The sequence below is a fragment of the Parasteatoda tepidariorum genome, chromosome 5, assembly GCF_982258835.1.
Source record: "Parasteatoda tepidariorum strain Cologne lab strain chromosome 5, Ptep-v5.0, whole genome shotgun sequence".
NCBI lineage: Eukaryota > Metazoa > Arthropoda > Arachnida > Araneae > Theridiidae > Parasteatoda > Parasteatoda tepidariorum.
Window position 1 is genome coordinate 109,541,948 of NC_141759.1, and position 288,358 is coordinate 109,830,305.

At 30.2% G+C, this 288,358-nt stretch overlaps 9 protein-coding genes and 3 long non-coding RNA genes across 17 annotated transcripts; 9 read left to right on the forward strand and 3 right to left on the reverse strand.

The window, feature by feature from the left end:
• Positions 1-1,358: 1,358 nt before the first annotated feature.
• Positions 1,359-35,785, reverse strand: LOC147809983 (uncharacterized). Of its 4 annotated transcripts, XR_015434015.1 has the most exons (7): positions 35,585-35,785; positions 34,540-34,650; positions 25,454-25,571; positions 17,198-17,290; positions 14,033-14,131; positions 6,375-6,453; positions 1,359-1,729 (listed from the first exon to the last, which is right to left on the reverse strand). It is a non-coding gene; the product is annotated as an uncharacterized LOC147809983 (long non-coding RNA). The 4 variants fall into 4 exon arrangements; XR_015434017.1 differs by lacking the exons at positions 1,359-1,729; positions 6,375-6,453 and adding an exon at positions 6,541-10,111 and having other exon boundaries at positions 35,610-35,785; XR_015434014.1 differs by lacking the exons at positions 1,359-1,729; positions 6,375-6,453 and adding an exon at positions 6,541-10,111.
• Positions 35,786-37,072: 1,287 nt separating this feature from the next.
• Positions 37,073-48,160, reverse strand: LOC147809984 (uncharacterized). 3 transcript variants are annotated; one of them, XR_015434019.1, is made up of 3 exons: positions 47,696-48,160; positions 46,626-46,736; positions 37,073-37,657 (listed from the first exon to the last, which is right to left on the reverse strand). It is a non-coding gene; the product is annotated as an uncharacterized LOC147809984 (long non-coding RNA). The 3 variants fall into 3 exon arrangements; XR_015434020.1 differs by having other exon boundaries at positions 37,074-37,657; positions 47,887-48,157; XR_015434018.1 differs by having other exon boundaries at positions 37,074-37,657; positions 47,671-48,157.
• A 38,030-nt stretch (positions 48,161-86,190) lies between these two features.
• On the forward strand, positions 86,191-96,091 carry LOC147809985 (thioredoxin reductase 1, cytoplasmic-like). Its single transcript, XM_087162956.1, has 24 exons — positions 86,191-86,317; positions 87,224-87,443; positions 87,577-87,796; positions 87,930-88,149; positions 88,283-88,502; positions 88,989-89,208; positions 89,342-89,561; positions 89,695-89,914; positions 90,048-90,267; positions 90,401-90,620; positions 90,754-90,973; positions 91,107-91,326; positions 91,460-91,679; positions 91,813-92,032; positions 92,166-92,385; positions 92,519-92,738; positions 92,872-93,091; positions 93,225-93,444; positions 93,578-93,797; positions 93,931-94,150; positions 94,284-94,503; positions 94,637-94,856; positions 95,804-95,890; positions 95,978-96,091. The coding sequence occupies exons 22-24, from the start codon at positions 94,785-94,787 to the stop codon at positions 96,089-96,091; spliced, it is 273 nt and encodes a 90-aa protein (XP_087019082.1). The 5' UTR covers positions 86,191-86,317; positions 87,224-87,443; positions 87,577-87,796; positions 87,930-88,149; positions 88,283-88,502; positions 88,989-89,208; positions 89,342-89,561; positions 89,695-89,914; positions 90,048-90,267; positions 90,401-90,620; positions 90,754-90,973; positions 91,107-91,326; positions 91,460-91,679; positions 91,813-92,032; positions 92,166-92,385; positions 92,519-92,738; positions 92,872-93,091; positions 93,225-93,444; positions 93,578-93,797; positions 93,931-94,150; positions 94,284-94,503; positions 94,637-94,784.
• Positions 96,092-96,218: 127 nt separating this feature from the next.
• Positions 96,219-96,896, forward strand: LOC147809986 (uncharacterized). Its single transcript, XR_015433558.1, has 3 exons — positions 96,219-96,320; positions 96,641-96,727; positions 96,815-96,896. It is a non-coding gene; the product is annotated as an uncharacterized LOC147809986 (long non-coding RNA).
• A 1,041-nt stretch (positions 96,897-97,937) lies between these two features.
• LOC147809987 (guanine nucleotide exchange factor subunit RIC1-like) lies at positions 97,938-147,772 on the forward strand. Its single transcript, XM_087164767.1, has 20 exons — positions 97,938-98,087; positions 100,853-101,013; positions 101,216-101,294; positions 105,376-105,488; positions 108,350-108,426; positions 112,192-112,299; positions 114,776-114,959; positions 117,770-117,869; positions 120,086-120,157; positions 121,207-121,368; positions 121,448-121,518; positions 124,715-124,943; positions 127,693-127,731; positions 128,836-128,946; positions 129,057-129,146; positions 129,738-129,903; positions 130,910-131,017; positions 131,175-131,290; positions 133,412-133,546; positions 139,103-147,772. Exons 12-20 carry the CDS (start codon positions 124,920-124,922, stop codon positions 139,130-139,132), a joined length of 819 nt encoding a protein of 272 aa, XP_087020893.1. The 5' UTR covers positions 97,938-98,087; positions 100,853-101,013; positions 101,216-101,294; positions 105,376-105,488; positions 108,350-108,426; positions 112,192-112,299; positions 114,776-114,959; positions 117,770-117,869; positions 120,086-120,157; positions 121,207-121,368; positions 121,448-121,518; positions 124,715-124,919; the 3' UTR covers positions 139,133-147,772.
• A 496-nt stretch (positions 147,773-148,268) lies between these two features.
• On the forward strand, positions 148,269-186,888 carry LOC107445864 (afadin). The gene is given in 29 exon segments (XM_087162957.1): positions 148,269-148,346; positions 150,478-150,670; positions 150,791-150,900; positions 152,206-152,298; positions 153,450-153,621; positions 155,450-155,722; positions 158,026-158,081; positions 158,083-158,146; positions 158,345-158,448; positions 160,609-160,759; positions 160,762-160,796; positions 160,909-160,958; positions 163,054-163,301; positions 165,304-165,428; positions 165,430-165,501; positions 166,618-166,858; positions 167,928-167,943; positions 167,945-168,040; positions 168,042-168,106; positions 168,109-168,143; positions 169,617-169,784; positions 170,769-170,937; positions 172,102-172,190; positions 173,773-173,901; positions 174,850-174,918; positions 180,521-180,594; positions 180,692-180,810; positions 184,527-184,664; positions 185,798-186,888. Coding segments are annotated over 29 exon segments (3,630 nt in total). The 3' UTR covers positions 186,196-186,888.
• Positions 186,889-235,715: 48,827 nt separating this feature from the next.
• LOC147809988 (uncharacterized) lies at positions 235,716-236,417 on the reverse strand. Its single transcript, XM_087162958.1, has one exon. It carries the CDS (start codon positions 236,415-236,417, stop codon positions 235,716-235,718), a length of 702 nt encoding a protein of 233 aa, XP_087019084.1.
• Positions 236,418-242,958: 6,541 nt separating this feature from the next.
• On the forward strand, positions 242,959-245,509 carry LOC147809989 (uncharacterized). The gene is made up of 2 exons (XM_087162960.1): positions 242,959-242,980; positions 244,869-245,509. Exons 1-2 carry the CDS (start codon positions 242,959-242,961, stop codon positions 245,507-245,509), a joined length of 663 nt encoding a protein of 220 aa, XP_087019086.1.
• A 22,169-nt stretch (positions 245,510-267,678) lies between these two features.
• LOC147809990 (uncharacterized) lies at positions 267,679-268,870 on the forward strand. The gene is made up of 2 exons (XM_087162961.1): positions 267,679-268,110; positions 268,310-268,870. Exons 1-2 carry the CDS (start codon positions 267,679-267,681, stop codon positions 268,868-268,870), a joined length of 993 nt encoding a protein of 330 aa, XP_087019087.1.
• A 1,683-nt stretch (positions 268,871-270,553) lies between these two features.
• Positions 270,554-273,728, forward strand: LOC147809991 (uncharacterized). The gene is made up of 2 exons (XM_087162962.1): positions 270,554-270,872; positions 272,128-273,728. Exons 1-2 carry the CDS (start codon positions 270,554-270,556, stop codon positions 273,726-273,728), a joined length of 1,920 nt encoding a protein of 639 aa, XP_087019088.1.
• Positions 273,729-273,875: 147 nt separating this feature from the next.
• Positions 273,876-275,111, forward strand: LOC147809992 (uncharacterized). The gene has a single exon (XM_087162963.1). It carries the CDS (start codon positions 273,876-273,878, stop codon positions 275,109-275,111), a length of 1,236 nt encoding a protein of 411 aa, XP_087019089.1.
• A 3-nt stretch (positions 275,112-275,114) lies between these two features.
• Positions 275,115-276,068, forward strand: LOC147809993 (uncharacterized). The gene has a single exon (XM_087162964.1). It carries the CDS (start codon positions 275,115-275,117, stop codon positions 276,066-276,068), a length of 954 nt encoding a protein of 317 aa, XP_087019090.1.
• The last annotated feature ends 12,290 nt before the right edge of the window (positions 276,069-288,358 follow it).

Genomic DNA, 288,358 nt, shown 5'->3' on the forward strand with positions numbered 1-288,358 from the left:
GATTTATCGCATTTTTACCATTTGTTATTTTACCTGACCTTTTAACTTTTTTTGAGGATTCTGTTTTATTTTTATCTGTTTGATCATTTCGATTTCGTGATTTTTTCCTATGTGTATCAATCTTTTTGGTTTTGATTTTACTTTACTGTAATTTGTAGTGTTTAGTTCACGTGACAACGGGTGAAACCCTTATCCGAAAACTCCTTCGGGGGTAGGTCGGTTACCATTAGTCTTATGTAGAGTCCTTGAAAATGATGTTTTTGAATTTTGTTGGTTTTATGTTTATAAATAAAGAACTTTAAAAGATATAAAGAAATAATTTTTATTACTCCACAGATCCTAATCATAATTTTTTTTTTGGAAAGTGATTAAAAATATCTGTTGAGTGCGTGAAAAATACTTAAACGGTGCTTATTTTTTGCTGAAAAATCTGGCTACTCACCCCTCAATGATAAATCTCAATAAAATAATGTTAAATGGATATTGGAAGGTAAGATGAAAAACATCCAAACCAGTCAGATTGTTGAAAAAATTGTATTGTTTCTTTTTATAATGGCCTTTCAATTCCTCTCTTTTTTTCTATGTCATAGTTTCCCGACAAGGGAGGGGGGGGGGAATATCGCAGTAGGTGGTGAATCCCTTCTGCAGGGACCTAATAAGATTGTGGGTGATTATGAGATGTTATGGATTTTCGGAAAATCGATCTATTCTTTATCTTAATTAAATATACTATTTTTCAAATTTAGAACATTGTTACTAGAAAACTATAAAGTATGCAAATATTTGTTTGTTCTTAACACTTTTTATAAAGAATTCTTGAATGTATTGGTAAGATAGTTTATTTGTATAATTTATGTGTTTTTTTCTTTCTTTGTGTGATAATTCAAAGGGATGTATGTTCTCAAATATACTTTACCTCACATTTTTTGTTAACTCATAAAGTATATGTGATTAGATTTTTAAAAATATTTCACTCATACTAGTACTAATAAAAAAAATCAGGCTGTGGATTGCAGGTCTACCTAATAACATTTTTATTATATTGCCGGCATTGAGCAGTAGACGCAATTCTGAGTTTACGATTATCTGTGTTCAACTATGTAGCCTTGTAATTTTGAACCCAGCCCAGAAGACAAGAGAACTCATAGATCAAGCATTGGGACAAACTAGCCTTCGCGGAGGTCTCTTTGATGAAACTAATTCGCATTTGCGTTATAGTGAGAGGAAAACCGCGAAAACATCTCACCGTTGACCCGAAGGCTGAGGCCCATACGCAGAATATTTTCAAATGTTCTGCAACAGGACTTATTAATTTGTGCAAATGTTCTGCAAGCATTTCCCAGCGAAAAAAAGTCAACTTTACGTTAAATACTATATTCTCATTTATTAAAATACAGGATTACACACAGATACAATACACTATTTTTTAAACCAAGGCAACATTCTTGATTTGTTATTTTTTCAATCACTCTTGAAGCACAAAATTTTGTTAATGACGATGATGAGGATGAATTGTTAATAAAATGCATATGATATGAAGGTTCAAACATCAAAATAAGGGCTGCCTTAAAAATCTTTCGAAGGGACAAGTGCCCAGATGGTGCACCATTTGCGAACACAAACATTCGCTGGTCTGTTTTTCCAACAACTTCTTCATCTCCATCGAAAGCATTTGGTCTTTCAGAAACAATTCTGTCAATCATGGATCCCTACGATTCACAAATTGCTCCTGAAATGGAAAATATAAAAGTCATAAACTTTACGAAATTTGAAATCTCTGAATTTAATTCTTTTACGTCTTGCTTTAGAAGCTCTCTTGATAAAAATGGTGATCGATTTCTCCTGCTGTCTGTTGAAAACTGATACACCCATTTTATTAAAAAGTTATAGCCAAAACATATAATATGTAATTTTATTTTGAATTGTAAGTGATATTTTAAGCTAGAGTATTTTTTGCACTTTTTTCTTTAAATACTTTTAATTACTCTAACGTTTAGCTTTAGTAAACTTAAAAGTAGTTTTGTTTCAATTCACTGCTGAGTAATTTTGTGCTGCTGTAACACAACTTCATTTTATTATTTAGGTTATTAATATTGATTTAATTACTAACAGTTTTTTTATCTTTAGATTGAAGTTTTACTCAAATTAGTTCTTAAATTTGTATTGTATATGATTTTGTATTATTGCAATTAATTTTAGTAAAATATTAGTATAATTAATTTTTTTTTCTTATTTATTTTATTTTGTTTATTTATTTCATTTAGTTAGTTAATTAATTTATTTATTTCTATTTATTTATAGATCTATTAATTTTGCTTAAATGTTAGAATATGATTTACTTTCTCTTTTATTGATATATATTTTATTTCATTTTTTCAATTTTAGTTTTGTGAAAGTTTAGAAAAAAACAAACAAATTATACAAACATTGAAAATGGCTATAAGAGAAACACTTTTCTTTACAATTAAATTTGTTTACTTTCTTAGTATTAAAAGTTTATTGGACACTACTAGTGCATTTATTTAAAAAAATCGCAGGAAGCTAAAGTGGTATGATATCACTTAATTAAAAACTTCATTTGTTTTAAAACTATACTGATTGGAAATAACATTCGACATATTTCACGCGCTTAAAAATAGGCGCTCAATTTCAAGACTTGCTGGACGCAAATGAAAAGAAAAACAGCTCATTTGAATTAACATTAAGTTGCCAATGAAAAATGAAGGGGAAAAAACAAAACTACAAAAACTATTTTAAAAACAGCGAACTTATTCAGTGACATTTTGCTTGAATAACTTAGAAGAAATAATCAAAATATTAAATAAATAGTGATTAGGTATAAATATAAATGTAGCTTTCAAAAAATTTTACTAATTGAATTTTATTTTATAACCGCCGTCGCCAACTCCGTAGCCTTGCAAGTTTGAACCTAATCCAGAAAGTAAGAGATTTCCAGTATCAAGAAATTGGGAGAAATTTGTCTTCACGGAGGACTGACCCGCATTTTACTCCCACGGCTAGCCAGACGGCAAGGGGACTCTAACCCATGATCTGTCTACCACTGAGTATATTTCAGCACTGGTCGGTGCAATTCGGATGCGGAATTCGTATCTACCCGCAATCGCTGAAATTCGAACCCGGTTCACCTCATTGGAAGGAGTGCTCGCCTCTATCCCCTGACACATCACGGCTCAATTTGATTGAATTTTTTATTTCATTTTATAACCGTCGTTAAACAACCGACCCAATTTAATGGGTTTACGACTACTAATGTTAACTCCGTAGCCTTGTCATTTTGAACCCAATCCAAAAGACAAGGAAACTCCTCGATTAGTACCCCTAGAAGTATTGATTTGTTATGGAAACATAGAGGACTTTGTGCCTCGACACATTTAATGTGCATCAGTCACCATTTACTACGCGGCGAGACTGGTCGAACGCGATGGGCATCGAACCCACAACCTCTTGGACATGGGCCTAGTGCTCTACCAACCAGGTTATCCCAGCCCTCAAAACAGTGTTAGGAGAATTTCGATAATTTTCACCAAATTTAAAGTTCAAACGTTAGAAGACTCTCCCAGTCGGACCTAACTGTCAACTTTAAAATTATCTTCCAGCACCGATTAGGTAGCTTTCCATAGTAATAGTAGATACATATTACATAAGACGAATCCAGCCGGCCGAAGACTCTTCATGTAGTAAATGGTGACTGGTGCACGTTAAATCTTTCAGGTCATAAAGTCCTCCATGTTCCCATAACAAATCAATACCTCTGGGGGTTTGGAGATTGATCGTTTTTTGGTTCAGGTCAAAATTACGATCTGTGAATGTATGAATGAGTGCGCCCTATAAACGGGTGTAGAAGAAGTCGAATTTTTAGCCATAGATGGCACCACTGGAAAAAAAGAACAAAACGCACTCCCTCTGCCTAAATGGCCGACAGCAACAACAAACGCTTAAATTACAAAAAGGAATAATAATACAAAAATTATATCTACATACTCCCCGCGCAAGAATGGTGCACGTTGAATCTGTCGGATCACAAAATCCTCCATGTTCTCTTAGAAAGGGAAACCTCTGGGAGTACTGAAATGAAGATTCTCCGGTTCAGGTCAAAATTACGATCTGTGGATAAATGAATAGTTGTACGAATGGGTCCGCCCTATAAACGGGTGTGGCAGAAGTCAAATTCTGGACCATAGATGGCACCACTGGAAAACACGAACAATCGCACCGCATCTGTCTTTATAAACGACGACAAGAAAAACAACAATACATATTACATAAATTATTTATCTATCTGTTCTAATAGATAAACATATAATAGTTCCACTGACAAAGTTGACGACCTCTCTCAGATCGTACTCCTTTCTTTAAATCTGTTCTAATAGATAAACATATAATAGTTCCACTGACAAAGTTGACGACCTCTCTCAGATCGTACTCCTTTCTTTCTTTAAAGAAGTATATTAAACAAAACGCTTTAGCGGAAAAGCTTTTTTTCATGTGGAAATCCATGCAGTTGCTGTGCACTTGCATGTTAATTTTTTCGCATTTCATGTGTTTTCACTGTTATTTTTGAACATCTTGTGAAAGATTATAGTAGAACTAAACTAATGTACAGTGCGCAAAAATATAAATAAGCAAAAACACCTCGATTAACTTTTGATCCAATGACAACAACTTCAAGGGTTGAGGTAATCTGTTAATTAGTTAGTGCAGATGATACTTTAAGTTACGAAATATCAGATACAATAACGTATTTTTTCTGACACCCAAAATAAAGGAGATTGCCGCAATATGGAAAATAGGGTCCCTAAGTTTGGTGAGAGAAGAGGTCGAAAGTTTGATCCCCTTATGGTTAATTTCACTTTTTGAGTATTTCCTCCTAAAACGTTTTAAGAAAATAACATAAAATTTAATTAATAAAAAAGACAAGTGCTAAACACACCGAATGTTCTTCAACCAACTGAAAATGGCGACAAATGATTTCAGTCGGCACTTATCTGGAACACGTCATGAACACAATCTTTTACAGCAAAAAGTATTGCTGCTGTCGCTGGAAATTAAGGAAAAGGATGCGATTGTTCTTGTTTTTCAGTGGGCCAAGAATTCGACTTCTGCCACACCCCTACGTCCCACCCGTTTACAGGATGGACCCATTCATACATGCATTCAATCTTCCACAGATCGTAATTCTCACCTGAGCCAGAGAACAATCAATCTCCAATTCAGTACCCCCTAGGTATAACTTTTTTTTTTGGGAACATGGAATACTTTGTGACATCATAGATTTAAAGTGCACCATTTACCACACAGGGAGTTTTTGGCTGGCTAAATTCAAACTCCAGTTCTCATGAACGTGGGTCCAACGTCCTTATCGTTACTGTGAAAAAAATTCATGCAAATTTTCTGCAGAAATTACAGCAATTTTTTACAAGGCAAAAAATTTTTTTGAAACGCTTCATAAATACATTAAATAATTCATTGAATTCCATAAATAAGAATTCTCATCAAGTTCTTAAAATCTTACTATTTTTACGAAAGAACACGCCTATAAAGCTGTTAAAACCCGTGTATAGGTTTCATAACTTTAAGCAGCTCATTTGAGAACATTTAAATATATTTTGAGTACATTCACGCTTGTAACTAAACTGAGGCACGTATGAATGTAATAAGTAAGCGTTAAGTATAAATTGAATTTTCTACATATGTTTTTTTTTTACTCTTTAATTTCATAATTTCAATTTTTAACCTGTCACGTTATATATTTCCTAAATCATTGGTCCAACTGAGAAAGTTTTCGTGGTTTTCTTCTCTTTTTAACAAGGTACAAAATGGTTTTACTGGAATAGTTTCTCATTGATAAGAAACTGCACCATCAGAAAAGTTCCTAATTTTACATTAAAATCGAAAATCCGCAGTCTTCTTTTTAGTTTTCTATTCAACGTTGGTATTCGAAAAAAAAAAATTCAACTCTCCGTTTTAATTTTTAGAACATCGCTTTAAATGACAATTTATTTTATTTCATTTTAGATTTAAAATGTCTGTAACTCCAAATTTTTAGTTTATCCAGTGATTCTTTTACACAATTTCATTTTTAATGTTCTATTTTCTTAAAAAAAAAAAGAAGATAAAACTGATGAAACTCAAAAATATTCCTTATTTTTATTTCTTTACTTTCTGCTTTAGCAGAATATTTTTTTAGAGAAATGAATTTTAATTCACACATTTCAAACTTTATTGTATTTAATATTTATTTTCAGCAGTAAATTGTTCTAGATTTATAGTTTCTCTCAAACCCTGAAAAAATTTAAAATCCCTTAAAATTATAGCTTTTTTTAATTTTTAAAAAACATAAAATAATAATTTACATTGTTTCTGATAAAAGGTTCTCAGATGCAGAACAGTGATTTCAGGAACAAATTTTCCACATTATAAGCACAGGTGTTTCTGAAAAAAAACAAAACAACATTCTTTATGAACATATTTATCGCAAAAGATAAGTAGTTATGTGGTTACTATTCAAATAAAACTATCGGAAATAAAACTCAATTTTATTAATATAGAAAAAGGGAAACAAATATATTAAATTTATATTTAAAAGAGACACCAAGTATTTAACTTTTATACATTTATGATAGTTGGCACACATAATTTTTGTGTGTAGTTACCATTCTAGGCTTTTTTAATTCATAACCATAAACTCAACTTTGGATAACATGAAGAAAAAAAACCTAATGATGCTTTAAAGTTTATTGTTAAAAAAGTAAATAAATAAAAAGAAACTTAATAATTATTTTTTTATTAAATAGTTCTTTCTTTATTAACTAATAATTATTTATTTTATTTAAATATTTTTTTCAATAAAAATTTCAATCAAAAACTTTTTTTTCCTTTTAAAACTACATTTAATTGTAATATAATCTAGATATAGCACTTAGCATGTTAGCCTCTCATTCCAATTGAAAGCAAAAAGTTAGAAAAAACTCAGAATGTACTTACATATTAAAACAAGAGCTAAAATAACAAAAATAAATATTAAAGAATGAGAAATATATTGACACAAACATTTTTTAAAAAAAAAAAGAGATTGAAGAGTTCTAATCTCATCAAAATCTGGTTCTTAATGTGAGGTATGAAATTCTAAAGGATTACACATGTGAAAGTAAATAGTGCTTCCATAGAATCATAGCAGCTTTTTATCAACCAATAAAAAGTCATTGAAATGCAACTTTCTGCAAGGGTAGAAAAAAAAATGTTTTATTTTTTTTTTTATCAGAACAGTGCATTATCCATTTCCAAATTATCAACAATGTTAATGAATCAACCTCACAAGCAAAGATTTTATAAAATATTTATAACAATTACACAATGACATTTTGTGGAAGTTTCAAGTTCTATTGGGACTAATAAAAAAATGTAGCACATTTCAATGGAATACAACTAGAATTTTTTTTTTTCAAAAGGTGAGTTCAATGATTAGGTGCATTTAGTAGATGTATAATTACAAATCAGGAGTGGGCGCAGATTTTTTTAATACTGATGTAATTCTAAATTCAGTCTTTAATCTTATAGACAAGATTTGTATCTAACTCATCACAGTTTGAATGAAATTACAGTGCAAGTGTAAATATAGTTTAAATGAGATTACAAATTATATTTTCTAAAACTTTATACACATTCTGAAAAAGAATCAGTCAGCCACACAAAAAAGTAAAAGCAATACAAAACTTCTCAATTTTCCTTTGAGAAATTAAAAAAAATTTCATTCAGAAAAATGCACCCTTATTTGAACCACTTTTACAGGCACTCAAAAAGAAGCAAAAGACATGCAGGAAGTTTTAAATCCCTATACATTAAATCAGAAAATAATGCCATCGAATAAAAGAGCAAAAAAAACCTATTATCAATTCAGAAAATTAAATTAAAAAAATTAATCAAATATTACAAAGTTAACGGAAATAACTCAGAAACTTTTAAGATCATTTTTTAAAATCAGTATTAGGCTCTCTCTTATTATGATAAAAATTATATATATATATTTAAAATAAAACTTTCCTAGTTTTACTTACAATGTTCTTCTTCACAAACAAAAAAAATATATATATATATACTTATATAATAATATTTTTGCAAACAAAATAAAAAATTGTTTTGTTCAAATTGAATTTTATTTCTCTTTGAATTTATAAATGTTGACATTTTAATGTTTACAAATGATGTTAACATGAGGGGAAATTTTTTTTTAAACAATTATGCATTTAAAACATGAAATTTAATTTTACAGTTTAAATAAATAAAAAGCATAGATACTTTTTTATATACAATACATCAAAAAGCATGATATTTAGGATCAAGCCAAGAAAACAAATATTTTAAAGAGGAATAGAATTTACATGCCAAGTTATGAAAATAATGCAGATAAGAGCAGATAGTTAAAAAAATTATTACAAAAAACGAAACAGCATGGTTTTGTTTTGAAAAGTATTTGAACACATAGTAAAGGGGAAAAGATAAATAGTTTGGTCCATTCTCATAAAAAAAAGAAGGAAATAACATAATTTTCATAATTAATAACATGTAACGAATAATATAATGTAATATAATTAAAACCAAAAGGAAATGCACAGAGGATGAAAAATGCTGTATAAAACAGTTACAAATGTATAAAACATTAATAAATATATATAATTATATCACATATATATCTTTTTTATATATATATAAAACATGGTGGTCAAGGAAAATAATGCTACAACTAAATTTAGAGAAATTCATTAAAATATGAGAAAATAGATTGTACAAATATCATTGACAAAACTAAGTCAAAATATAAGCAAATTAGTTAGGTGGTTAAAAATAAGTAAACTTTTATCAGCCAATGACTTGTTAAATAAACAATAAGTGACATATTTTCCCCCTTTTGCATTAACTATGCATTTAATTTCTTAAACTTTCTCTTTTGTTGGATTCAGATTATCTTGTGGATTGTTGACCTTTCAGAATTAATATTCTTATATTGTTTAAATATTTTTCTTATAATAAATAAACATACACTTTTCTATTATTAAACCAGCTAAGAAAAAAAAATTCTGAGCAAATTGTTACTTTTATTATTTACTTTTGAGTGCACTACATATTTTGTTTTGCTACAGGCATGTTTTCTTCAACAAAAAAAAAAAGTCAGTAACATTAAATACATAATTATAAAATAGCTCTATATAACTATACAGTTATTCATATATTTATTTCATAACTTTCTGCTCTAATATTTGTTAGAAATTCAAAATTATTATTTTGCTACAAAACTAATTTAAAATTACATTTTAAAACAATTTATTGGCAGTGATGATATTTTGATTAGTTTTAAGCATTTATCTAGGCCTTTAATGTTTTTAAAATATGCAGTTTGTGTTTTTTCATATTATAAATGTTTAGATAATGAGCTTTGATTAATAAAATAAGCATTAATTACTTATTTTGTAATTGATTAACTTTAATACATTAACTTTAATGTCACTAATCTGTGAAAACATCAGTTTAAAATATTAAGCTAATTAAAAATAGATTTGAAATTCCTGAGTAAGAAATTCAGTATTTTAGATTCAAATGCTTTCTGTAACAATAGACTACAGGCTCATAGCTGGCAATTTACGAAGTTGCTTATTAATTAATAACATAAATAATTTTCAATCTTTTTAAAGTAGAAGAAAAGTTTACTACAAAAAGGCTCAAAAGCATTTTTATACGCTTGAGGATTCTAAAAAAGATACAAGAACAGAGCTTCTTCATAAAAAATGAGAATTCGGAAGAAAAACAAAAAGATATTACTCAGATTTCTCTTTCTAAAAAAAATAAAACTCAAGAGAATAAAAATGCTAATAGAGTAAATATCACTTGGATAAAAAAAAATGAAAACTAAATATACACAAAAAATGTCAAATCAACTTATATACAATATATATATGAAAATTCAATTGTCATTGCAGAAATTACTCTGCAGAAGGCAATGTTTTTTGTTCAGTTCCTTGATTCATTCATCTTTTATTTGCAATTTATTTTGCAGTTCTTTGACAAGACAAGTTAATTTCTTACAAGTCTTAGGCAACTGAAAGAAGAATTAATTCTAAATCATTCATCATCAACTTAATATTTCTATTTATAAAAGTCGGATCTTTTATAAGTAGTCATGTTTAAAACTTCAATCAAGCACATGGAATAAAAAAATAAATTTGGTTTCAAGCCAAAGTGTTTTTAAAATAATACAGTCAAACCTCCTATCATTGTTTCAGTATCTTCCTGATGTGTATTGTCGTGTTTTGATGGTCTCATCGCAAATGTTATTCTGATAATGTGAATAATGCCTATTTAAATCTTTTTTAAAACAGGCAGAAGAATGTCATTCAGAAATTTCACCAACATTGTTTTAAAAAAATAAATAAAGTTATTTGGTTTTAAGAATAGAAACAATTAACTGCTGGTGCAAAATTAGGATTTGTTACTGTTTGGGGAAAATGCCTCAAATATCAAGTGTTGATGTTTATTTATAAGCAGACGAAAAAGTTGAAACTTGCGTTGCTGCAGTTTTAAAAAATGAATGAAAAAGCAGAAATACAAAGACTGCAAAATGGAATCACAATCAGTGCAAACACTAATGGAAGACAGGACTCCCACTCTTTTGACAAAGATAAAATTAAGCACTTTTAAGGACTTTTTTTGTAAAAATTAAGGACTTTAAAAATAGAATGATTGTCTATCATTGAAAATACATATATCACCAGTGACAGAACCAATTATTTACCTTTCTTAAAAAAATCAATAAATGGAAATGAATAATAAAAAATAGTTTTATTATAATGTAAGCACTGATATAATTACATTACAAACCTGTTCTTTTTTTTTTTTATTCTTTTTTTTTATTTTTAGGTTGTCAAAGGTTAACATCATCTATGAAACTAATCTGTATTCCACTTTTAATCATTTTATTGAAATTGAATTGTAAAACTAAGTGCAGAAATTAAGATTTGCAATTTTATATTAAAAAAAAAAGACTAAATAAAGAAATTTGGCAAAAACATTGAAAAAATTATTACAAGTTCTGATATTTTGCTACTAGATCTTCAGTTGTGAGCCAATTTTGCTAAATACTCAGTTACACCAAAAAAATTATTCCTTTTCTATTAATGAAATTTTTAATTTATAAGAGTAAATATTAAAAGAATAAATACTAAAAAGTTGAACTAGAGTTACACATGAGAATAGTTTTCTTAAAGCCATGTTAAACTAAGTCGTATTTCAAGTAAAAACAGGCCATACTAATATCTAAGTACATTAAATCATTCCACTATTTTTTCATAACTTAACATATTGTTTTAAATTCCTTGCAATAAATATTTTTATGAAAATTTTTATGGGATAAAAATACAATTATGTTTGAGAAAATGTATAATTTTCAAACCAATATGTTTTCTATTAGTTCTAGGTGAAGCATATAAATAAAAGAGTCAAAAATGATATTTCAAAAGTTTAAACACATTCCTATGGCCAGAAAAGTGATAAAGTGCCTTAATTAAAAAATAGTGATAAATTATTTTTACATCATGTATAGATTTTTACTAGTAATATTTCTTTATCACCCTCTATCATTCTTAATATTATCCTCTACTATTATTATGATTTGATATTTTATTCAGTTGAAAACTGAAAGGGGTATTCTTTTTTTATAAAAAAATCTTGCAGTATCAATTTATCAGGTAAAAAATATTGAAAAATTTTAAGAAAAACATATTGAAAAAGGTATATATTAACAATTTTGAAATTATTAGTAAGCAGTTTATGATGAATTTTACACAAAATTATTTCCAGCAAAACCTGTGATTAGGAATTAGCTTTACATAATGTTACTAAATAATCTGGCAAAAAACATGAACTAATTTAAAGCAAACAAAAAATTAAAAACAGTATATTACGTTGAAATGTTAGCTGAATAAAATTATTATTAAAATCTAAAAATCTTTTAAATGAGGAGATCTAAATTTTTAAGTAACAATCTGCTTATTCTTAAGAAATAAAAATAATAGCATAAAAATCTAAAACTTCAAAAAAGAAAATTTAGGTTGCAACAAAACAAATTATAAGTAGTAACCAAATATTTAACTTTCTTGTTAGATGCAAATCATGCTTTTTTATTTGGTACTCAGGAAAAAAATACATACAAGTATTTTTGAAAAAACTTTAGGTTTTCATTAAAAAGCCAATTAACCAGGATTTTGATGAAAAACCTAGGTGGGTTGGGATTCTTTAAACCCTGTTTATTACGGATTGGTTCAATTTTGAGAACAATCATGAATTTTAAAAAAAATTTTACTGCTTTCTATAAATTTACAGTTATTACATATTGAAAAATTATACAAATTTATTTAATTCTTCAAGATTTTAGGAAATAGTTTTTGTTATGGATTCTAGTTCAAAAATACTTTCTGATGCTTCTGTTCATAGCATTTTACTAAATTCCTATAAGCATATGCGGTAACAATATAACTGAATTTCTTAAATTCTGTCAGTTTTGAAGTGTGGGTCTTCTATTTAGGTACCTTAAAACTGCTCTCCCCCCCCCCGAAAAAAAAGCCCTATCTCATCCATGTGCACTATCCCTCTTGTCCACACTATTATTTTCTTTTAGAATGTGTCACTCTTCTCATAGAGTATTATTCTAGGCAAAAGGCAGAATATATTAATGAAAGAACCAATATATTAATGTAAGGACATGCTTTCTTTTCCTTTGCTTGTAGCCCCCCCCCAACACATTAATTTTGAACTCATAAATGTTTTATCCTGGATGTAAGGTCTAATTCTAAGTGATGATCTAAAGAACAACATTTTGAAAAAATTGAACTGAAAAATTGTTCCTATCAACTTTAGTGATGCTGAAAAAATTAAGGACTTTTAAAAACCTTGCACCAAAATTAAGTACTTTTAACGGCCCTTACTTTTCAAAATAAAAAATAAGCAGTTTTTAAGGATCGTTGGAATCCTGGAAGACCTCAAACCCTTTGAAACAATGAGGCAAAAAACTTACAGAAAATTGACAACAATTTGTTACTGTCAAATATTTTAAATAAATAAATGTATTTATAATTTTTTTGCATTGTAAATAATTTTAAAGCATATAATTTTTAAATTTAAATTTTTTATATTTATAGTTAATTAATTATGTTTCAGAAAAGTTCATTAGTTTTCTTTGTTTTATCATTGTAAAAGTGACTGAGTACTTTGAAACATTTTGAAAATACATTTTTGAAATTACAAAATATTTACAATTATGAATCTAGATATTTTTTGTCAATAGTGATATCTCTAAATATCTTCAATGAAACTGAAGATATATAGAGATTATGATTTATAGATTTGTTAAAAATGTTTCTTGTGTTATGAAAAACCAATTTATATTTCTTCACACAAAATACCTATATATAAGTATAATTCAATGAGTTTACTTTTGCAGGTTTTATCATGTTTTATTCTTACAAAATTACAAAAAAAAAAGATTTTTCATATGGCACAATATATGAGATAAAAAGAAACATTTTGGAGTAGCTAGAGGCTTTTCCTTGTTATTTCAAAGTAAACCAAAAGTGAGTTCAAAAATGTTTCAAAGTAATCCAAAATTCTGACAATATTAAAATTCTAACAGCACTAAGATTTACAGCATAGAGGCAGACAATTTTCTCTTAGATAGAAGAAACAAAAAAAATTTACTTAGCCTAATAAAGTGGAATTTTTAATTTGTTGCTTCAAAAATTTATCCAAATGCTTGGTTAAATAAAAAATCACAGTTAAAACATTTACTAAAACTCAACAGAATGAAAATATAACACAGTATTTGTAGTAATATTTTTAAAAAAAATTGAAAAAATAAAAAAAAATTTTGAATTTTCCAATCTTTTCATGAAAGGTGGCAACTATGAAATTTTAAATTATTTTTTTTTATCTAGAGTTACAACAAAACATATAATGACTATTAATTTACCTTCACAGATAACAATAGGATTTCTGTTTTTCCCATTCAGCCATTCTCTAGCTGTAAATGATGGAGTAGGAACAGTAGCAGTGTCAGGAACAAATCTTCCTGAAATTGTTCAGACTAATTAAATATAAATTTTGAATGTAATATATAAGTAAATATATAAAACCAGTTATGATATATTGTTGTTACTTAGTGTGAAAAATCAAGAAATACCATCAAGTTAAGCAACAATTACAATAATACATCATGACAGGACGAATTCAAATTACTTACCCCCAAAATAAAGGGGAATATTTCTCGCTATCTGGGAAATATGGTCATTAAAGCTTGGACCCTAATGTTAATTTTACTTTTTGCATATTTCCCCATAGGAACAGAAATTGTTGTGCAAATTAAAAAAAAATTATTGGATGCAATTACAAAATCCGTTTAGACACAGATAATTCCATTCAAAAAATAAATTTTAGTGAGTATTTAGTACTTTTTATTATTTCATATTATAGTCAAAAAACTTATGAATTGTAAGGCATACAGTTATTTGCATTATTTTAAAAGGCAAACTATGCAATTAGAGTGAAATTGGTCAAATGTTTTCTGAGAAATCATCTTTTGAAAATTTTGTATTTTTAAAATTCAATTTCTCAGGAGCCATTTGACCAATTTTGCTCAAATGTTGTAATTTGCAATTCAAAAATTCATTCTTAAAAAGAATATAAAAAATTGTATACCTTAATGTTAAATTTTTTTTCGATTATTATTAAATAAAATAGTGAAAATTAATAAATACTCACTAAATATTATTGTTTGCACAGATTTATCTACGGCTAAACGAACTTCATAATTGTGAGCAATATTTTTTCTTTTTTTGCTTAAAACTTTCTTCAGATATGGCGAATTAAGCAAAAGGTAAAATATTAAGGGGTCAAAACTTTAGGGCGCTCTCCCTACAAACTAGTGGGACCATATTTCCCATATTGTAGTTACCCCCTATAATTTTGGAGGACAGAAATCTTAATCCATCAAAAAAGATATGTTTATTTAGAGAAAGTACATTTTTGTGTCTAATTTAATAATTTTAAACATCATTTGCACAAATTAATTGGCGTAATTGAGATCACTTTTTTGAACCATTAAGATTAGCCCCTAGATTGTGAAGATCTGATCATCAAATCAAAAATTATTCAGGGTGGCTCGTTTTTTATTTTGTGCACTGTGTGTATATATATTTATAAAGAGAGAGAGATTATCTTGCTGTAACGAAATGTCAATGCTTTACAAAGAAAAGTTTAAATATTCAAAAAGAAAAAAAAAAGAATCTTAAACTTTTTTTTAAAAAGCCTTTAATTTGGCCAAATTTTTCTACCTACAAGAAAATTATAAAAAATCAAAGAATAGTTCTTAAATTTTGCAACGTTCTGCAAACTTAGATAATGCAGTCTTATAGTAATTTTTCAAATATTAAAAAATTAGATTACAAATGCTTTATATTTCCATTAACCGTGGCTCTTCTTCGTATTGACATTTTGAACCATTTTCATTATTAGCATAAATAGTGCAGAATAAGAATACTCAAATCGTGAACTAACAGTTGTTCTGTCTTTGTGACAGCCAAAGTAAAAAATTTCGAACATTTCTTTTGCAAAGTATTTATATACCAAACTATTTTTAAAAGGAAAAAAAAAGATAAATTTTGCTTTACTTAAGTACATTAAAAGTGAATTTTTTCGTAAAAGAATTACAAAATATACTATTTTTAGTTTCAAAACTTTGTTTAGTCAGATAGTTTAACAGTATCCAGTATAATTCTATTAATGGAGTACTGAAGAATTCATAATAGTTAGAGAACAATACATATAAAATTTTACAGTGCTCTTACATTGAAATAATCAGTATCAATTCCTCATATCAATGTTTAGTTAAATTTTTTAATAGAGTTCAAGACTTCCTTAACACGTAGACTGCCACACGCATTTACAGTGAAATCACCTTCATGCCGCGAGTAACGTGGTACGAAGCGTATTCTGCTAAGTACTTCCAACAATATTTTAATAATGTGAGTCTCTGGGGATCTCAAGGATAATATATAGCTCCGTTTGTTTCCATGGTATCATGTCTGTTTATTTGTGTCAGTTGCTTCTTATCTCGCCACTTCGCAAGATCAGTTTGGATCAACAAGGAGTATAACTTAAAATCTTTACTCTAACTAGTTAAACTTTCAAAAAGAAAATGGAAAACTTATTTCTTAGCGAGTCAACTAGAAGCGAACAAGAACGCTTTCATGAGGTTCACAATAATTTTCTTAATCGCTTTTGTACTACTTTTATAAAAATGCAATAGTTTTGTTCACAGGATGCTGTTACCTGAATATGGGTGATGTGGCAGTCAACGTATTAATCAAATAAGTTTAAAGTAGGGTTTCTTGATACAAATCTCTTGATACAATTATCTTGAACATTGAATGTGTTTCTTAACACTTTTGTACAAAAGTAATTTAGTGGAAACTACCTAAATTTTCCATTTGAAAATGTTATGACATGATAAACATTGATTATTTTTTAAATTAGATGAAAGATATAAATCAATATAGCCTTTAAAACTACAAAAATCAATGCTTTAATGTTTGTTATTGTATTTGCATAAATAAGTGTATGCACCGTGAATTCTATACCATAAAAATTTGATACTACGTAAGATTTATTGATTATCTTTTCTTAAAGTGACTGCATTCCTAAATAATTTGTAACAAAGTATCGTGCAGTTAAGGTTGTATGACTTAATAGTGTATATAAGTTAGTGGTTCATAAATTTGAAACATCGAATATTGTGCATTTTAAAAGATGCTGGATTGAAAATTCAATTTTTTTCAAAATTAATTTAACCATTCCCAAAATAATGGAAAATTTAAACTCTCGTATGGACAGTTCAGTAATTATATACATGATTTGTATTTGTAAAAAATGGAATGCTCTGAATACACAAAAATCAGGAATATCATGACAAAAAAGATAAAAATCAGGACTATATATGATCAGAAATATCAAGAATATCAGGACAACTAAGAACCCTGAGATGTTCCAAACTCTTAATAGTTATAAAAATAGCATATTATTCATTAAAAAGCATTATTTTGTTTGAGACATTAAAAGAAAGAACAAGAAAATATTTGACCTTTCCAGCAACATACACCATTTCAGAATCATGATCATAAAAAGGGAACACCAGAAGAAGTATCAATGTTCTCAGAGGAGTGTCCAAATTGTTCTAAAAACATAAACATTTTTAGTTTACAACTCAAACATTATTGATGAACTTTTTAAGGTGAAATATTTTATAGGAGGGCAAAGCTGAGGGTTATAGCTTCACCTATTTGGTATTATGCATACATACATACATATTTCGCTCATTTTTCAGGTTTCCACAGAGTATTACTTAAGATTTCAGGAGACAAATTATATTTTAATTCTTTAGATTTAATTACAATTTTTTAAATAAAGATTTAACCCCTAGCAAGCTTATCAATAATTATGATCATATTGAATGAATAAATATTCAAAGTGATTTTGATTCAGTAGAATAAATAATTGTTTGATATTTGTAATACTTTAACTAATATTTAAAGTTTCCCTGTATTTGATCTTGCTTAACACAATAATTTAAATGCATTACATTAATATTTCATGAAAACGTTATATTGACTTATTGAAAAAAGGTAGCATGCTTGTAAAATAATGAAAAATAATGGAATCTTATTGAACCGTAAAAAACTTAGTAGAAGGGTTAAATCTTGATTATATTGATGCTTTATAATGAGCAGGAAAACTGTGTCTCCAAATTCAAACATCTCAAAAATTAAAAGAGTAATTTTTCTCAATTCTTTTCTTTAACTTGTCCATGCTAAAGCAATATTTTTTATTTGTCTTATTTTTTAATTATTATTATTTCATGTTAAACTGTGCTTAAAAATACTAAATGAGTAAAAAAAAATGCATCAATTACACTTTGTATTTAAATTATATTTTTAAGAAAATAATACAAATGAGATATCATGACTGTTCCTTCGTCCCCAAAATGGAATTCTGAACTCTTAAGCAATTTATTACATTAATCAAGAATTCTATAGATGAATGCATATTTTATCTGATTTAGCATGAATTTTTACTTGATTTAAGTATACAACATTCATATTCGTAGATTAATTTGAGTATTTTGTTCTACACAGCATTTTGAATATATCCCCAATATTTGTGTATAAATTATCCCAAATACATAAAGGGGCAATAAAACTCAATTGGTGGCATTAGATGAATAAAATAAAATTCCCGGGCTATGAAGAGCATTTTTTTTAAAGAATATTAAAGTTTAATTGCAGTGGTAAATAAGCTTTTATTGTATATAAGCTTTACTTAATCTTAAAAACTCCATGTGTTACTTTATTGAGTGTAATTATTGTCCCCCCAGCTTTCTTCAATAAATTGCAAGTGAGTAAAAAAAACATTTAATTCGTACAAACTATATAATAACTTACTTTTATAGCAATCTTTCTTCAATGGATAATTACTGAAATAATTACATTAGGAAAATAATACATTAGGAATGTAATTTTTTAATAAGTTGAAAAACTTTTCATGTTCTTAATATGTTTTAATTTTTATAATGCAATTACATAGGTTGTTTCTATTTTGTCAGATTTTAAAAAGGATTAAAATAAAAATGTTATTGTTTGACAATAAAAACATAGTCAGTAAGTATAAGAATACAAAATTTTAGAATGAAAGAACAAATTTATGGCTGTTAAAAATATTATTAATTGAGTAAACATAAAAAAAAATTAATTAAAAGTGTTCAGATAATTATGAATACATTATTTTTTGTGTCCCACAGATGGTTTTGATTTAAAAACGTGAGCTTTGCTAAAAACAAATAAACTGAATAGCTAAAAAAAAAAAACTATATCCAAAAAAACTATATTGAAAGTTTGCTCAACATATATTTCTTTCTTTTTTGCACCAAAACAAATTCAGAATATATGCATAAAAAGTTTCAATTATAGTTTTAACTAGATTAAGATCTAAATGATGTAATTTCAATTAGGATCTTTTAGTTAGCTCTATTTATAAAAAATTATTAATATTATATATTTTTTATTTTTACATATAATAAACAAAAATTCGGCACTTTTAAGAAAAGAAAAACAATTTCTACATGACATAGAAGTTAGCAATTTCAGCATTAGTAATTTGTTGATACAGTCAAACCCCGCTATAGTGAACCCGGTTTATAGTGAACTCCCGGATATAGTGAACGAAATGTTCGGTCCCGTGCTTTGCTATACGCGTATAATGTTATTTTTTGTGGATATAGTGAACTTAAGAAATGGGGAAGTTGGATATTATGAACTTTTTTTCTGTCATCAACTGATTTTTTCCCCTCCTTCTTATTAATAATTTTGAAATGTCTACTTCACAAGATAAATAGTTATACTGATTTTTAAAACCATCTATAAAGTGGAATGTAGCGATAAGCATTTTCTTTTGTTTGCTTCTTTAATCACACTTTTCCATCCCTGAACAAAAGCCTACCCAGGCAGATGTACGGACAAATTTTTCCCTACATCAGCTAAAGATAATTTTTTTTTGTAGACGAAGAGTAATAAAAATTAACAAATAAAAGCAAGTTAACACATTTTTTGCTACCACATATTATTTTTCAGTCATTTTTGTATTTCATTTCATGGGTCATTTATTTAAATAATGTATAATAAAAAAAGGTGTTCGGAACGATTAATTAAAATTGTTTGCGGAACGGATATAGTGAACCGAAATTTCGGTCCCTTGAAGGTTCACTATAGCGGGGTTTGACTGTATTTTTTAACTATACAGTAACCTTCCGATTATTTGCTGATTTGAGTGACCCCTGAAGTGCGGATAAGCAAGTTTGGGGATAATCTGTTATCAATTTTATAACTGATAAGGGTTCCAAGAATGTGTTGAGTAAATAAATGACCATGAGGATAATTCATTCCCAGTCATCAAATTAAGGCAAGATGGAAAAATTTGCTATCAATATTATTGCTTTGAATAGTAACAATACCATCCAGGAGAAGAAACTGCTTTGATGGAATCTATTCATTGAAATTTGAACTTCATCCTGCATTAGTAGTTTCGCAACTGCAAATCATGACTCATTGTTTTGCTGTTTCTCACCATTTTCAATGCTCCTTATTACTAATCTATTGCACCTGAAGCTGCAATGTTTCAGTGTAGACCTATTATTTGAACATCTGGACTACAAACACGAATCTTTGCTAGTATGTTGTTCTCAAAACTCTTGAAATAGTTTCATCTCTATGAAGTTATTAGTTCTCAATTCTAAATGTTATGTTGCTTGTCCTTGTGAAAAAAAGGTGAAGCGCTGATGATCCAAATTCCCTACCTGCGGATAATCGGAAGTTTATTCTAAATCAATTGTATGAATATGGGTAGCAAAATCAATATCAAGAATAAAAGTTATACTTATGCCAAAAGTAAAGAACAAACGTGGCATAAATAAAAAGATTACACAAAGCATGCATATTTATCAAAACTCAATAAAGAGTTAACTCGTAAGCTTCTAATTTAACAAATAAATAGGAAGAATCCACAATGCGCTAGCTAGTTTGAAAAAAAAAAAAGAGTAGCAAGAATTGTTAGAAAAAAAAATAAGCTAGGCCCTTTAAGAATAAGTTAAATTGACATTAATATCCTATCCTTATAAAAATCGAAGCAAATACCTGAATAGTTAATTAAAGGTATGACTTCTTACAGTCCCGAAGAATGGCATTGAAAAGGCCTGAGACATTATTGCCAAATGAACTTTCCACATCATTGCAAGATCGAGAACTGCACTGAGTGAAAATTTTTCGCACTGGAAAAATCAGCTAGAAAAATGAACTTGAGAGTGAATGTGGAGAAAACAAAATATATGTATTGTAGTACAATGAAAACCATCCCTAAATTGTTTAAAATAGATTCTTTTAAATTTGAATCTGTAAAAAGTTTTATTTATCTAGGATCAGAAATAAACTATCAAAATGACATTAATCCTGAAATCAGAAAAAGAATAATCGCAGCCAATCGCTACTTCTGTGGTTTAAGATCATTATTGAAATCTCACTTAATAAAAAGAAAGACGAAGATTTTACTTTATAAGGTAATAATGCTTCAGAGACATGGACTTTAACGAAAAGGGAAGGGGAGTTCGAAAGGAAGGTTCTATGCACCATCTTTGGCGCTATCTTCGATAACAAGAACTGGAGAAAAAGATATAATTTTGAAATATATAAGATCTTTAATAGATTATATCATTAAATCTATTAAACTAAGTGGAATGAGATGGGCCGGGTATGTAGTGAGAATGAGCCCAGAACGAACAGCATTAAGAGTCTTTAATGCAACCCCCTTCAATAAAAGGCCAAGAGGAAGGCCCAAAAAGATATGGAAAGACTGCGTGGATGAGGATTTTGCCATCCTAAAAGTAAAGAACTGGAAATCAATTGCTGGGAGAAGGGCAGAATGGGAAAAGCTTCTGAGGAAGGCCCAGGCTCAAATAGGGCTGTCGTGCCAATGCTGATGATGAACTTTAATCCAAATATCCTGAAACTCCAACAGATAGCAAGGAATAAAGCAAATAAATCAGTGTTAGGTTTGCAAGTACTCACTTGGAAAATGATTTTAATTTATAAACATTATGCTTTACTTTCATCAAAAGTACACATTTTATTGAAGAAATAATAATAATAATAGGAATTGGTATTCAAGAATATATTGTAATAAATTCAAAAATATTTTTTTCACTTTTAAGAAAAAATATGTGATCAGTGATTGCGATTATTTACGATAGCAATTTGTAATCAAGTACTTAGTAATACAGATTCAAAAACATTCCTATTTTTTTTATAATAAATTGTTTAGACAATAAAGTAAAAGTATATTTTACTGAGTGTTTAGGTGTTGTGGATAGTGTAGAAGAAAATGATAGAGATAAGATTATCATTTATGGGTTGCTTGGATGAAAATGTTTGCTGGTTGTAGGCACAAAATATACGACAAATTTTCAGAAATTGAAATGAACTGTCATTTACATATTTTCCAAGCAATATTGTTTATTTTCTTAAAAATATTCAATAACTTCTCAAAAAAATATCTTTTAAAATATTTTCTATGTTTTTTTAATAAATTATTTATTGATAAGAAAAAAAGTCAATTATTTTTTTTTGTGTGTTTTAAAAGCATTTAAGTGAGAAAACAGTATTTACATTTTCTCATGCAATGGCAATTTAATACTTTAACTAAATTTTTGTTTTAAAAGTTCTTTATTGCTAGTCATTGATTTGTATACTTCAATCAACGATTTTAATGTAAAAATTATCAACATTTAGTTAATTATGATATGAATTCCTAATTGACTGAGAATGACCCATATAGGGTAGATGGGTGGAATAAAGATGCAAAGAGTGAACCCACATTATATTGCAAAATATGAAAACATTTGCAGAAGTAAATTAAATGATGAATTTTATATAATCAATTAAAAAATTGTTTTGTACCAGATAACAGTAACTCCTGTATATGTTATTAAAAGGAGCAAATGATGGGCTGAATAAAGTTCAGCAACAAGGGCTATACTACATGGAATTTAATATATAAAGTTTTTGTATGTAATAATGTAGTACAATTTTATAAAAGTAATTGAATGAATTTCAAAAAAAAAAAAAAATATTCAAGTGTACTTAATACAAGATTCCCACTCTTTTAAGAAAGCAAAAATAAAGGACCCTAAAAATAATAGGATTGTTTATCATCGAATATGCATATATACCACCAGTGACAGTGCCAATTATTTACCTTTCTTGAAAAAGAAAATTAATCAATAAAAAAAAACAATAAGAGACAACTCTATTATAATGTAAGTCCTGGTAAAATTGTATTAACTAACAGGGCTCGTCAAAGTGGGACTGGGCAATTTTTGCAGACCCAGATCGGATTTAAAAAAAACAAAAACATTTTCAGACTGTTAAATGTTAACGATATCTATGAAACTAATCAGTATTCCATCTTTAATAAATTCATTGAAATTGAATTATAAAATTAAATGGGGAAATCAAGAATTGCAATATTTTTTTCTTCATATATTTAAAAAAATAGAGAAAGTTGAGAAAAAATTATTACAACAAGTTTTTATATTGTGGTTTCTAGAAAATAGCTGCCTACTTGTTAAAAACAAAAAGAGGAACACAAAGTTAATCGTGGGAAATTATGACAAAAAGTGAAAACAAAATATCAAAAACTAAACTATTGATATAAAAATATAAAATTATAAATGTTTCATGCTGAAGAAACTTTTTTGAGCAAACAGTTTTAATTAAATTATTTACTAATAAAGAATATCACACATTTATAGTAATTAATTCAAGAAAAATCTTACTTCTTACATGAATCATAATACCATTTTTATTCCAGTGAAATTTTAAAATCCAGTGAATACGAATCGTGAAATTGGATTTTAAAATTGTGTAAATATGAATCCTGATATTGGATTTTAAAAATGCGAAAATACAAATTATACAATGAATTTTTAAATCGCGTAAATAGGGATCATGATGCCTAACTTTTAAATCAGCTAAATATCAAAATTGATGATTGATATTAAAATTGTGCGAATAAGAATCGTGATATTAGCAGATTCCGATGGAGTTCCTAATATTCAAAATGGCGAAAATCAGTGAAATCAAATTAGCAGAAGAATCATAAATGTCTCGCCAATGTGATTTAGCAATAGTTTCAAAATCTCATCGGATTATAAAGTTTTGATTCGCGAAGTCCGCTAACCAATGGTCTAACAGAATTCTGTGATATTCGCGGAAAAATCACATGCCTTGCTTCTCGTTTTTAGACCTGCCCTGGGTTGAAAGAAAATAAGGTATAAGGAGTGAAAGGGCACTAGAATGACAAAAAATCAGAACATTTTGGCCTAAACCCGTAGTTTCGGAGCAAAGCTAAAAAATCAGAACAAACACGATTTAATCGGAACAGTTGGCAACTAAGCTAGACATGCATCACATATTTAGTTGCGGGCCAATCTCGCTAAATACTCATTTACACCCAAAATATTCTTTCTTTTACATTAATAAAATGTTTCAATTATAAGGGTATATATTAAAAGAATTAATATTATGCATGATAGTAGTTTTCTTAATAGATCGTGGCAAATTAAGTCTTATTTCAAGTAAAAACAGACAATGTTGGTATTTAAGCACCTTAAATCATTCACTTTTTTTCATTTTGCTTAACTTTTTTTTCAAAATTTATTGAAATAAATATTTTTATGAAAATTTTTATAGAACAAAAACACAATTATGTTCAAAAGATTTATAATTTTCAAACCAATGTTTTTTATTAGTTTTCAGTGAAACTTATAAATGAAAGGTTCTAAAACCATTTTTAAGGGTATCAACACATTCCTTAGGCAGAAAATTTATATGGTTACTTAATTAATAAATACTGATAAATTATTTAATTTCTAAAAAAAATTTATAGACATTTACTTGTAATATTTTTATTATCCTCTATCATTCTTAATATTACTCTCTACTATCATCATGATTTGATATTTTATTTTTACTGTAAATTAACAGTTAGAACAAAACAGTATTCTTTTATTATTAATGGCATTCTCTTATCCAACAATATCACCTTATCAGGTAACGCTTATGGTACCTCAACTTTTATAATGAGGATTACATAAAATTATTTCCAGCCAAAACTGTCATTAGGAATTAACTTTACATAATATCACTAAACAATCTCATGAAAAACATTAACTAATTTTAAAGTAACCAAAAGTTGAATAGAAATTTTAAAAGAAGAAGAAGAAACATTTTAAGTTGCAATGTTAACTAAATAAAATGATTATCAAAATCTAAATTAGAATTTTATTCTAATCGACATTTATAACAAAAAGTTTGGGATAGATTCTAGACAAAATGCAGAATATATTAATGAAAGAACCAGTATATGAATGAAATATGCCTCCCCCCTTGCCTGTAGCCCTCTCAGACACACCCTTTCTTGTCTCTCTTAAATGCTCTACCATAGTCTAATTCTAGGTGATAAAAGATCAAATTTTTGTTTTAAAAAATTTGAACTGAAAAAATTGTTCCCATCAACTATAGTGATGCTGAAAAATAGAATATTTTTAAAAACCTTGTAACAAAATAAAGTACTTTTAAGAGCCCTTATTTTCCAAAATAAAAATTAAGCAGTTTTTAAGGACTTTTAAGGAGTGTGGGAAGCCTGTAATGAGGAGGTCACCCAAGTCTGCACAATACTTGGGTTATCTGTATATGTGATAAAGAAATTTACAAGCTTTATATTATTTAGAACTTACTGTAGAGGTATTCAGAGTATTCTTCATCCTCTCCCAGGCAAAGTTGATCATCTTTTTCCAGCAAAAAAATTTCATTAAAGGTGAATTACTGCAAGAAGCAGCATAGTGAAGATGGGTCCTACAAGTAATTAATATTATGATATAAAGATTGATAAGTATAAGAGAGATTCAAAAAATCAAAACAAATTAAAAACCATGAAAATAATACACAGGCATCAAAACTATGATGGAGCATTATATTTGGTTAAAAGCACATTACAGAAAAAATGCATTAAAAAAACATTACAAATAGGTATAAAAAAAAATTTGAAAACACATATAACTGAATTTAAAAAAATAAAAAGAGCAGTAAAAAAATTGTCACGCTGATTTTTCTTAAGTACTTTTTAAGCCCTTTCTCATAGGCTGATTTAAATATTTCACACTTTTGCAACGTTTGTTTTTGTAATGTTTTCTGCATGGTACTTTGCATTAAAGATGTTTTAATGTAACTGTACACAATTGTGCACTCTAATTGAAACTTGCATACAATTTTTAATTTGTAACATGTATTTTTTATTTATTTTTTTTAGTTCCATATTTTACTTAACATCATTTACTAGCATGAGTCACTGCAAGTTTACAAACTTAGTGAAATATTTTACTGAAACTTACACATGATATTCAAACTATTTAAAATATTCAAACAAATGTTACAGAATTAAAAAATGTCATCAAGCTCTCTGTTAGTAAGCTCTGTTAGTAAACCCCTCTCTAAAAAGTATTTAAGAGAAATTTTAAAAAATATTTTAAATGTTTCTTTGAATAACAGTTTATGAATCTACCAGTTATTTAACATTCAACTAAAATTTACTGCAAACATAGAAAATAAGAAACTTTTGATAAATGTGAAACTTTACAGCCTGCTGGTAAATATATATATTCAAATATTAAAGTGTCAATATAAAAAGGACATTCTTAGTGAAAAGAAAAAGGAATAGCAAATCTAAAAACATTATTAGAGGTCAATGTATTAAGAATCTTATTTTAAGAATCTTGAGAAAATTATATATATCAAAAACTATGGTTCTATATTCATCAAAATACTATATAATTTTTTAATAACCATATTAAGAAAAATATATGACCATATTAAGGAAAATGTATGTGACCATATTAAGAAAAATACATGAACTTTTAATTTAAGAAATAACAAATAAATAACCTTTTCAAAACCTGAAAGATAAATAAAAGTCTTCAAAACACACGTTAGCAATTCCAACTTCTAAGTTAACTCTTGTTAAATTTTAGATAAAAGTTAGAAAAAATATTTCACTTGATAGAAATATTTATTATAAACAAATTATTGTCAAAATGTACAAGATTAAATAAATAAGTTTACTTACAGTATAAAATAAAAATTTTCAACAACATCTAAGGAATAAATGAATTTTTGAAATAAAATTAAAAGTTTTTAGTAACACAAACTACAAGATATATTTCAAAGTAATAAAAGAAAACAAAAACAACAAAGTAATTCAAATAGCAGTACTGAATTGCTTATCCACATACACAAAAGAAATACTTAGAAAATAAAACAGACAAAATCTAAAAATATTTAAATTATACAACAAAAAAAATATCCTTATAATAAATACCATTCTTGAATTTGCAAAAAAACTATATAATTGCTCTAAAATATCTTTCTGAGACAAACTAAAAAGCGTAGTAGAGTTTTAAAGCAGTCTTATAGATATGTTATCAGTTCATAATATACCGAACAAAATTAATTTAATTCTATTCAAAGAGAATGCTTTTAGAGAATGCTTGCAATTTCAATTGGGATTTTTAGTCTAACCCAGAAAAAGTAAGCAAATATTATTGTTTAGTTCTCACAAGCGATTGCATGCAAACAAGTTTGTGTCTAACAAGGGTGGAACACATCTCAAAAATTCCTATTAAAACAAAATTAAGCTCTAAATTAAGGAGCATGTGGTTAAGATAGGGCGCAAATGAAACGTGCGATTAAATTTCAGAATAGCCAGGACACGCTATTGGTCGAAAATGACATCACAATTTGTGGGAAGGGAGATGGTGTGTATTGCTTGCATGAGGCAATTTTGAAAAATTGCTGAAAACTTTTCCTTAAAACAAGTTTTTTTTTAATTTTCCTTATTTTTATTTAACTATTATAATTGATTTCATTTCAGTTTCAAGAAATACAACCTCATTATTTTCAAACGCTTGTTTTAGTTTATATTAAAACTAAGTTAATATTGGTTTAGTTAATTTTTTTTTTCGTCGTGTAATAGTGGTGTCTACTAGTGAGGTCAGGAGTTCAATTTAAATTTCTTTATCTAAAAAGGTTAATAACTATTTAATAAGTTTTATTCAATTTATAAATTATAATTTTTTTAAAATCAAAATTAATTCTTTTCAAAAATTTAATTTTTAAGACAAAAATTAATAATTTTTTTTTAATCAAAATATTTCCATTATTTTTTAACTATTTTTTAACATTATTTTTTCATCATTTTAAAATAAATTTTAAATTACAAAATTTTTTAACTTAATTTTGTAATTTAAAAAAAATAACAAAAATTTTTTTAACTTAAATTATGCATTTTTTAATTAATCCATATATTTTAATAAGACAAAATTAAACAGGTACTGATATTTTTTGTTTTTAAAATAATTTATAAATTGATTAAATATGTTAAATAGTTCATTTTTAGAAAAAAAAGTTGAAGATAATAAATATTCTATTAAAACCCGAACCATTCAACAGAAAATGGAAAGTCTAAATGCTACACCACAACTGCAGGTGAGCTACAAAGTTTTTCTTAATTTAAAGGTAAATGAACTGAAAGTTTAAAAAGTAATATTTTGCCTTTGGGGCATTTCCTTGTAAAACATGCACAATCTACAAAACTTTTTACATTAGGCATTTTGTGTGCCATAGTTGTAAAATTATTTTTGAATTATTTGCTTTATACTTTTACCCTATCTTGAAAATAAGTGAATATGAATTATCAATCAAATGTAAAATAGTACTTACAATTAAAGCAAAATATATATATACATAAAAAAATAACAATTCGGAAGTTATAATATGATGCAATTTTTCATCAATTAAAAATACTTAAGAAAATTGGAGTAATTTTAAACTATGTACAAATTGAGCAATCAACTATGAATTTAAGAAATTATGAAGATAAAAAATTTATGAAGGAACAGTCTCAATTATAAGTGAATTAAACTCAAAGCAATAACTCCTATCTTAACTGCATGAATCAATTCAATTAGATGTATTTTGCAGTTTCATTATCAATATTTTATATGTTTACAGAAACTGAGAAAACGCTAATCATGACAAAAACATTAATAAAAATTCTATAAAATTAAAGTTATTTTTATTTCTACTTATTTCCCACCTTAATTCCCAAAGAAAAGGAAGAATTGCTTAATATCCAATCCTTATATTAAATCCAAATTCATAAATGATAAAAAAGTTAAATGAAGTTAACACAATGATTATGAAAAAAATACTGCATACCGAACGGTAACTAAAGCCATGAACAGAAACGAAAATTGTCTGCTAAAAATTCTGGCTTTCTAAATCCAACAAGAAAAAGTCAGAGGGAAAAATTATGTATTCCCTTTTCACCTTCAAGAATTTACTCATTGGAGCTTTTTAAAAATTACATTGGTGCAAATTTTTTTACCATTTCATACTTATGACTAATAAATTAAATACATCAGAAATTACCAGATTTTCAAATTGGAATAAAACTTTAATTTTCACACGTAAGCAAATTAAATAAAAAGTTGCAAAAACCACACACATTAAAAATAGTGCATGGTTAAAACAAGACTAATATTAGACATGGTTTTGTTGAAGATCTCATTTTCCCTGTTGGTTATCCCACACCCTACTTTTATTTTGATATCCAATCACAGGAGAGGGGTAGATAAGGGTCTTTTTCGAAATTTAAATCAGACTCCCATTTAACTGACCTTGAACTATTTTTATAGTAAAAAAAAAACGACGAAAGAAAGGGGAGTGTTTTTATAATTTTTATATTAGCTTTTATTAATTGTATATAATACTTGTTTAAAACAAAGTTAATATCTTTTATTAGAATTTTATCCTTAAATTAAATTAGTACTGTAAAGAAGAAAAAAAACCAGAGGGTGATGCAATATCCTGACTCATGGAAAAAGGTTTGAAATATGCTTAATTTTGCTGATAAGGGAGGTGTTTGAAATTGCCAAAAATATGCTTAGATAATATTTGAATGACTTCTAATTTAAAGTAATGATAATGTGATAATGGTAGGGAAATGCTTAAACTAATTTGCCCAAATAATGTAACAGTAAAAGGATCAAATATGAACATCAAAATGGATTCAATAAAAATATGTTAAAATTGTTTAATAATGTTGAGCTTTACCAAGAAGCTATAAACTTGGAAAAACAGTTATCAATTGTTTACATTACATTATTTGGAAATAACTGTAAAAGGATAAATAGAATGCAAATAATCAAGGTTCAGCTTATAAGAAACTTCATAAGTCTGAAAAAAGGTAATTTAAAATATTTTTTAAAATTAATTCAACAATATGAAACTTTTAACAATAATGATATAACGTAACTAATAATTCAAAGATACATAAGTGTTGGAAGAGCTTGAAAATGTTCTTTAAGACACACTAAACTAATCATTTTTTATATTATTGATAGGAAAAAGCAAAATCTTATCTCCAATAACTATAATTTTTCAATGGCATTGAAAAACATTCTAAAAATGCAACATTTAGTTATTTTGTTAGAAGAAATTCATTAACAGTATATTTTAATACCAGTGTTCTCTTTAACTCTTTCGTGAAGGGCAACCCTTCCAGCTAACCCTTTGATCCCAATAAATGTATCCTCTTTACCCTTTTTATAAAAATAAGACTCTCTCTCTTAAAAATATTAACTTTTTATTCAGATTCCATTTTGAAAAACATTAATTCATTGTTTTAATAACAATTACACATTGGTAAAATTATGTGTTTATAGGTTAAATTCAGATTACTTTTACAAACATTTATTTTGTTTGGACTATTCTCAACTGGTCAATATTCTATAATATAAGTATCTTTTTAGGGAGAGGTCGGGGAGGAGCATATTAATAAATTTTTTAAGTAATTTTAAATTTTAAAACTAATTTCTAAATATTTTTTTTCAAAAAATGCACATTTTAAAGTTTATTTTCTTATAATTTATAGTTAAAATTATTAAAAAACGCTCTCAAGCTATTTATCAAATAATCATTTTTTGTTAGTTTATTTTTAATTGAAAAAAAAATATGCACAGAGATTGTCTGTTAGCATGCATTTGATTATTTTTATTAACAACAATCTCTTCTCAGATTTCAGATCAAAATACATTTTTCAGAAAATCAATTAAAAAAAATAGGTTCTTCAACACATTTTCAGAAGCTTAAAGTGCTGAACAAAGTTTAATGGGAATTACTGAGAATTTTAGAATAATCAAGTATTGTTAAAATCTATATTCTACCAAAAAAGGCATTGCAGATTTTTATTTTTCAGTATACTTTCATCTGATTAAGCAAAGAGAAAATAGCATGCGTAAAACTAATAGCATTTTTTTAACTTTTTTAGTTTATATGACACATAAACCTTTATTTCTATTTTTATTATTTTTAAGATAAATTTGTGATTGTTCTCATCTAACTAAAGAATAATTAGGTGATTGAATGTGCCTAAAAGCTAAACTTTTTTTCTGAGGCTCTCCTCTAAAAAAAGTTCCTCTGCTTAAAATTTTTTAGGACAAATTTGTTGCATGAAAAATTTTTTAAAAAAAGTTTAAAATAATAAGGTATAAATTTTTTTAACTTTTCAGAGTTTTATGCAAACTTTATTATAATTATTTATTTTTATAAACAAAAAAAAATTTCAAGCATAAAATAGGTTTTTAAATAATATATACCGTCACTGAGAATGAAGAAAAATAAGACAATTTGATAAAGATTACAAAAATTGCAGCAATTAAAAGATTACATATTTCATAGTTATTATTTTATATTTATTAAGAGTTTTTTCGATTCAAATTTAGCCAAACACTGCGTGGGTATAGATGTGGTCGGATAAATACCCAGTAAGTATGGTATTTATAAATGGGTATTTACCTCAGCCTTGGGGTAGTACCCTAAATCAAGGCTTTTAAAACTTTTTGTCATTTTTAAAATATCTAATCATCATTTGCCTTGCTTATAGTTCTGGCAATAACATAACATTTTTAATTTCAAAAAATGAACACTAAAGTTTTTTAATTCCAGGAAAAATATTTCAAAAAACTATAAATACCTAGCAGAGGAGCTGAATTGTCACAATAAAAAGCAATGTAAAAAGGTATTGTGCAATATCACAAAGTAGACTTTATGTTAAGTGATTTATGTGAAGGTTGAGCGCTTTTCAAGAAAAAAATCATTTTTTTTAAGAAAATGGCATTAACTGGATAAAATAGAAGAAATTTATATGCATAGGGGATGAGTTTAAACTTTCTTAACTGCGTTCATTTCTATTAATTCCATAAATATAATATTTATATTAAATGACTAAACTAAAACAGGAAAATTCCTTCGGAAAATTTTTAAAAAAAATAACTATATAACTATTTTATTTAAAATAAATGCTTTTTTTAATGTAATTTTAAAATCAGTTGATATTTTGCACAAATATTTTTTTCTACATATTATGAGAAAAAATAAAGATGATTTTTTAAAAAATTCCTTGATATTTTAATGAAATTAAAAATAAAAAAAAAATCATTTTTTCAAAAAATATTAACGTAAACAATTTAATTTTTATATTTTGTCAAGTATGAGCAAAACAAATCTTTAAAATACAAGACAATTTAGACAATTAAACAAGACAATTTAGACAGTGGTTAATTTATCTGTGTTCATAGATTTAATTTTCATTACTATTACGAATATTCACTTTGTTAGAATTATTTTCATACGGTAAAATTTGTATAAGTATCTCTTTTTCCGAAAGGGGTATATTAATGACCTTTTTTTAAGCGATTTTAACGCTATTTTTTAAATAAATACTTTATTTTAAAAAAATGTATCATTAAATGCTTATTTTCTAATAATTTTCTGTTCAAGTTATAGAAAAAAGCTTTCAAGCTGTTTATTAAAAAACAGTTTTTTTAGTTTTACTTTTTTTTTCACAACTTAATATAGATCGGAGTTTGATTGCATAGTATTCATATGCAGAGAAATTTTTGTATGATTTTCTAAAATAAAATACTTAAAATCTGAAAAATATTTTACATTTCAAAAATATATTTCTAAGATGAGAAACATTGGGAATTATGAATCAAAATGTGAACTTCAGGATGATTAAACCATAGTCACTCTCAAATAAAAACTAAAATACAATGATTCCAATAATTTATGAAGGAATTTTTCTTCTTAGTTAAGAACTAATTAACTTCTAACAACTTAATTGTTAGAAGTTAATTAGTAACAACTTAGTAGAACTTAATTGTATCTTAAATATATATATTATTTTTCAACACCCAAAAGAACATGATAATAGAATTTTCAATAAAATTTATAAATACCCAGGCATTTATGAATTTTAAGTATTCACCAGGGCAAATACCCAGGGTATTTGCCAAGTTACAAAATCCAAAAGCATGGGATAGTTAAAAAGAAGAAACAAAAAAAATAATTGAATGAAGGAAAAAAAAAAGGATTGAAAAAATACTGATAAAAAAAAGTTAAGACTGTTATATATGCAGCAAATTTAGTAACTAACAGTACATTTTAATTGCTGTGTTATAGAAGAAAATATAATATCTAAATAATGTAGGAAAATATAACTTATAAGCAACTAATTTTTAAATAGAAATTTTACAGTACACAGATATGGCCTGAAATTACTTTATTATTTAAGCTAGTTAATAAAGATTCATTTTATGCCTCCAAAAAAAACCAAAAAGAAACGGGCATAAATCGAAACAATCAGTACTTTCCCACATCACCGAATGAATTCAACTTGACCCTGAACTCAGAACAAAAGTACCCTTACGTCAAAGAAAGTGTTAGAAGTAAAATAAAATAAACAAGAACAAAATTAAAATAAATTAAAAAGAAAAACATTTCATAAGAATCTGATATTCTCTATCCGAATTAGAGCACTCGGGTTTCGGTTTAAAGTGTGCGCACATACACAAGTCATAACGTGGGTACGACATGAAGTCCGCATGAATGATTACATAGCAAACTCCCCATTTTTTGTGAAATGCATGGGATCCACCAGATATCACTGAAGGGAGAAAAAAAAATTCGGAAAAAAAAGCACTTTTTAAAAACGCCAGCTGAAAAAAGCACCTTTAAAAGCTTTTAAAAATGAAATCCCCAAAAAAGCACCTTTAAGTACTTTTTACAAATGCTATGCACCCTGAGTGTCGCATTAAAATGATAAATAAAGCATAAAATCAATGTTACTTTAAAAAAGTAGTGTAAAAAGGAGTGTAATGTTGTAAAATAAATCATTTAAATTAAAATTGGTGCATTTTGAAGAAATTTTTTTTCTTTCTTCAATGCGATAGGATAAACTGTATTAAATGAAAAAGATCCTCAATTATCATGAGAATAAAATTCAAATTTATAAAATTTGTTGTTTGAATAAGTGATATAATAAAAACTATAAAATTTCGTTTTTAATTTATCCATAAAATTATTTCATTAAAACAAATTTGCCTTTTTTTTCTTTTTCTTAAGAAAAAACTTTCAAAATTATATTTAGCTTTTATCTGTATTGAATCTGTGTTTATTAAAATAATAAGAATAATTATTCATCAAAAGTCAGCCACATTTGAGGAATTTCAAAATTTTATTTTAGTCAAAAGAAATAATGATCTATGCAATATAACTTTAATGTTTGTTATAAAATTATTTGTCAAACTTTAAAATACTAGTGAAAAATTTGTACTTTTTATGGAGCACAATCATTTCTGTAATATAATCAAAGTATAAAAATTGAATGTAAAAATTAAGCTTATTGTTATAATTATTAACTAACCATTAGATCAGCTGATAGCTTCTTGTTTTTGACTATCAATGATACCACCATTAATTCTTTCATGTTTGCAATCTTCAGATTCCAAAAAGAGATGTCCAACATTTTCATCTTCTAGATAAGAAAGAAAAAAATATTTTAAATTGAGTGCATGAATAAGCATAGTTATTAACATGAAAAGAGATACAATCTGATTTTGACACCTAGATAGAAAAGAAAATTTTTTTTAAAATTAAGTACATAAATAAGCGTAGTTGTCAACGAAAAGAAAAACAATCTGAAGATTTTACAAAAATGTAAATTTCTTACCAACTCTCGAATCATATAGCTATTTTTTTATGCACTTCAAAATTTTATAATAACGCTCACTTTAAAATCAACTTATAGAATGTACCAATTAAATTAAGCAATAATTTTTTTAATTTAAACTAATTACCGCTAAAAAATTTATTTAGTGATAAAATTAAAAACTTTGTATATTTTGGGTGTCCTAAACGTAAAGCAAATATTTTAAAATAATGCTCTTTTTTGTGATGGGCGCCCTTTTTTAGCGGCTCTTTCCAGTTTCTAGTGCCCTGCTCTTTTTAAGGTCTAGAATGAACAATTACTTAGTATCTTAATATAAAAGTTACAGAACAATGAAATAAAGATAATATTTCAATTAAAGATAGCAATTGGAATTCTGAGAAATAATAATGATTAAAAACATCAGAACATTTCAGATTAACAAAGCTAAGTATTACAGAATACACACAAATTTATCTAGAAAAAAAAAATAAACAAATCAACTGGTTCCTTGAATGTTTAGCACTGTCTTAAACTAGCAAATGAATTATTTCAGTTTTGTTATCTTTCAGGATTGAGTAAATTTCTTGTTTACATCGTTACAGAACAACATTAAGAAATATTTAGCACACCAAGCTTGCACCATTTATAATATCCTACACAATTCGGTAATTTCCCCCCAAATAAAACTACAAAATAAAAGAGAGCAGTTATAATAAATTTAAACTAAAACTAGCTCAAAAATAACAATTGGACAATCAACCTAAATAAAGCAAAAATCAAAATACTATTTTGATTTGATGATATCCATATACGCCCCATCCCTGCAGATAATTTTATTTCTCGATGTGTTTCCTGGATAACCTGGGTCTTGGCGAATTTAGTTGGCGTCACAGATCAGATTACGAATATATCCCTGTATAATTTAAACTGCTACTTGAAACGACCGAAATAAGAATATATAAAAAAGTTAGATATTAAAATTGTGCGAATAAGAATCGTGATATTAGCAGATTCCGATGGAGTTCCTAATATTCAAAATGGCGAAAATCAGTGAAATCAAATTAGCAGAAGAATCATAAATGTCTCGCCAATGTGATTTAGCAATAGTTTCAAAATCTCATCGGATTATAAAGTTTTGATTCGCGAAGTCCGCTAACCAATGGTCTAACAGAATTCTGTGATATTCGCGGAAAAATCACATGCCTTGCTTCTCGTTTTTAGACCTGCCCTGGGTTGAAAGAAAATAAGGTATAAGGAGTGAAAGGGCACTAGAATGACAAAAAATCAGAACATTTTGGCCTAAACCCGTAGTTTCGGAGCAAAGCTAAAAAATCAGAACAAACACGATTTAATCGGAACAGTTGGCAACTAAGCTAGACATGCATCACATATTTAGTTGCGGGCCAATCTCGCTAAATACTCATTTACACCCAAAATATTCTTTCTTTTACATTAATAAAATGTTTCAATTATAAGGGTATATATTAAAAGAATTAATATTATGCATGATAGTAGTTTTCTTAATAGATCGTGGCAAATTAAGTCTTATTTCAAGTAAAAACAGACAATGTTGGTATTTAAGCACCTTAAATCATTCACTTTTTTTCATTTTGCTTAACTTTTTTTTCAAAATTTATTGAAATAAATATTTTTATGAAAATTTTTATAGAACAAAAACACAATTATGTTCAAAAGATTTATAATTTTCAAACCAATGTTTTTTATTAGTTTTCAGTGAAACTTATAAATGAAAGGTTCTAAAACCATTTTTAAGGGTATCAACACATTCCTTAGGCAGAAAATTTATATGGTTACTTAATTAATAAATACTGATAAATTATTTAATTTCTAAAAAAAATTTATAGACATTTACTTGTAATATTTTTATTATCCTCTATCATTCTTAATATTACTCTCTACTATCATCATGATTTGATATTTTATTTTTACTGTAAATTAACAGTTAGAACAAAACAGTATTCTTTTATTATTAATGGCATTCTCTTATCCAACAATATCACCTTATCAGGTAACGCTTATGGTACCTCAACTTTTATAATGAGGATTACATAAAATTATTTCCAGCCAAAACTGTCATTAGGAATTAACTTTACATAATATCACTAAACAATCTCATGAAAAACATTAACTAATTTTAAAGTAACCAAAAGTTGAATAGAAATTTTAAAAGAAGAAGAAGAAACATTTTAAGTTGCAATGTTAACTAAATAAAATGATTATCAAAATCTAAATTAGAATTTTATTCTAATCGACATTTATAACAAAAAGTTTGGGATAGATTCTAGACAAAATGCAGAATATATTAATGAAAGAACCAGTATATGAATGAAATATGCCTCCCCCCTTGCCTGTAGCCCTCTCAGACACACCCTTTCTTGTCTCTCTTAAATGCTCTACCATAGTCTAATTCTAGGTGATAAAAGATCAAATTTTTGTTTTAAAAAATTTGAACTGAAAAAATTGTTCCCATCAACTATAGTGATGCTGAAAAATAGAATATTTTTAAAAACCTTGTAACAAAATAAAGTACTTTTAAGAGCCCTTATTTTCCAAAATAAAAATTAAGCAGTTTTTAAGGACTTTTAAGGAGTGTGGGAAGCCTGTAATGAGGAGGTCACCCAAGTCTGCACAATACTTGGGTTATCTGTATATGTGATAAAGAAATTTACAAGCTTTATATTATTTAGAACTTACTGTAGAGGTATTCAGAGTATTCTTCATCCTCTCCCAGGCAAAGTTGATCATCTTTTTCCAGCAAAAAAATTTCATTAAAGGTGAATTACTGCAAGAAGCAGCATAGTGAAGATGGGTCCTACAAGTAATTAATATTATGATATAAAGATTGATAAGTATAAGAGAGATTCAAAAAATCAAAACAAATTAAAAACCATGAAAATAATACACAGGCATCAAAACTATGATGGAGCATTATATTTGGTTAAAAGCACATTACAGAAAAAATGCATTAAAAAAACATTACAAATAGGTATAAAAAAAAATTTGAAAACACATATAACTGAATTTAAAAAAATAAAAAGAGCAGTAAAAAAATTGTCACGCTGATTTTTCTTAAGTACTTTTTAAGCCCTTTCTCATAGGCTGATTTAAATATTTCACACTTTTGCAACGTTTGTTTTTGTAATGTTTTCTGCATGGTACTTTGCATTAAAGATGTTTTAATGTAACTGTACACAATTGTGCACTCTAATTGAAACTTGCATACAATTTTTAATTTGTAACATGTATTTTTTATTTATTTTTTTTAGTTCCATATTTTACTTAACATCATTTACTAGCATGAGTCACTGCAAGTTTACAAACTTAGTGAAATATTTTACTGAAACTTACACATGATATTCAAACTATTTAAAATATTCAAACAAATGTTACAGAATTAAAAAATGTCATCAAGCTCTCTGTTAGTAAGCTCTGTTAGTAAACCCCTCTCTAAAAAGTATTTAAGAGAAATTTTAAAAAATATTTTAAATGTTTCTTTGAATAACAGTTTATGAATCTACCAGTTATTTAACATTCAACTAAAATTTACTGCAAACATAGAAAATAAGAAACTTTTGATAAATGTGAAACTTTACAGCCTGCTGGTAAATATATATATTCAAATATTAAAGTGTCAATATAAAAAGGACATTCTTAGTGAAAAGAAAAAGGAATAGCAAATCTAAAAACATTATTAGAGGTCAATGTATTAAGAATCTTATTTTAAGAATCTTGAGAAAATTATATATATCAAAAACTATGGTTCTATATTCATCAAAATACTATATAATTTTTTAATAACCATATTAAGAAAAATATATGACCATATTAAGGAAAATGTATGTGACCATATTAAGAAAAATACATGAACTTTTAATTTAAGAAATAACAAATAAATAACCTTTTCAAAACCTGAAAGATAAATAAAAGTCTTCAAAACACACGTTAGCAATTCCAACTTCTAAGTTAACTCTTGTTAAATTTTAGATAAAAGTTAGAAAAAATATTTCACTTGATAGAAATATTTATTATAAACAAATTATTGTCAAAATGTACAAGATTAAATAAATAAGTTTACTTACAGTATAAAATAAAAATTTTCAACAACATCTAAGGAATAAATGAATTTTTGAAATAAAATTAAAAGTTTTTAGTAACACAAACTACAAGATATATTTCAAAGTAATAAAAGAAAACAAAAACAACAAAGTAATTCAAATAGCAGTACTGAATTGCTTATCCACATACACAAAAGAAATACTTAGAAAATAAAACAGACAAAATCTAAAAATATTTAAATTATACAACAAAAAAAATATCCTTATAATAAATACCATTCTTGAATTTGCAAAAAAACTATATAATTGCTCTAAAATATCTTTCTGAGACAAACTAAAAAGCGTAGTAGAGTTTTAAAGCAGTCTTATAGATATGTTATCAGTTCATAATATACCGAACAAAATTAATTTAATTCTATTCAAAGAGAATGCTTTTAGAGAATGCTTGCAATTTCAATTGGGATTTTTAGTCTAACCCAGAAAAAGTAAGCAAATATTATTGTTTAGTTCTCACAAGCGATTGCATGCAAACAAGTTTGTGTCTAACAAGGGTGGAACACATCTCAAAAATTCCTATTAAAACAAAATTAAGCTCTAAATTAAGGAGCATGTGGTTAAGATAGGGCGCAAATGAAACGTGCGATTAAATTTCAGAATAGCCAGGACACGCTATTGGTCGAAAATGACATCACAATTTGTGGGAAGGGAGATGGTGTGTATTGCTTGCATGAGGCAATTTTGAAAAATTGCTGAAAACTTTTCCTTAAAACAAGTTTTTTTTTAATTTTCCTTATTTTTATTTAACTATTATAATTGATTTCATTTCAGTTTCAAGAAATACAACCTCATTATTTTCAAACGCTTGTTTTAGTTTATATTAAAACTAAGTTAATATTGGTTTAGTTAATTTTTTTTTTCGTCGTGTAATAGTGGTGTCTACTAGTGAGGTCAGGAGTTCAATTTAAATTTCTTTATCTAAAAAGGTTAATAACTATTTAATAAGTTTTATTCAATTTATAAATTATAATTTTTTTAAAATCAAAATTAATTCTTTTCAAAAATTTAATTTTTAAGACAAAAATTAATAATTTTTTTTTAATCAAAATATTTCCATTATTTTTTAACTATTTTTTAACATTATTTTTTCATCATTTTAAAATAAATTTTAAATTACAAAATTTTTTAACTTAATTTTGTAATTTAAAAAAAATAACAAAAATTTTTTTAACTTAAATTATGCATTTTTTAATTAATCCATATATTTTAATAAGACAAAATTAAACAGGTACTGATATTTTTTGTTTTTAAAATAATTTATAAATTGATTAAATATGTTAAATAGTTCATTTTTAGAAAAAAAAGTTGAAGATAATAAATATTCTATTAAAACCCGAACCATTCAACAGAAAATGGAAAGTCTAAATGCTACACCACAACTGCAGGTGAGCTACAAAGTTTTTCTTAATTTAAAGGTAAATGAACTGAAAGTTTAAAAAGTAATATTTTGCCTTTGGGGCATTTCCTTGTAAAACATGCACAATCTACAAAACTTTTTACATTAGGCATTTTGTGTGCCATAGTTGTAAAATTATTTTTGAATTATTTGCTTTATACTTTTACCCTATCTTGAAAATAAGTGAATATGAATTATCAATCAAATGTAAAATAGTACTTACAATTAAAGCAAAATATATATATACATAAAAAAATAACAATTCGGAAGTTATAATATGATGCAATTTTTCATCAATTAAAAATACTTAAGAAAATTGGAGTAATTTTAAACTATGTACAAATTGAGCAATCAACTATGAATTTAAGAAATTATGAAGATAAAAAATTTATGAAGGAACAGTCTCAATTATAAGTGAATTAAACTCAAAGCAATAACTCCTATCTTAACTGCATGAATCAATTCAATTAGATGTATTTTGCAGTTTCATTATCAATATTTTATATGTTTACAGAAACTGAGAAAACGCTAATCATGACAAAAACATTAATAAAAATTCTATAAAATTAAAGTTATTTTTATTTCTACTTATTTCCCACCTTAATTCCCAAAGAAAAGGAAGAATTGCTTAATATCCAATCCTTATATTAAATCCAAATTCATAAATGATAAAAAAGTTAAATGAAGTTAACACAATGATTATGAAAAAAATACTGCATACCGAACGGTAACTAAAGCCATGAACAGAAACGAAAATTGTCTGCTAAAAATTCTGGCTTTCTAAATCCAACAAGAAAAAGTCAGAGGGAAAAATTATGTATTCCCTTTTCACCTTCAAGAATTTACTCATTGGAGCTTTTTAAAAATTACATTGGTGCAAATTTTTTTACCATTTCATACTTATGACTAATAAATTAAATACATCAGAAATTACCAGATTTTCAAATTGGAATAAAACTTTAATTTTCACACGTAAGCAAATTAAATAAAAAGTTGCAAAAACCACACACATTAAAAATAGTGCATGGTTAAAACAAGACTAATATTAGACATGGTTTTGTTGAAGATCTCATTTTCCCTGTTGGTTATCCCACACCCTACTTTTATTTTGATATCCAATCACAGGAGAGGGGTAGATAAGGGTCTTTTTCGAAATTTAAATCAGACTCCCATTTAACTGACCTTGAACTATTTTTATAGTAAAAAAAAAACGACGAAAGAAAGGGGAGTGTTTTTATAATTTTTATATTAGCTTTTATTAATTGTATATAATACTTGTTTAAAACAAAGTTAATATCTTTTATTAGAATTTTATCCTTAAATTAAATTAGTACTGTAAAGAAGAAAAAAAACCAGAGGGTGATGCAATATCCTGACTCATGGAAAAAGGTTTGAAATATGCTTAATTTTGCTGATAAGGGAGGTGTTTGAAATTGCCAAAAATATGCTTAGATAATATTTGAATGACTTCTAATTTAAAGTAATGATAATGTGATAATGGTAGGGAAATGCTTAAACTAATTTGCCCAAATAATGTAACAGTAAAAGGATCAAATATGAACATCAAAATGGATTCAATAAAAATATGTTAAAATTGTTTAATAATGTTGAGCTTTACCAAGAAGCTATAAACTTGGAAAAACAGTTATCAATTGTTTACATTACATTATTTGGAAATAACTGTAAAAGGATAAATAGAATGCAAATAATCAAGGTTCAGCTTATAAGAAACTTCATAAGTCTGAAAAAAGGTAATTTAAAATATTTTTTAAAATTAATTCAACAATATGAAACTTTTAACAATAATGATATAACGTAACTAATAATTCAAAGATACATAAGTGTTGGAAGAGCTTGAAAATGTTCTTTAAGACACACTAAACTAATCATTTTTTATATTATTGATAGGAAAAAGCAAAATCTTATCTCCAATAACTATAATTTTTCAATGGCATTGAAAAACATTCTAAAAATGCAACATTTAGTTATTTTGTTAGAAGAAATTCATTAACAGTATATTTTAATACCAGTGTTCTCTTTAACTCTTTCGTGAAGGGCAACCCTTCCAGCTAACCCTTTGATCCCAATAAATGTATCCTCTTTACCCTTTTTATAAAAATAAGACTCTCTCTCTTAAAAATATTAACTTTTTATTCAGATTCCATTTTGAAAAACATTAATTCATTGTTTTAATAACAATTACACATTGGTAAAATTATGTGTTTATAGGTTAAATTCAGATTACTTTTACAAACATTTATTTTGTTTGGACTATTCTCAACTGGTCAATATTCTATAATATAAGTATCTTTTTAGGGAGAGGTCGGGGAGGAGCATATTAATAAATTTTTTAAGTAATTTTAAATTTTAAAACTAATTTCTAAATATTTTTTTTCAAAAAATGCACATTTTAAAGTTTATTTTCTTATAATTTATAGTTAAAATTATTAAAAAACGCTCTCAAGCTATTTATCAAATAATCATTTTTTGTTAGTTTATTTTTAATTGAAAAAAAAATATGCACAGAGATTGTCTGTTAGCATGCATTTGATTATTTTTATTAACAACAATCTCTTCTCAGATTTCAGATCAAAATACATTTTTCAGAAAATCAATTAAAAAAAATAGGTTCTTCAACACATTTTCAGAAGCTTAAAGTGCTGAACAAAGTTTAATGGGAATTACTGAGAATTTTAGAATAATCAAGTATTGTTAAAATCTATATTCTACCAAAAAAGGCATTGCAGATTTTTATTTTTCAGTATACTTTCATCTGATTAAGCAAAGAGAAAATAGCATGCGTAAAACTAATAGCATTTTTTTAACTTTTTTAGTTTATATGACACATAAACCTTTATTTCTATTTTTATTATTTTTAAGATAAATTTGTGATTGTTCTCATCTAACTAAAGAATAATTAGGTGATTGAATGTGCCTAAAAGCTAAACTTTTTTTCTGAGGCTCTCCTCTAAAAAAAGTTCCTCTGCTTAAAATTTTTTAGGACAAATTTGTTGCATGAAAAATTTTTTAAAAAAAGTTTAAAATAATAAGGTATAAATTTTTTTAACTTTTCAGAGTTTTATGCAAACTTTATTATAATTATTTATTTTTATAAACAAAAAAAAATTTCAAGCATAAAATAGGTTTTTAAATAATATATACCGTCACTGAGAATGAAGAAAAATAAGACAATTTGATAAAGATTACAAAAATTGCAGCAATTAAAAGATTACATATTTCATAGTTATTATTTTATATTTATTAAGAGTTTTTTCGATTCAAATTTAGCCAAACACTGCGTGGGTATAGATGTGGTCGGATAAATACCCAGTAAGTATGGTATTTATAAATGGGTATTTACCTCAGCCTTGGGGTAGTACCCTAAATCAAGGCTTTTAAAACTTTTTGTCATTTTTAAAATATCTAATCATCATTTGCCTTGCTTATAGTTCTGGCAATAACATAACATTTTTAATTTCAAAAAATGAACACTAAAGTTTTTTAATTCCAGGAAAAATATTTCAAAAAACTATAAATACCTAGCAGAGGAGCTGAATTTTCACAATAAAAAGCAATGTAAAAAGGTATTGTGCAATATCACAAAGTAGACTTTATGTTAAGTGATTTATGTGAAGGTTGAGCGCTTTTCAAGAAAAAAATCATTTTTTTTAAGAAAATGGCATTAACTGGATAAAATAGAAGAAATTTATATGCATAGGGGATGAGTTTAAACTTTCTTAACTGCGTTCATTTCTATTAATTCCATAAATATAATATTTATATTAAATGACTAAACTAAAACAGGAAAATTCCTTCGGAAAATTTTTAAAAAAAATAACTATATAACTATTTTATTTAAAATAAATGCTTTTTTTAATGTAATTTTAAAATCAGTTGATATTTTGCACAAATATTTTTTTCTACATATTATGAGAAAAAATAAAGATGATTTTTTAAAAAATTCCTTGATATTTTAATGAAATTAAAAATAAAAAAAAAATCATTTTTTCAAAAAATATTAACGTAAACAATTTAATTTTTATATTTTGTCAAGTATGAGCAAAACAAATCTTTAAAATACAAGACAATTTAGACAATTAAACAAGACAATTTAGACAGTGGTTAATTTATCTGTGTTCATAGATTTAATTTTCATTACTATTACGAATATTCACTTTGTTAGAATTATTTTCATACGGTAAAATTTGTATAAGTATCTCTTTTTCCGAAAGGGGTATATTAATGACCTTTTTTTAAGCGATTTTAACGCTATTTTTTAAATAAATACTTTATTTTAAAAAAATGTATCATTAAATGCTTATTTTCTAATAATTTTCTGTTCAAGTTATAGAAAAAAGCTTTCAAGCTGTTTATTAAAAAACAGTTTTTTTAGTTTTACTTTTTTTTTCACAACTTAATATAGATCGGAGTTTGATTGCATAGTATTCATATGCAGAGAAATTTTTGTATGATTTTCTAAAATAAAATACTTAAAATCTGAAAAATATTTTACATTTCAAAAATATATTTCTAAGATGAGAAACATTGGGAATTATGAATCAAAATGTGAACTTCAGGATGATTAAACCATAGTCACTCTCAAATAAAAACTAAAATACAATGATTCCAATAATTTATGAAGGAATTTTTCTTCTTAGTTAAGAACTAATTAACTTCTAACAACTTAATTGTTAGAAGTTAATTAGTAACAACTTAGTAGAACTTAATTGTATCTTAAATATATATATTATTTTTCAACACCCAAAAGAACATGATAATAGAATTTTCAATAAAATTTATAAATACCCAGGCATTTATGAATTTTAAGTATTCACCAGGGCAAATACCCAGGGTATTTGCCAAGTTACAAAATCCAAAAGCATGGGATAGTTAAAAAGAAGAAACAAAAAAAATAATTGAATGAAGGAAAAAAAAAAGGATTGAAAAAATACTGATAAAAAAAAGTTAAGACTGTTATATATGCAGCAAATTTAGTAACTAACAGTACATTTTAATTGCTGTGTTATAGAAGAAAATATAATATCTAAATAATGTAGGAAAATATAACTTATAAGCAACTAATTTTTAAATAGAAATTTTACAGTACACAGATATGGCCTGAAATTACTTTATTATTTAAGCTAGTTAATAAAGATTCATTTTATGCCTCCAAAAAAAACCAAAAAGAAACGGGCATAAATCGAAACAATCAGTACTTTCCCACATCACCGAATGAATTCAACTTGACCCTGAACTCAGAACAAAAGTACCCTTACGTCAAAGAAAGTGTTAGAAGTAAAATAAAATAAACAAGAACAAAATTAAAATAAATTAAAAAGAAAAACATTTCATAAGAATCTGATATTCTCTATCCGAATTAGAGCACTCGGGTTTCGGTTTAAAGTGTGCGCACATACACAAGTCATAACGTGGGTACGACATGAAGTCCGCATGAATGATTACATAGCAAACTCCCCATTTTTTGTGAAATGCATGGGATCCACCAGATATCACTGAAGGGAGAAAAAAAAATTCGGAAAAAAAAGCACTTTTTAAAAACGCCAGCTGAAAAAAGCACCTTTAAAAGCTTTTAAAAATGAAATCCCCAAAAAAGCACCTTTAAGTACTTTTTACAAATGCTATGCACCCTGAGTGTCGCATTAAAATGATAAATAAAGCATAAAATCAATGTTACTTTAAAAAAGTAGTGTAAAAAGGAGTGTAATGTTGTAAAATAAATCATTTAAATTAAAATTGGTGCATTTTGAAGAAATTTTTTTTCTTTCTTCAATGCGATAGGATAAACTGTATTAAATGAAAAAGATCCTCAATTATCATGAGAATAAAATTCAAATTTATAAAATTTGTTGTTTGAATAAGTGATATAATAAAAACTATAAAATTTCGTTTTTAATTTATCCATAAAATTATTTCATTAAAACAAATTTGCCTTTTTTTTCTTTTTCTTAAGAAAAAACTTTCAAAATTATATTTAGCTTTTATCTGTATTGAATCTGTGTTTATTAAAATAATAAGAATAATTATTCATCAAAAGTCAGCCACATTTGAGGAATTTCAAAATTTTATTTTAGTCAAAAGAAATAATGATCTATGCAATATAACTTTAATGTTTGTTATAAAATTATTTGTCAAACTTTAAAATACTAGTGAAAAATTTGTACTTTTTATGGAGCACAATCATTTCTGTAATATAATCAAAGTATAAAAATTGAATGTAAAAATTAAGCTTATTGTTATAATTATTAACTAACCATTAGATCAGCTGATAGCTTCTTGTTTTTGACTATCAATGATACCACCATTAATTCTTTCATGTTTGCAATCTTCAGATTCCAAAAAGAGATGTCCAACATTTTCATCTTCTAGATAAGAAAGAAAAAAATATTTTAAATTGAGTGCATGAATAAGCATAGTTATTAACATGAAAAGAGATACAATCTGATTTTGACACCTAGATAGAAAAGAAAATTTTTTTTAAAATTAAGTACATAAATAAGCGTAGTTGTCAACGAAAAGAAAAACAATCTGAAGATTTTACAAAAATGTAAATTTCTTACCAACTCTCGAATCATATAGCTATTTTTTTATGCACTTCAAAATTTTATAATAACGCTCACTTTAAAATCAACTTATAGAATGTACCAATTAAATTAAGCAATAATTTTTTTAATTTAAACTAATTACCGCTAAAAAATTTATTTAGTGATAAAATTAAAAACTTTGTATATTTTGGGTGTCCTAAACGTAAAGCAAATATTTTAAAATAATGCTCTTTTTTGTGATGGGCGCCCTTTTTTAGCGGCTCTTTCCAGTTTCTAGTGCCCTGCTCTTTTTAAGGTCTAGAATGAACAATTACTTAGTATCTTAATATAAAAGTTACAGAACAATGAAATAAAGATAATATTTCAATTAAAGATAGCAATTGGAATTCTGAGAAATAATAATGATTAAAAACATCAGAACATTTCAGATTAACAAAGCTAAGTATTACAGAATACACACAAATTTATCTAGAAAAAAAAAATAAACAAATCAACTGGTTCCTTGAATGTTTAGCACTGTCTTAAACTAGCAAATGAATTATTTCAGTTTTGTTATCTTTCAGGATTGAGTAAATTTCTTGTTTACATCGTTACAGAACAACATTAAGAAATATTTAGCACACCAAGCTTGCACCATTTATAATATCCTACACAATTCGGTAATTTCCCCCCAAATAAAACTACAAAATAAAAGAGAGCAGTTATAATAAATTTAAACTAAAACTAGCTCAAAAATAACAATTGGACAATCAACCTAAATAAAGCAAAAATCAAAATACTATTTTGATTTGATGATATCCATATACGCCCCATCCCTGCAGATAATTTTATTTCTCGATGTGTTTCCTGGATAACCTGGGTCTTGGCGAATTTAGTTGGCGTCACAGATCAGATTACGAATATATCCCTGTATAATTTAAACTGCTACTTGAAACGACCGAAATAAGAATATATAAAAAAGTTCCTTTACTTAAAAACTAATTATGTTAGGCTTAATTGACATGTTTACATAATTTCACGAACATACACATAAATTAAATTCATTAGCGTATTAAAAATTCATGATCAACAATGCAATCACAAGAAACAAGCACAAGAACTTTCAGACAAGTCAATATCAGCAGGGCAATTACAATTTAGTTAAGTTTCAAAAACCTTTTCTTATTTTTGTCAAATTTCTTAATTTAAAAATACTGTTTTGGTTATTATAACCAATCAAAGCTAAAGGCAAATTCAAATGCTGCAATTAAAAAAATTGTTGGCTTATAACAAATTTCGAAAGATAGTGCGAAAATATTTTCACGCTTTTAGCTTACTTATTTTCTATGACGTTTTTAGATTTTTTTTGGATTTAGTTGTATATCAAAATCGTCCCGCAGTGGACTGATGGTTAAGACACGGTTCCCAGCAGATCACCGAAGTCAAGCATCACTGGCTGCTGTCAGTGTGTGGGTGGGTGACCACTTAGATCAGTTTGCGCAGAAACCGAGGGTGTGCGGTATTGATCCTCCTTAAACTGTGCTACCGTAAAGTACTCCACTTCGCGTGCAGGTCGTTGGGCTACCGAAGCGGGGGGGCCATCCCCTCTGCACAGGATCAAAATTGTGATGGCATGTCTTCGGATCATCCTCAGGGATGCTTCCCAGACCGTCGCCAATAGCCCATTGTGCAGCTCTAGTGCAACGTAAATGAACTACAACAACAACAATATATCAAAATCATTAGTTCATTTACGCAGTAGAGCTGCACAATGGGCTATTGGTGACGGTCTGGGAAACATCCCTGAGGATGATCCGAAGACATGCCATCACAATTTTGATCCTCTGCAGACGGGATGGCACCCCCGCTTCGGTAGCCTGACGACCTGTACTTGAAGTCGCGCACTTTACGGCAGAACAGTTTAACGAGGCCTAATATCACACACCCTCGGACCCTACGCAGACAGAACCAAGTGGTCCTCCACCCGCACACTGGCAGCAGCCAGTGAAGCTTGACATCGGTGATCTGCTGGAAACCGTCTCTTAACTATCACTACAGGACTTAGATTCTTTATTTTTATTCTAGAATGCAAATTTTATAAAAAGTAAGATAACGGTGCTCAGCAGACTATTAGGTAAACATCTTAAAAAAAGATCAGAAATTAGAATAAATCGTTTGATTCTAGGGGTGGAAGTTGCGGGGTCGAATCCCACTTTCACCCTGGTTTTTTCTTCGCTATGTCCTACTCTGTATTTTATTTTATAACCGTCGTTGAACAGCGAACGCCATTAGGGTTTACGACCACTAATGTTCGACACCGTAGCCTTGTAATTTTGAACCCAATCCGAAAGACAAGGGAACTCCTGAATCAATTATTGGGGAGAAATTTGCCTTCGTGAAAGACTTTTTGAAGCAAATAGTCGGTATTTGCGTTATATGGAGAAGAGTACCTTCCACGGTTAGCCTGACTGCAAGCGAATAGTTTAGCCCGTGACCTGTCTTTCACTGAGGATATTTATTGTCGGTGCGAGCCAGGTGCGGAATTCGGATGGACCAGCTATTATTGGGGTCGATCCCGTGTCACCTTCTTGGAAGGCAAGTGCTTTATCCTCTTAGCCACCCTTCTCAATATTATAGCCGTCGTTGAACAGCCAATCCAATTTTTTGGCTTGTTTACGTCTATGAACGCTCAACTCCTTAGCTATGTAATTTTTCACCCAATCCAGATGACAGGGAAACTCATGGATCAAATATTGGGAGAAATTTTGTCTCCGTGGCGGACTCTTTTTAAGAAACTAACCAGCAGTAGAGTTGCATAGACTTGAAAACCGCGAAAACATCCCATGATCAGCCTGACGGCAAGGGGACTGTAACCCATGATTCGTCTACCACAGAGGACCTTCTCTGTATTTTATTGTATTTTAAAACAGTCGTAGAGCAGTTACCCCAATTTTTTTGGGTTCTTGACTACCAATGTGCTGTAATGTAATGTAACTAACTCAGTAGTTTTCTAATTTTTAATCAAATCCAGAAGACAAGGGAACTCCTATGACAAGTATTGGGAGATATTTGTCTTCGTGGAGGACTTTTTAATAGAACTAAGCCGAGAGTGCTAAGCCTTAGAGAGGAAAACCACGAAAACCTCCCATGGTTAGCCTGACGACAAGGGGACCCATGATCCGTCTACCACTCAGGATATTTTACATCAGCACTGTAGTTGGTGCAAACCGGGTGCGGAATCCCCTGAGCCACCATGCTCCATCTTCTCTGTATTGTGCTATCTGTCTCTCTATTTGACAAATGTTTTTAATGTTATAGGGGATATTTCCGTATTTTCATTTGTCATGCCAATCAAGATCTCGAAGGTGCCAAATTGATTTTAAATGGGAAAAATTAAAAAAAATAATAATAACGCGATAATAATAATAATAAGAGTGACTTTGAGTTACACCCTTGCAGAGGGTCTGCCACCGCTGCTTCGTTAGCCCGATAACGCGCACCCTTGGTGTCTACGCATTCTGATCAGAATGGTCACAAATCCACTTACAGACCGAAGTGATCTTGAACTGTGTCTTTACGATCATTCCATTGCGAGAAAAAAAAATGTTTCTAGAAAATGTCCATTTAGAAATACCGATTTTAATAATTTCATCAATATTTCGTCCACATACATAAAATAAACAGTAATCCAAAAAAATTCCAACACTTTATTCATAACACGAGCGTGGAAAGTTAAGATAATATGTTTAATATTTTTCAGAATATGTTTATATGTTATATTTTTTAGAATATGTTTAGAATATGTTTATATGATAATATGTTTAATATTTTTTAGTGTCAAAAAATAAATTGTAAATCTATATCGTTTACACTAATCAAATAATTACGTTTAATGTTAAGCTACTAAGTACTATTAATATTGAGTTCTAGTACGTAAAAATCTTATCATTGAATCTAAAATTATTCAGGATGTTAGATTTTTTATTTCGTTCGCGACGCATCGCATACTTTTAAATGAACTTTACTTCGAAATCCAATAAGTCTTAATCGTTCTTTAGTATTGCTTTTTTTAAAAAAAATGCATATTTCTGCTGCTAATCTAAAACTCAACCATAAATTATACGTTCTCTTAGGAACGTTTATAATGTACCCATTCCATTACTACTTTTACGTTAAATAAGTTTGTTTTTTAAAACATATAACCGATTTATTCAACTTTTTCTTCTTAACCTCTTAGCCACTGTAATCAAAGAGAACTGCATCGCTCTGTTTTATATTTGAAGAAAGACTCAAAAACAACAGGAAGTTCTTTGAAATCTCTTTACTACAAAAATACTTCAGCAAATATCAAAATACTTATTGGTATATAAGATTCGATCATTTAAGAAATATTCACATTTTTAAAATTTGTTTGCAAAAATTAAACTATTAAAAAAAAAGCTGTTTTAAAAAAATATCTATAATTTTATTATTTTAAAACAAATAAATTTAAAAAAAATCTTTTTAATCATTGAATCAATCCCATTTTGCTCCCTTAGTTTCTCTCCTTAATATTAACCTATATTTTTTAAACTCGTCCAGATATCATATTATAATATACTTTACTACAATACCAAAAGAAATAGTTATAGGCAAACTGGGGGACCCACACTATCTGATAATATGGTTCCGTTTAAAAAAAAAGACCAGGAAAACATAAAAAGCTACATTGCAACGCAAATAATTTTATTTTTTTTACTTAATACTGATATTTTAATAACATAATATAATCTAATGAAATATTACGAATGCTGAATAGGAAATTAAGAAATTGTTACTCATATAAATGGCCCCATATCTTCTTCTAATATTAATCAATAATTTTCATCAGACATTATATTATAAAATAATATTTTACCACACTGTAGTGTATCTACTACTACAAAAATATCGAGACATGTTAACACGATTCTATGTTGGGTACCTTCTGACAGATGAAAGTTGATATTGTCTATAACTTCTCACTCGTCATTGGTGACTGTCGGACGTGATGCGAACACGCCTACCTTGACAGAAACTCCTACTTTGATTTAAACACGCCAACATTGATGGATGGTCCCCATTGAACAGTTGACTTGTGACTACGACATTATCCACCTCCTCGCACTGTTGCTACGTACAACGCATTCACTCGACTGCTAAACGCAACACAGCAGTGACCACGACCATGAACGTAATACAGCTCTCACAATCAGCATTCCAAAATACGGTGATCTTAATACAGCTCTCCCGGCTTCTCACAAAACAGCAATGAATCAACTAGTGGTAACTGTTCATCTTGTCTATCACAGCTATAATTCTGGTTCACTAGTATATAAGACATGTTAACTCGATTCTAAGGAAAATTTATCTTGTCAATATTTAAAAATAATGTTTAGTAAAAAAAAAAGGGGGTTTTACAATTTTGTAACATAAATAAAATATTTATTTACTTAAAATTATTTTTTTCCCTTTAATAAGTGAGGTAACATAATGAAACTGTTAAAAGTAAGAAACTGTTACTCATATACTGAATATATGCATATGGTTCCATATCTCCTCTTAATATTAATTTACAAGTTTCTAACTCGATCAGATTTTATATTACAATTAGGACTGGACTATAAGTCGATATATCGCGACACATCGATTTAACGCCTGTATCGGCAGGCCGATACAGCGACTTTAGTTCCAGGCGATGCATTAGAAATCTGATTTAAGCCGTCGAGTAAAGAAGACGAACGATATAGCGATATACGATATAGCAATATACGATATAGCGATATACGATATAGCAATATACGATATAGAGATATACGATATAGCGATATACGATATAGCGATATACGATATAGAGATATGCGATATAGCGATATACGATATAGCGATATACGATATAGCGATACAAGACACGCAAGGATCTCTTACGTTCCGATACCAACTCGCGCTGGGAAAGACGATGTTCGTATCATTATATTGAAACGGCCTTGATTGATGAGCGGTACCATCAGAATCAGTTTTGAGAGCATATATCGTGATCTCGCATGTTCGTTTCCGCACCTCTTAGTTTTTTTTTCTTCTTTGTCGCTACTTGATATCGTTTCTTGTAGATTATTTTCAGTGGGACTGACTTTGTGATCGTCGTTACCTTGTTCTGAACGTAATCTATTATTGAAGAGAATATATAAAGAAGTGCTTTTTAAATAATTAGGTAAATTGTTTTTTTGAAACAAAACTTTCTTTTTTATTTTTAAATGTGAAAATTAATTTTGATATTATATGTTTAAGTATTATTTTACATTATTGAATTTATTACAAACGGAAATCTAACATAAAGTGCCCATAAAGAATTAAATTAATAAGTAATTAAATTTGTTACGCTATTTTTTACTTTATTTTAATTTATTAAAAACTTTTTGGATAAAATAATAATTTAATGGGTTTTTATTACTGATTTTAAATTTATAAATCTTCAGTTGCTTTCATTTTTATAAATGAAATTATAACAAAACTTATTTTTCCTCTTTTGGATTTGGTCATAAGTCAATCAACTTTGTTTATTCAAAAAAATTAGTAATGTTTGCAATTGCGACTTCTTTTTTTAAAATCATTTAGCCCTTCGTTTTATTAAAGAGTATAATCGTGTTTCTTTAATTTTATTTCAATATTGTCAGTTGAATATATTATCGAATATCATAATTCTTTTGTTTTTATTTTTAAGAAATTAAACCTTACTTTGTTTTTTCGTTCAGAATTCGGTAATTATTCAATTTAACTTTATTATTTATGTGAAATAATAACGATAAAAAATAGTGTTGTTCTAAAAGTGTTTTTTTTTGTTTAATTTATTTAGCACTTTGTTTTAAGCATACAAATAATTTTTAACGAACTTATTTTTTAAATTTTCTTTCTATATTGTTAGGTAAATATATTGATAAATTTCAATTTTATTTATTTTTTTATTATTTATTTTTAAACTAAGAAATCTTTCGATATTTGCGCGATCATTTTTAGAGAATATAACATTAATATCTTTCGTAAGCAAAACATATACATCAAATTCATAAATTGATTTAAATCAATCTGAGTATGAAGTTTTGATAGAAATCCGACTTTCTCCGCCTTATAAGTAAATGAATTTCAAAAATACATCGCAATACATCGCTATATCGCGATGCAAAACTGACGATGCATCACGGTATAAAATTTCTTATATCGCCCAGTCATAATTACAATATACTATACTATCATACCATAGGAAATAAGTATAGAAAAATCTAGAGGCCTACAATGTGGCATAATATGTAGGTATGCCTGCATATATTTCATCGCGTGTAAGTATGTATGTACAACTTTTAACGATAATACCGTTAAAAGTTGGAAATTGTTGCTCACTTTACTGTATATATAAATGGCCCCTTATCTCTCTTTAATATTAAATTAAATTTCTCAAAATCGGACAGATAATATACTATACTACCAATAATTATAGACAAACAAGGCAGCCCAGAATTTGTCACAATGTGGAACTATATAGTTCTATTGACAAACCATGGGAAATTACACAAAAAGTTTGTTATAGGTCGAATACTTAGTGTGTCCAAATGGTTAAATTGATAGGAAGCAACAAATTGTTAGTCTTGAGGCTTCAGGGTTCGAACCCCAAACTTAGTCAATATTTAAAAGAATTGTTTTATTATTTATTTTGCAATAATGTTGCGTAAATTAAATATTCCTTTACTTAAACTTATTACTTTTTACTTTTATAAGTACGTAATGAAAGAAAGTGTTAAAGTAATAAACTGACGCTCATGTACTGTATATAAACGGTCCCATATCTCTCCTAAATATTAACCTAACATTTTCAAACATTTTCAACATTTCAATTTTCTCGTATTCTTGTAACTTCGCAAATTGATTGCAAGTAGTAACAAAAGCATGATCGCTTTTTGTTCAAATCTTTCAAGTTACTTGCATCATTGTTCTCTTCAGCTATAGCCAGTCAAAATTTCAATGTAGGCTTATATCGAATTGTTGTATTAATAGTACCGTTTTTCTAACGGAAGTCGTATAAATTATTCTAAATTACAGACGTCAAGTTTTCCCTTCCGAGATCTTATTGAATGAATTAAATACGAAAATTGAAGTTCAGTTATGCAAAGAATACACTTAAGTTACAAAAGTTGAAAACTAACTTTAATTCTCCATATCCTATAGGGCAAAACTTTTTTGGATTGTCAGATGCATTCCTCGAGGAAATAATCATATTATTGAGGCCTATCGATACGCAACAGTCTCTAAACTTTAATCCTGTTCTGCAATGAATCTGGTAAGTCTGGATAAATTTGATTTCGGCACCACTTAAATTCAAGGAAAATGTTTTTCTTTTTATTAAATAGAAACTTAAAATATTCCCATAGTATCCGTAGAGAATAACATATCATAGAATGGCAATTAATTATTGTAATTATTAAGCTAAGTGAGAATACGCTGTTGGAATTTTTACAATGTATGTCTTGGTCACACAAAATTAACACACAGACACCTTTTACTTAACGAACCAGTGCCTATTTGCACCAGTTGTAGAGAACCACTAACCTTAAAGCACATCTTGAACCAATGTTCCAATTTTAAAATGAAGAGACAATGATATTCTAACAGTGAATATCCTGAGTTATTGGAGACAATTCACTTAAAAACCTAATTCACTAAAAAACCTCTAAAATTTTTAAACAGATTTTTACTTTTGATCAGATGTTAAACGAGGTATAACCTTCTTTGGCTTTTAGCGCAGAAAATAAATATCTAACAAAATACTAACTATCTAACTAAATAAATAAGTATCTAACTTGTTGAATATCTTAAATACACTGCATTCTTCCAAAACTTTTAAACAGATTTTTACTTTTGATCAGATGTTAAACGAGGTATAACCTTCTTTGGCTTTTGCGCAAAAAATAACTAACTAACAATATATGTCTCTCCATTCAATAATTTTCTCTCTTTCAAATTATTATATTTGAATTATGAAATTTAGAAAAAAAGAAAAAGAAAATAGCTTTTCTTGATGGAAAATTACAATGACTTGATGTCAGAGAATTTTATTTCAGAAATTAATTTTTTAAAAGCATTCATCTTCACTCAGTGAGTAACGAAAAAAATTATGATTTAAAAAATTTCCTTTGTTTATTTAAAACAGTAGCCTGCTACTTTTTTTTTTCTTGCTTGATGGTGATATTCAAGTCATATCGGGTCTAAAAATTTTTCACCTTTCAAATAACTGGTAAACGGATGAGACATTAGTTTTCTAAAGTGATTAACTCTTTGCTTGAATTACTTGTTTGTGAGCTATACAATTTGTAATTACAAAATAATAATGATTATAAATAAAAAAAGTAAACAGTTCTTATTGGTAGAAAATTATATTTGTGAGTATGTGTAATTGGTCTCGTAAATTTTGAAAATTTTTCAATCATATATACTTTTGCATCATGAATACTTTTTAATATTCATTAGGCTTTTGTAGGAAATACATTTAAATATGAATGAATCCATTAAAGTATTAGCAATTGATCCTATTCACGTCTCAGTTTTGGTTTGCCCTTATGGAACGCAGAATCCGAAAAACGTATGGAGGACGAATCCGCAGAAAATAATATATCAAATAATGCGCATAATATTTCGTGCTTTTATTAGATTCTGGAAAATCTAAAGACAAGAAATCGAATAAAACCTCCACAAAAAAAATCTAAAAGCCTTAAACACCTTTATCAGCTACAGAACCTGACACGTCTTCCAGCAACTAAAAATAATGTGCAAAAAAATTCAGTGTCTTTATTGAATTTAAATGTTGAACAATCTTCAAATGAAGAACAAAATGAAAACTGTGAATCTTTTATACCTTCATAAATATTTGCCGTTTATGATGCTTTTAGATTAAGCATAACAAAATTTAAATCCCTTTGAGATGAATCTAGTATTTGTCTCTTAATATTATTTTTTTTTTAATTCTCAATTGTAAGAGAGCTGCAGTACTAAACATTTTATATCATAATACTAAGTCTGACAGCGTGACAGTTCACATTGTGAACGGGTGACAATTTTAATTCAATGAAAGAAATAATGTTAAGTAATGTTTTCAAGACAATGAATTTTATAGATTTAAGGTAATACAGTTATAAAATCATTTACTGCTTAGATTGGCGATGAGTCTACCTAAAATATTCATGATTTTTCTGAAAGTAGTATAAGATGGTTTTCCTTAAAGTTTATTTGAAAAAAAAGATGGTTTCTTGGTGTTTCTATACATTTTAAACCTGATCTTCATACTCGCTTATCATGTGGTTATTCTATGTTCTCCAATTATAATCTGCTATAGTTATTTTTTCCCGGTATTTACTTCAGGAAATTCATATTTTTGGTTGTGGGTTTTAGTTGCCAAAAAATATCCAGCATGTTATTGCTCAACTACATATATGTTTAGAGAACTAGTTGTTTTGTTATGTTTAGAGAATTAGTTAATAAAAATAATCCAGTATTTTAATGAATACAGATAATTAGTCTATGATAGAAACTGTTGATCGCGAATATATTGGGTTAAAATCCCCTTCCCGACTTGTTAACCGTAGTATGTTTTCGTGGTTTTCCTCTCCATGTAACGAAAATGCTGCTTAGTTCGATCTAAAAGTTTTTCACGAAGGCTAGTTTCGCTCGATACTTCATACCGTGTCTTCGCAGTTGGGTTCAAAATTATAAGGCTACGGAGTCTATTGTCGTAAACTCAGAATTGGGTCAGCGGTTTAAAATAGATAGTCAAAAATATCCATAGTCGTTGATAAGAAAATGTTTTAATTAAAAAAAAGTACGTTTTTGAATATTGTAAGCTAATTGTTAGTATAAGTCAAAATTATGAAATGTTGCTACTGGCCATTTTTTACAATGGTTACTTCTTTTCAACACACTGACACTTTTTAAAAATTTTAAACAATTTGAAAAAGATATTAATAATGAAATGTGAAGTCCATTAGACTGCTTTTTAGACCCACTGGGAACAAGAAAGCGGGGAAGGCCGCGGTTGAAATAGGCTGATTCAGTGGAGTCTGATTTTCTCGAAATTAATGAAAAGAATTGAAGATCAAAGATAAATCGGAAACCGTCATGGAGAAATCTCCTGAGGAAGACATTGGCTCACGTTGGACTGTCTGGCCAACTATAATGATTATGATGTCCATTAGCCTACATCACTATAGTGCATTTTTATACAATCGTCTTTTTTGGTAGGTAGGTACTTCAGTTACGTCGCACTAGAGCTGCACAATGGATTATTGACAACAGTGTGGGAAACATACCTGAGGATGATCCGAAGACATGCCGTGCTAATTTTGATCCTATACCGAGAGGATGACTCCCCTGCTTTGGTAGGCCGACGACCTGCGTACGAAGTCGAGCACTTTACGGTAGAACAGTTTAATGGGGACCGATAAGGCTCACCCTCAGTCCCTACGCAGGCTGTCACCCACCCGCTAACTGACCATAACTTGAGTGCGGTGTTCTATTGGGAACCCTGTTTTTACAATCAGTCCACTACGGGACTAGTCTTCTTTGAGAAGGCTTTTTAAAGACAACAGTTGTTTTTTAGAATCTTTTACCGGTTCTTATAAATTAATGATAGTGATATTGATTTGACTTTAAAGACGAATTTAGTTTTATAAAAGCCACTTAATTGTTTAGTGTGCTGAACTCGAACAAATCGCTTAAAAAGTTACAACTGTAATTTACCTAGCTATCCTGACTGGGATTTTGTCCACATTGATTATGCTTAGTGCTTAAAAAAGCATAAATACGAAATTATTCTTTCAGTTGTTGAAAAAGCCGTTTTTTTTTTGTCCATTTTCTTAAACACGTTTTTTTAACTGGATCCTAAATTAAAAGCTCACAGACCTAATGCTTTTAGTCAAAAATCGAATTTTTGACATGAAAAAACCGAAACCATAATTTCAAATTAAGATTGATAATGACTTTTTTTTCGTTTCAATAAAACTATTTGAGTCATAAAGCACAATTTTTTTTTAAAACAAGCAAAATATTAGTTCCGAGAATTATTTTAAATATATCTTAACATTTTTACTACGTATAAGAGGCTCACATTTTGTAATAATTGATTATTTTTTTATTTAGCATTAAAATAGTATTTAAAATTAAATTAAGTTGGAAAAAACTTACTTTATAACGGTTGTAATTTGGTAAACAGATTCACCTAAATGCAGTTAATAACGTAAGTTTCCAAAACTCTTTTAAAAAAAGAAAAGAGATAAAAAAGTCTCGATGAAAGTTTGGAGTTTTTAAGATTCCCCTTCTGAAAAAATTGTCACCACAACACTGTTCAAAATCAGTTAAAAGAATGAATTTCTTTAAAAAAAATTTTTAAAAATGTGTCCTTAATTGAGTATCTCAAAAGTTTTGTAAAAATTATTTTTTCTCCTCCTGACTTCGCTAGTATAAATGTACAGTCCGCAAAAAAAAAAACGAATCACCCTGAATAACTTTCGTTCTACTGATCGGATTTTCACGAACTAAGTGTCAATCTTAATGGTTCCTGGGGGTGACCTCAAATATGCTAATTAATTAGTGCTAACTATTAATTAAGTTACGAAATCAGACACAAAAACGTACTTTCTCTGAATAAACATGCATTTTTTTTTACATATTTGGATTTCTTATCTTCAAAATATAGGGGGTAGCCGCAATCTGGGAAATGTGGTCCCCATAGTTTGGTCAGGAGAGCGATTCAAAGTTCGTACCCCTTAATGTTAATTTCGCTTTTTGCGTTTTCAGTCATATTTTCAAAACTAATGAAGCAATTCAAAAAAAATTTCACCCACTCATAAAACTCATTTACCCAAAGATAATTTCATGCAAAAAATAATTTTTAATAATTATTTATTATTTTTATTATTTAATTAAAGTGAGGATGAAAAAATATTGAATTATAAGGTATTAATTTTTTTATACCATATTAATCTACATATTTTTCAATTGAAAAATCTAAAGTTTCAACTGTTTTTATTTATTAAAAGCTGAGAAAAATTAAATTTAATTAATTTTAAAAAAATAATTTGGCGACAATAAAGAAATAACTAATTGGGGCGATTAATATTAAAATGTGATAAACTTGGGAGGAACTTGACTTCGCGCGCGTAGTGTAAAATTTCATTCATATTTTTTTCGCTAATAATCGTTTGCTAATCTTTTTATTTTTATTTCTTTCACACTATAAAATACGATGTTTCTTTTTCAGTCATTTAATAATTTATTTGCAATTTAGTAAAGAATTTTGAATAAAAAACACTTTATTCAACAAATGTCTAGTTTTAAAAAAGCGTGCTTCTGATAGAATACACCAGATTGTGCTTATTTAATGTGATTATTTTTAATTTTTTTTATTTTGTTTTTCAATAACTGATACAATTTCAATAATATACATGCGTATGCATAGATTTGGAATAATATATTTATCAATTTCTTGAATATATATTTTATAAATATTAATAAAAATACGTAGTCAACATTTTTAAACATCTCTCACAACATCGCAAATTTCTCAACATCTTATAGGGTAAACTAAACAATGAAGGAACATTTAAGCTTAGCTTGCCATTAAAAAAAATTCATAAAAATTTCAAAATTTGTAATTTTAGCTAAATGATGGTGTCGACATATTTGTTATTAAATGCAAATTATGTAAAAACAGTTAGATAACTTACATAATATTGTTTTAAGCTTTTGGTGGTTTAAATAATAAGTAGTAAGATGACCAAGTGAAGGAACAGTTCTTACCAGTGAATAAACACTAAATTTTCCAGAGAATGAACACTTAATTTTGATAATGTTTGATGCTCGTTAGGAATCCATAGGCCACACAAATGTCTAAAAACAAGATTTTTCTTGGAATTACGACCTATAGCCATAGTTAATGTGTAAAATGTTACTTTTTTTTCAGTCATGGAATGGAAAGTAAAATATGTTTGAATACAAAATTTTAAAAAAATGTTTTTCATTTTTTTCTCACAGTTTAATAGTCCGTTCCAAATTATGAATGTTTATCATTGTGTAATCTGATGATGTTTTTATTATTATTATAATTCGATCATTTTTTGTTTAATCTTTTCCTCATATTTTTTAAGCTTTTTTTTAAATCTTTTTAAGTATTTTTTTTCTCTTCGTCATGAGTAATTTATTTCTTTTTCTTTTGATTTAACCTTCCTCTTTTTTCCAAATTTTTGGCCAATGTAAATGTATCTTCGAAATTTCTTTTGATTTTCCAGTTCCATTTCCAGAATTCCTCACTGGATAATAAATGAGAAAAAGGAGTTTCGAAGTTTGAGTAAAACCCATCTCTCATTGACTTATATCTAGTAGTTACTTATGAAACCAATCGTTTTTGCAACTAACAATGCCTCAAGAGGACTTATCTCAAAATCGGTTTTCAAGATACTTTCATTATTAATGTTAGTTGTCTCAGCTTCGGAGCCAAAATTTGATTATACAATTGTTCTTTTTGAAATAAATTCTTCAATATTGAGAAAAGCGCAGGCTATTGGATATTTGGGAGATTAAACTTTTCTGTCAATGTTCCTTCAAAAATTTGCAACATAACTTGTGAGATTTCCTTCTCAAGCTTCTGAAGAAATAGCGCATCGTTACTCTCGAAGCATGTGTTTTGTTGATAAGTTGTCTTGCTCATTAACTCTTGGTGTCTGTTTTGCATGCATTTGTTACAGTCAACGTTTTCTACATCGAATGAAAAAATATCGCATTTCATAAAAGCATTTTAACTTCATCAGTTGATGCCTCAAATCTTATTTAAAAATGGATGTAAAATTTTCTAGACATATTGTTTTACAATTCTTTTGTTTTCAAGATCTAACGAGATTTCCAAGAATTACGTAGAAAACTAAACCAGAAAATTTGTTTTGAGGAACAAAACTTGCTCCGTTTCAAATTGATATGAGATTTATACCTATCCAGAAGAAGCAAAATTAGAAATTTGATTGCATTTTTAATTAGCCATGGGTAGAAACATTTGCAATATATTTGTAAAATGTTGCTGCGGTCATCGTTTCATTTCATGAATAGCTTTTTCCAGTGATATATGTAGCAGGGACTGATTCTGTAATATCTCTACGAATTCTTCTGTAAGGAAAAACTACCAATGGAGGTACTTTTTCTTTCCTAGGTACTTTAGAATATAAATCCTTATAATTTTTAAGGCCGCAGATTTTTCCCGTTTAAGGGCAGTATTCAACTCTTGTTTCATTCGCATTGTAAATGCAATCACTTTATAAAAGGATGCCAGGGCTACTTCCCTCCTAAAGATTCTCTGAAGTTCTTAAAACCAGTATTTCGAATATTATTCTCTAAGGGAAGATTTGCCTTTTGAAATTATCTTCGCATTGCACTGAGTTATCGGTGGATGTCACCTTAAAAAACTTCACCCATTTTTCACCTAGATAATTGTCTTTAAATGGATTTTTCCTACCAGTTCCCGTTAGGACATTAAAGACGGCAATAGGATAATAATTTAGCTAATTATTGGCACAAAATCCTGCAAAGATTCCATTCAAGCTTTTATTATTATATTTAGTTGTTATGTTTGGTTAATAAACATAGTTTATTAAGGTGTCTAAGGTATGATGTAATAACTAATCACTACATTTATAAAGATAAATAATGAATTAATTATTATTATAATTCTTTAAATAAATTTAGCAATTAAATTTGCATATTTAAATGAAATTGTTATAGGAACTATTCATACAACATTTAACTGAATTTTAGGAGTCCTCTATGTCGCTGAACTACTAATTATCCATGTAAAATCATATTTCACACATACTATTCATTCACTGGGAAATCTATTCTCAGTGAAGGAACATGCCTGTTCCTTCACTGGTTAGAAGTTTTTTTTTTATTTTTAACATAATTTTGATTTATAATATGACAAAAGGTACAAGAAAATTAAAATTTTTCTTTTATTTTCATTAACTTGAAAAAATCCAAGTAAAGGAACACTTGTTTATACATTGGTTTTTCATCGTTCGGTAATCCAGTTAATAAACACCCCCTAATCTCAGTACTTGCTTCTGTTATGATGCTTAAAATAAATAAAACGTAACTTCAATGACCATATTTTGAATTCTTTTTTTCACAATGAAAAGAAAAAGCATTATTATATGCAATTAATTGTAGTTTAAACGGATAACAACAAACACTGACCTTATAATTTTGTCAAAGAAACAAGGCGTTGAACAGATACTAACAAATTCAAAACTTTTTCCAGATAAGACTCAAAGACCAGATAACTAAATGCATTGTTAGAGGACTTCCTATTGTTAGGTAGTAAGCTACTCTTACCAATCAATCTAAATTGAAACGTTTAAAACCTTATTTCTAAGAAATATCTATGAAATGCTCCTTCATTTATTGGTTTACCCTATATCATCCTAATCTTAAAAGAAATTTCCGGAAGTGTATCACAGAACTATTTTACCAACTATTTAATAAAATTTTAACATTTTAAAATTCTTATTCTTTTCCATTTTACGTTTATTATTTCTTCATTAATATACTAATAATTTTTTTAGAACTTTAATTTAGATTTTCTTTAATTTAGGTTTCTTTTTCAAATTATAGTCAAGTTTTTTTTAAAGAATTATTGTCTGCTAGCTAAGAATAAAACCTTGTTAAGAAATTAAAAACATTCAGCTGTTTAAAATTATTTAATGCAAAACAGCTGATTATTTACTTAGCATACTATTTTTTTTGAAAAAAGAATATAAATTATTGATTGTCTTTTTTTTTTTGTTTCTTGTGACTTCAACTTAGATTATCTAAAATAGTGTTGATGTTTTATAAGTCACTACAAAGAGAATAAAGATACCGAACATAAAAAGCTGTGGAATACGTAGCCAATTTTTTTAGTGTCTTAAAATATCTCAGTATCTTAAATGTCGTCCTACTATCTTAGTTGTGAAATTAAATTTTTAATTATCTGACCACGTGTGATTCACTAATTATTTCATTATATCTTTTACTCTTTATGATACCAAGTAGGTTTTTTTTCTGATAATATACTAAACTATTTAGTTTAATTTTTTACTTTAGCATGATTTCCAAGATATTATTGTAGTATAATTTGTTATCAGGAAAATGCCTTATTTTGTTAAGCAGGAAATACTAAAAATTGAAATTTGTAAGGATTCCGAAGCTGTGCCAATATTAGAGTCATCTGATTTTTTAAAAAAAAATGCTATAAAAAATACACAATTTCCAACCTTACTTTAATAAAAAAATTTTAAAAAAAAACGTGGCAAGTAGGCTAACATACTTTTTACAGAAACTGTGAAAACTAATTTTTCCTATATTTCGTCAAAAGAGGATAAGAATGATATTGCTCCAAGGGACCTACTCAATAATTTCGCTAGTTCCAGAATGAAATCTGTTTGATCGAAACATATTATTCCTTGAAAATTAAAACGAGGGAAAAATTAACTTTTATTACTTATCTAAGCTTATTCCATTTATTTAATGATAGCGGTATTAAGGTTAAGGATATGCGTCGGAAGCTCCGTTTATTATTATACTATAAATGCATTATATCATGTAGCTTGAATAATTTATTTTAAGTAAATTATTTAATAATTTTAAGCAAATAAGGGTGTAAAAATAAACTCGATCGAAATACTCCGAAAGTATACCCTGAAATATATGTCGAATAAACTTTGGAATCGATATATAAAAAATACCTTTTCAAACAACTTCGAGTAGGACGGAAACGCTAACTTGTTTAAAAAAGTTGTCCTTGTTACTATTTAATTTCGATTCCTGGTACTAGGGGACATTCCATTTTCACATTCCACTTTTGAAATTTCAATTGTAAACGGAATTTTTTTATGACCTTAAACTAAAATGTTATGGCCTGCAGCAAAAAAAAAAAAAAAAAAAAAAAAAAAATTTTTTTTACTGCATTAATTTTTTTACAAAGTAGTGAATTATTTTTTTTTCAATCTAAGAACCTGTGCCTATAACATATGTAAAACTTATTTTAATATCGAGTGAAATAATTTAATATGTTGTGTAACTAAATGGATAATCCCAAGAAACTGAATCGAAAATATAAAAACTTCATTGATTTAAAAAAATAATAGATGATAATAAAAATAGACATGTTTTGAGCGTCCAATAATAAAAGTCACAAGTTATCCAAGCCTGACAAGTCTTGAGAATGGGCGATTATATTTGAAAACTCGAAACATGTCGACTTTTACTTCCCTCTTCATATGTTTTGAAGCCAGTTGAGTTTTTATCGTCAATTATACTGTTTTACATTTGGGTCTTGATTATTATTTTGATAAGGATTTTACACTAGTTAAAGTAAACATATGCATTTTAATATTTTATCAGGATTCATATGGTCTTTAAAAATGTAAGAACATCAATATTGCAAAAGTTATATTTAACTTAAAAATTAACATTTTGACACCAGATATTTTGAGTTAATGAAATTAAATATTTTATCTCTTAAGTTTTTGTGGCCCCATTTCAGTATCTTAAGGATCTTACTAGCTCTGTTTAAAAAGAGATCATCAGATATATATAAGAAAGCAAAAATAACCATAGTAGCAGTATTTGGTGGTAAATGTAGCTTATCGTAATTGAAGAATATGCTGTGCGACATTTTATGGTGAATTTGCGAACGTATAAGTTTCAGAATGTATCGAAACATGAGGATGCTATTTGCTAATCATCTTTATCCAAAGGAAACGATGTAACCTAAATATCTAGTAGAATGAAGCGATTTTTTAAACAATGAATCCTACCATTTTGCAACATATTATTTCAATATCTTATTCTTAAACATAACATATTTCAATCTTTTTAAAATGCCACTAAACATTCAGCAATTCCTTGAGTTATAGAAAAAAGAAATATCGTAAATTATAGAAAGCCTTGTGAATGTGCATTAGAATTATTATATAATCTACATTTTATTTTTCAAGCACTTTTTTTTCCAAACTTTCTTGCCTAGAAGACTCGATTAAAGCTGTAAAAATGATTATCCCTAAAATTTTGTATATAGCTATAATAAGTTATGCTCATTTTATTTTAGTATAATATCCTTGAATAAATATAGTAAAAACAGTGTAATCTAAATAATATCAGATAAAAAGTTCATGTATTTAAATTCTAAAAACTATCATAAATAATTTATAAATCGATTCAAATTTACTTTTCAAAGGAGATTAAAATAATATTTTTTTTGCTTTTTGGACAGAAATCCCCTAAAAAAATTGTTTATGGCCTGGAAACTTCGAGATATTTTCTATTAACAATAAATTAAGCCCCTCCGAGCAATCACTGAACATTATTTCAATTTTTTTACTATCAGAGATTGGTTGCGTAGCAACCTAGTAAAATTAAGCACTCCTCTTTTGAATTAGTCAATGGGTTATCTTAAAATATTTATTTGCGCAGGTGACTTTTTTTGGCGGTTTTCTGGACTATCGCCAAATATATAAACCTTTATTGCGGCCCAATTTACCACCCAATTTTTTTAAAATTTTGTCTACCCCCACTAATTCAAGGATCTAGATTCCAAATATGTAAAAAAAAATATATTATTCAGAGAAAGTACGTTTTTGTGTCTGATTTCGTAACTTAATTAATAGTTAGCACTAATTAATTAACATATTTGAGGTCACCCCCAGGAACCATTAAGATTGACACTTAGTTCGTGAAAATCCGATCAGTAGAACGAAAGTTATTCAGGGTGATTCGTTTTTTTTTTTGCGGACTGTACGCTCGTAATTTGTGATTTGGCGTTGTTGTGAGAATTGGCGTTTATCATACTTAATCTGGTAACCCTTGAATTGTTTTCATAATTTACAAAATAGTATTCGGTCAGTTCTATTACGAATTGGCCAAAGCGATTTATTGAGATATTTAAAAGCGATTTTCTATCAAAGAAAAGTAGTCAATTATTAATTTAATTAGTAATTAAAATTTTTCATTAGTAACGTTTTGTTATTCTTGGTGAGTACGTTTGATCTTTAATTTAAGCTTTTTTTCAAAAATGTTTTTAGTATTTATTGTTTGTAAGAAATTTATTCAATAAGGCTTAGTATCGCAATGTTTTTGTTGTTGTTGATGTATTAAGAAATATACAGTCGGGCCTCTATTTAACGAAATCGCTAAATCCCGATAATAAGTTCGCTATATGGAAAATTCGGTAGAAAGAAGATCACCCTTTGAAATACTTAAATAACACAAAACAGGTTTTAAATTCATACACACTATAGGTATAATTAAAATCGCAATAGATACACCTTTATTTTGTAGATTATTATCTGCTATTTACTTTATAAATCTTAACCATAAAAGAAATTCGAATGAAAAGCAAGAATAGAGTAAAACATTATCCAGTACATACATTTTCAACTAAAAAAAAAGAAGCTAAATTTAGGTATGAAATTATAGCTGCATTTATATTTCATAAACACTAGACATAATTAAAATAGCAATGAATACGCCTTTATATTGTAAAGTAGTATCTACTATTTACTTCATAAAAACAAATAGCAAAACATTACTTTATATTGTATCTAAACAGTGTTACACAATCATGCTACATACATTTTCAACTAAAAAAAGCTGCATAAAATTATAGTTGCATTTATTATAAAAGTAACATGCATTACCACATGCATACTAAAGTTTAATTGCTACTGATGAAATTCGTTTATTTAGTCTGAGTTTATTGTTTGAAATGCGAATAAAAAGGGAAAGTGATTTCTTTCAAAGTTAAGTGGCTTTGAAATTCAATTCCAGGTCATTTCTCTCATAAAATGCGTTAACAAGTTTTAAATGTTCTGAAATATTTTGGGAAATAGGGAAAGGGGATCTCAAAGAAAAGTTCGTTAAATAGAAAACTCACTTCGCTATTTGGAAGTTATTTTACGAAGAAATTTCCAAAATGTATATATTGAATTATAATAAATATTGAATTATAATAAGGTATGAAACTTTTTATACTATGTTAATCTACAAATTTTTCAATTTAAACATCTAAAGTTTCAACTATTTTTATTTAGTAGAAGCTGAGAAAATTAATGATTTTTAAAAAGATGATTTGGCGACAATGAAGAAATATTAAAATGGGGCGATTAATATTAAAATGTGATTAAAAGGAGTCTCAAATTGGCTTAATTCCTTTAGTGTTTGGTAACCCTTTAAAATGACGTCGAATCCCGCTCAAAACAAACTATTTCAAATTTGAAAGCTATAAAGTAAGTGTTCTTAATGATCCAATTCATTCTATTTAATATTTTATTCTATATACTGTTTAGTTATTTCAATACTTTAGTTAAAAATGAAAGTCAATTAAAAATTGTCATTTTGTATATAATGATTAGAGGAATGTGTATTTAAAATATCCCTGTACTAAATTTACACTATGATGTGTTGTTTACCTGCAGATGCAGGTTTATACCGGAATTTACATATCGTGATATATATTCAGAAAAATATTATGTTTTAACAATATATCATTCTAATCTATAATATTTTTCTAATTTAACTCAATTACATTATTTTGATATTCCATAATAATCGTTGTGCTTAGTTCTCAAAGTCAGATTTTTCAAATCGGCATTACTCACAATTCACGATCATTAAACATGTATCTGCTATTGGTTTCAAAATTAGATTGCTTAAAATTGTATTCTTTTCAGAAAGTACACCTTACATTTTATTGCACAGAGCTCCTTTGATTTAGTTAAAATTTTCGACTGATTATTTTTAGAAATTTGCATTTTTTTTTAAAGAAAACAAACACACAATATTCTCATACGAATACGCATATATATATATATATATATATATATATATATATATATATATATATAAAAGAAAACAAATACACAATAATTAGGAAAAATTCTATTTATAATTCGGAAAATATATAATGTAAAAATTGAAATATTTTAAGCCATGAAATCTTTCATGGTGTATGTATATATTGAATTAGAATAAAATTGTAGTTTCAAAGGGAAAATGTTATAAAAGTTGAGATTATTTATGAGAGAAACATAATCTATATCCTTTCATTTTGGTATTTTATTTTGAACTAAAAGTCTTGACGAGAAATACTTATGAAACATTAATGCATATCTAATTCTTAATTTAATCAATATATTTTAATTGACATTTTTTGAAATTTTTCTACTTTTATATAAATAATTGCATGTAAACAATCAAAATATTAAATAAATTATGGATTAAGGGCTGGATATAACTATGGCTGGATAAAATATTATTTCTCGGACCCTTACAGAACACCTTTTAGGTACTACTGGCCTAAGGATCACTTCGCCCAAATGCAGTGGAGTAGCAAAATGTTAGTCAGACGTTATATCTTTAACTCAGAATATTAATGAAACATATTTTTCATACTTTTTATAATTTTGTCTTAATTTTGATCAAAGTAAGAGAAAAATAGCGTCAAACACCGGTGTCCATTTCTGTGTTGAAGGTAAAATCTTTCAAACACTGCTCACTTCCCAACTATAACTTTTCAAATTATCCAAACAATAATTTTGCAGTTATTTAGATCTAGGAGAAGCAATTATTCATAATTAAAATTTCTTTAATTTACTAAATCAGTTCTTGTTTAAATATTTTGACTATGAATGAAACAAAACTACTTTATTTGGATATTATACTTTTATTCAAATATAATTCTGATAATCTAACATACTTTTTTAGTAACTATTAGACTATTCGGTTTATTACTTTACTGGGACTCAATCTTAGTGATTTGAGAGTTTTAAAAATGCCAATTAATTCAGGTATATTATATTTTACATTACGAAGGCAATATTTTCTTTCAATAAACGTACTTTTTATTTACGTATTCAGACTTTTGACCTTTACTATTCTTCTATAATTCAATAAACGGGGAAAGAGTTGGACACAATCTGGAAGGCAGGAAGTGTGATTGGAAGTTTGGGTTTCTTAATGCTGAGTTCACTTTTTTACGTCTTTGGCAAGATAATTTATCCGGAAAAAATTCTTTGTTCTAAACATTTTTTGAACAATTGATTCAGTTATTTTATTCAGTTATGGTAAAAAAATCTTGAACTGTAAATCACATTAAAATTTATACCTTTTTAAACTATGTCAGTAAAAATGATGAAGTTCCAAATTTGAGCATAATGAATCGCATAGATTTCGAAATAAAAATTATGAATGAAGTTTTTTTAAATTTTTTATCTAAGAACAATTCGATTGATTTCGTTCAAACTTGACAATTTGTGTCTAAATTTTGATTATGCAGGTTTTTTGATTTCACAACTAAAAACACGAACAGCGCAAATTAACTTGCTTGCTTTGCATCCTTGAACTATTAAGATTGTGCTCCAGTATTTAAAACTCCGATCATTGAATCAAAAGTTATTCAAAGTGAGATTTTCGTATTCTCGAAATAAGCATGAAATGTGTGAATTTTTGTGTATTACTTACGCTGTAAATAGTTAAATTATTCAAAACAAAAGCAGTACAACTACAAATAAGCAAAAGAAAAGATTATATACATTATTTAAATTTATTTATTTAAATATTTTTTGAGAATTGCAATTGGCAAACATCTCAATTTTTTAAAAAATATGCATAGTTTAAAATTGCTTTTTCTGATGTAGGAGTTTTTGGAGTGATTTTTAAAGTTTATTAAAGTTGTTGTATGTCTTAAAAAATGCTTTATTTAATGTATGTGAAGTTTTATTTTAAAAGACACGTTAGAGGGCCGATAACATTTCCATCACCGAAGTCAAGCATCACTGGCTGTGGTCAGTGTGCGGGTGGGTGACCACTTTGATCAGTCTGCGTAGGGACCAAGGGTGTGCGGTATTGGTCCTCGTTAAACTGTGCTACCGTGAAGTGCTCGACTTCGCGGGCAGGTCGTCGGGCTACCGAAGAGGGGGTGCCATCCCCTCCGCAGAGGATCAAAATTGCGATGGCATGTCTTCGGATCATCCTCCGGGATGTTTCCCTGACCGTCTCCAATAACCCATTGCGCAGTTCTAGTGCGACGTAAATTAACAGCAACAGCTATTAAGACGGTTAAAGTAATTTTAAAAAAATGAAACTTGGATACCTTATACATGCATAAGGTTACCTTATACCTACTTGGAGTTTTGAGGTAAACACCCAAATAACTAAATGATCACTCTTCTGTCATTCTAAGAATTAAGGTTCTGTATATACCTATTTACATGCTGTTGGTATGGTATTCTTAACTGTATGTAAAGCTTTTAATACATTTACAATTTTATTCCTTTCTGCAAACAATCTATCACCTTCATACCATTTCAATTAATTCGGGTGTTTTATATTGTATTCATACATTTTATCTGATTTCATTTATACCTTTTATCTGATTCTATTCACCTACTTATGCCATTTTAACACTTATAATTAATTGTACGACAACTAAAGTGTTCTGTGCGAAATATTTTACTGCATTGTTCGACGTAACATGTCCTGTTTTAGATTTTGTGCCATTAAACCCTACATTCAATCAATCAAGAAGAAAGGATAAGTAGAAATATAGGGTCAAACTTTAGGTGCTCTAGTCTCTAAAAGTATATAAAAAAAAGTTTTTAGTCTATAGATGTATAACGAAAAAATACGGTAACTAAAATATGAGGGACTAAAAAATGAGAAGAAAAAAACGTTAAAAAAAAAGGATGATGGATAGAAAAAATAATCGGTATATAAGAAAAATTTGCGAATTTGAAACATTTGCTTGAAAAAATACAGAAGGAAATTCGATGTTGGGGGGGCATTAACGCTAAAGCATGATAATTTAGACACTAAATGCCGAATTGTTTTGGCGAGATGTTAAATGAAATATCTTTTTATTGACGTGGTTAGAAAATTTTGTCGCCTGAACCAGGAAATTTTTTTTTAATCTAGATGATTAATGGAGATGAAAAATGTAATTAATAAAATGGATGTTGGAAGTACAAAAAAATTTCACAGGAAATTCTGGATTTAGAAATAATGCAAAACCTGAAATTTAAAAATTAACGATCATAAACGTGAATAACAACAAAATTATTTCTAGTGAGAGATGAAATTAGAAGAAAAATTAGAATTGCGGTTAAAATATTGCAAAATAAAATTTTTTGTCGAAAATGGTAAACTTATATGCTAAACGAAGTACCAGATTACGTTAGTAAGAATTTTTATTTCTATATAGTTCTATGATGGTATAAGAGTTTAGTTATTTATTTGTGTATAGATTTAAGAAAAATTTGATTGTGCGTTATGTTATTTTGTATATAGTTATAATTTGCACATATATTATTTTCATGAGATTAGCATGTTACTATGTGTGACGTTATTAATGTCGGCTGGCACTCACTCAAATCATAGTATATATATGATTCTTAACTTTTAAATTACGTAAACGAAGAACTTTTCAAAGGTCGAATTTTTTTCTTTTCTTTCTTATTTTTTTATTTTTTGCTTTTGTGTGACATGTAGAGAGATTGAAGATTTCGTAGGCTATTAGCAAATTTAAGAGATTTTTTTAAGCGAAACATCTTTATTGAAGTGATACTTCTTATGCGACTTCCAACAAGGTTGCGTTAAACGTTTAACACTACATTTTTATTGACCGGGAAATTACGTGGTAGGATCCAGTTTTCCCTCATTCATTTCCATATTGTTTTGGTTCTCACTAGCATAAAAATAACAAAAGTCATAAATGTATTGTTTTTCTATAAATATTTTAGTTTGATTTGATACACAGATAGTTTAATAGGGTAGTATTTTTTATTTTCAAACTTAGTTGATAACAATTGTAAAAAACGAGTGAAAACAATCCTACGTACAATGCGACGGATTTAAGGTTATGCCAAGGTACGTCTCTTGTGAATATCAATTGATTGTTAGGTTTTCTCTTTTCTAATATATCACCAAATGCAGCCATGAGGAATATTAAATTATTTACTGCAAAATCTTTATTGCCACTATCTACTGCAGGTTCACAAGCTCTGGCAGACGTTACTGGTGAAGAAATTGATTATTGTGAGCGGCCTGTGATCCTTGCAGGAGATTTTAATGTGAATTTTTCGTTACCTGAAGCTGAAAAATTCCTTAAAGACAAATTTGGATTGGAAATTATAAATAGTAGGAATGATTCAACAACCAAAGGGGGAACTACCATTGATGCAGTTTTTGCAAGAAATATTGAAAAAATAGAACTCAAACATTTCGTACCTTACTTTAGTTATCATAATCCCATTGTAAATGTTTTAGGTTTGGATATTTCTCCACTCGAAAATGATACTTAAAAGATGCGATCCATTGTGAATTGTAAGCATTGTTAATAAAGTTTGTCTTAAAGAAGCAATATGATTTCACTAAAAATTAATTTCTACCCCTTCCTGTTTTCATTTCCACATTACGTTTCACTTCTTCCGCGCGGAGGGACTCCACGCACTATTTTTTTCCCCCCTCTATATATATTTTTTGAAGAAAAAAAATTAATGTTCTTCAACCTGCTTTTATTTACGACAACGCGATTTTTTGATGCCGTCAATTACTAAACAGCTGAGGTATTTAAAGAAAAAGCAAATTTTTCTACTTTCCCAAAAGGCAGGGCCGGACTTCTTGAGGCCCTAAGCACTGAAAATATTTTGGTGCCCTCCCCCCTCTAACAATATCTAGTACTAAGTCACGTGTTAATTCAAAATATAAAATCAAATTTTTTTTTGTAAAAAAAAATATTTATTCAAATTAAATCAAATTTTTTTTTTCAAAAAATATTATAATCAATTGAAAACTTTTCAATTAATATTAAACAAATAACTTATGTTTGTGGGTATGTGCAAAAAAGCAAACACTTTGAATAACTTATGATCGAAAGTTTGAACTTTTATTTACTAAGACTCAAAATACTTTAAATTAGAAAAACAGACACGTACTTTTTCTAAAAAAAAAGCATACCTCTTTTTTCCAATTGATTCGAATTCTTGACTCTCGAAATAAATGATCATATCTCGAGAATTTTTCAAACGAACTGAAAAATTTTAGCACACAATAATAAAATTCATTTACCTAAAAATAGTTCCTTGTCAAAAATAATTTGTAAGAAGTATTAATCATTTTATATTATTTTATTTGTTAAGAAAATAGTCGAAAGAACCTTAAATTGAAAATTTAACAAATGTCATTTTAAATGACAAAATCCAAAATTTAATCTGTACTAAATCAATCCTGCATCTTTCAATTTAAAAAAAAGTTATATATTTAACATTTAATTTCTCAGGAACCTTTCGACAGATTTTGTTCAAATTTTGTATTTTACTATTTAAACTAATATTCTTTAAAATTATGCAATAATTTGTATATTTTTGAATTTAAAATTGTTCCGACTATTAATAATAAATAATTTAAAAAAAATATTTTTGACAGGGAATTATTTTTAGGTTAATGAATTTTATTATTAAGTGCAAAAATTTTTCAATTCGTTTCAAAAGTTCTCGAGACATAGTGAAATGCATGAAAACTGCAATTAAATAAAGGAGCCCAAACTTTCAACTTAAAAAAAACTTTTGGGATCTTAATTTCCATATTGTGAATACCATCCATATTTTGAGAGACAAATATCCAAATTCAACAACATATACATATATGTAGGTAGAGGAAGCACGTTTGCCCGATTTCATAACTTAAAAAAATATCTTCTGCACCAACTAATTTGCATATTTTAAGTTTGGCCCTCAAACCAATTAGATTGAGATCTAGTAAGTTAAAATCCGATCATTAAATCAAGAGTTATTCAGGTTTTTTACTTTTTATTTTACGCACTGTATATAATAACACACAACTTTTAGAAATAATAATGCTTTTCACTATTCCTTTTTCCTTATTAAACCTAATATATTAATAATGATAGGAAGAAAAATGAATGGAAAAAATAGTGATGAGTAATTTTATTTTATAAATGCAACAATTATCTTAAATGATCCCATAAAATCTGGATTAAAAATCAGAAATGAACTTATTTCATAATAACAACTCACTCTAGATTGCATCTGTGGAAAACAGAACTAATTATCTAATAGAATTATTACTATTTTGTTTAATATTTTGGACATTCTCGTAGTCAGTTGACCTGTCAAAGTCAAAGGTACAGAAGAGCTGAAGAGCAATAAATAACTATCAATTAAATCTTAATTTGACTAGTAAAAAAATGACCTTTTAGAAAAAATGATAGAAATCACTTAAAACTACTGCATTAAACCTGTACTTAAAACTCTCATAAGTGATAGCAGTAACTTTGGTCTGAAAAAGCTGTCACAGTAAATAAAAACTCTGTCCTCAATAAGTAAATAAATTCATAAACAAAATGCTTTAAATAGCTATAAATTCAATGATCAGATTTTCATTTACAAATTCGGAACATTCGTGTTTTTATATTACAAAACAAAAACATAAGTATAGCAACAATGAATATAATATAAAAACTAAACTTAAATAATAATCAGTAGAAAATAACAAACAATCATTCTTAATTTGTTCACTTTTTTTTTGTGTTACGATATTTTTTATTCCTGTATGCATACGCGAACATAATACAACATTAGTTTTATAGAAAATAATTTTAGGTTTGGAAAAATATAATCCTTAGAAACGTAAACAGAAGTATTGTATGTAATTTTATTAAACCAACATTTATCTTAAACCTACTAAAATCTATTTTGTCTACTAAAATTTTATGTACTAAATATTTTACATATTCTTTACAACATTTAAAGACAAATTCGTAAAATGAATCGAAGTAAAATTTGTGCATTGTTACCTAAAATTTTTATTTTAAATCGAATAACTATTTTAATTATAACGTCATAGAATGAAATTTATTTCGATAAGATCAATCATTTAAAAAATTTAATTACTTCTTAAAACTTATAATACGGCATCACCCCCTCTTAAAAAATACGTCACATTGTATTTTTAACAAAAACTTGAAATTTGTTTTTATTACTTTTGAGTATTATTGTGTAATAGAATGCTTAAAATGTAAAAAAAAATTATATAATTTTTAATAATTATAATTTTATTTTTACATTTAGGTTTATTTAATTTTTTATTATTAAAGTATAATAATTCTTTAGGAAAATTAAACTCTTCACTTATATTGATTTAGACACAATCAATATTGATCGATAAATAATAATTATTGATAAAATTATTTGAAGGGTTTAGCTACTACCTGAAGCAACATCAGCTTTACACTATTACAGCATGCTCTTCAAAAGCAATAATTTAGAATAATGTTTTAGTAGAATAAACTTTTTCTGTGCATTCATGTAGGATTCAGTGCACTTACGTTCTGTGCATTCACGTATACACGGAGGTGTGTAAATACGAGATATTAGTTACTGATAGTAGCATAAATAATGTTATTGGTTAAAAATTATGTTACTTGCACTAAACAAAATTCAATGATTGAAAATTTGATTTTATTGCTACTTATTTCTTACATTTGTTTTCAAAATTAAATTAGTTTTAATGGGTATTCTTCTTAACGTATTTTTCAGCGTCAACGAACATCCGGTTCACATTGAGAATTCACACATCTTTTGTGCTCAACTTTTATAACATTTGTATTTATACAAGACTCTAAGGACTAAGGAACCTATAATCCTTTCCTTATTCAAAAACTAGCTGCTTGCATTCATATTACGTAGTATATATTTTAAATCTTAAAATCTAATTTCGATATTCGATATATATAGATAAAAAAAATCATAAGTGATGCGAAGTGTGTGGTCATATTTTTCGCAAATTTAACCTCTCCTCCACAAAGAAATTTCGAAAAATGATACTTAAACACAGCTCCTTCTTCTTAATTTGGTGAATAAAAAAAATTATTTGACGCAAATTTTTGCAACACAACCTTTACGTAATTTGATGACGAATTCCAGTTGCCATGAGAATATAATTAAAAATATAGTATAAGAAAATATTTTATGTAGTATAAACAAAAACATGCACAAAAACTGCAAACATGCACAACACAGATTTTTTTTTCGCATCAGAAATCTTATTTTTTACATCATCAAACCATTGCATCAAAATTTTGTAAATCAAATTTTTTTTCCATAAAAATATCAAATTGCCGGAGTATTAACTTGCTACAACTGCGAAAAATATTCTGTAAACATGAATCGTAGCAGTATGTTATGGAATCATTGTAATGGATAAATAAATAGAGCTTTTATCGCATAGAAATTCACTACTTAATTTCAATATAAGACCGAAAATTTTTGATACAAAACATCTTTCGTTTTTTTTTTTCTTTTATTATGTGAAATTTCGTACTTAGAAATGGTTGTTATCTACTCTTAAAAAGGAAGCTCAAAATAATAAATTTATTATCAATGTTTCAAAAAAAAAAAAAATATGTACTGCGAACATTTAGTTAGGCTTTGTGGTGCCCCTCAATCTTCTGGTGTCCTAAGCACGTGCTTAGTGTGCTTAATGGTTAATCCGGCCTTTCCAAAAGGTCTAATTTGAAGAATTTCTTTTTTTTCCATGTTGCTAAAAAGCTTCGCTGACGGATTTTCTTAATGAACCTTTTTCTTCTTATAAATACATATATAACTTTCGTTTTCACTCGATAACTCATTCGAATTTTAAAATCTTTGTGTTCAATTTATTCTTGAAATTTTTTATTTTAATTTTGCTAATAAGGAAGATTTATGGTTTTATCGTTTTTGTTCAATTCTCTACGCTTAATTTTATCGCTAAACGAAACTGAGTTCTTAAGATTAGCTTTTATTCCGTTTGAATTACGAATCTTACTTTCACAATTTACGATTCGCGATGCACGATTAATATTTACGTGATTAATGACAGGCTTTTCGAATCTTAATTTTTGTAATTCATTTTGACACGATTTATTTATCGTGCTTCGTAATTTAATTTCAATATGCTAGTCACAGTTGCGATCCAAAGTCGTCGAATTAATAGCATTACACCTGCACATTATTACATTGCGTTTTAACACATTCGTAATCAAAAATCGTCCTTATGGGATTTACGAAGTAAACATCGCGATTTAAATTAAAGTGATTTACGATTAATATTTAAGTGATTTATGTTTCATTACTTCTCTTGTTTCACGAACCTTATTATTTTTTATTTTTGCTATTCATTTTGTCTCCATTTGGAAATTATTAACCGAAATTTAATCTCGTTTAGCTAGTCGCACATCCTAACCCGAGTCATCGTATCAAACGCATTTCATATATAAATAATATGCAGTTTAGGCACGCGATTTATAAATCCCACATCGCTATTCTATTCACATTCACGCGGTGGTTTAAAAACCAAATATAACGATTTCCTGTATTAGTGAGTTAAAAATAAAGCATGATTCAAGTGTTTTAAATTGCACTTCTCAATTTATATTCATGCCCTTTAGATGCTAAACATCGTGAATCACCTTCACCCAAGTTAGTAAGCCATGAAAAATCATTCGCATTCATGCAATTTTAAAAATCAAACATCGCGTTTCCCGTTATTTGAAAGCTATTTATTAATTTTTTTCATCGAAATTCATATTCACGCATTCTCATTTTATTTTCAGTACGTATTTATATATGACTTTGGCAACTCCTATTCACTGGTAACTTTCGTATTTAGTTTATTCATAATTTAAAACAGTCTTGTATCAATTAGTTTTTCATGGTCACACAAATAATAAACAAGATATTTGCAAAAAATGACAAATTTGTATAATTTTTCTGCAGCTATCTTCATTTTTCTTTTCAATTGCTCACTGATAGTTCAAATCTCAAGAATAGAAATCGGCATTAATAAGGACCCGAATGTCAATCACTTCAGAAATGCAAATAAATAATTGATCAACAGGAAATGTTGACCAGATATTATCTGTAATCACCATTTCATAATGGGAAAAATTTATTTTAACACTTATTAAATGCTAAAAGTTTCGTGTATACTAAAATAATTTTTCATAATTTTAGATTATTAAGATGAAGAGAAATTCACCAACTAGTGATGAAGCACCAGGACCTTCGAGTTCTGGAGCTGCCGGCCCTTCTGGATCTTCTTCCCAGGAGGGTCCTCAAAAAAAAAAACAGTAAGTACAGTATAAGCTTTTTATTTTTTATTTAATAACTGTCGTTGAACAGACGATAAAAATTTTGTGTATTCGGCTACTAATGTTAAATTATGTAGCTTTAATATTTTGAACACAAGCTTTAATATTTTGAACTCTTGTTCCTAGTATTGGTAGAAATTTGCTTTCGTGAAGGCCTTTCTGCGGGAACTAACCCGCATTTGAGTTACATGGAGAGCTTCAAATTCATAAACACTAGACATAAATAAAATAGCAATGAATACATATTGTAAAGTAGTATCTTACTTCATAAAAAGCAAAACATTACTTTGTATCTAAACAGTGTTACACAATCATGCTACATACATTTTCAACTAAAAAAAGCTGCATAAAATTATAGTTGCATTTATTATAAAAGTAACATGCATTACCACATGCATACTAAAGTTTAATTGCTATTGATAAAATTCGTTAATTTAGTCTGAGTTTATTGTTTGAAATGTGAACAAAAAGTGATTTTACTGCTTTCTTTCAAAGTTAAGTGGCTTTGAAATTCAATTCAAGGTCATTTCCCCCATAACATGCGTTAACAAGTTTTAAATGTTCTGAAATATTTTGGGAAATGGATCTCGAAGACAAGTTTTTTAAATAGAAAATTCACTTCGCTATTTGGAAGTTATTTTACGAAGAAATTTTCAAAATTTTCTTAGTTCCTCGAAAAAATTCGCAAAATAGAGAAATTCGCAAAATGGAAGTTCGTTATATAGAAGTCCGTCTGTAATTATTTTTAAAATCATTTAAATTCTTCAAATCGGTTATTCATTATTTTAGTTTATTGCACAAAAGTGAATACTTTTTAAGTATTTATTTTTTAAATATTCACGAATTAATTTTTATCATGAAATTTGGTTTAAATGAAAATCTCTTTGGAACAAGCGTTCTTCTTCAATGCGGAAATACTAAATTATTAAGTCTCGTGTCTATCTGAAGATTAAAAGAAACAAACGATCCATTTTTTTTTAAAGAAGAAATTATCTGATTGCCCCCATTTGTTTTATTTTATAACCGTCGGTGGACAGCCCACCCAATTTTGAGTTTAGGGTTACGAACTTGTAATTTTGTACCTAATCCAGAAGAAGAGGGAACTCCTGGATCAAGTATTGGGACTTCCTCGACATGAAGAGAAAGGCAGAAAGAGGATTCTAAAACATGATCTGCTGTCTACCATTTCTTACTTACTCACTGTGGTCAGTGCGAAGCGGGTGCGGTTTTCGTATCAAACAAGCATCGCTAGGATTCGAACCTGGTTCAACTTATTGTGAGGTAAACGCTCTATCCCCGAAGCAACCTCGAATCGATTACCGCTTTTGTTGCATTTTTGAGGAATTACTAAGTTTTAATAAATCCATGTGGTTCCTCCTGACGGTTATTGCTCAGTGAAGAAGAGCAAAAAATTAGTTTTAATCGGCTTCCATGAATCTGAAATTTCCTTTTGAGAATTTCAATTGGATATTTGAGAAGGATCTTCCCTGCCGCAATAGTTGAAAAGAAACTAGTTTTTAAAAGAAACTTCTATAGTTATGAAAATATGTTTGTCCATTCAATATATTTAATTTATAATTATTTTATCAAATAGTAACAGATTTTCTGAGTAGTGAATGTGTTTGGATCCTCCTATTTAAGAATCTGAACATTATTGAAAAATGGTTCTTTATAAGAAGAAACTGAATCCCAAAGTTGAAACAGCGGACTAAAGATTACCTGAAAAGTTAGCTCTCGCAAAAAATCACTTATTATTACATATCATTTCTAAACTAGATTAATTTTGATTAAGTATAGAATTTCTTTGCGATCGTTTTCCTTTCTTTCCTAAATAATTTCAGTTAATGCTTGTACAACGGAAAATTTGTAAGAGACTAATGTTTTAAAAATAACTCAAATAATTATTTAACTGTTAATTTAATTTTTTTCAGTGTATTTATAAAAACTTAAATTTCTTTCCGCTGGCATTATTTTGAAAAATGTAGTTTGTATAGTAAAGTATATATGTTTGGTCAAATATTTTTTTATGAAAAAATTTAATAAAAATTATCTAATATTGTATTTTTTGTTACGCATTATTCGAATTAGTTTTCACTCATATTTATTAAACTCTAAAATTTATAAGTTTATGCTCTGAAAGATAATGCGAAAATTAAAGAATAGAAACTGCATTACTTTATACTAAACCCCGACTTTGGTAGTGCTTTTTTTTTTTTTCCTTAAAGATTATTTTTAGGCATTCAATGTCAACATCTTTTCAACACTTTTGATATGTTGAATTGAAAATGTTAGCTTCGTTTTTGCTGCTTTTATTGTAGAATAGAATTTTAACTGATCATTTCTAATAGACTTTATTCCCTTATTATCACTTTTTTTTCTGTTCGGTAAGACATGTAATGGTAATTTTCAAAATTTAATCTATATTTTAAGAGCTAAAGATAATCATTTTCTGTTTCTCTTTTGTATTTTTTTAATTCTTTACTTTTCTTCTTATCAGCGCATTTATTATAACGAAATAATTTTTAAAGAGTTTCTAATGAACGATATTTTTTTTTATTTGCCCATTTTTTCTAAAAAATATGACATTTTATTAAAACTGTATAGGGGTGTTCTGTTTATACCACCCTTAATGGGTATTTTTAGAATCTTTATCAAAAATGTGAAAAAAAAGGATATATTTATAGGTGGTCGCAAATTAATGTTTAAGTGAAGAAAAACTCGATCGATATATGTATAAATTAGAGTTGTGAAAAATGTATGTAATAAAAATCAAAGTTTGATGGTGAAACTCTATAATAATCGTGTATCTACATTTCTGTTTTCGCAATATTTTGTTTTTTTTCCTCTCACTCAAATACTTATTTGTGATTTCCAATGTGTATAATTTTGGTTTTCTTTTTTTATACGTATTCTAAAATATTTACGAAGATCGCCGCAGAAAAAAAAATGCTCCATTTTATTTTGAAACCCAAGCTTAGGAACCAAAAGAAGAATTACTTATTTAAACACGAAGCATAACTATTACTGGACATATTAGCCCCAGACTTTGGGGTCGTACTGTAACTTTTTAAGCGATTCAAAACTCTAAACTAAAAATATTTAGTTTTAAAACTCAAAATTCAAATGACGTAAATTTACAACCACTATTATAAATGTATGTCATCTATGCCAACCTTGTATAAACAACTATTGATTTTTAGTCTTTTCTTTTTCCTTAAAAAGAAGATGAAAAAAACTCTAATTTAATACAACATACCAAGTAATTTATGCTAATGAACGATATCATATTAAAAAAAATCTTTGTCTTTAATTCTTAGAAAAGACAATATTTATAAAAGAAGTTGAAAATACAGAATGAAATGCTGTGTCCATTTTCGTAGTTTGAAATGCGTGTCTAAACATTTCCAGCTGTGTTCATTAACATGCTTTTTGAGCTGTGTCAAGTTTTAAAAAGTTTTTTCACGATATCTTAGCAGCGAAAAACAAAATAGATTATTTGTAAACTCCTTCATCTAAATATGGTATATTGCTTGATTTAAATATGTATAACTGAATAATTGAGTATGACTAGCTAAATCATTAGCTGAATTCTGGGAATTATTTATTTTGAATTCTACAACCAAATGTTTTGTAATTGACTTTAAATCAAAGAAATAGATATAGGCTTGATAAAATTTTGTTATAATGATCAAAATTTTACTGAAGTGCCAGATATGGTAATTAGTCTTCACTAATTTACAAAATAAAACAGACGTTCTCTAAATACCGTTTTTCTCATTGATTTTGAACATAAAAATAAGAGCGCTTTCTGAAAAATAGGGTACAAATGATTTAATCAGAAGAGCTGTCAAAAATTTGGGTCCCACTTTTTAAAACATCATTTTAATAATTTAAGCAAACCAAAGAATTTTTTCAGAATTATAAAACTTTTTTCCTAAATATAATAAGTACTATGCCAAAATTCATTTTAATAACCATTTTTAATTTAAAAAAGGTTGAAAAAATATAGAATTGTAAGGTCTGCAAATTTCTACGTTATTTGTATCTAGGAAAATTTATATAAGAAAATACAGCGTTGGAATCAATTCATAGTTTTTGATTGATGCAATTTTAAAGTAATGTTATTAAATTTTAGTTTTTCAAGAGCTATGGGACCCATTTCAGGCAAATTTTGTATTGTGTCATTCGAAATTGCACCCTCCTTTAAAATGAAGTCAAAATTTGCATATCTCACATTAAATATAATTCTTATTAAATATGTACGAGTGTATATGACGAGTGTATGCAGGCCAACGTTGTGTGTGATCGAGACTGAGCAGCAACAGCGCGAGGAGGTGGATAATGTCACGGTCACAAGTAGCAAGTCAACAGTTCAATGTGCACCATCCATCGAAGTAGGCCTGTTTTAATCGTAGTGGGCGTTTCCGCCAAGGTAGGTGTGTCCATATTACGTCCGGGTCACCAATGTGGTAGGGTAACTATCGACAATGTCAACATTTATCTATGAAAAGGTGCTCCAACATAGAATCTAGTTAATCTGCCTTATATACTAGTGATTTGGAATTGTATTTTTGCAGTGATAGACACACTGAAATAAAGTTACACAAAATCCTTGTTATTAAATGATAGAAATTATAATGTTTGACTCTAAGAATTCTCTTCTAGGCGGACACAAGGGGTGGAGACACCAGAAGATGTGAGTATATAATTTTCATTAAACAGTACTTTTAAATAGTTAAATTAAATAAGTAAAAATGAATATCCAGAAATTAATTAAGATGTAAGAAAACTTCTTAAAATTAAACGAAAAGTCTTTATTTAATTGTTCTATCAAACTTAGGATTTTGTTTAAGCAGGGCTTGCAATAACCAAGTATGTTCAACAAATCCAAACTTAAAATTTATCAAAATATTATGAACATAAAAAAAAATAATAATTAATTTAAAACAAAAATTGGCTTTAAATCCACTTGGATAATATGACGAAGGGCTTGTTTATTTTTTGATATGTTTGAATACTGTTGAATCTAAATGTGATTGATGTGTAATCATAATATTGGAATACATTTTAGGTCCGTAAGCAGCGGAGGGAGAAAGAGATGGCCGAAAAGAGACGGAGGACGACGGTGGAATTCGCAAAGGAGGAACGAAGGCGTGCCCGCGAGTTCCAGAGACAAAAAGAGGAACAGGACAGGCGAAAGAGAAACCAACAACGAAATCGAATGATAGACGAAGCCAGTCTAATAGCCACATCCCTGGCCAATGAGACAATGGTGATGCTGGCATCTAGATTCATCGACAGAGTGTCTCAAGGTCTATCATTCGAAGAAGCCCGGAGCAGATTAGATGCAGATATAGAAGAGAGCAGCTCCGGGCTCAGAAGATCCATCCAGGACAGCTTGAACAACAGCTTTCCTATCGAAGCTGAAGTAATACCACCTACTTCTCCAACGATGGATCTGTCACCTGTCTTGCAGCCTTCACCACCGGCGATCCTCCAGCCTTCCCCACCCACACCATCACCTATTTCTCCTCCGTTGGCATCTGTAAGTTCTCCACCACCATCATCTCCGCCACCACCCCCACTAGCATCATCTCCATTAGCATCACCTCCACAAGTATCACCTCCACAAGCATCACCTCCACATGTATCACCTCCACATGTATCACCTCCACATGTATCACCTCCACATGTATCACCTCCACATGTATCACCTCCACATGTATCACCTCCACATGTATCACCTCCACATGTATCACCTCCACAAGCATCACCTCCATCATCATCACCCCAACCAGCATCGCCAACAGTGCAAGTACCTCCAGTGCAAGCCCCCCAAGTGCCAACACCACCACTTGTTCCTCAGCAGCCTCAGGCTCGGAGGCGAAGAGGAAACCCTGGGAGGCGAAGCACGAGGCTTGCACTTTTGATCGAATCCAGCAAGAACTTCTTAAAGACCGACCCTCCATTCAGCCTCCCCCAAAGACCGAGGTACTCCAAAAAGTACCCCGCTTAAATTTTTACCAAGATCCTTCCGTCGGCAACAACCCTAAGAGACATAAGTAAGTTATTATTTTGGAATCTAGAACATTATTCATCCTTAAGTGTCAGCGTTCAATTATTTGCCGTTAAAACTTATTATACTTTCCCTTTAACTGGAAATCCAACGAAGTATAGTTACGTAGACTTAAATATTTGAAAAGAACTGAATAAAATATTATGATAATAATATTTATTTTTCTGAATTCTGTGAAACTTATTCGTTCATAGTTTTTGTTTTTTAACATATTAGAATACTTGCATCTATCTATAGGTACTTGTTTTCTATTAAATTTAGGTGATTGAGATTGATTTATTAAATAAAATTTATTTAGCACATTACTTAAAATTGCGAAGCGTGAAAGGTTATTTCTATTTTATTTTCTTTGGTTATTTCTATTTTATTATTATTTTATTTTCTTTGCGTGTTAGGTTTTATTTTGTAACAAAAAAGTATTTTTTCACTGTAAATTGTAGCCTAGCAAGTGTGTCAACTCCTTAGCTAGCTTTCTCATCAGATCACCGAAGTCAAGTATCACTGGCTGTTGTCAGTGTGCGGGTGTGACCACTTGGATCAGTCTGCGTAGGGACCGAGGGTGTGCGGTATGGATTCTCGTTTAACTGTTCTGCCGTAAAGTGCTCGACTTTGCGTGCAGGTCGTCGGGCTACCGAAGCGGGGGTGCCGTCCCCTCTGCAGAGGATCAAAATTGTGATGGCATGATCTTCGGATCATCCTCCAGGGATGTTTCCCAGACCGTGGCCAATAGCCCATTGTGCAGCTCTAGTGCGACGTTTTATATTTTAAGAAAAAATATTTTTTTTTGTAAATGTTATTTATATTACGGGCCTGTGTTCTTTTCAGTCTCTTAAAATTTTGCAATCGAATATTGTAAGTAAAAGGGGGGACATATGGCTTGCGCCTAATTTTGGCCAATTACCTTCGCACATTGAAATTTTCTGCTGCAAGCGCTCTTTCGTGATTGGCTAGAGATCTTCTTTCTCTAGTTTCGAATATAGTTTTAATTCTTTTCACTGTCACTGTGGCAAAAGCATTGTTTTTGTTTAAAGCATTGTTTTTGTTTACTATTAAATGCTCTTGGATATGGTGGGTAAATGAATTTGGATTTTACTTTTCATTTGCTATAGTTTATTTTTATGATCTATCTTTTCATTTGTTTTTAAAATATCTTTCATTTTAATAAAACCTTATTTTTTTACTTTTTTCTAAGAAGTAAATTAAAAAAAAAAAATTATATTGTGTTTTCAACTGTTTATTAAACTGAAAGTATAGTAAATAATTTAAATAATGGTTTAGGATAAATATTTCTCTAAATCCTAACCTTTGATACAGTGGCTAGAAAAATTCTCATTTTAATTTTCACTTAATATTAATTTCTTTTTATGATTCATTATTTAGTTTACTTTAATGGTCTTCAAACATTTTCATTCTTTTTAATTATTATTACCCCTTATCTAATTTAGGATAAAAGCTTTTAGTTTTAGAAAAAATATACTTAAAAGTAACACATCACCGTTTTAGTTTTCAACCTTTAAATAAAATAAAGATAAAGTAATTAATTCTAATTAAATTAATTTAAGGAGAGGTCCAAGTTAAATAAAATTATAATATCTTTTATTAAATATATTCATTGCTGCATTTTAGTTTTCTACCTCATATGAAATGAAAAATTCCATGTTTAGTTCGCATTAAAAAGTGGTTCAAAATAAATAAAAATTATTTTTCTTCATCAATTTTGTTATAATATTAAGTCATAACTAGGGAGTTTAGCTCCCTGTTCGCTGCCGCTCTGCAACTCCGATGATTGCTTTGTAATAATTGTTTCTATGCAGAATTTTTTTTTCTACTAAAGTTAAAATTATTCACTTAACATCTTTGTACTAAGGTAAAGATTTGCCTCGACCCGCCCTATTAAAGGGAGGAGTAATATCAACCTACAAAAGGTTATTCGTAGATTATTTTTTTCATTTTTGTTATTTTTTTCTTTGTTAGTGATGATCTCTTCTGTTTGGAGAAAAGTCCTGGAAAAACTTTAGTTATTGGAGTTTCATATGTTGCTCTGGAATGTGCTGAATTTACAGCAGGAATTGGGTTGGATGTCACGGTTCGTTCTATCTTGCTTCGAGGTTTCGATCAAGACATGGCTGAAAGAATTGGCAACTACATGCATGGGGAAGGCATAAAATTTCTCAGACCTTGTGTTCCTACAAAGGTATATATACATTTAGATTTCAAAATGGCTTTTAAGCTTCTACCCGCCCTATTAAAGGGAGGAGTAATATCAACCTACAAAAAGGTTATTCGTATATTATTTTTTTCATTTTTGTTATTTTTTTCTTTGTTAGTGATGATCTCTTCTGTTTGGAGAAAAGTCCTGCAAAAACTTTAGTTATTGGAGTTTCATATGTTGCTCTGGAATGTGCTGAATTTATAGCAAGAATTGGGTTGGATGTCACGGTTCGTTCTATCTTGCTTCAAGGTTTCGATCAAGACATGGCTGAAAGAATTGGCAACTACATGCATGGGGAAGGCATAAAATTTCTCAGACCTTGTGTTCCTACAAAGGTATATATACATTTAGATTTCAAAATGGCTTTTAAGCTTCTACCCGCCCTATTAAAGGGAGGAGTAATATCAACCTACAAAAAGGTTATTCGTATATTATTTTTTTCATTTTTGTTATTTTTTTCTTTGTTAGTGATGATCTCTTCTGTTTGGAGAAAAGTCCTGGAAAAACTTTAGTTATTGGAGTTTCATATGTTGCTCTGGAATGTGCTGAATTTATAGCAAGAATTGGGTTGGATGTCACGGTTCGTTCTATCTTGCTTCAAGGTTTCGATCAAGACATGGCTGAAAGAATTGGCAACTACATGCATGGGGAAGGCATAAAATTTCTCAGACCTTGTGTTCCTACAAAGGTATATATACATTTAGATTTCAAAATGGCTTTTAAGCTTCTACCCGCCCTATTAAAGGGAGGAGTAATATCAACCTACAAAAAGGTTATTCGTATATTATTTTTTTCATTTTTGTTATTTTTTTCTTTGTTAGTGATGATCTCTTCTGTTTGGAGAAAAGTCCTGGAAAAACTTTAGTTATTGGAGTTTCATATGTTGCTCTGGAATGTGCTGAATTTATAGCAAGAATTGGGTTGGATGTCACGGTTCGTTCTATCTTGCTTCAAGGTTTCGATCAAGACATGGCTGAAAGAATTGGCAACTACATGCATGGGGAAGGCATAAAATTTCTCAGACCTTGTGTTCCTACAAAGGTATATATACATTTAGATTTCAAAATGGCTTTTAAGCTTCTACCCGCCCTATTAAAGGGAGGAGTAATATCAACCTACAAAAAGGTTATTCGTATATTATTTTTTTCATTTTTGTTATTTTTTTCTTTGTTAGTGATGATCTCTTCTGTTTGGAGAAAAGTCCTGGAAAAACTTTAGTTATTGGAGTTTCATATGTTGCTCTGGAATGTGCTGAATTTACAGCAGGAATTGGGTTGGATGTCACGGTTCGTTCTATCTTGCTTCGAGGTTTCGATCAAGACATGGCTGAAAGAATTGGCAACTACATGCATGGGGAAGGCATAAAATTTCTCAGACCTTGTGTTCCCACAAAGGTATATATACATTTAGATTTCAAAATGGCTTTTAAGCTTCTACCCGCCCTATTAAAGGGAGGAGTAATATCAACCTACAAAAAGGTTATTCGTATATTATTTTTTTCATTTTTGTTATTTTTTTCTTTGTTAGTGATGATCTCTTCTGTTTGGAGAAAAGTCCTGGAAAAACTTTAGTTATTGGAGTTTCATATGTTGCTCTGGAATGTGCTGAATTTATAGCAAGAATTGGGTTGGATGTCACGGTTCGTTCTATCTTGCTTCAAGGTTTCGATCAAGACATGGCTGAAAGAATTGGCAACTACATGCATGGGGAAGGCATAAAATTTCTCAGACCTTGTGTTCCTACAAAGGTATATATACATTTAGATTTCAAAATGGCTTTTAAGCTTCTACCCGCCCTATTAAAGGGAGGAGTAATATCAACCTACAAAAAGGTTATTCGTATATTATTTTTTTCATTTTTGTTATTTTTTTCTTTGTTAGTGATGATCTCTTCTGTTTGGAGAAAAGTCCTGGAAAAACTTTAGTTATTGGAGTTTCATATGTTGCTCTGGAATGTGCTGAATTTATAGCAAGAATTGGGTTGGATGTCACGGTTCGTTCTATCTTGCTTCAAGGTTTCGATCAAGACATGGCTGAAAGAATTGGCAACTACATGCATGGGGAAGGCATAAAATTTCTCAGACCTTGTGTTCCTACAAAGGTATATATACATTTAGATTTCAAAATGGCTTTTAAGCTTCTACCCGCCCTATTAAAGGGAGGAGTAATATCAACCTACAAAAAGGTTATTCGTATATTATTTTTTTCATTTTTGTTATTTTTTTCTTTGTTAGTGATGATCTCTTCTGTTTGGAGAAAAGTCCTGGAAAAACTTTAGTTATTGGAGTTTCATATGTTGCTCTGGAATGTGCTGAATTTATAGCAAGAATTGGGTTGGATGTCACGGTTCGTTCTATCTTGCTTCAAGGTTTCGATCAAGACATGGCTGAAAGAATTGGCAACTACATGCATGGGGAAGGCATAAAATTTCTCAGACCTTGTGTTCCTACAAAGGTATATATACATTTAGATTTCAAAATGGCTTTTAAGCTTCTACCCGCCCTATTAAAGGGAGGAGTAATATCAACCTACAAAAAGGTTATTCGTATATTATTTTTTTCATTTTTGTTATTTTTTTCTTTGTTAGTGATGATCTCTTCTGTTTGGAGAAAAGTCCTGGAAAAACTTTAGTTATTGGAGTTTCATATGTTGCTCTGGAATGTGCTGAATTTATAGCAAGAATTGGGTTGGATGTCACGGTTCGTTCTATCTTGCTTCAAGGTTTCGATCAAGACATGGCTGAAAGAATTGGCAACTACATGCATGGGGAAGGCATAAAATTTCTCAGACCTTGTGTTCCTACAAAGGTATATATACATTTAGATTTCAAAATGGCTTTTAAGCTTCTACCCGCCCTATTAAAGGGAGGAGTAATATCAACCTACAAAAAAGTTATTCGTATATTATTTTTTTCATTTTTGTTATTTTTTTCTTTGTTAGTGATGATCTCTTCTGTTTGGAGAAAAGTCCTGGAAAAACTTTAGTTATTGGAGTTTCATATGTTGCTCTGGAATGTGCTGAATTTACAGCAGGAATTGGGTTGGATGTCACGGTTCGTTCTATCTTGCTTCGAGGTTTCGATCAAGACATGGCTGAAAGAATTGGCAACTACATGCATGGGGAAGGCATAAAATTTCTCAGACCTTGTGTTCCTACAAAGGTATATATACATTTAGATTTCAAAATGGCTTTTAAGCTTCTACCCGCCCTATTAAAGGGAGGAGTAATAACAACCTACAAAAAGGTTATTCGTATATTATTTTTTTCATTTTTGTTATTTTTTTCTTTGTTAGTGATGATCTCTTCTGTTTGGAGAAAAGTCCTGGAAAAACTTTAGTTATTGGAGTTTCATATGTTGCTCTGGAATGTGCTGAATTTATAGCAAGAATTGGGTTGGATGTCACGGTTCGTTCTATCTTGCTTCAAGGTTTCGATCAAGACATGGCTGAAAGAATTGGCAACTACATGCATGGGGAAGGCATAAAATTTCTCAGACCTTGTGTTCCTACAAAGGTATATATACATTTAGATTTCAAAATGGCTTTTAAGCTTCTACCCGCCCTATTAAAGGGAGGAGTAATATCAACCTACAAAAAGGTTATTCGTATATTATTTTTTTCATTTTTGTTATTTTTTTCTTTGTTAGTGATGATCTCTTCTGTTTGGAGAAAAGTCCTGGAAAAACTTTAGTTATTGGAGTTTCATATGTTGCTCTGGAATGTGCTGAATTTATAGCAAGAATTGGGTTGGATGTCACGGTTCGTTCTATCTTGCTTCAAGGTTTCGATCAAGACATGGCTGAAAGAATTGGCAACTACATGCATGGGGAAGGCATAAAATTTCTCAGACCTTGTGTTCCTACAAAGGTATATATACATTTAGATTTCAAAATGGCTTTTAAGCTTCTACCCGCCCTATTAAAGGGAGGAGTAATATCAACCTACAAAAAGGTTATTCGTATATTATTTTTTTCATTTTTGTTATTTTTTTCTTTGTTAGTGATGATCTCTTCTGTTTGGAGAAAAGTCCTGGAAAAACTTTAGTTATTGGAGTTTCATATGTTGCTCTGGAATGTGCTGAATTTATAGCAAGAATTGGGTTGGATGTCACGGTTCGTTCTATCTTGCTTCAAGGTTTCGATCAAGACATGGCTGAAAGAATTGGCAACTACATGCATGGGGAAGGCATAAAATTTCTCAGACCTTGTGTTCCTACAAAGGTATATATACATTTAGATTTCAAAATGGCTTTTAAGCTTCTACCCGCCCTATTAAAGGGAGGAGTAATATCAACCTACAAAAAGGTTATTCGTATATTATTTTTTTCATTTTTGTTATTTTTTTCTTTGTTAGTGATGATCTCTTCTGTTTGGAGAAAAGTCCTGGAAAAACTTTAGTTATTGGAGTTTCATATGTTGCTCTGGAATGTGCTGAATTTATAGCAAGAATTGGGTTGGATGTCACGGTTCGTTCTATCTTGCTTCAAGGTTTCGATCAAGACATGGCTGAAAGAATTGGCAACTACATGCATGGGGAAGGCATAAAATTTCTCAGACCTTGTGTTCCTACAAAGGTATATATACATTTAGATTTCAAAATGGCTTTTAAGCTTCTACCCGCCCTATTAAAGGGAGGAGTAATATCAACCTACAAAAAGGTTATTCGTATATTATTTTTTTCATTTTTGTTATTTTTTTCTTTGTTAGTGATGATCTCTTCTGTTTGGAGAAAAGTCCTGGAAAAACTTTAGTTATTGGAGTTTCATATGTTGCTCTGGAATGTGCTGAATTTATAGCAAGAATTGGGTTGGATGTCACGGTTCGTTCTATCTTGCTTCAAGGTTTCGATCAAGACATGGCTGAAAGAATTGGCAACTACATGCATGGGGAAGGCATAAAATTTCTCAGACCTTGTGTTCCTACAAAGGTATATATACATTTAGATTTCAAAATGGCTTTTAAGCTTCTACCCGCCCTATTAAAGGGAGGAGTAATATCAACCTACAAAAAGGTTATTCGTATATTATTTTTTTCATTTTTGTTATTTTTTTCTTTGTTAGTGATGATCTCTTCTGTTTGGAGAAAAGTCCTGGAAAAACTTTAGTTATTGGAGTTTCATATGTTGCTCTGGAATGTGCTGAATTTATAGCAAGAATTGGGTTGGATGTCACGGTTCGTTCTATCTTGCTTCAAGGTTTCGATCAAGACATGGCTGAAAGAATTGGCAACTACATGCATGGGGAAGGCATAAAATTTCTCAGACCTTGTGTTCCTACAAAGGTATATATACATTTAGATTTCAAAATGGCTTTTAAGCTTCTACCCGCCCTATTAAAGGGAGGAGTAATATCAACCTACAAAAAGGTTATTCGTATATTATTTTTTTCATTTTTGTTATTTTTTTCTTTGTTAGTGATGATCTCTTCTGTTTGGAGAAAAGTCCTGGAAAAACTTTAGTTATTGGAGTTTCATATGTTGCTCTGGAATGTGCTGAATTTATAGCAAGAATTGGGTTGGATGTCACGGTTCGTTCTATCTTGCTTCAAGGTTTCGATCAAGACATGGCTGAAAGAATTGGCAACTACATGCATGGGGAAGGCATAAAATTTCTCAGACCTTGTGTTCCTACAAAGGTATATATACATTTAGATTTCAAAATGGCTTTTAAGCTTCTACCCGCCCTATTAAAGGGAGGAGTAATATCAACCTACAAAAAAGTTATTCGTATATTATTTTTTTCATTTTTGTTATTTTTTTCTTTGTTAGTGATGATCTCTTCTGTTTGGAGAAAAGTCCTGGAAAAACTTTAGTTATTGGAGTTTCATATGTTGCTCTGGAATGTGCTGAATTTACAGCAGGAATTGGGTTGGATGTCACGGTTCGTTCTATCTTGCTTCGAGGTTTCGATCAAGACATGGCTGAAAGAATTGGCAACTACATGCATGGGGAAGGCATAAAATTTCTCAGACCTTGTGTTCCTACAAAGGTATATATACATTTAGATTTCAAAATGGCTTTTAAGCTTCTACCCGCCCTATTAAAGGGAGGAGTAATAACAACCTACAAAAAGGTTATTCGTATATTATTTTTTTCATTTTTGTTATTTTTTTCTTTGTTAGTGATGATCTCTTCTGTTTGGAGAAAAGTCCTGGAAAAACTTTAGTTATTGGAGTTTCATATGTTGCTCTGGAATGTGCTGAATTTATAGCAAGAATTGGGTTGGATGTCACGGTTCGTTCTATCTTGCTTCAAGGTTTCGATCAAGACATGGCTGAAAGAATTGGCAACTACATGCATGGGGAAGGCATAAAATTTCTCAGACCTTGTGTTCCTACAAAGGTATATATACATTTAGATTTCAAAATGGCTTTTAAGCTTCTACCCGCCCTATTAAAGGGAGGAGTAATATCAACCTACAAAAAGGTTATTCGTATATTATTTTTTTCATTTTTGTTATTTTTTTCTTTGTTAGTGATGATCTCTTCTGTTTGGAGAAAAGTCCTGGAAAAACTTTAGTTATTGGAGTTTCATATGTTGCTCTGGAATGTGCTGAATTTATAGCAAGAATTGGGTTGGATGTCACGGTTCGTTCTATCTTGCTTCAAGGTTTCGATCAAGACATGGCTGAAAGAATTGGCAACTACATGCATGGGGAAGGCATAAAATTTCTCAGACCTTGTGTTCCTACAAAGGTATATATACATTTAGATTTCAAAATGGCTTTTAAGCTTCTACCCGCCCTATTAAAGGGAGGAGTAATATCAACCTACAAAAAGGTTATTCGTATATTATTTTTTTCATTTTTGTTATTTTTTTCTTTGTTAGTGATGATCTCTTCTGTTTGGAGAAAAGTCCTGGAAAAACTTTAGTTATTGGAGTTTCATATGTTGCTCTGGAATGTGCTGAATTTATAGCAAGAATTGGGTTGGATGTCACGGTTCGTTCTATCTTGCTTCAAGGTTTCGATCAAGACATGGCTGAAAGAATTGGCAACTACATGCATGGGGAAGGCATAAAATTTCTCAGACCTTGTGTTCCTACAAAGGTATATATACATTTAGATTTCAAAATGGCTTTTAAGCTTCTACCCGCCCTATTAAAGGGAGGAGTAATATCAACCTACAAAAAGGTTATTCGTATATTATTTTTTTCATTTTTGTTATTTTTTTCTTTGTTAGTGATGATCTCTTCTGTTTGGAGAAAAGTCCTGGAAAAACTTTAGTTATTGGAGTTTCATATGTTGCTCTGGAATGTGCTGAATTTATAGCAAGAATTGGGTTGGATGTCACGGTTCGTTCTATCTTGCTTCAAGGTTTCGATCAAGACATGGCTGAAAGAATTGGCAACTACATGCAGGGGGAAGGCATAAAATTTCTCAGACCTTGTGTTCCCACAAAGGTATATATACATTTAGATTTTAAAATAGCTTTTAAGCTTCAACATTATTTAAAATTGTTAAGTTTATTGTTAGTTGTTAGTATAATTGTTGAACAAAATTCCAAGTTCGAAGCTTGGCCTGCCAAATTCATAACTTTAGGAAATATAGAGCAAATAAAAAAAAACCCTGATTTCAATGTTATTGAACTAAATCCCAATTTTATTGAGGCTCACCTAGAATTGTCAATGTTTCTCAATCCAATTTTCCAATGTTGCTTAGTAGGTTTACTATGCAACATGAAATAAATGTTTTCATTAACAATTTATATACATGGCGAAGTATTATAAGTAATTTTGAATGGTGGTCAATAAATGGCACTAAAGAGTCCAATCATCTTTAACAATTATGTGACAACAAAAGGGGCTGAAAAACAACTATTTATAACATGTTAATACAGGGGCCGATTGGTTATGTATCTACCACGAACGATTCACTCATGCCTTGGCAGCCCCAGATTTCACTTTAAGTAATTTTTTCCTGTGAGGGTTAGTAAAGAATCTCCAAGTAATAAAATCATAATTGATTTTTAAGCCAGTATCAGCTGCAATTTCCAGCATCGATACAGACATGGTACCTAAAGTTCGGTAAGGAGGATATTTCAGCTTTGATTTATATTGTATAACCAAAATTTTTGCACATTGAACATTTATGAGGAATAAATTCATAACTTGATTATACTTTTGAAATAAATAAATTTTTTTTGTACACTTTGTATTGTTTTCCTATGAAATAGTTTATTTTTTTATTTGATCTACATTTTATGGAAATATTATTCTTTTGTGTATTATAAATTGTTTTTAAATTCTTTTTTATTAGTTCAATGTACTTGCTCTTAAAAATAAGGACCATTTGTATGTGTACAAAATATGTTGTTTCTTACAATGTTTGTAATTGTTTTATTTTATAGATTGAGAAAAATGAATCTACTGAACACATGTTAAGAGTAATTAGAATAATGGAATCAGGTGAAGAAATTGCTGATGAATATGATATAGTAAGTAATCGTGCTTGATGTCTTGATACAATTATGCTTCATTTTGTTATGCTATTTTGTAAAATTTTTTACCAACAAATTTTTCAGGTATTATTTGCTATTGGTGGTGATTTCTGTACTACTGGCAATGGATTAGAAACTGTTGGTGTAAAAGTTATACCCAAGTATGTAATTTTTATTTATTTATTTTCTTTTTCATGACTGCATTTTTTTTTTAAGTCATAACAATTTTTCTTAAAGTTACTTTATATGAAATGTTTATTGCTATTTGTAATTGTTTTATGTTTGTTTTATGTTATGTTATGTTTGTAATTGTTTTATTTTATAGATTGAGAAAAATGAATCTACTGAACACATGTTAAGAGTAATTAGAATAATGGAATCAGGTGAAGAAATTGCTGATGAATACAGACATGGTACCTAAAGTTCGGTAAGGAGGTCATTTCAGCCTTGATTTATATTGTATAACAAAATTATTGCACATTGAACATTTATGAGGAATAAATTCATAACTTGATTATACTTTTGAAATAAGTAAATTTTTTGTACACTTTGTACTGTTTTCCTGTGAAATAGTTTTTTTTTTATTTCATCTACATTTTATGGAAATATTATTCTTTTGTGTATTATAAATAGTTTTTAAATTCTTATTTTATTAGTTCAATGTACTTGCTCTTAAAAATAAGGACCATTTGTATGTGTACAAAATATGTTGTTTCTTACAATGTTTGTAATTGTTTTATTTTATAGATTGAGAAAAATGAATCTACTGAACACATGTTAAGAGTAATTAGAATAATGGAATCAGGTGAAGAAATTGCTGATGAATATGATATAGTAAGTAATCGTGCTTGATGTCTTGATACAATTATGCTTCATTTTGTTATGCTATTTTGTAAAATTTTTTACCAACAAATTTTTCAGGTATTATTTGCTATTGGTGGTGATTTCTGTACTACTGGCAATGGATTAGAAACTGTTGGTGTAAAAGTTATACCCAAGTATGTAATTTTTATTTATTTATTTTCTTTTTCATGACTGCATTTTTTTTAAGTCATAACAATTTTTTTTAAAGTTCTTACATCATGTAAAATATTGCTTTTTATTGAAGACTATACTATTTTCGCAAATGTTTTGCAATCTGAAAAATTTGTAAGCATTATAAAATTTTAAGAATTTAAACTCAAAATTTATAGAGTTCATTAAACTGCCAAATATTAACATGATTATTCTAACTGAAGCTTTTTAATAACAAAAAATTTTAAAACTTTGAAAATTTTAGAATTTAAATTGATTAAAATTTAAATAATTTATTTATATCAGTATGTAAATTTTTCAATTAATTATTTTTTAAGCAATGGATATAAATTGCTGACTTTTTTTTTTAAATAAGCTGATTTAAATCATGATTTCAATTATGAATTAAATTAGAATGTTAAATTAAGCAATGTATTACATAAAATACTAAAAATGAATTTTAGTTCTAATGCTGTAATAATCAATAAAAAATAAAATACTTTTTTCATTTGTTTCAATATAATGGGGCTTAACATTTTACAGTATGCTTATTAATGCAATGCTGCATTGACTAAAATAGTATATAATGAAAATGCTCAAAGGGACTATAAAGTACTAGTATAAAAGTATTCGGTATAGCACTTCATTCCTATTTATTATTTTGATTGTGGCAGTCATAATGTATCTTTATCTCGATAAAAAAATGGAAAAAAAAATTCTTTCACTCTTTGTCTTAACCCATTCAATAACTACATTATTTAGATTATTTTTAAAACTATCCGAACATAAGTTTGGTGACACTCTATTTTTTTAAAAGAAGTTTTAGACATCTTCTGTTCATACTGAGATTATTTTAATTAAATAAATAATGAAAAATTAAATTTTTGAAAATGTTTTTAAAAAAATCAAACTTTGTTTCTTAAAAAATTAAAACTTATTTAGTTTAAATCAGCCAACCTTGCCAGATTATAATGATTTGTATGAATTTTTTCAGAAATTGTTTACATTTATAACTTTCTATTTTAAAAATGGTAAAATTCGTGTTTTGAATGAACAAACTAATATTCCATAGATCTATGCAATTGGTGATATTTTGGTGGGAAAGCGAGAATTAACTCCTGTTGCAATAGAGGCAGGGTTGCTACTTACTCGTCGATTGTATGGAAATAGTTCTACCCAGGTATATTATTTTTCTCAATTGTCATTATTTTATCAAGAAATTGTGAGGTAATATATGTGTGATATGTTTAACTAAACATTATTTTATTAAATTGTGACTATCTAATTTGTATATTTATTAAACAGATTGGTACTGGTAGTAAATAGAGTGCATGTCCTGTATTAAACTGAACAAGTGTCCCCTGCAATTTCCATCAATACCAAATGAGTGCTCCCTCCCATTACCCTCTCTTATAAGAATATATTTTCTTATCATATATAGCAAATATTTTTTATTTTATTATTCCCAGTTAGTAAAGTATGCAAACCAGAAAGATGATGGGCTTAATAAGAGTATAGACATTATTTTTCATAATGATTCTGTTTTTCTTTCGATAATTTAAAGATTGAGGAAATTTTTGTATTTTTGCTTGTTTCGTAAGAAATTTCTCTCATTTTTATTCCATTCTTTTTTTATTTTGTTTGTCTACTGTTTATTGATTACATATGTTGCTATAGTGCTGGCATTTTTCATAAAAGCAAACATATAACAAATGCAGGCATTATAAGTTATCTAATGTATATTCCAGAAATTTATTTCTTATAATTATATTTCTAAAATCTATTTAATTAAATTATTTGGTTTTATACAATGTTTCTATAAATATGATTATTAATAACTTTAACAAATGTCATGGCAAACATGTTGATTTTGTAACTTTACAGATTGTAATCTCTACACAGTTTAATCGCTCCTTACTAAAATATTTTCTTTAAAATTTCAGGATTACTTTATAAGTATTTTATGGTATTTGATTTTTGTTGAGAATGATTAAATCCATGATTAAAAAAGTACCAATTTATAAAGGAGAAGTTGAATATTACAGTTAATTTTTTATTCATAAATAAGTTAATATGCTTCTTATACTGTTCTTGCGACGCACAAATGAAATGTTAATTATAAAGAGGAACAATTGCCTGATTTTCAAAAAAAAAAAAAAAAAAAAAAGAAAGAACTTATTTGGCAACCTTGATAAAGCTTTAGTTTTATTTCTGGTCTGTTGTATTATTGTGTACATAGCATAGCTAGTTAATTTTTATCTCTAACATATTGTTTTAGCAAGCAAATGCTTGTTTGAATAAGCCTTTTGCTGTCTCAAACAATTATTAACAGTCAACAAAAAATACTTGCTAGCCAAATGGCAAGAGAATGGACCAGATACAGCAACTCGCAACTTATGCTGATTGAAAGAGTATCCAGTTTCTGCTGTAGTAATCGCACTCCATATATTCGAAATTATATTTGATTATTTTTGGACTAGGAATTTGAGATATAAGTTTTATCTATTTATTTTTTGAACAAAAAAGTGTTACATTTCTAAGTAATAGAAATATAAAAATTTAGTATTTTTCAGACTGTTTAGCATTTTTAAAAGGTGTATGAAGGTGCTTATTTTCGTTTTTAGAAGCCTTAAATGTGCTTTTTTGTTGTTTGTATTGGATGTTTATTTTTTTCTTTTTAAAATAGGATTATTTTTTGCCCTGTCAATTGTCTCTATGAATTGGACAAGAAGCTTAATTTCTGCAATGTTCTGTTCACAAGTTTTCGCATTACATTTCAGTGTAATGTTGCATTTGTCTGTGCCATATGAAAAGTCAATCCTTTTACATATTAGATGAATTATGAGAGGCTTCAGCAGTGAACAATCACGGAGCTTCACCACCTCAAAATTTTCATCCTCCTTTTATCAGTTTTGTTTAAAAAAAGAGAACTAATTAAGATCTTTTAATTGTGAGAGTTTTTAACATTTTCACTTTCCAGACAAAATTCAGGGACCATGCACTAGTTTACATTTGTAAAATGAATTTATTAAAGGTTTTCTCAGTTTGTTTAATTCTGAACACATCTTTATCAATTCGGTATGATCAATAATAATAATTAAATATTTTTGTTGAGTGTTTATTTTTAAATAATTTTCACTTATTTCATTTATAATAATTTTCACAATTTTAAATTAAAATAATTTTTTGTTAAAGCGAATAAAGTAATTATTAATTAAAAAATAGAAGTAGCAACAGAATATTGAATTTATTTAAAATTGTGCATAAAATGTTTCATGATGGCTAATATAATCAGAAATAGAGTTGTTTGAAACTTTTTGTTATTTATCTCTTATTGATACGCATACATTATTTTTGATATTTTTTTTCAGTACTTAAAAATATTTTTGAGTTCTTAAAAGGTATTTTGTTATGAAAAATTTTGCTGTATACCCTGTTTTAATAATGAAAACGGGATAGATTCAAAACAGTACACATCCTCCTGCTGGAAAATTATGAAAAGAAAAACGTAAATTTAGGCACTATGAAATATTAAATCAAGAACGGATGAGGGATCTGTGATTTTGCTAGTGATAGCTTTTGATTCTTATCAAGGCTCTCTCTCTTTTTTAATTTTTTTTTTAAAGTTTTAGAATACAAGATGTGTAGGTGGTAGTGATTTAATAATGACTATTTTATAAAATCATAACATTGCAGCAAACCTTTTATCCTTAAATTTCAATGTATAAATTTTTATGTAAATCTATAAAGGAGTTGTAGAAAGATGTGAGAGAATAAATTTGCTCTAATATATTTAAACTGAGAAAAATTTCATGGGTTGTATTTGTTAACAAGATGGTTAAATGTAATATTAATTAAATTTATAATTATAAAAAATACTTTATGATTATTTTTGCATGACAATCGTGCATGACTTATAACTATGTTAAAATATTTTCTTTACAGATGGTTCTATGGTTTTTCAATTTATTTTGGATCTAGTTTCTTGAAATTATATAGAAATAGTTATAGCTGAGTTAGGCCAAATATTTACTCCTTTAGAGTGTGGATGTATTGGATTTTCTGAAGAAAGAGCAATAGACACTTATGGAGAGGAAAATATTGAGGTATATGCTTTACCATTAGCTATTTTATTAACCAGCATTTGCAGGGATGATTTTTTTTTCTATGTTTTATTCTCTACTATATGTTTTATTCTATACTATATTTATTTATTTATTGGCAGGATTGCTCCTTTTCTGTCCACAAGATAGTTTTCTATTGTAGTTCCAACTTCACGATTACCAAATATTTATTTATTTTACACAGGTCTACCATTCTAACCTCTCGAGTGGACTGTAGAGAAGGAAATGTTTGTTATGCAAAACTATGCCTTAAAACTGATAATGTAAGTCTTTATTTCATTTTTTTAAAATTTTATTATTATTATAGTTGCTAACTCCACTAACATTGCCTTTTTATATCAATTTTCTATGAAAAGTACTCATAGCCTTTATTTTAGAAAAAAATCCCTGAAATTTAAAAAGTTTCTAAGAAAATCTTTTTTAAAACATACTTTTTTTTACCAGTTTTATTGCTTCTACAGAAGTGCCAACTTTCTAGGCTTTTACAATTTATTTTGATGCCACTAAAATAAATTTTTACAAAATTTATTTTAGTGGTAGCTAAGTTTAAGCTTTAATATATTATTTTTTATTCACTTAAACTTATTTTACACAACACTACTTATAAATAATTTAAAAGTTCATCTGCTATGCCACTTTGTTGCAGCTCTTTCATGGTGAGGCTTTTAAAATGTTCGTGAAATTACTAAAAATTCTGAAAGCTTTGGATTTAAATGTCTACTACTCCATTAAATAATTTGAAAATTAAGAATAAGAAAAGTTAAGATAATTTATTCAAGAGTATTCCAAAATGTACTACACAATGAAAACTTTTAAAGCATACTATACAGCTATTAATTTAAAGGCTATACCAGAAATTTACTATCTTGTAATAAAAAAATAGGATGTTTACTTATACACCAAACTATCAAGTTCTCACAGGCACAAACATTTCAAGTTTTTTTTGTGAATGTCCGTGTTATTTTGTGAATATTCATAAACGATTATCAATAGTGCCAAAATCATAGCAGTTGGCAGTCTTCTTCCCTGAGATAATTTAAATGAGTATTATGCACTATAATGAAAGATCTTTATGGTGCAAACCTTGGACCTTGTATTATATAGATCATTTCTTTTTAAATTAATAACCTTTTTAAACTTACCTAGTTAATATAGCCCAATATCTATAGAACAGATGAATATTAATGTTTTAATACAAATTAATGCATACACATAAATAAAAAATTAGTGACACACTCTCTGCTTCTAAACGGGAAATGATTAAAAGTTCCTAAGGATGAGGAAAAAATAATCTTTAACGTAACAATAAGTAACTAGCTTTTAGCTCATTCACATATCTGGCAGATTTGTTACCATATGTTAGCATTCGTGATATCGCACCATTTTTTAAAGTCATTTTTGATAAACTTTTTCTTAATTTAATTTTTTATTTGAAGGTGTTGACTGTTATTTCCCCCCCTTCTTTTATTATGTCGTTGGGAATTAAAGAAATATGCCTCATAAACTTTCAAATCGGGGGATTACACTACTTTTTTCCGCCCTCCATTTCCCCTTAAAAAAATTTAGTATGTATTGCATCAGAAACTGTCCTGAGTTTTTTAAAAATGTTGTTTTGACTTTTATTTTGAATCGCGATGAAACCTGAAATCTTCTAGCATTTTAAATAACAAAAAATTCAGACAGATAGTTAATAAGATACTTTTAAACTTATTATAATTAGTTTGAAACCTTTCTATAATTTTAGACCATTTTTGTTTTAAAATTAATTCAAGAATATTTACATTTTGTTTTGTGGGTTTCTAACCTATTTATTATTCAAGAATATGTTTAACAAGTATCAAAATTGAGTTTAATGTATTCTACAACTTGAAATTGTGAATGTAAGAATGCAGTAAACATGGCGTGGAACTTCTACTTACTGGGTACAATGTTGCATATAAAGCAATAATACTGCGTGTTGTCATATTTACAGTTAAATTTATTGCATTATTATTATAATTATACCTGGTGGGAAGTAAACCTGAAACACTTCCAGACCCTAAAGCGTTAAATTTCTAGTAGTTAGTATAATACAATTTTGTATTTTATGCTTAATATTTGCTTTGTTAAAAGAGTGGAAACTCTGTTAAACAAAAAAAGTACATAAAAATTAGTTATATTCAACGTCTATACAGCTGTGCACATATCAAGCCATGACAATTTTCAGAATATATAAGCTTTTAAAAATTTTATAAATACAATAATAATGGAAATAAGATTACAGAACAACTGAAGTCAATGTCATTGCATAAATCATAAGGTCAAAGAACCCTTATAAATTTAAAATAAATAAAACCACTAAAGATATAGCGCAATGATTAGAACTTAGCTTGTTACTTATTAGCACAATGATTACAAAAACACTGCTTGCATTTTTCTGATTCTCTTAAGATTCTTCTCACATGCATATTAACAGAGATGCAAAAAATTCTTTGAGCGTAATATGTACCCCAAACACAGTGTTTTTAGTTTAAAATTTCCCCAACAGTTTTATTTAAAATGTTTTACAAAACATTTCCTATTTACTCTGATAACTATCGTTTAATGGGCTGTCTGATTTTTGAGAATTTGTTTTTCAGCCAAAATTGTGTTTTAATTTGGTAGAATAAAATTCTCTCAAATACAAACTTTGCCACTATGCCTCATGTCTGTTGTAAAATATTGAAATTTTAAAATTTTTTTCTTTACTCTGCATAATTTTTCCATGCCCCAGTGCGAAGTCGCGACCCAAACTTTGAGAAACCCTGGTTTAAATGATTTATTATAAATACCTTTTACTAAAATAATTCACATTCAAATAAAATATCTTTTATGTATATTTTCTTATATTTTAGAATTCGGGAAGAACAAATTTCTTCTAATTATCATGAAAAAAATAGTTATAGAGCTTCGAGTAATTGATAAAAATTTTGTGTTAAAACTGAAATTTTCTCTGGAGTGACTAAAATACTTCTAAATACTAGTTTATCTAAATGACTAAGTTACGAAAATACTAATTTATCAAAACTTCAAGTTACAGCCTTTCGAATAATTAAAGTTTCACTGTATATATATAAATTGTGAGTAGTTTTAAATTCATTGTTTGGGATTTTTAAAAATGAAAGTATTTTTTTCCATAAAGGCAAATCATCATGGTGCGTAGCGTTTTTAAAAAGTACTTAAAGGTGCTTTTTTCATTGGTTGTTTTCAAAAAGTGCTTAATTTTCCCTTTTCGAAAATGAGATTTTTTTTCATTCTCATGTCGATTTTCGCCACGTATTATGCTGTGGCGTAACTACCACACTAAATATTGAATACCAATTCACTAGTATATAAGACACTTGATTCTATCTTGAGATACCTTTTAATAAATGAAGGTTGATGTAGTCGATAAATAAATCCCCTCAATGCAAAAGCGTGCATTTCACATTATTCTATTCAACGTTTTCGCAATCTATTTCTATGTACAGTTGGTCCATAGCGTATGAAAGCGCCATCATTTTACATGTTTGATTAAATACTTGCGAGTCCGCATGTGCATCTACTGAGCTGCGTTCGGTGAGATTATTGCCTTTTCATGTGCAACTCTGTTGCATTTTGCAAGACATTCTCAATTTCAGATTTTCACCCTCTGATATCGAACCGAAAAATCTCTTGTTCATTTTATAATGCTAATAATAATCAAGAAAAGAGTTCTTTGTCAGAAACTAGTTATTTTCTCATGATCATCTAAAGTCTTTAAAAATTATTTTACATTTTGTTAATGTATATAGTGCTTAAAAATATTTTTTGAGTGCTTAAAAAGTACTTAAAAGGTGTTTATTTTTTGTTGAAAGATTTGGCTATGCACTCTGTATAACCAATTGTATATCTTAGAATCCTTGTTGGTATTAGAAATTACTTCCATTAGAGAATCAGCATTCATAAATTTCCCATAATTTTTATATTTTGGATTTCCAGCCCTGTAAATAATAAATCCTAAATAATCCTTTTGTAATTTGTTTACATTTTGATGCTTTGAAATTTTTTTTCTCCAGCTTTTGAAACTTTATGGTTTATTCTAAGTTCACATGAACACTATTTTTCTACACAAAATTTTAAATAATTCCTGTAAAGAGTTACTTATGAAGGATTTCTCCCGAAGTACTATGTTCTTAATTTAATTGTATCTGATTGCAAACACGTAAAACTACTGCCAACTGTACAATAACCAAATGTAAACTTATTCTTTCCGTAATTGTAATTTTTTACTGGAGTTTTAACAACTCCTTTCTTAAAATTTTTTTTAGTTAGTAAATATAGCTAATTTCATTTGTATTTTAACAGGAACTGTTTATGATGGATTCAAATGTAATACCTATTACATAAAGTTAGCATTAAGTGCTGATGATCAATACTTAGCTTGTGGTTCCAGCAGCAATAAAGCTTATGTTTGGAAAGTAAGTTTTATTTCATTTTAACTTATCTGCCACATTTCTTTAAGTTTAAGCAAAACGTCAAGACAGGTGGAAAAAAATAACTTAGTTCTGGGTGTTCAAAGGGAAAACCTAGAGTTTTCAGGGAAATTCACAATCAGCTATGAATGTCCATGGAGTTTTTGCAATTAATAATGATCACTCATTTTAACACAAATCTTTTTCAATCCATTATATGGCATTACGAAAACTTAATTCATTGATGCTATTATTTTTTTTTTCCTTATCAGCAATGTAATTTTATGAAATAGTTCTTATTAATAAGCATTATTTCCACTTTTTTTATTCATTTATTTATTTAAATTTATGATATGCTTCTTAAAACATTAGATTGATAACTACGAACTCTACTGGTTTTTCCAGTAGACTACTGGATTTTGTCAGTTTCTCCTGGTCAACTGGTTTCATAAAAATCCTGATTTTTGTATATTTTAGAAAATTCCCTAAAATTGGGTAAATTTTCTTAAAAAATCTCACCTGAAATAAAAATTTTATGCAGATAATTGCTTGCTTGAATATTTAAATAAGTGTAACTAATCTATAATGAAGCAAGCCTCATTTATAAATATTAGTTTAAAAAATTTTTTTGTTCTAAAATATTATGTTTATTTTCATTCCGAATTTGCTTTTAAAACTAATTAAATAATCTTTTAACTATCTTTGATGAATTAAATGCCTATTTACTATTCAAAATTATGAGTTAACATTATACATATCATTTCAAGTTCATTTAATTTTAATCATAACTGGAAAATATGGCAGTTTTTCTATTTTGATCCCTAAAATTCCCTGTGCTTAAAATATTTAGTACACTTTGCGACAATTATCATGAAATTTATATTATTTCGTAAAATCTACTGGATTTTTTCCTATCCATGTTGGCAGCTATGTAAATTATTTAAACACGTTTTGAAATTAGTTTTTTTTTTTTTTACTTAATGATAATGTATTTAATCAACAAAAATATAGTCTTTATTTATTTATTTTATTTTTATATAATGAAACTCTTTAGTTACATAATATTGAATAAATTTATGTAGAATGTATTAAAATTTTTGCTTTTAAAAATATGCTGCATTTATTTTTAGTTTTTTATGCATTTAAAAGTTAACTCCAATAAAATTAACTCTGCAAAATATATAAGCAATAATTTGATAAAATTAATTTTTATTCCAAGACTAAAAATGCTTCGCTTTCAGAGGTGTTAGATTTTATTATTAGAGGTAATTTGTTTTTAATACATGCAGTTGGATTTCAATCATGGGCTTAAAAATTGAAATTTCATCTAAACGTTCAGAATGTGATGTTAAGCAATTTGGAAAATTTAGTTTTCATTTATTTTTATTCCTATTACGTATTACTGATTAGCCGCGTTATGTTAGTGTATGTATGTGAATAATATGTTCTTAACCATTATTACCCTTATTTTATTGTCTTGAGATGCTTATGTGCAAACATGTGAATACATGACCTAGCTCTTTCTTAATAATTGTGTTGCACTCTATTAACACTTGATATTTCTTTAAATATACTTTAAATGTTATGTTGTGAAATAAAATATGTAATTATTTTAATACTATGGGGAGATTTAAATGGAGTTATAAGTTCAGAAAAACAAATCTTATTGGTTGCTTCTTCCAGGACTGTAAGTAACTGGATGAAATGGAGAAAAAAAAACTAATAGAATTGTTCTGCAATAAGTATCATAGATATATTTCAAGCTTAAATTTAATATTCCAGGAATTAACTGTAGTAGAACAGAATTAATTAAATAGTAATATAATTTATTTAATACAATATAATATAGTATCAGAAAACTAACAATTTTTTCATAAATACTTAAATAAGAAACAATTTATTTATTTCTGTTTTATATAGAGATTTAAAATCAACATATATTAAAGAGTAGTTTTTGAGTATTCATACTTAACAGTATTTGATTATTAAAAATTGTTATTTGTAGTTTTAATTTTTTAAGAAATTGGTTAGGTTTAATTTTAATAAGTTTAATTCAATTTAAATTTTCACTTATTTAAAAGAAGATCTATTAAAGAGAATGAAAATTACTAGTATTATTTAAGTTAAATTGCAATTAAAAACTGATTAGGAATTTCTTTAAAAAAGTTGTGTTTTTTTTCCTTCCATTTATTCTATTTGAGTTAGAAGATACCTGTTTCTTATGGCACAGTTTTTTTCCACTATGGAAGAAACTTGTCCCCCCCCCCCTTGGTTTAAGGCCTAATGTTTGTAGCCGTAGTTGAACCAAGGTATTGATTTAAATTTTTCTCTATTTGTCTTTATCAATAGTAGAGCTATGAGTTAGAAATTATCACTGATGTTATTATTAAAATATACAAAAAACTGAATCGCTTATTGTAAAATTCAAAACAATGAGCAATGCTTGACCCATCAGAAATATCCATTTCGTTTTTTTGCACATCCCTATTTAATAAATGAATTAATATTTGAAAAAAAAACTATTAACATCAAGTGTCATGTACTACAAGTTTAAAATAAATGTATTTGAGTGAATGAATGAAAAGTATTTTGTTAGCGATTGAAATTTAGAACAAGATGAAGGGAGAACTAATAGTAGGAATTGAATAAAACAAGAAATCTTCTCCTAATATAATTGTTTTAAAAAAAGGCTATAAAGTAAAAAAAGTTTTAGACATATATTTAAGAAAAATTGCAATTTGTGTTTTCAATTTTAGCAGAATTCTTACCTTTTTAATTAATTTTCTTAATCGTGCATAATTTCCTCTTAATCATATTTTCTTAATCATATATGATCAATAATAGAGGTATTTATTGTTATTTAATAGGTTAATCTGCCTGGTTATCCGAAATGGGAATTTCCGGGACATTCTTCTGAAGTTGGGGATGGCATGATGTTACAAAAGTATGTTATTTTCTATGTGTATTAATATATGTCTTTCTTTCTCATGTTCCAGCAAATTACGTTAAGGGTGGTAACTGCTGAGTAAGCCGGAGTATTTCTTTTCAATTATTATTTTTTAAGGAGATGTAAGCAATGAGCAAATTTTATGTGCTTAACCCTTTCCACCCGATTTTTGCAGCATTGAAATTTAAGTATTAGAATCAGTTTATGTTAATGCTGACATATTAAAATAAGTGTACTATGAGTTGAAAGTTTTCCCGGAAATCTCCTGCGGCAATATTATCTCAATTTTCTTGAATATTGTAAAAATACCTATATTGTATGGGAATGAAAATAATATAACTGCATCGAATTATTACCAGAAGTTGTCTTACCTGATGTTGTAGAAATGAGAAGTTGCTGTTATGAAATAATCAAAACAAAACCTAAAATTTTGTCTTATAATGTTTGTATCACAAATGGGATATATTGCCCCAATGGTAATTACGATTGGAACACTATATCCTGCAAAACAAAATGTGTCAAAATTTCTCCATCTGATACTAAATAGGTACAATTATTACAGTTTGTCTGCGATTAGAACTTACCCGCCACAAAGTCTGAGGCTGTCTGCTGCTATCGGAGCAAGAATAGCGCATTTCAGGAAGGTTAGCTTCTCTTCACTCAAGGGCTAACACAGTTGACCGAAAAAAAAGATTACCTTTCTCTCCCCCCTCCATCTTTCTATCTCCCTTCCAAAATCTGTCCTAAACCAGGGGTCTGTCCAGGCCAAATTTAGTACCCTTTTAACGATACCTTCACAAATTCAACTTTAGGAAAAACGGTAGTTTCACAAAATACTTTTTCTTAAAATTTTATTTTATTCCGTAAGAAATGATAAATCCATATTTTTCTGTTGATTTTTTAATATAATTTTTCATTTTTCACAAATTATGTCTAAATTTTCACAAAATAGGTACCTCTCAGAAAAACCCAGACAGACCCCTGTAAACAATGACCCCATATATGAAATAGTTATACCTCGTTACCATGGTCACCCCCACGGGTCCAGATGAATTTGCTAGGGGATTTCTTACTTTAGACAAACTATATTTAATATGAAGAAACAATTTTTTTCCCCAAAATATGACAAAAATATAGTTGTATTCAAAATTCAAAAAAGTTGTTACCTCAAAACTTGGAAAATACACATATTAAAGCAAAATTGACTGACATGCTCGCAAACAGAAGTTCGCCATTATGAAAATTAGAGTGTTACCAAATTCCTTTAGTCATATTGTTATTCGCTAAAGTCTAAAGAAACCTGAAAACATAAAAACCCATGCAAAATTGGGATCTGTTTATCCATTAGAGAATAAATTTTGATCTTTGAGACATTTATATTCCTTTTGGGTTGAAAGGGTTAAAACCTTTTTTGAAATTTTAGAGGTAAAATATTTCTTAAATATTCAGCATTGCTCATTTACAAGTCTTTACTGTAAACTTAGGTGATGGAGACATTGCAGACATTGACCAACTCAGTATTTGCAAGAACCAGTTTTACATTCTAATTTTTTCCTGTCAAAGAACCAGTTTTTCCCAATCAAAAAATTTAGTTGAACAAACATTTCTGAACATCATCATCAATGGCTGGATTGCCCTGGGTTTGCCTTGGCCTTCTCAAGAAGTTTTTTGCAGGCTAACCTTTTTCTTGCTAGTGATTTCAAGTTTCAGTTTTTAAGACCAAAGTGTCTTCAAAGAATAAAATGAAAAGGCCACTCTATCAGAATGGACGAAGACTGTGTCACAAAAAGAGTTTTCAATGCCAGACCAGTTGGCACAAGAAAAAGAGGCAGGCTGAATTTGAGACAGATAGATTGTCTTGAAAACTGAAAACTGGAAAACACTAGCAGGAAAAAGGTTAGCTTGGAAAAATACTTCGTGAGGAGACCAAGGCCCACCCTGGGCTGTAGAGCCATTGATGATGATGACTACCCTATAAAAGCTTTTACAAGTAATAGTAGTTGGTAGTCCTGTATATGTAGGTTTTTAAGAACCGAATTTTGAATTTTACGTTTTATTTTGTGTTTTTGCAAAGTAAAATATAATAAATTAACTGGTGAAATCAAAAGCATTTTTAATTTAAGAGATTGATAATGGAGTATAATTTTCCTTTTAAATAGTTTATGCTTCATAAAATTTTTTATTCCTTTTTATGTGAATTTCCATCCTTAAAATTCAATATCATTCCTTAAAATGAACTCATACAAACCAAATAGTGAATATTAAGTGTGATTTTACTTGTTTTATTTCCCTTTTTTTTCAGAAAAATATTTATTAGACTTAAATAGTGCAATCAAAACTTCTTGTTGGTACATTACATATCTCTTATTTATGATTTCATGCCAAATCTACTAGTAAACATTTGCATTTTTGAATATTGATGTTAATCCTACTAATAAAATTAGTTTTGCATTTTTGGATATTTTTGTTAGTCCTACTAATAATTCCTACTAATTAACTAGATATTTTAAATTTAAATAGACAAGATTAATAATGCTCTTTCTAAGTATTTCAATTGAATTTATTTCAAAATTTGCCAACACCTTGGGAAACTATGTGTTGATATAGGATCCAAAAGTTTTGCCAAGAAAAGTCACAAGAATTGCATACTTATGAAATGATTTGCTTTGTCTTTTTGTTATTATTCATTATATATTTACTTTTATTATATATTATTATTATTTTTATTATATATTTATTATTTTTTTATTGTCAAAAATAAGGTTATTCAATTAGTACTTTATATTTTGAACTTGTTTATTTCTATGCAAGAATCACTTTAATAAATTCCTGACTGCCATAAGTTCTTTATCAGGGTTAGCACTCCACATAGAGGATGGAGAACACCTGGAAATTACAGGGAATTAAAAAATCATATTAAATAACAGGGAAAATGCAGGGAACTTTTAATTTTTTCTTGTAAACTGGGAAAATACGGGGGATTTCTTCTTTTACAAAATGTTGACCTCTCAAAGTACAAATTATTGATTATTTAGAGATAATTCAGCTATACTATACTATTTCATTTGCTGTATTATTTTTTTATGTATGTTGAACTGTTCTGTGTTTCTCTCCAGCAATTAAAACTGGTATTAGTTATCCTAATGTAGCTCACACATTTGCATTTTATGTTTCCTCTTAATATATTGTTTATACTATAGACAGGGAACCTTTTTTTCCAGATTTGAGTGGCAACCCTGTTTATAAAATTTCAGGGTGCATAGCATTTTTAAAAAGTTCTTAAAGGTGCTTGTTTTTGATTTATGTTTTTTAAAATCCCTTAAAGGGGCCTTTCTTTTTATTTGGGATTTGTAAAACGAGCTTAATTTTCTATCTTTTATATCTAAATCGATTTTTTCTTTTCAGTGTGGATTGTTGTTTCAAATTACAAACAATGCATGATATTCTCAATTTTCTCTGAAATATTTCTTAGAAACTGGTTATTTTTTTATGATTGTGCAAAGTTTTTGAAAATCTATTTGAATTTTATTGATTTTATGTTTATAAATTAAGAACTTGAACAAGAACTATTTTTTATTGCTGCGCAAATCCTAATTATGATTTTTTTTATTGGAAAGTGATTAACAATATTTTTTGAGTGCTTAAAAAGTACTTAAGGTGCTATTTTTTGTTGGAAAAATCTGGCTACGCACCCTGACTCTGTGTAATTGTCTTGATAATAACTCGAGTGCTAATTTCCTTTTTTGTAATTTGTTTTTGCAGTTTGTCACTTGTGGAGATGACAACAGGGTCCTCATTTGGAGAACAATCAATCATGAAAATATTGAACAGTTAAATAAATCTCTTCTTAAGCATCTAAATACAAATTCGGTAAGTTACAACATGAATTCAATTGTAACTTTATTTCATGTTATGATTTTTACAGTGCCGAGTTATCTACATTACATAGTTAGATAATATAGATGCACACACGCAAGCCATATATGTATGTATTAATATATTCACACACACACACACACACATATATATATATATATCAGGGGTCTGTCTAGGTGTTTTTTAAGCGGTACCTATTTTGTGAAAATTAAAAATTATGTTAAAAATCAACACAAAAATATAGTGAAGTGAGAATATATTTTCAAAAATTGTCACTACAAATGAAAATAATTTATAATTGGTAAATTTCTATATATTTGTCCCCATATATTCAAAAACAATTTTGCTATTGTAAAATTTTGAGCTTAAAATTGTATCCAAAATTAAAAATCATTGTCCATAGTAAAATATCAACTAGAATTTAATAAAAACATGCATTTAACGCTACTAGCACTGAAAGTTATTTTCATTATGTGAACGTTTTCAACTGGGTGATACAGACAAAAGTTTCACAGAGAAAAAAATATTTCTTAAAGAAATACAGGTGGCTGACACTCCTTTTCTCCCATGGTGTTTCGGGATCCCGGCATGCTCTCAGACATGGGGTGGAAAAGCACTCTTCTTATAAACTGGATGGGCAGCGAATTCTTCTATTACGTCTTAATAATAATCCATGGAAGATGCTAAATGGTAGTTTAGAAGAAACTTGGGTCCGTTAACGGACCCTTCACAAAATTGTTTATCTTCACTATTGTTTTATTAATTGAATAAACCCTTCCGAGGGGCGAAAACAAGAAAATTATGTAAACAAATAAAGTTTTGTCATCGGCAGACGCTTCTTCTTTTATTCATCCGAAATGAATATTTTGCGTTCAGCAGTATAAGCTAAATATCAAATATTTGTATGTTGCATCTCTAATTTTAAAGCAGCAATTGCTGTTTATTTTTGAAAATTTAATTTTTTTTATTATAATTTTACAATGCTGAGCATAGTCTTGTATCTATTTAAAATTTAAAAACTCCTTGAAAAAGTTTATTGCAGTAACCAAACCCTATTTGCAGAAATTCATGAAAGCAGGACCTTGATTGAAAGAATGTGAGTTAACGCTTATTTTATAGTCACAAATTACGAGTAATTTTTTCACAATTTTACAAAAACCGGGGCTTTCACAAAATGTCTGGACAGACCCCTGGTAGTAAATTTGCCCTGCAAAGACCTTTGTTTATATATATATATTTTGTCGCAAATAAATAGAAATATTAAATAGTTAACTAATTTAATAAAATTATTCTATTATCGAAAATATTGTGAACTTGCAGGCACTTTTAGATTGTGTGTGCAGTTACTTTGTTTTTATCTTATTATGCTATGTAATATTTAAGGTTCAAAAGAAATTAAATTATATCACTATGAGATATTTTTCCTCCACAATTCAAATAGAAATTAAAAACAAATAAAAGTTGTTTGTAATCAGCAATTACATGTAATTTCATTACTATTCTATTCATGTTTGATTACTATAATACAATCAATAGCTTTGACCAATTAATTGTGAATGACGTAGGGTAATAGAATAATTTACATTTTATCCATTTTTCTTCCTGCAATAGATTGAGTAAGTTAAAAGTTAACCTCTACAGAAAATTTGAATTGGGTTAGAAATTAAACAATCATAATTTTCCCTGGATGGATGGCTATATATTTTTTTTATTTTTTTCAAGTACTTAATTTACATACAATGTAGAATAGTCTAGAGTTATTTAATGTAGAGCTTGTCTAGGCACCTGGATAATTATAGTTGGTATGAATAGGTACTGTTGTGGAATAATGCTCCTTTGTATTTTTTCTTGTATACAGATGTTTTTGTTTCTTATGAAAAATTTCAGATGTGACTGTATTCAATCAATCTGTGCCAATATTAAGGTTTTTATGAATTATTTGCAAACGTACTCTAATTAAGCATCATAGTTGATAGTTTTGTTTCTTGTCTCATTACCTGCAAACGCAATGTATCCATTTCTTATAAATATGGTATTGTTTAATTGGTTGAGTGCATTTAAACCTAATGATTTTTAAAACCTAAAACTATAGATTAGTTTATTAAAAATAAAAACATTATTTCTTTTCTTTATATTTAAAACTATATTTTTTTCTTTGCATTTAATTTTTCAACTCCTCAGTGCAGTAGGGTGAATAAAATTTTAAGGATTAATCTTTTTCTTAAAGAAAAATTCACTTGGCAAGAAGTGAAACTGAACTTATGTAAAAATACTGTAAGAATTTTTTGTTTAATTCTCTTTTACTCTTATAACACATAATCGATGTAAAATATAATATATATTGATTTTTAATTTTGACTTCTTAAAATAATAAAAGAGCTGTTATATATTTATGAAAGAAAGAAATTTTTTAAAATTTGTTGCTTGTATTTATATCTTTAGATCAGTTTTTTTTGTGAATATTTTATAGGTTCAGTTCCACCATGACTATATCAAATCAACTTGTAGTCCCTACTGTATTATGGGGTAATAAAGCCCCAACACACTGTGTATCTGCTATTCATTTAACTCATGATCAAAGAACTTTAGTTACTGGCTGTAATGATGGTCGTATTTATGTTTGGAATGTATCAACATCAGATAAAGGTTTGCAGGTATGCATAATTTTACAATATTTCAGGCTATCGGTTTGCATTTATTATTCCATATTAACATAAAAAATATTATTCAATTTTAGAATTTACTTTTTGCATTTACTTTAATTGTCTACAAATTAAAGCAGTATTAATTTAATTTGCGGATTCTTTTTTTCTTACATTTTCCTTTTTTGCATTATTGTTTTAGATGCAATTAAATATAATTTTTTTTGTAGTGTTTATTTTTATTTAATGTGTTTTCCTTTTGTAAAAGTATAAACAGTTATGTAATTTATTTTTTAATATTTTTGTGATTGAGTAAAATTTGCTCATGTTTAAATTATGTGATATCTTTTCAGTTTTGAACAATTATATCAGTTTTGTTTATTTTTATGTTTGAACTTATTGTATATTTATGAAAAATAAATTTATTTTCTTATATGATCATTATCTTGTTTATGAGAAACAAATTTAAGTTTTTTGGGGTATTTAAAATCTTACTTTTAATAGATTATTTGTTATTCTACTACTACAATTTTAGTAAAACAATAATTACAATGACAGTACTGATTTTAGTTTATAATGTAGGTACTAAACAAAGAGAAAGGTTTTTATATTGTTCTCTATATAAAATCAGTTATGGAGTTACAAAGAAAAACTGTTATTGTTTAGTTTCTCAGACTATCGCATGTACTATTTTTGGCATATAAAAATTTATTTGTATCAATACAAAATTTTTTGTTGTTTTAGAGATAAATAAAAGTAATGACTTAAATTTAAAATGTATTCAGTTTAATAGTAAAGTGATTCTTTATGATGATTTCTTATGATTATGATATGAGAGATTCTTTATCTTAAGTAAATGATGCAATAAGTCTTTTGAAGCAATTGTATTGTATACATTACCTAACTGCCATATATTTTTCTTCCTCTCATCTAGTTCTCCTTCAAATTAATAAGATCAGTAATTAGTGCATTCTGCTGATTACAGTTTATTAATTAATGATTCTTTTAAAGTTTTTTTTATCATTGTACAGTGTAATCTCATGTTACAAACACTCCTACGAAATAGACGTGTCTCATTACAAATTTTTTTTTTTAAAAATTCCCAGTAAATCTTCTAGAAATAAACAAAGTGGGCGCTCCTGTCATGTCAAAGTGGACACTCCTGTAACTAAACACAGACAGTCATTTATGCTCCAGAACCTTATTTTCAATCTCTTGCACCAGATACCACTTTTTTCTGAGTTTCAAAAATGACAACTAATTATTAAATTTAAAAAAAAAATATATATATATATATATCTTTTTCTCATTTTTAAAAGCATGAAAATATTTTGCCTTGTGGACAACTAAAAATATTGGTAAGCTATTTCCCTGCTAAACAATCATTTTCTATCACCTTCCTTTATTTTTGAAAAAGAAAGATGAGAAAATGACAGTGCTCCTATGAAATATTTCAGGCAGAAATATCTTTTGATCTTTTAATCTGAACAATATAGGTTATCAGGGCCCACAAGTTGAATTCTCCATTTCACTTCATTGAAAATTCCTTTCTTTTAATCAATTCATTCCTGTCTTGTACACAGCTGTATTAAAAGGAAAAGAAAAGAGCAGAATTATAACCATGGAGATGGCCATATAAATCAGACATTTATTCAGACTCTTGACTCCTTAGGAATATCAAGTCCATAGTGCCTGGTGCCTTACAAGTAGGTCTTGTCTTTCACAGGAGTTTTACCTTCAAAGAGTCATTTCCACATTTCCTATCATGGGATAGCAAGGTGTAAGGAAGTATTAAATGTAAAAATTTATGTCTTACAAGCTTCTATCTGAACAATTGCCGCCTGGAAAATTTTTTTTCTCAATCATTTTAAACTGCTTCACTAAGGCAGGTTTCAAAAATTATACATCAGGTATCACTCTCCTAGAAGATGCCATAGATCACACAAATTCTGATGATCTCACTTCTGAATTAATAAATTTGATTCATTTGACTGTACTATAAATGATAACGAAACATTTACAGGAATATTGAATGTTAAAAGAATGGTTTGAATATGGACAAAATAGTTGAAATGGTCGCAAATCTTGACGTAATGAGTGATAATGAAGAAACTGATACTCAATTGATGCTTACAAAAAAGGAAACAAAATTGAAAACTTGACTTGTGCTCAAACTTATCTTGAGGAGCTGAGACATTTTTATCAATCTAAAGATTGTGAAATAGGTCTAAAAATGTTAATTGATTTAAAAATATATCATAATGATATGGTGCATCATAGCTGCTTAAAATAATTTTCTATCACATATTTCTTTTCAATTGTATAAATTTAAAAGAAAGGCATCTATCAAATTTCATCTATTACTTTTGTATCTTAAAAATTATGATTTTATTGAGTTTAAATGAATATCAGTAAGTATATTACTATATTTCTGTATGAATGTATATCCTTCTATAAGAATACATGTATATAGTTGCAAAATCAATAGCAATCATTTACAACTTTCATTTATAAATGCAATTATGTAAAATTAATATATTGTCCACTATATGCCGTAAATTAAAGAAAACAGTAGGTTTTTGACGGTTTTTACCATTCTCATGTCAAAAACCCAACCCTGTAAGTATTACTTACAGATAAATTTATTATTTCTACATTATCACAATTATTTTTAAAAAAGTATATGGTGTTAGTCTTCATTTTCAGTGTGCCCTTCTTGTAAAAATGCTATTTTTTCTGTCCCAAGAGTGAACCGAATTTTCACTGTATATTGTATTTGTTATGATTTTTCTTGTCTTTGTAATGTTAGTTTTTCTCTATAGATTACTCCCCGTTGCTTGTTATCTGGCCATTAGGCTGCTGTTCTTTGTCTCACTCATGGTCTTCAGATAGTACACTGTTAGTTAGCTCTTCTGAAGCTTGGTAAGATAAAAATTATTTAATTTAATTTGAGTATGAAAATTTTAATTTTTTCCTATACTTTTTGCAAAAAATATATTCACGAAAAACCTCTTCATCTTTTTATAATGGCTAATGTAATAACAAGAAACAGTTCTTTGTCAGAAAGTGATTATTTTAGCATAATCATGTAGTCTTTGAAAATTATTTTGCATTTTGTTAAAGTATATAGTGCTTAAAAATATTTTTGAGTGCTTAAAAAGTACTTAAAAGGTGTTAATTTTTGTTGAAAGATTTGGCTACACACCCTGTGTATAGAGTAGTTATTAATTGGAAAATGTTTCGTTTTCCTTTCACTACTTTATAATTTTTAATATATTTCACGAAGTCTCACTTATTATTTATTAAAACATAAGGAGGAATCTTTATAAAGTTAGTGCCGTTTGACTTAAATGTGCTTACATGTCAGATTACTTCTTGTGATTAAAAAGTACCATAACCTCCTATTTCTTTTTTAAAAACATTATCACCTTATGAATTCAAGCAATTTTTTAAAATCTTCATCAGCAATAAATCTTTTCAGCATGACTGAGGCTTTTAAGTGATTAAGATATCTTTCTGGCTGACAAATAAAACTCTTCTTGGATTTTTTAGCAAAATAGTATAATCCATTTACATGAGGCCATCAACTGTTGTATAAATCATGAAGTCATAGTGATTTAGAAAACTTTTTCAACTTGTCAAATTTTTGTCATTTAAGAAGGTAATGGCCTTTGTGTTTTGGGATGTTAAAGCAATCAAGTCTGTCAAATTCATGAAGACAATATAAGACAATAATTACTTTTATAGTTTTCTAGTAGACCAGTTTATACAGAAGGGTTTGTGAAATGTCATGTTGTTTCAAATTGTGATGTTTAGATGATATTGTTGAAAATTAGTGATTGATGCATGAATTATATTTACAGTGTAATAAAACTTTTTTTTAATATTTATTCGGTGTTAAAATTTTGTGCTTCATGTTTCAATGCAAAAGTTATTAAAAAAAGTTTTTTTAAGCATTTACTGATAAGATTTTAATACAAACTATTGTTACCAAAATGAAATTTTTATTTAGGAAGCTGTATCTTAATTTTAAAGGGATATTTAACAATTTAGCTTGCATGATTAACCCATCGATTTACTAATATTTCCCCCATAGTCAACCTTATATTACCATTGAATTTTAAGAAAATAAACATACTTTCTCTATAGTCTTTTCTCCAAATTATAATTTTCTTTTTAATACACTAAGAAAAAGTTACAGCTGCTCAGTTCTTCTCACGCTGGCAATGTTATAACGGATTTGAAAGCTGCGACCCACTATGAGCCAACTACATGAGCCTATGGGTTAAAGTTATTACTATAAGTTTGCTGTGTTTGCAATCAGGGTAAAATAAGAATTGCAAACACATAGCTTTTCTCAACACAAGAAATGTTAGATGAGGATTAACTATATTAGCAACTGTCACCATATACAGTAGACAGATTTATTACTTGAGGTTTATGTTATTTGAAAAATAGTTGTTGTTAAATATTGTGGACCATTAGTTTTAGGTACATTTAGTTTCCAGTTGTTATTTCTATAAATAGTTTTAAATTGCTAATAATATGCATTTTTTTTCGACACAGACTGGGCCTTTTGCATCCAAAAGGGTTTAAGAAAGTCAATTTCTACACATGCCATATAATTACATATACTACTGTAAAAATTTATATATATCTTGTTAAAATTATTATATTTTGCTCTTGTAAAACTATCCTAAGTGTTTTATTATGGTCATTCAATGTATCGCATAGGAAACAAAATATGATATATTGTTAGTACCATACTAAAAATACGAACCTGTTTCTTGCCAAAGTTCATGGTTTTGGCGTGATGCCGAGGAAGGTTAAGCATTCTTATTGTAACTTTGATATATATATATTTTTGCTCATTAATTGTACTATTGCAAATATTTTTCAAAATATCTCGATATTTTTTAATCAAACATGCTTTAAATTGAATTTTTTAGTATTTTTGTTTCGACATTATATATGGATTTTAATTACAAAGATTATTAGAATTTATTTATCTTCAACTCATGTTTTTAAATTTTGATTCAAGGATGGAAAAAAAAATTATTTATAATTCCATACATTTGATTTTGTAATATATATTTATACATTTTACTTAATTTAATATCTCTATTCTGACTATTTAGAGAGATGTCTTTATGGGATGTAACTGGTGGTGTTTGTCTTGAGAGTTGCAGTATATTCACACAGCCATTCATGTATGACTTTTCATTATTTTGAAATTTTTCTCACATTTTAAAATGTATTTTTAGTAAGATATTGTTTTCAAATCATGTCTGATATTAAATGAAACTAAAAGGTTGGGAAACTCTTCATTGGGAGTATAAGCTAATTTTAACGGAATTTTTGATTGTGGGTCTATTTAAATTTGATGAATCCACAATATCTAAGTAGTATGCTATTATTAATATTTTAGTTATTTCTTTCTTTAAAGTTTAAGCTTTAAGCAAAAGTTAATTTTTTTTATGAAGCAGTATCTACAAAGACAAAATATCATTCATTATAAATTTTTTTTTTGGTAATCTATTGCTTACTGTCTGATATACATATAGTAAAATGCATTAGCTTTCCATTTAAATTGTTGGCATCAGTTAGGAAAATTAGTATGGATCTGGTGTTAGTGATAAAGAATGTTTCTAAACTATTTTCTTCCCCCCCCCCACTGAGCAAATTTATGTGGAATTGGAGTTTTGCTCTACTAGGAAAGGTTAACCCCTTCTCTGTCGGCATCTCATGCGTTCGGCGTTTCTGTGCCCGTATGGTCGGTGTTGCATGCCTTGCGACAAAGAGAAATCATATAATTGAATTCTTTGTTACTTATACACCTCTTTAAATTTTGTGATTATTTTTGTATTTCCGAATATTGCTAAGAAATGGTGTCCCACTATGTATGAATGCCACTTTCCCCAGAATTTTCTAACTTTAACTAGTGGGAAATTTAACTAATTTTTTTAAATAAAGGAGATAACATTTAATATAGATCTGCAGTCAATAAAATACATTTTTTGTGTTAAAAAACGGCTGTAATACAAGTGAACTTCAAGTTTAATAAGGTTGCAATATTTGATTAAGATTACTGCATATGATTTAAGCATTCATAAAAAGGCGGCTAAAGTGGTTGATGATAAAAAACATTGGGTGCAGATGGGCAACAAATCAGTCATTTTTATAAAAATTAATTTTATTCAAACTGATTTTAAATTCCTTTATTATACTATGTTAACTAATTATAATTTTTGTGTTTCAGTCTTATCATGTGTCTAAATCGAATGATGTGCGGCTGTTTTGCAATGGTTATTTTGCAGAGATTCTTGTAATGGATATTCTCACGTTAGATATTCTATTCACTTTATCCTCACGTGTTAACCCTGATTGGATGAGTGCAATGTGCGTCCTGTGAAAAGTCATGGTAAATATGCCACTTGAACTTAACAGAGAAGATAAAAGCTTAATTGTTGTCCAGTTTTAATTTCCTTTCCTTATTCTAGATGACATCGTTGTTGGTTTGTCTGCTTCAGATTATATCAAAGTATGGACAATTACTGGAAATGAAGCTAAAGTAATTATATCTTTTTTTTCATAAATAAAATAGTTCTCTGTGGCTAATTTGTGTGGGTATTTTCTGATTTTAATTGTTTTGTTAAATAATCTTGCACAGTTTGTCAAATATGTTGAAGTATAGAAAAAAAATTGCAAAATGCTGGATGCATTAAAAAAGTACTCAAATACTTTTTGTTAGCATGCTGAATTGTAAAGCTTTTTTTGGAAGTTGTGAAACTTTTTTAGCAAAATATATCTCTATCCAAAGAAGTCTTTTAAATTTTTTCTATTGCTTTGCAAGGACTATTTTCAAATATCATTTTTAAAATATGTTAATTTTCACTTCAAGACATCCAACTGGGCTTGATACTTTTTTTTGAAATAGTATTAATTAAAATTTTATTTTTATAAACAAGGGTCCTGAAGTTTTAAGTTTAAATTAAACTTTGAAAGTTCATAAAATATTTTTTCAAAATAATTTTCAAATTTAAGCTTAAAAACTACAAATTTTTCATGTCAGGCAAACAGCTCTAAAACAAATTGCAGTGCATAAATATCAAAATTAATTTTTTTCTTGATCAATAATATTGTTACTCATGTTTTGACTTAAAATTTTGAAAAACTTTCAACTATACAATGAAATGGAACTAAATATATTGTTTAATATTGACTTGCTAATTCAGCTAATTCAGCAAGTCTGCTTGGTTGAACCAAGCATATTTAGGGCATATTGTGCATTACTTGTTTTTCAGCTGAGCCATCTGTGGCCAAAAATACGACATCAGTCACACACACGTCACAACCCAATTATAAATAATCAGCTCTAACACATGTAATGTTATTAACTTAAAAATTTTTCATACCTTAAATAATAATTTATTTTGTTGTTGAATGCCATAAAATATTTGCTTCCAGTTCATCAATGTATGTAAAAGAGATAAAGTGAAATTCAAAAGCAATTTGTCAAATGTTTTGCCATAGTGAAAAAAATAATATATGCATACATTACATGTATACATTATATGTATATATCTGCGAATAATGAAATAGTGTAATATGCAAAGTCTTTAAATGATTCTAATAAGATCAGGATACAAAGGTTATCTAGAAATCAAGTCACCCACAGCACATTAAAAGAGACAAATTTTATCGCCTGAAAAGATATATTGCAAAATATATATCAATATTTCAGTTACTTCTCAACTTAAATATCACTAGAATTGTAACATTTAATAGGAATGGTAGGTAACTTTTTGTAGTCCAGTGTGATCGAAGTGTGCTAGCTGGAAATGGAGTCAGCGCATGACAGATTTTTTCTGGAGTTCATTATATGTGAGTGAGTGATTTCATAGAGCAGGACAATACCAGCAGTAAGCATACCATGCTTCTGATTCTGAATTGCTTCTCATAAGTTTTCTAGGGTTGCTCTATAACTTTCAGCATTCATCACAGCACCCCCAACAAGAAGTCAACAAACAGAATGCCTTTCCTGTCCTAGGTGACCTTAATTTTAGTGTGGACACTGTTTACCTGAATTTCATTTGGCATAGAGGTCCTTTATGTTACCAATGCATCAAGTATTTGCTTGATTTCAGGGATGGCACTTCAGTTCTAGTTCCAGACTACAGATTTTCTATGATACTGGAATACAAAAACATATCGTACAGTATGACCAGTGTTCCTTTGTTAGAAGTAGCTCAAATATTGCTGTATAGATCTTTCCAAGTAATTATTATGACCACATATTCTGGTGTGTAAGTCGATCTGTTATTTTTGATTAGGAAATAGCTAATATTTGGTATGCTGGGCGTATAAGTGAACCACTCAAAAAACCAAAACTAAACATTTTTAAAATTAATTAACATACAAAACTTAATAAGACTGCAAAATTTTGCAAATTAAAAATATTTCACATTGATGTTTCTGAATATGATACAATTGTCCTCAAATAAATGCTATGAGGCATCATTAACCCCAGATAACTGAACTTAAATCAGTGTTAATCTGTAACCAATCATTCGAGCATGGTGCTTCCAGTCTTTACTTTCCTTGGCTTGGCCAAGGATTGTATGTGTTAAAATTTAGATGTTTGATACAATTGCTCTTCCTATTATTTCTCCGTGGTTCAGAATTCACTCTAATACATTATTCCTTAGTATTTAAAGGTAGGAAGTTTGAAATGAAGACTGGGTGATTATTACCCCCATCTGCTCTGCTATGTAAAACATATGCCAGTGTTGTTTTTTGATCTCTAAGGATAAATTCCAAACCATTTCAAGTAGCCATTGTAGCTGCGAGTCAAAAATAGTTTATTTTAGTATAAAAAGAGAAAATAGTTAATGTAAAATAATATTTTGTTTAAATACTTTTATTTTAATTTATGTTTATGAAGCAGTCTTAACAGTCTTTTAGGTCAAAAAAAAAAACAGCATTAGAAAAATAACCCTTTTTTATAATTTTTAATTTTTTACTCTTACATAACAGTTTTATATTTACTTTCATGTATAATTTTTTCTTTTACATAATTTAATTAATAATTATTTCTTCCTCCTAGTTTTTTAACTCTATTTAATTTTTTTTAAATAATACTACAGTCTAATTCTTGGATAAAGAAATCAAAGTACTTAAATATTTTATCTTTAAAAGAAAGTCATTCTGATTAACTCTGCTATTTTTGAAAAGAAACACAATGGATAAGTATCACAAGTGAAATATGAAAAACTGGCAACTTACTATACATGCTATCCTGCTAAGTTTGTATATCCTTAGACATATAATAAAAAACATCTAACAAAACATATATATTGCTGAATTTGATTTGTGTCTTCTTCATATCATTGCACAGGATTCTTCTTTTTTTTAAATTTTTTTATTTTAATTTTTATTTTTTAATAGTGGGGATTAAAAGTGGCCAATGGTGTTGCATTTTTATTCTTAGATAAATGCCCCCCTGAGAAGTTTCGCTTGAAATAACCACATATGAAAATGTTCTTGCTATACTATGCGTAATATGTCCAATAATATATGGGATGTTAAATCTGACTGAAAAAGATAGTAAGACTCCACTTTCTAAAAAATTATTGATATGAAATTATTTGGGATTCCTTGTTTGCATAATTTTTTATTTTAAATATTTCATAGTGTCTATATTTTATAAAACTGTTCGTATAACTTCCGAAAATTTTCTGAAAAATGTAAAATAATATATTTAATAGGTGAGGATCGGGAATTGAGTTCAGTTGATCTAGATTGCCTGAAATCACGGGTATTTGAATCCTCCTATCAGCCCATCACTTTAAAGTCTGTGGCAAATATAAAGAACTGCCATTTGTTTGCTGTTCAAGAAAATGCTGTAACAAAGGACCCTTCATTTGTTGTGCTACATCTCAAACTGTAATTATTTGTCAGTATGATCTGGTGATGAAATTATTTTGTAGTAAAAAGGTAAATAATTATTTTATTTCAAACACAGTAAAATCTCTCTTTTGCAGTATATCCTTCTTAGATAGTTTTTAACATTTCACAAACAAAATGTACTACTAGCTAAAAGGAGTTTTGATAAATAAGACACATAATTTTTTTACCGCTGAAAAACAGACAAACATTGTAATATGACTTTGAAACGTTAGAATTATTACTTTAATATCAGTATTATAAAATTGTGTTGAGGAATACCTTCTTGCAAGTTTTGTTTTTTAAAATACAGTCGAACCTCTATTTAACAAAGTCGCTAAATCATGATAAATAGTTCCTTATATAGAAAATTCGTTAAATAGAAAATCTCCATCTGAAATACTTGAACAACATAACACAAATTTTAAATTCATAAACACTAGGCATAATTAATTTAGAAATTGATACAACTTTATCTTGTAAATTATTATCTACTATTGAATTGTTTAAAATAATTTTAACATTTCATCATATGAAGGATTAGTGATTTCTTCATCAAGTCTGTCTTCATCTTCGTCGTCTTCCTCAAAATTTATTGCTGTTTTGTTTTTATTTTTCACACTGTCAGAAACATCCAATTCAGTTAATGTTTCTGTGGTTCTCTAAAAGTTAAGTGGCAGATGCAGCACTTGGATTACTTAGTTGCTGCAATGTAAGTTTTTTACAGAAGCATTTAAATATTCACCCAAACATTCTGCAGAGATATGTGGCAGTGTGTCTGCAAAAGAACTATGAAGTGATAAATTTGCGTTCAAAAAAACTCTGCAGAAATTCTTGTATGAGGATTGCATAAAAATTGAAAAGTAATAAAATACTCTACATTATACTTATATGGAATGATATGCATATTTTAGCTGTTTGGTGTAGCCTTTTTTTATGTTTTAACTATGCAACTTGAAGCAACTACTCCCTTTCTTTTCAACTGTTCATGACATACAGATTTATTCTATCTTTTTTAAGTATAATTTCATGCTTAAAATTAAATTTAAACATACATTACATTTCTTGTTTTTAAATTAAATTTACCTTAAATTATCGATTAAATTTGTGAATTTAAGTTTTGCTGTACATTCTGGATAAGTCCTATTTTTATAATGGTCTCTACTTGATTACATTTGGATTGTAGACAAATTTTGATTTATGCAAATGGTGCTGTAGATAGACTCAGTAAATTAGTCGTATATATATATATATATATATATATATATATATATATATATATATATATATATATATATATATATATATATATATAAATTAGTTTTTAGAAAATAGGTTTTTTTATGAAGAATTTAAAGAAATGTTTTATCTTCAGACTAAGTAATTATTAAGCAAGCATTTTATATTATTGTAATTTTTATTTTACTATCACCTATTACTCTGTGTACCTATTATTTTGTTAGATTTTCTCTCAGAAAAATAATTATTTTAAAAAATTGTTGACATATTCTTAAATATAGCCATTGTAAGTCCATTTCGTTTCTCGATCGCCTTTTCAATGGTTATATTTCAATGGCTACGAAATTCAACATGCTTTTTCAAAAAAAAAAAAATTTGAAACTATATTACGATGAGTGAATTTCGAATTTGACTGATCATTATATATGTATATATGTATGTATATATATATGAATATATATATATGTGTGTGTGCGTGTGTATATTTATTTCCTAGATCAATTATTGATAAAATTGAAAATAGTGCTGGAGCATAACGTTTATATAAAAATTATCATATTTGCTGCCAACTCAACTGAATGGATCATGGTATATGACAATTAAGTCATTAACAAAATTTTAGTCATATTTCTGATGAATTTTTCTTCTTATTTAGGCAACTATTTTCATAATTTTTGGCTACTATTTTCATGCTTTAGCTACTAAAAGCAACTATTGTGTTCATTTTTTTCTGTGGCAACCCTATAATGTAACTATAGGCGTATCAACAAATTGCGACTATTTAATAATAATATGTTCCATTGTAAATGTGGCTATGTAAAAACATTGCTACAAGTTAGCATGCATGATAACAATGATGAAAATTTTTTTTAGGTGTTTTGCTTGAATAATATTAAGCAAACTGTCTAGTAGCTAGGCAGATTAAAAAATCTAAAATAAAGTTAAATTCTCAATATAGTCACTTCTAATATTGGCTTAATCTATTTCTGTAAAATAATAAATTAAAAAAAGCTTTTTTTAAAAAAAAGTTAAATTACAAGTTTAATAGAAGTCATGGCTGGGATAGTTTTGTTAGAAGGGAGCAGGACTCACATTCACGAGAACAGAAGTTTGAATCCAGCCGACCAAAGACTCCTCGTGCAGTAAATGATAATTGGTGCGCGAGTCACGAAGTCCTCCATGTTCTCATAACAAATTATGCTTCTGGGGGGGAGGGCTCGATTGGAGATTGATCGTTCTCTGGTTCTTTACAAAATTACGATCTGTGGATGAATGAATGGACGTATGAACGGGTGTGACGTATGGATGTGGCAGAAGTCGAATTCTTGGCTATAGATTGCGCCACTGGTAAGCAAGAACAATTGCACCCCTCTGCCTTAATGGCCTACAACAGCAACAATATCATACTTGAAAGAAAGTAAAACAAAAGAGAAATAACACAGACCGGTGTAATTCATGTTAAAGAAATTTGAAATATATGTTTTTATTATTGTTCTGATGTTAAAATGTAAGAGATAATACTGCTTTTAAAAAAAAATTATATTTCTTTAAATATTTCTAGATACCATATGGCTACCTTTCTAATAACTGGCCTATCAGAGTAAGTAAACTTATTGATTTTATTGACATCACATTTCCTTTTCTTTCCTTTAATGATTGAATAGTAATTCTTTACATTTATGTAAACTTTTAGTATAGGGGTTGTCAAACTTTTTTGATCATCGACCCCTACATAATTTTTCGAAATCTCCATCGACCCCCATAAAAGTAATTTTCTCTTAATTAAAATAAAACTCTATTAGATACTGTGTTTGTATATTTATTTTATGATTTTGAACATTTATTAAAGTAATAGTACATAGTGTAACAATAGTTTTATGAAAAATATATTAATGTTGAAATATAAATACCTTAATATTTATGAAATAATAAGTAATTATAAGTAAGCAGAAATAATAAGTAACAACGAATTTATTGCTTCTTAATTAATGACATGGGTGTGCCTGGTGTTTTTTTCTGCAAGCTTCGTTGTATTGGGTTCAAAATTGGTCAATTTTAATCTTAAATCCCCTCGAAACTCCACATTTAATTTATTTCTGTTCTTAGTTAAGATTGAATTTACGTGACTGAAACCGGCTTCAACCATAAAGGAACTTGGAAATGCTATCATAAATGGCTGAGCTATTTCGTAAAGTCTTACATATTTTTGCATTATATTTATATTTGTCCACAATTTGCTTATCGTTAAATTTTTAAAAAGCGTCTTTGCTTCAAATCCCCACAATAATTCATCAAGCTCATCTTGCAGGTTGATGTCCACGTTTTCAATTTGAGCAGAAAAGGGCACAATAATCCAATCAGGGATGTCAATGTTTTCCAAATCAACAAGACGCAGTTTAAAATCGTCGCTCAATTTTTGAAGATTACCTGTATACATTTCCAAGTCTTCTTCTTTTATTTCTTATTGTCACATATCTGAAAAATACTGATAATCCTTCGACCAATCGACCCTTCCGGTTCGGATCGACCCCCATTCGACTTCCTGGCTCAGATCAACCCCCGCTTATGTTAAATAGACCCCTGGGGGTCTATATAGACCACTTTGGCGACCTCTGCTTTGGTATAAATATTTTAATTGTGTTTGCAATTGCAAAATTTATTCTCATTTTTGCATTAATGATGTTTTTTTCACTTATTATTTTAGTACACAGCTATAGATTCACAAGGTCAGAGTATGGCTGTTGCTGGTAGAAGTGGCTTAGCACATTATTCACTAGTACAACGAAGGTGGAAATTGTTTGGAAATGAAACACAGGTAATTAAGGAGTTTACTTTTAGATTACATATGTTTAACAGACATTATTCAAGGAGTACTCTGCTTATAACATGAGTTAATGCTAAAATTTACATTGTTCAATTCTTTAGGAAAGAGATTTTGTCACTATGGGCGGATTACTATGGTGGGAAGATCAAATTATACTTGGCTGCTATAATCTACGTGATTTGAGAGATGAGGTGAATATAATTTTTTCTTATACCACAGTTTATATACCTTACTATTTAAATATATAATTGAAAGTTACTGAGAAAAGTTAGATTAGTTTGTGATATTTGTTGTGAAATATTCATGCATTGATGATTATTAAAGGAATACAAAACAATTACTTATTTATATATATATTTTTTAGAAACACTTACTTAATTTCAAGTAATTCTATAATTTTTTTGTAAGATTTAAACCATTTAAAGTAAAATAAAATCTTTATGTTAAGATATAATTTTTCTCAAAAAAAAAAAAAAAAACTATTATATTCAAGTAATCTATTTTAATAAAATATAAATATGAAAGAAAGCATTTTAAACTTAAAAACATTTCTGGTAGTTCTAAAAGAGAAAAAATGTCCTTTTTAAGTGGTACTTTTTGAAAAATTAAAGAAGTTTATGATTGTACTGTACTAAATAGTTTTTTGTTCTTTTGAAGAAATGACAATCAAACATCTCAATTAATATGTGCTTTTGTCAAATCAATTAATGTGTTTATCCAATGTTTGCTTTATTTGTGTACTTTTAAAAAATGTGTAAGTGATAAATTTGTACATTTATTAGATCCGTGTTTATCCTCAAGAAAATAAACTTGACAATCAATTTTTACGTGTGGTTAAGATGGACTCTCAAGTTCTTCAACTTTCTGCACTTGGTGATCGACTTCTAAGTTTTTGTGCTGATTCACATTTGAATTTATTTTTGTTGCAAAGAAAAACATCACCAGCGAGTAAGATTTAGTTCTTTTATTGATTTGTAATATTTTTGAAAACATTGCAATTTAAAATATTTATAAAGTTATAATTGAACTTAAATATGAAATCCTAGCATTCTTATTTATAAGTATAAACTTACATTTTATCACTTTTATTAAAAGGATTTTTTTTAATTACTGACAGTATTTTAAATCATTAACTGATACTACTGATGTTTATTTATTCTTGTTATACCATTTCCGTTATTAAATGATTTTTTTCCCACACAAATTAAGATTGAGGTCCTTGGGGCAATACATTGATTCATCGTATTTTTAAATTTCCCCAAAATTTGTTTCTTCAAACTGATTTACGTATAGTCCATTGTGCTTTTATTTAGCCAAAATTCCAATCTCCAGGACTTATAAAAGTACTTATCTGAAAACAATATGAATGGATAGTTTTACGTAACAAATGTAACCTCTAAGAAAGTATGAGCTGTCTCTGAAATTGAACTCTAGCTGTAAATAGCTGGTAAAACTTTTAAATGATTTGTAAAACTTTTTGTACTGCGTTTTATATTTGTAATTGAATAATCATACTAAATTAAATTTACTGTTCTAGAAAAATGAAAAAAAGAGAATAAAAAGGAAATACAAAAAGTTTTAAAATCTTCCAAATTGTCATTAAATAAGTTTTAATTTTTGTGTTTTATTTTTTTAACTTGTTTTAATCTAAAACAGAAAACAGGAAAAATATTTTAGTTCCATTATTTAGTCATTTGCTTCATAAAAGTATTGTTTCCTTTTACATTTTGTCTTAAAATTTAGAATGAAGGTTTAAAAAGTAATTTCTCAATCACCAAATAGGAGTGCAATTTTTCCTAAATAGGAAATGTTTGTTTCTGATTTCTTTACATTTTATTTACTAAATGAATATTTTAATCTTTGTTTATAGGTTTACTTTGTTATGATCACAGAAAAATTATATTTTGAATAAGTGAGATATTTGTTTAAAAAAGTGATTAATGTTTAATTTTAGGTAGTGTGCTACAAGTCACTAGGCTCTTAGAACTTGATGTTTCAAATTTAGTGTTCCATCCCGCTTGTGTGATTTCTGCTATTTTAACTTCTTTATGTACAGAAACAGGTATTAATTGTATTCAGAAAAATTCCTTAATATATTGCTTAGAAGTTTATAGCTGCTAAGTTCCAATGAATGTCCATTATGTGGGCCTTGCATGTAATTGATTCTCAAATTTTAAAGCTTATTTTTTTAAAAAAATATTTTTTATCTTTATTTTAAGTGAGATGGCCACGAAAAGGAGATGAAAGTATACTGTTATACATATGTGGTCGATTGCTTTTACTACAGCAAGATCCTGTTGTTAAGACATCGGATATTACCAACAATAATACTCAGGTATGTTTATAACATTAAGTAAAAACATTTTCACAATTATCTATGTGTTGATAAGAGTATAAAATAAGAAAAAAAATGTAAATTTGGTGTATGATTCGAATACATACTTTAAATTGTTTTTTTTTATAGTTTTGAATGGTGTTGATATTTTTCCATATAGTTATTGTAATGATGTTTTATTGATTTCTAATTACTTTTTGCATTAGCATTAATAGCACCATGCATTAATAGATCTACTTATTTTATTAAATATTTTATAGTCTTTGCGGACAAAATTATGGTGTTACCATAAGCGTATAAGTGGTGTTATGCGCAGTTCTTAGAGTATTATTGATTTTCTTAATTAACTGGTCACATTTATCAGAACATCAAGAATGAAAATTGTAGATGCTTCATGACTTGTTTTATATAAGCAAGGAAGAAAAAAAAACTTATAGATAATATCCAAATTTAGTTTAATTTGGAAATGTGTGTATATCTTATTAGTGTCATCAAAACTTAAAAATTAGAAATTTTATATTTTTTTTGTCTAATTTTCAGTTTAATCAATAATTATTATTATTTATTGCACAAACATTTTGAACTATCAGGATATCGCTTTTATTTGTTAAACTCTGATTACTTGATCAAAAGTTATTTAGGTGATTTTATTTTGGTTAATTCAGCACCTTTTATTAGTTTATTTTTAACATTTTTAAATGTTATCAGTTGTGTTGTTTCTTATTTATTTTATTTTTATTTTAATCTTTTATGAGATGCATCAAACAACACTATAAATTTAGAACTTTAAAGAAATATAATCTAGCTTCAAACTTTTTATTCCTTTGGTTTACCATTGAAACTTTATTTTTCTGTCTGTATAAACTTAAGTGTTGTTGGTACTTTTTAATTACGCCGACACAGGCAATAAATCCATGTTTGCTAAAGTTACAAGGCACAAGTATACTTAACTGTCTTTTTTTTTCTTTTTAAATTTGTTTGAATTTACGATTTTCTCTCTTAGTTCTTTTGAAGCAGTTTTTTTTCCAGACAAATAAAACAGAATTTAATTGTGTGTACAAAAAGAGAAAGTACCATGCTGTTTACCAATAAATAATTATTTTTTTCTTTTTTTAAAAATTGAATAAAAGTTTTGCCTTAATTTTTTGACAGTTTTTATTTTCTTTTTGCATTATTTTCCATTTTAATGATTCATATTGAAAAAGTTCATTCAAAAATTTTCTTAATATTTAAATAATTTGGAAATTTAGTAATATTTTTTCATTACTGTAAGTAAAAGGTAATTGATATTTAAGTATTTAATAAAATCCATTAATCATTTAACGTTCAAGTAAGATGTAATTTTAAAAACTAGTGTATTATAATGCAATGTGATTAAAATATGAAGTAACCTTAAATGAAAAAAAATTATTAGGAAATATTTTATAATTTTTTATACTCTGAAATATATGTTAGAGATACAGATAGAAATAAGTTGAAAACAAAAAATCTGTGGACCGTGACTTAAAACTTACAAAATTTTTCTACAACTGAAACATGTTAAACAGAAATATGAAATAAATAATAAATATATATTATTTTAAAACTAAGCACTGAAAATGGTCAAATAATACTCTTTTCACACAAAAAACCTTGAAATCTAATTTAATTAAATTTTTTTAATGAAAATAAAATTTTGTAAACTTCTGCTTTTAATTGCAAAATATTATACACATTATTTTCTCTATTAATTAAGACTAGTTGATAACGTCTTTAAGCACTGAGGCGTCTCTAAGCATTTAGTCATTATTTATTGATAAAGCTGAATTCATTTTTGCTAAAAGTAGGACATCTCTGACTTAATTATTAAAATTATATAATTAAAATTAAATTACATAATGCAGAAAAATTACATAATACAGAATTGAAATTACATAAATTTACATGGTTGTGTTAACTTATGTAATAATGATTCTGTTCAATTAGTTGTTTCATATATAAGACAATATGAAAATTATAAACTATGTAAGTAAATGCATTAAATTTTGAACATATCTAAGGTGTAGGGGCTTACTAAGATTAATTATGTTATTTTAAAATTAAATAGAATAAAAGTTAAGTAGTTGCATTTTACTTTTTCAGAAAGTTCCATCATATGGATTACCAACTGTTTTGGCTTCATGTGTTGAAAATGTTTGGGTATGCTCTCACAGCTCAAAAGATACATCTCATCTTACAGAAGCCTTGTGGATCGTTTGCGGTGCACATGGTATGCGTGTAGGTACACCTGATCTCAAATACTTTCTTATAACTTTTGTGGAGAGAGAAAGCAACGTGTAGTATTGGATTGTGTGTTTATTAAAGAAATTAAAATTTTCAAATATTTAATAAAAATAAAATTTGTTTTTTCTAAATTCGGAACCATTGAGACAATTTTGTCTATAAATGAACACTGGTTCTTCCATCGTAGATTTGAATAAGTAATACTTGATAAATTATTATACTAATTTGACCACTCAGTTATTTCTGCAAAATATCACCATATTACAGCCCATCTTTAAATTTTAAAGTATTCAGAAAACTGCCTCCTTAATACAAGCTTTATTAAAAGCAATCAAAGTTACCATTTCTAAAATAAAAAATAATTTTACTCAGTTGTATTATTTAGTATCAGTTGTATTGTAATTTAACTTTTGATTTGTTCAAACATTTCCTTTTGCCAGTTATAGGCTATATGCCGTGTGCTCATATTTAGCTTAAATCCATATTCTCCTTTGCAATCCGACAATTGCCTTACTTTGACATCCTTTATAATAGGGTCTGTAAATGCCACTTATAATGGGCTGCCATATGCCTCAAACTGTTGTACCTAAACAATGTAATACTTTGAGTTAATGAATCTTGTTAATTGTATATAACATGACCCAGTTGATTCCATTTGTAGTGAATTATATGCTTCTCAGTTATTTCTGTATTTGAGAGCTTTTAACTTATTATTTGAAATTTGCACCTTGATTAATATTTGCTATATTCAGCTGATATTATCACTCTTTTTTCCCTTTAGAACAATTATAGTGCTCACTTAATTCCATCTTACTTTTTAATTTCTTAGCCTTGACTTAATTCACAGAATTTGGTGTTCCTCAACTTTGGAGTCAAGTTAAAGTAGCATATATATAATGTATATGGGGTTGGCAAAATAATGGAAACACTACAATGCTAATAAATTTTTTCATATTTCTTAAAAAATTCTTCGAGAATCATTTTGTAAATCTAGAGATGTTTAGTATATGTGATTTCTCATACATATCAATGATGTGGAAAGCTATTAGAGGTTTGAGAGATCAATAATAAATTGCAAATGGAAAATTTTGTTTTTGTGTACTGTAACTTGTAATATGCCAAAAAATGTAGTAAGAAATTTGCAACTTGCAACAGTTACTTTGGTTATTATATGCTATAATTGTACAAAGTTTCGTAAGCCTAGCTTAAATATTTATGGAGATATGAACGTTTTTATAAAAAACTGACCATTATTCTCTGACCCATTAGCTTCTGTTACCTTTTCTAAAATTTCACCCTGTTCTTATTAATATTTCTAATGTATTCTGAGAATTTTTAGTAAATATTTGAAAGCTAAAGTTAGGGGGTTGGCTTGTAATTGTTTCCCTGACTTTGAAAAATTTCAGGAGGACATGGCTGAAAGAAATACTTCTCCTTTTGTCAAGCATCACCGATAATCAGTAAATATCTCAAAAGGTACAAACAAAGCATAAAAATACATAAAATAATAGTTAAAAACAGAGTACTTAATCATAAAAAATTAAAAAGAAAAGCATAAAAAGGACAATTAGATAGGTATATAATTTTTTAATCTTCTAATTATTAATTCTGGAAATCCACCACACACAATGTGCTTTTAACATATGTGCAACCATTACTAGATCTACCATTACTACAAGAGAAAGATTAAATTTTTATTTTCAAGCATAGCATGACTTATTTTTTTTACGTTAGCTTACATTCGAGTTTTAAATTTTGGGAGAATCTTCAAATAAAAAGCAGACTCTTCAGCTTATACATGGAAGGGCTTGTATTCAGAAATATACTGTAATGTTTCTAAACAGTTTCATGCAGTTGTTTCACAAAGTATTAATTTCGTTTTTTTTATTTATTAATAGGGTTACTGGATCAAAAGGGTTGAATAACTATGATTTACTTATACAGTAAAACCATTTTCCATGAGGCCATTCATTGTGAATGATAAATACAGGAAAATGATTAATGTGGGTGAGTATCAAATAATAACTAAAATTTATGAAAAGTAATAAAGAAGTAATAGACTTCATAATTGAAAAAAATTATGTTAATTTTCTGTTAGTTTGAGTGAATACAGAAAGTTCCTTATTGTTTCAAAGGCGTTGAGACTTTTCACAAATGTTGGGGCTGGTTATGGTTCTGTTTTATCATCTTCCACGTCACATACTTTGTTCAACTTCTGCAACCATTTTTTAAGCAGACAACACCAGGAGTCTCAACATTTTCTTCAACTGATGCATAATATTTTTTGATATTTATTGATGCATAATATTTTATTAATATTTCAGCCTAATTATAACAAATCATTATCATCATGAGATAGTTTTTTTTTCTAAAGCTTTTCTGAAAGCTTTTTCACACCCATTCAAAGAAATCTGTGAATTATTTTTTCTCAGCAAATCAACCAATCACACATTTTTTTACAATCACACATTTTCAGCAATGTTTGTCGACAAATCGTTACAATTGTTGCATTAATGCTAATTTTTTCTATTTCATTTTAACCTTTTATAACATATTTTAATTTAAAAAAAATGTTTTTTTAACTACCAACTATATATTTATATTTAATTTTACTCTTTTGTTGGTCAATATGATTTTTGATTCGATATTTTGTACCAGAACATTAAAAAATAAATAAAAAAATCTTGCCAAATTGTCAAAATAAATTATTTTTTTCAAGATGGTATGTTAAAAAAATAGGCATCTTTCTTGTACACATCCTACACTTAATAAGAAGAAATAAACAAAAACCTGGAAATTTTAAGATTTTTATCTGGAAAACCTGGAGAAATCAGCGATATTTGAAATCTGATTTGAGTGGCCACCTTGTTATTGCCATATTTTAAGTTACAAAATAAGACACAAAAAATTATTTTCTCTAAATAAACGTGCCTTTTTCCCCCCACCTTGAATTCTTGACCCTCAAACTATGAAATGGGGGTAGCCACAATCTTAAAAGTTAGATCCAAGGAGTTTGGTTAAAAGAGGGTTCGAAATTTTAGCCATAACGTCATTCCAGAGAAAAAAACTTTTCGTCCTAAATTCTTTCCTTTCCATTACTAATTTAAAAGATAGAAAGAATGTGCTCTGCGAAATCGATCTGCTCTGGGATCTCTGAAAAAAAGTTAAAAATATCAAAATGCAAACTAATTTTTGGAAGAGAATTTCTCTATTGTGTAATTCTAAGTTTATCTTCTCCTTTACTTTCATTCTGATATTTTAAGAATTTTTTTTCAGTATTCGAAACTTCATTGGTTACTCCAGGTTAGACTGAACTCACTTTTTCTGTACTTTAAAGTTTAAATTAGTCATGGATGTCAAAGAAAATTTATGATGATAAATTTCTCCCTTGCTATGGCGTTCTCTTAATGCCAATTATACTTTCTTCATATTTCGCAATATCTCGAGAACTTATAGCAATTGAAAAATTTTTTTTCCCAATCATTAAATTAATTTCTCCAATGATAATTCCATGCAAAAGATAAATTTTCATGAATATTTATTTTTATTGTTTTATTTAAAAATTCTCAAAAGTCAACAAAATGCTAAATTTTACATTTTAATGAATGTAATAGCTAAATGCGAAACTGGAATGAAATTGGTCGAAGGATTCTTAAGAATTACTCTAAACTATTCATTCTAGAAATCAGGGTTGGGGTTACTTTTTTTGGTAATAAAATATAATCTAGTTATTCTATTTAAATCCATACTTTTTATTTAAATTAATTTTTTTTTAAAAATTGAAAACTTTCATTTTATTAGTAGTTAAATTTTAAAAGAAGTAATTATAGATAAAATATTATAAATAAATCATAATTCTATATTGAAACTAATACTGCGTTAAAAAACTGATTTAATTCATTGTAAATGCGAACGTGTAAAAATCATTAAATATGGATTGAAAATGTATTATTAACAACTGAAAAAGAGGCTAAATTTGAAATTTATTTCACATTTTTTAATATTTTTTTAACTAACATTAAAGTTATGACAATTATATCCAATTTGCAGAGTTATAAATATTTCAATGTGGAATAACTTGCTCACTTAAAGAAAGTCAGGCAATAAGATAAAAACAATGTGAAACACCTACTTTGTCATAATAGGATTATTTCTTTTTAAAAATTCATTTTAATATATTTGCAATAAATTGTGAAGATTGTCTTTTAGAGCTAGGAATAAACTGTATGTTCCTTACTATCATGTTTATTGAAAAAAATAGTCCATGTTAAATAACTATTCTTTACAGATGATGTTTGTGTAAAGACATTAAATTTCCACTTTCTTTATTTGTATTCTGAAAAATCCAAATGAATTATAAGATTTTCGAAATGACATGCTTACTGATTAAAATTTATTAATACAGCAATAAGCTTATAATAAAATACATTTAAAAAATAATAATCAATTTAAAAAACATTGTAGCGATTACGTGTGTCATTATTTTTGAAAGTGGTATAAAGTTTTTAAGTATTAAAGTTTGAATAACTTTAAAAGTATTGGAAAGATTAATCAATTTGGGTGATTTTTTTAACACTGTAATTTGATGAAACGTCAGATAACAACAACGATAATTATAATCGGAAAAATTCAAATAAGCTTTTTATTAGCTCGAAATAGACTTATATGGTTCACATATTGAAATGCATTGCAAATTTTTGAAATATGTGATTTTTCTTTTAAAAAGTCATTAAATTTAAAAAAAAAATCAATTTGTTTAATACAATTCTGTCTGAAATGTTTTTCTTTTTAAACTGCAACTGATTACAATTGAAAGATTAATATTAGACTTAAAGTAATGGAAACCTTGTTGCATCTCGCTCTATGGCGCGCAGAATGCTGTCACTCTTTTTATGTGAATCCAGGTATTAAACATTAAATTATTTCAATTCTGAAACAGAGAAAAAGCACATCTCATTGAAGATATATATAAAAAGAAAGTCCTTAGTTATAAAATTTCCTGAAAGAATAAAAAAGTAATGATATAAATCAACTTAAAAAAATATATTAGTTTTTATGAAAGTTTTCTGTAAGTTTGCTTTTTTTAAAAACCAGAATGGTAGTTTTTAAAAACTAAAAATCGCAATACAAAGGAAGTTCTTATAGTAAAATGTTAATCTGTACAAAAAATTAGAAAGTTTAAAGTTGACCACTGGTTAAGAATTGTAAAGTGTCCTTTTGTTTCAATTTTTTTTGTCATTTTACGATCCTGTGGATTTGGTCTAGCTCAAATGCTAAGCAGTTTGGATAAGCATTGAAAAACAATTAGTTTGTCGCAGAGAAAAAAAAATTTCTCTTTATATTCTTTTATTTTTTTATTTGAGAGCTCTTATTTTCTCAAGAAATGCTTGAATAAATTAAATTAAATGAAAAGTCGAACAATTATTTGCTACAAAAAGATAATTTATAATCTTTAATTACTTTAATTTTTAAAGTAATTAAAAATTTTTTAATTACTTTAAAATTTATTTCTCGGGCTTCTTTTACTATAACTAAAAATTTTTTTTTCAGTGGTTTTCCAAGTTTTTTGATGCAGCCTGAACAAGTTTGTTTCTTTTTGTCCATTTTTTTTTTGCATTATTTGATACCAATTATGTGTTCTTGAACTTGAAAAAAATATTAATCTAGCAAATAAGTAAATTAATTGTAAAACAGTTTGTAATAACTATTTTCTTACAACTATTTACAACATTACTTCCAAACTGTCTTAGTGATAGAGAGGAAAGCAAGCAGTCACATGTTTATGCAGTCTCATTGAACAGTCTGAAATATTTATGTTCAAGGGGTGGGTGGCATAAAGCACAGACTGAGATGTGGAAGTGTAAGACTTAGTCTTATAGTGCTTTAACTTGCAGAGCTTATCCTCCACAGTTTTGGTAATATTTAGCTTTGAGAGAGACAACTGGAAAACAGGGAAATGCAACCAAACCCCTAAACTGACTTATTGTTTGGGTGGAAACAAGAAATTCCATGCTTATAGAGTATTTCTGAACAGGTAGAAATACATATGTTCTGGGGATGGGAGATTTAAAACACTGAATTAGAAGTAAAATTCATATTATGCAACACTATTGTAGCATTCGTTAGGAAGTTTCAAGGAAACTCTAACTTTTAACAATGTATAAATTATTTCGCAAAATTCCCTGATGGAAAAAAATGATCTGTTTTCTATGTTTTAAAATGTTTTACATTAATAAATAAAAAATCATCTTTAAACTATGCCCAAAATTTATTAAATTTATTTATCAAATCGCTCTTGTCGAAAACCTGAAGTCTTACGTCACAAAAGCTTATTTCAAAATAAATTCGCATTAAGGTTAGGATGACATCATCTGTTGGATGACATCTGTGGTTTGGAAACCATGCATCGAACAGGTGAAATGCCCTTAATGGTGATAGTATGGAATAACTATTGCATTCTTATTTTAATGAGCATCGATTAGGGGAGCTAAATGAAGGTAGTAACAACAATGAGTGAAATGAGATTTAATTTGTATTGTGGGTATTCCTAAAGATTTAACTTTAATGATTTTTGACCCACTTAAATACAGAACAAGTAAAATATTCACTGAAGAGCCTGAAAATTGGTACAAGTATGCTTATGCATATGACAGAGGTGTGTCACATGATCAGCATTGCGTATATAAAATGATAAAGTAGATAAGGATTTAAAGCCAAGCACTGCAAAGCATTTCCCCTTCATCCTCCTAGTACAACTACATTTAAAATTGAACCTAGCCAGAAAAAGTGAATATCTATTTATGAAACTCCCTTCTGAGCGAGTACTATAAGATTATTGTTTGATCAACCAAATCCATTCATGTCCAGTATCTATTCCCAGACATGTAGACAATTATGAAATATCACACGTTAAAGAAGCTACTACAAGTTGGTTCTAGGAATAAGTCTGGAATTTAACAGCATAAGTTTGTTGAAATTGATCTCTCATTGATCACAACTACCCAATAATTCGACAACGAAGGTAACTGGATGTTCTACTGCAACCATGAGCCAACTCATGCGAAAAATGTTTAGTCATTATTAGGTGTGAGAAATGGGGGGATATTTAGACTAGATTGCTGAAGTGGATTCTACCTAAATAAGCTATCTTCTACTTAATTAATCTGTGCATTAAAAAACAATTGCTTGGAGATGGGAAATCAATCCATCAAAAATTTGTCAAACAGTACAACTGTAAGGAATTAGCTCCCATTGCCCCTGAATCTGATTGTACTGTCTATGAAAGTGCCATTTCTGGAAGTAATAAAAAACTTTCTAGCTCAGAGAAAACAAACTGAAATTACCAAATCTACTACTGCAAAAAAAAGATAAAGAAAAATGTTTACCAGTTACTACGGGAATCTAAATCACTCCAAATTCTCAGCCATCTCTTTTGCTCTGCCAATAAATTCTCCAATGAGTGACAACTCAACATGAAATCCCCTCTGATTCCCCAACATTAGCTGCTACAATATCAACTGACTCCCAACAACTCTCACTAGTGAAAGTCACTCAGAAGCAGACAGCTCAAAAGCCTACAAGAAAACTACCTCCATTTCTCCACAAAGTTAAATAATTCAAAAAGTGAATCAGCAAACCTTATGATCAACCAACTTACATGAACCTTCCAATTTTCATAATCATCTTAGAAAATACGACTCGTTAAAGAATAATTTATGAATTCTAATAAATCAATAATGACGACACCCCAGTCGGAAGATACCAGTTCGGACATCTGCAGGCTACTTGCAATGACCAATCACGTTGCCTGAAAAGTTCTATGCCTTAGCTCTTTTTCCAATGTGATAAGGAAAAATAAACGCTACCCAAATGCTGAATACTCCTGAGGAGAGGAAATGAACATTAGGGTGATCCTCGGCTCGGAAGTAAACCATGCCTAGATAACACCTTGATGTTCCAAGCCGTCATCCTCACCAACACTTCCTAACGTCAAGTCTCAGTCTCCTAAGAGCAGAATTACTAGATGAAGAACTCGGATGCCCGCTGCCGTGAGCAATACACCATATCAAGCAAAATCAAATGCTGCTACAATTGTGCATCCCTCATTAAATGAATTTCACGAGATATGAATGTAACTAAAAGATTTAAAAGCACTCGGGATTTAGTTTTGCTTAGAAAACATCGCCTCATCTTTTCTAAATGCTTTCTTTTGGACAATAATGTGGACATTTGAACAGCGCTCTTTCCTTCATCAGTGCTGAGTAACATTTTTGAGAAATCTCAGGATGGCAAAATAGCCTGGTAACACTTTGTTTCTCACTTCAAGAATTATCTTCAGAGTTGAGACTTACTTCTGCTGTCTAAATGTCCAAGTATTATTCCATCTATCGGCGATGTGTTGCTTAGAAAACATCGCCTCATCTTTTCTAAATGCTTTCTTTTGGACAATAATGTGGACATTTGAACAGCGCTCTTTCCTTCATCAGTGCTGAGTAACATTTTTGAGAAATCTCAGGATGGCAAAATAGCCTGGTAACACTTTGTTTCTCACTTCAAGAATTATCTTCAGAGTTGAGACTTACTTCTGCTGTCTAAATGTCCAAGTATTATTCCATCTATCGGCGATGTGTTGCTTAGAAAACATCGCCTCATCTTTTCTAAATGCTTTCTTTTGGACAATAATGTGGACATTTGAACAGCGCTCTTTCCTACATCAGTTCTGATTAACATTTTTGTGAAATCTCAGGATGGCAAAATAGGCCTGGTAACACTTTGTTTCCCACTTCAAGAATTATCTTCAGAGTTGAGACTTACTTCTGCTGTCTAAATGTCCAAGTAATATTCCATCTATCGGCGATGTGTTGCTTAGAAAACATCGCCTCATCTTTTCTAAATGCTTTCTTTTGGACAATAATGTGGACATTTGAACAGCGCTCTTTCCTTCATCAGAGCCGAGCAATATTTTTGAGATATCTCATTCTTCATTTAAGAGGATGGCACAATAGTCTGGTAACACTGTTTCCCACTTCAAGAATTATCTTCAGAGTTAAGACATTTACTTCTGCTCTCTAAATGTCCAAGTAATATTACATCTATCAGCGATGTGTTGCTTAGAAAACATCGCCTCATCTTTTCTAAGTGCTTTCCTTTGCACAATACTGTGGACATTTGATCAGCGCTCTTTCCTTCATCAGTGCTGAGTAACGTTTTTGAGAAATTTCAGGATGGCAAAATAGCCTGGTAACACTTTGTTTCTCACTTCAAGAATTATCTTCAGAGTTGAGACTTACTTCTGCTGTCTAAATGTCCAAGTATTATTCCATCTATCGGCGATGTGTTGCTTAGAAAACATCGCCTCATCTTTTCTAAATGCTTTCTTTTGGACAATAATGTGGACATTTGAACAGCGCTCTTTCCTTCATCAGTGCTGAGTAACATTTTTGAGAAATCAAAGGATGGCAAAATAGCCTGGTAACACTTTGTTTCTCACTTCAAGAATTATCTTCAGAGTTGAGACTTACTTCTGCTGTCTAAATGTCCAAGTATTATTCCATCTATCGGCGATGTGTTGCTTAGAAAACATCGCCTCATCTTTTCTAAATGCTTTCTTTTGGACAATAATGTGGACATTTGAACAGCGCTCTTTCCTACATCAGTGCTGATTAACATTTTTGTGAAATCTCAGGATGGCAAAATAGCCTGGTAACACTTTGTTTCCCACTTCAAAAATTATCTTCAGAGTTGAGACTTACTTCTGCAGTCTAAATGTCCAAGTATTATTCCATCTATCGGCGATGTGTTGCTTAGAAAACATCGCCTCATCTTTTCTAAATGCTTTCTTTTGGACAATAATGTGGACATTTGAACAGCGCTCTTTCCTTCATCAGTTCTGATTAACATTTTTGTGAAATCTCAGGATGGCAAAATAGGCCTGGTAACACTTTGTTTCCCACTTCAAGAATTATCTTCAGAGTTGAGACTTACTTCTGCTGTCTAAATGTCCAAGTAATATTCCATCTATCGGCGATGTGTTGCTTAGAAAACATCGCCTCATCTTTTCTAAATGCTTTCTTTTGGACAATAATGTGGACATTTGAACAGCGCTCTTTCCTTCATCAGAGCCGAGCAATATTTTTGAGATATCTCATTCTTCATTTAAGAGGATGGCACAATAGTCTGGTAACACTGTTTCCCACTTCAAGAATTATCTTCAGAGTTAAGACATTTACTTCTGCTCTCTAAATGTCCAAGTAATATTACATCTATCAGCGATGTGTTGCTTAGAAAACATCGCCTCATCTTTTCTAAGTGCTTTCCTTTGGACAATACTGTGGACATTTGAACAGCGCTCTTTCCTTCATCAGTGCTGAGTAATGTTTTTGAGAAATCTCAGGATGGCAAAATAGCCTGGTAACACTTTGTTTCCCACTTCAAGAATTATCTTCAGAGTTGAGACTTACTTCTGCTGTCTAATTGTCCAAGTAATATTCCATCTATCGGCGATGTGTTGCTTAGAAAACATCGCCTCATCTTTTCTAAATGCTTTCTTTTGAACAATAATGTGGACATTTGAACAGCGCTCTTTCCTTCATCAGTGCTGAGTAACATTTTTGAGAAATCTCAGGATGGCAAAATAGCCTGGTAACACTTTGTTTCTCACTTCAAGAATTATCTTCAGAGTTGAGACTTACTTCTGCTGTCTAAATGTCCAAGTATTATTCCATCTATCGGCGATGTGTTGCTTAGAAAACATCGCCTCATCTTTTCTAAATGCTTTCTTTTGGACAATAATGTGGACATTTGAACAGCGCTCTTTCCTTCATCAGTGCTGAGTAACATTTTTGAGAAATCTCAGGATGGCAAAATAGCCTGGTAACACTTTGTTTCTCACTTCAAGAATTATCTTCAGAGTTGAGACTTACTTCTGCTGTCTAAATGTCCAAGTATTATTCCATCTATCGGCGATGTGTTGCTTAGAAAACATCGCCTCATCTTTTCTAAATGCTTTCTTTTGAACAATAATGTGGACATTTGAACAGCGCTCTTTCCTTCATCAGTGCTGAGTAACATTTTTGAGAAATCTCAGGATGGCAAAATAGCCTGGTAACACTTTGTTTCTCACTTCAAGAATTATCTTCAGAGTTGAGACTTACTTCTGCTGTCTAAATGTCCAAGTATTATTCCATCTATCGGCGATGTGTTGCTTAGAAAACATCGCCTCATCTTTTCTAAATGCTTTCTTTTGGACAATAATGTGGACATTTGAACAGCGCTCTTTCCTTCATCAGTGCTGAGTAACATTTTTGTGAAATCTCAGGATGGCAAAATAGCCTGGTAAAACTTTGTTTCCCACTTCAAGAATTATCTTCAGAGTTGAGACTTACTTCTGCTGTCTAAATGTCCAAGTAATATTCCATCTATCGGCGATGTGTTGCTTAGAAAACATCGCTTCATCTTTTCTAAATGCTTTCTTTTGGATAATAATGTGGACATTTGAACAGCGCTCTTTCCTTCATCAGAGCCGAGCAATATTTTTGAGATATCTCATTCTTCATTTAAGAGGATGGCACAATAGTCTGGTAACACTGTTTCCCACTTCAAGAATTATCTTCAGAGTTAAGACATTTACTTCTGCTCTCTAAATGTCCAAGTAATATTACATCTATCAGCGATGTGTTGCTTAGAAAACATCGCCTCATCTTTTCTAAGTGCTTTCCTTTGGACAATACTGTGGACATTTGAACAGCGCTCTTTCCTTCATCTGTGCTGAGTAACATTTTTGAGAAATCTCAGGATGGCAAAATAGCCTGGTAACACTTTGTTTCCCACTTCAAGAATTATCTTCAGAGTTGAGACTTACTTCTGCTGTCTAAATGTCCAAGTAATAGTCCATCTATCGGCGATGTGTTGCTTAGAAAACATCGCCTCATCTTTTCTAAATGCTTTCTTTTGGACAATAATGTGGACATTTGAACAGAGCTCTTTCCTTAATCAGTATAGAGCAATATTTTTGAAAAATCTCATTCTTTATTTAAGAGGATGGCAAAATAACCTGGTTACACTGTTTCCAACTTCAAGAATTATCTTCAGAGTTAAGATACTTACTTCGGCTGTCTGAATGTCCAAGTAATATTTAACACATTGGCTATGTTTTGTTTTGAAAAATGCATACCTGCCACTGAGTACTCCCGTGGTGGGAAATATGGTAAATTCATTAAGTGAATAATCTGCCTTCAGACGCTTGTGAAGTAATTGGATACGTCATGTAACATCTGCATTATCAAGGTTAAACAAAATCAGTGAACCAATTTTTCTGGCTCTTCAGTGTTATATGTAAATGACGAAAATTGATAGGGAAGAAAGCTAAAAATTGAAAATATGTAAGAAATCCACGTGAATAAGAATATAATTTCTTTGTAAAAAAATGGGAATATTGAAATGCCCCTTCTTTTTCAACTCTAAAATTCTGAAGAAAAAAAAATGGAGAAAGAACGGAAGAAACCTTTCTTCAGCATTTAAAAATTTTTAATCGAAAGAAAGGAAACAGAAAATTTTAATATTTTATTTTAAAAAAAATCTGATGAAAAGGTATATCTTATTTTTTTCATAAAAATTTAAATTTTGGGGGAGAAAAAAAATTGAAATATTGAAGTTTTGAATTGTGTTTATTCAAATAATCATCTAGGGTTCCGTCTTCATTATCCATCAAATAAACACTTTTTCAAATGAGGACACACCAATAACTGATTATAAATAGCAAAATTTAGATATCTGAGCTTTAATGTGTGTTTTTGTAAACTTTTAATTGTGTCACAAAAAAGGCTATAACATGCCTCTTAATAATCCCAATTTTAACAGTATAGACGTTTTTTGGGGGGATCACTATAAATAGTTTAAGAAACTGTGATCAAAAAAGTGTATCGCATATCTATCTTATGATTAATATTATACTAAGCCTTAACTTTATCAAACTAATGTGTAATAAATATCACACAGGCTTTTATAGGGTAAAGAAATTACCATACTTATATTATTAAACTTATCATTTACAAACTTTTTTTATTTCCTTGATTGACGGGAGAAAAGGAAACCTAATCTAACCAGAGAGGATATGTAACGAGGCTGATATTTTTCTTTCTGAAAAATTGTGCAGGACAGAACAATATTTACTAGTCACTCAGTCTAGTACATACTTAAATTATATCCCTAAGGATAATGTTATTCCCCTCAATCTAAGACTATAAAATTTTAACCAAATTTTTCCTGATATATTTCATACATGTTTTTTCATTCATACCTTATTTGGAATTTGTAATGATTGCTTGTGCTGAATTATTATAATACGATGAATTATGAGATTCAAAAATTGGATCAAAAATAAGAGTTAGACTTTCTTGAATTGCCCGAAAAAATTTTGAGAACACACTACTCTCCAAAAAAAGGGTTCCCAAAGTTTTCCCTGTTAATGCATTTTAGAATATAAAATAAGCAACAAACACTGTGTTTTTATCCTAAAGAATCGATAGATACCAGGTACTACAAAGCATGAAGTTTAAGAAACCCGGCTATGTTATAAATTAGGTTAAGAATTTAAATTAATAAAAGTCGACATTATGAGAGTTTGAATACTTGCTGAAAATTTAAAAATTTGCTTTTCAAGAGTGCTGTCGATATTGAGCTAGCATAGTCTTTAGCTGTTGGTCTTCGAAATGAATAAATATTTTCCAACGAGAAAAAGTTCTAGAGAAATTATAGTAGAATTTTTCTATTGAATAATTTTTGTTATAAGGAAAAATAATTTCAGTAAAATAAAAAAATAAATCCAAGTTAAAGGTTTGTAAAGCATGAAAGTAAATTAAAAGGAATTGGATCAATAAGTAAAATGTGAAAATTTGTTGAATTAATTTTATTCCGCATTGTAAATGAATCCAACGTAAAGTTTGTAAAAAGTGTAAATATATAATTATATATATATATCTGATAATCTTTAATATTTTTCTGGTAAACCTTTTTTTTTTAATTCAAAAAGAACAATAATTGGTATCAGATAATACAAATGATTTTGTGACAAATTAACAAGTTCAAATTCGATGTCAGCTAGAGATTGAACAAGGACAGCGCAAATCATAAAAATGTATATCTAGGGAGAGGATGCTTCTGAGAAATGCTAAAAGGATAGAAATTTCCACGAGATGAAATGAAATGAAACTAAAACATCGAAAACCGTGAGTATTTGTGTTTTATAGTTTTTTAGTTTACATATTATGTATATTTTTTATATCTTCTAATTTAATAAAAAATATTAATTATAGGATGGAATTGAAAAATACAACTTTTTCATCATTTTATGAATCAGAATAGACTCAGTGGATGGTTAACTGTATAAAGAAATAAATATAAAAAGAGAGCTTGTAACTATACTATCGCTGCCTAGATAAAGCTGATTTTCTATCAAACATAAGAACATTTTTTTTTCTTGCTGAAATTGTTTTATGTTACTTTCATACTGTTCAACAGTGTTGAAAATCTAAACCATGCAACTTAATTGCTAAATATTAATTTTCCTATTTGATAAATGAAGACCAATGGGGAAGAACGGTTTATGTCTATTTTTCACAAAAGAGACCATCGCCAACTATTGCATTTTGAGGTTTTGACAAATCTATAAAGTAGAAAATCTGTTCTTCCCTAGAGTTATTACAGGGTGAGGATAGCCATGCTGGCAAAAAGCGGTTTCTATCCTAGGGTAGAAAAGAACAACGAAACTTTTAGTGAAGGAAACGCTAGTGAGGAAGTATTGTTTCGAGAGTTTTAAGGAAAAAACTGTCTTGTCCACCCCATTTTAATATTTTTTTTAACATCAGAAATTTCAAATTTTGTTTTTAAATTTTTAAGAGTTAACATTCGTATTTGTATTTATTTTTACTATTTCAATCGAATACTTGCTCCTGAAAATTCTAAAACTTTATAATTCGTTTTTCTTAGAATCAGCTTTTTTGAATGTAAAATTGATGCTTTAAAAATGAATTTGGTTTCTTTTCAAGATTTAGTTATTTAAAAATATGAAAATACCAACTATTGTATATTTTTTTCTTCTTTGAAACACGATTGACCAAAATAAAATAGTGTCATTATTTTGTTTACTATTGTCAACAAATCGCAGTTGACAAAATAATTTGGTTGCCGTATAAAACCTGTCATTAAGATATTAATGTTAAATGGTATTGTTTATTTTTTGTGTCATGTAGCTTAACAAGAATTTAGCACACAGTTGTAAAACTTGCATAGTTTCTTCGTAGATGAGGAAACAACATCCATTTGTAGACGGGAATTCGTTAATTAACTGCCGATGGGATATCAAAAGGGTTTGAGTGAATGCCGAATCTTAACCTGAATGGCGAAATAAAATTTTACGTTCTCACAAATGTTACATCCTAATAGCTCAAATGTAATGTATTAATTAATCATTATGCACACTCCAACGTTTAGCCTATTTTTTTTTTGTTTAAATTGTAGTTTTTTTTTTTTTTTTTTTTTTTTTTTTTTTTTTTGGAAATTTTTTATAATTTTAAAACTTTCTGCGCTTTGTGTTTTATTAATTATAATTTTTTATTTATTATTTTTTGAGTTTTTTGAACATATTTGATTTTATTAACACTAGATTGCCTAAGAAAGTCATTTTGACTGCTTTTAATTTCAATTAGAAAAACAATGATGTACATAATGACACAATTTCTTAGAATTTTGTGACTTTTTCTACCATATAATTTTTTTTTGTTATTATTTACTAATAACTTGTTATGTAACTGTAAATAATGTAAAAAATGTTAAAAATTAATTTAAACAAATTTATTTACGCATTCGCAATCCAGTCATTTTGACTGCTTTTGGGCAATGTAGGTATATACTAATTTTCCGTCTTTCTAGTGTTAATGTCTTTTTCTAATTTTAAGAATACAGAAAAACGTGACTTTTTGTTGAAAGTGAAGTTAGCTTTTTTGAGTTCGAATATTTTACGAATTATTGATTTAAAATTTAGTCTTATATACTTTATTTAAATTTTTTGGGCAAAATTTTCATGCCTGAAATTAGCGGAATTTCCTACAACACTAATGAAGCATGAAGTGTAATATTTAATTAAAAGTCACTATTGTTTTTTGATTTAACTTTTGAATTATAACTACAAAATCGTTCTTATTCCTTATTAAATGTCTTAAAACATAATTTTAAAAGAATTTAAATAATTTAACAATCGATGCTAATGGCAATGTTTATTGTTTTAAGATTTTGTAGTTGATCAAGTATATGCGTAATTTATAGTTTTTATTCTGGAATGATTATTAGAAGCTTTGAACTTACCCATCAAATTAAACATTTAAAATGCTTAATTTAACAAAGACAAATTTAATTTAAGACAAAGACAAATTTTTAACGAATTTTTTTATTTATTTATTTATTTTTTAAATTCAGAAAATTGTTATTAGGATGGTAAAAAGTGACAGTTGGATCAATTGACATTTTTAAATTGTTTATTGTCTTGCAGTTAAACTACCAACTACATTTAATTAAAAAAAAATTATTTTTGTTCAGATTTTAATATGAAATTTTTAACTAATGAATGAATAGATCTGTCCAAGGCCTTATGCATCAATGTATTCCTAGAGTTAATTAAACTAAAAAACTGTATATTTTTTACTATATGTTTTCAATAGTCAACTTTAATAACTCAGTTTCCAATCTGAATTATTAAGGTTTTGAATGCATATAGTTAAGTATTTCTGTAAATTTGGCGGGCTTTGTTAAATTGTCATAAAAATACCAAAAAAATTACATTATGCACTATATTTTATTTTGATTTAATAATTTTTAGAATTCTAAGAAATTGCAATCCTTAAATGAATTTAAATTTATAATTTTTTTTTTAGGATTTAGAGTTCCATGGGGCTATGAGGTTTTATTTCCAAGATGCTGGTCAAAAGGTAGCTTCCAAATGCATTAGGGTTGCCAGCACAGCAACTACATCAGCCGTAATCGAAACATTAATAGAAAAATTCTGTCCAGATATTCGAATGCTTTCTATTTCTGAATATGCACTTTATGAAATTCATAAAAATGGAGGTATGTATGGAAATGAAGGAAAAATAATTCTTTTATTATTTTTTTTTAATAAAAAAGAATAATGTTTTTTTCATTGTTATTTTCAATGTTTTTCAATGTTTTTTTCCATTATGTTTGCAGAGGAGAGGAAGTTAAAAGGAGATGAGAGGGTCCTTCTTGTGCAGCTAGACTGGCATAGAGATGACCGAGAAGGGAGATTTCTTCTTCGACGCATGGATGAAAAGTCCTACGTATGTTCTACTTAGTTACTAAAATATATAGCTATCAAAAAAAAAAAAATTAAAAAAAAACATTTATCTGTATTTTTAAATAATTATGGATTTCTCATTTTTTAAATGTTATAGATCCTACTTAACTGGATTTAATTAAGAATTTAAAAAATTTAGCGAAAAGTACAAATTTTTAAGGATTTTATGAATATTAAGTATGAAAGGTGTCAATTTAGTGCCGTCATCTTTCTAGCGTTAAAATCTTTAGTTTTGGAATCAGTGTTATTTGCAATATTAGAAATAGAAGAATTATAGAAATTGAGGATTTAATTTAACTGCTTGACACAGTATTTTTTTTTATTGTTTGCTAAGTTAATTTAAGTCTGATTTACCTGTTTACTAGATGAGCTTCTGCAGTTCTGAGCTCAAGATTCATAGAATTTCAATTCATTCTCACCTGAGATTTAACAATAAAGGCAGTGTTTTAAAAATATGTAAGGCCGAAATTTGAGACTCTGTATTTTTAGACTATAATATTTAAGATATACCTTTAAGTTGTTTATCAAAATTTTTTTTAATGCTTTTTAACTCAACCTTATGTATTTGTTTAGTTTGAAGGAAGGTGAAATATTTTTAAACTTTATTTCAAGCAGGAAAACTACTTACAGCTTGCAAACTCATGTCTCGTCACCAGGGCTCTTGGCGAGGGGGGGGGGACTGAACTCTTTTCACGTCTATTCTCAATATACAAGTAAATCAAATTTAACAATACTTTGGTTTCATTAACTAATTTGTTAAATATTATTAAATTTACATAAATACAAAACTAACAAACAAATGACAACAATTATTTGTTAATAAATTAATTTTTAACTTTTATTTTTGATTTAAATTTTTAATCTTGAAATTAGGATTAATAAAATTATGAAATTATCACTAAATCTAGTGCTCTTCATATATTTTACTGATTAAGTATCTCTAAATAATGTGATTAATTTTGATTATCTTCCACATTTTTCTGTAGAAAGTTAAAAAAATAAATAAATTCTTTTAGATGAATACTAAATATTTATATTTCTTACTTTCATTGTTTCTCTAGCAATGAGTTTCTCATGTAAATTTCACATTTATACGTACCTTATATTTGATTCAAGAAGTATAATTCATTTTTAAAAAAATTTACTTGTTTTGATAAACTGTTACTGGTTAAAATTTTTTTTTTCTTTTTAACTTTATTTGAAAATTTTATGCAAAATAAAATTTCTACAGCAAATAGATTTTTCTTCTTCAAAATATCCTGGTTTTAATTTCATATTTGTATTTCAGATCTCTAGTATAGATGCTTGTGATAATGAAAATTTCAAAAAAAAATTATCTAAACGTGAGAAGAAGAGGAAAGAAAAGCGAGAGAGACTGAAGGTTTTTATTTTTCTCTTTTATATTTACTTTCATATCTGTTAGCATATAACTTTTCTCAAATTTTGTAACTTTTTATTTTGCAGTTGTTATTTTATGTATTATAATTCTCCTAACTTGTACAAAAACAAATTATATTGTAAAAATAAAAAAAAGATACAATTTGTCCCACCTTTTGTTAACTCAAATTAGATCAAATTGTATGCATAAAAAAGAATTAGGTAGGTTTTATATTAAGAGTTAGTGTTCAATGACTAAATATAATTTATAATTCTGTTAATTAAAATTCTGTTAAATAAATAAGCATTTAATATAGTCTAAATAATCCCTTCCCTCTTTGCTGATCCTGAGCTATTTGCTTTTTATCTTTTTATTTTAAAATTTTATTTTTAAACTGCTCTGTGACCACCTTGATTCTACTAAGAGTTTTGTTCAGCGCAATTAGTGTTTATTTATCAACAACTTCTTTAAAATCTGTAAAGAATTAAGTTGAGTTGTAATCTTTAATCAAGAACATTTCACATAATGTCATTTTTTGAATTTATTTGTTTGTTTTCTCAAATTTATTAGTAGCTTGTTAGAGTAATAATCACTTTATGGCTTCTTTTCATTGTCTAGAGGTCCATCAGATCAATAAGCAGACTTAGATAAAATTAATTACTTACTGTGATCACAAAATTTCAATTAAAAACTTTTTTCAAGCAATTATAATAAACTCTTAGATATTGTAATACTAATTAACTATTGAAACTTTGAAAAATCTGATTTTTTCCTTTCAAAAACGTCTATAATTTTTTGAAAAACTTTACGTTGATTAAATTTAAGGCACACTGGTATTCATAATAAATAGAATGTCATAATCACGGAAAAAGGCGACTGTGCAAAGCACGGAAGGAAGTTCTGGTGTAATCTCTGCAAGATAGACCTGCGGGAAGACAAGATAGACATGTCTTGATCTTCAGTATAAGTTGATAGTTATCTATTGCAAAAAAACCTTCGTGTGTACATTTTGAAATGTTGGCAGCTTTAATTTTACAGTATTATTAGGTAGACTATATATATTTGGATGATTGTCTATATTATGCAAATGAAAGTATCCTTTGTATGTTTACTTCAAAAATGCTATCCTATTAATTTTTATATTGCAATTGCAGGCTGCTGAAGATAGTAAGAAAGATGGTATAGCTGAGCGACTATACTCTGAACTTCCAGAAACAAGCTTTACTCGATCAATTTACAATCCAGAAGCAGTTATGCGAAGAAGGTGGCAGCAAATATTAGAGAAAAAACTTCAACAGTTTTATCAAGAGGGTGGCACTGATGCAGGTAATTAAAAATTTAAAAAAAAACTGATCTTCAATTAATTTATTTTCTATGCTTAATTTTAATCTGTATTTTCATAGATGCACTTCCTTTTATAAGAGATAAAAAATTTCAATTAATCAAGCAGGGGTCTGTTTAAAAGAAATTTGGGTCCGTTAACGGACCCTGCACAAAATATCTTTTCATAAAAACGGACCCTTCACAAAATATTTTAAACTTTAAAACGGACCCTTCACAAAATGATTTTTCTTTTAATCGGACCCTTCACAAATTTGTTTATCTTCATTATTATTTTGTTAATCGAATAAACCCTTTCCAGGGCAGAAAACGAGAAAGACAGATGTAAACGAATTAAGTTTTGTCTTTGGCAGACGATTCTTCCATTATTCATCCGAAATGAATATTCTGCGTTCAGCAGTATAGGCTGAATACCAAATATTTGCATGTTGCATCTCTAATTTAGAACAGCAATTGCTGTTTATTTTTGAAAATTTAAGTTTTTTAATTATAATTTTACATTGAGCATAATCTTGAATGTCTTTACAATTTAAAAACTCCTGGAAAAAGTTTTTTTTGCAATAACGGACCCTATGTGCACAATTTCATAAAAGCGGACCCTGGTTGAAAGAATGTGAGCATTTTTTTCACAATTTCACGAAAAACGGACTTTTCACAAAATGTCTGGACAGACCCCTGTCAAGTAAATTTATCATAAACTGCTTTCACCAAATATTTTTCTTTGGAAAAACGAAGTTTTGGGAGTCATTGGAAATATTTACGTTGATATAAGAACCATGCTGATTATGATAATCTTTTACTCTAATCAAGTAAATTTATCATCAACTGCTTTTACCAAATATTTTTCTTTGGAAGAAAGAAGTTTTGGGGGTTATTGGAAATATTTATGTAAAAATAAGAACCGTGCTGATTATGGTAATTTTTTTACTCTAGCGAAAATTTAAATTTTGTACACTTTTGAAATAGTGTACTAAAATACTTGTATAAATGTATGTAACTATTAAATAGTTTTATGTTTTTTTATTTCTGAATTAAGTATGTAATAGTTTTTAAGATGCTAACAAAGATTTTAATTTAAATTTTAAAACTTACAGTTTTCAGTATCAGAAATTTTTAATGTTACAAGATTTTTAGTATCTTACATTGAGTTTGTGATTGTGAGGTTTAACCACATATTTATTCCAGGGTTGGCTTTTTGCCAGCAGAAACTGGTTTTTGTTATGCCAGTGGCAGAAACTGGTTTTAACCGGTAAAAACCGGCAGAAACTAAAAAGGCTTCTATGTTAGTTCTAGTAATTGCTTAATGACATTTTGTTTAAGTAAACTGAAAAATGTAATTTCATGCAACTGTAACAAACTTTTTAGTTCATTACTTGTAAATATATATTATTTTGTTTATATTAAATATAAAGAGTGCAGTATATCAAATTGAGAAAAGAAATTGTTTAGGTTCAGAAACCGCATCAAAACTTGTCTTTGGGTATAGATTACTGCAAAGTGCAAACAATGTAATATTTGATCTTGAATGGTGATAATTTTATTAAAAAATTTAACTTTGTTTAACATTTAATTGTTTTTTTTTTATGAATTATCCGTTGTATGTCAATCTCAGCATTTACTTTTATGTCATTTTCTGAATTTCTGCCACAAATGTGGCAGAAAAGGGTTTCTGCCATGCCAGTTTTAACCAGTTTCTACCAGTGGTTTTAACCACCTCGGCAGAAGCTTGCCAACCTTGATTTATTCCAATATTAATGCATTACAAAAACATGTATTATAAATTTTTTAAAAACATTTTATATGGTATTTTTAGGTGGTACCTTGAGAATATTTGGAGAAGCTTTAAATAAAGATGTGCCTTACAAAACACTTTCTACAAAAGATACTGCATCCTATGTGGTAAAAGATATATTGAATAAATATGGATACGATAAAGAGGATCCTTTTATGTATTGTCTTGTACAAACTATAGTATCACACCATACAAATGATGGTCCTGATCTTCAAAATGGTGGTATCAGAGAATATATATTGGATGATGATGATTGTCCTCTGATGATTCAGCAGCAGCATAATCGGAATAAAGGTAAAAACAAACTGTTAATGAATTTCTGGTTGATTCAAAATTCTGGTTTGACACTTACGTTTTGACAAAAAAAAAAAATAGGAAAAAAAAAGCTCATTGATATACTAAGAACAATTGACATCATTTCTTTGCAGACATTTTTATAAATTATAGAATATCGAGCAACTGCATGTAAAGAGTCCAAATAAAGCAGTCAATTGAGACTGACAATCATTTGAGTATTGTAACCAGGGCTCGAAAAAACTCAGAAATTTTACCCGTCCCCGAGTACGGCTTGTCCAACAATGTACCCGTCCTCCTTTGAAACTAACCCGTAGCTTCTAAATAAGTAAGGTTGAACTCCGACCCACCCCAGGGGGGTATACGGAGATAAAAGTAAAATTATTACAATAAAATTTCTCTAAAAACTAAAGTTACAGTAAAATTTCGCCAAATGACAGTGGTGGTGATCAGTTAAAAGTGGATTAACAATAAAGTTGCTTCTAAATAATGTTTAGCTTCTAAATAAATAAAAATATAATTTTCTCTTATTTATTACAAACATTTATATAAATTGCACAATGAATTACTAGTTACTAGGATTACATTTTACAGTAATAAAAGAAATACTAGGTTACTAATAATAACCTAGTATTTCTTTTATGAAATAATTTATTTCTTTTACGAAATAATTTATTCGGGGGTATTGCGTTTTTTAAATGAATCAAATATGACGTTTGCCAGTTCCACAATCAAGTCAATGATTTACTAAGGTTTCTGCACAGAAATCTGAAAGGGGTTTTCCATTTAGATAAATGTTCATAATTGCGTTTAACGCTTCTTGTTTAAGACCAGTACGTAATGTGTTTTTTTGGAAGTTCATTGCTGAAAAACCCCTTTCAAATGATGCAGTACTCCCAGACAGAGAAAATATCAATTTCATTTCAGGATCATTTTAGAAGTGAGGAGCTAGACTCGTATAAGATAACAAAAACTGAAAATGTATCACGAACATTAACGGGAAAATGGCCGTCTGCACGGACGTTGGATTCGAGAAATTCGTTGTCCGAGGGGAATTTTTGACCGCCGAGGACGGCTGTTTTTCGAGCCCTGATTGTAGCAAGTACCATGATCAAAATTAAAATTTTGATAGTATTTTCTTCGTTGATAATGGTGTTTGTTTAAAATACTGAAAACATCGCTTTTCATACTTATTTGATCTTTTCTTTTACTTTTGTTTACTTTTTTTGAAATTGTTTTACTTAAAAAAAAATATATATTAGCATTATTTATTTTATCTGTAAGAAGACTTTTTTGTTGCTTGTTCTTTTTATTTTTATAAGTATGTATAGATGTCTGTTTAAAATTTTTATTCAGTATACTGTAAAAAGTGGATGATTGAAAGAAAGACTGTTTTATCTAAACTAATGTTAATCAAAATATGCTATTAATTCAAAACTACCACAAATGTTATTATAAATTGCTTGTTGTAATCAATCGAGAGTAAGGTTTGCTGCAATTGGTAGAAAATAAAGCATATTGTAATGAATAGAAAGACTTGGCAACAGTTATGAAATTATTAGTTTTTTGCAATCAAAGGTCTTGGCATGATTTAGTTATGAAAATCTTAATTCTCAGTTGTGTTTTAATTATTATTTTTGTTGTCATTTATTTATCTTTTTGTAAGAATCAATAGTATATCTTTTATTTAAAATTATTTATGAGTGGCAAGTTTAAACATAACAAATAATTAATATAAATTTGGATAATCTTTTTTTCATTTATTCTATACAAAAATAATTATAAATGATGTTTTTAAAACTAGTATTAAGTTATGAAAAATTTTTGTGGTTCATATAAAAATGAATGGTTTTGTGTCTGAAAGATTTTATGGAAATGATAGTTCATAAATTTATTTATTTTGTTTTCTAACTGTTATTTTCCTTTCTGCCTGGAAGGTTTAAAACATAACTAATGACAAACGTTTTGTATAATATGCTTTTTCCTACTCTAAATAGCTGTAAAAAATTTTTAAGTTACAAAATTTTTGCAGTTTAATAAAGTATGGTATACATCGTGAATACTTCGTGGCATAATTTAATTTGACAAAAAAAAAAAACATTTTTATTTGCTTTTCTAACTACTAAGTATGGTTTTTGTTTAATTTTTTTTATTTTGAACGAACATAATGAATAATATACTTTATTTATATTTAATTTAAATATAAAATTTTTTGAAGCTTGTAGAAAATTGTTAGCCATATGCGAAAAGGAAACTTTACGTCCTGTTGTTAACTCAACCATTAAATGCTTTTATTTTTGTAGGTGCCTTATCATTTCATGTTCGAAGACAACCTGCTGATTACCAGCCTAGAAAAAGGAAAAAAAAAGTCTAAGCCAACTAAAAAGGATGAAAAACTACCCTACCTCCTTGAATTGAATTCTGGTACTTATATCAAAAAATAATATCCTAATTTAAGGTTGTTTTTTTTTTCTAATGAAGGAAATTGATATAGATCCTTATTCCTAACATTATAATTGTCTTTTGTGAAAATATTAACTAAATAAATACAAATACTAACATTTTTGTTTTTTTGTTGAAACTCTAAGCTTTTTTTAAATTAATTTGTCGACATGATTACAGATGGCAGTGATGGACGTGGGCCTCCCAAGAAACACAGACTTTATCGTAATGTTACTGAAGTTGGTAGTGAAAGAAGTGGCTCTATCGGGGGACAATACTTGCAGGTAAAAGAAAAATTAACGATGAATTTGTGCATTTTTAAATATTAATTAAATTTTGTACAAGAGTAGACAAAATAGTTTGGAAATGTATAATTTCATTTAATTGTATAATTTATTGATTTCTACTATGGATAATTTGTGTATATAACATGAATTATTTATAAATTTCTCAGTTGACATTGCTATTTTACTCACATTATTTAATAATCTTTTTTATTCTTCATAATAATTCATAACTCTTAACTGTTTTTAGGACTTAAATGTTATAACACTCATATATTATTCTCAACAAATGCAGTAACAAATTTAGTAGAGTTGAATTTCGTAGTTTCATAATTATTGATTTATGTCTTTCATGTAATTTTAAATCAGCAATCAATTCCAATCAGCTTTGCAGTAATTATATCGTAGAATTTATAAAAATTGAGACATCATCTACTAAATTTTACTTATAAAAAATATTAACTGGCATATTTACTGTGCTTTTGTTTCGTGATTATTAAAATCCTTCATAAAATTATTTTGATTATCGAAGTTTTAAACTCAATTACAAATTTTAATTTAATATTGGTATGAGCGAATATTACTAGGATGAGATTTTTCCGCTTTTAAGCGGATTTTTGGCTTTTGCCTCTCGAGTTTCCGACTTTTTTGTAATTTTTTTTTTTTTGGAAAACTCAGATTTTTCTCTAAATGTTTCACTTTTTTTAATAAATATTCCACTTTTTCTGAAAATTCAGCTGTTGAAATAACAATCATATTTATTTTCCGATTTTCAAAGATGAACAGAAATTCAAACTACTTTAAGACACTAAAATAGCAATTTTTGTATGTTAAGAAGTTATTAAATGTTTCTACTTCACAATTATTGATGGGTTTCACAGAGCTTTATCTAAATTAGATAATAATATGAACATAATAATTCCAATTTTCTTTTCTAAATAATTAAAAAAAATTATGTTACTGATATTTTTTCTATAAATCACATATTAGTATTTATTAAAAGAACTTGAAGGTTTTCAGTAGTGCTGAACTATAGGCAGAATTCTCAAGTAATAATTGTCTCCTTTGTGTGAACTGAAGAAACTTCTAACTTTATTTTTTCAATGGGTTATTTTACTGAGTGTCAATGTAATTCATATATTAAGAAATTATTATGCAATTAATTATGTTATTTATTATCTTAAATTGTCTAAAATTTATAATTAAACGATTGCAGGCGTGTATGATTTACTCGCGTGAAAATTCAGCTTTTTTCTCTTTAAGCCAACCTCATCCCTGATATTAGCTAATTGACTCCAGTTATTTATTTAAGGCAACATTACTATAAATATTTTCTACACATATTGATCTCAAACTATTGTGAATTGCTCAGTGCACCATTAATAAATTTGTAAAAATAAATAAATGTATAACTGTTAAAAAGTTCTGTTTACAAAGTAATTCTGAAATTAAAAGTAGTATATTTTGCTATTCTTTTGGATTGAAATTTGCTTTTATAATACCTTTTTTTATTTGTCCTTTGCCTTTTTCTAAAACAGTATATGTCTACTGCTCAAAAAAATGTCTTGATCTTATCCTGATTTATTTGAACATTTTGTCCTTTTCTGTAACCCATTATGATGCCTGAGTATTCCTGTTTCCTTTTTATAAAACCCTCAATAATCTATACATATTAATATCATTTAAAACTTAAATCTATTTTGTATTTTATTTTTAAAATTTTCTTTTCTTTTACTGTTATGCTGTTTAATAAATTATTAAGACTTTTATAAATTATTAAGACATTTATTATCCAGGAGTTTAAATTTCTATTTATTGAAACATTCAGGCTATCAAGTAATATTTATGATTTTATGAAAAACACCATACTGTAAACAGCTTAATGCTTTACTTTTTTATATTTTAAAATTTTCTATTTATAAACTATATTTTCTACTTACATTTTAAATTTTTTATAATCAAGTTGTTCTATTTATTGTTCTAATATTTTAATTCCTATATTTTGAAAAATGTTGATTTTGTGATATTATGCTGATATCACTTTTTATAAACACATGTTTTCTAAACAATTAACTATCTTTTTTAATTGAATTGTGCTTATTCTGATCTAGGATTTTCTATTTATTTACTTAAATCTTCGATTATTTATTATACTTACAGCTGTTTGGTCCAAATGTCCAACCTCGCCACTGTGTGATTGCTCATACACAGAGAATAGTTACAGTTACTCCTAGCAGTAGAGATGCAGAAACTTATGTGAATGGTATGTGTGAAACAACTATATTACGGAATGGAATGGTTGTACGGTTTGGAAAACTTTTCGATTTGTTGACCCACTTCATGACCAGGTAATTAAGGATATTTTCAACAAAGTTTCGATCAAAATAAGTCATTTTCAGATCATTTTTCTTCACTACATTCAGTTGCATATGTTTATTGGTAACATATTTATTTCTCTTTTCTAGAAACATGTTACCGGAACCTTGACAGCATCTTGAATTTATAGAAAGGTAATATTATTCTTAAATGTATTTTAACTTTAGTTAAGTAAGATATTTATTGGGTTGGTTTTATAGATATTTAAGAAAATTATATGGATTGTATATTTATTTAAGCTTCCAAGTGTTGAAGCGTTATACTTCTCCACTATGCCTCTTTTACCTCCTAAAAAACATTTTTTTGTTGGAGAGCCTTTCGCTTAAAGTACAGAGTAAGGACTAGATTGTTAATTTATTAACTTTTTTTAATTCATTTCACTTTATACAATATGAATTTAACATTACTTATTTCAGCAAATATATTCTTTTTTTGTGTAGTATTACAGTGCAAGTCCATTATAACTACAATTTAAACAGCAAGTGCAATTGTCGTTATAGTAATCTTGCAGTTATAAGCAAATACACATATTTAATATTAAAACAACGATAAAGGAGCTTAAAAAAATGAAATAAACATATTCACCTCTCACATATTTCAAACCACTACATATTTTGATTTAAAATATATAAATAGACTGCTTTTGTCTACCGATAACAAACTGAATTGAGAGTGTTTTCAATATGGCAAGTCATTTTCAGATTGTTATAAGCTGACAATTTTTGAATTGTTAGTGTCAGCATTTCACTGTGACTGGGAAACTAGGTTGTAATTACAGACCTTTTGTAATAGATTGTATTTATTATTTCGATATTGCTGTATAATTTATCCTTAACCTTATGATTATTTGCACTTTATTATTATTACATTTGTTATTGTTCATTTGTATTGTATTATTTCTTTTGATGATATACCATTCCATCTGAAATAATTCAAATTGTTAATTTTGCGTAAATTTTAAAAACTACTAAAGCTGTAACAAATATTACCTACTAGTATCATGGTTTAGGAATTAAACATTATTTTATGTTGTAACTTAATTCAAATACTGGGAGAATTGGAACTTAGGGATCATATCAATTAAATCAAAATCAGCACCAACTAATTAGTCAATTTATTTAATTTAATTTTAATGAATACATAAATAAAGCAGTCCAAGATCTCGTGCCAAAAAAGAAAAGACAAATAAATCAAGTAATTTATCTTCAAAGGAAATTTTAAAACATAACTGTACTAGATAAGTAATTCTAAAGATTTTAAAATTTTTATTTTTCTTCTCCCTGTCCTTCAAAGTCAGTGAACTAAAATCTTGTGCGCATTCATAAATCTGTGTTTTATTAGTTTTCTATTGGTAAGGAAGAATAGCCTTGAAATTTTAAAACCAATAAATAGTGAATTTGTTGAAATTTTAAAACCCAGGCACGCAAAACTTGTTTAAGTTGACCACTTGTGGTGCATTGTTTTAGTGGTCAACTTAAACAAGTGGGCAACTTATAGAGGGAGTAGGTCATTGTTTACTTTTTCGTTTCCTACATCATGTTGCTATATATTTAAAAAAAATTTGTACTTGACTTTAAAATTTTATTTAGCAAATAGTCAAATGAATATCCTAAGAAATGCGTTTAAACCTGAATGAACTTCAATTTGTTACACAAACATAATTCTAATATTTAACTAACTTTTAAAAAAAATATTATTTCGTTAGTTATGCATGTGAAGTGTTTAATAAAAATAATTTCTTAAAATATCAGAACACGAAAACATGTAATTTGAAAATTGCAACTGGAAGAGCAACTTTTCAACTAACACACCCGCTTTCAATGAATGAATGAGAGAAATGGTCAAAAGCTGACCCCCTACAGTTTCCCCAGGTGGTCAACTCACAAAAGGGTTAAGATTGGCTTTTTACACCATTTCACCGAACAAGTGAAATTTTAACATACATTGCATAATGACAGAAAATTTTCTCCATTTTTTTTCCTGGTCAACTTATGAGGGTTTTAGAATAGAATTTCATAATACTCCTAGACAAAATTGACTTATTTCAGTGGTCAACATACAAGATAGACAGGTGGTCAAGTTATAAAGATTTTGCTTCTTTATATTATATAGGAAAAATTCTGTTCTTGATAATTGAGGTCAGTTTATGGAGGTGTCCAACTTACAAGGGTGGTCAACTTGGCAGGTTTCACTGTAATTCCTTTAATCAATAATTTTTATTTTTCACAGAAGTTGAAGGGAAGACCAGGTGTCCCTTCATTATCATGGTATCTATGAAACTACATTTGATGCAGATGGCAATGTAGAAACAGTATCCATACATTCCAGAGAGGAGCGTCTTTCCAAAAAGTCTGACGATGCTCTTTCTCATAGGTCATTAGGTCGTGAAAGTACACATGGACGCAGTAGTGAGAGATATGACCAGAAGAGGGGCAATGATCCTATTCTTCCAGCTGTTTTAGAATTCTGGGAAGATGGTATGGTTTTATAAAAAAAATATTTCCTTTTTTATTTTCCTAAAAATTTTAGAAAAGTTTATTTATTTCCTTTTTAAATTAAAAAAAGTACTTTTATGCATATTTGAATGTTAATTGCATATACTTTCTCTGTGTAGTAAAAGCTCTATTACTTGTTAGTTAAAAAAGTAAGTATTAAAGTTGAAAACTGTTTCTAGGGAATCTGTTTCAATTTTGTTGTTGATTGAGAAAGTATTTTAGTTAAAGCTGGTGTGTTTCATGTAAAGATGATTTGCTAAAAGATACTAAAACTGGATTGTTTATATTGATTTATTGACTCTGTATCTTGAAAATTAGTCAAAAGTTAATTGTTTATAATTAAAGCTTTTTCAATGACAAGGAATGCAGGAAGTAAATTTAACTTAATGTTTTGTATAAATAATTAATAAATCATGTTACATATTAGAAAGAGTGATGCAATATCTCAAAAATGCTCACATCTCTGTTTTAATCGATTAAATTGTAAAGCTGCTTAAAGTGTAACTAAATATTAAGTTGCAGTAGTATATGTTGCAAATATATGTAAGTATATGTTGCAGTAGTTTATTCCTAAATTATTTGAGTATAGATTTTTTAATGTAAGCTATATTTTTGTCACATTGTAAAATGAAGTTTATTTGTTTTGTATGTCTGCGAGTTCCCTCTGTAAAATATTTAAATAATATACTATATAATATGAACAGAACTATACAGATACAAATACTATACAATAGGAATTTTTGCATCAAGTTGATTTAATGCACAAAAACTCTATCTACACCCTAAATTAAATGTTTTTGATAAAATTTAGTCATATTTTCTATTAATTTTATATTTTTCGGAACATGCATTGTCTGTGTTAGAGAGGAAAGTAATAGGTAGTTTTGATTAAGTTTGTATCTTTGTTTAATTATTTGTGGTCTGTTGAAAGAGGATCCCAGTTTTTTAAATACAATTCTAGGTAGCAAAAAATATAGTTGCTAACTGCTATAAAAAAAGGTTTTTAAATTATGAATTAAATCAGTTAACACAAAAGTAGAAAACTAGATCAAAAAAAATCAGAAATAATGTATATATATTTTCTTATATTTAAAATTCAAGTTATCCCAACTCTGCTAATATGTAGTTTAGTAGTAAGATTATGCTCATTTCTTAATAGCGAAGTTACTCATACTTTTACTAATTCACCATGTAAAAATTTGATTCACTATGTTATCTGATCTCGTTAATTTTGGATCACTTAAAAAAGTTAGTTGGCAGTATTTTTTGGATGTCTGTAGTTGTCGTGTTACTTGTTGACAAAATCGGATGAGATTTTTCACTATTCCAGGGGTGATTGTGCTCCGGAAAAAGTCCGGATTTCTGGAATTTTCACTAACTGTGATCCGGAAGTTTCCGGAAATCGAAGGTCCATGAAAATTCTTGTTTGTTTTATTTAGAAGTATGAATTTTATTACACAACGTTCTTTTTTGTAAATATTTTTTCCCAGTAGCTACTTTGGAATTCCATTTTCAAAGATGGAACTTAAAAACACAGTTTATTTTATTTGTTTGTAAGGGAGAGCCAGATAATTTATAAGCTTATATTCAATATTAATATTAATTTTTTATCAGTAAATAGTTAGATTGTAATCAATAGATAATAAACTAAATAGTTATCAGTAAATAGTAAACTAAGAAATATTGAGAAAAAGGAAAAAAAACCTTCTTTAATTTTTTTTTCAATTGAAACTGTTTTTTTTTTTTTTTTTTTTTTTTTTTTCTTTTTTTTTTACTTCAACAATATATATATATATATTTTTTACCTCAAAATTTTTTTTCCGGATTTTTCCGGAAATTTTCCGGAATTTTGACTTGGGCTCACAATCACCCCTGCTATTCAACAATGTATATAATAATTGAAAGAAAATTGTTTTTTTTAAAGAAAATTTAATCTTAAACTACTTAAATATTTCAATTAATGTTTTTCTTTTAAAATTTTTAGGTGAAGAAGCTTTTCTAGCTGCATCAATTACTCAGCTAGATCCTAGTCAAGTGCTGTCACCAACATATGCTCTGTCTATGGCTGCTCGATATCGTGCCTCTACACATTTTAGGCCCGAAACTACCCCCAAATGATTGTGCTCATAGGCTGACAGCTTTGATGAACAATGTAGTAGCTGTAATGCATCAAGTTATACAGGTAATAGATTTTATTAGTTTATTGAATATTTAAGTCAAATGTTTGTAAATAAGTGATTGGCGGACATAATATACAAGAGCATGCAAACGCTGTTGACGAAAAATGTATGATTGGAATACGATAAAAAGTTTGGTAATTCAATAACTAGTTTTATAACTTAAAACTGCTAAAGAAAGATGTGTTGGTACATATACTAATCGATGTAAATTTTTATAAAAATTAAAACATGTAAATTTTGAACAAATTTTGTCAGAATTAGGTTAGGATGAAAGATAGTTACAAGGATCAATAGATTGCTTGCAGATAGTTTATTTATGAGATTTTGTGTTTACAGATTTCATTTTACCTAAGCCTAGTGATTGGATTCAGCTTTTATATTTAGATAAATTTTTATAATGTGAAAATTTTCTAGAATTTTTTGAATAGTTTAAAAATTTTCTCACACAGTTATGCCCATTAATTATTAACTTTTTGGTTCTTAAAATTTAGTTTTCCTTCAATCATCAATAAGTTATGTATTTCAGTTGAAATTTTATTTGTCATTGTCAATTAGCATTTTTTTTAGATTTATGTATCTGAATCTGTGTAAACTGAAAAAAAGAAAGAGAATTTTAATATTTTTTTAATAACGCTACTACTTATTTAATGTTAATTAGTTGAAAACAATACCGTATACTACTAATTTTAGGTATGCAAAGCTGAAAATTTTTGTGGATTTTTTTCAAGTTTTTAGTTGAATGCTTTGAAATTTTAGAAATTACTGAGGTATTGTAATTAATTGTACAAAAATTTCACGAAATTAAATTTAAAATTTTTAAAACAAATTTTCTAAAATTTCATTATATTCTATGTGAATAAAAAAGTTACATTTGTTTAGCTTCTTAGCAGTTTTTACAGCTAGTAAAGTATAAAATTTTGTATATATTATAATTTTTATCCTCTTGTGTTGCCTTTAATATTAAAATAAATTCATAATTTTTCTTTTTAATTATGCATAAAATATATGCACGAACATTTTTACCAGTTTTTGTATGGTTTGAACTATATCCTTTTTTTATATTATTTTTCAATCATTATTTAGAGGATAATTAGTTTTCATTAATCTCTTTTTATTAGGATCGATATCGAGATGCAACTGCCCTGGTTTTTTGGCTTGCTAATACTTCGGAATTGCTTCATTTTCTGAGACAAGATCGCCATTTAAGTGCACATACTCTTGATGCCCAAGATTTATTAGCAGAAAGTGTTCAGCTTGCTTTTCAAAGTCTTGTAACGTGTCAACAAGTAGAACTTCAAGATGCAATGCCAGCTTTCCTTGAAGATCGTGATGATGTCAATGAAGAAGAGGGTACAACTGGTAAGCTTTTTTCTTTTACACTGCGTGACATTTGGCCGTTGGGCATACCATAGGAAAACTCTATAATTAGTGTGATCAACTGTTTTTCTGTGTTATATGAACATTTCAAAATAAGGAAGCGAATGATTTTACACCAACTTAGCCTCTAAATAAATTTATTCAGATATTTAATTTTACAAAAGTTAGTGTCTTTAGTAATTTATAAATGCTGATCAGAGTGGTAACCTTCTTCCGATTACTTAATGGGTTTGACAATTTTAGCACTCGTTTAAAGGGCCCTTCTTAACATTAGATATATTATTTGTATACCCTCTTTTTTGATATTTGAAGCATTATACTTGCATTTAATTTAATAAAATATGCACAAATAGGGTGTCCGAAAAATATAAAAGTGATCAATGTCACAAGTCTAAAAAGAAGTATCAAATATTTTAGAAAAAATGTATTCAATGATACTATTTTGCGGTGGAGCCAGGGAATGCAATTCTTTAATAGAAACCATTTTTTATTGCAGATTCGGATTCACCAGAAAAAAATGCCTCAATTTCATCTACTGGTTTTCTCATTTTGGTTCATAGATGGTGTTGTAATTTTGAATTAAAATGAGTTTCAAATTATTTAAAAACATTTTTAAGAAATGCATATCAGATCAAATAAATATAGACATTTTTTAGTGTAAATTATATTAGTATTTTCTTAATACCGAATTCTATTCTCTCCCTACTTTCTGAATCTAGGCCACTCCCATGGAGTGAGATCAAATTTAATTTCCAATTTCTGATAAGATGCCTTTTTCTAGAGTTATTACACTGTTTCTATGCTTTTTAGACTTCCTGTTTATTTTATTACTAAATTTTGTTACCACTTTTTCAGTAATGAAATAAAATAAAGAATTTTTTTTTTACCCAGCAATCAACCTTAGTTTAAATTTCTAAATTAATTCATGGAATTAGCTTTAAACTTTCTTATTGAATTTTTTCTAACTTTGTGCGTTATAATTATTGTATTACATCTGATTGAAATGCAATTTTATTTATAGCTGAGTTTTATATGAGGTGTCTGTTCTCAGCTGATGTTTTAGCTGTGTCTGTAACTTTTGAGGCGATGCCGTTTCAATGCAGTCATCCAGATGTTTTCACTTCATCAACTGTTCAATAAAGTTGTATGTGAAACCAGAAGGAACGAGACTTTGGGGTGCAAGACTAAAGAGAAGGTTGGGACGTGTGGAAGCATAGGCTGAGAAAAAAGGATTGCTGCTGATTGTCTTCTCAGTCGTATTGTGCAGGTAATTTTGTATTTTTTGTAATTGCACTTTTATAAATAAAAATAGCACTATTTTTTATCCTGCAGTGATTCTACTATATCAGGGGTGGCCAAGCTCTTTGATAGTCGAGCCATTTTTCAAAATTTGAAATTTTTCGCGAGCCACAATTAAAAACGTATTTAAAAGGTATGCAAAAAAAGGTGTTAAATTTTTTTTTACATAAATTATATTGATTGAAAACATATAAGTAAAAGTGCTAAATGTGTGTATTTAATTTTCTTATCTTAATAATTCTTTAAAATTTGGTTAATAATTGGTGATAGCACTTCTCAGTAATTCCTTGAGATGCTGGTTATTTAATACTGATCGGTGTTTGGATTTCACGAATTTTAAAGTAGAATAAAATGATTCACATAAGTACGTTGTTCCGAATATTGAAATAATTCGACAAGCAGACTTTTTTATTCATGATACTTCCATTCTGGTACAAATTTCCAAAATTCAGATATCGACTGATATTTTAAATGTAGAGCTTGATCTTCTTGCATCTCTATTAATTCTAATTCTCCAGATGCTTTTTGTGTCATAATTATATTGGAAATGGAAAACTCACCTTGAATTGAACAATGTTGCACTTAGTTTTTTTATATTTGTTCTCGGTAATTTAAAAGACATTTTGAAACACATACGGAACGATAATAATTTTTTAAAATATAATAGCACAAAAATGAAAAGAGAACTCGGGTACATCTATCGAGAGCCACAAATAATCCTTCAAAAAGCCGCATGTGGCTTGGAGCCGCAGGTACTATATGATAACTAACTGTACTATATGATAACTAAAATTTAACTAAAAAGTTATACTAAAATTTTAAAAATCTTTAAAACATTTTCTACGTATTTAAACATTTTGAACTAATTTATATGGAAAGGATTTCTATCTTGTTTTATTTTCCCACTACTGGCTTGTAAATTAATTGCATGCAATAATTTTTGAAATTTTTTTAAAGATTTTATATGGGATCTTTTTGGAAATAAGGAAAATTTTTAATTTTTCATCACTTCCATTAAAATCCACTTTCAGACAAAGTATCCCAGTTAATAGTCTATATCTATCTTTAGAATTTTGTGTTGAAGATAAGATGTTCCTTTTATGGTGTAAAAAATATTTTAAGATTAATTTTATATTAATAAAATCTTAATAATGCTGAGAAGTTATGTGAGAAAGAATTTAATTTTTCTTTACATTTTCTTATAAAATGTATGGTTTGCATTTAAAACCTTGAAACTTTTTAAAATTTAAATGTAAACTTATAGCTCAAAATAAAATAAAGCTCAAATTTATAGTTGAGTAAATTGACAATTAGAGTAAATTGTTTTTTTCCTAAAGATATTTTTTAATAAAAATTTAGAATATATAAACTAATGCTTGTTTTTTGTACCCAACATATTTTATGTTGATTATAATAATGCTTAAATTTAAATATGTTTTAGGCTGCTCATTTATTGCAAGCTCCAAAAAGTAATTCTGAAGACCTGGCTTCCATTTGTTCTCTTTCTTTTAAACTGAACTCACTGCAGTTACAAACACTCTTAGAGCGCTATCTACCTTCAGATGATGAACCTCATATACCTCAGGAATTTATTGAAAGTGTTGTAAAGGTATGCGTTATGTATTTGTAGTAACCTGACAGTTCTTTCAATGAATAGTTAAGTGTTATTAGATCCATGACTAACTTTATATTGTAAACTACTGTACCCAAAATTTCTTATAAATATAATGAATAAACTTTCAAAGCAAAAAAGGAAGGGGGAAAAAGTGAATAATTTTCAACTGAAAGTTCTGAAATGGACATACTACAGTTTCAGTTCAAGAACCTTCCTCGGTGTCTGGATACCAAAATGATGGTAGCAAAGTAAAGAGACAAACACATGCTAAGTGGTTTAGCCAATAGAGACAGAGGAACAAGTTTGAATAATATAATAAAAAATAAGAGATGAAAAAAGGCGTGAGGGGATCTGATGAGAGCTGCAGGGGACAACAGATTAAATTAGAGTACACTTCCAAATAATGAAAAACAGTGGGATACTAGAAAGGTCATTAAGTAAATTATTATAATTTTTCAAAGTATGGAAGGACAACCAAAAATTGAATTCGGTAGATGAAGAGCACAGTGTTAAATGACTTTAGCAGAATAAAACTCAAACCTGTGATTAAAATTCCAACTATGTAGAGCAATGAAAGATCGATTAATGTCCTGACTTTGGTCATAGCTTTCTTTCTTTTTTAAATTGAAGTTTAAAGGTATGTTTAGTTTATCCAATATATGCAAGACTACAGTGACACCAAATTTGATAAATACACCAGCTTTTAATATCAGCTATGGGTTCTTTAAGGTTGGTGAAATTTAATTTATTTACTGGGGAAAAAACTATTTTAAAACTGAAATTTATTCAAAATCATAGCAATTTGGGAACTGATTTTCAGATAATAAGGTAAAACAATCCAATTGTCAAAATCTGATTCGAAATTTTGGTAGATATCAAATTTAATTTTTTATGGATGGAATCAATAATATTAAAAGGAAATCACTATCTACAGCTATAGCTAGAGAGCTTTTTAGATAATAGTTTTTTTTATTTTAGGTTGCTGAAAATACTGCTGATGAACAAGCTAGAAGTGAAGGCAGAGATATTAAACTCGATTCTGATTCACAATTGCCTTTCTTGTTGCCTGAGGATGGTTATTCTTGTGATATTGTCCGAGGAGCTCCAGCTGGATTGCAAGAATTTTTGCAACCACTTATTCTAGCAGGTAAAACAGTTGCTTTATAATTGATGTACAAATATTTTTAATTTGCTATTTTATATTTATTTAAAATTGCTATACAAGTGAATATTGAAAATTAAATTTAAATATTTAAATGAAAACTGTTTTCTTTTGTGACTTAAAACTAAATTTTCAATAACATAATTAAAATCATTATTTATAACTATAATATTTCCTTGGTAGATGAGTTTCTGATTTTTAAATAAAATTGAAAAAAAATTAAAAGATGTTTCAATTTGCCATCAAAATCTTTTTCACTTTTATATTGATTTTGAAAATTATGATTTAATAGTTGAAAATAATTACTTATGCAACTAATCCAACCTCAATTTTTTTTATCAATATAAAGAATATTATGTGTGTAAGTAAATTAAAAAAGAAAAAAAAATTAATGTGTTAAAATTGAGAACTGCTAAAATTTAATAATTCAGAATTAAGCATAGATTTTAATGTTATTTATTGTTTTATTACCTTTTTCAATATTCTGTTATGATCAGTTTAAAAAAATTCGATCACATTTTGATGGAAATGTAGAGTAATTTTTGGTAGAATAGTTTTGAATAATTATCCATTATAAATTGAAACTAATAATTTTTACCTTAAGAAACATATTGCTGTCATGAAAGTGTTCTCACAGTTAGAATTCTTTGGAAGTCCTCATTTACCTAAAAACACAACTACAAATATTTCATATTTTTAAAGCCTCAGTTAAACATTACACACTCAGCTTACTTTGATATATATGATTGTTAAGTAAAAACTATAATTCAGTTAATTGGAAATGGGTTTCACTTTAAGTTTTAACAACTTTTAAAAAAACATGACTAACATTTATTTACTAATTATGTGATTTAATTTAATGTTGAATATTTTCTGATGTCATGTGTTACATTGTTGTCAGCATACTAAATATCATTGTAGCTATAGTTTTTTTTCTTCTTGTTTTTTATTGTAATTATTAGAGCCACATCCTTCTCCCTTTTTAAAGTGAAGTTTAAAAAGGTGTTTATTCTGACTTTTTTTAATGTATGATTAAAATTAAAGTATTTTTGAATTCATTAATGTAGTAGCTTTTATTATTAATAACTTATTTTACTTAAATATATTACCAGGAGTGTTGTATATAACATGTTTAATATTTTGTTAAAGGTCTTTGTCGTCTTACAATTCAGCCTACATCTTCTGGGTATTGGACTATTTACATGTCTGATCAAGATATTGGCAGGTTGCCTTCTGGGGTAATTAAAATTTATGTATTACATTCAAATAGTTAATTTTATTTTGATATTGTTTCTTTCAATTGTTCTGAGAAATTGCTTGAAAATTAATCTATGTATTAAACACTTTAAGTAAATGTGTGTGAGACTTTTTATATATTTATTATGTCATTCATAAATATACTAGTGAGTTAAAATATGTGAGTTTTATACTTAAAGTCTAGCTTTAAAAAACTGAAAAAGAAATAACTGTTTTATTTTGATAAACTATTAGCATTTGTAAAAAAATTCTGACTTCACTATGTTTTTAATATTTTAAGTGAAATCAACATATTCATTAAAATTTATTTTTGAACACTCTTTAAATTGATATTCTATATGCTAAAATACTAATTATTTGATGAAATTTCCATTGATATTAAAGGACATATGACACTAAATTTGCTTACTGTGAGAGATGTATATCAATAATTTTGTCACTAATGTTTCAAAATAGTATGTTAATTCTTCTACCAGGATGAAAAAAAAGTTCACATAAATTTGAAAAGAGTTTTTTACAATAAATACTAACTATTGGAAGATTTTGAGTTATAACTTACTTTCTGTTAGGTTGAATGGAAAGTTTTGTTCACGAAAGTGCATGCCTTATTTTATATTAATGTTAAGGTTATTTTATGAAGGAAAGTGGTAGGGTATTTGTCCTATAACTCAATTGTTATGTTCTAGCTTACAGAGACACAGGTATATGGCAGAAAAAAGGAATGTGCATACATATTCTCACTTGTATCGAAAGTATCCAGCAGAGCTAAGTGATAACCCTAATGTATACATTTAAAGATAAATACCCTACCATTTCTTAAGGCACAGTTTGCATCTTTGTTTAATGAGGTGTGTTCTTTCGCCGACAGAATTTTCCGGTGTACCTAATATAATTTATCGTCAATCCAGGATTCATTACCAGATTCAATTCTTTTGGAATTTTGTGAAAACAATATTAAATTTGTAAATGATTTTGTTAAAAACTAAGATTGTAATCTCAAGTGATGCATATTTTTGCAAACACCACAATTATATATGACTACAGGAGCATTTAAATACTAAGAAATAAAAACTAATTTGTCCACTATTTGGTTGTTAGAAAAATTGCATCACCAATTTATTTAAAAGTTTTCCAGGAGGATTTTAATTTTTATTTGTCAATTGTCCATATAAAAATGCTCATGTTTTTAAAAGATAAGTTTGATGAACAGTTAAGTTTTTGAAAAGTCTTGTCTTTTTTTTCAGTATTGTGATTTTTGTGAAAGGTTCTATAATAAAATGGTCCTTAAATGGACCTAATTTTTTTCTAGGTCATCCCCAATTATTGATTCATGTGGTCATGTGTGAAAACTTTTCTGTATTTGTTCTGTTGTGTTTTAAGAGGCATTTTCTTTACCGTCTTAATTTATTTATTATTCTTATTTATTCTGTGAATACGTAAGATTACTTTTTAAAGTACTTTTTAGAAAGTGTGCGACTTTTAAAAAGTAACGACTTTGTCTTTGAAAAATCTAATAACAAGTAGTTAAGAAATGTTAGAATTAAATTGTAATTTAATTTCTAGGCTCGTAGTCCAAGTTTACACAGTTATGTTGATGATAGCAGCAGCTGGTAAAACCAAGAAGCAGAAGTAGTTACAATCCGCTTACAGAAAAGTAATAATGGCATCGGTCTGAGCATTATTGCTGCTGGGGTAAACATTTAATTTCTTTCCTTGTTATAAAAAATTGTTTAATTGCAAAATACAAAAAAAGAATTCTCAGTTTTGAAATATCTTTGCATTTTTTAAATTCAATCATTCATTTAAAATTTATATTAAAAATATTATTTTTAACTAAAATGTAAATTTTTAATTGTAGTCTTAATAATATTGTAATTTTTAAAGTATTCCTAACATTTTCCCTAGGAGCAGAATTATGTTGAACATTTTACGTCAAGACTCGAGAATCACACTAATAAAATTATTACTACTCTTTTTTAGTGACAAATAATATTGTTTTGCAAACTAAATTTGTAGGCCTTAATTAGAAATACCAAATTATGTATAATTGTTTACGTAACAGAATAAAACTTGATAACAGCATATAAAATTTTCTTCACTTTTAGAGTTGCTTATTCTGAGTGGTTAGTAACAGTTCTGCTCCATTAATTAGTTGTTCTGTTGGGATTTCCACATACGTTGCAGTTCTGAGCATTAAGCATTTCTTATTATTCTCTTAGAATTTACAATTTTTGTAATTGTTTAGTTTTAATTATTTATTAATATTTTTTAAAAGCTTAAAAAGTTGATTAAAATGTATCCTGCAAATATATTTTAAAATATATTTAGGTGACATTTACACAATAAATGTTTAATATAATAAAATTTTATATTTTATAATTAATATAATAAATATAATAAAATATAATTATTTTATAATAAATGTAATTATAATTTTAGAATTTATTAAAATATTTTCTCTAATTAACATTGTATCCGAAGCATTATTGTTTTAGGATATGCCGTAATAATTCAAGTTAAATACCAAGAAATATAAATGTCTACAGCATTCTAGCCTTGTTAAATTTATATGTTTTTAAAATTTACATATGTTGAAGCATACACATACTAAGAAATGATGTATGGTACTTATTCTTATAGGCTCCCTCTGAGAATGACAAGCTCGGAATCTTCATAAAATCTGCTGTAAAAGACGGTGCTGCTGACCTAGTAAGTGGTTATAATTGAAGTAATTGTGCTGAAACTAAGAATGGCTTAGAAATAATTGAATTGTAAATGATGACTTAAACCTCCCCCTCCCCCCTTACTTAAACATTAGATTTTTTACTATTGTACCGTTACCCCTTTTGCTGTGATCTCAAAATTTAAATTTAGTAACGGTTACCCAGGTTATTTAGTAGACAAATATCTAATGAATTACAGAAAACTGTTAACATTTAAAACTCATTTTTATTGCACCTCTAAATCTTCAAAAAACATAATTTCACACATTTCCAAATGCCAACATGGGAATAAACATTTATACATTAATTAAAACAAAAATGCAACCTTAAAACACTCAAGCATAACCTTCAACTTCTACAGTTCAAAAAAAAGACATTTATAAAATAAAAACTTCATTTAACATTTCTAAAAACCCAGACTTGGTTTATGATATCTATAAAGTACACTTAAATGCTGATTGTTCTCCTACACAAAAAAAAACACAACATAACAGTTCAGAATTTTCGGTAAATGATTCCTCTAAAATGTTAACGAAATAAAATTTAAAGTTTTATAAGTACCCTACGGAATTTACTGCTTTCACTCTGGAACCGCCCACCGGAAAGGTAGATGAACTCATGGACAAACTCCTCGGCTAGGATCTCGAAATTTCTCCAGCTATTCTAATTTCAAGCGACTTAGGCATGTAGAAGGGGGACACCGGACGTCCAGCATAGATTCCTCCGGACTTGGCCCATCGTCTCAAAGATATCGGCTTTTGGCTAATCCCGGTAGTCCTTCCCGCTAGAGACTTCAGTTTAGCTTTCCCTAAGGTTACGATCCACCATCTCCGAGATACTGTCACGAACCACTCCTTCAGCGGACAAACTCCGTATCCCCAGGATACTGCTCTGATTAACTGCTTACTACTGGTACTGCAACTCCTCCTAGCCACATTCATCGCTTCTCTTTTATCCTCCCGTCAACAAGGCGAAAGAATCTAGACTGACCTGTTTACCACGTCCAGAGTCATCCCGCATCCGGCGGACGTCAGAACCAAAAAAAAAGATCCCTGAGAAAAACCGTCATGAATCCACTAATACCCTATACAAGTTATAATACCATCTTCAATAAATATTAATAAATTTAGTTACATAGATTTTACCCAAAAAAATCCCTTTTTAAAAGACTAATTCAAAATTTCTAAAGAAAATATCATTATGATTGAATTTAAACTTTACCGTAGTGGTGCCATCTACAGACAAATAATCTATCTTTAAAAGTATTAAAAAAAAAAAACTTATAATAAATTTCAATTTATTACAATACCATCGCCTCACCGAAAAAAAATTAAAATACTTTTAATTTTTTGAAACACTATAGCACTATGTTAAAATGACCTGGAACACTATCACGAAATCAAGAAAACTAAATTACTGGTTTCACACAAAAAATTCCGTTTTTTCCTTTTCTCTAAGCTGTTCATAAATAATTCCTACTTAAAGTTCAAAATCTCTAAAAGCACCACGCGGCTTTAAACCTACTTTTAGATCTTTATCACTAAAATCAAATCTGACCCTAACAATGTGCACCTTGCAAGGAAACAGAAAAGAGGAATCAAATATGCGCCAAAGTAGTTTAAACTACACTTAACTTTAAAAAACATTATAACTCAGATTTACACTTAGCAATACCTTTTCCAGCGGCCCATAGGGGGTCAGGAAAAGATTGTACAGCAACGTTATCAATCTTCAGCTTTCAAATTTTAAACATCTAAAGATTCATAATCTGCATTTTCAAAATAACATTAAAAAAACAAAAATGGGACAAACCCAGTTTTGACTGATTACATACATCATTACAATTGCCGGTGGAGACCTACACTTCACACTTATGTACATAAAAGGACCGTGGTCCACCTGAAAACAAAAAACAGTCTCCACCGACCTACTACATTCCGGCTTATGTAACCAAAATATACACCGCCAGGTATAAACTCCTCCTCCATATTTGGAGAACATTTGACATTCCACCCCAAAACACTTATAACCCAATTTAAAACAAGAAAAATTTAGTTACACTTTTCTTACAAATTCTAATTTCTTATGACCCGTCCATTTACTCGTTGTCTTAAGTTATAACGAGGTTGCGGAAAAGGCACGAATTTACCTGTCTCATACAGTAGATTTCCTGGAGCAGGCGTCTCTACTCTTTCCCTCTCTACACTGCCACTTATTTGGTCACCGAACCCACTATCTCTGGATCGCAAAATTTCCAATCTTTGTTCCGCCTTTTCCACATTCTCCACATGAACAACCCTAGTATAGCCAAAATTTTTTGTATGTTGGATTTTCAAAGTGACCGGAGATAAGACTTCAACCACCCTGAAAGGGCCCTCATTAAATTTAGCAAATTTCTTGCACTGGTTTTTCTTTAACACAGGATTGAACCAGTATACCTCATCCCCTGCTTGGAAACTATATTGTTTGATGTTTTGGTCTCTACGAGCTTTTCTATTTTCTGCAGAATATTCTAGATTTTCCCTCGCTGATGCATAAGTACTATGCAATTTACCAAGTAAATCTTTGGCAAAGTCCTCAGCACCCGCATAAGAGAAAGGTTTATGATTCCTACGAAATTCCAGCTGTAAAGTTAATTCCCTACCATATGTTAACAGTGCCGGAGTACTTGCAACGCCAAAAGAGAAAAATGGCCAGGTATAAACACACCCGTTTGACCATCCTGTGGCGAAGGCTTATCTTTAAGACACATATTCGATTATAACTCAAATATCACAAATACACTATTAATTGAATATACCCGAACTTGTTTACGTCTATTTCAAAAACTGGGAATACATGAATACACTCAAATATGATACAACTTTAAAACACATAAAAAGTCAAATGTTAGCATCTGGAAATGCAAAAGATTGCAGCACCAATTTAGGCCCTCTCTATTAAATTTGCCTATCCTGGTCACGGCACCAATTTGTACCGTTACCCCTTTTGCTGTGATCTCAAAATTTAAATTTAGTAACGGTTACCCAGGTTATTTAGTAGACAAATATCTAATGAATTACAGAAAACTGTTAACATTTAAAACTCATTTTTATTGCACCTCTAAATCTTCAAAAAACATAATTTCACACATTTCCAAATGCCAACATGGGAATAAACATTTATACATTAATTAAAACAAAAATGCAACCTTAAAACACTCAAGCATAACCTTCAACTTCTACAGTTCAAAAAAAAGACATTTATAAAATAAAAACTTCATTTAACATTTCTAAAAACCCAGACTTGGTTTATGATATCTATAAAGTACACTTAAATGCTGATTGTTCTCCTACACAAAAAAAAACACAACATAACAGTTCAGAATTTTCGGTAAATGATTCCTCTAAAATGTTAACGAAATAAAATTTAAAGTTTTATAAGTACCCTACGGAATTTACTGCTTTCACTCTGGAACCGCCCACCGGAAAGGTAGATGAACTCATGGACAAACTCCTCGGCTAGGATCTCGAAATTTCTCCAGCTATTCTAATTTCAAGCGACTTAGGCATGTAGAAGGGGGACACCGGACGTCCAGCATAGATTCCTCCGGACTTGGCCCATCGTCTCAAAGATATCGGCTTTTGGCTAATCCCGGTAGTCCTTCCCGCTAGAGACTTCAGTTTAGCTTTCCCTAAGGTTACGATCCACCATCTCCGAGATACTGTCACGAACCACTCCTTCAGCGGACAAACTCCGTATCCCCAGGATACTGCTCTGATTAACTGCTTACTACTGGTACTGCAACTCCTCCTAGCCACATTCATCGCTTCTCTTTTATCCTCCCGTCAACAAGGCGAAAGAATCTAGACTGACCTGTTTACCACGTCCAGAGTCATCCCGCATCCGGCGGACGTCAGAACCAAAAAAAAAGATCCCTGAGAAAAACCGTCATGAATCCACTAATACCCTATACAAGTTATAATACCATCTTCAATAAATATTAATAAATTTAGTTACATAGATTTTACCCAAAAAAATCCCTTTTTAAAAGACTAATTCAAAATTTCTAAAGAAAATATCATTATGATTGAATTTAAACTTTACCGTAGTGGTGCCATCTACAGACAAATAATCTATCTTTAAAAGTATTAAAAAAAAAAACTTATAATAAATTTCAATTTATTACACTATAGAAAAATTTGTTTCTCAGATATGTGTAGTGGGTTATTGAAAAGCATATTTTGTAAGAAAGATATAAATCAGGATTCATCATTTTCCTGATCAAAAGTATTTTTTCATTTCTCCTGCTTTTAAGATTTTGTTGTTATTGATTTTTTTTTTTGTATCTGCAGAATATACCATTTCTGTAATGCGTATATTAAAATAATTTATTTTAAGAATCGAAAGATTTGGATTTTTTTTTATCATGATTGGTAATTCTAGATCACAAAATTTGATCGATCAAACTTGGCGACTGTCTACTAATTATAAGCATGATTTAGATAAACAACCTTACTCCCAAGATTCATTGTTTCAAAATTTTTGAGAATTCAGTCATTTTATGTGAAAGGAAACTTAAATATTTTACAAAATCAAATTTTATAGTGATGAGTTCAAGGGAGATATGTTTACTTATTATTTACTGAAATGCACACTTCCATGGTGGAATTTTGTGCTTTTATAATTATTGATTCATCTGATTTTAAAAATGCTTACTTATTATTTACGGAAATGCACACTTCCATGGTGGAATTTTGTGCTTTCATAATTATTGATTCATCTGATTTTAAAAAGGACAAATTCCAATCGACCTTTTAGTAATTATATAACTAAATTATATTTTTACAAATGATAAAGTAGCATATTTACTGTGTTTTCGTTTTAAGGCTATTAACACATTAAAATTTCACAAATCAAATTATTTTAAAGTAAACTCTATTACAAATTTTGAAAAGGGGGAATTCATTTTACCGCTTCTTTCCTGACTACTTTTTTAATACAATAATACTATCATAATTTTTTATGTATCTTAAACTATTATAAATTTTGTTCAGTGATCCTCCAATAATTCATCTGATTTTTACTGGAAACTATATAAACTTTCTGTTCTAAACAAATTTATTCTGAAATTCAAAATTGTTTTTATTATTCTTTTGGTATAAAATTTGCTTTTATTAAACTTAACTAAAGCAGAATATGCTTTCTTTTTTTATAGTAATCTGGTATGTGCCTCCAAAAATGTTCTGATATTGAAAAATATTGTAAATTGATAAATATTGTAATTACAATATTGTAATTAAAGCCGATATAAATACGGATTATTTTTTATCATCAGAAACTTTCGCCATTGGACTAAAGAACTAGAAACTGAAAAATCCATACACATTTTCACTATATATATTTATATAAGATTTATTTCTTATATAAACATATATAGTGAAATAGATATTATTATTATTATAGATATTATTATTATTAAGTGGTTTTAAACCAATGGTCCTCTGTATCAAGCCCTGCATTTTCCTCATTTTTTATTCAATTGATAATTAAATAAATTAAATCTGAATTTTAAAAGAAGCTCAAATTTTTTTTCTTTCATATTTTAGAATGGCAGATTGCAAGCTGGTGATGAATTATTGAAAGTAGATGGGCATTCTTTGGTTGGCGTTAACCAAGAAAAGTAAATAAAACTTAATTAGTTTTATTTCTCTATAACCGTTCCTTCCTTTATTGTTATTTAAAAAATATCTCATTATTTGTCCTGTTTTTTTTTTTAGAGCGGCTGAATTAATGACACGAACTGGTCCTGTTGTTACCGTAGAAGTTGCTAAACAAGGTGCATTTTTTAATGGTCTGACTGATTTGCTAACTAAACCTTCACCTACAATTCAAAGAGGTATTTATATTCTAAAAATTTCTTATAATATAAAACTTTGATTGTTAGATTCTTTGTTCTGTTTTAAACCTATTTTTTTTTACTGCTCTTGATAAAGCGAAAAAATATTGGGTTTGTATTAGTTGCTCGGCTTGGTTGAGTTGTTGATATTGAATCATGTTGGATTCAATTTCAATTTATTCATTGCTCTTAATAGATTGCACAACATTAATGTCCAGTAAATCAATTGGAATTGGTAAACATGTAAGGCTTGAGATTGAAGATTTAAACGATAACAAATCATGTAATTTAATTAATAAAAAAATATTATTTAGAAATGTTTCTATTGAAATAATATTTTTACAGTCGGACTTCTATTTAACGAAATTCCATTTTCCGAATTTCTTCATTTTGCGAATTTTTTCGAGGAACCAAGAACATTTTGGAAATTCTTAAAAAAAACTTCCGTAAAAATAACTCGTAAATCTTAATCGTAATAACTCGTAAATAATTCGTAAAATAACTTCCAAATAGCGAAGTGAATTTTCTATTTAACGAACTTTTCTTTGAGGTCCACTTTCCCTATTTCCCAAAATATTTCAAACTTGTTAACGCATATTATGAGGGAAATAAACTTTGAATTGATTTTCGAAGACTTTTAGAGAAAGCAGTGAAATCCCTTTCCCCTTTTGTTTGCATTTCAAAGGAAAAACTCGACAAAATTAAAGAATTTTATCAGTAGCAATTAAACTTATGAACGCGTGCTGTAATGTATGTTTTAAATTACTACTATAATAAATGTAGCTATAATTTTAAACATAAATTTAGCTTTTTTTAGTTGAAAATTTATGCAGCATGATAGTGTAACACTGGATAATGTTTTACTCTATTCTTGCTTTTCATGCAGATTTCTTTAATGGTTAAGATTTATGAGAAAATAAATGGTAGATACTAGTTTACTAGATAAAGGTGTATCAATTACCATTTTAATCATGTCTAGTGTTTATGAATTTAAAACCTGTTTTGCGTCGTTTAAGTATTTCAAAAGGTGATTTTCTATTTAACGAATTTTCCATATAACGAACTTATTATCGGGATTTAGCGACTTCGTCAAATAGAGGTCCGACTGTATTTAAAAATTAACACAAAATTGTTTTGATGACCTTAGTTCATAATTTATTTAAATACTTTGATTTAGCATTTTTAAGCATTTCTTACATTCTGCTAATAAATAATTCCTTTATAAAACTAAAAATCTCATTTTCCTGTGCTTTTTAAAGAAATTTTATTAAAATAAATTTAACTGAAATAAATGCTATAAAAAAGTGGCTAGAATAAATGCTCTGAGCAAATTTAAACAATTGTAACTCAGCAGTTTTTCATTTTTTTCGTTTCAAAAATTAAACTTACTACTATCAGGTTTCAAATTTTTTATTGCACTCACATTTCATGAGTAACACCACATCTCACAAAATGTTTTAATAAAAATAATTATGTCAAATAAGAGATAACATTTTGCTCAACTTGTATATTTATGTATGGAAACTAATATTTGTTCCTAAATTTAAAAAAAAAAATTTCCACTTTTAATCTTGAATTCTGGTGAATTCACTAATAAGTTAAAATTTACCAATCTCTCTATTCTACTTTTTTGTCATTTGATGTTTTATTTACATTTTCTTTTTTTCAAAACTCTCAAAAAGAAAAGTATTTCATAGTTCCAATAACTTTTTTATTTTATTCGCAAAAATATCAAATTTTTTAATTATTTTCTGTATCTAGTGTTCTTGAATTTTCAAAATTTTTTTTAACTTTCTTGTTCTTGACTAAATTTTGGTTATTTTATATTGTAACTACTCTTTTTGAACCTAATCATATGCTGTCTTGTTTCTAACCTTTCATTCAACACATTACTCATATGAAACGAGCATTCAGAGCCCCTCCAAGTGGATGCGAGAACCAAAACTTTGGAAATTTAAATAACTATCTTGTTCCTCCTAAAATAACACGAAGTTGTTATTTTGACTATAATAAAAAAACATCTTCCACAAACAATGAACTATTACCCACCTTAGAACGAACAGATCAAGTCTTAAAAGAATATCCATTCAAGAATGCAAGGCTTCGTCCACCAGGCTTACCGTCCAAATTTTCAGTGTGGCCTTATAAACGAGCTTTGTTTAAACCTAAAAGTGAAGATTCTCTACTCAATTTCTGCCATAATTGTCCATGTCCATATTGCCAATCCCACTTGGATCGAGGGCATGTGCCATCAAAAATGTCTAGAAGCATATTATATCAAATCGAGGATTATGAAACTGATTGTCCTATATGTATATTTAAAAGGCAACAGCATATGCCTAAAGAAAATGTAACTCTTAACTATTTTTGTATTGTATGCAAATCAAAAGCAACTTCCATTTGTCTGTCTTTAGAAAATCTATCATCACAGCAGTTTTGCCACAAAGACGTTGATAAGAATGGCAATTACACATATGATAGTTTTACCAATCATTCAAAAAATATGTATTTTTGTAAAAGTCATGAATATTTTAAACATATTAATAAAAAAGTGGCTAAAGAGATTTTTTCATTGTTGCCATATTATCGTTCATCTAAATGCAGTAGTACTGAGACTCTGTACAGCTTTGGAAATTGTCTTAAACCATGCCCTCAAACTTGTCACAGTTATATAAAATTTTCTTCTCTTTTTAGTCCTTTGATGATGTTTTTCAGTCCTTATGGTTTGTTTTTATAGGTTTTATTTTTTCAGTTTTCATTTGTTTCCTTTCTAAAATGCATTTTTATTTAGTTTGCGTTTTAAACTCATTTTGCATGACTTTGTCAAGTTTCATTTTTATCAATTCACAACCTGTTTGATTTTGGTAGTAAGCAATATTTTAGTCTCTCTATCAATTGTTTTATGACCTTCCAGAATGTATTGTGCTCAATTTTAATTTAGTTCGCCTTTTTAGCATATTATGCATGATTTTGTGAATTTTCATTATTATCATTTCCCAATTGTTTGTTTCATATTATGTTTATCCACTTATAGTTTTCGTTCAAATGTAAACATTTTAGTCTTGCTGTCAATTTTTTTATGTTCTTTTGACGCATGTTTTCATATTTTTAAAGTTTATATCCATTAAAACCTAATTGGTGTTTTTAAATTGTTCTTAATGTTAAATTTGTATAATTTCTGCTACCGTAAGCATGAGATTAGGGCTAATTTGAAGAGTATCCATTCAGTTACATGATCGGTTTGAATTAAGTTAAATAATAAAAAAAAATGGTATCTAAATTTAGATCTTAACGAATGCTTATTTAATATTATTTCTTAGCACAACAAGGTAAAGAATAAGCTCTTACACTATTAAATGAAATGATCAATTAATTTTTATCATGTTCAAAAAAATTAAACTTAGAACTAATTATCTTCCTTAAAAAAAAATTTTTTTTTTTCAAAAAAAGAATTGTGTCTTAATAGAGAATTAAGAATCTGTACTTTTGCATTAAAACTTTTTATAAAACTCTCTCAATTATTGGTTGTGTTGTAGATTTTTTTAAATATATATATAATAAAATTAAATATAATTTCAATGTTAAAATCTGCTAGTTTTAGATACAATCACTGTAATATTAAAAAGTTAAGAAGGAATCAAAGATAGTAGGAGTTTAAATAGTGGTTGAATTAAATTTACTTTGCTATGGTTAATTCGAAATTTACTTGCTTACAGGGCCTCGCAGAATGAGTGAGCGACATATTCCATCGAGGGTTATGAATGAAAATGGTCATGATGGGAGAATAACTGCAGGATCTAACCACCTGTTACCTCCTCGAATGCAGAGCAGTAAAAGTGTTCCTTCCTTAAATAGTAAGGATTCTGTCATTTTATTATCAATGTAATCCCTCTCAATGCATATTACTTAGCATTAAAATGTAATTTTATTATTTAATTGTGGGAAAGACTTAAAGTGCCAATTTCTTAAAAAAATATTAGGATCTTAGAAGATAGTGATTATTTCTATAATAATTGTGTAGACATTTAATAATGAAAACTCATACCTTTTGTCAAGATACTGAGTATTTTTTTAGTTTTAAATTTAAAACACAATTCTAAACTTCTTTCCTTTTCCTGATGTTAATTTTTAGTATGTAAGCAGGGTGCGTAGCATTTTCAAAAAATGCTTAAATGTGCTTATATTTGATTTGCATTTTTTAAAAGCCCTTAAAGGTGCTTATTTTATTCGGGGTTTGTAAAAAGTACCTAATTTTCTGTCTTTTAATAAGAGATTTTCCCTATACCGTGTCGATTGTTCTAAATTACAAAAATGCGGGGTTTTCACAATTTTGCAATATTTATCAGAAACTAGTTAATTCATCACGATTATGTGAAGTTTGTGAAAATATTTTTGAATTTTATTTATTCTATGTTAATAAATTAAGAACTTTAAACGATAGAAATTTTTTTTTATTACTGCACAGATCCTAATTATGAATTTTTTTTTTGGAAAGTGCTTAAAAAAGAGTACTTAAAAGGTGCTTATTTTTTGTTGAAAAATCTGACTACGCACCCTTTGAGTATTATATGATAACTAGGGAAAAGTGCGCTTTATCTTTTTCTCTCTCATTAATCTGAAGTTGAGTATCAAATTTTAATTCATATATTCATAACAAAGATTCATCAACTATCAAAGAACCCAAAAGAAAGTTGCTTCCCAAATAAAGAAACTGAAGAAGAACGAATAATTTGGATCTTATTCCAAGTAGCTGCAATGTACTATTTTTAAAAACGAAAAGTTCATGCAAATGACAAGTTGATGATAAAAAAAATTTCAGTCTTGTCCAGAGTAAAGTTTAGTGGGGGTATGCTGGTTTGTCAGCATAATATCTAAAAATTCAATTTAAAATTGTTTGCAGATTAAAAAATACGTAAAATAGTTATTGATTATTTTAAATATGTGCTCTGAAGCAAAAATTTTAAAACCACAATTTTTTTCTCCCTAGGCAACCATGAACCAGACCCCCCAGGTATTCAACAGAATGGAAGCATCCGATCACAGGAGGTTTACAATCCTGCATAGAGCCGAATGTCTTCAACTGCTTCGATGCCAAAAGTGAATGAATTCCCGGATCACCACACTCGTTCAAAATCTGCAAATAACTTGTGACATGACATGCCTAATGATCCAAGGCTGCATTATCCTCAAGATGATCAAAACCCACCTCCGTATCCCGGTGGTTCGAATAATCGCGCTGTTTCCCATCCAAATATCAAACAGTCGCAGGCTCCAATGCATGCACCCTCTCAACTGTCATCGTTACCGCCACCTGCAAGTTTTCGCAAAACGAGTGACATGGTGCATTATCCAAAAAAAGAATCACTTTTCTGCCTTGATTTGTAATTTTATTGTCAAAACTAATCAACCAATCTTTAAATATTTCCATGGTCATCCATGCCTTCTTATTATGATGATATTTTACTCCCATTTGTGATAAATCTTTACCTTTAAAACAACGAGGTTTCTTGGAGTGCCAAATGAAGATGGGCTTTTCCTTTTCATCAGCAGCATTAGCACAAAAACACACAGTGAGCCTCTGTTTAGCTTGTTTTCCTCCCTTGGCCTCTTCTGCTTTCTCAACTAACTTTTGGTAGGTAAGGCACGGAAAAAAAGTCCTGTCTCATCTAAGTTATAAACATCACGATCTTCATAGCCTGCCAGAATGATTGGAAGCCTTGATTTCCAGTCTTGACACAAATCTTTATCAACATTACCTGATTCACCGCGTAATGTTTTAAAAACAATATTATTTCTATTACAAAACTTATTTAACCATCCGTTGCTTGCACGGAAGTCTTCTACACAAAGTGATTCTGCAATCTGAATGGCTTTTTCTTTCACTGAAATACCACTTAATGGGACGTTTTTAGTCCTAGCACATCTGAACCACTGAATTACAGCTTCATTTATATCACAGAACTTTTCATTTCTCTTTATCCCACGATTTTAAAAATCTTCACATTCTTTCAGTAAGCTCTCTTTGTTTTTAACAACATTTTTTATTTGATTCTTGCTGCAATTAAACTGTGAAGCCAAGTTTCTTGTAGATGTTCCTTGATCATGATAATTAAGAACTTTGATTTTGTCACTCAAATCCAAATGTAATCTTTTGCTTGGTTTAGGTGCCATGATTTTTAATTTTACTTGTGCCTGAGCATAAAATTTCTAGTGTAAAAAACTATGCTTCAATATGCCTTCACACAGAGGACTCTAGTTTCAGTTTCTAGTTTCTGAGTAAATGAGGACTCTAGTTTCTTACTATGAAAAGAGTACAAAGGCTCAAACCTGTTATCATTTGTGCACCCACAACAAAAGGTCAAGTTCCTCCCCCAATGCTCAAAATTTTTCAGCATAAAAGGGAAGTTGAATGGTCAAACAGAGTGTGATGAACACCTGTTTTCTCACTTATGGAAAAGCTTCTGAGTCTTCATTGTGTTAAATCCTCTCCTACCCCCCCCCCCTTCTTTCTTGAAAGTGAAGGCGTTTGGAATTCCTGAACTCTTATCTCTTAGTTAAAGAATTGGACACACCTGTTTAGATTTATGACCTTTATGAGAAGAAAAATGTAAAAAAATGGCTTTTTTGAGAAATTTTTTTTTAAAAAAAAATGGCCTTTATTGGAGGTAGTCAGGAAAATGTGGCCCTCTAATGGGAGGAAAATTAACATTATGGCTGGGGAAAATTTTCGCTCCTCAAAATATTGGCCCTTAATACAAGTGGCCTTTAGGAGAATTTTCACTGTATTTAGCCAGAAATCGTTCACGGGGAATTAATCTTCTCTGATTTTAAATTTGACTCACTAAGCATCTTATATGCGATCTCTTGAACGCCGGTTACAACAACGAAAAAAGTACGAAAATGAGCAAATCTATACAGATTCATATTTTCTGATTCAAAAACACGTGTATAAACTATAGTCAGTCCCTTTAACATTATACATCGAACTGAAACTTGAATAGATGTCTGTAACTTGGGTGGGCATCTGTCACAAACCTGGGCGGGTACCTGTTACAAACCTGTGGCGGGTGCCTGTCACAAACCTGTGGCGGGTGTATTTTAAATCCTTCAATTCAATTTTTTAAACAAAAAAATCTTTTTTATGAACATAAAAATTTTTTTTACTAACTTGAACAAATGTCTGTATCAAAAGTAAATATTTTTTGAGGGGTAAAATGTGTCTTCCTTTCTAAAAAATTCTTATCCCACGCTTCTGCCAATCTGATTTCAAAAGAAACTGAAAAAACCATATTATGTGTCGCAAACAAAATTTTCTTAAACCATGGTTGAACAATGAATGTAGACAAGCACTTTAAACCCTCAAAGTAAAGCATAGAATTCCGTCGTCGAAAACTCAATAGATTTTAAGAAAAGCACGAGCTGTAGCTTGAAAAGTACGATGGCAGATCCAAAGAAACTTCTGAATTCAGAGTGTTAACAAAATACCTTAAAAAAACTATTTACAGAAATTAGGAGAAAAATCCGAATATTATATGGCCATTATAGCACTCATTATTTTCCAAATCTTAAAACCATACTTAATAATTTTTATATGTACTTCTCAACAGGATAGCTAATACTGAAATATACTCGAGTAGGCTCTAGTATGGGCATATCTTATCGCATTTTCTGCCGAACCATCTGCGTACACATTATGTAATTACTGTCCCCCTAAGACTATCAATTCATGCCGAAATTTGCTTGGCATAGCTCGAAAGGGTAGGAGTTAATTATTGAATTATAAATATGCAATTTTTATTTATTTATGAAAATAGAAAGAAATCAAAGAGCTCATCTGTCTTTGATATGAATTTGTTAATATACTGATCTGCTTTTAATTATAATTTGCTTTCAATAATAATCTTTTTAAATATTAGATAAGTTAAAAAAATAATCATTTTTAGGTATTTGAAATTCAGAAGCACGAAACTTTTAGTTTCAGAGAATTTTAATTCAATAATTATTAAAAGTAATTAAAATCAGATTTTAAAATTCAAATCTATAAAACTCAGATTCCTTTATGGAGAGCTCCATAATTATCCTTATTATAGAGTATTAATCCGCATACATTTTTTTAAAAAAAATAAACTGCAACCATTATTTTAATTACTATTCACTGCTGCCACCATCCTTTTCGTAGTAATGTATTTAAAACGATGAAATAAGCAATTATACTCTAATTTCTTGGTATAAAATGCTTTAACATTTCAAAGCTCATTAGATGATATGAATACAGAGAACGAACTAGTGATGTTCTCCGGGACATCTCGTTGGTCGAAGTATTTATTTCTGTGATCGGTCAGAAGTAGTTAATTTTGACCTAAATAATTCCTCATGGGGGTTTACTTGTGAGTAAACACGGGTGTCACAATCCCGAGGTTACCCCAGTGATTGTTGTTTTATTTAGATTAAGGTTTACTTACTAGGAGTTTAAAATAATTATAAACATATATATAATAATATATATAATAGGTATATAAACATATATATAAAAATATACATAATAGGTATATTTAGAAAAAACTGCTTCAGATGATTGTTTGCAATTCAATTAATTCAAGCTGTAAATACGACCTCACTGTTTCTCAATTTACGTTAAAAACCATGATAAAAATATCTATTTCTGCTTGATTAGCTCTGAAATTTCAAAATCTGCCTTCAAACTCAAAATGGAGTTTTTTCAAGCCATCTTCATAATATTAATAATATTACCTAATTTACTGAGGGTATTGAATTTAACTTCGAGTTTCCCATCTAACAGATTAAGCTTCTGTTTAAAAGCTGTTTTGTAAAGCAAACATAAAGAAAGTAAAAGGTCATCAGTAATTAGTTTAAAAAAATAACAAAAATAGCTTTGAACAAAGTAGACAAGAAAATGGATGTATATTTATACTCGCCACGGATAGGCAAGTTAAAATTCTATCTGTGGGCCGGATAGAGCCTTCTGGTGGGCCACAGTTGGCCGCGAGGCGTAATTTGCCCTTCCCTGAAGTAATTGATGCTCATTTTCTTATTGCAACATAAAAATACAAATTTCTATATATTAATCTCAAATTATTAAGAGTTGTTTCCTAGACTTCCATTAATGAAATCATACTGGAAACTGCAACTAAACGGTTTTTAAATTATACATAAGTAGAACAAATTATACTTTTCTTAGTTTGTTGTTAGCCCTTTTAAAAAAAATCTGGTAAGCGTTTACTGTTTAAAAAAATTTCTTGGTTTTTTTCCTCAGGAGCACTACGTGACTAGTATTTTAAACTTATTACTTTTTACTTTGTAATTTTTTTAAGTAAAATGATTTTGTTGGTTACCGTTATGCATTTTAAATTTTTTTAACTAATTATCAGGAAGAACTAGCTAATTATTAGCTAAATATTTCCTCAGGGGGTTTACTTGTGAGTAAACACGGGTGTCACAATCCCGAGGTACCCCAGTGACATTCTAGCCCTTTTTCATATTTATCTGAATTTGGGTCATATTGAATTGCTGCAGCTTTTGAAAGTTCAAACACTTCATTTTCTAAATCAGCTGAATCGATAGTGGCCTCTAAAGCTGTATTGCTTAGCTCGCATTTTTTAAAGCAATTTACAATTGTCTGTCCTTTTACATTTTCCCAGGCTTGTCTAATCCACCAAATGGCATCTAATACTGTTATAGATTGATTGATTTGTGATGAATTTTTATCGCAATCTATAAGAGAAAGGAGTCTTCGCAAAACAAAACGTCGGTATTCTAATTTAAAGCAGCGTATAACTCCTTGATCTAGAGGTAGAATTTCAGACGCAGTATTTGGAGGCAAGAATTGAAGCTTTTCACTTTTCAAGTTTTCGCAAAACGAGTGACATGGTGCATTATCCTAAAAAAGAATCACTTTTCTGCCTTGATTTGTAATTTTATTGTCAAAACTAATCAACCAATCTTTAAATATTTCCATGGTCATCCATGCCTTCTTATTATGATGATATTTTACTCCCATTTGTGATAAATCTTTACCTTTAAAACAACGAGGTTTCTTGGAGTGCCAAATGAAGATGGGCTTTTTCTTTTCATCAGCAGCATTAGCACAAAAACACACAGTGAGCCTCTGTTTAGCTTGTTTCCCTCCCTTGGCCTCTTCTGCTTTCTCAACTAACTTTTGGTAGGTAAGGCATGGAAAAAAAGTCCTGTCTCATCTAAGTTATAAACATCACGATCTTCATAGCCTGCCAGAATGATTGGAAGCCTTGATTTCCAGTCTTGACACAAATCTTTATCAACATTAGCTGATTCACCGCGTAATGTTTTAAAAACAATATTGTTTCTATTACGAAACTTATTTAACCATCCGTTGCTTGCACGGAAGTCTTCTACACAAAGTGATTCTGCAATCTGAATGGCTTTTTCTTTCACTGAAATACCACTTAATGGGACGTTTTTAGTCCTAGCACATCTGAACCACTGAATTACAGCTTCATTTATATCACAGAACTTTTCATTTCTCTTTATCCCACGATTTTAAAAATCTTCATATTCTTTCAGTATAAGCTCTCTTTGTTTTTAACAACATTTGTTTATCTGATTCTTGCTGCAATCAAACTGTGAAGCCGATTTTCTTGCAGATGTTCCTTGATCATGATAATTAAGAACCTTTGTCGCTCAAATCCGATGTAATCTTTTGCTTGGTTTAGGTGCCATGATTTTTAATTTTACTTGTGCCTGAGCATAAAATTTCTAGTGTAAAAAACTATGCTTCAATATGCCTTCACACTTATAGTAAATGAGGACTCTAGTTTCTTACTATCAAAAGAGTACAAAGGCTTAAACCTGTTATCCTTTGTGCACCCACAACAAAAGGTCAAGTTCCTCCCCCAATGCTCAAAATTTTTCAGCATAAAAGGGAAGTTGAAAGGTCAAACAGAGTGTGATGAACACCTGTTTTCTCACTTATTTAAAAGCTTCTGAGTCTTCATTGTGTTAAATCCTCCCCTACCCCCCCCCTTCTTTCTTGAAAGTGAAGGCGTTTGGAATTCCTGAACTCTTATCTCTTAGTTAAAGAATTGGACACACCTGTTTAGATTTATGACCTTTATGAGAAGAAAAATGTAAAAAAAAATGGCTTTTTTGAGAATTTTTTTTAAAAAAAAATGGCCTTTATTGGAGGTAGTCAGGAAAATGTGGCCCTCTAATGGGAGGAAAATTAACATTATGTCTGGGGAAAATTTTCGTTCCTCAAAATATTGGCCCTTAATAGAAGTGGCCTTTAGAGAATTTTCACTGTATTTAGCCAGAAATCGTTCACGGGGAATTAATCTTCTCTGATTTTAAATTTGACTCACTAAGCATCTTATATGCGATCTCTTGAACGCCGGTTACAACAACGAAAAAAGTACGAAAATGAGCAAATCTATACAGATTCATATTTTCTGATTCAAAAACACGTGTATAAACTATAGTCAGTCCCTTTAACATTATACATCGAACTGAAACTTGAATAGATGTCTGTAACTTGGGTGGGCATCTGTCACAGACCTGGGCGGGTACCTGTTACAAACCTGTGGCGGGTGCCTGTCACAAACCTGTGGCGGGTGTATTTTAAATCCTTCAATTCAATTTTTTAAACAAAAAAATCTTTTTTATGAACATAAAAATTTTTTTTACTAACTTGAACAAATGTCTGTATCAAAAGTAAATATTTTTTGAGGGGTAAAATGTGTCTTCCTTTCTAAAAAATTCTTATCCCACGCTTCTGCCAATCTGATTTCAAAAGAAACTGAAAAAACCATATTATGTGTCGCAAACAAAATTTTCTTAAACCATGGTTGAACAATGAATGTAGACAAGCACATTAAACCCTCAAAGTAAAGCATAGAATTCCGTCGTCGAAAACTCAATAGATTTTAAGAAAAGCACGAGCTGTAGCTTGAAAAGTACGATGGCAGATCCAAAGAAACTTCTGAATTCAGAGTGTTAACAAAATACCTTAAAAAAACTATTTACAGAAATTAGGAGAAAAATCCGAATATTATATGGCCATTATAGCACTCATTATTTTCCAAATCTTAAAACCATACTTAATAATTTTTATATGTACTTCTCAACAGGATAGCTAATACTGAAATATACTCGAGTAGGCTCTAGTATGGGCATATCTTATCGCATTTTCTGCCGAACCATCTGCGTACACATTATGTAATTACTGTCCCCCTAAGACTATCAATTCATGCCGAAATTTGCTTGGCATAGCTCGAAAGGGTAGGAGTTAATTATTGAATTATAAATATGCAATTTTTATTTATTTATGAAAATAGAAAGAAATCAAAGAGCTCATCTGTCTTTGATATGAATTTGTTAATATACTGATCTGCTTTTAATTATAATTTGCTTTCAATAATAATCTTTTTAAATATTAGATAAGTTAAAAAAATAATCATTTTTAGGTATTTGAAATTCAGAAGCACGAAACTTTTAGTTTCAGAGAATTTTAATTCAATAATTATTAAAAGTAGTTAAAATCAGATTTTAAAATTCAAATCTATAAAACTCAGATTCCTTTATGGAGAGCTCCATAATTATCCTTATTATAGAGTATTAATCCGCATACATTTTTTTAAAAAAAATAAACTGCAACCATTATTTTAATTACTATTCACTGCTGCCACCATCCTTTTCGTAGTAATGTATTTAAAACGATGAAATAAGCAATTATACTCTAATTTCTTGGTATAAAATGCTTTAACATTTCAAAGCTCATTAGATGATATGAATACAGAGAACGAACTAGTGATGTTCTCCGGGACATCTCGTTGGTCGAAGTATTTATTTCTGTGATCGGTCAGAAGTAGTTAATTTTGACCTAAATAATTCCTCATGGGGGTTTACTTGTGAGTAAACACGGGTGTCACAATCCCGAGGTTACCCCAGTGATTGTTGTTTTATTTAGATTAAGGTTTACTTACTAGGAGTTTAAAATAATTATAAACATATATATAATAATATATATAATAGGTATATAAACATATATATAAAAATATACATAATAGGTATATTTAGAAAAAACTGCTTCAGATGATTGTTTGCAATTCAATTAATTCAAGCTGTAAATACGACCTCACTGTTTCTCAATTTACGTTAAAAACCATGATAAAAATATCTATTTCTGCTTGATTAGCTCTGAAATTTCAAAATCTGCCTTCAAACTCAAAATGGAGTTTTTTCAAGCCATCTTCATAATATTAATAATATTACCTAATTTACTGAGGGTATTGAATTTAACTTCGAGTTTCCCATCTAACAGATTAAGCTTCTGTTTAAAAGCTGTTTTGTAAAGCAAACATAAAGAAAGTAAAAGGTCATCAGTAATTAGTTTAAAAAAATAACAAAAATAGCTTTGAACAAAGTAGACAAGAAAATGGATGTATATTTATACTCGCCACGGATAGGCAAGTTAAAATTCTATCTGTGGGCCGGATAGAGCCTTCTGGTGGGCCACAGTTGGCCGCGAGGCGTAATTTGCCCTTCCCTGAAGTAATTGATGCTCATTTTCTTATTGCAACATAAAAATACAAATTTCTATATATTAATCTCAAATTATTAAGAGTTGTTTCCTAGACTTCCATTAATGAAATCATACTGGAAACTGCAACTAAACGGTTTTTAAATTATACATAAGTAGAACAAATTATACTTTTCTTAGTTTGTTGTTAGCCCTTTTAAAAAAAATCTGGTAAGCGTTTACTGTTTAAAAAAATTTCTTGGTTTTTTTCCTCAGGAGCACTACGTGACTAGTATTTTAAACTTATTACTTTTTACTTTGTAATTTTTTTAAGTAAAATGATTTTGTTGGTTACCGTTATGCATTTTAAATTTTTTTAACTAATTATCAGGAAGAACTAGCTAATTATTAGCTAAATATTTCCTCAGGGGGTTTACTTGTGAGTAAACACGGGTGTCACAATCCCGAGGTACCCCAGTGACATTCTAGCCCTTTTTCATATTTATCTGAATTTGGGTCATATTGAATTGCTGCAGCTTTTGAAAGTTCAAACACTTCATTTTCTAAATCAGCTGAATCGATAGTGGCCTCTAAAGCTGTATTGCTTAGCTCGCATTTTTTAAAGCAATTTACAATTGTCTGTCCTTTTACATTTTCCCAGGCTTGTCTAATCCACCAAATGGCATCTAATACTGTTATAGATTGATTGATTTGTGATGAATTTTTATCGCAATCTATAAGAGAAAGGAGTCTTCGCAAAACAAAACGTCGGTATTCTAATTTAAAGCAGCGTATAACTCCTTGATCTAGAGGTAGAATTTCAGACGCAGTATTTGGAGGCAAGAATTGAAGCTTTTCACTTTTCAAGTTTTCGCAAAACGAGTGACATGGTGCATTATCCTAAAAAAGAATCACTTTTCTGCCTTGATTTGTAATTTTATTGTCAAAACTAATCAACCAATCTTTAAATATTTCCATGGTCATCCATGCCTTCTTATTATGATGATATTTTACTCCCATTTGTGATAAATCTTTACCTTTAAAACAACGAGGTTTCTTGGAGTGCCAAATGAAGATGGGCTTTTTCTTTTCATCAGCAGCATTAGCACAAAAACACACAGTGAGCCTCTGTTTAGCTTGTTTCCCTCCCTTGGCCTCTTCTGCTTTCTCAACTAACTTTTGGTAGGTAAGGCATGGAAAAAAAGTCCTGTCTCATCTAAGTTATAAACATCACGATCTTCATAGCCTGCCAGAATGATTGGAAGCCTTGATTTCCAGTCTTGACACAAATCTTTATCAACATTAGCTGATTCACCGCGTAATGTTTTAAAAACAATATTGTTTCTATTACGAAACTTATTTAACCATCCGTTGCTTGCACGGAAGTCTTCTACACAAAGTGATTCTGCAATCTGAATGGCTTTTTCTTTCACTGAAATACCACTTAATGGGACGTTTTTAGTCCTAGCACATCTGAACCACTGAATTACAGCTTCATTTATATCACAGAACTTTTCATTTCTCTTTATCCCACGATTTTAAAAATCTTCATATTCTTTCAGTATAAGCTCTCTTTGTTTTTAACAACATTTGTTTATCTGATTCTTGCTGCAATCAAACTGTGAAGCCGATTTTCTTGCAGATGTTCCTTGATCATGATAATTAAGAACCTTTGTCGCTCAAATCCGATGTAATCTTTTGCTTGGTTTAGGTGCCATGATTTTTAATTTTACTTGTGCCTGAGCATAAAATTTCTAGTGTAAAAAACTATGCTTCAATATGCCTTCACACTTATAGTAAATGAGGACTCTAGTTTCTTACTATCAAAAGAGTACAAAGGCTTAAACCTGTTATCCTTTGTGCACCCACAACAAAAGGTCAAGTTCCTCCCCCAATGCTCAAAATTTTTCAGCATAAAAGGGAAGTTGAAAGGTCAAACAGAGTGTGATGAACACCTGTTTTCTCACTTATTTAAAAGCTTCTGAGTCTTCATTGTGTTAAATCCTCCCCTACCCCCCCCCTTCTTTCTTGAAAGTGAAGGCGTTTGGAATTCCTGAACTCTTATCTCTTAGTTAAAGAATTGGACACACCTGTTTAGATTTATGACCTTTATGAGAAGAAAAATGTAAAAAAAAATGGCTTTTTTGAGAATTTTTTTTAAAAAAAAATGGCCTTTATTGGAGGTAGTCAGGAAAATGTGGCCCTCTAATGGGAGGAAAATTAACATTATGTCTGGGGAAAATTTTCGTTCCTCAAAATATTGGCCCTTAATAGAAGTGGCCTTTAGAGAATTTTCACTGTATTTAGCCAGAAATCGTTCACGGGGAATTAATCTTCTCTGATTTTAAATTTGACTCACTAAGCATCTTATATGCGATCTCTTGAACGCCGGTTACAACAACGAAAAAAGTACGAAAATGAGCAAATCTATACAGATTCATATTTTCTGATTCAAAAACACGTGTATAAACTATAGTCAGTCCCTTTAACATTATACATCGAACTGAAACTTGAATAGATGTCTGTAACTTGGGTGGGCATCTGTCACAGACCTGGGCGGGTACCTGTTACAAACCTGTGGCGGGTGCCTGTCACAAACCTGTGGCGGGTGTATTTTAAATCCTTCAATTCAATTTTTTAAACAAAAAAATCTTTTTTATGAACATAAAAATTTTTTTTACTAACTTGAACAAATGTCTGTATCAAAAGTAAATATTTTTTGAGGGGTAAAATGTGTCTTCCTTTCTAAAAAATTCTTATCCCACGCTTCTGCCAATCTGATTTCAAAAGAAACTGAAAAAACCATATTATGTGTCGCAAACAAAATTTTCTTAAACCATGGTTGAACAATGAATGTAGACAAGCACATTAAACCCTCAAAGTAAAGCATAGAATTCCGTCGTCGAAAACTCAATAGATTTTAAGAAAAGCACGAGCTGTAGCTTGAAAAGTACGATGGCAGATCCAAAGAAACTTCTGAATTCAGAGTGTTAACAAAATACCTTAAAAAAACTATTTACAGAAATTAGGAGAAAAATCCGAATATTATATGGCCATTATAGCACTCATTATTTTCCAAATCTTAAAACCATACTTAATAATTTTTATATGTACTTCTCAACAGGATAGCTAATACTGAAATATACTCGAGTAGGCTCTAGTATGGGCATATCTTATCGCATTTTCTGCCGAACCATCTGCGTACACATTATGTAATTACTGTCCCCCTAAGACTATCAATTCATGCCGAAATTTGCTTGGCATAGCTCGAAAGGGTAGGAGTTAATTATTGAATTATAAATATGCAATTTTTATTTATTTATGAAAATAGAAAGAAATCAAAGAGCTCATCTGTCTTTGATATGAATTTGTTAATATACTGATCTGCTTTTAATTATAATTTGCTTTCAATAATAATCTTTTTAAATATTAGATAAGTTAAAAAAATAATCATTTTTAGGTATTTGAAATTCAGAAGCACGAAACTTTTAGTTTCAGAGAATTTTAATTCAATAATTATTAAAAGTAGTTAAAATCAGATTTTAAAATTCAAATCTATAAAACTCAGATTCCTTTATGGAGAGCTCCATAATTATCCTTATTATAGAGTATTAATCCGCATACATTTTTTTAAAAAAAATAAACTGCAACCATTATTTTAATTACTATTCACTGCTGCCACCATCCTTTTCGTAGTAATGTATTTAAAACGATGAAATAAGCAATTATACTCTAATTTCTTGGTATAAAATGCTTTAACATTTCAAAGCTCATTAGATGATATGAATACAGAGAACGAACTAGTGATGTTCTCCGGGACATCTCGTTGGTCGAAGTATTTATTTCTGTGATCGGTCAGAAGTAGTTAATTTTGACCTAAATAATTCCTCATGGGGGTTTACTTGTGAGTAAACACGGGTGTCACAATCCCGAGGTTACCCCAGTGATTGTTGTTTTATTTAGATTAAGGTTTACTTACTAGGAGTTTAAAATAATTATAAACATATATATAATAATATATATAATAGGTATATAAACATATATATAAAAATATACATAATAGGTATATTTAGAAAAAACTGCTTCAGATGATTGTTTGCAATTCAATTAATTCAAGCTGTAAATACGACCTCACTGTTTCTCAATTTACGTTAAAAACCATGATAAAAATATCTATTTCTGCTTGATTAGCTCTGAAATTTCAAAATCTGCCTTCAAACTCAAAATGGAGTTTTTTCAAGCCATCTTCATAATATTAATAATATTACCTAATTTACTGAGGGTATTGAATTTAACTTCGAGTTTCCCATCTAACAGATTAAGCTTCTGTTTAAAAGCTGTTTTGTAAAGCAAACATAAAGAAAGTAAAAGGTCATCAGTAATTAGTTTAAAAAAATAACAAAAATAGCTTTGAACAAAGTAGACAAGAAAATGGATGTATATTTATACTCGCCACGGATAGGCAAGTTAAAATTCTATCTGTGGGCCGGATAGAGCCTTCTGGTGGGCCACAGTTGGCCGCGAGGCGTAATTTGCCCTTCCCTGAAGTAATTGATGCTCATTTTCTTATTGCAACATAAAAATACAAATTTCTATATATTAATCTCAAATTATTAAGAGTTGTTTCCTAGACTTCCATTAATGAAATCATACTGGAAACTGCAACTAAACGGTTTTTAAATTATACATAAGTAGAACAAATTATACTTTTCTTAGTTTGTTGTTAGCCCTTTTAAAAAAAATCTGGTAAGCGTTTACTGTTTAAAAAAATTTCTTGGTTTTTTTCCTCAGGAGCACTACGTGACTAGTATTTTAAACTTATTACTTTTTACTTTGTAATTTTTTTAAGTAAAATGATTTTGTTGGTTACCGTTATGCATTTTAAATTTTTTTAACTAATTATCAGGAAGAACTAGCTAATTATTAGCTAAATATTTCCTCAGGGGGTTTACTTGTGAGTAAACACGGGTGTCACAATCCCGAGGTACCCCAGTGACATTCTAGCCCTTTTTCATATTTATCTGAATTTGGGTCATATTGAATTGCTGCAGCTTTTGAAAGTTCAAACACTTCATTTTCTAAATCAGCTGAATCGATAGTGGCCTCTAAAGCTGTATTGCTTAGCTCGCATTTTTTAAAGCAATTTACAATTGTCTGTCCTTTTACATTTTCCCAGGCTTGTCTAATCCACCAAATGGCATCTAATACTGTTATAGATTGATTGATTTGTGATGAATTTTTATCGCAATCTATAAGAGAAAGGAGTCTTCGCAAAACAAAACGTCGGTATTCTAATTTAAAGCAGCGTATAACTCCTTGATCTAGAGGTAGAATTTCAGACGCAGTATTTGGAGGCAAGAATTGAAGCTTTTCACTTTTCAAGTTTTCGCAAAACGAGTGACATGGTGCATTATCCTAAAAAAGAATCACTTTTCTGCCTTGATTTGTAATTTTATTGTCAAAACTAATCAACCAATCTTTAAATATTTCCATGGTCATCCATGCCTTCTTATTATGATGATATTTTACTCCCATTTGTGATAAATCTTTACCTTTAAAACAACGAGGTTTCTTGGAGTGCCAAATGAAGATGGGCTTTTTCTTTTCATCAGCAGCATTAGCACAAAAACACACAGTGAGCCTCTGTTTAGCTTGTTTCCCTCCCTTGGCCTCTTCTGCTTTCTCAACTAACTTTTGGTAGGTAAGGCATGGAAAAAAAGTCCTGTCTCATCTAAGTTATAAACATCACGATCTTCATAGCCTGCCAGAATGATTGGAAGCCTTGATTTCCAGTCTTGACACAAATCTTTATCAACATTAGCTGATTCACCGCGTAATGTTTTAAAAACAATATTGTTTCTATTACGAAACTTATTTAACCATCCGTTGCTTGCACGGAAGTCTTCTACACAAAGTGATTCTGCAATCTGAATGGCTTTTTCTTTCACTGAAATACCACTTAATGGGACGTTTTTAGTCCTAGCACATCTGAACCACTGAATTACAGCTTCATTTATATCACAGAACTTTTCATTTCTCTTTATCCCACGATTTTAAAAATCTTCATATTCTTTCAGTATAAGCTCTCTTTGTTTTTAACAACATTTGTTTATCTGATTCTTGCTGCAATCAAACTGTGAAGCCGATTTTCTTGCAGATGTTCCTTGATCATGATAATTAAGAACCTTTGTCGCTCAAATCCGATGTAATCTTTTGCTTGGTTTAGGTGCCATGATTTTTAATTTTACTTGTGCCTGAGCATAAAATTTCTAGTGTAAAAAACTATGCTTCAATATGCCTTCACACTTATAGTAAATGAGGACTCTAGTTTCTTACTATCAAAAGAGTACAAAGGCTTAAACCTGTTATCCTTTGTGCACCCACAACAAAAGGTCAAGTTCCTCCCCCAATGCTCAAAATTTTTCAGCATAAAAGGGAAGTTGAAAGGTCAAACAGAGTGTGATGAACACCTGTTTTCTCACTTATTTAAAAGCTTCTGAGTCTTCATTGTGTTAAATCCTCCCCTACCCCCCCCCTTCTTTCTTGAAAGTGAAGGCGTTTGGAATTCCTGAACTCTTATCTCTTAGTTAAAGAATTGGACACACCTGTTTAGATTTATGACCTTTATGAGAAGAAAAATGTAAAAAAAAATGGCTTTTTTGAGAATTTTTTTTAAAAAAAAATGGCCTTTATTGGAGGTAGTCAGGAAAATGTGGCCCTCTAATGGGAGGAAAATTAACATTATGTCTGGGGAAAATTTTCGTTCCTCAAAATATTGGCCCTTAATAGAAGTGGCCTTTAGAGAATTTTCACTGTATTTAGCCAGAAATCGTTCACGGGGAATTAATCTTCTCTGATTTTAAATTTGACTCACTAAGCATCTTATATGCGATCTCTTGAACGCCGGTTACAACAACGAAAAAAGTACGAAAATGAGCAAATCTATACAGATTCATATTTTCTGATTCAAAAACACGTGTATAAACTATAGTCAGTCCCTTTAACATTATACATCGAACTGAAACTTGAATAGATGTCTGTAACTTGGGTGGGCATCTGTCACAAACCTGGGCGGGTTGCCTGTCACAAACCTGTGGCGGGTGCCTGTCACAATCCTGTGGCGGGTGTATTTTAAATCCTACAATCCAATTTTTTAAGCTAAAAAATCTTTTTTATGAACATAAAAATATTTTTTTACTAACCTGAACAAATGTCTGTATCAAAAGTAACTATTTTTTGAGGGGCAAAATGTGTCTTCCTTTCTAAAAAATGCTTATCCCACGCTTCTGCCAATCTGATTTCATAAGAAACTGAAAAAACCATATTATGTGTCTCAAACAAAATTTTCTTAAACCATGGTTGAACAATGAATGTAGAAAAGCACACTAAACCCTCAAAGTAAAACATAGAATTCCGTCGTCGAAAACTCAATAGATTTTAAGAAAAGCACGAGCTGTAGCTTGAAAAGTACGATGGCAGATCCAAAGAAACTTCTGAATTCAGAGTGTTAACAAAATACCTTAAAAAAACTATTTACAGAAATTAGGAGAAAAATCCGAGCATTATATGGCCATTATAACACTCATTCTTTTCCAAATCCTAAAACCATACTTAATAATTCTTATATGTACTTCTCAACAGGATAGCTAATACTGAAATATACTCGAGTAGGCTCTATCATGGGCATATCTTATCGCATTTTCAGCCGAACCATCTGCGTACACATTATGTAATTACTGTCCCCCTAAGACTATCAATTCATGCCGAAATTTGCTTGACATAGCTCGAAGGGGTAGGAGTTAATTATTGAATTATAAATATGCAATTTTTATTTATTTATGAAAATAGAAAGAAATCAAAGAGCTCATCTGTCTTTGATATGAATTTGTTAATATACTGATCTGCTTTTAATTATAATTTGCTTTCAATAATAATCTTTTTAAATATTAGATAAGTAAAAAAAATAATCATTTTTAGGTATTTGAAATTCAGAAGCACGAAACTTTTAGTTTCAGAGAATTTTAATTCAATAATTATTAAAAGTAATTAAAATCAGATTTTAAAATTCAAATCTATAAAATTCAGATTCCTTTATGAAGAGCTCCATAATTATCCTTATTATAGAGTATTAATCCGCATACATTTTTTTAAAAAAAATAAACTGCAACCATTATTTTAATTACTATTCACTGCTGCCACCATCCTTTTCGTAGTAATGTATTTAAAACGATGAAATAAGCAATTATACTCTAATTTCTTGGTATAAAATGCTTTAACATTTCAAAGCTCATTAGATGATATGAATACAGAGAACGAACTAGTGATGTTCTCCGGGACAGCTCGTTGGTCGAAGTATTTATTTCTGTGATCGGTCAGAAGTAGTTAATTTTGACCTAAATAATTCCTCATGGGGGTTTACTTGTGAGTAAACACGGGTGTCACAATCCCGAGGTTACCCCAGTGATTGTATTATTTAGATTAAGGTTTACTTACTAGGAAAATATTAAGTAATTCAGAACTTTTGGTAAAACTTAAACATTGGTATACTTAGAAAAAACTGATTCAGATGATTGTTTGCAATTCAATTAATTCAAGCTGTAAATCCGACCTCACTGCTTCACAATTTACGTTAAAAGCCATGATAAAAATATCTAATTCTAAAAAAACTAACATCATCAGGTAATACACAGAAATAATTTATTCATACACCTTCCAAGACATGAAGTAACTTTTAATTGCTTTAAAATTGACAGAATGTGAGCTGAACATTGCGAACTTTCCTTCCAGTTCATTACATAACATTCACGAGTAATAGGGACCAGGCTAGCTTATGTACATAAGAGTTGTCAAATTTTATCGAATAAAGAGATTTTAACGAGACAAGATTTTACTTTTAGAAACAAATTAGGCTTCTTTTGTAAAAGCAGTATTGTTGCAGTTTTGATCTTGAAAAGGTTTCTAACCGAAAGTGGAGCGAAACTTTAAAAGCCTAATGATGCACAATACCATGGGGAATGTTTTATTTCATCAATTACTTTTTAACTGGCCTTTGAACTAAAGTACTTTCATCAGATATCCAAGATGAAGATGTGCTATACGGGAGTGTAATAAGCATTTCTCGGTTTTAATAACAATTAACGAATTTTTATCTACAGTGAAACCTCTCGGTAAGGGCCACCTGTCGTTCCATTGAAAATTGGCCCTCATGGGGGGTGGCCCTTAAATGGGGGTGATCAAAAAATAAAATGAGGAAATCAAAATTTATGTTGAAAAAAACTGTTTATTAACATTTTAAGTTTTTATACATGTTTAAAAAATTTTTCAATTGAAGTTTGTTTACTTTTCACAATTTTTTGGCAAACAATTTTAGTTTCTAATGATTCCTGAACTCTATAAAAACAAATTAGTTAAATTCGCATCGTTTATTAATGCCTTGGATTGAGATATCAGTTTATTTACTTCTATTAGCGTTTCTTGGTTTGATAAATATGGCACGGGGGACTCATTCTCATTATCTGAATCAGACTGTACTCCTGAAAAAATTGAACAAATAAGTTTGAAAAAAAATATGTATTGTATTTTTTTAAAACTTAAAACAATAAATATTAATTATTTATCTGTATCTAAATCATCTCTAAATCTTTTCACCCAATCATCCGATAAATCATCGTAACATTCTAGCCCTTTTTCATATTTATCTGAATTTGGGTCATATTGAATTGCTGCAGCTTTTGAAAGTTCAAACACTTCATTTTCTAAATCAGCTGAATCGATAGTAGCCTCTAAAGCTGTATTACTTAGCTCGCATTTTTTAAAGCAATTTACAATTGTCTGTCCCTTTACATTTTCCCAGGCTTGTCTAATCCACCAAATGGCATCTAATACTGTTATAGATTGATTGATTTGAGATGAATTTTTATCGCAATCTATAAGAGAAAGGAGTCTTCGCAAAACAAAAAGTCGGTATTCTAATTTAAAGCAGCGTATAACTCCTTGATCTAGAGGTTGATTTTCAGACGCAGTATTTGGAGGCAAGAATTGAAGCTTTACACTTTTCAAGTTTTCGCAAAACGAGTGACATGGTGCAACATCCAAAAAAAGAATCACTTTTCTGCCTTGATTTATAATTTTATTGTCAAAACTAATGAACCAATCTTTAAATATTTCCATGGTCATCCATGCCTTCTTATTATGATGATATTTTACTCCCATTTGTGATAAATCTTTACCTTTAAAACAACGAGGTTTCTTGGAGTGCCAAATGAAGATAGGCTTTTCCTTTTCATCAGCAGCATTAGCACAAAAACACACAGTGAGCCTCTGTTTAGCTTGTTTTTCCTCCCTTGGGCTCTTCTGCTTTCTCAACTAACTTTTGGAAGGTAAGGCACGGAAAAAAAGTCCTGTCTCATCTAAGTTATAAACATCACGATCTTCATAGCCTGCCAGAATGATTGGAAGCCTTGATTTCCAGTCTTGACACAAATCTTTATCAACATTAGCTGATTCACCGCATAAGCCGATTTTCTTGCAGATGTTCCTTGATCATGATAATTAAGAACCTTTGTCACTCAAATCCGATGTAAACTTTTGCTTGGTTTAGGTGCAATGATTTTTAATTTTACTTTTGCCTGAGCATAAAATTTCTAGTGTAAAAAACTATGCTTCAATATGTCTTCACACTTATAGTAAATGAGGACTCTAGTTTCTTACTATGAAAAGAGTACAAAGGATTAAACCTGTTATCCTTTGTGCACCCACAACAAAAGGTCAAGTTCCTCCCCCAATGCTCAAAATTTTTCAGCATAAAAGGGAAGTTGAATGGTCAAACAGAGTGTGATGAACACCTGTTTTCTCACTTATGGAAAAGCTTCTGAGTCTTCATTGTGTTAAATCCTCTCCTACCCCCCCCCCTTCTTTCTTGAAAGTGTAGGCGTTTGGAATTCCTGAACTCTTATCTCTTAGTTAAAGAATTGGACACACCTGTTTAGATTTATGGCCTTTATAAGAAGAAAAATGTAAAAAAATGGCTTTTTTGAAAAATTTTAAAAAAAAATGGCCTTTATTGGAGGTAGTCATGAAAATGTGGCCCTCTAATGGGAGGAAAATTAACATTATGTCTGGGGAAAATTTTCGTTCCTCAAAATATTGGCCCTTAATAGAGGTGGCCTTTAGGAGAAGTTTCACTGTATTTAGCCAGAAATCGTTCACGGGGAATTAATCTTCTCTGATTTTAAATTTTACTTACTAAGCATCTTATATGCGAACTCTTGAACGCCGGTTACAACAACGAAAAAAGTACGAAAATGAGCAAATCTATACAGATTCATATTTTCTGATTCAAGAACACGTGTATAAACTATAGTCAGTCCCTTTAACTTATAAGCTTATACATCGAACTGCAACCTGAATAGATTTCTGTAACCTGGGTGGGTATCTGTCACAAACATGGGCGGGTTGCTTGTCACAAACCTGGGCGGGTACCTGTCACAAGCCTGTGGCGGGTGCCTGTCACAAACCTGTGGCGGGTGCCTGTCACAAACCTGTGGCGGATGTATTTTAAATCCTTCAATCCAATTTTTTAAACTGAAAAATATTTTTTATGAACTTAAAAATATTTTTTTACTAACTTGAACAAATGTCTGTATCAAAAGTAACTATTTTTTGAGCGGTAAAATGTGTCTTCCTTGCTAAAAAATGCTTATCCCACGCTTCTGCCAATCTGATTTTATAAGAAACTGAAAAAACCATATTATGTGTCTCAAACAAAATTTTCTTAAACCATGGTTGAACAATGAATGTAGACAAGCACATTAAACCCTCAAAGTAAAGCATAGAATTCCGTCGTCGAAAACTCAATAGATTGTGGGAAACTACAAAATCTATTGATCAGGCTCACTCGTCTTTTGCTTTGACGTAATTAAGAAAGTAACAGACACTTCAACAATTGGCAGATGGAATGGAACACAAAGATCTACAACAAATTTGAAATCTGTCCATAAGTCACCCCTTTTCAAAGAAATAGTTCCAGGAAGATTGTTAGTATTTCAAACAGATTACGAATTGGTCATACATGATTGATAATCATTCATATGCAACAATCATAGACACCTTTTACTAAGCGAACTAGCAGCTGTTTGCTCTAGTTGCAGAGAACCATTAAGCATAAAACACATCTTAACACTGTGTTCTAATTTGAAAAATACGAAACGTCGTTTGTTTAATAATGATTTCTTTTTCCTTATTTTCTTTACTCGGTACAACTTCGCATCGAAACCTTATTGACATTCATAAAGATAAAGGATACTTCCTTTTACTTTAAATCATGCTTATTTAAAGACTAAGTGCTCGGTGCAATGTATCCTGATTTGGCTCTTACGCAAAAAAAAAATAACCATATCCTTGATTATGTATCAGACAATATATTGGACCACCAATAGATATAAACAAATAATGCACTTACATAAATAATCGATTTTCATATGATATGTTGATATTCGGGCAAAGTACATAGAATATTATTTTACATGTAATAATAATTCAGTTCCCTACTACTTAAAAAATACCTTCAGCGAGGGTGAGGTAGAAAACTATCTAACTTACCACCTCTGCATATAAAAAATTATCGCTGATATATAAATGTTTGATTATCATATAAAGATGCATTTAAATTCCGGCAAAATATAAAACGAAAAATATTTTAGCATGCAATAATAATTTGGTTTTCATTTCCATACTACCGTGAAAATTCTTCCTAGGAAACAGTAAAAATGAGCAAATATTATACACGATTTCTTTTCTCCAACTACCTCAATACCCAAGGACTGATGTATTACTAGTTTTCTCAGTTAATAAATGTTTGGGGATTTGAAACAATTTTTTCGCAAATAGCGAAATAGATGCTATCGTTATAAGATTTTTTTAAATATCGGTTGCTAGTCAAAGAACCTATATCTTCCTTTAGTACAGAATTGAATCACAGCATATCCAGTATCTATTGGTTTTGTAAGTAGGCATTCCTTTTTTCTCTAAAAAAGCAAACATAAATGACAATTTCATAGTAGATCCCAGCTGTATTATAAATCCATACTTAACACGTTGACTTCTGTTCTACCAACATTGAAATTACGTCAGTTTCATGTGAACATACCTTCTCTATTAGAATGGTAGTCAAAAGACTCATACAATGCTATGTGTAGTACCTGCATAGGAATGAATATCTTGACATTTGCCACTGCATTATAGACAATCAAGAAGGTGTGTAATCTATAAGTTTCTTATCGGAATCTACTTTCTTATCGGAATGAATATTGAAGGTTTCCCATTGCCAATTAGTTTATTATTTTAGAGCTGGACCATTGCAAGCTTTTTAATGTAGTCAATAATTGTTAGAGAATTCGCATTAAATATTTTTTAAATGGTTTAATAAGTTGGTATAATAAGATTTCTATTACCAAGCAATCATGGATGCTAATTTAAGAATAGATCCTGGCTCAACACTACCCTAGTTACCCATAGCAGCAGAGTTATGAGATCCATGATATATATTTTCCAGAATTTGTGTTATATATATATTATAAATTGCTCTAAGGTATTTAGTAGAAACTTTCATTTGAATAATGAAGTCATTATTCTGATTTCTTTTTATCTAGAACGGCTAAGAAACTGCTTTTCACAACTTATGTTTCTTTCATAAAATCCTTTAAATTCATCTTGATAAGAAATCTGCCATTAAAGTTCATTTGTCTTTTAAGTAATGTATCCTGTATGCACTATTAAATAGCTTCCTTTTTTGTCACTGCAATTCACTTCTTGTATTACGGATTATTATATTTATAAAAATAAGATAATGCTCAACTAAGGGGGGTGATCAACGTTTTTTTTTTCAATTATTATTATTAATCAGCAATATTATCAAAAGCTTCCGTATAAAAAGCACTGAAGTAGCACTGTCATAGGCTTGAGAATTACATCTGGAAGTTACGCTAGATCCAAATGTTAGCTGTGCATTTTTAATACAGATGCGCCATATGTTCTTTCTTAAAACTGCTAGTTCTAAACATAGAAAAAGGAAAAACTTGGTTTAGCACATAATAAATAATTCTTTTTTTAGAATTATTATTGGGTTTAAGTAGATTAGTAGAGGGTGGAATATTTTCTTCCATTAATGGCAATTGGTTACCCTTTTAGCCGCTTTTAATTGTTCGGCTGTTAAACATATAAATGGACAATATATACATATATGGCCTTTTTTTGACCAAAACTATAGACTGGTGGCGATGGTATCTTCCGTAAAAAAAATTTCATCCACTCCAATATTTTGATCCTTTAATAAGCATTTTCTTTCATTTCTAAATATGCATTTACTGTAGATTCACCTGTATCTGTTCAAGCAGTAGAGAAGCTTAAAAAAATTTAATAGTCCTGTTATCTTGTGCTAAATTCAGTTGAATATCAAATTATAGTTATAATAGTTTTAGCAAAGTGAACTCAATATTGATTATAATGGTAATGGTTTCTTACTCGTCATCTTGGAAGGATATCGGGAACATATAAGCATTCAATAAAAGAGTAGAACTATTCGAGCCCAATTTATTTCATTCTAGAAATAGACACATCCTGACACTTACTTGCTCCAAAAACATCTTAAAGTGCTTGACATAGAAATGTGCAGCCCATTCACGCTTTCTCTGTCTTGCACCTCTCCTTAAGTAATTTTTGCATTTTTTTTTAGCTCGAATTAAAGGAATCGCCTCATAAACATAAACTGAAGTAACACGTTTTGTAAATGTAAAAGCAGAATACGATCAATCAAAGCTAAGAAAAAATTACTATACTCAAATAACTATGCTTTTGCATAATATTGTACAAATATCACAAGACTTGTAACGCGTTTCATACTTTGCTCGGTATTCTACCAAACTGATGAATATGCTTACGCAACCAATCATTTACAAATGGAAATGATCCGTTTCTCTTCTGAGTCTGGGAAAGAATGCTCAAAAAGCATCAATATATTGGATAGCATAACTATTTATTAATGTATGTGTTGGAAAATATCCTGAATAAAAGTTACTGTCTTATAAACATACACCTTAACTTTCTTTAAAGGGGAAATTCTTAAAAGTTTTCTGTTTCAACATTTGTGTGCTACGTTGATAGTTCTATCAAATAACTGTTTCGAATTAAAAAAAAATAATAGGCAATAGATGAGTTGCTTCATCTAATATTGATAATATTAAGATAATGTTGCTAATATTAAGTCTTACTTTTGATTTGTTTTGTACACGATTCAAAAAGGAGAAACAAACTCTTTGGCTGTTATTATCCTGATCTTGAGTCTCTTCTCGGTGACCCTACATTCTTTTCAATTTTTTTCAAAACAATAGGACTAGATTCATTGCTTCAAAATAATCATTATAACTTTTGAACGTACTGACTGGCTCTAGATTCCACAATAAATTTCAACCAACATAAAATAAAACAAAAATATTTTTATTAAATGAAAACAAAACATATAATACAGTATTAAATTATATTACAAAACATATAATCAAACTATCGGCGTCAGTAATTGAGAAAAAAATGGCGTTATTTGTAGATTAAATTTATTTGTTAAATAAGAATGTTAAAAATGTACAGAACAGTGTGAAAAAACTTCTTCAGTCAATGAGGAAGAATGTTTTAGTTACCTAAATAAGTTATTGAAACAATCGAAATATTTTTTTTATTTGTAGATTCTAAACCCGATTTCTCCCATATAGACCAGTTGTTGCATATATACTAAAGTCAAACACCACTTTTAAAATATATCTTGTGATATACGTAACAAACTGTGAATCTAAAAAAAAATTTTAAAAACTTAAATCTAAAAAAAAAATGGAAAAAAAATGTGACAACATGTTAAAAGAAAGGCATAATAATTCGCTCTTTTTATCGATAGAAGAAAGAATTATAAAATATATTTCGTTTGACGTTTATGTTTATTTGTATTAATATGAAACACCTTTATACAAAATAATCGATACACAGAAAAAATAGAAGATGTAAATTGAATGAGCTAGTTTTGGACATTTAGGTCTACGTCAATTACTACAGAAATGAATTTATATATTACGACAAATAAAAATTAAATCTATAAACATCAACACATTTAGAGAAAGCACAAATGATTTAAGAATATTCGAAATTAAAGTTCACAGACTGAATGGTGGCAGGCTGGAACGCCAGGTTTGAAGCAAGTTAAATCAATCATAAATTCTGAAAAATGTAACTATGAAAAAAGATACGTTTATATAAAATATAGGATTCATAGAATTACTATGATAAATTTACTTTATGTATAACTATGATAACATTATGTAGTAAAAGAGTAAAGGAGTTTTTAAAATTATTTAAGCAATTTGTATTTGATTTTCACCAGGGAGTAAATTAAAACATTTTGACGTTAAATACTTCGCGAAAAATGTTCATTTTATGCTTGGGTATAAAATAAATTTGGCTAGATGCTTTCCATGCTAGTTGTACCTCTTTTGTTACAAGCGTTTGATTTTGTTATAAGACTTAGACTTAGGTAGTTAGTAAAAAAAATGCATTTCGTAAAGATGATATGTTGAGTAACTGTTTTTTGCATTAGCTAATAAACCTTAATAAATATAATAATTGCTTAAGTATGATATGAAGTTGAAATATATTTATTTAATCTGGATGGTTAATGTAGGTGAAAATGAAGATTTAGAAAATAGTTCTTGGAGTTATAAGAAAAAGTGAAGAAAAAATTCTTGATTTAAAAATAATGAATTCATGACATAAGTTACACATCTAGAACTTAATTAATGTTCTTAAACATTATTAGCAGCAAAACTATTCACCAAAATTTTTACTGAAAGGCAAAATCAGAAAAAATATTCTTAAAAATATATGTATTAAACGAACGTTACGTAACCACATAACATAAGTAGTAAGAATTTTGATTTGCATGTAGTTCAATAATGGTACAATGGCATAGTTATTTATTTGTATAGAGATTAAAAAAGTTGAAAAAATACATTAATGTTAGTGTATATAGTTTTAATTTGTGTAAACATCAGTTTTATGCGTAGAAGCAATTAAGAATTTAAATGAAGTTAGAATTCAGCTAGTAGGGCATTATTAATGCTAATTACCCTAATCAAAATTATGCATATGAGCCGTGATTTTTAAATGACGTAAATTAACTCTTCAACTGAGAAAAGTTTGCCATAAAAGATGCGTATTTTTCGTTTGTCGGCAAAATGTAAGAAATATGTCATTCATAAATTTAAAGCAAAGAGTGAACAATACTAGAGTTCAGCGATAGCAAGAAATAAGGATAGGAAAGTTAGCAGATCTAAGAAGTACGCATGCTTGTTAGAAAAGAGAGGATAATGTTTTAGAACATATAAAGGTGGAACATGTGAAGAAATATTTAAATGATTGTTGAAAAAAGCAAGCAACGAGAATATTAGTTTTATGCATATATATTACGAGAAATGCTGTATTAAGAGCTTCAAAATATTCAATTTTTTTTCTTTTCATTTTAATAAAGTTTTGAATTTACTTAGAGTCAAATAGATTTTCCTGTACCATCAAAAATAACTTGTTTTTCTGAACAGTTACTGTAGGTCTTGACGGCAAGTCCTGACACTTGTTAAGAAATATCACGTTAAAATTTAAATTAAGTTTAATTTACTATACTAATGGCCCATGAAAGAGATCACAAGCATGACATAATGTTTGAAGGTCTACTATCGGTGGAGACACAGGCATCAAAACAGTTCTGTTCTCTGAGCATGAAAAATACGAAAAAGTCATAGAACTAAGAACAATTCAAATGGATTTTGCAATAGACGAGATTCGAAGTCCCTTCGGAATAGAATTTAATTTTTAAAAATGCTTATTTAGGATATATGACGAGTGTTCTTCTCTTCGTCTTCTTGCTTGAGCTTGTCAGATATGTGGTACCTCTGCATTTGTTGCATTTTGTACCATGCTCCAAGCCCAATTTTTCATAGTTCCTTTGTCTTGGGTCACCTACTTTGTTTATATAGTCTGACAATCCCTTAATGGAGTTAAGGTGAAGCTCTTTAGGATATGGATTGCCTAAGATAGTCAGGTGCGTAAGGGCGAGGGCATCAGACTGTGCTGATTCTGCACACTGTGATGTGCTGATTCTATCGCTTCACGGCATTTGCGACATATTGGTTCTTGTTCGAAAAGTCATGTTCTAATAAATCTGTAAAAAGATTGAACAATATCTGTAAGTTATTACACGCTCTCTGTCAGGAATATTATAACTAAATTTCAAAGGTGACGCATCGTGAACTAGCTAAAAATTTTTCAAATGGGGGAAGTTTGTCAAATTTTTCCCATTCTTTCAATTGCAAGTGTAAAACTGAAAAACAGCTCTGAATTATCCGTTACAGCCATGTGATTGAATATAAATCATCTTATCAGCCTAACTGAACTAAAAATCACCATTAAGCACTGCAAACTAACATCACTAGGTAATACACAGAAATAATTTATTCATACACCTTCCAAAACACGAAGTAACTTTTAATCTTTTAAAAATTGACAGAATGTGAGCTGAACAGGACTTTCCTTCCAGTTCATTACATCGCACTCACGAGTGATAGAGACCAGGCTAACGTATGTACTTAAAAGTGGTCAAATTTTATCGAATAAAGAGATTTTAACAAGTTCCATGCCACAATAGACAAGAATTTGCTTTTAGAAACAAATTAGGCTTTTTTAATGTAAGCAGTATTGTTGCATTTTTGATTTTGAAAAGGTTTCTAACCAAAAGTGGCGCCATGAAACTTTAAAAGCCTAATGATGCACAATATCATGAGGAATGTTTTATTTCATCAATTACTTTTTAACTGGCTGGACCTTTGAAATAAAGCTTAATGCAGTTTCATCAGATAATTTTATCCAAGATGAAGATATACCATGCGGGAGTGTAATAAGCATTTCTGTGCTTTAATAACAATTGACGAATTTTTATCCATTTAGTCAGAAATCGTTCACGGAGAATTGATCTTCGCTGATTTTAAACTAACTTACTAAGCATCTTTTATGCGAACTCTTGAACGAAAAGCACGAAAATGAGCAAAACTAAACGTATTCATATTTTCTGATTCAGAAACTTGTATAAACTGTAGTCAGTCAACAGATTTCTGCGTTAAACGACATCTGTGAGATTGGCTAAAGGTAAAACATCTCCAATGATTTACAACAGTTTTTAGGTTCAATTATGTAATTTTAACGACTTTCACGTATACGTATGGCTCTAATTTAATAAACGTGTTGCTTGTGTTCAATGAGGGAGTGATTTTAGAAACACTAGCGCTTCTATTTTTTACCAAAATGTTGTTCCTTTCATCTGGCTCCCCAGTTTATTTCAAACTAAATTTTAAAAAATGGTTTATTTTTCCTGTTTTTATTGGTGCTGTTGATGTCAACCTATTTCTAAGCTCATATATCGAACTCATTAACAGTGGTTATTTGGTTGAACTTTTGGGAATAACGAGTGATGATAGAGCTAACTCAACAATCGAATTGATCCTAGAATTAAACTCCTCTGTTTTGCTTGGCATTCGAAACTTGGTGACATTTTTTAACCAGCTTAGCAGATTATCTGGAATACTTAACTAAACAGCAAATTGCACGAAATTAAACTATGTATTTGTACCATATTACTATATTTGTACCATGTAACTATTCATACAATATGACACTAGTCTCCATCAAAAAAAAATTTATTCAACATCACCGCTTAACGCACAAATACTTACTTCTAAACGAAGCATCCCTACAATGCAATTTTCGTTTGGAGCCTCTTACAGTGAAGCATTTCTTAACTCTGTGCTTAAAATTTAATAGACAGAATCAGATTCAATCCCTCTAAATTAAATTACACCTTATCCAAACTTAATGCTTTATCTTAAAGATACTGTATTTTATAATACGATTTAGCTCTAACTTTTTACGAGTTGACCAGTTTAAACATTATTGTATTAATTTAAACCAAGCTACATAAATTTTAATCTATCTTTAGGAGCTATTTTAAGCAGCACTCTATTGAAGTAAGCCTCTATCTTAGTGACCACCTGTTGCAAAGGAATCAATATCAAATAACACCTTTTGCTTTCGTTAACTTAAGATTGCCGTTGCGGACTTTCATCTATTTTTCAATTTTGTTTTATTTGATGAATAAATATTGCAGCAGTATTAATTATAAAGCTGCAACGCACATAACAGAAAACATAACTTCAGCAGCTGATGTAGTCATACTAAGTGTTTCAAACAAAAATTTCCTATACCATGGCAAAACGATGAATGTAAGCAAGCACATAAAACCCTCAAAGTAAAGCATGGAGAAAATTCCGTCATAATCCAACTACTGAAAATTCAATAAATTTTTAAGAAAAACGTGAGCTGCAGCTTGAAAAATACGATGACAGATCAAAATAAACTTCTGGATTCAATGTGTTAACAAAATAAATGTAAAGAAGAATTTTTCCAAAGATTTAAAATCACTCAAATTAATATCCATCCTTCGAACAGTATAAATCTAAAATTAACAAAAAAAAAAAAAAAAAACATTTAAACGTCCATTATAGCCGATTGATGGGTATAATTCTATTATTACACAAGTTGGGCTAAAGATTGCAGTAAAATTACCACGCCTGGTCCTGACGATAGCATACTAAAAACTTCTCAATTTTAACTTTTCAATATTTTAAAACTTTATGGCAAATTTAAATGTGAGAGGACTTTTTCTTCGAATTAGAGGAAATCAGATGTATAATTGCTAATTTAAAATTTACTAAAACTACAAAACTAGAAAAGACCCAAAGTATTCATCTAACTAAAAACCAAAATACATCCGATCTTCTAAACAGGGTGGATTCCGAAAATGCCGTTTCATAATTGTGCTTTGTTCATAATTGTTTCACAACAAAATCTATTGATCAGGCTCACTCGTCTTTTGCTTTGACGTAACTAAGAAAGTAACAGATACTTTAACAATTTGCAGATGAAATAGGTCACAAAGATCTACAACAAATTTGAAATCGGACAGTAGGTCACTCCTTTTAAAAGAAATAATTCCAGGACAGTATAAATACTCGATTATTATATGAGGATGTGCTGATATTCTGGGGAAGTTTAAACAAATATTTTTGCATGTAATTATAATCCAATTATCACTTCCTTACTACTTAGGAAATTAATTCAAGAAGGGTGAGGCAGAAAACAATAACTATCTAACTTACCACCTCTGCATATAAACAAATATCGCTAATATATACATGTTTGATTATCAAACGAGGATGCATTTAAAGTCCGGCAAAATATAAAACGAAAAATATTTCAGCATGCAATAATAATTTGGCTTTCACTTCCATACCACAGTGAAAATTCTTCCTAGGAAACAGTGAAAATTGGCAAATATGATACAGGATTTCTTTTCTCCGACTACTTCAATACCCAAGGACTGATGCATTGCTAATTTTGTCAGTTAATAAATGTTAGGTGATTTGGAATTAATTTTTCTTAAATAGCAAAATAGATACCATCGTTATTAGATTTTTCAAATATCTGTTGCAAGTCAAATAACTTCTATCTTCCTTTTAATATAAAATTGAATCACAAAGTATTGAGTATATGTTGGTTTTGTAAGTTGGCATCCTTTTTTTCTCTAAAAAAAGCAATCATAAATGCCAATTTCTTTGCTGTATTATAATCCCATGCTCAACACGTTGATCAACCTTGAAATTAAGTTAATTTCATGTGAACAAACCTTCTCTATTAATATGGTAGTCAAAAGACTCATACCATTAGTTGATGCTATGTGTTGTACCAGTAAAGGCCTAAATATCTTGACATTTGCATAACATTATCCAGAACGTGTGTCACCTGTAAGTTTGCAATTAATAGATAGCCATGAAAGTTTCACCCTTCTTAATTTTCGGAATGAATATTAAAGGTTTCCCATCTCCAATTTATCCATTGCCGGCTTTTTAGTATAGGCAATAATTGTTAGAGGACTTTCCTCAAATATTTTTTTAAGTAATTTAATAAGTTGCCATAATAAGTTTCTTATTACCAAGTAAACATGGATACCAATTTAAAAATATACCCTAGCTGAGCAGTACCCTAGTTACAAATAGCAACAGAGCTACAAGATTTATGATATATATTTTCCAGAATTTAAGTTACGTATATCATAAATTGCTCTAAGGTCGCTAGTAGAAACTTTCATTCCGATAATGAACCCATTAGAAACCACGACTTAGGAACTGCTTTTCACATCTTCTCTTCTATTTATAAAATCTTTTAAATTCATCTTGATTAGAAATCGGACATTAAAGCTCATTGGATTTTATAAGCAATGAATCCTGTTTGCAAAATAGCTTCTTTTTTATCACTACAGTTCACTTCTTGTATTAAGAAGTATTATAAAAATGAGATAATGATGGACATTTTTTTTCTTGTTAATCAACAACATAATCAAAAACTACCGGATAAAAAGAGTTGCACTGTCATAGGCATGAGAATTACCTCTGAAAGTTACACAATGTCTATATGTTTATTTTTAATACAAATGCTCCATTTGTCTTTCTTAAAACTAAACATAGAAGAAAGAGAAATTTGGTTTAGCACATAGTAAATAATACTTTTTTTAGAATTGTTATTGGATTTAAGTAGATAATAGAGGGTGGAATATTTACTTCCATTAATGGCATTTGGTTGCCCTTTTAGCCGCTTTTAATTGTTCGCTGTTAAACATATAAATGGGCAATATATACGCCTTTTTTGACTAAAACACTAGACTGGTGGAGATGGTATCTTCCGTAAATATTTTGTCACTGAATAATATCAATATTTTGATCCATTATTAATGGATCAAAATATTGATATTATTCGATGAAGCATTTTCTTTCTTTTCTAAATAATTGTATGCTGCAATTTTCTAAATATGCATTCACTAGATTCGCCTGTATCATAGTATCTGTTCAGGCAGTAGAGAAGCTTAAAGAAATTTAATAGCCTTGTTATCTTGTACTAAATTCAGTTGAATATCAAATTATAGTTATAATAGTTTTGATAAAGTGAACTCTTAACAGCTCAATATTGATTATAATGGTAATTGTTTCTTACTCGTCATCTTGGAACAATATCGGGAACATATAAGCATTCAATTAAGGAGTAGAACTATTCGCGTCCAATTTATTTCATTGTAGAAATAGACACATCCTGACTCTTACTTGCTCAAAAAACATCTTAATTAAAGTGTTTGATGTGGCGTAACTACCACTACAAATATTAAATACCATCAAATATTAAATACCAAAAGCATCAATACATTGGGTAGCATAACTATTTATTAATGTATGTGTTGGAAAATATCCCGAATAAAAGTTACTGTCTTATAAACATACACTTCAATTTTCTTTCAAGGGGTAATTCTTAAAAGTTTTCTGTTTCAACATTCGTGTGATACGTTGATAGTTCTATCAATTAAATGTTTCGAATTAAAAAATAATAGGCAATAGATGAGTCACTTCATCGGCTTACATAGTTTTGAGAAGGGCTGCACATGATTGATATTATGGTAAATATTAAGACGGTTGCCTGTCGGTGAGTGATGGTCGGTAGGTAGATGTGGCGGTTGCCTGTCACAAACATGGGCGGGTGCCTGTCACAAACCTGTGGCGGGTGCCTGTCACAAACCTGTGGCGGGTGCCTGCCACACACCACTCAATCTTTGCAACAGGCGAGTGTTGCCTACCTCTCCTATTGAGGAAATATCAATTATCAAAAGTGTTCGAAAAAATTAAGAAATTCTCGAAAATCAACAACAGCAATAGAGCTTTAAGCTAAACATGCTTTCCTTTTTGCTTATAACGATTGGAACAAATGTCAGAAACCTGATAAATAATAGAGCGTAAGGCAGCAATCTTTTGTTCAGGAGGTCAATGGTTACCAATTAACAGAAGTGAGAAATTCATTGCAATAACGACTAAGTAAAGTAAGCATTTTTTATAGTGTAGACATTTTAATGTAGTGAGAAAGCTGTCTTTAAAACATATAACATATGTATGATTTAAAAGGCAAAAACTAAGTCACTCTTGCCTTCTATCACTTGAACATTCCATTACCTTCCATCGTCTGACTAGAAGTCGTAGCTTATTCTTTCTGTGAGAGACCCGACTCTCAAAAAGCATGGCTACCCACCTCTACAGAGAAAATATGCCATAATGATCAATTTCTGAAGATAGTGGGCATTCTTGCATTAAAATTATCTACATTAGATGCTTAAAAGTCGTTTTTAATTAATATACTGCTCTGAAGTATCAATGCTATTATGGGTTTTTTTTTCTCACAAAATGATTCAAACATTTGAGGGACAAATTCTTGCTTGATCTTGAATCTTTGCCTGGTGACCCAATACATCACAATCTTATCAAATTTATCAAAACAATAGGACTATATTCATTGCTTAAAAAATAAATGTAAATCTTTAACCCAATGGCTGGCACAGGATGGTTATTTATAGATCTAGTTATTTTCAACCAATATTCAATAAAATAAAATTGTTTCAATTCAAAAACAAACAATACACATTTACATATTAAAATATTACCACTTGGGGTTTAAAAAAATGAGGGGATAACGTGTGAATTATTTTAGCTCAGTAGTCAAAGCATGCCTTTCAGCATTTTGAAAATACGTTTCTATTTTATAATTATTTTGGTCTCTTTGAAGGAATTGTTATAATAAGTTAGCTCTAATATTGATGCAGAAAATAAAGTAAATAATACCGAATGATGACTTAAGAGAACAGTTAGTTGGAGAAATGTGATAATTAATAGTTTTTAATTAATAAAGTAACACTCTGTTGTTTATTCAATGATCAAGAAGTGGTATTTTCTGAAATACAATGTGTGTATTAATTTTGATAAGCGCTGAAATAAAGTTTAAAATAAACTAATCTTTAAACACACATTACAAATATGTCTAGTACTGTCATATGGTATAAAGACTGGTTTCCGGCTTAAGAAATAAATCGTTCTAATCTTTTGAACTCCTCAGCCCAAAAATATCACTGAGAGAAAGGGAGAGAAATATATAAAGGTTGAAACTTCGAACAGGCATTTTGACGGGAGCAAAGAAGGTTTATTGAAATTATTAGAAATTTTCAAACTGGAAAACGATTACTAGAACTCAAGGTCAGTAGATAGAGTTGAATGCTTATAGCAGCAGAACATAGGATTAGAACTCCATTTCTATAATAATAGAAGATCGTTTAGTATCCTCATTTTTACAGATATTTCATGTTGAGTTTGAATTTAAGAGTAAGTTTATTTTGCCCAATATACAAACGACCACGCTTAAAAAAAATTTATAATTATTCTTGCTGAAACTATATTACCAGTTCTGCTTTTTTATCATCGTATCAATAATATATTCTAGGGTTCGTGAAATTTAGTTTGTTTACAGGGAGCGAAACTATTTTAAGTCTAAATTCATTCAAAATCTTAGCGACTTATTTTCGTTTAATAAGGTAAAAATAATCAATTTATTTGAATCCGATAGCTTCTTGGGTTAATATTCTGTAGAATGAATAAATAATATTAAATGGAAATCCACGATCAACAGCAATAGAGCCTTAAGCTAAACAAGCTTTTCTTTTAAATTATAACGATTGAAACAACTGTCAGAAGCCCGATATATAAGAGAGCATAAAGCAGCAATTTTTTGTTTAGGAGATAAATGGATATCGATTAACAGTAGTGAGAAATTCATTGCAATTGCGAATAAGACTGTCTAAGGCAGTGTTTCTCAAAGGGGGCGATACTGCCCCCCGGGGGGGCCGTAGGAGTATGCTGAGTGGCGGTGAACTTGTTTTGGGCAATAGGGGGGCGGTGGGTATGTTTTGGGCGTTAGGGGGGCGCTGACCACATTTTGTCATTCAAATTTAATGTTGAAACTCCCAAATAAAATTATTAAATTACTATTGATTTAATAAATAAAATTAATCTAAAATTAAAATATTAAATTAAGATTATCCGATTCACCATTTGTTCCAGCAATAAAACGAACTTATGTGATCTATATTCTGGAATTCGAACCAGCGCAACGCATGAGACAGTTGTTTTTGCCTCTGACTCATACAAGTCATTTGGCGAAAATTGAAATGCATATGCTTTCAGTATGAATGTTTGGTTTGACCCATGTTTTTTATGAAGGTTTTCGTTGGCTCTTGTGCCATTAAACTTTAACCAACCAACCAACCTTTTAGTATTTTCCCCCAGTTTCGATTCCTTTTCACTGTTTATTTGGCTAGGAACGTGCGCGAATTAATTCTTTATCGTAAATTATTTATTAATTTTGAAAAATTGTTTATTATCTTTCACCGTTTGTATTTTTCTGCCTCCAACAATGTCGATTAACAGAAAGAATTGTCGTTAATACTTGAATACTCGTCAGTGTCACGTACTTGAAGTTCGGATTTGTTCAATCGCCATTGAACTCTCAACTACGCAAGTGTTTACTTTGTTAGAAAGTTTTATCTGATGAGGCAATAAAACCTTCCCGTTTGCAGGAGGATTTGAAAAAAATTCATCCTGACAAACAAAATAAAGATCTGTCATTTTACACGAACATCAAGCATAAGTTTCTGACTGGCACCATCGGTCTCGGGCTTGCTAGCAAACTCCTCACAAAAACAGGAAAGTTTGATAGCCTCTTAAAATATATCAAAATTAATTGCTAAATCTGGAATTCTTTCATTCCAAAGGCAAAGAGTTGAAAGGAAGCTTTAGAAGCAGTTTTACACCATCCAGCTGTATCCAATGCAATCAAAAATATCCCATTGAGCAACGATAAAGTACAGCGACGAAATTATGAGATGGTTGAAGATATTGAAGTTTCTTTATGCAAACTTTTGATATCCAACATATTTTCCCCTCAAATTTATGAGTTAACCTTGCCAAGTAATGAGGCTTTACTTTTGGCGTACCTCCGGTTAGTTAAAGAAAGAAAAATTATTTAAGAGATGCTTTTTGCAAGAAGCTTGATTGTAGAAATCAAATGTGAATCTATTTTTAATACTACCAAAGATTATTTTAAACAGAAAACATTCGTCTTGCGAACATTACCTCTGTCACCCCTGATGAAACTCCTGCAATGGTGGGTCGACATCATGGGTTTATCAACCTTTTGAAGAGGGAGGTACCAGATATTTTAACTGTTTGCTGCGTGATTTACAGACAGCATTTAGTTAGGAAAAAATCCCAGTGATTGTTTGCGTCAGTCATTGCAAATATATCGAGCTCTGCTGTGAACAAAATTAACAGTAATGCTCTCTACGATCAAATATTCATAAGCTGTGTAAAAAGAAAATGAATTCAATCGCTTGCTACTACACATTGAGATTCGCTGGCTTTCCTAAGGCACCTGTCTCAATAGGCTTCAGCTTCTTTTCGAATTTGTACTTGAGTTCCTCGAAAACAGAAATGTATTTCTGAAAGACGGATTACTAGAATTTAAGATAGAAGTTGCATACATGATAGATTTATATGCAAAATTTAATTGTGTTAAATTACAACTGCAAGGCCACAAGTTCAATTTGATCACTACAAAATTAGTTAATTTTTGCCTTTCTAAAAAAATTATTTTAAGGAAACAAAATTTTGGTCGGAATGAGTTTAACCAATTTCCAATCTAATCGGATCTTAAAAAGAATAGTGAAATTCCCTCTGGTGATACACAAGAATATTGCTAACACCTTGAGTCTTTACACATGGACTTTTCCGACCGTTATAAAGATGTTTTGTCCCTGGAAGTCCCTAAATGGGATATGAATCCTTTTGTGAATATTGAGACAACAGAGGTTCAGATTCAGGAGGAATCGGTCAAACTTTCAAGCAATGAAACTTTGAAATGGTGATCATATCTCTGAGTCTTGGCTCCAAGGTAACACCACTCACCTGGACTATAAACTGTTCTCAAAAAAGTTTAAGTTGCCTTCCCTTCCTCCTACCCTGTCAAAGATTCAGTGCTGTGACGGATCTAGTCACAAAAAGAGTTGCGTCTTTATCTAACTGAAAATATTGAACTGAATGTTAAGAAACTAGCTCTGAACCATCAAGCACAATCATTCCACTAACATAGTTATTTGATTGTTTCGTTGATAATAATTTTTAGAGTAAAAAAAAAAATTGTGTGTTTTTTTATTATCTAATTAAGAATAAATTACTTTTTTTAACTATAGCCTTCTTTGTTGTATTTTTTTTCAATACCGTATTTATTTTGATTACAACAAATAGAATGCGATTATCTGCCGGAAGAAAAATATCGAGTTAACGTGCACATTATTTTTTTTAAAAGAACGAAGCAAATTTTACTCCTAAAAAATTGCTTAAAAATGTTGCCTCTTATAATTCAGCACCTCCCCTCCACTCCCTTGCTTAATATAACTGGATTTTCATAAAGGGGGGCGTTTAAATTTTTTTTTGCTCCTTAGGGGGACGGCAACGTTAAAAAGGTTGAGAATCTATGGTCTAAGGAAAGTAAACATTTTTTTAATCTTGTTTAAACGTGAAATAAAGGCGATCTAGTGAATTCATAACATTGAAAGTATGATTCATGGCCATCAATATTAAACAATCGTCAATAACAGGTGAATTCATGAATCAAAGTATATAATTTCATAATAACGCATATACAAGTCCCTTCAAAATGGGTTGGAAAGATTACCTATTGCATCTGAGCTCACAATCATAAGCTAATATTTATCTTCAAAAGTGTACTGTTCCAAGTAAATACGAGTAGTCGTCAATTTCAACCTGGCTAAAGTGGAACTCTTTTATTCTCTTTTCGATGCAATTAGAGCACCAACAATGAAAACGTTAGTGAAATAAAGTTTGCATCAAAAGTGACTATTATGTTTTCATTTGGTTTGAATGTTCGAAGCTCGTCAGCAAAATAATACGAGTTTTTAACAGTAAATAAATTTAAACTAGAAAGTCTGGATAAACTTGAAATAAAATATATATTAATTTATAAGAGGCCAATAGTGGTAAAAATGGGCCTAAAAGGAGCCTAAGCCTTATGAACATTAAGTGAAGCTTGAAACCTAGTACAGTGTAAATTATTATATGAAAGAATAAATTTCAGATTTCTAGGAATAATTACAGCAGTTTTGATGGCAGATATAATTTTATGAAGCTCGTTAAAGCTTAGATCTCTACGCAATATTCTATATGGGCCGTCATTCATTATTTATTAAGATTTCTGTAGATATTTAACTTTGTCTGGAACTACAATTTGTTTCCTTTCATCCGCTTTAGTAATAGTAATGACAGAGGTAAACTAGCAATGCTACCGAGCATCAATACTACTAATTAATACTACCAATGCTATCAAGTACTAATACCGCTAATTACTTTTGAATACTAATGAATAATACCAATACTATTGAAATTTTAATTCAGAAACAGCAGTTTTCTTAAGGTCGCGAATTTAAGTCAACAGTATTGACAATCAAATTCTTAATTGATTCTTTTTTGCGGTTCTGACATCATTAAATACGAAAGCTCTTTTAATAGAAAAAATTTACTTTGGTATTAGGGGGGGGGAGTAGAATAAAGTTGTTATTGAAGAGCACTGAGTTCGTTATTATTTAACGTAACTGAAGAAAAATTGACAACAGAATTTTGATTAACAGGTGGTTAAGTATTAAGTTCAGGAATATGATTAGATTTGAGAAATTTATTGAATTACTTTTCTAAAATTAATTTGTGAATCAATTCTTCACCAAGAACGTCGATCAATTATGTCAAAATTGGAAGTAGAATTATTGATATTTATATGCAAGTCATGTAATTCGTGCTCAACAATGGCTAACTTTTTACAAAATTTCTAGGAAGTAAAAACTTATAATAAAGTATTTTCTCAATTTTGTTGTTAGGGTAAAAATATTTTAAAGATATGGATTTAGAATAAGATTTAATGCTCCTACAATGAATAAGGAAACTTAGGTAGTACAAGAGTCTGTTTTGCCAGCCTTAAGTTCAAAAACATTGTGATTTCTTACAAGTTTTGATGTTTAATAAGGTTCGCAAATGGTTAATTAAAAATGAAGTTTGTGAGAATTGCTGCTGTGCTGGATAAAATTATTTTTCTTTTATGAACATGTGATATTAATGAAAGAAATAATTCGTTTTTTTTCATTATTTAAGAACGGAGATAGAAAAATCTATCCCACCTAAGCAAGATTTGTAAAGATATTATGAATTTTAAGTTAACTGAATTAAAAGAATATTATATTAATACTTATAAGATCAGTATTATCCTTTGCAAATGTGGATGAAACAATACATACTGCTGCAACGGTGAAAAAGCTTCAAATGCAGAGAGTAGGGTACACGTTTCACCCGAAAACCTAAGAAATACCAAAAAGTGTTTTTTGAAAAAGTAATTTTGAATTAATATGCATGATTTAATGATAATTGTAATTATTTAATGTTTTAATTAAGGAGCTACAGCCCTTAAATTGCCCTTGCGGACTTTTCCGAATCTTTTTGCTCGTTATTGAAATAGAGCAACCTAATATTTTTTAGCTATGTAAGAATTGCATGTGCGAAATTCTTCTGGCATTTAGCCAGTACTTAGAATGCAAAAAGTTTTGTAGATACATAAATTAAAAGAAGCTGCATAAAATGAGATTATTATTTTTTTTGTTATAAGTATGCGCAGAAAGCTTTGTTTTATCAAATACTTTTTAACTGGCTTGAACTAAAGCTTACTGTAATTTCATCAGATAATTTTATTCAAGATAAAGATATACCATGCGTGATAAGCATTTCTTTGCTTTAATAACAATTAACGAATCTATTTAGCCGTTCATGGTAATTTATTCATCGTTAATTTTGAATTTACTTGCTAAGCATCTTATATGCAGGCTGTTGAATGCCAGTTATAACAAACAAAAGTACGAAAATTGGCAACACTAAAGGGATTTACATTTTTTGATTCAAATAAAACTGTAGTCAGTCCAACAGATTCCTGTGTTAAACAACGTCTGACTAAGGATAAAACATCTCTAATGATTTACAACAGTTATTTTTATGCTTAAATATGTAATTTTAACGACATTCACGCACTATATACGGATGGTTCTCATTTTATAAACGTGTTGCTTGTGTTCAATGAGGAAGTGATATAAGAAAAACCACAGTCTAGCGTTTCTATTTTTTACCAAAATGTTGTTCCGTTCATCAGGCACCCCAGTTTATTTCAAACTAAATTTTAAAAAATGGTTAATTTTTCCTGTTGAAATTTTTTTATCCGGGCTATTAATGTTAAATTTACTCTACTTTTAAACTTATATATCAAACTGCAACCTGAATAGATGTCTGTAACCTGGGTGGGTATCTGTCACAAACCTGGGCAGGTTGCCTGTCACAAACCTGTGGCGGGTGCCTGTCACAAACCTGTGGCGGATGTATTTTAAATCCTTCAATCCAATTTTTTAAACTAAAAAATATTTTTTTTCTTTTTTATGAACTCAAAAATATTTTTTTTACTAACCTGAACAGATGTCTGTATCAAAAGCAACTATTTTTTGAGGGGTAAAATGTGTCTTCCTTTCTAAAAAATGCTTATCCCACGCCTACTGCCAATCTGATTTCATAAGAAACTGAAAAAACCATATTAGTTGTCTCAAACAAAAATTTCTTGAACCATGGTGAAACAATGAATGTAGACAAGCACACTAAACCCTCAAAGTAAAGCATAGGATTCTGCCGTTATACAAATACTGAAAACTCAATAGATTTTAAGAAAAGCGTGAGCTGTAGCTTGAGAAGTACGATGGCTGCTCCAAAGAAACTTTTGGATTCAACGTGTTAACAAAATAAATATAAAGAAGAATTTTTCAAAGATTTAAAATCAATCAAATTAATACCCATCCTTCGAAATCTAAAATTGAAAAAAAAAACATTAAGATGTCCAATTACAGTCGATTGATGGGTATAATTCTATTATGCCACAAGTTGGGCTAAAGACTGCAGTCAAATTACCATGCCGGGTCCTGATGATAGCATACTAAAAGCTTTCTCATTCCTAACTTTTGAATATTTTAAAGCTTTACAGCAAATTTAAATGTGAGAGAACTTTTTCCTCAAATTAGAAGAAATCAAATCTAATTCTGAAAATTGCTAATCTGAAGCTCCAAAACTAAAAAAAGCCCAAAGTATTTATCTAACGAAAAATCAAAATACATCATATCTTCAAAACATGGTGGATTCCGAAAATGCCGTTTCATAATTGTTTCTCTACAAAAAATCTGTAGATCAGGCTCACTCATTTTTTTTGCTTTTACGTAATTAAGAAAGTAACAGATACTTTAACAATTGGCAGATTGAATAGGTCACAAAGATCTACAACAAATTTGAAATCGGACAGTAGGTCACTCCTTTTAAGAGAAATAATTCCAGGAAGGTTATTAGTATTTCAAACAGAAAACGAATTCGCCATACATGATTGATAATCATTCATAAACACCAATCATAGACGCCTTTTACTAAACGAACTAGCAGTTGTTTGCTTTAGTTGCAGAAAACAATTAACCATAAAGCGAATCTTGATACTGTGTTCTAATTTTAAAAAAATAAGAGGCGTCGTTAGTTTAATAGTGGTTTTCTTCCCCTTATTTTATTTACTTGGTACAACTTCGCACCAAAACCTTTTTGAGATTTTTAAAGATAAAGGATACTTTCCTGTACTTTAAATCATGCTTTTATCTCGACTAAAAGCTGGGTGCAATGTATCCTGATTTGGCTCTTACGCAAAAAAAAAAAAACCACATCCTTGATTTTGTATCCAACAATATATTTTACTACCTATACATATAAACAAATAGTACAATTATATAAATACTAGAATTTCATATGATGATGTGTTGATATAAATTGAAAGAAGCTGTATAAAATGAGATAAATTTTTTTTTGTTATAAGTATGCGCAAAAAGTATGATTAGTGTATAATACGCGAAGAAAAATTATGTATAGATAAAAGGAATTCGTCTCTTGAATTCATGTTCATTCTATGCAAAGCATTTCTATTAAAACATCAGTCAGAGAAATTATTTTAAATCTTTAATTTCCCCATCAAGTATTTTTTTTTTAAAAAAATCTTCTAATTCTATAATGCTTTTGTTTTAAATATAATTTCTTTTTGTCCAAAGTTTCCCCATACTACAAAGAAATTAAACTATTATAAACCTTAAACCAAGATTTTTTTTCCAATTCATCAAATTCTATGCCTAATTCAGCTTTAACACTTTTCTTGTAGTGTTTAGCATTAAATATGTATTATTTGCTTGTTTCAAAGTCTATATCGTCGTTTTGAAACTAAACCATAGTAACTAAAAAAAAAATCGAAAAATGAGATATTTGGGTCATTTTCTGTAAATAAAAAACACCCTTTTAGAGAGACAACGTGTTATCTTCATAAGTTCCATAAAATTAATTTAGAGAGCAGATAAATTGTTATCGCATTGGTGTGATTCGCCATCTTGAAAAAATATAAATTGCTCTCCTGAGAAACTAGCCACGGTTACCACGGTTTAGTTTCAAAGCGACGATATGTACCCTTATTAATAAGCATGACCAGCAAACTGAATACTATTTCGTAACTCAGTTCTACTTAAAGAAAAATTGGAGCTGTTGAAAAAGTAACTAAGTCTCCTGAACAAGCCATAACACATTATGCATGGTATGCTAAATAATTAATGAAGAAATGACTGCCAATCTCGCAAAGATTATGTAGAGATTAGGCTTGCGTCAGTTTTGCCTCCACCAGCGGAAAATTTAATCACATTAAAATAAGGCTCGCTCATTAGCAAGAAAAATATTCACTGACTAATTCAAAAGATCTAATGAATACAAAGTGGGCCCAAATATTCTCCTGAATACAATCGAATTATGAAGAAAAATTCTGAGAATTACATTTTCACGCCATTATGTCTTCTAGAGAGAAATTCTAAGAAAATAACGGACATTAAATTGTAAACGTGCTTTCTGAAAGCTTCTCAGCAAATTTCAAAAATACAAACTACTCGTTCACATTACGAAATTCCAAATATTCTTAAATGTCCATTGCAACCTTTCGATGAATACAACATCCTAAAGAACATGAATGAACTCGAAACAGTCATTTGATGATTTTCGGTTATACCTCGTAATATCACACATGAGAACTATCGAATGACAACAACAGGCAATGAATAAAGTGCTATAATGGAAAGATGTAACCATTTCTACAATTTCTGAAGTAACATACTTACACGATTGCAGAAAACGAAATATTCAACCTGATTTTGAAATATACAGGGTCGGTTTATTGAAAGGTTTCGAGAGAGACGAGCACGACATGCTATACTGGAAGAACACGCATAGTTGAAATAATAATAAAATAAATATTATAAAAACCCTTAATTGCAATCCGGGCATTTTATGATAATGTCATAGTTTAATAATCGTTTGTTTTCATAGAACATTTTGTATAAAACAAATCTGTTAGAAAAAGAAATGAAACTATCTCCATTGCAATGCTTAATCAATTCTTACCTGAGCGAAAGCCTAAGAACGATCGCAGGCACCTACCACCCCAGTTAAGTAATTTGCATCTCATTGCTGTCATCATTTTTTGTTGAAGAGATAAGATCTTTAAACCAACTGTTTTACCAATTTCTTATAGAATTTTATTGCTCGAAAAATTTCACTTCATTTTAACAATTTTTCTAATAGAAACTTATTGAAAAAAAAAAGAAATATTTAGTTTCATTACTGTTCGTAATAGGGATGGGAATTATGTGAGAGATGTTGAAAAACGAGGAGCAAAATTGGGAAAATTAAAAAAAAAAGTCGAAAATAGCGCAGTATTTTACAGAACATAATAAAGTTACTCTATGTTCTCAGAAATGACTTCCAGACAAACCCAGCTATAGTGAACACGGTTTATAGTGAACTCTCGGATATAGTGAACGAAATGTTCTGTCCCGTGGCTTACTATACAGGTGTAATGTTATTTTTTGTGGATATAGTGAACCAAAATAGTGAGGAAGTTGGATATAATGAACTTTTTTCTGTCTTTGGCTGATTTTTTTTCTGTAATAATTTTGTAATTTCTACTTCAAAATAAATACATATACCGATTTTTAAAAGCATCTATAGAGGGGAAGGTAGCGATAATCAATTTTCTTGCTTGCTTCTTGCTTGCTTCTTTTATCTCACTTTCCCATCCCTAAGCAAACCATGCAGATGTTTCCAACCCAGGCAGATGATGCACCTGTAAGATGTCAGTGGGATCAATATGCATTTTCTGTCAGAGGGAATGAGTAATTATTCATTATTGGTCAAAGGGTTGAACACTAATGTGTGCTGATAAGGCCCTCATTTCAATTTCTTTTTGCTCTCGGTTCAGTTAAAAAAAATTCTGCAAACAAGTGTCTCAAATTTAACTACAGCGAGCAGTAAATGTAAAACGTTCTCCATTGATGATAAAATGAAGATAATTAAGAAAATCGAAAATGGATGCAATCAAGCTGATATTTGCAGGGAATATAAACTATTGAAATCTGCAGTTTGTAACATATGGAGAAAAAAAAAAGGCAATTAATAATTTCTGCTCAAGAAAAAAAATTTAGATGGCAGAAAAAAGTTGAGAAAAGCAGGTCACAAGGATGTTGAAGAGGCATTACTAAAGCGGTTCACCAATCGAAGAAGCCGCAATCTTCCAGTATCTGGACAAATGTCGATGAATTTGCTAAACGATTTTATGAGACTACTTTTATGTACTCGAATGGAATGTTAGACAGGTTTAAAAAGCGGAATAACAGAAATTCAGAAAAAATTATCTGAGAGTCGGGAAGTGTTTCCATATCTGATGTTGAGGATTGCTCATCAGCTAAAGATTACTAATTTTTATTTGTACGCAAGACGAAGAGTGATGAAAAATAACACATTTTTTGCTACTACATAATATTTTTCAGCCATTTATTTGAATAATGTGTAATAAAAGGGAGCAGTTTGGGAACCATTAGTTAAATTATCTGTGTAACGGATATAGTGAACTCCCGGTTAGAATGAACCAAAATTTCGGTCCCTTGAAGGTTCACTATAGCGGGGTTTGACTGTAATTGTTTTCATTCATTTCATTTGTTGAAATAATTGAACTCAAGCATAAAATTTGCAATAAATTATATCTCGTTTTAGAAAAATTACTTTTTTTTATAAAATCACTCATAAACGCTGGTATATTTTTGAAACATTGTAGCAGTGTAGTTTTAACAATATATAATAGAAGTAATGATTTAAGGAATTTTTTTCGCTGTCAATAGCACAGATTATAAAATGTGTAAAGTGAACGCAATGCAAATTGACGTGTATGTAAAGTGCACATGCATTAAATGGAAGATCAAGTAGGAAATTTAAAAACGAATTGAATTGAATTGAAGCTTAAAGATAAAACCACTCTTCTAAAGAAATAGAAATGTTTCAAAATTAAATGGCAGACTTTTATTTAAAACAAGACAAAGAGGTTGAAAAATCATTGTTAATTTTTTCCTCAAATTTCGAAGTAATACATCTTTGAATTACAACATATTATAAAATGTTTGTAATATAGCTGGCCAGTCTTAGTGTTAAAATTGATTTTAAAATTTTCTTTATGCTTTTATAAACTAGTGATGGGACATTAAGCATAATATATATCATCTGTTGTGCCAATATTATTGGTATTCCTATCACTGATCATGTTTTTTATATATATATATATCATCACATTGTTGATAACGAAGGCCCAACTCTTACATATTGCTTTTGATACTAGTACAGATAATGGGAACATAAGAAACTTAATAATTTTAGGAGGTTAGATTTTCAACTCTCAAACTGCCAATTTCTTAAAAGATTTGGTATTGCAGATAGTGTTTCACTTCTTTTTTTTCTTTTTTCTTTTTAAAGAAAAAGACCTACATTTGTTTCATTTAACATCTGTTACATTCAAATACGCACTGAAAAGGAACCTTTTATCCTCTGCTGTCTGATCAACAAAGACATATGTTCCATGAAATGGCAAATAATCAAAATGGAACAGATGCCTTTTTTTATCTTCATATTCATGCAGCATTTTTACTGCATGCATCGTACTGTTCTCTCTGTGCTGTAACTTTAAACAAAAAACAACTTAAATTTCTCTTGTTATTTTGATTCAGTTTGTTGCATTTATTATGCATTGTATGCTGTTGTCTGCAGTGCTTAATATTTTAGCGATAACTGATATATTTTAGAGATATATTAAATGTATTGTTTTTTTTTAATGTTTTTATCATTTACAAAGTTTTTTTTAAATAAAAGGAAATAAAAATCATTAAGTTCTCTACTATTTTAAAACACCTCGGTGTTAGGCAGGCTTATCGCCAAAAATTGGCCATAAAAGTTAAACTAATTTTATCTAATAAGCTAAAAGAAATCTATTCTGATGTCAATTTTAATTCTAAAAGTATTTTTATTCACCCTTACTAGAAATAAATGGCTCAGTAAAAGGTTACAGCTCAATCACGAGCATGACAAAATGTTCTAAGGTTTACCAGTGATGAAGATCAAAATTGTGCTACATGAAAAATACAATGAAAATAATATAGAAATAAAATAAATTTAAATACATAATACATTTAAAGTAGCCGAAGTTCTATCTGGAATAGAACTATTGTTTTCAGTATTCATGGTAGCTATTTATCAAAGTTAGTTTACATGGATATTAAGGCGAAACATAAAGTTTTTATTAAATTACTATACGATAAAATGTTTAAAAAATTCTTATTTGGAATATAGGACCAAAATATCATGGAGAGATTTAACTTAAAGAATGAATATCTTATAAGCAAGCACCTCACTTTTCTTAAAGCATAATATTTGAGAAAAGTTTTTATTTTCACAAACACATTTTTGAACCATGTGCTTCGTTAAAAGGTCGAAGAATAAATGTTTTGAAATGTCAAAATCTAAGAATAATGTGCAATAGACAGTTAGCATTGGGGAGGCTGCACATGATTGTATATTCTGATGTATTGATAAAAATTATAAATTTATAGATCTGAGCAAGCAGTTTTTGAAACATACTACACATGTATGTCAATGTGCAGATAACTTTGCATTTTTTCAAGGAATTGTGCCTTCTTATTTTTGTTGGAAATGTCAAAAAAATATTATGCACAAAATTTAAATGATATTTAGATGGTTTACCAGTTAAAAAAATATGGAAATTCTGAAAAGAAGCATATAATGAATCAAAACAAAAGTAATATATAATTTGTTGAAATGATGAAATTGAAATTTTGTGCTATGTAAAAAAAAGGCTATAGCAGCATTAGTTTTCACTTGAAATTTTATTACACATAAATAAACTCAATTAAAGCTAAAGTGAAATTTGACTACGTTTGGAGATTTCTCTGATTTGGTCTATCTTGCTCGACAACTAAAAAAAAAAAAAATTATATTTTTGTACATTTTGTCGATTCTATCTAATCATTGCGTATCTTCACTTCTTGTTCCACTTTGTCATTGACATAATTTAATGCTGCATCCCTATACACGTGTTGCTAAATTCAGAATTTGTCCATTTTGAAACATTTTTAGGAGCTTCTGAGTCAAGCTCACCTGCATGAAATAAATACGACGAATTTGCTCCAGATAAATCAGGAGCAAGTGTATTTCCTGTGAGAAATTTGATTTTCTAAAATCCATTACATGTCTGCCTTGCAATTTAAAAAGAGTATCGGTTAAATTGTTTTTAAGGTTTTCCATTCTTTTGATAGAACTTTGATACTCTAAAAAGCAATCTATAGGATATCAGTAGTGATTTTAAAAGATCACTGAGTAAACTCTGAGATAGAATGGGATGGCCAACGTGGTATTTTATATGGGAACAAAGTGATTACAATTCCAAGACTCATTTATGGCAAAATTGCTAGTTATTTACCTACCAGGAATTGTAGTGAAAAGTGACTAATAATGACAGTAATAATGACTAGATTAAAAAAATTCATTAAGATTAGAAATCAGTTTAAAATAAAATTCTTAAGTTAAAACAAAAAGAAAACACTTCATTATGAATAAGTTTAAATTGCAGAGACTTTATTTGACGACTTAGCGATGACTTTATTTGACGTAAATGATGCTAGAAAAACTAAAAGAAAAAAGAAAGAAAAGAAAACTATAGATACGCATGAGTATTTTGACACTGAATATTATCCCAGTGTATTAAATGGTGACTGGTGCACGTTAATTCTGTTAGGGTCACAAAGTCCTCCAATCTCCCATAACAAATCAATACCTCTGAGGGGGGGGTACTCATCCAAGAGCTCCCTTGTCTTCTGGATTGGAATTAAAAATACAAGGATATGGAGTTGAACATTTGTAGTTGTAAACCCAGAATTGAGTCGGCTGTTCAACGTCGGTTATGAAATAAAATCAAATGAATGAAATAAGTATTTGAGTTTGAAAAATACTGAATTTAATGGTATTTTTTAAGGCACATCTGAAATTACAATGTTTTTGCTAACCCCTAAAGTAGATTATAAAACTGAAATATTTGATACATCAACATCTATCAATCTATCTATATTATATAAAACGCTAATAAGTACGTATGTATCAATAAAACCGATGATATTTCTTTTCTCGCGCTGGCAACAGTTTTCATTTTCAGAAGGGTACGCTTGTTCAGTCCATATTCTATTAAATAGTATAAGGACATTTGACAAAGACGTCCGATCTAAGTGGCGGAGCATGTGATATGTGATACCATCAGAACCGGGACTTGTGTTATTAGCTCGAAACAGTGCTCTCTGCAATTCTGTAAAGTTAAAATCAGAGTTATATTGAAAGTTGCGGCGCGTATGAAAGTTAATAGTCGTCCGTTCAGCATTTTGCTTGTAGCTTTGGAACGCTAAACTGTAGCTATCTGGTCTAGAAACCGTTGCAAAAGCCTCGCCAAGGATATTACGAATGTCAGTAGGGGACGAATATATGGTACCGTTTTTCTCAAATACTGGAAGATGAAATTCACGGTAAATACCATTAGCTCGTTTGACTTTCGACCAGACTTGTCTGGGAGAGGTCGTAGCTGTAATAGAAGAGACATAACGGCGCCAGGAGTCTTTCTGACTTTTGCGCCTCACTTTACGTGCGATGGCTTTGGCATGTTTGAAAGCTAAAAGGTTAGCAGTGGTAGGAGAACGACGGAATATGCTCCACAAACGTTTCTGCTTTTTATAAGCAGCTGCGCATTCAGCATTCCACCACGGCTTACGATGACGAGGGAGAGATTCAGTAGTTTTTGGTATGCTGAATTCGGCAGCATGCATAATCTCCGAAGTTACTTTTTCAACCGCAGTGTCAATACTGTTGTCAGTCACCATATCTTCAGTAATGTCAGCAAGTTGCGAGAATAGAATCCAGTCCGCACGATGATAGATAAAAACTGGGGGTCTGGTAGTGATAGGAACACTAGATGAATATGAAATTATGATTGGGAAATGATCGCTGTTATGAAGATCTTCGTCGACGGTACATTGGGAGAAAGGTAATAGTGTAGGTGAACAGAAGGCCAAATCAATGCAATGAAAGGTCCGTGTGGGTTCATGAAAATACGTGTCTTCGCCCTGGTTCAGCAAACATAGATTATTGTCTTGGATAAGTCTTTCTATTTGTCGCCCTCGAGCATTAGAGTCAGAACTACCCCATAGCTCACTATGACCATTAAAATCCCCAACCAAAATGAATGGGATGGGCAGTTGATGAAGTAGTGAATTTAAATCGCTTTGAGCAATGGAAGTATGTGGTGGTAAATAAACTGAGCAGAATGTAATTAAAATATTTAGGTGAACTTGTACAGCAATAGCCTGTAATGAAGTTGATAGTGAAAAGCGAGATGAAGGGAAACATGTGGAGGTAAGAATTGCAACGGCAGGTCTATTACCATCAACGAAATCGTTTCGATGACAAGCATAATTTCGAATGTTAAAATTGTGAGTTGAAGATAAATGAGTTTCTTGAAGCATAATACATGTAGGATGATATTTACAAATGATGTCTCTGATGTCAGACATCTTATTGCGTGTACTGCGACAATTCCATGATATAAATGAAATCGACATTATGTTTTAGATGTTGTTGTTATAACAGTTGGAGCGTCATCGAATAGTGACTCATCATCCGATGGATGCAAACTTATTTCATCTTCCATGGGTTCAAAATTGTTGGTAGTAGGTTTTTTTGAATATTGATTAAATTTAAAGTCTTTTTTTCTTGCGAGAAATTCCTGGTTTTTGACTAGGGGGTAGTTTTAAGTTCGAACACTGCTTATAAGCAGGCCGAGATCTTTCAGACGAAGTTGTTCTAGGTGCTTTCTGTGGAGGAGGAGATATGGATCGAGTGGTAGGTGCAATGAAATTAAACAGTGGTTTCTTGTTGGTTTGCTGTGGAGTATCTGTTTGTGTGCTGACTGTACGCAGGGATTTCTTTGCTGCGGCGGAATAGGATATGCCCGGACGTGGAGTACGGGCAGTGACTATTCTGCGAGCTTCATCAAAACTTACGTTTTGAGAAACTTTTACAGATTGTATCTCCTTTTCCTGGGTCCATTTTGGACAACTCCTGGAGTACGCAGGATGAGCCCCCTTGCAGTTGATGCATAGGGGTGGCAACTCACAGGTGTCGTCCTCATGGTCAGTACTAGAACAACGAGCACAGACAGGTCGACCACGACAAGATGTTTTGGAATGCCCAAACCTTTGGCATTGGAAGCACCTCAAAGGGTTTGGGATGTAAGGTCGAACCGGATAGTTGTGATAAGCCATTTTGATGGAAGATGGTAAGTTTGGTGTGCTGAACGTGAGAATTAGATGTTTCGTAGGGATAAGTTTACCGTCCCTTAGAATCCTTATTCTACGGGCAGCAATAACATTCTGATCTTGTAAATTCTCAGTTATCATTTCTTCTGAGTCATTAATAAATTCGTATTCAGATATAAACCGCGACACGTGTTTAGTGATTTATGGGGTGTAAACTTTATGAGGTATGGACTTTAAATGAGCTCATGGTTGTGCACGTTTTTAGAAAAGTTGCTTGTTTTTCGTTTGAAATTTGAATTAAAAGGTCACCGGATCGTAATTTTTTCACGGAAGCTACCTCTCCTAATGCGGACATGAGGGCTTTGTGAATTAAAAAAGGTGACACTTTTAAAAATGAAGTGTTTGGTACCTCAGGATTCGTAAGACTTATGATATAATATCGAGCGTTATCAAATGGTGAGAGGGTTGCTCCGCTGTTTTTGCTGTGGTGTGCGGGACTGAACACCTTACTATTATTTTCAGCCATAAAAAATATTAATTATTTCAACTATCAGCGGCACCACCCACCACGGAGTCCAACTTAGGGGATGCAAACAACAAGTTGATGTTGCCACCAACCCGTTACTCAACACCAATGCTGACCGATAGTTATACGTCCTTGAGTCACCCCTGAGGCAACCTCCACCCTTAACGAGGTGCCCAGTAGGTGACCCCGGGCTTGACCCTAGCCAACAGAAGACATTTATGACTAGCCGATTGATGCATACAGGTCAACATGCACCTCCCGTTTACCTGAAGCACGGGCCAAAGCAGTGTTTTGAGGTACCAGGATGCCCTCAACTGCCAGGATCCCCTTTTCCAGGGACACGGGTCTCCACGCACGGCGAACACGTGGGTGGTCTCTTCCCATCTGGGTCCGACACAACAGGGTGGTAATCGAACACAGACAAAAAGCCCTTACCAGTGAATTCGGCAACCACGACAAGGGGGAAGAGAAAGTAGGAGAAAAGGGAGAGGAAACGGAAGGGAGGACAGATCACTAGGGTACCCCGGGGGGTGACTCCCTGTGTTTACCTAAAGAAGGTAAACCCCCTCAGGGGCAGCATGCGGTATAAATCGATGGTAAAAATTTATATTACCAAGGTAACGAAGCAGTTCTTTGATATTATTTGGCCTTTTATATTCAGCAATAACTTTGATCCGGTCATCAGTTGGTTTGAGGCCTTTTTCTGAAATATGATGTCCCAAAAAATTAATGTTTGATTTTAAAAAGACTCATTTTTCTAAATTGATGACCAAACCAGCTTCTTGAATTCTTTGAAACACTTGTCTTAGATGTGAAATATGTTCGTCCTCGGTTCTGGAAGGCACAAGTACATCATCCAGGTAGGCAAAGCAGAAACCTAATCCGCGAAGTACGGTATGGATAAATCTTTGGAAGGTTTGTGCGGCATTACGTAACCCGAAACTCATTCTTATGAATTACAGATTGCTGTTTTCTCAACGTCATTAGGTTCGACCGGTATCTGGGGATAAGCTCTGACTAAGTGCACTGTTGAAAATATTTTACAACCATGTAATTGGTTGTTGAAGTCTTGAATATGTGGCAATGTATATCAATCAGGTATAGTGACAGCATTTAAATTTCGGTAATCACCGCATGGTCTGTAGCTTCCATTTTTCTTTGGTACCATGTGTAAAGGACTGGCCCAAGCGCTCTTTGATGGCCGACCGATTGCTTGATCAATCATGTACTCAAATTCTTTCCGTGCAATTTTTAATCTATCGGGTGCCAAACGTCTAGGTTTTGAAAAAACTGGTGGACCAAATGTTATAATATGATGGGTGACGTCATGTTTGATCTCTTTGACTGTCGAATGTTCTACAGTTATATCTTTGAATTCGTTCAACAGTTGGTAAATTCTAGGATCAGTAGTTTTAGACGACACAGTAGTCAAATTAGTTGACGGAACATGAACAAGTCGACCAAAGGATTTTAAAGATGTAGTAGGATCTATTAATTTTCTTTTTTTAATATCAACTAAAAGACCGTATTCTTTAAGAAAATCAGCACCTATTATTGCTTTAGAAACATCGGCAACAATAAAGGTCCAACAAAATTTTCTTCGTAAGCCCAGATCAAGGAAAACTAGCTGTGTTCCAAATGTGTGGACTTGCGAAGCGTTAGCAGCATACAAGTAAAATTTTTGGTCAGGAATTTTTTTTCTGTTTTGAAGAAACGGGTAAAACAGATAAATCAGCTCCAGTATCGATAAGAAAATTTCGTTCACTAGAGTGATCATAAATAAAAAGGCGACTTGAATTCTGGCTACCATCGTCTTGCGCCGCCAACGATGGCCTCATTAGTTTTCTGATTTTTCGAAATCAACAACTAATGAATAGGGTTTAAGTGCATCTGGTTGACTTTTTACCAAAAAGACAATGATACCAACAAATACCTTCTCTAGATTTTGATCGGTTCCTATAATTGGAACTTTGGCGATTAAAATTTTTCTTATTTCTAGAGGTACTGCGTGATCTTCGTACTGCTTGTAGATGAAGCGTCGCTCGGAATATGGTGACTAAAAGAAAATCTTACTATATATAAAATTCTAATGATGGTGTCGCAGTTTTCCATTGTCGTCGGCACACTTTTATTGGCTGGAAAATCACGTGGTAGGATCCAGTTTTCCCCATTCTTTTCCATATTGTTTAGGTTGTCATCAGCACAAAATTAACTAAAGTCGTAAAGATATTGTTTTCCTTTGAATATTTTTGTATTCCCAATTTAAACTTATTTTCCAGTACTGCTACTATTAGCGAGAGTATTAAATTATGGTTGTGAACTCATCAAATTTGTTTGAACAATACAATGCTATAAGAATATAAATGTTATTTTTAAAAATGAATACCTCAAAAAATCACTTCCGTTCACCAAGAGATCTAATATTTGGGTAAAGTAATATTTGAGAGTAATATTTAGACGTGGGAAGTAGAGGCACAAGAGTAAGTAAACAGAATTCCTTTTAGTACATATATGTTAAGTGAATAATTTTAACTTTAATAGAAAAATTGTTTTCTGCCAAGAAAAGACAATTATTGCAAAGCAATATTCGGGGTTGGTGAGCGGCAGCGAACAGGAGGCTTAGCCCCCTAGCAATAAATAAAATTAAAAGAATCAGTACCCAAATTAGATTTTCAAGCTATGAATATAAGAGTTAGGGCAAGCAACACTTGCTGCAAATCTGAGTGTGGATTTAACATCTTCCTAAATGTGGTGAATTAGGAAAAATAATAAAATAAAGCACTCTAACTAATTTTTTCAGACATTAATAAATTACATGCTAAATGAAAATAAAAACCAACAACTCACAAACTTGATTTTGGAGGCATTGATGAAGAAGGCATTACACGCAACATTTCCTATGGAAATGACTACGAATGTTACTTAATCTTGAACATGGTGAATGAAAAAAAAATGCTACACTGTGTTGAATTTCGGGACAGTAATAAAGGCAGCTGCTGTTCAAGAAAATTTTATGGAAACACGTAAATGTTCTACCTTTCTCAATAAATTTGGCGAATAAGGAAAAATGGTCACCACCTGATGTTGTGGAGACATTGATAAAAATGTATCTTCAAGAAAATTTTGTTGTTAAACTGACTGGGGATAAACCTAAATAGAAAAGTTGGATATTAAAATTTAATATTGTCAAAATCACTAAATAATAATAAAATAGCAACTACTGATACAGGAGTTATAGCACGCAACACTTCTTCTAAGGCTGAATCGTTCGAATTGATCGAAGAAAAATCGTTCTAAATCTGGTGAATTAAAAAAAAAATCCGAATCCAAACTAGATTTTGGAGCTATTGATATGAGTTAGTGCTCGCAACACTTCCCATAAGACTTGGATGAAGCATCCTCCTGAATGTGGTGAATGAAATAAAATAAAAAGCAAAGACACTGCACTGTTTAAGGTTGGGTATTGAAAAAGTACTAAGGAATTTTTATTTTGACAAGAAAACCAAAAACGAGGTTGACTAAAAAATACTTGACAAAAGTAAACTGTAAAATATGGCACATGATCTGACAGTGGAAATACATATTAAGAGACGTTGTTTAACCCAACAACACTGAATAAAAACAAAAAAAAGAAGACACATACCTATTAAGATGTTGATCGAGAGAGTAGGCCCATTTATCTAAAGAAACTAAGAGTTCTCTAAAAAAAGAGTCATGTGTTGATGAATAAAGTTCGTTTTATTGAATATTTAGCTTAGTGGCGGCGTCAAAAACCAAAATAACAGGAGGTACGGCAGATGGTTAGAGAAGTGGTCAGGAGTGACTGGGAGTGGTTTCCATTCAGACCAAAACACAGGAGTGGATAGGTATCAGGTCTTCCGGGTAACATCAGAGCGGGGTTGTATCTGCATTCATCGTCCAACAAGTGGATGGGAAAAGTTAGCCGTCGTGGCCTCAGTTTAATACTTGCATATGGTCCTCGCAAATCCATGATCAGTCCAAAAATAATTCTATTCACAATCGTATTCAAATTCTTTTTCACATTAAAAGAGCTGCATGATTAAGCATAAAAAAAACATTTCGTAGACCAAGTCATAGCATGGCAGCACATGAGGTGGATGCTAAAATGACTAATACAGAGAATTCCAAAATCCATTTTGAAAAAAATAAAGATGGCGCAAGCAAGCCATTCTTCCAAAAAAGGTTCTCCACCTCAGGGAGGAGGGAGCAAAAATATAAAACTCCGTTAAGCGGAGGGCTGCAAATTGTTTGACGATCAAAATATCGAATCCCCCGATCGCTTATGCTTATGTCATATCTTTAACTAAGTATCGGCCCCGTCAGGGGCCCCAACTCATTCGTCTCAGTGGTGATGAAAGGTACAAATGCCGAAGCTCCAATCAGAGGGGTGTTAAGAGTGTAGATGCAGCAAAATAATGTCATGAAATCGGAACAATAATAATGGGAAGTGTAACATATAATGAGAAAAAAGTATGTACAGATAATTACAGAAGGTAATCTCGGTCACCTGCCTGCCTCGCCTCCCCCCTTGCGGGCTTCATGGGTTCACAGAGAGAGACTTTGATTGAGGAAATGGGAGATGTGAAGTAAAGTAACTAGTTGAATCTTTTAGATAAAACTACGTCTGATAAATGAAAAACAGTAGCCGGGCTGTATAGGCTGCTGTCTCTAATAAGCTCGAAGTCTAAAATGTTGTTGTAGTTACACGTAGTGCAATTACGTGCTTCATTAAAAAAGGAGATACAGAATTTGACAGCGTGCTCTTCAAATGAGTCAATGTTCATATCTTTTCTGATGTCGCTCATTCTGAGCCAACGGGGGGGGGCACCCGTTATTCTCCTTATCATTTTATTTTGAGCCGTTTCTAATTTTCGCTTTTGGGAGTTTGAGAGGGCACTCCATGCCGGGGCAGCGTAGCTCAAGATTGGCCTAATGCATTGTAGAAATAGAGTTCTTTTTGTCCTCAGGGCTAATTTTGAGGTGTGGTTTAAAATAGGTTTTAGTGCGTAAAACGCGCCCTCGGCTTTGGCAGTAATACTGGAAATATGTGCATTCCACTTCAGATTATGCGTGAATGTTAGCCCGAGATAGATTGCCTTATTTACAACTGGGATAGCTTCATTAAATAGGAGAATGTTACTATTTTTAATCTTTTTCTTAAGAGATTTTCTCATAATGAGGAGTGAAGATTTATTTGCATTTATGGAGATTTTCCATTTAGCACACCAGGATTCAATGGTGGGGATGATTTGCCAGATGTTGTTTATAGCATTGTTTGGGTTTGGAGACCTACTCAAAATAGCCGTGCCATCGGCGTAAAAGGCCTTGCTAATGTTATAATGCTCACTGAGTTTGGGAAAGTCAGCCGAATAAATTAGGTATAAGGTCGGGCCCAATATTGAGCCTTGTGGGACACCAGCATTAATTGGCCTGACTGAGGAGATAGAGTTATTAACTTTGGTATGAAAGGTTCTATTCATGAGGTAGCAGTTGATAAGCAAGATTAAATTATTTGGGATACCATAATTGATTAGCTTGCATATGAGACCCTGATGCCAGACGCGGTCAAAGGCTTTGGCCACGTCTAACATCAGGAGGGCTGTAGTCTCATTTTTGAAGAAACCTTTAGAGACCTCCTCAATGATACGCACAAGCTGTTTGGTAGTAGATAGGTTTGAACGAAAGCCAAACTGTTCATTTGGAAGGAATATTAGTTTTGACAGTATTCTATGCATGATGATTCTCTCAAAAATTTTAGAGAATGCTTTTAATAGACTTATAGACCTGTAACTATCAGGTTTGAGAAGGTTTTTACCCTGGAGGTGCTTAATCATAACGTTGTTAATTCCATCAGTCCCTGGGGCTTTATTATTATGGAATTTCTTAATAATGCTGTGGATTTCGTCAGGAGTGATAGGATCTAGATTATTATCAGGGTTATGCGAGTTTAAATAGTTTTGGTAGGTGTTTAAGATAACCATGTCTGAGACATTATTGCATGGTTCCTTATTTACCTTAAACTGAGCCTCCATAGTGTCAGCGAAAATCTCGCTTTTTTCAATATCTGAGTAGGTCTTACCCTTTGGACCAATGAGAGGCATGTTTGTGGTTTTGGTGCTCTTTAGGGCACGGACCATGGTCCAGGCAGATTTATCCTGTGTGGTGAGATTTTAAACTTTTTCATCCCATGCTTCTTTTTTAAAATCGTTTATCTCTTTTTTAATCAATTTTGTGTATTTATTAACTTGGGACTTCAAGTTTGGGTCTCTAGTCCTTTGATAGGTTTTTCTGAGTTTATTTTTCATGTTGATTAGACATTTGATATAAAAGGGGAGTTTATAATAATCATTCCTAACCTGTATCTATATTATAGGAAGCAGGGCCCGATTAACCTCTGAAAATAGGGGAAGCATAATAGGATTTTGGGGCCCCCCTAACTTGAACAAAAGAAATTTTTGATATTTTTCGCCCATAAACAATACATTTTAAAGAGACAAGAACCATGTGAAAACTATTAGAACCTTAGAAAGGAATACAGAGATCTTATGCAATCATGTTGGGCCCTTCTTTACGTGCTTTATAGTAACAAAAACATGTTAACAAAATTTAAATATTCCAATAAATTAAATTATAAAATTACTTGTTGTTATACGAAAGGTTCTTTGCAAGATTAGTCTCTTATTTTACGCCAATTCGTTTACTAGCGGCAGAACAACACAAAATTCTAATTCAGCATAAATTATTGTTACTGCACCAGAAAAATCATACCAAATAATTTTCAAACATGAAACAAAAATATTTTTCGTACTGATAGATATTTAAAAGTCTTGTGTGTTTAGTTCAACAATAAAAAGCAGAGTAAAATTAATTTGAGCACACATGATAGAGAAAAAAGATTTAAAAAAAAAATAAGAAAATTCATAGGTTTATTACCATTACATATGTTTTTTTCTCGCTGTTAAATTCGCAAAATCTTCAATAATATCTGCGAATTGTAACCTATTTGTAATATCGCTCTCTTTTGCCCAAAAAGGATCCACCGATTGATCTCCACCGATTTTTTATTCTTTTCAATACAGAAAATGAACGTTCACTAGTGCAGTTATAAGTCACTAGTACATTTTCAAAAATAAGAAATTGGGCCCTCAATTTCAGTCGTTTGGGGGGCCCCCTAGAATTTTACAGGGGAAGCACTTGCTTCCTATGCCTTTTCGGTAATCAGGCCCTGATAGGAAGCACCGTCAAATGCTTCTTGAATATCTTTCGTGAGGCTGGTGATCTCATTCTCTATGTCAAGAGCCTCCCAGGGGCACACTCTTGTGAGACGGGCGCGGCGCACCCGGGGCCCCGAGCTGGACCTGAGCATTTTTCTGATTCTCTCTTGCGACGGTCCTGTTTTGAGTTTCCGACTATTTATCAAATATTTATATTGACCTAGTGAACGAATTTTATTTCATTTAATTCAAATACTCTGTTTATCATTTACAGATTATAGATCTTCAGATTTTTGTTTGTGTTATAATGTTTTTGTCGGGTTTCCTGATTTATCATGTTTCACCTATTTATTTTAAATAACCAATTTTTCCCTAAAGCTTACAGACTAACAACGTTAGCTTTTGCTGACCAGCACGTTTGCCGTGTGCTGCGTCTCGTAAGGTGGAAAACGGGAGCCTGGAGCTACCTGTGGAGCTACCGAGTGTGGCGCCCAAGGGGGCATTTCAATCTCGGAGTTGGTAGATTGCGTACCCTTTGGCCCGAGCTTCACTGTAGACGAGTGGAAGGAGGTTAGGTCCCCCTCCCTTTCAACCGGCTGGTAGGGCATGCTTAGCACCCTGCTAGGGACTAGCACTGCATCAGGAGAGTGCCCCTGAGCTCTGATAGTTTTGGCGGATACACACTCCCCTGGTGTAGTACTATATCTGACACTACACTGGGCAGAGCACCGAGGCTGAGGTGTTCAGAGCCGGTGTTTCTACCCCCCCCCCTTTTGTTGGGCTCGGTGGTGGGCGTGAGAGTGTTCAGACGAACATTATCTATTGCCATAGTTTCAACAGGTGTTTCACCCAGTCTCAACAAATATCCACCTAGATTTGATCTTTCCAAATGTCCAAACTTTGATGCTGCAAAATCTAGATTCCTAATACTTAGCTCACCAGAAAAGAAACTCTCCACCTTGTCACCGTTTATAGTACAGACATTTCTGGAATCACATATAGGAAATCCGAAAAATGTGCGTCAAATGCCATCTGGTGATTTACTAGTCGAAACAGTTTCTAATAAGCAAACTATGTCTCTTCTGAAATCAAATAAAATCGACAATATTCCTATCATTGTAACTCCTCATAATTCTTTAAACATATCCAAAGGTGTTATCACTGTTAAATCTCTTCAAGACATCTCTGTTTCTGATATCGTTCAAGGACTCTCTAATCAAGATGTAATCGATGCTCGCCATATAACTATTAAAAAAGGCAATGACATTATAACTACTCAACACTTAATCTTGACATTTTACTCAGCCACGCTACCTACTGACATTAAAGTTGGCTATATTAATTGCAAAGTACCACCATATACACCAAATCCATTGCGCTGCTTCAAGTGCCAGAAATTCGGTCACTCAACCAACAACTGCAGAGGAAAAGAAACATGTTCGCGTTGCAGTCAACCTAATCATACTTTTTAAACCTGTACACTCCCTGAGAAATGCATAAACTGTAACGAGCCACACTCTGCTAATTCTCGTCAATATCTGAAATGGAAACAAGAAAAACAAACTCTAAACATAAAGGTATTGCAAAATTTATCCTATACTGAAGCTAAAGCTAAATTCCTGAATTCCCAGTCCCGACAAAATATCTCATATGCTGCCGCAGTTTCTAACACAAAAAGTACAAAATCTATTGGCATCCAATATGATATTTATGAAACAGAGCCACATAATGAAAAACTTAAAACTCTGTCACCAAGACAAGCAGCTAGCAAATCAAAAACAATAGCTTCCCAATCTCATCGACAAGCCCAAAATCTTGAAAAATCTGTAGCACCTTCACAAAGCACTTCAGAAAAACAAAAATACTTGAAATTGACTCCAAAACTAGTAAGTGTACTACAACAGAAACTAACCCAGTCCCCATTAGTTTCCAAACACAAATACATACCAGAAGGCAGGCAAAACAGATTTCATAAAAACAATCTAAAGAACATCAATGTTCCCAATCTGATGCAATGAGCACAAAATACTGCAGATGAACTTCCAAACCCACAAGTGCAAATCGATGAAGGGTTGGATACGCCACCAAACCTCTGTCCGAAAAATACAAAACTTAAAATTAAAAGGTAATGGCCAAAATAATATCCTGGAATTGCAGAAGCTTTAACTCTACGAAACCCGACGTCATTGACATTATTAATAAATTCGCACCATGTTGCATTTGTATTCAAGAAACCTCCTTAAAGCCAAATCAAACAACCAAACTTCGCGGCTATAATGTAATTAGAAAAGACAATACAGACAATAATAAAGCATGTGGTGGTGTCATGATCATGACTTCCCCTGTTTATCCTATTGTTTGGCGCAGCATGTCCACATTTGGATTTTGTGCCATTAAACTCTACATTCAATCAATCCACTGTTTATCCATCCCATACAATAACAATTAACACTCATTTACAAGCAATTGCTGTTCAAATTTCCATTCAATTTCTGCTTACAGTTTGTTGCATTTACCTCCCTCCTCGAGATAACGTGTCTCACGCTGATTTAGATCACTTTATCTCTCAACTTCCGCAACCCTTTATAATATTGGGAGATTTTAACGGTCATAGCCCTATTTGGGGAAGCTCTGATTCCAATAGTAGAGGACTCATTATTGAAAAATTTATTGACGATCATCGTTTATGCATTATGAATACAGGGGGAACACTCATTTCCACGCCCCTTCACGATCATTTCACGCCATAGATCTAGCTATCTGTAGTCCATCTCAACTTCCATATTGGTCATTTCATGTGCATGACAATCTCTTCAATGGGATCCCTTCATGCAACGTCACAGGTCACGTGTGTCATTCTGTTTACAAACGCGGAGAGCAGTGCATTGCTAGTGTTTTTGATATCAACAACGTGTTCTTGAATTTGCCTTTGAATTTTATTAAATATTTTTTTAATATAATGGCCTATTGTGCTGCATTTGGATGCCACAATTGTCGCACTAAACCCGACTGCATCGACAAATCTTTTTTTACTTTTCCTGTGAATAATAATAAACAATTGAAAGCATGGTTGGTAAAAATAAAACGGGACAATTTCGTTCCAACGAAATACACACTTTTGTGTTCTGACCATTTCGAAGAACATTGCTTCAAATACCAAAATTTTACCAGCAGAAGGATGCTAAAGCAAGGAGCTGTTCCCCTCTAAAAATGAAGAACGGAGACTTTTAAATCGCTGAGACACGATCGAAAATGAGGTTTCATCATTAAACGATTCTGTGGACACGATATCTACTGATCTAAAGTAAGTGTCGTTGTTATATTCATTTATAAATGCAGCATATTTTCATCTATAATGAAATTAATTAAGTTAAGAAAATAATATGATTAGAATATTAAGATAATGACGTTACTAAATTGAACAGACATTTGTTATACTTAACTCATTCCTTGAAATATTATAAGTATACACTAACTTTATAGAGTATTTATATAATTGACTTAAACATAATAAAGCAAATATAAACTATAATTTCTGTTGAGTGGGCTACTTTCAAAGCTTGAGCCAGGAGATATGGTTATGGCTGACAAAGGCTTTCTTATTGAAAAAGAGTTACGTTTCAAAAATTGCACTCTAAAAACTCCAACATTCTTAAAAGATAGAATCCAGTTTCCTGTCTTGGAGTGAGAGTGTAATAACATGCTCTCAAATAATAGAGTCCATGTTGAACGCGCAAATTGGGCGTATTAAATATTTCAAATATTTCGAAGGAGATTTACCATACAGGGCATTACATAATGCAAATGAAGTTTTTTTCATTGCCAGCATGCTAGTGAACTTCGGAAGTCCATTAATTCAATGATTTTTAAATGTGATGGAAATGAAATATGATAAAAGAATGAAAAAAAGTTTTTAAAAAAATATATAAAATCAAAAAAAAGAAGGAAAAAAATACAACTTTTAAACACGCCAGAGCTATTTTAGATAGTACTGCCAGTCCTAAGCCTGGAAAAAGTGTGAAGGGAAGTTAGTGCATAGTTAGTTTTTATAAAATTTATTTAAGCCAGAAAATAAAATATTAACCATGCTTTTTTTTTTTGTTAAATGTAAGTTATTTTTAAATTTTTTTAAACTTTATTTTTGTTAATAAATGTTATGTTTAATATTTGTTTCATGTTTAACAAATTATGAGTACATCATCATGATTGTTTCCAAATTCTCTTCAGCTTTGGAATTGTTTATGACTGGCCCTTTTTTTTTCTCAAAGCTCCTACTGTATAAATATATTTCATTTGCAACTTTAAACATATCAACAACAGAAAAACTGTTTAATAAGGAGAAACAATTTAATGTGGAAATCAATAACTGTATCAATACTCTAGATTTGTCACACAGTTCAATTCGCAACTCAAAAGCGACGTCTAGACTAATTCTGGAATTATTTTTTTATATGCATAAAGTACATAATGCTAAAATAAGATTAGTTTTCTAAAGAGTAAAACTGAAAAAACTATGCCTTTATATATATATAGGGGTCTGTTTAGAAGAAATTTGGGTCCGTCAACGGACCCTTCACAAATTTGTTTATCTTCATTATTGTTATGTTAATCGAATAAACTTTTACCAGGAAGGAGGGGAAAGAACGATGTAAACGAACCAATTTTTGTCTTCGGCAGACGTTTCTTCCTTTATTCGTCCGGAATGAATATCCTGTGTTCAGCAGTATAGGCAAAATACCAAATATTTATATGTTGCATCTCTAATTTAGTAGCAGCAATTGCTGTATAGTTTTTAAAATTTAATTATAATTTTACAGTGTTGAGCATGATCTTGTATGTCTTTACAATTTAAAAACTCTTTGAAAAAGTTTTTTGCGATAACAGGACCCTATTTGCACAAATTCACAAAAGCAGGACCCTAGTTGAAAGAATGTGACTTAATGTTTATTTTATATTCACAAATTATGAGTAATTTTTTCACAATTTTACAAAAACGGACCTTTCGCAAAATGTCTGAACAGACCCCTGATACACCTTTGAATAATTATTTAGTGAAACATTTTTATGTATTGTTGAAATTAGTAATTTAATTTTAAATTAATTAACTCAATACATTGTTAGAAAATAACTACATGTCTTATAAAGTGTCACTAATTAGGCATTTTACTTAAATAATTTGATAAATAATGGATTGTTAATTGGATATAAATATAGAAACAACTAAAAAATAAATGTGGGTTTTACGGAATATCTTTGACATTTTCATGAAACCTAAGAATATCGCAGAAATACTTTTTGGAAATTGCTGTCTTAAATTGAAAGAATTTCACTGTTTTAAAGCATCACAAGTAAGTTGGTTGAAACAGAATTTTACTTGTTTCTTTATTAATTGTATTTAACTAATCTTTCAAAATGAAGGATTTTTTATTGTGTTTATGTAATGCATATTATAATTAATAAAGGATTTTAAAATAAAGCAAATTTAATTTTTGTCTCCACACGATAAACTCCGTTTTTGTTTAATATTAAAATAAATCTGTGTTTTATGCTTTAAAGCTTCATTTTAATTTATTCCATAAAGTGAAGCGATTTTATTGAATTGATTATCTAAATCAGTTGTTCATCCTGCGGAAAGACTGACCCCACTGCCAAATTAGAAAAATTTGCCTCCACCCATTTCCACAAGCAACAAAAATACCCAAATAATTTTTATTTAACCAATAATTTTTTCAGTTAAATTTGGTCTATTTCAATCATATTGACTGTTAGAAATATTTTGTGAGACATCATCAAACAACAAAAGTTACATTGTAAAAAAGATTTGGGAAAAAAAAAGAAAAAAGATTGTGTTGCAGACATGACATAATAAAGTAGTGGTGTGATATTCTCATAAAAAATTATATCAACTTAGTGATTCAAGCCATTGAGCCCAAATATTATGTAATTATTGTAATATATGTGCAAATATAAGTATTTGTTTTTAAAAAATTGATTTATATTTAGGGATGAAGTGGGTGAAAAGGATTCTTTAAAATATTATATATTTTTTTAATATCCTCATGTTTTAGGCATCAAATAACACTATTCTCTCGTGGTGTTAAACTTATGGTCAATTTCAAGTAGCAATGTCTATTTCTATGGAAATACATATTTTAAAACTAATTTAAGTAAGGTAGAAAACAAAAGTAAACAAAATGATGCCAATGTTTATTGAAATTTAAATCATGACAACACTCATTTCATTTCTTGCAAGCAATATATTAAGTTGTACTTTAGATACAAAACAAGGAGTAGTTGTATAACAGTAAGACAATTTATGCAAACTAAGAATACTACAATTTTTATTTTATTTAAAAAAAAAATTCTGATTAAAATTTAAAACAATTTATATTAAACAAACATTGGTAAAATGAATGAATTCTTGAATGTTATAACATTATCAAATCATAAAAATTTAGTAAACAAAGAACACCAAAAAAACTAAATTGAAAAAAATTTCTGTAAAATTTAAGAAAGCAAGGGAAGAAGACACTTAAGGGCGCACTGTTTGCCACCTGCTTAGGGTGTCAAAAAGGCTTGTGACAGCTCTGTATCTGCAAAAGGTACATGTGTAATTAAAGAGAAGTAGCAGATGATGTGGTAACATTGGTTAAATCATAGCATAATATTCCAACAAGACTCTTGACACAATAAAATACCAAACCCATTTTTATGAAGCATGGTGCAGCATCAGGACTGTTTGGAATCCATTGCTCTGGTCTCAGGAATTGCACTTGCTGATCTGTTAGGAATTTCTGGGTGACCTTAGATGCATGCGATGGGGCAGAGTCCTGATGGAACACAGCATCACCATTAGGGTACAATCTGCAGTAATCATCCTTAAGAAAGGGCTTTAATATCTTCTGTATATAATACTCAGAATTTATTTTGGCCCCAGGTTTCACAAACCGAGGTTTGGTCACACCATGGGCGGATATGCCCATCCAAACCATTACGCCTTTGGGATGAGGCACCGTGGTTGATGGTGTCAAGTCTCGCCTGTTCTGCCCTCGGCTCAGATATTGAACTTTAGATTTAGCATTGGTATCAGATAGATAGATCCAAGCTTCATCAGTTGTAAGGAACTTTCGCCATCTGTCCTTACGGAGAAGCTTGTAGAGGGGCCATGAACGTTGCCTCCTAATCTGCACCGATCTCTCACTTAAATGATGACATTTAGGTTTTTTATGGCATTTTTTCTTCAACTTTTGTTTTAGTTGATAGTTTACAACTTGCTGACTCACGTTAAGAGCTTTAGCCATGCTTGCCTGTGTTGGTGGATCCGGTTTTGATGTCATCTTATCAAGCTTCTGCAAATCGGATTTCTTCAATTTGCTTGGCCGTCCACTTCTTTTTGGTTTTGCATTATTTTGCATCGATCCGAGTTTTGAATTCTTGATGCGACTCATATGGCTGAGTGAAATCGCAATACCTTTCTTTTTAAAATGGGTTTGTATAACCCTGTGGCTCCAGCGAAGTTCTAAAAATGCTTGTACTTGACCAATTAGCATTTTGTCAAATTTCTTCAAAGGCATTTTTGTGATTTTATGAAATACTATTGTGATTGAAAGTCTAATAGCAGAGCTTTAGATCAGTAAGCTATATATGTAAAAAGGTTTTAAAACTTTAGTGGTAGATAGCCACAAAAGCGATCCCTATACTTTTTTGTTACCCTGTATCATTGAACACCGTTCCGGTTCTAAAGTGTATCATGTTGACGCGCTAAGTAGTATGATAGTACAGGATAGTCTCATTACGAAAAGCTCAGGAAGACGAAATCCAAACGGTTAAAGAACTTTTGAAAACTAAACCCTATGATGGCTTTTTTCTTAAATCTGGCATACTGTATAAATTTGTTGATGGTGAAGAACTTCTTGTCGTTCCTGAAAGTATGCAGAATGATATTATACGAAATGCTCATAAACATTATTATTAATATTTTTTTAATGGCGGGTACTTGGAACTATTGTCCATTGGCCACAGGACTGCTAACTCTCTTTTCGTTACCCAGAGGGCTCGCCCACGTCTCAGGGTTATGTGGGCTGTGGCGTCATTATAGCTGATGATACCTATAGCCACAGAATCCCAAGTATTTTCTCCGTCTTTACTGCTGAAGCTGCTGCCATCCTCTTGGCACTGCGGCTGATTTCCACTCGCTTTACAGGGAAGTATTGCATATACTCCGACAGTATGAGTGTTTTGAGGCAGTTGGAAAATTTTAACAGTGATACTCACCCGATTTTATGCTTTATTAATCACTTGTTGATAACCCTTCACAAAAATAGATTTCATATTTTATTCTGTTGGATACCGAGTCACGTCGGTATTCCAGGGAACGACTTGGCTGATTCGGCTGCACGATCTGCTACCTCTGTTTTAACTCTATCTGTACCATTCTCGGATACAAAAACTTATATTCGACAGTGCATCACATCTGTTTGGCAACAACAATGGGATCTAAAAATTTATAACAAGTTGCACTCAATGTAAACAGATTTTAACCCTTATCCTGTGTTGAGTCTGCGGCATGCAGATGTAAAATTAAATCGTCTCCGAATCGGCCACACTCGGCTGAAACACCTACATTTGTTATTTGGGGAACCTCCTCCCCAATGCAACACCTGTAAAGTTTTACTCACTATTCATCATATTTTAATCATCTGCCCATGCTTTAACCGTCATCGTCTAACCTTTTTAGGTAGTTCTGTTTTAACTCGGCAGGATTTGTTGGGTGATTCTCATCATCCTAACATTTTTGCGTTTCTACGATCAATTGGTCTTTTATACTGTATATAACTGTTTTATCCTATTCACAATTTTATCAGAGTTTATTCGGCTTTGAATGCAACTGTTTTATAATGCTTTACTATATTTACATTTTATCTGATTTTACTCACTTTTGAATACCTCTGTCACGTTGTATCTAGTTTTATGAATTCCGTATGACTTTTAATGAGGAAAGTTTGTATTATACATTCACCTCATTTTAAAACCGTTTGTTTGGCGCAGCATGTCCTTCTTTGGATTTTGTGCCATTAAACCCTACATTCAATCTAATCCAATCGCCCATGTCACACTACCACAACCCGTTTATAGGACGGATCACATTCACACAGATAGAGAGAAAGAAACATCCATGCCTTGCCCGGGATTCGAACCCAGAACCTTTCTGATGCAAGGACAGTTCCCTGCCCCCTACACAGGCCGGTCGGCTCGCGGACATTATGCCTCTGTTACAAATTTCTGCCTGACCAGAAGAGGGCGTTGTAATCAGTCACTCATTATAATTCTGAAAACACTTATGTGGCAGGCAATGGATTGAATTTGATGGCTCATTGGAGAGCCCCATTTCGTATCATATAGCCCCCAGGGGCACACCCTTGTGTGACGGGTACGGCGCACCCGGGGCCCCGAGCCGGACCTGAGCATTTTTCCATTTCTCTCTTGCGACGGTCCTATTTTGAGTTTCCGACTTTTTATCAAATATTTATAATGACCTAGTGAGCGAATTTTATTTCATTCCATTCAAAAACACTTTATCATTTACAGATCTTCAGATTTTTGTTTGTGTTTTACTGTTTTTGTCAGGTTTTCTGATTTATCATGTTTCACCTATTTATTTTAAGTAACCAATTTTTCTCTAAAGCTTACAGACTAACAACGTTAGCTTTTGCTGACCAGCACGTTTGCCGTGTGCTGCGTCTCGTAAGGTGGAAAACGGGAGCCTGGAGCTACCTGTCTGCTCGCTCATACGAGTGTGGCGCCCAAGGGGGCATTTCAATCTCGGAGTTGGTAGACTGCGTACTCTTTGGCCCGAGCTTCACTGTAGACGAGTGGAAGGAGGTTAGGTCCCCCTCCCTTTCAACCGGCTGGTAGGGCATGCTTAGCATCCTGCTAGGGACTAGCGCTGCATAAGGAGAGTGCCCCTGAACTCTGATAGTTTTGGCGGATTCACACTGCCCTGGTGTAGTACTATATCTGACACTACTCTGGGCAGAGCACCGAGGCTGAGGTGTTCAGAGCCGGTGTTTCTACCCCCCTTGTTGGGCTCGGTGGTGGGCGTGAGAGTGTTCAGACGAAAATTATCTATTGCTATGGTTTCAACAGGTGTTTCACCCAGTCTCAACAAATATCCACCTAGATTTGATCTTTCCAAATGTCCAAATTTTGATGCTGCAAAATCTAGATTCTTAATACTTAGCTCACCAGAAAAGAAACTCTCCACCATGTCCCCATTTATAGTACAAAAATTTCTAGAATCTCAAATAGGAAATCCGAAAAATGTGCGTCAAATGCCATCTGGCGATTTACTAGTCGAAACAGTTTCTAATAAGCAAACTATGTCTCTTCTGAAATCAAATAGAATAGACAATATTCCTATCATCGTAACTCCTCATAATTCTCTTAACATATCCAAAGGTGTTATCACTGTTAAATCTCTTCAAGACCTTTCTGTTACTGATATCGTTCAAGGACTCTCTAATCAAGATGTAATCGATGCTCGCCATATAACTATTAAAAAAGGCAATGACATTATAACTACTCAACACTTAATCTTGACATTTAACTCAGCCACGCTACCTACCGACATTAAAGTAGGCTATATCAATTGCAAAGTGAGACCATATATACCAAATCCATTGCGCTGCTTCAAGTGCCAGAAATTCGGTCACTCAACCAACAACTGCAGAGGAAAAGAAACATGTTCGCGTTGCAGTCAACCTAATCATACATTTAAAACCTGTACACTCCCTGAGCAATGCATAAACTGTAACGAACCACACTCTGCTAATTTTCGTCAGTGTCTGAAATGGAAACAAGAAAAACAAATTCTAAACATAAAGGTATTACAAAATTTATCCTATACTGAAGCTAAAGCTAAATTCCTGAATTCCCAGCCCCGACAAAATATTTCATATGCTGCCGCAGTTTCTAACTCAAAAAGTACAAAATCTATTGGCATCCAATATGATATCAACGAAACAGAGCCACATAATGAAAAACTAAAAACTCTATCACCAAGACAAACAGCTAGCAAATCAAAAACAATATCTTCCCAATCTCATCGACAAACACAAAATATTGAAAAAATCTATAACACCTTCACAAAGCACCTCAGAAAAACAAAAATACTTGAAATTGACTCCAAAATTAGTAAGTGTACTACAACAGAAGCTAACCCAGTCTCCATTAGTTTCCAAACACAAATACATACCAAAAAGCAGGCAAAACAGATTTCATAAAAACAAACTAAAACAATCTAAAGATCATCAATGTTCCCAATCTGATGCAATGAGCACAGATGAAAATACTGCAGATGAACTTCCAAACCCACAAATGCAAATCGATGAAGGGTTGGATACTCCACCAAACCTCTGTCCGAAAAATACAAAACTTAAAATTAAAAGGTAATGGCCAAAATAATATCCTGGAATTGCAGAAGCTTTAACTCTACGAAACCCGACGTCATTGACATTATTAATAAATTCGCACCATGTTGCATTTGTATTCAAGAAACCTCCTTAAAACCAAATCAAACAACCAAACTTCGCGGCTATAATGTAAATAGAAAAGACAATACAGACAATAATAAAGCATGTGGTGGAGTCATGATCATGACTTCCACTGTATATCCATCCCGTACAATCACAATTAACACCCATTTACAAGCAATTGCTGTTCAAATTTCCATTCAATTTCTGCTTACAGTTTGTTGCATTTACCTCCCTCCTCGAGATAACGTGTCTCAAACTGATTTAGATAACTTGATCTCTCAACTTCCGCAACCCTTTATACACTGCTGGACAATTGCTAAGGACGGATAACACTATCATCTATAGCAACCACAAAATGAAAGGAAGCAAAATGTGGAAAACTAGAATAAGTGCGGGATATAGTAAGAAGGGGTATGCGTATGTAAATTTTTTTCCACGTTTGTTCATCACGTGATAGCGCTGATAAGAGCTTTAAAGGTCTTGACGCGTTGTGGAGAGTTGTTGCTTCAAGTCAAATTTTTACAGGAAAGATTTAGTTGACGAACTTGAAATTTTCGGCATGTCTTCCCGATATCACTTAGATGATTTTAAGCGTGGCCGAGTTATTGGAAAGATCGAAGAAGGGCGAAAAATAAGTGACGTTGCCAGGAAGTTCGACATCGCTGACGGTGGTGTTTAACGGGTGTGAAAATCTTTTAAAACTACTGGAATGTGTAGTAGGCGGCAAGGGGTAGGTCGTGTCAGAAGTACGACGCTTGCTGAAGACAGATACATCGTCCTATCAGTAAAAAGGAACAGGCACACCACAACTCAGCAGGTGGCAAATCAGTTTCTTGCAAATCAGTCTTCACAGGAAAGCAGATCTCCCGAAAAACTGTTGCCAGACGTTTGAGGGGAGGAGGACTATACACCCGCAGACCTGTTGTGTGCGTCCCATTGACCAGACAGCACCGTACTGCACGTTTGCAATGGTGTTGTGAGCATCACAATTGGACTGAACAGGACTGGACATGCGTACTCTTTTCAAATGAGAGTAGGTTCAGTCTGTCATCAAATTGTAGACGCCAACTGATCTGGAGCGAGAGTGGTACTGGTTATGGTCCAGAAAATATTCAGGAAAGGGACCGATATCCGACATGCAGTGTCATGGTGTGGGCCGGCATCATGATCAATGACCGCACGCGCCTACATGTGGTTGCGAATGGGACTATAACGGGCCAACGATACTTTGATGAAGTTCTACTTCCTCATGTTCGTCTTTTCCGTGGTGCTGTCGGTGATAAATTTGTTTTTATGGGCGACAACGCAACATGTCATCGAACACTCGCTGTTCAGGATTGTTTAGACAGCGAGGGTATTCAGCGCCTCGTATGGCCATCACGTTCTCCAGATCTAAACCCCATTGAAAATGTTTGAGATGCTTTGGGGAGGCAACTTGCTGGTCGAAACTATCCTCCGACAAACAAGAACACCATCATCCGTGCACTGACAAAGGAATGGGATAAATTGCCTCAACAGCTGCTGGATAATATTGTGCAAAGTATGATACGACCTGTAGAATGTTGCATCACACTCCAGGGTGGACATATCCCGTACTGACACCTTTCTTCAAGTTGTCTGCTGACATTTAAATGCATTGTTCCATTATTCCGCACGCACCATCAAATGAACATTTTTTTTCTTTCAGATGTTTCATAGATTTTGTACTTTCCAGAACAATGAATATTCTTTATTCTAATGTCTGAACAGTGTGGCAACTATATTTTATCCTACTAGGTCTCATGTCTCGCTTAATGTTATGCTACATTGCAATTTGTGATCCGTCCTTAGCAATTGTCCAGCAGTGTAATATTGAGAAATTTTAAAAGGCCATAGCCCTATTTGGGGAAGCTCTGATTCCAATAGTAGAGGACTCATAATTGAGAAATTTATTGACGACCATCGCTTATGCATTATGAATACAGGAGAAAACACTCATTTCCACGCACCTTCACGATCATTTCACGCCATAGATCTAGCTATCTGTAGTCCACCTCAACTTCCATACTGGTCATTTCATGTGCATGACAATCTCTTCAATAGTGACCATTTTCCATTAATACTTACTCATACCGCCTTCAATAATTACCAAATTCCCAGAACTCCTCGACTTAAGATGAACACCACAAATTGGACTAAATTTATATCATGCATACAAGTCGATGAAGATTTGATAAATCAAGCTAGTATTAATAATGCAGTTGAATATTTCACAGACACATTACTTGAAGCAGCTAAACAAAGTACAAAAATGTCATCACATAAATTGCCGAAACATCCAAAACCGTGGTGGAATGATGATTGTCAACAAGCACAAAAGGAACAAAAACGACAGTGGCAAGTTTTCCGCAGACACCCTACAATTGATAACCTCATTGCATTTAAAAAAGCTCGCTCCGTAGCTCGTAGAGTTCGACGGAACGCCCAAAATATATCCTGGAAAAAGTACGTTAATTCCATAACATATAATACACCCTCTAACATTATCTGGAATAAAATAAAAGCAATATCCGGTAAATACACTCAGCATAATATTCCAATCATCAAAAGTAATAATGTAACTTTCTCGCACATTCCTGATATTGCAAATGCTCTCGCCGATGCTTTTGCTAAGGTCTCTAGCTCATCTAGTTATCAAGAACCATTCGCCACAACAAAAAGAAAGAGTGAAAAAATTAAATTAATGCCTAAGAACTCAAACAGTGATTATGATAAACCTTTCACACTTAATGAAATTCAATATGTTTTAAAAAACACCCATTCAACAACGCCTGGTCCCGATGGAATTCACTACTCTATGTTACAGAATCTACCAAATGCAGCCTTAAACCAGCTTCTGCAATTATATAATCGCATATGGACAGAGAGAATTTTCCCCCAAAACTGGTCGACAGCATTTGTGATTCCCATTCTCAAGCCTGAAAAAAATCCCGAAGAGACCTCAAGTTATAGGCCTTTCGCACTAACAAGTTGCCTTTGTAAGATGTTCGAAAAAATGGTCAATCGACGTTTAATCTCTTTCCTTGAAACCCGACACTGCCTTACTCAATATCAAAGTGGCTTTCGCAGAGGGCGAAGCACTATTGATAATTTAATTAAATTAGAAACTGATATTCGCCTTGCCTTTTTAAAAAATCAACATTTAGTTTCAGTTTTCTTTGACATGGAGAAGGCCTACGACAGAACGTGGCGCTACGGAATACTTCGGGATGTTATCAATTGCGGTATAGGTGGAAATATGTTTCATTTTATTGAAAACTTTTTATCCAACAGAACTTTTAGAGTAAAAATTAATTCAATTTTATCTGACATTTACCCTCAGGAACAGGGAGTTCCCCAGGGAAGTGTTTTAAGTGTGACGCTTTTCATTTTGAAAATAAACGGCATTTTAAATCAACTTCCTGCTTCAGTTTTTGGCGAGTTATTTGTGGATGACTTCCGCATTTCATGCCGATCAACAAATATGTCACTCATTGAACGACAAATGCAACTGGCTGTAAATAAAATTTTAAGATGGGCAAATGAAAATGGTTTTACCTTCTCATCTCAGAAAACTCATTGTGTGCATTTTTGCCGCAAACGTGGTCTTCACCCCCATCCCGAAATCACTCTAAATAACATCGTCATTCCGGTTTTCGAAGAAACAAAATACCTGGGTCTGATTTTTGATTCTAAATTAACCTTCAAGCCACATATTAATTATATCAGGAAAAAATGCTCTCAATCACTAAATATTCTAAAAGTCCTCACAAATTGTTCTTGGGGTGCTGATATGGACTCAATGATTAAAATTTATCGTGCAGTTATACGCTCGAAACTAGACTATGGCATTCCTATATATTCATCAGCTCGTCAATCTGTTTTAAAATATATCGATACCATCCATCATCAAGGTCTAAGAATCTCATCAGGTGCATTTAGAACCTCACCAGTTGAAAGTCTGTATGCGTTGTGTTCTGAGCCATCTCTTCATTTTCGTAATCTTAAACTTTCATTGGATTATTATTTTAAAATTAAATCGAGTCCAAATCACCCACTGTATTCAAGTATTACTGACCCACAGTACGTCACTCACTTCTCTTCACGGCCCTCTTATATTCCTTCATTTGGAATTAGAATCATCCGCATTTTAAATGACCTTAACATTTTAAATTTCCACGTTTTTACCAATACAGAGACAATTCCACCCTGGGTTGATCTTTCAGTCTACATTTTAGATGTTTTTAATAATTTTAAAAAAACTGACACGAGCTCAAGTATTTTTATTCAAAAATTTTATGAACATCGTAATGATTATGTTGATTTTATACCGATTTTTACAGATGGATCTAAGCACGATAATCATGTTGGTTGCGGTGTAGTCATAGAAAATTTGACTATATCTGAACAGTTATATCATGACTCATCAGTTTTCACTGCGGAATGTTATGCTATTTTGTTATCACTTAATTTTATTTCAAACCAAACTTACCTCAAGTGGATTATCTATACAGACTCTTATAGTTTCATTTCAAGCTTTTCCCACATTGAAAAAAGCCCCGTATTGCAGAAAATTCAAAGTTGCTTCACAAAATTATGTGGTGAAAATTACAGCATTCACTTTTGCTGGATACCGTCCCATGTTGGCATACACGGGAATGACCGCGCTGATACCGCGGCTAAAACCACTCAAAACGTATGCAGGAACCTCTTAACACCTTTGGATCTGAAACGATTATGTAAATTTGCAATACAGCTGGCTTGGAAACAACACTGGAGCAAACAAAAAGACAATAAAATGCATGAAATTTTCCCCTCTCTAGAAGACCACAAATTAGTATCCGTTGATCGCAAAACCAAAGTTATAATTAATAGACTGCGTATTGGTCATTCCCGTTTCACCCATAAACATTTACTGACTGCTGATCCTGTACCTTGTTGTTCTCTATGTCAAGTCGACATAACAATTAAGCATGTTTTAACCAACTGCAAACGATTCGAGCACTTGAGGAGCAAACTCTTTGGCAGCTCTTACCCTGATCTTAAATCCTTAATCGGTGACCCTATACATCACAACCTTATTACGTTTGTTAAAAAAATAGGACTATACTCCCTGCTTTAAAAATAAAGTATTTTTTAACCTAGTGGCTGGCGCAGTATAGCCATGTCTGGCTCTTGTGCCAATAAACTTTAATCAACCAACCAACCAATCGTATCATATATTTTTATTGTTACCATTATTAAATTTGTTTGTTATTAAATATGGTTCCTTTAATTAATGCACCCATTCACCACTGAATCACATTCTGCAACATGGTGCATAACGGTCGTGAATATCGCTAAAATAAAAACTGGACTGTACGACAAAAGGTTGTTAGTACAAAGAGGAATTATAATATCGGTGTATAACTACTCCCGATATTGAAAAACTGGGACATTATTGCATAATTGGACTATTGAATTTGGATTTACATTATTTGGATTTGAATTGTAAGGTAGGAGACTTTATCACTTATATATTATATATATATTATTATTTTGAAAATGGATAAGATTAATAAACTTATAGAAAAAAGAAGCAGTGTAAGAAGCGGTATAACGAAATTAATTAAAAGAATAAATTTGGAAGAGCAAGCGGAAACTGATACGCCACTTGCAGAATTGCTAGAACTTTTAGAAACTAAAGAACAAATTCTTAAAAAGCATGATTCGGATATAGAAGATCTAATAACTGATCCAGAAAAATTTAAAACTGAAATCAAAGTATCAGAAGAGTACGATGAAAAAATTCTTTTAACTAAAATAAAGTTAAAAAGTAAAATTAAAGAAATGAACTGGGAAATAAATCATGTAGTTGAATTAAGTCATAATACTTCTACTGAAACTGCAGAACACACCTTTTCGGCCCTTAAATTACCTAAATTAGAAATTCCTCGTTTTTCTGGTGATTCCAATTTCACGGAATTCCTTAACTGCTTTAATAGCGCCATAGGTACAAATGATTCCCTTTCTAAAATTGAAAAATTTCAGTACCTAAAATCCCTTCTTTCTCCCCCCCCCCGCTTATAATGTTGTTGCTGGATTTGAATTAAATGATAAAAATTATGATTCTTGTATTGATCTATTAAAACAGCGTTATGGTAGAACTGATTTCATTATTAATTCATATATGACTAAACTACTAAATTTGGAGCCGGTTAGAAACTCATCTCATGTTAAAGGTTTGCGTAAACTATATGATGAAATAGAAGTAAACATAAGAAATAAGAGCTTTAAATGTTACCGGGGGATCGTATAGTCATTTATTAAACCCATTGTTATTGAAATTATTTCCCCAAGAATTAGTTTTAGAATTTCATAGGAAACGTGATAAAAACAAAAATTGTGAAGTTTCGGAAATAATGACATTTTTAAGAAACGAGGTCGAGTCTAGAGGAGAAATTTGTGAATCTGTAATGAGTAGCTCCAAAAATTACGAAACTAAACGTACCCCCTTTCAAAATTATCAAAGCGGACAAACTTATCAAAAGAATTACTCTAAACCTAAAAACGTAGCAACAGCCTCAACTTTACATACTCAGTCAAAAAATATTTGTTTTTTTTTGTGGTTTGGTAAATTCGCATGATTCTGTTGATTGTAAAAAATTGGATGTTGAAACAAAAATTGGTAAACTTGTGTCTGACGGACGATGTTGGGTTTGTTTCAAAAGGAATAATTTCAGTAAATTATGTAGATCTGGAATTGTATGTAAAATATGTAATTCTAAATACCATCACGAATCAGTTTGTAGGAAAACTCTTAAACCACAAAATTATATAAACAGAGCTAATGAAACAAAAACGAAAGATTCGGAAAACGATACTAACTCTAATAAATATCAGTCTAACTCAAAAATAAATGTAGAGAATATTTCTGTTTCACACAATAATATATTTTGCAAAGATAAAGCTTTTCTACAAACATGTTCTGTATTAGCTTGTTCGGATAAAAATTCGATTTTGGCAACGCCATTCTAGATAATGCGTCACATAGGAATTTTATAAGCTCGAAATTAACTAAGGAATTAAAATTAAAAACCGTACGCTATGAAAAATTAGCAATTTATTCTTTCGGCCAAACTAAAGCATGCGAAAAAGAATATCCTGTAATTTCTTTAAAGCTAATAGCTCTATATAAAGTAATAGCTCTAAGTGGATCGAAATCGAATGTTTAGTAACACATTTCATTTCGAACTTAACCTTGAACAAGCCAGATGCTCTCTTAATGAATGAGTTAAAAACTAAAGGATATGAACTCGCTGACTCATTTGAAACCACGAATTGCGATTTATTAATAGGGAGTGGTATTTTTTGGAAAATTGTTTATAATGAAAGGATGAAATTAAACGAAGATGTAAGTTTAATTAATTCCCATTTCGGATGGTTACTATCTGGATATAATAAATTGGGTCATGACTCAGCCGAAAGTTGTGAGAATGTATGCTTAACTACGGACTCTACTTCTATTTTATTTGATCTTAAGCTATTTTGGGAAATAGAAGAGTTTCCGAATGAGAAAATATGTCTTTCTGAAAAGGATAATCTATTGATAAAAAATTTCGAGGATTCTTTGCGATTTAATGGAGAACGTTACGTATGTAAATTAATGTGGAAGGATAATATGAGACCCCCTTTGGAAATGGACTCTAATTATAATGTTGCCGAAAAGCGTTTTGATTCGTTAGAGACTAAATTAAATAAAAATCCCGAGATTTTAGATCAATATAAACAAATTGTTTCGGAACAAATAAAATGCAATATTGTTGGGAATAGTGTAAATGAAAACTTAAATTCAGGATATTTTATGCCTCATCCAGGGCCGGATTTACGTATAAGCTAAATAAGCTGTAGCTTGGGGCCCCGAGATGGCAAGGGCCCCCAGAACTGGAGCCCTCTGAAGACTAAAATACATTTTTTTTCTTTTTTACATAGGCGAACGCTTTTCAAAATCTAATAGAAGTGTTTACAAATATAAAATAATTGTTACTCTTCACTTTTGTAACCAACAGACCAATAAAAAGGCCTTTTGACTGATGAAAATATCCTGTAGCTTTTGTAGCTACCAGTGATGGGAGTAGTCCATGGATCCTAAAAAGCGGTACTCTAGACTCCATGGAGTAGTCAAATAGCTGCCTCAATTTTTCACTGTGGGAAATGTTTTCAGCTTCTTTAAATTGTTGTGGGCTCTTTTGTCCTTCTCCAAAGAAACACCTTTTTGTCTGATTTCTGGGCAAAAAATTTCTAGGGCTGTGAGAGAATCTTGTTTAGGGTCACTCTGTTTCGAGATTTCCGTTGTGTCTCATTGTCGTTAAAGAGCTTCTCGTTTAATTTTAACTTTTCTTTTTTGCAAAATATATTTTTTCCAATTTATTATAAAAGCTTTTTTTCCTTTTAATTATCCTAAATGTCTTAACTAGCTTAATTAATTAATTTACTTAATTATTGTAATAGATTTTAATTTGTTATTTTCCAAATTAATCGTACATGAATCCGTGAACTCCTTTCTTTCTTTATTTAAATGGTGGGCCACTATTCAATTCCCTCTTTGACAGGCCTATCTGTCAAAATTCTTCATTTGGTCTATTTTGGATTAAATTGAGATAACAGATGTGGTTTTACTTTAATTTTACTTACTGCTAATAAACAGAAGCAACATGTGATATTGCTTGATAGAGCATTGAAATCAAGTGATCATCAGCTAAACAAATGTTTAAATATATATGTAAAAAATATTAATCAACCCTCCTGTCTGACCAAATTTTCCATGTATCCCCGAAATATGAATTATGCTTAATTTGTAAAATATGATATTTCGTACACAAAATTCATTTATTTAGTTAGCTTATGATTTTATTGTTTATTGATCATACTTCTTTCTATTTTTAACTCCCTGATTTTTGTTGTTATTATGTGTTTAAAGTTAATAAGGCATCTAAATTTTTTAATTTATAAGGATTTCAAATTTTTAAAGCAAAGTCGAAGTAACTTCTTAAAATTGCAAATTGAAACTATTTAGAAAATTTTGGCAGATTATTTTAAATCTGTGCATTTAATTTAATAAAATAAAAACAAATAAAAAATAAGTTTAAAAAATATAAATAAATGACTAGATAAAATATAAAACTGTGTTGTCAATGAAAAGGAACATATCTTTTAAACATTTTGAGTATTAATAAATTATTTAAAAATAAACAATTTTAAAAGGTAGAAATGTTTTTAGATTTTTTTGAAAGGCAAATTTTGTCCCATCATTTGATAAAGAGACTATTTAATATCTGTTTCTAAGAAGCAGTCAGTCGCGTGTGGGTGTGTGGATGATGTAAGTAAAAGACGCATACAAAAAAAGCCAATTTAACTTCAGTTAATGCCCTCGATATTATATTTTTAAGCTCCTCCCAAAAATGTAGTAAAAAAGTTTCCAAATTAATTGTCGCAAACAAATTAATATTAAGTAAGAACGAATCAAAAATGATATCGAAATATGCTGAATCACTAATGAGGCAGGCGGGATGAAGGACATCGAAACCAATTTGATTAAATAGTAAAACTAGAAAGTGTTTCAAAAATCCGGACATGTATCAGGCTTCAATTTTTTTTACTGCTACAAAATTTATGAGGGAGAATTCGTTAGATTTCAATACGGGTTATGTTTTTTCTTTAATTAAATATTAAACATTAACTAATATTTGTCTTTCAAAGCTATTCATTCTGTAATAACGAATTTTAAGCATTTAAAGTATCCAGTTCAAGAATGTCAACTATCCAAATCACTTCATTTATTAAATTTTAAAAAAAAATAATAATAAAAAAAAATATCCGCAAGGCAGGTGTGTATATTTGGGGCTGATGATTATGAAATCTAACACAAAACAGTGAGATTGCGGGTTCTATTCCAGGTGATGACAGTTCTTAATTATTATTTCTTAATACTGAAAAATGTATTTCTTATTTTTTTTAAAGTATGCATGTTAAAAACTAATAATTTAACAAGCATTTTGTTTAAGATATTAGAGATATCGAGAGATGATGAAAGTTATTCGTAAATTAAACTGTAAATAAATGACGGACCCTGTGTCTTTTTATTAGTTTATTTAGACACAAACATGACATAGAAAAGGTAAAGGTAGATATTGGGGAAAACTCCCGCAAAGAGAAAGCTGCCGTTCTCTTAAACATGAAAATATCATCAACTCTGCCAAAGCTCTCGTAACAGTACGCGCATGCGCGGACATATTTAAAAAACTAGAAATCTACACCCCCTGTTCATTTTGCTTACTAACCCTCATGGTTGCTTTTGATTAATCATTGCAGATTGAGAGGAAAAACGGTTTATTTCCATATTTTTATTCTACCAAAATTACGATTGAATTTCTATTTACATTTTGAAGATGACTAAAATTTGGCAAATCAATAAAATTGGTACCTCCTGCAGAGTTATCACCCAGTGAAGATGGACTCAAGGGTACTGAGTTCGAATCCCAGTGTTGACTGGTCGATACGAATTCTACACCCAGCTTACACCAGCCACAGTGCCGAAGTAAAATATCCTCAGTGGTAGACGGATCATAGGTTAGAGTCCCCTTGTTGTCAGACTGACAGTGGAAAGCTTTTGTGTTTTTTCTCATAATCTAACTTAAATGCTGGTCAGTTCCATCAAAACGTCCCCCTCCAAGACAAAAATTTCTTCCAATGCTTGATCCTGGAGTTCCCTTGTGTTCTGAATTGAGTTTAAAATTAGAAGTCTAATAAGTTGAACATTAGTAGTCGTAAACTCGAAATTGGGTTGGCAGTTCAATGACTATTATAAAATGAACTAATAATTTGGCCGGGATAGCCTGGTTGGTAGGGTGTTGAACTCGTGTTTGTGAGAATGGGATTTCGAATCCAGCCGGCCGAAGAATACCCATGTATGAAATGGTGACTGGGGCATGTTAAATCTGCCGTGGTCACAAAGTCCTCACAACAAATCAATACCTCTGGGTACTGATCCAGTTCTTTTGTCTTCTGGATTGAGTTCAAAATTATAAGATTATTATTCAATATTATACGGAGTTAAACATTTGTAGTCGTAAACTCAAAATTAAGTCGGTTGTTCAACCGTGGTTATAAAAAAATGAAACTAATAATCAAACTGTATTTTCTTATGTTCTTTCTAACTCTTTGCTTATTTTTGACACACCTTCATAATTTCATGTTTCTAAGTCACAGAGCAGCAAAACGAAATGTAACGTTAAAAAAAAAGAAAAGAGTTTAGAAAAAAAAAATTTGCAAAAAAAAAAAAATCATTTAAAATTCCAAATAACATATATTCAGAATTTCAAGAAAAAAAAACTCTGTTAAACATGTAATGGTCCTTCTAACATGCCAAATCTTTACTCGGTGCTTAGTATGTGCTTATGATGTTCTTAAAATAAGTTTCTGTTTATTTCCTCGTTCAAAAAATATGTGCAATCATAGAAAGGCTCTACATTATAGTCCCATCACAACTTATATAGTTAACAATCAAGCAATATTATCAAATTTTTAATTATATAATTCAGCAATAAAAAATACGACAGTTTACTTTAGCTGTATAGAAATAGAATTGAACTTAAAAGGGCCCCATCATTTTAAGTAGCTTAGGGCCCCGCCAAGCTTAAATCCGGCCCTGGCCTCATCGTGCAGTAATTAGGAATGGCAAAGAAACAAGTCGCGTTCGTATTGTTTACGATTGTAGTAGTAAGGCAAATGAAAATAAAAAATCTTTGAATGATTCTCTTGAATCGGGAATTAATCTTTATCCAAATTTATTGGATGTAATTCTTAAATTTCGAGAAAATCAAGTAGCATTTTGCGGTGATTTGGAAAAGGCCTATCATCTGATAGAAATAGCGGAAGATGATAGAAATTATCTAAAATTTTTATGGTTTTCGGATGAAACAGATAATTCAAAAAGAATACTTCAATTTAATCGCCTTCCTTTCGGATTAACTACGTCATCATTTGTTCTTGCTTGCGTATTAAAGTTTCAAATTAGGAAAATTAAGGAAGATCAACCGAATTGTTATGAAATGTTGAATTCTCTATACGTAGATGATTTGTATTACGGTGCTAAAACTTTTCAGGATGCGTATCAATTATCTTCATCGGCAATTGAAATATTACGCGCCGCCGGATTTAATTTAAGGAAATTAAAAACTAATTGTATGGAACTAAATGAACTATGGCGTAAAAACGGATATGAGGAAAACACTGATTTTGGGCAAGGAGCAGGTTTTTTAAGATTAAAGTGGGATCCTATTGAAGATAAAATTAAATTAGATTTAAAGGATTTAAGGTATTCCTTGGAATCAGGAAACACCAAAAGACAAGTGTTGAGAATCATTTCTAAAATTTTTGATCCATGTGGATTCATTAGTTCATTTGTAGTTAGAGCTAAAATAATTATGCAGGAAATTTGGGAGCGAGGTTTAAAGTGGGACGAAGGCTTACCTAGCGATTTGGTAAAGAAAATGGTGTTCTGAAATTACAGATTTGGACAAATATGTTATAATAGAACGAAAACTATGTTCAACGGCGGAAATTAGTGGTGTTTCTCTTCACATACTTGTTGACGCAAGTCCTAAGGCTTACGGAGTCGTGGCGTACCTTCGTTATACAACAATTGAAGGACATATTGAAGTTAAATTCATAATTTCTAAGTGCAAGGTTGCTCCATTAAAAACTTTGACTTTGGCTAGATTGGAACTGATGGCAGCTCTCGTCGGTGCTAGATTAGGGAAATATTTACAAAACGTTTTTCCTAATTTCACTCAACAAATATACTATTGGAGTGACTCTAAAATTGTTCTCCACTGGATAAAGGGATCTTCAAAGCTTTGGAAACCATTTGTGTCTAATAGAGTGGCAGAAGTGCAGACGCTTTCAGAGTGTTGGAACCATTGCAGCGGTGCGGAAAATCCTGCTGATTTCATCACAAGAGGAGAATCTGCGGTTAAAATCGCGTCGAGTTCCCTATGGTGGTCAGGACGGGTTTGGTTGTCCCATCCGGTCAACTTGTGGCCTATAGTAGATTTTAGCAACCATCCTGATGACAATTATAGTGATGTGGTTAAGAAAGAACAAAGAGCTGTTGTGGTGAACTCAAAACAAGACATTTCTCTTACAAAGTTTATTGATGTCAACAAATACAGCAATCTTACTAGACTTTTGAGAGTGACAGCTTCGGTGCCCATAATGCCAAGCCAGATTCTTCGAAGTTGAAAGGACCTTCAGAATGCTTTGCATTCCTGGATTAAAACTCTAGCATTACGAGAGTGAAATCCTCTCTCAAAATACTTTGAGTAAACATTCACGAATCAATTTTAAACTTAATGATCTTTTATTTTTGCAGTTCTCAAACGATGATGTGAAAACAAAACATCCTGTCCTTCTAATGATAAATTTGTTGAATTAGTTATATTAGATGCTCATGTTAAAATAGGTCATTTAGGTGTAGATTCTACGTTAACTCACTTAAGAGAACAATATTGGATAATCAAAGGTAAACAATTTGTCAAAAAGGTTTAGAGAAACTGTTTAATATTCAGACGTTATAAAGTAAAACCAGGTGCTCAACTGGTAGCTCCGTTACCACCTGACAGAATTAAAGAACAACCTCCTTTTGATGTTTCTGGTGTAGATTTCGCAGGACCTTTTTTTGTTACTGACTCTAATAATAAGTGTTATTTGTTAATTTTCACCTGTTCATTTAGTTTAGAGCTAGTTATTAATATGAATACTAATTCTTTTTTATTGGGATTTAGAAGATTTGTTTCTCGTAGAGGATTGTGTTCGATTTTGTATTCAGATAATGCAAAAGCCTTTAAAAAGGCAAATAGTGAACTAAAAAAAATGGTGGAATCAAATTAATGATCCTCAGGTAAAAAATATGTTTGAATCTAAAAATATTGTTTGGAAATTTATTGTAGAAAGAAGTCCATGGTGGGGAGGTTTCTGGGAACGACAGATACGTACAGTTAAAACTTGTTTAAAGAAAATTATTTCTTCTCTAACTCTTAAAGAATCAGAAACTGTCTTTTTGGAAATTGAAGCCATGATAAATTCGAGGCCTATTACGTATCTATATAAGGAACCCTCAGTCCTCTTACACCGTCTCATTTTTTAGTTGATTAATGTCTGTTGTTAAGTATAAACCTAACGATTTGATTGTAAATAGAGATTCAGTAACTAAAAGGTATAAATACCAGCAAACACTTGTGGATCATTTCCGGAATCGGTGGAGGAAGGAATAATTTACTGCATCTGCTTATATTTCTTTACCACCATGTAAGATAACATCATTTAAGGTAAATGATATTGTTTTAATCAATGATGAGCGTTATCCCAGAAATATGTGGATGCTGGAAAGAATTTTGGAAGTGTATCAGAGGCGAGATGGGAACATTAGTTCACTTTTGATTAAAACCCCTAAAGGAGATATAAGACGCTCAGTTCAACTTGTAAGTAATTTAGAAATTAACCCTTAAACAAAATGTTTATTGCAATGTGTAAAATATATATATTTTGATAATATGCATATGTTATAATTGTTTGTTTTATATTGTTATCTTAATTATTGAACATTCATTTAATTATTATTATTGCAAATTTCTGCTAAAGATAAATTTTTAATTTTATATTTCAAGTAATATTGCTCTTGAAAAAATTTTGTTTTGCAAATTTATGGTAAGTGAACTCAAAAGAGTTCAAGTGGGGAGTGTTACAAATTTCTGCCTGATCAAAAGAGGGCGTTGTAATCACTCACTCATTATAATTCTGAAAACACTTATGTGGCAGGCAATGGATTGAATTTGATGGCTCATTGGAGAGCCCCACTTCGTATCATATATTTTTATTGTTACCATTATTAAATTTGTTTGTTATTAAATATGGTTCCTTTAATTAATGCACCCGTTCACCACTGAATCACGTTCTGCAGCAGCCTCTAAGCGTACTGGAGTATCATTGAAACATCAATTCCGTATCCCTAAAGTGAAAGAAAAAATAGACCGTTTTATTAAAAACTGTGTTCCTTGCATTTTAATAAATCGTAAGTGTGGAAAACAAGAAGGACTATTACATCCTATCGAAAAAGAATCCATTCCTCTGCACACTTATCATATTGATCATTTAGGACCATCGCCTACCACAAACAAGAATTATAAATTCATATTTGCAGTTATAGACGCTTTCACAAAGTTTTGCTGGTTATACCCAACAGAAAGTACAGATGCTACTGAAGTTATTTCAAAGTTAGTCTCATAAATATGTTTTAGGAAATCCATAACGAATTATTTCTGATGGGGGATCTGCATTTACTTCCAAACAGTTTCTTGAGTATCGCAGTGCTGAACAAATAGAACACTACCCTGTAACTACTGGTTTACCGAGAGCAAATGGACAAATAGAAAATTTAAATTCTACCATAATTTCTGTAATCTCCAAATTATCAATAGAAGATCCAAACAAATGGTACACTTACGTAAAAGACGTTCAGAAAATCATTAATTCTACTTTTCAACGAAGCATTAACACTATTCCTTTTCAACTGCTTTTAAAACAAAACGAGATCTGAAAATTACAAATATGTTGAATGAGGAAATTCAAGCCGTCTTCGTTAACAGAGTTACGAAAACAAGCCTAACACGGAAAGTCCAAGATGAAAACAAACGAATCTTCGACGAAAACCATCCTTCAAAATTAACGATCTAGTGGCAATAAAACGTACACAATTTGGACCATGATTGAAGCCGAAATACATAGCTTATTATATAACAGACCTTATACGATAACAAAAATTAAACCGAATGATACTTTTGATGTCGAAAAATGTGCTTTTTTTTGATGGACCTTCAAAGACCAGTACATGTGCAGAATACATAAAACATTGGTCAGATGATATTACTTAAAATGACATTTTCTTCAAAACTCTTTAGAACATTTTTATTTTTCCCAGAGATTTATTATTTTTATTTTGAAAATTATTTCTTTAATATTTTAATTATTAATATGTCTTTTGAAGTCTTTTTCGGATGATGTACAAGTATTTTAGAATGTAAAATGATATTTAGCTATTATGTAAGTATTTTTTTTATACGCCCACCTGAGGGCAGGTGAGGTGCTTCTTGTCGGATGGCCAAAGTGGGAATCCAACCTCCACTGCAGCAGCGCCACCCCACTTTTGTAACACTTCAGCCAAAACGCTCAGACGGAGCGGTTGTTTTATATCTATTGTTATTTTTTTTATTACATTTATCAATTACAAAAGCGTAGTTATTTCAGTTATACTTGACGTCAACCTCCACACATATATGTTTAAATGTAAAAGTATTGCCGATAAACTCGTGCAAAACATGTCCTTATTAAAAACACTACAGTGCGTCTAATAATTTGATCTAATTATTTCATTCTAATAATATAATACTTGATATAATCAATATTCTATATTCATATCGTCAATTTTTGAATTTATATTATAGTCTACGAGCGAATAAATACGAGCGAAAACAAATCAGACTCGCAAACTGAGGGCAATGAACTCACCATTACTAGCAATAGTACAGTTGTATCTCGTGGCGTATTATTGCCTACTGCGATTGTTTACGTTAAAGACATTAATGGTGCGCTAAATAAATGCAGAGTTTTAATTGATTCAGCTAGTCAAGGCACATTTATTAGAGAAAATTGCGTAAATTTATTACAATTAAAGCGTTCTAAAACAAATGTTAACGTAGATGGTTTGAGTTCCCAAAAAATTGGTAAGGTTGCAAGTTCCGTTCAGTTAGAAATTTCATCACAATTTTATAAAAACGTGTGTATTTCTGTTGAGGCATTAATCATTCCCAAAATTACTTGTGACCTTCCTCAATTTCGAGTGGATGCGACAGCTTTAACTTCTTTTAAACATCTCCCACTAGCAGATAAAAATTGCATTCAACCAGGTCCAATAGACATCCTCTTGGGAGCAGATGTATTTGGAGAAATCATGCTAAATGGACATTTTTCGGTTCCTGAACATTCTTTAACCGCTCTAGAATCTATTTTTGGGTGGATTATCCTAGGCAAAACAAAGACTATAACTAATACAATTGTATCAAACCACGCTAGTTTCAACTCAGTCGAGTATCAGCTAGATAAATTCTGGAAGCTAGAAGAAATTACAGAAGCAAAGTCCTATTCAGAGGAAGAAATTGCATGCGAAAATCATTTTAAAGAAACATTTTCTCGAGACTCCACTGGCAGATTTGCTGTCAATTTTCCTTTTCGTGAGTCATCTGAAGAACTTGGTTCATCTAGAAATTTTGCTATTCATCGTTTGCAACAAATTGAACGTAGGTTTGTCAAAAATCAGTCACTTTCTATGCAGTATCATAAATTCATGCAAGATTATTTAGATCTCGGGCACATGGAATTAATACCAGAAACGGACATTGACGTTCCAGCCACATCTAGTTTTTATCTCCCTCATCATCCAGTTCCAAACAAAATCGGGGATAAATTCCGTGTTGTCTTCGATGGTTCTGCAAAATCTTCAACTGGTGTTTCACTTAATGACAAATTGATGGTAGGACCGCAGTTGCACGATGACTTAACAACATTGCTCATAAGATTTAGAACACATAAAATTGCTCTAACAGCAGACATTGAGAAAATGTACAGACAGGTTATTTCGAAGGACTCTGACTTTCAAAGAATCGTATGGCGTAACTCACCCTTTGAGCCTATTCAAGATTATCGACTCACTAGAATCGCGTACGGCACAGCTTCCGCACCTTATCTTGCTACAAAATGTCTTCAACAACTAGCAGCAGAAGAAGCAGATAATTTTCCTTTGGCCTCCAATGCAGTCATGAAAGACTTCTACGTTGACGATTTAATGTCTGGAGCTGAGACACTCAGGGAAGCTCATGAATTACAAACACAATTAATGCAAATGTTATCAAGCGCTGGTTTCAGTCTGAGGAAATGGTCATCAAACAGCAATGAATTTTTGAAGACAATTGATGCAGACTTGTGCTTGAAAAATACATCCCTTGATCTAGACAGTGAAAATATCATAAAGACCTTAGGTGTTCTTTGAAACCCAGCAGACGATGTGTTCCTTTTTAAGGTTACTCGAACATCCTTTGAAGGTACCTTGACAAAACGCCTACTTCTTTCCACTATTGCCAGAACATTCGACCCTCTAGGTTGGTTGGCACCTATTACAATTAAATGCAAGCTAATTATGCAAGAACTGTGGAAGCATAAATTGCAGTGGGATGACACGATCTCTCCAAATATCTCACAAGAGTGGACAAAGCTTGCAGAAGATATGATGCTCGTAAAAGACATCAAAATACCAAGACTCTTGACACCTAACAAGCAATTTCAATTATTTGGTTTCAGCGACGCTTCAGAAAAGGCTTACGCGGCTGTCATATACTGTCGCTCAGTGCTAGATGATGAACAAATCAGTGTTCAACTTGTTGTATCCAAAACAAGAGTTGCACCACTAAAGAATGAATCTCTTCCAAGACTAGAACTATGCGGAGCTTTGCTTCTAGCAAAGCTGATGAAATTTACGTGCAGTGCATTAAATATTCCAATATCCCAATCTCACTTCTACACAGATTCAACTATCGTTCTTTCTTGGTTGGGATCGCCATCCAGCCGATGGAAAACCTTTGTTGCCAACAGAGTAGCAAAAATTCAAAGCTTATCTTCCCCAAATCAGTGGCATCACATTAGTGGTGATACAAATCCAGCAGATATCGCAACCCGTGGTGTGTCATCATCAACATTATTAACATCTCAGTGGTTTAGTGGTCCAACATTTCTGTATCAACCGATTTCTTTCCAAACAAATATGCTCATATCTCAAATGTGTGAGCCTGTGCCTGAAGAAAGAGTGTGTACTGTGCAGTCAATTGCTACAATCAGAGATTCATCTGAAGCAGATGAATTGATAAACAAATTCTCCTTTTTCTCTAAACTTAAACGTGTAACAGCATATTGCTTAAGATTCATTCACAATTGCAGAAACTCCAAAAGTAAGGTAACTGGTTTTGTAAAAACTGATGAACTTAATAATGCTATGAATGTATTGATTAAATTAGTTCAATCTGTTAAGTTTAATAATGAGATCAATGCTCTTCAAAAAAATCAACCCTTATCTTGCAAAAGCAAAATTTTATCTCTCAATCCCTTTTTGGATCATTCAGGTATACTTAGGGTGGGAGGTCGCTTGCGACATGCAAATATCGGATACGACCAAACACATCCCATCTTACTGCCAAAAAGGCATGCCTTAACTGATCTCATTATTAGACATTATCATCAAAATTTATTACATGCTAGTGCTCAACTTGTACTATCATCTATTCAGGAAACTTTTTGGATCATGGGTGCTAGAGACATTATCAGAAATTTAATTAGAAAATGTGTTAAATGTTGTAGAATTAGAGCATCTGTCACTAACTAAATGATGAGTGATTTGCCATCCAGTCGAATTTCACCAGCTCCTACATTTATACGATGTGGAGTTGATTATGCAGGCCCGTTCCAAATTAAAGCAGCTAAAGGACGGGGCTCTAAAACATTCAAGGCATATATAGCTCTTTTTATTTGCTTTATAACTAGAGCTATCCATTTAGAGTTGGTCACTGATCTTTCTGCAGATGCCTTCATTGCAGCCCTAAAGCGATTTATTTCACGTAGGGGTAAGTGTAGCAACATATACAGTGACTGCGGGTCCAATTTTATTGGAGCTAAGCGTAAACTAATGGAATATGAAAGACTAGCAAATTCAAAGGGTTATAATCAAAATGTTGACAAATTTTTGTCTGATATGGGTATACGTTGGCATCTAAACGTGCCCGGCGCTCCTCACATGGGGGGCCTATGGGAAGCGGGCATTAAATCCACGAAATATCATTTAAAACGGGTTGTGGGTGATATCAAATTAACACACGAAGAATTTGAGACCCTCTTAGCCCAGATCGAAGCTTGTCTCAATTCTCGGCCTTTAACTGCCTTATCTTGTGACCCTAACGACCTATCGGCCTTAACACCAGGTCATTTTATAATCGGAAGACCATTAACAAGCATTCCCGAACCAAATTACACCGAATCTAACATTTCTTATCTAACAAGATGGCAAATAATCCAAAAAATGGTACAGCAGTTTTGGAAACGTTGGCACAAGGAATATTTGTGTAGACTGCAACAACGACCAAAATGGCTTATGCCAACTAAAAACATCGAAATTAATGATTTGTGTTTGTTAAAAGATGATAATTTGCCACCTACCAAGTGGAAAATGTGCAGAGTAGTTCAATTACACCCCGGTATTGACAACCATGTTAGAGTTGTAACTGTTAGAACATCAGATGGCATATTTAAAAGAAATGTAACAAAATTGTGTCTCTTACCAAAATAAGCAGAAATTTATACTATTTGTAATTTGTACTGTCTTTATGTAAGTGTATTCATGTAAACAATTCATTTAATGTCTTATTGCATTTGTATCACATTTAAGAATTTTGAAATAGTATTTCAAGGTGGGCGGCATGTTCGGCCTTAAATTCAATTTGCCTCATCACTAGAGGGCGCTATTATTCATGTTTTATTCTTTCTATTAATTTTGTTGTTCAGTGTGTGTGTAAACAAAGAGGATTAAAGTTAGATTTAGAAGCGCGTGCTGTTTCTTGTCTCGTCTCATCAATATAGTCTAATTTTACCCATTGATACATGAACGTAAACAAGTGCAAACCGGTTTCAGTAGCGCAAAATAAATAATGTTGTATAGATAATTAAGATTTTGCATAGAATCTTATAGTGCGTCTAATAATTTGGCCAGGAAGTGTATGCATTTGGACCTTCCTGAGTATTACTTCCTGTTATTCCTGCTACCAGTATTAAATACTAGCCACCTAAAAGGATCAAATAAGTATCAGTAAGAAAGGATGAGAATAGAAAATACTAAGAAACAGATATCAAAACAAAAAATATCAGTTTCTAAGAAGCATTAAACCGATAACTAGTGACCGACCTACCCCCGGAGGAGTTTTCGTATAAGTCCTGGTTTCGTCGTCCTGGCTACGGTCAGTGTGCGGGTGGGTGAGCACTTGGATCAGCCTGCGTAGGGACCGAGGGTGTACGGTATTGGAACTCGTTAAACTGTTCTACCGTAAACTGCTCGACTTCGCGTGCAGGTCGTCGGGCTACCAAAGCGGGGGTGCCATCCCCTCTGCAGAGGATCAAAACTGTGATGGCGTGTCTTCGGATCATCCTCCAGGGATGTTTCCCAGACAGTCGCCAATAGCCCATTGTGCAGCTCTAGTGCGACGTAAATGAACAACAACAAGTATAAGGGTTTGGCCCGTTGCCACGTGAGAACTAAACACTTCAAAATTACAGTAGAGTAAAATTAAAAGTAATAAAGACACATAATAACACACATTAGAAAATATCACACGATCGATTACGTGTAAAATCAAAACAATAAATCAAGTATTCTGAAACATGTGAGAAAGTTAAGTGGATAAATGAACGCAAAATGTGTCGGTGCAAAAACAGAGAGTTCAGCATCCCCAATGAGATTTATAGAATTTAAAATCAATCATAATATTTCCAAAAAGGGGCTTAGAGTTAGAACCAATAAAAAATTTCGGAGCAAATACATCAGAGTGTATCACGAAAGAGGTCACCAACGACTAAAAGTTCTCCATGGAAGGGAAAAGCCCCCAACCAGTCCGGCTTAAAAATTAAAGATCAAAGGGATCTTGAGGAGAATTCTTAAAAACAAGTCAAAAGAATTTAACACGTCTGAAAGTGTAAAATTAACCAAAAGGAGTGTCGAAAATGCAGTTAAATAATGTATAAGGAGTAAGGTCAAGTAAAACATCAAATGGAAAAAATATTTTTATAATTTTATAACTGTTGTAGAACGGCTGACCCAATTTTGGGTGTAAGGGTACTAATGTTCAACTCCGTAGCCTTGTAATTTGGAACCAAACCAGAAGACAAAGGAACTCCTGGATCAGCTCCCCTAGAGGTATTGATTTGTTATGGGAATATGGAGGAATTTGTGACTCAACAGATTTAACGTGTATCAGTCCTGATTTACTACACGGGGAGTCTTCGGCCAGCGAGGATCGAACCCACGCCCTCTTGGACATGTGCCCAGTGCCCTACCAACCAGGCTATCCCGGCCGCATGGATGGTTGATTTTATTTTATATTGTAACCGTCGTTGAACAGCCGACCCAATTTTATAAGTATACGACTACTAATGTTCGACTCGGTAGCCTTGTAATTTGAACCCAATCCAAAAGACAAGGGAACTCCCGGATCGAGTATAGGGAGAAATTTGCTTTCGTGGAGGACTTTTTTATGGAGCTACCCCGGCATTTGCGTTACATGGATAGGAAGACCACGAGAATCTTCCACGGTTAGCCTGATGGAAAGGGACTCTAACCATCTTCCTCTGAGGATATTTCACGTAAGCACTGTGGTCGGTGCAAGCCGGTATTCGTGTCAACTGGGATTCTAACCCGGTTCGTCTCATTGGAAGGTGAACGCTCTATCCCCTGAGCCATCGCGGTGGTTGATTGACCGGGTAAAACTAAGCTTCAGGGGTTGACTTCTGGGTTACTGCTTCCGACTGATTTGTACACTTTAACTTGAGAAAACGCACTATCCATGTTGAATTGCATGATCATCGAGGCCGATATTTTGTAATTTACCAAAATGGCAAACCAGATAAAACCTCAACATTTTGTTTTATTACCGACGGTGAACAGTCAATAGAGATCGGTCATTTATGATCAACACGGCACATTCCTACCCAGAAGACTATTGGAATCATAAATTGAGGCAAACTCATCTCCATTCAAGACTTGTAGTTATCGGTCATGTCAACCTTCATCCATGAAAAGGTACTCCATCATAGAATCGAGTCATATATACTAGCGAATTTGAATTTTGTAGTGGTAGACGCACTACAGTACTCCCCGCACCAGAATTATAGCTGTGATGGAATTCGACGAATGGATACCACTAGTTGATTCACTGCTGATTTGTAAGAAACCGGGAGAGCTGTATTAAGATCGCCGTACATTTTGAGTGCTGATAGTGAAAGCTGTATTAAGTTCACGGTCGTGGTAGCTCCCGTGCTGCCTTTAACAGTCGCGTGAGTACGTTGCACGCTATGTGTGTTCCAGACTAAGTAGCAACAGCGTGAGGAGTTGGATAATGTCGATGTCACAAGTAGTAAGTCAACTGTTCAATGTGGACCATACATCGAAGTAAGCGTGTTTAAATCCAAGTGGGAGTTCTGTCAGGTAGGCATGTTCACATCACGCCCGGGTCACCAATGTAGGGATAGTAGTTAACTACAATGTCAATCTTCATCCATGAAAAGATACCCCATCGCAGAATCGAGTTAACACGTCATATATACTAGTGAATTGTAGCAGTAGACACGCTACTTTTGTTGAAAACGAACGCGGTTTTGCTTGATATGGAGTGGAAAACCCCTTATAGTTATCATGGTTATTTCGACGACTCTACCTGAAGAAACACGTCACGTTATTACTGAAGTAGGGACAAGCAATATTTGAATCATCAGGTATTGCTTTAAATGTAGAATAGCTGTAGGTCACGGAATAATGCGCTGCTTTCATACTTGACCAATACTTCCAATCAAGCTTTCTCAAATATTTCTAAACTATGAAAACGCTTTTGAGTCGTGATGGCTCAGGCACTGAACTCTCATTGTGTAGATCTGGGGTTCGACTCCCAATAGCGGATTGAATCTTACCCATCTTCAAGTCGATGGATACCAGGTTGTCTAGGAAGTAAACGCGGTTGGTGCGCGATGCTAACTACGTAGCCACAATTAGCCGTTGGTTAAAAAAGCCTTAACCTCCATTACTCCGCATTGGGTTCTAAAGGGAATGCTTTACTTTATGAAAACACATTGTTCTGTCTTGTTTCAATAACCCTGAATAGTCACTCTTGATTTAATGCCGGTAATATTTCATTGCAGAAACCCCAAAAAATTTCAAATATTGCATGCCGTGGTGGCTCAGGGAATAGAGTGTTCGCTTTCCAATGAGGTGAACCGGGTTCAAATCCGAGTGATGGCTGGCTACGATGGCTACGAATTCCACACCCGGATCGCACCAATCACAGTGCTGACTTAAAATATCCTCAATGGTAGACGGATCATGAGTTGGAATCCCCTTGTCGTCAGTCTAACCATGGGAGGTTTTCATGGTTTTCCTCACCATGTAACCCAAACGCGAATTCTAAATCATTAGAATCTCTCATAGCGTAAGAACATTAACTCTTCCTGTACCGAGTAGACCGGAAACGTGGAATTTATTTTTTACCTCTTTAGAAAAGGCGTTTAAAATTAAAAATGTCGATGAAGAACTTAAAGTTGAAATTTTATGTAACTTGCTAGGCAAGCGAGCGGCGAATTTATTAACATATGTAAACGCTGAGGAGATGAAAGAATATAAAAAGGTTAAGAATATAAAAAGGTTAAGAATATAATTCTTAAAGAGTTTCAGCCGACACCAGAAGTATGTTTGGAAATTTTTTGTTGTCCGCTAAAAGGTTAAGAAAGGAGAATCATATGCAATTCGCAAGTAGAATTAGAGCAAATTGGGATTTCTACTGCCAACTTAGAAAAGTTAATGATTTTGAAATGAATTAATTGTCAGTGACCGAATATTGAAGATCCAGAAGTGCGGAGTTATATTAAAATTAAGCAGTTAGATACGTGGTTCCGACCGAAACAAATAGCGGAGCATTGTGACAATTGGTTCACTTCTAAAGGTAGAACTTTTTCAGAATTATACGATAAACCGACAAACAAATTCCGTAATCAGATAGAAACTGGATTCCCAAATAATTCGGGTGGAAAATATGTCCCGCCCCATATGAGAAACAATTTTAATGATAAAAATACGAGTTCGGGAAAAGAATGTAAATTATGTAAACAAATCGTTCATTTACGTTATTGTCCTAATAGGGAAAAAACTAAAACGGGAACAAAGAGACCCAGCTGTAAGTAAACCCAAAACGGAAGATAAATTAATCGCTAGAGTTAAAACTGAGTAGATTGACCCGAATTCAATTAAATCTCAAACCTTACAATATGAATACATATATTTGGGAGGAAAAGAAATTAAAGCCCTCATTGATAGTGCCGCAGACATGCCAATTTTAAATTCCAACGAAATTCCGTTACATTTAAAAAAATAATGATTGCTCGAAATTTCATTTAAGCATTTGGAGAAAATATAGTAGCGGATTTACAAACGTTTTCGATTTCATTAAAATCTGAATATCCTAATAATTTAAGCAGTAGTGCAGATGTATTATTTTCAGACAAATTAGTCCTCCCTTGCATTTTGTTGACGCCAGTATAAAGTGACCACATTTTCATTGAGACAAAGCGGGACATATGGGATGAAATGAGAATTACAATTTAGTTATGTATATTTTATTGTATACATTCATATACTTGTACAAAAATGTATTTATTATTAATTATTGGTAACTATAAAAAAATATTTGTGAAAAATAATAATTTGAACATCATGATTTTTAATCAAATTAAATTTTTTATTTAAAAAAAATATGATTTTTTTTCACGGTCATATTTTTGATCTGAGTGAATACTTAGCAATAGATTCGGATCATTCATTAAAATGTCGTGAAATATTTCACATGAATTGGTCAAATTATATTTTACACTTAAATTAGACTTTTAAAGTTTTAATGTTCAACTGCGTTTTTTCAGTTGTCCATATTTTATTGATACTAGAAAAAACACATTCTGTTGCTACATTTGTTCTTGGAAGGGAGAGCGCGAATTCTACAATTTTCAAAATATTTTGATAAGGAATATTATTCTGTTTAAAATAAAGGAATAACTCCGTCCATTTTTTTTTGTCTGTTTCCACATTTGCTGATAACCAACATTTAATTTTTTCATCTGTAACATTTCATGTGTTCAAATTATTCTTTTTTAAAATAGTACTTACTGAATCAAAAATTATTTGTGAAGTTTCACTCGGCAATGAAACAAAATCTAATATTCTATATTTAATTCCTGTTTCTGGATCAAAAAATCTAACAATTGTGGAAAATAATTTTAAATCTTTGTGGTTGGATGTGCATTTTTCTAATTCTTTCTGCAACTGTGAAAACGAATACGGTGAAAAAATATTACAAATAATTGCTTCGGTTTTTGTCCTTGCACATGCATATTTTTTGTCGTATAATGTTTTGATCATTTGCGACGTAGAATCCATTGATCTGAAACTTTGATTTTCAGATCAAGGTTTATGGTGTGGAAAGCAAATAGCCCTTCCGCTAATGCTAGCTGTTTTTCTGTGTTGCCAAAGCTAGCAGTGCGAAAAAACTGTTCCATTTTAGATGAGTAAGCGGCATTATTCAAAAATCTTTTGTGCCTCTTTGTCGCTAGATGTTTAGTAATATCGTTTTTTCCACCATGTAAGACCAAAAATTCAGCATTGTATTTATCACACCGTACCATATAGTCTATTTTGTTTTTTTTTAATAAATGGAAATTCTCTGCTTAGCTCTTCATTAAATTTCCATTCTCTTTTTTTACTCATCTTTTATTCTGTGGGTAAATACCAGAAATAAATAAAAAATTTACTACAAAGGCTAAAAAAGAGTATTGAATTTTACCTTATTGACCGTTACGTTGTGGCAACTATTGCTCTACCACTATCTTCGTCAATCAAATAATGAGTCAAACCGAACGTCAAATTGAAAACAACAAATCGCACTGTCTGCACTTATCTGAATTAAGCCGAGACGTAACGACAATGATCGAACACCACCGAGTAAATCTAACTCGGTACATTGCCTAATTTAGTTTACTCTGCATGCATTTATGTTTTTTTATTTATTTATATTCACTATAATACTTAATAAATAATAGGTAATATATTTCTAAAGTACATTTAAAATAAGAAATGCAGATATTTTCCAAAAAACGGGACATTTTTAAAAATCGGCGGGACGCGGGACAGTCCACCAAAAAGCGGGACTGTCCCGCCAAAATCGGGACGCGTGGTCACTTTACGCCAGTAGTATATGTAGAAGTTGAAGCCAGCGGAAACAATCTTCTAACTTACGTCATGAAAGGAAAGAAATATCAGAGGGTGTGTCTGGGAGATGTGAAAACAATGAATCTGTTGCGTTGAATCAGAAAATCAAAATAAAGAGGAAAATGTGGGTCAATCTTTCAGAGACGGAGATTTTTGAAAAAAAAAACAGCAAAGGGATACTTTACGTGAAGCTTTTAAAGATGCGAAACAAAACAAAAATAGATATTTAATCATGGATTGCTTACTTTATCACCGAGAAAAAAATTTTAGGGGACCAGGTAACACAATTGGTTGTGCCAAAGGTAAAAAGGGAACAAATATTAAAATTAGCACACGAATCAATTTTTGCAAATCATTTGGGCATGAGAAAAACAAAAGAGGGGATTCATTTTATTGGCCAAATATGTCAAAAGAAATAGAGGAGTGTTGTAGGAGTTGTAAAGATTGTCTGTTACGGAGAGTGATCAAATACCTCCGATCAATCGACCTGAATTTGCGTTTGACCAGGTAATATGTGACGTTATCGATCCTCCGTCAGCGCGTAAACATAAATATGTGTTATGTGATTTGCATTCTAGGTGGCCTGAGGCAGTACCATTAAAAACGATAACAGCAAAAGCTAACAGCAATCGATAACAGCAATCGATGCGTTATTAGAAATATTTATGAGAACGGGAATACCTAGGGTGATTTCGAGTGGCACAAATTTTGCCTCGAAATTAACACAAGAATTTCATTAGGTACAACCCCAAGGTTTGCAATCTTCGGGCTTAGTAGAAAGATATAACCAAATTTTAAAGCGCATGTTACACTACATTATTCGTAGTGATCCGAAAAATTGGGATAAATATATACCTTACTTATTATTTGCATATAGGGAGAACTGTACAACCGGAGTATCACCATTTAAGTTGATGTACGGGAAAGAAGCGAGGGGACCACTTGCAGTATTAAAATCTTCATGGTCAGGGAAAACTCCCTTAAATATAAGAGTATCTTCAGGAATTAAAATTGAACTTAGAGAAGGATAGTAGCAGAAATTAAGCAAGGGACTTACGCAAAATATGCTAACCGGCGCGCAATATATAAAGAATTTCACCTAGGTGTCCAAGTATATTTACTAATACCTGTTCAACTCCGTAGCCTTGGAATTTTGGACCCAATCCAGAAGACAAAAGAACTCCTGATTCAAATATTAGGAGAAATTTGCCTTCGTGGAGGACTTTAGATGGAAGTAACCCGCATTTGCGTTACAAAGAGGAAGATCACGAGAATCTCCCACGATTAGCCTGACGGGAAGGGGACTTTAACCCGTAATACCATTGAGGATAGTTTACGTCAGCACCGTGGTTGGTGCAAGCCAGATGCGGAATTCGTATCAACCAGCCATCGCTGGGATTCGAACCCGGTTCACCTCATTGGAAGACGAACGCTCTATCCCCTGAGCCATCATGGCTCAGGCCGACAGTATGGGGATTTTGACCCACAATCCGTCTACCATTCAGAATATTTTACTGCAGTACTGTGGTCTGTGCGAGTAGTATTTATATACACCAGCCAATTCTGGGGTTTCAAATTTGAACCACCTCATTCGGAGAAAAATTCTTTATCCTTTAAGCAACCACGGATCAGTCTTCGTCCATTTGGCGAAAAGTGCAGAATAACTACGAGCTCTTTCAATTTAATTTGAATCTCGCCAACAGTACCAAAAAAAAAAAAAAAACAGCACCAACAGAACAAAAAGGATAAATTAATCGAGATAATCTAATAACGCAGGAATTTACAGATATTTAAAACTAATATTATTTGAAATAAAGTACACAATCTATATATATATTTCTCTTACACGGCACCAAAAAAAAGCCTCATTACAACTCCCCGAATGGCAACGTTAGAAAATCGACCAATGATTGCTGCTAAAAATGTCACATGGCAATTGTCACATGAGGTGGCTCAGCATATAGCGCTTTTAAAAACGGAAACAATAACCAGAGTGAGCATTATCAGGTTGCTCAATTCAGATTCATGCCCTAAAAACATGATAATATTTAATTTAAACTCAATTAGCAATTAATTAGGCTGGCCTTCTCGATGTCTATAAATAAGTCACAAGGTCAGACTTTTGAGAAAATCAGTTTAGTATTGACTAAACAAGTTTTTAGACATGGACAACTTTATGTTGGCCTGTCAAGAGTTAAGTCATTTGACAGCCTTTCAGTAATTGCTCCAAGATGCCAAACCTATAATTGTGTTTTCAAAGAAATTCTAAATGCTTAGTGTTAATTTCTTAGAGTTTTGCAGAAAAAAATGCTTTTTGGAAAAAATTTGATTGAAACTTCTATTGGCAGTAGTCAAGGGGAACTGCCAAAATCAAAACTCCCCCGATTAGAAATGCAGCATGGCGACCTCCACGTGGTATTTCTCGGGTAATGCTAACAACCATCAATTTTAATTTATTGTATGTAAAACATCCTTACTTTGTTCTAATGTTATGTACTTTATCACAAATGTTAATTAATATAGAAATTGATTTCAATAATGCTGATCACCAAAAAATATTTCATTTGGCGATAAAACAAATTTTTGTGTTCTTGAAAATGAAAGACTTTTTGAGGGTTATTATCTCACAAGGAAAAGTTAGGGTTTAAAGTTTACAAATTTTAAATAATAATTTTTTTTTCTAAAGCTTTCAGAATTTCTAGCATTAACTAATTTATTATACACATTTAGTTGAATTTAGGTAACTGCAATATTTGATAATTTATTTTGTTAATATGTTTCTCATTTAGCTAATGTTTTGATTTTTTCACCATGTACAATCTAAATAGCTAATATACTTTTTTAAAAGCCAATTAGAACATTGATAGAATTCTTCTGCATAAGTACAATACTATGTCTTTGATGATTAAATACTATGTCTTTGATGATTAAATACTATGTCTTTGATGATAACATACTATGTCTTTGTGCTAGAACATTGTGTTCATTGGTGAGCGAGCGCAGTGCGCCATGGTTCACGGCGTGAACCACATAGGATTGCGTAGCAATTCTTGAGCGTTAGCGAGCAGGGGGCGGAGCCTCCTAGTTTAAATAAAAATGTGAGAATTTAACTAAAAACCAAAAAAATAGTCCCCTGGAGAAGTACTTGTTTGTGCTAGCATGCGTATCTTTAAAATTTATTTGGTTTTTAGTTAAATTCTCATATTTTAATTTGAATTGCTTACTTAAGACAATTTTGTTTTAGCTGCTTATAGAATTTTTTAATTTTGATTTATAAGATTTTGATCTTCCTTTTTGTTTAGTTCAATTTTCATGTTTATCGGAAGTTCTTATTGTATGAAAAGTAAAAGAAATTATCTTTTAAATAATATTCTAAGGTGAAGCAAAAAGAAATTTGGTTAACATCAGCTAGATGTAAACAAATTTTGAAAATAAAATATTAAATTTGATTTAAAATTTTCTATTTTATACCAGCTTTAAGTGCTTATACTATGTCAATAGTCACCATTTGGCATTCTTGGCGAAAACTTTCATCTCAAACCAGCTCTATCGCCAAATTTCTTCGATTAGCGTTTGTAAGCATTGAATTGAACAATTTTTAAGGCAGTGACGATTTTTAAATAAGATGTTCTGACAAAATTGTTGGAGAAATTCCCAACAACAGTTGTAGACTAAAAAAAATGTCTGACGCTGTTTTTGGTATCTAGGCAGTGACGATTTTTAAATCAGGTGTTCTGATAAAATTGTTGGAGAAATTCCCAACAACAGTTGTATAGACTCAAAAAAAATGTCTGACGCAACCAGGCCGGATTTAAGCTCGGTGGGGCCCTAAGCTACTGAAAATGATGGGGCCCTTATAAGTTCAATTCCATTTCTGCACACCTAAAGTAAACTGTCATTATTTTTTATTGTTGAGTGTTAACATAATATTATTAAAAAATTTGATAATATTACTTGATTGTTAAATATAAAGACTATAATGTAGAACCTTTCTTTCATTGCACATATTTTTTGAACGAGGTAAAAAAGTTACAACAGAAACACATTTTAAGCACAGAGTAAAAATTTGGAGTGCTGGAAGGGTCACTATATATTTAACAGAGTTTTTTTTTTTAAAATTCATTTTGAATATATTTTATTTGAAATTTTTTAAGGTTTTTCGCGAATTTTTTTTCAATTGTTTTTTCTTTACGTTACATTTTGCTTTGCTGCTCAAAATCTTGGAAGTAAGACATTTTGAATCTGTGAAGAAAATATGCAAAGAGTTAAAAATAGTACAAGAAAATACAATTTGATTATTAGTTTTATTTTTTTAATAACCGCCGTTAAACAACCGACTCAATTTTGAGTTTACGACTACCGTAGCCTTGTAATTTTGAACCCAATTCATAAGACAAGGGAACTGCTGGATCAGTACCCAGAAGTATTTATCTATTATGAGAACTTGGAGGACTTTGTGACCCCGACAGATTTAACTTGCTTCAGTAACCATTTTACACATGGGTAATCTTCTGCTTTCTGGATTCAAAATCCCATTCTCACGAACACGAGTCCAACGCCCTATCAACCAGGCTATCCCGGCCAAATTTATTAATTTATTTTATAACAGTCATTGCACAGCCGACCCAATTTCAAGTTTACGAATACTAATATTCAACACTTGTCATTTTGAACCTAATCCAGCAGTCCCTACACTCTGGAGCAGGTGAGGGCCGTTATATTAATACTGTTTGCAAAAATAAAAATAATAAAAAGAACACTTCGTAAGCTGATATTATTTAATTGATGCTTACATAAAAAATATTTCTTCATTATTTTTGCTTTCTTTTTAATTGTGTTAAGTACATTTGTTAAATTTTAGTGCAGGAATAAAAATTTTCATTACTTATGTAAATTTTTGCCTTATATTTTTAAGGATGTATTAAAGCAGGGGTCTGTCCAGACATTTTGTGAAAGGTCCGTTTTTGTAAAATTGTGAAAAAATTGCTCGTAATTTGCGAATATGAAATAAACGTTAAGTCACATTCTTTCAACCAGGGTCCGCTTTTGTGAATTTGGGCAAATAGGGTCCGTTATTGCAAAAACACTTTTTCAAGGAGTTTTTAAATTGTAAAGACATACAAGATTATGCTCAACACTGTAAAATTATAGTTAAAGAAATTAAATTTTAAAAAATAAACAGCAATTGCAGCTACTAAATTAGCGATTCAACATATAAATATTTGGTATTTAGCCTATACTGCTGAACGCAGAATATTCATTTCGGACGAATAAAGGAAGAAGCGTCTGCCGAAAACAAAATTTAGTTCATTTTCATCTGTCTTTCTCCCCCCCCCCTTCCTGGGAAGGGTTTATTCGATTAACAAAACAATGATGAAGATAAACAAATTCGTAAAGGGTCCGATTAAAAGATAAATTATTTTGTGAAGGGTCCGTTGTCAAGTTAAAAAATTTTGTGAAGGGTCCGTTTTTAAGTTAAAATATTTTGTGAAGGGTCCGTTTTTATGAAAAGATATTTTGTGAAGGGTCCGTTAACGGACCCAAATTTCTTCTAAACAGACCCCTGATTA

Coding starts and splice junctions, on each gene's coding strand:
- LOC147809985 (XM_087162956.1), top strand. CDS start 94,785: ATGGCTGAAAGAATTGGCAACTACATGCAGGGGGAAGGCATAAAATTT. Junction 94,857..95,803: donor GACCTTGTGTTCCCACAAAG/GTATATATACAT, acceptor TTTATTTTATAG/ATTGAGAAAAATGAATCTAC. Junction 95,891..95,977: donor TTGCTGATGAATATGATATA/GTAAGTAATCGT, acceptor CAAATTTTTCAG/GTATTATTTGCTATTGGTGG.
- LOC147809987 (XM_087164767.1), top strand. CDS start 124,920: ATGAAATTATTTTGTAGTAAAAAG. Junction 124,944..127,692: donor AATTATTTTGTAGTAAAAAG/GTAAATAATTAT, acceptor AAATATTTCTAG/ATACCATATGGCTACCTTTC. Junction 129,147..129,737: donor TACGTGATTTGAGAGATGAG/GTGAATATAATT, acceptor TACATTTATTAG/ATCCGTGTTTATCCTCAAGA.
- LOC147809988 (XM_087162958.1), bottom strand. CDS start 236,417: ATGATAACTGAGAATTTACAAGATCAGAATGTTATTGCTGCCCGTAGA.
- LOC147809989 (XM_087162960.1), top strand. CDS start 242,959: ATGGTCCAGGCAGATTTATCCT. Junction 242,981..244,868: donor GGTCCAGGCAGATTTATCCT/GTGTGGTGAGAT, acceptor CTATTGCCATAG/TTTCAACAGGTGTTTCACCC.
- LOC147809990 (XM_087162961.1), top strand. CDS start 267,679: ATGTTGAATTCTCTATACGTAGATGATTTGTATTACGGTGCTAAAACT. Junction 268,111..268,309: donor AAGGCTTACCTAGCGATTTG/GTAAAGAAAATG, acceptor ATAATTTCTAAG/TGCAAGGTTGCTCCATTAAA.
- LOC147809991 (XM_087162962.1), top strand. CDS start 270,554: ATGCACCCGTTCACCACTGAATCACGTTCTGCAGCAGCCTCTAAGCGT. Junction 270,873..272,127: donor CTGGTTATACCCAACAGAAA/GTACAGATGCTA, acceptor TTTATATTATAG/TCTACGAGCGAATAAATACG.
- LOC147809992 (XM_087162963.1), top strand. CDS start 273,876: ATGCAAGAACTGTGGAAGCATAAATTGCAGTGGGATGACACGATCTCT.
- LOC147809993 (XM_087162964.1), top strand. CDS start 275,115: ATGAGTGATTTGCCATCCAGTCGAATTTCACCAGCTCCTACATTTATA.